We start from the raw sequence: 235965 nt of genomic DNA on the forward strand, positions 1-235965 counted from the left end.
AAGTTTAAATAAACTCGACTCAAATCCAATTACACTTGTTTACTTATTTAAAAATTGAAAATACATTTGATAGTACAGTATACCATACATATAACATAAGATGTTAAAATGGTGTGCGGGTGTATATTTATATAATTGATTTTTTAATGAGTCAAGGGCGGTCAAGCGAACACACCGGCCCCCCTCCCCCCACCACGCCCCACCCCCCCTCCTCTCCGTCCGCCCCCACTAGTGACTATTCCCTCACCTCCTACACAAGATAAGAAAGTGTTTGATTTTGTAATTCGCCGGAATTGAACACTTATCGGATGGAAGAGCAGCAACAGTGGGCGTATGTGGTTGAACTATTCTTATAGGGAAATTTTAAAAAATGGCCAAAATGCACTCCCATTAAGCAAAAATACCCAAAATCACTATTTTCAAGCCAAAATGCCCAAAATCACTGTTCCAAAAAAAAAAAATGCCTATGACTTTTTTTAATACCAAAACTACCCTTCCCCTCATATTTATATAACTCTCCCACTTACTATGGGGTTTTAATATAATTTTAGATAAATATGAGGGGTTTTTGGATATTTTACATTATAAAGGCATTTTGATATTTATTTATTTATTTCAAACTTTTTCTAAAATGTCAAAATTACCCTTCCCTTCATTTATATAACTCCCCTCACTCATTATGGGGGTTAAAATAATTATAGATAAATATGAGGGGTTTTTGGATATTTTACATTGTAAAGGCATTTTCATTTTTCAACTTTTAGAATTCGAATTTCAGTTCCGTGTTTTTGGATTTTATCGTTTTACGAGATATCGACTCGTATTTTTCAGATTTCCGAAGGATTTTTCGATTGTTGCTATTCTAGCGTATTTCAACTTTTAGAATTCGAATTTCAGTTCCATTTTTTCAGATTTCACCGTTTTACGAGATATCGACTCGTATTTTTCAGATTTCCGAAGGATTTTTTGATTGTTGCTATTCTAGCGTATTTCAACTTTTAGAATTCGAATTTCAGTTCCGTTTTTTCGGATTTCACTGTTTTACGAGATATCGACTCGTATTTTTCAGATTTCCGAAGGATTTTTCGATTGTTGCTATTCTAGCGTATTTCAACTTTTAGAATTCGAATTTCAGTTCCGTTTTTTCAGATTTCACCGTTTTACGAGATATCGACTCGTATTTTTCAGATTTCTGAGGAAATCTGAAAAATACGAGTCGATATCTCGTAAAACGATGAAATCTGAAAAAATGGAACTGAAATTCGAATTCTAAAAGTTGAAATACGCTAGAATAGCAACAATCGAAAAATCCTTCGGAAATCTGAAAAATACGAGTCGATATCTCGTAAAACGGTGAAATTCGAAAAAACGGAATTGAAATTTGAATTCTAAAAGTTGAAAAACCATAGAACAGAAAAAAAGGATATAAAATTTGAAAACTACCCTATCAGAAACCCTAGATAAGAAAATTCTCAATTTACCCCCTCATGAAAATTCCTATTCTAAAAATGTCCACTGTTATATGAAAAATTTCAGAAAAACCCACTCTGTTCTAAGGAATCTCCCTGGCTTCCCAATATTTTAAAAAAGCTAAGTTACACCCCCAAAATTTGCTGAACGTGAGCGAACGCACTTGACGTGGGAAACACTGTTCCCACGTCGGACTGCCGATCACTTCGGCAGCCATTTTCGGCCAAAATTTGGTTGTTTCGGCCTCCGATTTCTACATAAATCAAATCTAAACGTTGTGTAACATAAAACCCCTCAATCAATTCAACCAAAACAACCAAAAATCATAACATTTTAAGCATTGTTCACATCGAAACCCTAAAATTTCAAATCGCAAATTCTCAATCAAATCTCAATAATATGAGCAATAACTTGATTCAAACAAGATTATGGGAGATATACTAATCTTATTTGTCATTTTCGGTTGTCGGAAACCAAGAAAATCGCCGGAATCTAGTCGAACGTGGGATGAACGTGGCCACGTGAGTTTTGGCTATGTTTAACGTGAGAAATAAGAAAATATTGGTTGTGTTTATATACAGGGGCTGTTTCGTAATTTCGCCAAACTCACGTTTATGTGACCAATTTCAAAAAAACCCAACGTGGGCTAAGGACTTTCCCACGACACCCCAATACTTTAAAAAAGCTAATTGACCCCCCCTAAAATCTGCTGAACGTGGGATGAAGTGCTTGACGTGGGAAACACTGTTCCCACGTCGGACTGCCGATCACTTCGGCAGCCATTTTCGGCCAAAATTTTGTTGTTTCGGCCTCCGATTTTCACATAAATCAAATCTACACGTTATAAAACATAAAACCCCTCAATCAATTCAACCAAAACAACCAAAAATCATAACATTTTAAGCATTGTTCAAATCGAAACCCTAAAATTTCAAATCGCAAATTCTCAATCAAATCTCAATAATATGAGCAATAACTTAATTCAAACAAGATTACGAGAGATATACTAATCTTATTTGCCATTTTCGGTTGCCGGAAACCAAGAAAATCGGTGGAAATCCGGATGAACGTGGGAGAGTTGGAAATTTTGAATTTTCTTTGAATTTAAACAGTAACATTAACGTGGGAAGGAACGAAATTTGCTGAGTTTATATATGGGGGCAGTTTCGTCATTTCACAAAACCTGGGCATTTTTGCTTAAACCTAAATATTTTGGGCAATTTCGCTTAGACCCCCTTAATTTTGACTAATTTTTAAAATTTCCCATTCTTATATTACAACGGAGGGAAATATTCTCTTTTCAGGCATGCATTAAAGAATGTCATGATGACTTCAAGTACAGAAGGTTGGAGATGGTTAAATTCCCCATACGAAATGTCTCATTTTGCTGCGAAAAGTTATTTTAAAAAAATGGACATATAGAAACACAAACTATCTACTCCATTTGTCTGGTTGAAATTGATGGATACAATCATCTCTTTTTTTTTTTTTTATGGGACATGAAGAAGTGCTTTGCTCAACTATTACGCCATGGATCAGAATCACATTGACACTTCCCAGGTTTATCATAACTGACGAAACCCCTTTATTTTGAAAAATCATGCTAACACCCCCAATTAAACTGTAGTTAGGGATCTTTCTTTGGTAATTTTAGGTAGTCATTTAACCAAAACCTCATTTATCTCAAAATCTCATCACCTCAAATCAAGTATGAGAAACTTTTATTTGAGTTGAACCACGATCACATTAAACAAGTAAAATCATGAATACAGTAAACAACTCTACAATCACTATAGTGTAAACTCGGAAGAACAAAAATCAACAATGATAACTCTCAATGCAGTAAAAACATACTAACATGGCAGACCGTTTAGTAGTGGAGTGAAATCATCTATAGGGTATGGTCAGGGCAGGGAACCCATATTAGATAGCTATATGCTTTCAATTTACAATTGAGTCTACACTACAAGTTTGTTCATAACAGAAAGCCCCTGTTATCTTTAACTATTGTCTGTAACTGTACAAACATAAAACGAAACTTAGGTTCAACATAAAAAACTTAAAAACGAAAACAAAAATTTTTCATAAACAACTAGCTTTAATTTTTCTTAAGAGTAGTTGATGATTAACAATTCTCTGGAAATAAAAATCTTGAACAAGATGTCTCTTCTAAATATATTGCTGTTCTACATTTAATTTACAAAATAAATCTCAAAAGTTAAAAAGAGACTTGCCATACTAAGAACACAGGATTGAGAAAATCCAACCTCAATAGTGTAGCTCATGTCTTAAATTATCCAGTCGGAGAAGCTTGTTTGCTTGCCCTTCAGTGCTCTCTTGTTGTATCTCCTTCATTCATTGATGCAGTCCTCTCTTCATAGCTAAATGGTCACATGAGTTTGACAATGCATGTTGCAGAATTGATTACCACTTCATGATTCATAAATCATATAAAAGTAAAGACACAATGTGGGGAACAGCTTGAAATACGAATTCATTTGGCATATGGCAGTTTTGCACTTTCACTCCTTGTTAGAGAAAACAATGAACATATGAACATTTGCAAACTGCTAATACTAATCTACTTTTTTCCTATAATGATAGTTTGATTGGAATACCTGACTAATTAATCTACAGCATCCTGAGAGAAATGATTCATCTAAGATCTTGTATGAAGTCTATATGACAAATCACTTTGAGTTAGAGGTGCCTACACTAAGATGCCAACAGAGACATCACTATATTAACATCTAAGATAGAAAGAACAGAAATGAATATAACAATCCATTCCATTAGAAGTAATCATCAAATGCTGCTTCTTTGCCTTTGTCCCAGTTCTCACATCCTGCAGAATGTAGCCACCAAGACAAAGAGGTGTAAGATAGTTGCCATCAGCACAACCTATTCAACCAAGACTGACAACTAAGTTTGACGAATCACAGCAATAGAAAAAAAAACCTACAGATGTGATATTATAATTGCTAAATAGGGCAAGTTTTCTTCCTGAGAGTAAGAGTTTCAGATAAAAAACAGAGCTCTCTTATGTCAGGCCAAAGCTGTCAATGCGTTCACCCTACCGTGTGGCTAGTTACAACAGAATCCGAATTTGAGTTACATTCACATGAAGAAAGAAAAACTGACCTGTAATTTCTGTGGCTGAAATGTCCTGCACTATCAGCTGAAGGGCATTGGATTTAACTGGAGAGACGTTTGCAGAGGTAAGAACTGGTGCTGGGAAAGTGAAATCAGAGTCAGTTGATGAAGCATCAGAGTTATCCAAAGTATCACAATGCTCCTCCCTAATAATGGGTCGAGCAGATGAATTCGATGTTGATGAAGAACATAAGATCGTCTTCAGCTGTGAAAATTGCTCTGACATGCAAAACAACAGCCTGAGACAAACTAGATAACATAAGTATCAGTCAAACAACATGAAATTAATATAACAGAATTTATGCACATCAGGATCACAAACAAGGCCATTTGTCAGGATAAAAAATAAATACTGATTTTATTGTGTTGAGAACACTGTCTGTTGCATTTTATCACATATCAAATTAGGCATTGGAAAATGGAAAACATTAAGGTTGTACAGAAAAGGGTTCAACATTGGCAATACCTGTTCAAAGAATCTTGAAGTTGATAGACTATCCTTTCAGTTTCTTCTAATTTCTTAAGTCTTTTCTCACTAAGTTCCCAGGCTTCAAGACATTGCCTTTCAGCATACTCAGATCTTTGTGTTTCTGCCACCAACAAGGCCTGTGCAATATAATAAGGGTAAAATTTTCTAATCTGAGCCTGAAGAAGTACATTTTTTAACCCAAAGAAAAGATGTGGCATTCCAACTCAAATAACAAGCTAGAGAAAGAACACAAACCTTACCAAGTTCTCATAACAAGTAAAATACATTAAGAAACCTCTAATATTGTGGTCCATAATGTTTTCACCTCCACAGTTTAAACAAAGATGTATATTTGTAGCGTACATAGACAAATAATCTAAGAGATTAAGGTAGATATAAATACATGCTTTAAATGTTCATAGAGAAGAAAGGTGCGTAGGATTTTCTACCAGTTACAACCAAAAATTGGAGAAAGATGCAAACTCAAAAGAAGCTGACTGGAAAACTACCTCACAGCAAAGAGATTTCTTTGGCAAGTTTCTTATCCTTTTTTATTTGTTTTTAATCCTAAAATTTAGTTTAACAGAACTGAAACTCTGTTAGAGAAGAATAATGGGAGCATTTAAGAGATACTGGACACATCAGCAATACCTTCAACTTTTCCACCTCTTCAGTGAGGGTTTTAATCTTTTCAGCCTCTGTAGCCTCACATTCCTTGACAGATAATTGAAATTCAGTTTGAGAAGAATGAGAAACAATTGTAAAGATATATAGAACATTCCATGGATACCTTCATCTTCCCAACTTCTGTTGTGAGGGTTTCAATCTTTGCGGCCTCCTCAACAGGAATCAAGGTTTTGTGGGTTGAACATGATTCATTTGCATCTGCTGTACCCTTACATCCCTCTAAAGATAAAGGAGACTCAGTTTGATTAGAATAATTCTCCGCTTCAGCCTCTTGGACATCATTCAAAGTTTTGCTGGTCATAGTGCATGGTTCATTTGCTTCCTGTGCAGCCTCACCAGCTGACTGGTAAAGGAGACTCAGTTTAATATCTTATATTAGCATGTCATTTACAAACATATACATAAAAAATTAACAGTCTCATTGTCGGATTTATTTGGATGTTAGCTCGGCTCTGCATTGGCTTATTTCACATCTACCTCCATACATAATGATTACTAGAGCTCTATTCCAGTAGGCATTGTCATGAATTCCTAAATATAGCGTACAAAGTTTACCTTGCTAGAGAGCTTTATACTACTGATGGGCCCGTTATTGTAAATTTATACTTTTGGATCGAGTGATAAGGTCCTACGTTCAGATCCTCACATATCATGTGGCAACATTTGTATTTGGGTCTGTCCTTTCTGAATTTTGACTTGGTGCACATTAGACATAGCTCTAAATTTAAGTTTGGATCTCAGTAGGCATTAGATATGCTTTCCAATCTTTTTTTTTTTTTTACTATTTATTAACAGAATTTAATAAAGTGATTACATTTTATAAATTTCACATAAATATCTCAAAACTAATTTTTAAAATGCTATTTTTTTATTTTTTTGGTATTTTGGAAATGATAGAATGATTGTATAAGGAATTCATAATAATAATATTATTAATAATTAATTAAAATAATATTATGTGAGGATAACATATTATTTTAGAATAGGATATTTAAGATTAAGATAATATTTAAGGAGTTGTATATAAAGAGGAGTGAGTATTGTAAAAGGGGAAGCAATTTGATATTTGGATAATTTGGGCACCCTTTGGGAGGAGTTAACATCTTTGGTAAGATATGTAATAGGTATCTATCATATTGATATATTATTTTCCATTTTCAAGCAAAAAACCCAGGAGCTTGGGCACCAAATTTGAAATTAAAAAGTATTACTGGATCTTGCAACCTCAGTTATCATGGAAGAAATGAAATAAAATATTCCCGGTATGTGGTCCCTGACAGTTAAGGCAGGATCTAAACCAAACTGAATTAGAGTCGAAAGTCGACTTAGCTCGATTTAGCTCGGTTTAAATTCGTTTACTTTAAATATGAATGAGCGTAAATTAAAAGATTCGACTCGTTTTAAAACCTAGCTGAACTTGAGCTATAAAAAGTTTGGTTCAGTTTGACTCGCGAACTAAATAGATGGCTCAATTCTGTTCGAACTTGGGTCACAGCTCGATTCGAATTATGTTAAATAATTGTTAAAAGACGTCGTTTTGTTAATAAGTCACGAATTCAAACCATGAATTTGAGTCAAATATCCAAGTTATGAATTTAAGTCAAATTTGAATTAAACTTGAACCGAATCATTTTTATTGGAATCGAACTCGAACTAATCTTAATGTTGGCTCGGCGAATTCAAATCGAACTCAAGCCAAGCTATTTTTTATTAGAGCCGAACTCAAGCCAAGGGGTATTCGGACTTGGTTTGATTCGTATCCACCTCTACCAGTGGCAGCTGAGGTATTTAAACCTCCGATTTTAACATGAAATCAAGGAGGTGAGACCATTCAGCTGAGCCCACCAGATTACCAAAATAATGGAAATAAAATTTTCTTATCAATTACTCAGCAGTACAATTAAATTAACACTTACCATTTTTAGTTTCCTAACCTCTCTTCGGGTCATTATTCCTCTCCATCTGCTTTGCGTAAAAAGCAATGCTGTTCTGAGTTTCTTATAGTTTGAAGAAGCTCTGTGGCTGCCCCAACGGGCCTGCAAGATGAACAAAGTGATAAACCTTTTTTTGGAGAGCACAAAATATCCTTTAAACATTACATTACATAATCAGGTAGGGAGTAACCTGAATAATGACTGCAGCCCTGTTATGCAGTCGTAGTCTATAGCTGAATTCACGTTGAGCAGCCATTGTCCGTAAGCATGTCTGCAAGAGAATTGCAGCAGCCTTTACCTTATAAAAGTCTCTTCTTGATACTAATCTTCGCAAATTCTTCTGAATTTTAACAGCGGCTGTTGATATCTTCAGGTACTCATAGTATTGGCGAGCCAATTCCCCTGTTTATAATACCAGAAGATCAACACAAAATGACTTACAGAAGCTCCACTAATATGTGCATCGAATTCTAGCTGAAAAGAACCAAACAAATGAAGTAATGGATCCTTCCAACAAAATGCATCAGATGAGGAAAAATAGGCTTAGCATACTATTTTCAGCTGGCGGACAATGTTTGCCTACTACTAAAAGTCAAAGCAAAAGGATCTCTTTTCTGCATGATAACCCTTGTCAGGATTTCAGAACAACATTGTTGAAATGTATCTCTTTGCCTACTACTAAAAGTCAAAGCAAAAAATGAGTTGTCACTTCATTACTTAATTTCCCTTGATAACCTGCATTCTGAAGAAAATGTAATTCATTTGCTTTGATAATGTTAGGCCCCAATTTGTTGAAATGTATCACAAAAAACACTGGGAGGATAAAGTCTACAGGAGGAGGACAAAAGATAAGTAGTCGAGGAGGAAAGCAGATAATGCAAGAAGAGAAGAGTTAGGTAAGGCAGACGTAGTTTGCAAATTAGTGATTTAGAATTGAATAATAAACAATTACCTGTTTAAATTAAGATTTAGGATAAACAAGATTACCTAATAAATTAGAATTTAAGTTTGGATAAGGGAAGATATTTACCTATTTAAACAAGGTAGGGAAAGCATGGATTATTTATATGAACACTGCTGACAGAGTAGCTCTGTTACTGTAGGTGGAGCACCTTTGTTTCCAATCTAGGAGTAGCGTTTAGATTATTTTATTTTATATTATTTTACCTTCAGACAGTATTTGCTAATTATTCAATACAAATTCTTCCCTTTATTTACTTATTGCAACTTAGGGTCCTATCAACTAATATCCATTTTGAGGGAAAAAAAAAAAAAACTAAGTTGGACAAAATAGGATGCTACCAAAGAACCAATCAACTCACCTCGACAAAAAGATTGTATATCAACAGAAGCACGACAGATAGCAATGTATTGTTTTCGAGTAATACGAGTTCTAGCTTGACTCTGAATAACTTTAGCTGAACCACCAAGTATAATTGTTCTCCGCCCATCTAGCTCAGCCAATTGTCCAGCTCTTAGGAAAACCTTTGTCTTTCCAATCTGCAAAACCATTTGTTGCCCATAAAATATAATATCTATCATCATGAGGCATATATTAAAACATGAGTAGTCAAATCATACACTTTCTTTTAGGCACTTCAATTATATATAATGACAGGGTAGAATTCCATTAGAATTAAATGTAGGTGTACTAAAATCAATATATGATTGACTCAAATGTACATATTTGGATGCTTCAATCATCGGATACAGCATGATAATGCAAAGAGGAAAAACAAAACATTCTCTTCCAGCAAATACCTGATACCCTTTAATTTCCATCTTTTCCAATATCCATTTGCAGGCATCTGGTTCCCCATGGCTGCTCATTAAAGCAAAAAATTTAAGGAACAAAAAATTAATCATGCGGGACCAACAAGCCTGAAGAACTTCAAGTTAACCAAGCAAAAAGATGTAATTTGTTGGAAACATAAAAAATGCTTACTTCTGTTTCAGAACCTCTGGTGCAAGAATACTAAATCGTTCTAGAAATTCAGTGAAAGTTCTATTTGTGGGATATCCAGCACATTTGATTCTAATGGCCTCTAGAACACCCTACAGGAAAAATCATGAGAAGAAAAGAAAAGAAAAAAACACAAAGATTCCAACATATACAGATAATGATGCAACATAAGCCAAATGGCGCTTACACCAGAACGTAGTTGTTGCATGACACTTATATTATCAAATAAGGCAGGTTCCAGCAAATAATTTGGCTTCACACATCTAATGTAAAGAGGCTGTGTAGAATTTAGTGTATCCATCAATTGTAGTAGTTGTAGCTGCAAGATCGCATCATAACATTAGGTCTCACCTTTTATTAGAATGTGCATAAAAAGTAGATGATGTATAGTACAACTCGAGAGAAGATTAAACAACTAAAATTACAAACAAAATGATGGATAAGAAGCTACCTTAAAACGAGAACCTAAAGAAGAAAACTTGGAAGACTTAGTTGTCTCCTTAAAACGAGAACCTAAAGATGAAAACTTGGAAGACTTAGTCGTCTCGTCAAAAACCGAAGGAAACAGGGCTGCTACAAAAGAACAGTTCGAAGCACTCAACAACTCTTGATGTTCAGGAACAACATAATCTTTGTTTTTGTCTAAGAAGTGATCTGACTGATATTGAACCTGAAATCATGTGCATCAAAACAATATTATTAAAATGCATAGCCCTCACATAACTAACAATAATTTAAACAACCACATAGCCAGACCATAACTCACCTCTCCCGCATAATGAACAATAGTAAAGTCTGAGCGAGTCAATTTTGGCTTTATGAAGCGGTTGTGATCTTTGAATGTCTGGTAAAGCTTTTGTGCAAATGTTTCATGAGTTGACTTAGGAAACATACTGTAAATAAAAAATTATTCCTTGTCAGCAGGAGCACAACATTCCCATTTAATTTGTAATGGCCTTTTTTGTTTGTTTGGTTGATAGTTTCGTGATTTTTCAAAAACCCAAATGCAGCAAGAACAATGTCTCTAAGATCACAATAAGAGCAAAGAAAATTTCTCATACCATGCTTCATCAAGTAAAGCAATGATTCCTCCTGGCCTCTGCAGAAACACTATAAATTAGAAACCTGATCATAAAATCTAATGTAGCAAATCATCCACTAATAGTTAAAGTACTGAGTTAATAACAGAGCTAAATGATAAAATTCAAGATATAAAGTTATGCGGCAATGTAATTAGACAACATTAAGACATCAATGGACCATTTTCATGGCTTACGGATAATTATTCAACATTTCAAGGACCAAATAAAAGAACATGTTAGACAAAATTATACAAATAGCATCATTCCAGAAGTATTATATGTGAATAGGATAACTCTATTTTTATTCCATCAGCTCAGCCAAGGTCCAAAAGAAATGTTCATAATACGCAAGAAAAAAAAAACCTCCATATAAAGTTCACGTTCCTCCCAACACCATCAAAAGATACCAACAATCTTTCCTACTTTGGGTTGGATAAAAAATACATGGTTCCACCAGTAAAAGGTTTACACTTCCCAAGACAAGATATACTAAACAATAGTTTTAGACATTTTCATCAAAATGTTTATGCTCTGAAACTTTGACAATTTAGAATTCTATCATATTTTAGGAAAAGCTTAAGGCAGGGTTTACACCAATACCTTCCATTTGGTATTCAAATGGGAGAGGACTTGTTTTACCTTCATACAAAGTTTTCATGGGAGTGAAGTTCAAAAGCAAGAAGGTTGACAGCAAAGTAGGAATAGATAAGAGCAACAAGTTCATAAGAACTGGTAAACTAAAGATAAAGAGCATGAAAACCTTCTCAATAAGGTCTACCACATCTTGGTTATCAATGAACTCTACATAGCTCCAATCAATTTCCTCTTTTGAGTATTCATTCTGCTCCATCTTGAACACGTGCTAAATGGAAACATAAACATCCAGATTATAGCATGAAAAACCAAGTTAAGTTTAAAGTTTGTCAAATTTGACTAACCTCATACCTGGTTGAAATGTTGTTGCAGCTTTTCATTTGTAAAATTAATGCAAAACTGCTCAAAACTGCAAAGAATAATTTATTTGAATTCAAGTCAGAATATATGTGCAGCTAAGACAGATAATTCAATACGCATGTTATCATATTTTATATATTCAATTAAGATGGAAAAAAATAAGAGCAAAAAATCCTCATAAAGTTTCATCAATTTAGAAAGCCCTGAATATGGTAATTGTTGAGAAATATAATTTTTCCTCAAATTTTGGAAACCATAGATTTTTACTAATTTGTTAGGTATTTAGTTGCAATTTTATTACTCAGTTTATTTTCCTATATTTTGTTTCCTATTTTTTGATAAGAAAGTCAATATAGTTAGTTCCTAATTTCCATTCTATGTTCTAATATTAATTGTTTATAAACCAGGATTATTTCTAAAAATAATAGGATTAATTTACCAATCAACTTTTATCAAAGTATAGTAGTCATAGGTTCATTGTTCTTGAACAGGGATTTTTTTCTCTTGATATGGACTCTTTGTGGTGCAATTATTATAAAAAGTCTCATCATAGGATAGATAAGTGTTGGAAACTTCATAGTAAGCCTCTCAAGCATGGACAATCAAAGGGGAAGGATAAACATACGTGGCAAATACTCAACAAACAACTAAAAAGGGCACTCAAGTGAGTTCAACAGAAAAGAGATTGAAAAATTAAGAAGTTTGTTGGAGTCATGGGAGAAACCAATAAGTTCAGTGTTTCTATCAATGCCACATTTGTTGAAAATGAACCTTTTTTGCTAGTCCTCTTTAAAGGGCATATTAGCCTTGGAAGAGAAGGGCAATTCATATTCCTTGCCCAAATTTCCAAAGTCTTCGATTACAATCTCTACTCTCATTGTGTCTCATACACTTACTATGCCGAAGCCTAAATCTCCTACTCTACCCAAGTCTATGTCTCTTAACGTTCCGACTTCCTTTAAGTCAACTTCTCACAATGAGTCACAAGAGCTGATGAAGGGAAAACAATTAGATATGACTCATAACTCCAACTACTCAATCTCGACAAGTTTAATTGTCTAAATCTAGTCCTAATTTTGAAACAGTTGAGGCAAACAGTGCTCCTAAATCTAATGAAATTGAAATTTTTGATCCAAATAACTTAAATATTCCGATTGCAATTTAAAAAGGTATTATTAGAACATGCACCAAACATCCTTTATACATGTTAACCTACAAACACTTGTCTCCTAACCACAAAGTTCTCCTCACCAACCTAAACACAACTCTCATACCCAAAGCTTTATTCGAAGCACTAAGTGACAAGAATTGAGAAATTGTCATGAAGGTGGAGATGGAAGCTCCAGAGGAAAACAAGACATGAGAGTTGGAAAAATTGCCAAGTGGAAAAAAACTATAGGGTAAAGATGAGTATTCACCATTAAGTATAAGTTAGATGACTCACTAGAACAATACATGAAAAGGCTAGTGGCAAAGGGATATATTTAGACATATGAAATAGATTATCTTGAAATATTTATTCCAGTGGTTAACATAAATATTGTACGAGTGTTATTGTCTAAAGTTGTCAATCTGAATTGCAAACTACAACAATTTGATGTGAAAAATGCACTTTTGCATGGTGATCCAAAGAAGGAAATTTGCATGGAAGTGCCACCAAGTTTTGAGTCAAAAATAAACAAGGATGTAATGTGTAGATTGAGAAAAGCCTTGTACGGAAGAAGCTTGGTTTGGTAGATTTACCAAAGTTATGTTTGGTATACGATATAGATAGAGTCAAGGTAATCATATCATGTTTGTAAATACTCGATTGTAGGAGTAACAACATTATTGATATATGTGGATCATATTATAATGATGTGAAATAATGTAGATTGAATAAAAAACTTGAAAAAGTGTTTTGTGAAAAAGTTCAAAATTAAGGAATTAGGGAGATTAAAATATATTTTGGGAATTGAAATACACATTCTCGAAAAAAGATTTTTATAGCCCAACAAAAATATGTTTTAGACCTATTGACCAACTAGGAAACTTAGAAGCAAGATAGTTAATACACCCATAGAGCCTAATCTTCGACTTAGAGATGCTTCAGATAATACTACAGTAGATAAAAGCTCCTAACAAAGACTTGTTAAAAAACTATTTTATTTATCCCATACTAAACCAAATATAGCCCATGTTGTAAGCATTGTAAGTCAATTCATCCATAATCTTAAGGAACCACATTTAACAGTATTGAATTTTATAACATCTAAAAGAATCACCAGGCAGAAGAATTTTATTTAAGAGAGAGAAATTGTCACTTGAAGCCTATACTAATGCAAACTGTGCAAGATCTATTATCAATAAGAGATCAACCCCCAAGTATTCTACTTTTTTGGGAGGAAATCTTGTATCGTGGATAAGTAAAAGCAAAACATTATGGTTCGATCAATCGCAAAAGTCAAGTTCAAATCAATAACATTGAGAATATGTAAGATATTAAGGCTTAAAATAATCTTAGGTGATTTGTAGATTAAATAGAAGGGTCCAATGAGACTTTATCATGACAATAAAACAATATTTAACATCGTTTATTATCCTGTACAACACGACATAACAAAACATGTTGAAGTTAATAGACATTTTATAAAGGAGAAGTTGTCTAATATGTACTTCATTTGTGCCTACAAGTGGTCAAGTTGTCCATATTTTAATAAAAGGATTGCCTAGTGTAGTTTGTTAGAATCTAACAAACAAGCTTGGAATGAAAGATATCCATTTACTAGTTTGAAGGAGAGTGTTTATAAATACAATTTTTTTTCTTATTTAGGAAGTCGTAGATTGTTACTATTTTGTTAAAGATTTAGTTGCAATTTCATTATTCAGTTTATTTTACTTTATATTATTTCGTATTTTTCTATAGGAAAGTCAATCAAATTAGTTTCTATTATTAATTGTATATAAACTGCGATTAATCGTAAAGAATAATAAGATAAATTTACTGTTTAACTTTTATCAATAACAAATTTAAACAACCAAAGTGAAGAAAATTTTCTAGTTAAAGTTTTAAAACAATATTTTTATGTTTTTGGTCTACCATGCCCTTTCATGGTCTATTATATTGCAGTTATACAATAGTTGGAATCCATAGTAGTGGAGATTAGAGAAAAAAATTGGTTGAGAGGCAATATTGCTATCCTATTGTTTCCCATATCTTACTATGTTTAAGAAAGAATAATTGGGTTGATGATTCTCTATCCACTTTCCTTTCCCATCAATGAATAGCAACATAATAAAAATGATCTCTCTCTCCTCAAACAAACCAAATAAAAGGTCCATCTATAACTAAATATCAATGTCACGTGTAGGTTATACTTTGTCAACCAAATGACACAACCATCACTATCATGACTAAGGCATAAAAACTTTGTGGGAAGCCTTGATAGATCATCTTAAGAACATAATAATTAGTAAAAGTTAGTGCTGGCAGGCATGATAATGAAAGCACAATTTAAGGTATAAGATCAATACTTTCTTCTAGCTTGAGATTATATCACTAATCAAAAGATGAAAGATGTGAGCAACATATATAGAAATTTGTCAGCTTGAGGGAAATTTTGAAGCAAATAAGAATTCAACATTAGGGTTCCCTACAACATCATGGCGACTTTGTACATTTTAAGATTAATTGGGATTATACTACTCCCTTTTAAAAATTGTTGAAAATTTATATAGTGGTATTGTTGGGGCTTCAAGTGTGTGTGTATAACTTGTTTATTTTTCCACCATTATCACCAACTTTCAAACGTAACCAAAGCCTAGTCCAAGTGAGATTCAAGCTCGAGACCATGTATTGATCCACAAGAGACCTAAACTTGGCACCTACTTGGGCTTCCCAAGTTATCTTAAGATTTGAGGCTAGCATCTCAAGGCGCCCTTTGATAGATTAGGACAAGGATGTATTGGGTCTAAGAAATGGATTTTTGTGCAGACAAACAAGTAAAATCTTTATAGTACGTGTACATGTGTATGCATGTGTGGGTGAGAGAAAGAAAGGAATATATGTAAACAATTATTACCTGTTAGTTTCAAAGCTTTCAAAACCATAAATATCAAGGATCCCAATCAAACAATTTGAACAAGGATCTTGACCAATGGAGAGGTTGATTTTGTCAACCAACCTGGACATAATAGAAAAATGATAAATGATGCACTTTTACATAGATTCCTTCCTTGAAGAATGAATAGTAATGTACAATGAATATGAAACCTGAAAAAAATATTAGAAGTTGGTATTTACCAATTAAACAAACGAGAATATATAATCTTGGCTAAACCATCCCTGCTAACTGTCGCACCAAGTGGATCAAGACTTCTTTTGATAATTTCTCCTTTAGTAATCATTATACGTTTACACAATGCATTTTCAAGTGCATCAAGATCACACCTGAATTGAGGATGACATCAAATAATGTCACCATTCAAACAAGAAAAAGTACTGAAGCACAATATTATCAAGGTTTTAATCTTACATGAGAAGCTCTGCTGTAATTTTAAGATGGAATTTTGACTTGTCATCTTTTATAACCGATGAATCTTCTTCCCCCTTGGCAAAATCAACATTACCAAGATGAAGAATAGCAGCCACAACTCTGAATATTGCCTCCTAGGATATAGAGAGAGAGAGAGGAGACAGAGAGATTATTCTGAATTGCAAAAATATGTTTAGCACTTCCATTATACATATGTTAAAATAAATTGTTGTGGCCTTACCTGTTCTTTCTCACTTACTCCAAGAATATCCATAGCTTTCCTTGTTGCAAGATAATCATGAGCATCACTAACACCAACCAATTCATAGCAATTGGATTGATTGAGATAGTGAAATGACTTCGGATTTCCTAGCTTATATCTCTCAATCTCCTGATAAGACTTAAAATCTATTAGTTAGAATGATATGACAAATTTTCACAATTATTTTAAAAAAATATCCAATAAAAGAAGTTTAATATCAAGCAAGACAACCACCTCTCGTGGTGCTGCACAGAGAAGGTAAAAACAATGATAGTTACGCTCAGAATCTGCAATTTGGCAAACACGAGATCTCTCTAAAAGATAAGTTCTAATGGCTGCCCCAGATATTCTTCCTTGCTTATCAAACTGAATCTGAACAAATTTCCCAAAACGACTGTACCAATATATTTATCAAATAATCATTATTTACAAATTGCTATAAAATTGAGAGAATGAGAAAGAAATTATTCAGATAGTAAATTCATTTCCCCTAATTATCAACCAAAAATCATAAGAGAAGCAGCCAAAGATACTATGAAATATTTATTTATAGCTATTTTAATTTTCTTCAATATAACTACAAACTCAATAGTTATATTAGCACAACATTCAGAAAATGTACTTCTTATACAAGTGGAAGTTCTGTAAATACCATTTTGTATTCAACATTATAACAATATAAGGAGTTACAAATTATTGTTTAATAAAAAAATTAAATATGGAGTAGAAATCAATGTTTCATACCTGGAATTGTTATTTTTAACAGTTTTTGCATTGCCAAATGCTTCAAGAACTGGATTTGACTGCATCATCCCAATTAGTACAAAACTTCAGATGGTTCCAAGTTAAAACTAGATTAAACTAACTTATATCAAGTGATATTAAGTTCCTACGCAACACCAAATTCTTTATGCAGAAAAGGAGTGACTTGAATTTAAAGTTGACAAGTATATATTGAAATTTTTATTCTAGATTCCAATTAGGGAAGGTGAGAATGTCTTGGAGAATTTTATAATCTAGCAAGTTAAATCTTCTATTAAATGCCCATTTTTTTATAAACAAAGCAAGTGCATCACGTCAAGGCATGGCGTCTCACCAGCACATCACACCTAATGGTCAAACAAGATAACAAGATAACAAGAACACCAACATGGGTTTATTGGCAATATCAAACTCTGACATATATGACATGCCTAAGTCCCTAAGCAATGGCCACAAAAGCACACTGAATAACCTCAGTCACCACAAGGGAAACTCTATCCTAGTCAGAGATGTACAACTAGCTAGTGAAACTGAGAATTTTCAAGCCACAAATACCATACCTGAAGACATTACCTTATTCTTGCCCTAAAGTAAACTTCCCATGAACCTTGATAAATTGAATAATTTATAAGAGAGATATATTATCCAGCTTACTTCTAAAACTTGTTGTTCGACAGTCCGTCCGTCAGCAGAAGCACGACCACCCAGATATGCAAGGTATCGCATGATCATTTTAGTGGACTCAGTCTTACCAGACCCACTTTCACCACTGACTAGTATAGAGTTGCTTTTTCCTTCATTAATCATTGTCCTGTTCAAATCTATAAAATATAGCAACACATCTCCTTGATATTTAAAGATGAATAGTAAGAAAGTAAAAGCAGTTACATTATCACCTATATGCAACATCAGCAATTGCAAAAACATGAGGTCTTAGCTTTCCAATTGGTGCTCCCCTGTACTGTTCCATTATATAAGTATCATACAGATTTGAGATTCCTTGAAAAGGATTGAGTGCAATCAGAATGTTTCCCACGTAGGTCTGCACGATGTTAAAAATATTATAACAGGGCAACTCATAATTGTGGTAATAAGTCATCTACTCCCACAATGAAAGACCATAGTGAGTCAACACCAACAGTAAAGTCAATCTCACATAAATTTCATTGGCTTCGTATCTTGTGGCTAAATTGTGCAGGACTCCAGGTTCATGCAAATATGATATCTTAGTCATGTCATCAAAACCACCAGCAGTAGCTTCTGCATCCTTCGGGTATACTTCTGACAACTTTGCAACAATCTGGCAACACCATGGCAATGGTAAAAACTATAAAATAACCGTTCAGATTTCACAATGAGTAGTTCTCATATAAATAATTGAACTTAAGAATCCAAACTAGGTAATGTTACAACTTTGTGGGAAGAAAACAAAAGAAGCACCACAGACACTATACTAAGTTCAAAGAGTACCAAAATTCTAAAGTAAAGAACAAGAATTAAAAAAAGAACAGTGAAGATAGATCTTGCAAAACAAAGTCTGAAAATAAACTGCTTTTAATTAACAATATTCTTAAATTGGTCTTCAAAAAAAGACCACACTCAAGCAACAGCACTCCTCCACTTCCTATAACTCTCACACAAATGACACCAAGACAAAGAAAAATTCAGGACCATCAAACATGTAATGAAGATAGCGTGCCAGCATTTTCATAATCCCTTTTGCACATAAGTGAAACTTCAACATTGTTCAAGTGCCCCATGAAGAATGAAGTCAGCTTGGATTTAACTGCCAACACCTTTAAAGGAACATAGTTTAGCACAGTGAGAATTAAACTTACCGCCCTTGCATCACTTGTTTGAATCTCAACTTCCTGTCCTACAACGTTGATAACAATTCCATCTATAAAAGCCAATTCTCGATCTACCACCCATATATGAGTTCCAGCAACAATGTTTTCTTGAGTCTCCTGAGACATTGAAAGTCGTAAGAAATACCATAACTCAATGCTTCAGATAACATAGTAGCTGTACAATAATGACAATATCAAGAAATGAAGGGAACTTATTTTTATGCATACAAATTGCTTGAACTAGTTCTGATCTGAAGAAATTTTGATATTATCCTCAGAGCCTCCAAATTCTAACATGTTAGCTCCAAGATATTTAAAACAAAGACCACGTGTGGACAATGTTCACAAACTTGCCATCCATAAAGCTTATGTCAAAAGCGTTAGATGGTCTACAATCTAATGTTTAAAAATGTCAAAACACATAACAAATCAAGATCATCTATATCTTCAACACCAATGACACATTGAATAGACCATAGGTACTTTGTTAAGTTAAAGAGAAGCAAACTTACTAGGGAATGGAGCTAAATATCAAAATCGCGATTTTATCCGAGATATCCGTTCAGTTAATACTCTTATAGCTTTGGTTATTATTATCTGTGCTAGAAATATATAATCAAGAGACCAATAAATTATCTCTTAAGTTGCTGGATCGAAACCACTTATAACAATTATAAGCATGCAAACCCTAGATTAACTTGAAATTCCATGACGACACCTACTTTGAAGTTGAGAAAATTGGATTATGCAAATTAATATACCATTATGATTCTCAATGAAGCCGATGAGATGGAATTTCTTCTTTTAAAGCAGTTCAGACGAAATCAACTCCAATCTTGAAGCAGTTCAGACGAAATCAACTCCATCAAAATTACGCAAATTCTGACGAGGCCAACTGTAATCACAGCAAAAACATAAATGCATGTCCAATAATAACTTGAAATTTCATAACAATGCCTCCTTTAAAGCTAAGAAAATAGAATAATACAAATTATTCTACCATTCTGATTCCCAATGGAGCCTATGGGATGAACTCTCTTCACCAATTTTCCATAAAAAATACGCAAATTGTGAGCAAACCAACAGCAATCCCGGCGTGAAAAAAAGAAAAAAGATTGCAGGTGAAGTGTATTAGCTATTGTTTCTTGCTTGGCGCTCTGTTTGTGATCGTGTGGTGTTGTTAGTGGAGATGGCATTGCTAGAACATCCTTCGTTTTCGCCATGATTGGGGATGCTTGTGGCTAGTTTGCCCAAGAACCCCGTATGACCGCTAGGACGCAATTTTAATGTTGTATTACCGCCTCTCGTACCTCCTTATTTTTTATAGATTTTTTTTTTAAATTGAAACGCTAATGTTACTGTTGGGTGTTGACTCTCGATTAATCAAATAAATGACAGCTTTTTTCTTTTTTTAACAAATAAGTAAAAAACTCGTGTCAAATTATTTATACGAGTCCCTTTTGTAAGGAATACAAATATACGGTATTCATAATATATGATAAATTGATGGTCCAATAATAGCAAAATCAAATCCCTCTATTCATACCCCATGAGTAAAAGTATTTTAATCTGAAAATATTATATTTTCCAAAAAAAATTATATAAATATATTTCTTTTACACTGGAATTTATACCACAACATAATTGCGTGAAAAATAGTTAAACAATTTGCACAAATTTTTTGAATAATCTGTTGTCGATAGAGATAGAGAAAGCGGATGAGATCATGTTTAGGCCAAACGGCTATTTCCCACCCAAGGTTTAGCATTTTCTAAAATGTCCCCCCTTTAACTATGGAAACATCAAACACCCATCCATGACTGGTTAGATTTAACAAAACTCTAACGGTGATAAGGATAAAATTATCATTTTCTCTAGAATATTAAAAATAAACTAAAATAGAATATATTTTGCCCCCCTAAACTTTAAAAACTAAAATTCCCCCCTCAGCCTAAGTTTTAAAAAATCGTAGTTTCACCCTCCCAAAGCATTGCCGACGGTCTCCGGCTCCATTGTCGACGGTCTCTCCCTTCCGAAGCATCCTCATCTTCCGGAGATCTCTTTCCTCCCATTTAGACTTCCAATCGGAGTCGGAGAAATTGTGAAAAACGAAGAACTTCATCGGGGAAGACGAAGTTCGTCTTCCCAGTCGTCGTCGTCATCTGGGAAGACGACGTCTTCCCAGACGAAGACAAGACGACGAGACGACTCGTCGTCCTCTGGGAAGACGAGTCGTCTTCATCTGGGAAGACAATCGTCTTTCCAAACGACGAAGACGAGATCGATCAATCTCGTCTTCATCGTCTGGGAAAACGATTTCTCTTCCCAGACGGCTTCTCTCTGTATCGAATGCGTTGAGGTCGAGTTGAGAGGGTTCATCGGTGGAAGAGAAACCATTAGGAAGGGAAAACGGCCGATGATGGCGTCGAAGAAAGCGACGGAGAAGGGTTTGGAAATTGGAAGGGTTTGAAAATAAACCCTAGGGGCGAAAATACAATCTTTTCAAACTTAGCTTAGAGAAAAAATGTTAGTTTTTAAACTTTTAGGGAGAAAAATGAGATTAAATTTTTAAGCGTTAGGGTTCTATTAGATCTAACCGGTCATAAGTGAGTGTTTGATGTTCCCATAATTAAAAATGAGACATTTGAGAAAACGCTAAACCTTGGTGGGAAATAGTCTTAGGCCTCATGTTTATTATATTGTTCACCACTAACTCAACAAGTCAAAGTCTGAATAGACCCACTGTTTCTGAAGTGACATTACGTAGCAACTTTCCTTGGGATAAGATCGGCGAGCCAAAAAAATAATTCTCTGTTACGTTTGATTTCCAAATTGGCCAGGTATTAAATCCTCTGGCCCAAAAATATGTGCTGATTTACACTACATTTCGGACAATAGCCTTGTTTACAGAGTTCTGAGTTCCCTTTTTATACCGCATAACATTGCATAAATAATTCATCCACCTGTTCCTGTCACATCGACAGTAATCATATACAAATTGACTTTAAAAGAGAAGCATAGCAAGAGTAACAGTCCCCAAGAGTTTGAGAAAACATTCATGAAACACTCCTAATACAGATCATTTATGCAGACAAAGGCACTCACCAATTTGTCTGCCACAAGGCTACTAAACTTTTCTACAAGGAGACGCCGTTATTGAGTTGGCATGCAGAGTGTAGTCCTGATAAACACGACTTATTGTACAATCATATCATTTAGAAAATGCAGCAATCAATTTCTCCTTCAATTGTTCTGCAGCACCTGCTTGAGTTCGAATGGAGAAAGTGTGAATAACCTTGTCATCTGTTGTAGCCACGTTAGATTCTTGAGACATAATCTGATGTTCGCTGAATGTTTTCATCACTCCAGCAACTGGGTGGGAATCCAAAGGGCAGCTCACCCCGACAACTGCATCCTCATGTCTTGGCTGAAAATCAATCTCTGATACAGAAATCTGCCTTTGCTTAATCTCCTTCTCAGTTTCCAAAACCCTGATTTTCGCCTGAAGGTCTGTAATATAAGTGATGGCATCACCAAGTAGAGAGGCCTTGTCCATCTTAGATATATTAGGCACAACTGCTCTTAATGCATAGAACCGCTGGTTAAGCTTCTCACGTCTCTGCCGCTCAGCTTCTACATGATTCAATGGTTCTTCTCTCCCATTTGCAGGCTTTCTCCCTCTCTTCCTTGGTTTCCTCTCATCTGCTTGAGATGGAGAGTCATCCTTCTGCTCCAAACCAGACACCCTTGCCTGCGCATCATAACCCCCAACAATCATTTGGTTCAAATGTGGAAAAAGTTTTGTTTCATTATCATCAGATCGACAACCATTTGATGAATTTCCATACATTTGATTTGTACCAATTGCTTGTAAATCATAGGAGTCTGAAGCAAAACTCAAATCATCTTCCACTTTAGGGGAAAAATTGATGCTGATTGAACGTGATTTTGAGCCACCCACACTTAGCTCACGCCCAAATATCTTTGGAATTGTCTTCTGTGGCACAGAACTTGTTCCCCCAAAAACAGTTTTAACCATCTCCACAACACCTTGTTCCTCTGGAATTAATTTGACTGAACCAAGCTCCACAACTCCAGACTTCACTGGAATAAACACCAGAGTTTGGAATCCAGCTAACCTGGCTAGAAAGGATCTTGAATGATAATGATCTACACAACGAACTACGCCTGAAGCCCAAATTGATCTACCAGACTTATAAGACTCTCCAGGACCATATGCCGAATCACATCGAAAGCTAAAATACATTGAAGTGAGATAAAACATCTCCACATTTGACAAACCATCTAACCTTGATGCGTAATTATCCTCCTCCAACCCACCAAAAGAAGCACGTAGCTTTTGGAGAACCTGTTTTTTCACCTTCACTTTCCTCTCACCCTCTTCCAAGCTTTCATCCCCAGTAGAATTTTTATCTCCCATTGCACCACCTTTTGGGTGCCGACAGAGCCCATCCCCCCAAATCAAAACAGATCCACCAGATTTCAGGCTAGAGGTATGCCAGTAAATTGCATAGTTCCAATTGGATCCATCAACAATCTGGCATAGCCCCTGCTGCACACCCAAATCACCAGGAGGTGAAACCAAATCAGCCAACACATTTTTTGGGGCAGATGACTTCAAGAATTCACAGGCCTCAGTACCCAATACTGATTCCACCATAGCCTTATCTCCATCATTAAACCAAAATTTCTCACCCATATTTTCACTACTTAAACCACTAATTCCACACAATCAGCAAATCCCCGAACCAAAATAGTAAAGTATGGAAGAACTACCTTAGACCTAAACTAACAAATACCAGAAATTAAACCCAGCCCTTTGAAATAGAAGCTGAAAAAGCTCTCACAAACAAATCAGCCAGTTGAATAACCGAATACACTACTCCAGTTCACTGAACTTCAGTAATTCGAGCATAAACAGTTGGAAATTTTCTTAAAGCATCACCTAAACTCAACTTCAAGACTAATCTATGATAGCATCTCATATACAAAATATCCAGTCTGTTTCAAAAAGCTAATAAATTGAAGGTTCGACACTCGAAAATTGAAGGCAACAACAGGAACAAAAACTTACCTTAGATCAAGAAAACTTTGAAATTAAACTCAAATCGTTGAAGAATCAGCAAATTTCTCCTGACGACAAAAACAAACACAAGTTGGGGTGATAGTTTTAGATCTGAACATTAGGTTTCTCTCTATCTTCTATTGGGAATGTGAATCTTTTACCGCAACTGTCCACTGCTTTTTGTATTTTATATTGTGGCATTCAAGCGTTGAAAACGAAAGAACCCACTTCTTCATTTACAATCACGTGAAATAAATGTTGGTAAATTATTCTTGAATTTATTTTAAAATACAATATTTATCGATCTGATAAATCCCAAACAAACTCCTACTGTTTCTTTTAATTACGATAATCTCCTCTGTGTTTTTGTTATTGCCATTAATCTAATTGTAATTACATACTCGATTTAGTTCATCAATTTTATTTATTAAATAAGACTTTCTAATTATGGATATAAAATTTTTACATGATTTAAATATACAGATAATAAGTTATCATATAATTAAATATTATTTTAATTTTAATTTAAAATCATCTAGTTACATAATTTAAGTATATATTTTTCAAAAATATTTGGATTTAGAGAAGTTTCAGTTTAACGGAGTATTAACACGCTCTGATTTATCAAAGAAGATCATAAAGGCAATCTCCAGTGAGAAGTTATGATTTAGATTGGATGAGGTTGATGGATTTTAAAGTAGAGTGAACCAAAGTGTATTCGAAAAAGTATGTTCTCCCCGTGAAATACTTAATTAGATAGGCGTGCTAAGTAAGCCTTATAAAGTTGGTTAATTTCACATACATCCCCATAATTTTGTTATTTCAATTATTTTTCTTATAAGAAGCTGAATGCTTGGATTATGGGATCATGATCTGGGGCTCATCCTGGAACGCTTATCCGCAATTACGGTATTAAGGGTGTATGCGGGAAAAGTCAACAAATGAAATTAACTAGCTCAAGTTCTTTATTCTCAAGAAGCAGAAAATCCAAATTATTTTAAATTTTAGGCCAAACGACTATTTCCCACCCAAGGTTTGATGTTTTCTCAAATACCCATCCGTTAATTATGAAAACACCAAAAGCCCACCCATCAGTGGTTAACTTTAACAGTTTCCTCCAGAAAAAAGGGTAAATGACTGTTTTACCCTTTTCAATTGAAATGACAAAAATGTCCTGCATGCCAAATGACATAATTACCCTTTTCACTAAAATGACCTAAAAACCCTTAAATAAAAAGATCAAAATGACCTCTCAATTACCAATTTTTCATATTCCATAATTTAACCAGCAACTTCCATGGCCTGAAAACAATGCATCATTTCAGTTTGAATTACAGATTTTCGGTTGGAACTGCCTTTGATTATGAAAGTGATGAAATGCAAAGAGTTGTGTAATACATTGCTTAATACTGGCCTGCTTGGAAACCTGAAAATGCAAATCATTTTGATTCATAAATATACTTCAAAGAGTTGTGTAATACATTGCTTAATACTGGCCTGCTTGGAAATCTGGAAATGCGAATAGCTGTGTACTGGAATGCATGCAATAACAGACCATTTTGATGCAAATAGCTGTGTACTGGAATGCATGCAATAACAGACCATTTTGATTCATAAATCAACACTGTCAACCCAGAATACTCCTCATATCAACACTGTCAACACACAAAATACTCCTCATAAGCACTAATTCATAAATTAACACTGTCAACACAGAATACTCCTCATATCAACACTGTCAACACACAGAATACTCCTCATATGTACTAATTCATAAACTAACACAAAATACTTACAGTGAACATTTCACTGAGCTATCCAAAGAATTTACATGCAGAGAACATTTCACTGAGCTATAGAAAAAATTTACATGCTGTGAGAAAGAAGATGAACCAAAAAATTATCCAAAAAATGTTTAACTGAGCAATTGAGCAATTATCCAAAAAATTTACATAAGGGAAATCCTCAGTTTCATTGCATCTGTGACTCTGGATGTTGTGAGGAAGAAGATGAACCAAACTGACTTTTAGCTGACTGGCTTTCCATGGTTGGGATTGTTCTTCTCTGATATAAGGGGGAAAAAAAATGAGTAGGTTTAATAAAACAGAAAAAACAGTAGCAAACAGAATGCTAACATATAAACAGAAGCAATACCTTTTTTTTGGGTCTTCCTGCATTGTTTAGATTGTATTGGCAGGACCTTTTGTTGTGCCCCAATTCATGGCAGTGACTACACCTGAGTGTAGACACAGGTTTTCTCTTTCTCTCTTCAGTGGGGTCTTTCCTCCTAGCCTTTCTGGGCCTGCCAGCTTTGCCATGCCTAACAGGTGGCTACAACTTATCTTCACATTTCTCTGGCCAGGTTCTCTTGTCTGGAATAGGATGAATAATTTCAGCATACGTTCTCATATATGCTGAAATTTGTAACCTGTCATCTACAAACTTATCAATGGTAGGGAAGTTCATGTGTAATATTGAGCAGATTGCATGTTGGCAGGGAATCCCAGACAGCTGCCACATCCCACAATCACAAATTCTTTTGTCCAAATTCAAGGTGTATGTTCTGCTTGGAATACCATTCATATCAATCACCTCGAACTCTTGCAGTCCAGCATATGAAATAGAGACATTTCGAGCTGTCTCAATACTTTTGTTCAATTTTTTAACAACAAGTGGGGGCAATGGAGTAACCCATTTAGTCCCTGCCTTCAGCCTACTATAAAGTCTCTTCATTATTCTTCTTTGATACAACTCCAACAAATTGAGAATAGGCAGCTCTCGACCTTCTCCAAGCCAACTATTAAATGTTTCAGACATATTATTTGTGATATGGTCAGATTTGGCTTCAGTGTCAAAGCCAAATCTAAACCATTGATCTGGCTCATTGTCAATTACCCACTTGTAAGCAGTTTCATCCACTGCCTTCATTTTATTTAATGCCTCATGAAAATCCACTTTATTTGATGCTCTAGAAATAGCCCAAAACAGATTTCGAAGATGTACCCCAGGGAAAGTTTTCCTGAAATTCGCATATACATGCCTTGCACAAAATCTACTCTTTGCATTAGGCCACTGAGTTTGCAAGGCATGTATTATTCCCTTTTGCCTATCACTCATGAAAGTGATAGGCAAGACATCACCCATGAATTCTTTCAACATCCCCAGGAAGTAACCCCAACTATCATTGTTTTCTACTTCACAAACACAGATTGTCAATGGGAATATCCCACTGTTCGCATCAATCGTTACAGCAGACAGCAGGACTCCCCCAAAATGCCCCTTCAGATGGCATCCATCAACCCCTATAAAACGACGACAACCCTCTAAAAAGCTTTTCTTCTGTGCAGCAAAACTTAGAAAAAAGCGATGAAAACGCGGTGTCGAGGGAATTTCATCCCTAATTACCTTTAGGGCAGCTTTTGATCCTGCATTGGTCATCAACACAATATGACAATATTTAAACAGCCAGTTATACAACTCTGCATGCTCCTTTGCTGACAAACCAGTGGCAATTTTCTTAGCCCTATACAATTTTCTATGATTTATCTTTAAAAAATGCTCCTGCTCCAACTGAGAAGCTAGAGGCTTAATGTTATTGCCTTCTTGTGACCTTATAAACCTGCCAAATTTCTCAGCTACCCATGATGCACTCGCAGCTGGGTTATCATGAACCTTGAGGCATGTGTGCGTATACTCGTACTGACGTATTTGGTAGGATTGACCATCTACCATCAGAGCTGCATAGAGATGGAATGGGCAGCCTTCTGATCTACACACAACCTTTATTCTTCTCTTCTCATTGTATATCTTTTTTGTAGCAAACCCACGATCAACCGTGTAATCTTTCAGCACACCCCTGAAATGTTCAACACTGTCAAAAACATGTCCAACCTCAAAATAAATCTTCCCATCTGCACCTTTCTTAAAAGCCTTTCCCTTCATATGCCTAGCTAATCTGGTAGCACCATCATCTTCTCCCTCATCACTTTCCCCATCACCATTGTCAGATTTATAATTAAGTCCTCGTGTCTCATCATCATCCTCAATAGATTCAAACCTGATTTCAACTTCGGCATGACTAACAGTCTCATCTTCATGTGATGCATCACCCCAATGAAAGTCATCATCATGTTGGGTAAATTCTTCTCCCTCATCAGAACTTTCTATTGGTTGGGTGTTGGGTGAGTTAGACTCTATTTGTTGGGTGTTGGGTGAGTTAGGTTCTGATGGTTCGGTGTTGGGTTGACTGTGTGAAGGTAGTAGAGGCCGAGGAGATCTACTCTGTACTGGAATAAATTCAACATACATCTGAATAATTTGCTGACCTACTTTTCTATACTCTTCAAAGACAAACATCATGTCTTCATCATTGGCAATGATGTAATTACCCTCTCCATTAGCTGATCTTGCTTCAACTTTTATCTGCTCACCTGGATAAAGTTGCACCTCCTCATTTTCATTTGCAATACATTGCTTCACATCCTTGATGAACACAATTAAGCTATACTCTTCTGGATCAATATTTCTTATTTCAGATAGTATGCCACAAGCTTCAAATTTAATAGTGAACAACTTTGTAGAACTCATCCTAACAAAACACAGAATTAGTTAAATGAATAACAATTAATTTGAGACTGAAGGCACAGAAAACACAGTATCCCAGCTTACCCAATGACACAACAACAACACTCCTCATGCACAGAAACAAGGCAGTACACAAAGAAACAGAAGACTATCACTCATACAGAATCACTCAAAACAGCATGCAAATGGGTGTGCACTTGACAGAAAGTATCCTACATTATTGTTTAATCATTGTTGCAACTTGCAACACTGTTACACAGCCTTGTTAGACCAGAGAGAATTAAGGTTTTTTGCAACCTTCTCTTTCACGCCAGTAGCACTGCACTCTCGGGTTTCCCAGCTTATGTAACAATGATGCAACTTACCCAATGACACAACAACAACACTCCTCATGCACAGAAACAAGGCAGTATGCAACATTGTTGTTCATCAGCATGTATGCAAAGAAACAGAAGACTATCACTCATGCAGAATCACTCAAAACAACATGCAAATGGGTGTGCACTTGACAGAAAGTATCCTACATTATTGTTTAATCATTATGAAACAGAAACTGATCATGCCCTAACTCATACACAGAAACTGATCATGCCCTAACTCATACACAGAAACTGATCATGCCCTAACTCATACACAGAAACTGATACATAATACTTAAAACAGAAACTGATCATACCTTAACTCATACACAGAAACTGATACATAATTGTTAAAACAGAAACTGATCATGCCCTAACTCATACACAGAAACTTATACATAATTGTTAAAAGAGAAACTGATCATGCCCTAACTCATACACAGAAACTGATACATAATTGTTAAAACAGAAACTGATCATGCCCTAACTCATTCACAGAAACTGATACATAATACTTAAAACAGAAACTGATACATAATACTTAAAACAGAAACTGATCATGCCCTAACTCCCTCATAGAAACTGATCATCCCCTAACTCACACACAGAAACTGAACATATAACCCATACACAGAACTCAACGCCACCGAAAGTGCTCATACACAAGCCCAACAAAAGCAGTTAATACTCATACACATAACTGAATGCAAACCAAAATATAACCCCACCCTAAATAATATGTTAACAGTACACATGCAAAACCCCTACGTTAATTTTTTTTTTCCACTCAAATATACGTATAATGCATAACCCTAACATTACAAAGACCATTACAACACCCAAATACCCTAAAAAACCAAAACCTGTTTCAAACTTCAACTTCCTAATACTCACACAGAACTGAAAACTCACCAAAATATAAATCATACACAGAAACTTACGTCAACAGTGGACATGCAAAACCCCCACGTTAATTTTTTTTTTTTGCCTTGCCCTAAAATATACATATAATGCTAACCCTAATATAACACAGACTATAATAGTACCCAAAATATACATATAAGGCTAACCCTAACATTACACAGACTATTACAGTACTCGACAACAAGGATAAACAAGGTATCCGAAAGAATAAACCTCGACGGCAGGAAATATTTTCTGAAGGCCTCAGTTGGAGCAGACTTCGTCGTCGTTGCTGTTTAACTCACCACGAAAAGCCACTACACTTGTCGTCGGAACTGTTGGTGATCAGAGTAGCCGAAAACAGCAAACAGGTTGTACTTTCTCGTCTTCTTTGGTACTAAACTACTTCGTCCACCCTTGATAACGTCGAACGATGTCTTGTCGTGGTCGTCTTTGTCGTCGTCGTTAAAGGTTCACCGTTGATAACACTGGAGCACAATGAAACAAGGTAAACGAAAGACTTAACGTGAATGGAATGTCGAACGAAAGAATGAAGGCCAAAGGTTTTGTTCAAATTTGAAATCTGACGTCGGCTGGACAAGTGTCGCTCGTTCGTTGGTGAAAGAGAAAAATCATTTTTCAAATTGGAGTGAAATGACACAAAGACCCCTCACGTGTCGCATGTTCATTCGCTCACTTTCCCTAGACTAATCCCTAGTCGTCGATTTGTGCCCCAAAAATTGCCACCGTTGATTTCAATATAATCATTCTGCATTTAATACAGACTGCGGCATGTCCTTTGAGCGCACAGTATTCGGCGACTGATTCAAATTTTGTGCGCCCGATTATTTGCTTTTTCGACAGGTGTCTTATTTTCGTACTGCCACGTCAACCACCAAAGATTTGCAAACCCTGAATCGCCAAAAATCGTCGAAAAATCGTTCTGCTTTTCAGATGACAACGCCACGCGTCAGCTATCTGTGCGTTGCGTGTGCACACGTCCCGTGCAGCATTAAATGTTACAGGAATTTTTTTTTGTAAAACCGCTTATATTGATTTTAAAATAGAGAGCCAGATTTACCATATTACCCTTTTTTCTGACGGAAATTGTTAAAGTTAACCACTGATGGGTGGGCTTTTGGTGTTTTCATAGTTAACGGGTGGGTATTTGAGAAAACATCAAACCTTGGGTGGGAAATAGTCATTTGGCCTAAATTTTAATATGCATCACACACAGTTCCGTCAACTTATTAATTTCCGCTTGCCAAAATGTTTGTCGTCCATAGACAATTTTAAGGCATAAATTAACCCATTAAACTATATAATAAATTATGTATTATCACATAATTAGATAATTTTAAATTAAAAATAAAATAATAATATATTATTTATATATTTAAATTATATATAAATATAAATATACATCCTAAATGAACAATGTAAAAAGATCATTTAAAAAGAAAAAAAAAAAGCACCATCTATAACAAACAAATTCCAAGAAGTATTGACTTCTTAAAAATTTGGTCTAAGATACCTAACATGAGGAATTTAGTTAAAAATAAATAAAAATTTTAGTTCAGTTCCTCACGTTGAGATCAAAAAAAAGTTTTTCAAAGGATATTTCCTTATGTTAGAACTGTTAAAATGAAATTAGAAAGAAAGAAAAGATAGCCAAGAGAATATAAATACAACTCACAATTCTTCATAAAATAGTATAATTTGTACATATAACTCAGATGGTACAATATAACCAGAAGCTTATAATATGGAAGTTGAAATCCATTATCTTCAGTTGCAGTGACCTGGAGCGCCTACAGGGATGTTAGTGCAGGGACTATGGCCAATCGGTGGTACTGGGCTGTGATCCTGCGGAAACGAATCCGCCATTGAACGATATGTGGCCTTAGAATTACTGCTGTCATGGATAGGCCGGGCAGCAAGGAGAGAATTGGCGTTAATCAAAATATAGAACAGAAGGAGAATCACTTTAGAGGTATGAACAATATTTTTTAACAGAAGAGACATTTTTGGGGAAACTGAAATCCTTTCGGAGAATGTTGATTGATTAGAGAAATGTGAGGGGAGACGGTGAGATATATAAGGGCTGTCCATGGTGGAAATGGAAATGCTGGACGTGTTTCAAGGAAGTGATGAAGAAACAGCATATGAAGAGACGAAACTAGACTTTCTATTAAGTAAAAAGCTTTCAGATTTTTCACATCTATTACTTCTATACAATCTAATATAGAATTTCGGTATCAATCTTATCTCACTAAACTTTCATGTGAAGTTTCCTTGAAATTTTTTCATATTAAATATTAAGCCGACTATTGAGTGCAGCGTGTCAACTGAGGATTAACGGTAGAAGTAGAAGTAAACACGTTCACGGTTCAATAGAAAATGTCTGTCTCAAGAAGAAGCTAGGAAAAACGATAGTGGAGTTGGGCTGACTTTCTTTTAGACCTAAGCGGTCACCCGAAAAATCGTAGTTTTTGGTAGAGTGAGTTTAAACCAATTTTTTTTAAACTTGATTCAAACGAGTCCGGAATAAGCTCAAACCTAACATGAAAGCTTATAACTTTACAAGCCATAGGCTGAGCACGGTTTACTGCTGCCTCTGCACATGACTCGACTTAACATTTATACATGAAGTAATTAAATTCAAACCTGAAAATGAATAAACATGTCAACTCCTACCAGATTTTGCCACTACATCGTCGAAATCCTTGTTTGAATTTTCTCAGGAATTTCTCCGCACATCTCAAAGTAATGCAGAGGAGGGTTTCTTTGGCACCTTATGAATCACGGCAAACGAAAAAAACACGCTAAAAGCTTCAGGATCAGGGTTTAAAATAGATATATATTATATACAAAGGTTGAGATATTACACGGAGCTGGGATTTTCTAGGAAAAATAACATCTTGGGTCGTTGGACAACGTTTCCTTTTAATTCCTTTCTCGTCTTATTTACTTTCCTATAACAAAATTCCCATTTTAATTTTTTAGCATCTGGGAAAAATTAAATAATTTTCCTCAATAATTTGACTTTTAGAGGCTATCTGGGTCAGTGCATTATTTACGTCGACCCTCCGCGTTAAACCCTAACTTTTAATCTTATCAATACGGAGATGTCAATTTCAAATGAGCAATACGGAAATTCTGCAAATCTTATCCGCATACGAAGCAAGCTTAGTTTTACTTCTATCCGTGAGTCAATAAAGTAATAATATCTGTTTCGATAATATATCAACCATAAATTTCTAACTTGTGGGGATTTTTTTTCCCATTTGCAAATATTTCAAGTATTTAATAATATATATTATTAAAAAAAATTATATATTTCATTATATAATTAAATAATTTTATATTAATAATAAAATAATATTTAATTATATAATAATATGTATACATAAATATATATTTAAAAATTAAATACATATACTATTATATTATAGAATTCGAGAGGAGAAAAAAAAATTTAACTCCAATGCTCTCAACCCTCCCCCTATAAACCAATCATTTGTTCTTAAAAAACGTGTGTAGCCAACTAATAGACTTCAATTTTTAACGTCATCCTCCGTTAGCTTAACATCTATTTAGTATCAGCATTTCAATATTGATGAGATGACGTGATTCATTTTAGTTCAAACCAAAAGCAGTGTGACCAATTTTTTTATCTAGTGGCAGAGAAGGTTGTCACCTTTCTTAATATTAAAGATAAAATTATAATTTTTATTATTACTATTAAAAAATATAATTTTTTTTAATTTTAAAATTTGATAATTTTATCTTAATATTAAATTTTTTAATTTTAAAAAGTAATTTTTTTCATATCTCTAAAAAAATTTTAATTGCTTTTCAGTCCTAGAATCGATTTTTTCTTACCAACTTCCACAATTGCCAATACCCACCGGACAATTAAAAGAGTTGACTAAAAGCTTAAAGGTCAGACTCAACCACCGATGTTTTTCTGTTAGTATGTTAATTAAAGTCAGCGGCCCACTCCAAATAAAAATAAGCCACACGAGAAAAGCTCTAGGAGAAGAAACATTCGAAAGCAACGGCATTAATATTTTATTTCAGTTTTCCGATCTCCCATCCCTCTCAAACTTCCGATTTTATCTCCATAACTAACATGACATATTCTTATTCTTAAAAATGAAAATTCGCATTTTCTTACTCTATCACATATTCTAATGTTTATTAACAATAAATAATAATTTATTTTTTTAAATTAATTAAATATATTTTCATCTTTAATAATAATAAATATGTAAAATCTAAAATATTTATTGACGACGACTAAACTGCATTATATTAATGTGGTTTCAATCAAAACCGTATTGAAATTATTACAATTCCATTAAAATAGTGTGATTCAATTATAGATCTCGATTGAAATTATATTATTTTAATACAATTTCAATTAGAATCACATCGATATAATATAATTTTGAATGAATTATAGTATTTTGACGTAATTTAAAACTAAATTCAATTGTAATTTACGCATTAGGTGATAAAATTTTAAGTTTGTATAAGAAAATAATTTATTTATATTTTAAGAGTACCCATGATATTAATTTTATAATGTCCATATATTTTATTGTTTGACACCCTACACAAAGAAAGCTAAATGAGGAAGATCAACCAAGTACCAAATTAAGATATTCAGGCATTAAATTCACAACAAACTGAAAGGGACGGAAAGGATTATAAAGAGGACATTTTTTGAAGGATGGGCAAAAGACTTATTCCCGCCAAAAGATTCAGCGAAATCACAAACTCTCTCTTTTTTTTTTTAACTTAAATATTTATTTATAATTAAATTTTTGTCAAAGATTTTAGTTAGAATTAAAGATAAAATTATTATTTATAAAAAAATTTTAAAAATTAAAATTTTATCATATTTTTCTTCTCAAATTTTAAAATCTCACAATTTTTCGTTAATTCAAAGTTTAAAAACTGACAAATATCTCTCTACAGTTGTTTCTCTTTTTTCCAGTGTCGATTTGCCATCTTTGACCATCCTCCCTCCAGCCCGCCTTATCTCTTCCTTTAGTCACTTTTTCTTCCCTCTCTGACCGTCTTGAGTTAAGACAAAAATGATTTCATTTTTGTCTCAACTGAAGACTATTGGAAAGAGAAATGAGAGTAATCAAAGGGACAAATAAGACGAGAAGAAGGATGATTGATGGTTGGAGACAGCAAATTGGTACCGATGAGAAGAGAAACAAATTCTAAGAAGGTATTTGTTAATTTTCAAATTTTAGATAAGGAGAAGTATAAGTTTTTAAACCTGAAAAGTAAAATATGATAAAACTTTAAATTTTTTATAATAACAATTTTACCTGTAATTTTAATTGAAATTTTTAGTAAAAATTTGTTTATAAATAGATATTTAAATTTGTATAAGTTAAAGGTGGGCATTTGATAGTTAACTGTTTGTGAATTCAAAATAAAAACAACATCAAATCTTTATTAATACGATATCACATTAATTATTCAAAGTACACAATTAGTTAACACCATACCATAGTCACTCTGTCCTCTCCACAATCCTCACCGGGAAGCCACCTTTCATCTTGGCCGTCAAATGTGCAACAAACTCCGGCTCAACACCCTCCTTCACGGCGGGCACCACCTTAAATCTCTTCAAAACCCCAGCCACAACCCTCTTCATTTGCAAAAATGCCATCTCTTTCCCCAAACAAATCCTCGGCCCCGCCTGAAACACCGGATACGTGTACGGATCTCTCCCTTCAAAACTCCATTTCCCATCCTCCACCCTCTTCAACCACCTTTCTGGCCTGAACTCCGCCCAATCTGCTCCCCATAGCTTCTCCATTCTCCCCATTGCATATGGAATGTACGACACTCGCATTCCCTTCTTCACTACGGTCCCATCCGGCAATACGTCGTCGTTTTCTGCTAACTTGGTGTCCACTGGCACCGGTGGATAAAATCTCATGCTCTCGCAGAGTGATGCATGAGTGTACACCATGTCTTTAATATCTTCATAAACCGGTGTGTCTGAATTTTCTTTGATTTCGTTGAGAATTTGTTTTTCGGCTTCTGGATGTTTAGAGATTAGCCAGAAATACCATGTCAAAGCAGCCGACGTGGTATCTCGGCCGGCGAGTGTAAAGCTGATGATTATATCACAGACAAATTTGTCGTCGTATAGGCCGGAGCTCAAGAATCGCGACAAAAGATCCATGGATTCCGGCAATGAATTTTCTTTAAGTTGTTGTTTCTTCTCGTTTATAATGTTCATAGAAAATTCCTGAACCTCAGAAGTCGCAATTTTTAGAAGCTTTTCAGAGCCGATATTGAGAAGCCGTTTCATCTTCCAGATTATCGGTAAAGGCACGTGAAATCTTTCGCTGCTTATCCTAACAGCTTCGTCAAAAGCTCGTGCGAACTTAGCTTCTGGAAAAGACGGCAACAGGTACTCAGGGTCGTAACCGAAAGCAATCTTGCATATATTATCAAACGCAAACCTTTGAAGAACATCTTGAAAATCGAGCACGTCTTTGTTGGCAGCAGCCCTGGCTAGTAGTGGAATAAGACGATCAGAGAGCTCAGTTTCAACAACAGTTTCAACAAATTTACGGAGAGATTTGGTGTTGAATTCGTGGCTTGAAATTTGTCTCTGAAACCTCCATTGTTCGCCGTCAATGTTGAAGATGCCATTGCCAAGAAAGTCGAAGAGATTTGTTCGAAGTTCTCTACCTTTTGGGTAGCTGTAGAAGTTAGTCTTGAGAATATGGCGGACATTGTCTGGATTGGCAGTCAAGTAAGTGACGGTGCCCAGTAGCTTCTGCAAAGCAAATGTTGCAGTGGGGGTGTTTTGGAGAATAGAAGTACACCACTGAATTAATTGGTTCCGGTGTGCCAAAATGGAGAAAAAGGAGCCCACTAGTGGGTAGGATTTGGGGATAAAGGAAGATGATCCTTTAGATTTGGCGGTTCTGGTGCTGCGAAAGAAGACAAGTATTGTGAGACCGAAGAGGAGCAACGAAGTTAAAAGCTGAAGCAACATGACTTGCATTGCATATAAGAATAATTATGTACAAAAATTATTCCCATAACACAACTCTTAAAAATAGGTCTGCAAAATTGATTGTTCTAAGGGCTTGAAAAGACACCTCATCTAGAAGAATAAAAAATAACAAATAGTTGATGGATAATAAATATAAAAGTGAACGGGAAGTCCGTGAATGGGGTGGGCCAGAAGTTGTTTTCGTCTGTTAGTTGGTTCACCGTCTCTCCTACATTTCTTATCTTTTGAAATTGCTGTAACGGTTATCAACTCAAGAAATCACCGTTCAAATTTGATCATACGGCTAAGCTAGCAACAACCAAACAAATATTCCATGTACTTGAAACTTTCTAGAACGAGACTAATAACGTATGCAAGATCGTCACCTATATATTTCTTGTCACAAGACAACTTTAATTGCATCAAGCAACTAATAGGAGCAGATGTGATTCTCGATGTTTGTCTAAATAATTCATTTCAATACCGCAGCTGATGACAAGAGTAAACTAGGGGAGTAAAGCTCGGCTGAGTTTGGTTTTTGAGCCAAACTCAATCTTAATCTTGATGGGCTTGATAAACTTGTGAGGTCTTGCTTCACTTAAATAAAATTTTAAAAAATTTAAAAGTTTCGATTTAAGATTTTCCAAAGGTATGATCAAGTTTAGCTCAAGATAAATCCTATTCGGATCAGCTAAGTTTGACTACATCCCCATTTTCAACTGTACAAACACTCAACATTAAGACAATTTTAGAATAAAAAACGTACAATGGAGAATGATTGAGGTATTATTTACCCTTTTTTTTTTTAGTTAATTTAATTGAATTTAAATTTATTTAATTTAAATTTAAAATAAATTTAAATTTAAATTAAAAATTTTGATTTATTTTTACAACAAAGTTAAACTTAAGTTATAAAATATTCAATTCGATTCGTATTTAGTTTGAATTGAGTTTATAGTTCAGTTCATATAGTTTGAGTTTATGGCTTAATTTGATTGAAATTTGTGGTTTAAATTAGCTTGAATTTATAGTTTCAATTGATGATTCAATTCATTTTAAATTTATAGTTCGAATAAGTGATTTTATATATTATTTGAGAAAAATGATATCATTTTGTTAATCAACTATGAATTCAAATTAAATTTAACTATTGATTAGAGTTATAAATTCGAGCTAACTCAAATCAAACTGAATTATTTTTTATTCTAGTTAAAGAATATTCGAACTTGTTCTAGTTCATATCCACCATTTCTACCATATTAAGGCGTAACGTATATTGCCCGAGGTTCATACATAATAAAAGAATATAACTGTAATTATACAAAAATGCGTTGCTATATCAATGTAACGTATTTTATTTTTACCCCAATTATGTATCTGCAAATTAATCTAAATGCAATGGTAATTGTCAATTAAAGAATTGTAATATAATCGATCAGGTCTAGTCTTTTAAATTTCTAAGCCCAAAGTTGTTACTCCCACCTAAGTTTTGATACTTTTTTTAAATTCTATTCAAATTTTTGTTAGGGATAAGAATAAAGTTGTTTTATTAATATATTATTTTTTTTATTTTCTCATAGGTTTTTCCCATTTCACCATTTAATCTTAAACTTTCAAAAATAACTTTTTTTTCTCCGCTAAGTTTTGAGGGTTTGTTGTAAACTTCCAACAATGGCAACGGTGACAGTAGTGACCAATCTATTTCCACATCGATTGACCTTCTGTGCGCCTCCCTCTACTGTTGTTAATGATGCTAGATGAAAGCTGATGAAGCCTTAACTACAACAAAACACGAAGATAAAAATGTTTTGTCAAATCAGCTTTAGACGACGAGAATCCGTCAATTCGATTTCAAATCTTGACAATTGTCAATGAAAACCCGTTCTTTGGCCACGAATGCTATGAATTCTCATCGTCCAGAGCTGATTTAATAGAGTTTGTATAGATTGGGGTTTCGTCGACCTTCATTTAGAGTCGATGGCGGTAGAAGAGAGAGATGCATAGAAGGTCGGTTGACACTAGAATCGATTGGCCTCCACCGTCGCTGTCATTGGAAGTTTGTAACAAACCCTAAATATTTGAGGGGAAAAAGTTATTTTTCAAAGTCTGAGGTTGAAGGTGAAATGTGAGTTTTCAAACCCTAAAGAAAAAAATGAGATAATTTTATATATATTTTAATATTATCGATAAAATGATAATTTTATTTTTAATCTCAATAAAAAATTTTAACGGCTGTTGGTCTATGAGATGAAACTTTGAGTTTTTCAAATCCCATAGTGAAACGGGTAGGCATCAAAACTTTGGTGGGAATCAGTCTTTCGGCAAATTTAAAAATTGTACTTGTCGAATTGGGCCTAAGAAATCATGAACAGAACCGGCCCATTTCCATTCGAAGGTAGAGGTAAAATCTAACCAGCAGTCAGCAGACTTAACTTGAGTTAACAAATAATGACAACATAACGCATGTCTATTTCTATCCTTTTTTTTATTACTTACTTTTCACACACTTTAATTCAACCTAAGATAAAACCACATCCATGCTGGCTTTCTCTTTCATTAACTATCGTCTACCAGCTCTTCTTCATTTTCACGCATTCGGATCCCTCTCAGATCTCACTAGATCTTCTTCAGGCACGCTTCTATCACTACAATCTTATTGCTTGTGTGAGCTTTAATTGGATTCATGATTTATTTTTATGAAGCTTGATCTATTTGTTGTTATTTTGTAAGATTTTTATGTGTTGTTTGCATGTCACTTAATTTGATCTGATTAATATACGATTGGTTTTATGAATTTTTTAAGACTAGAATTTGTTACTGGCTTACTCGTTTATGTACATGAATTTATTTGAGAGGCTGACAAAAATAAGTTTGTTGGATGTAGATTTGCTGTTGAATGCGCTTGTTAAGGTAGTTTGAGGGAAATCGAGGAGTGCTTGGATTACTTGTTGATTTGAGCGGGCCTATTTGTCTTTGAAACCAGAGAAGAAAATGCCCTCAATTAATTGGGCTTTTCTACTTATGCTGTTGTTCCTGCAAGTTTGCAGTGGGTTTTATCTGCCCGGAAGTTATATGCACACTTACTCTAATGGAGAGGCTATATATGCCAAAGTCAATTCATTGACTTCCATTGAGACTGAGCTTCCATTCAGTTACTATAGTTTGCCGTACTGCAAGCCACTCGGTGGTGTCAAGAAAAGTGCAGAGAATCTTGGAGAACTCCTTATGGGAGATCAGATTGATAACTCCCCATATCGGTTTCGTATGAATGTGAATGAGACTGTTTTTCTTTGCATCACGAATCCATTGAGTGAGCATGAGGTTAAGCTCTTGAAACAGAGAACACGGGATTTGTACCAAGTGAATATGATTCTGGACAATTTGCCTGTGATGAGATATGCGAAACAAAATGGGGTTACTATTCAGTGGACTGGGTTCCCGGTGGGGTATACTCTTGCTAATAGTAATGATGATTACATTATTAATCATCTCAAGTTCACTGTGTTGGTTCATGAGTATCAGGGGAGTGGGGTTGAGATTATTGGTACTGGTGAAGAAGGTACGGGTGTGATCTCAGAAGCTGATAATAAGAAGGCATCTGGATATGAGATTGTTGGTTTTGAGGTTGTTCCCTGCAGTGTTAAGCATGATCCAGAAGTGATGACAAAACTTCACATGTATGATAGCACAAAAACAGTGAAGTGCCCCTCGGAGCTTGACAAGTCTCAAGTAATAAGGGAGCAAGAGAGAATATCATTCACATATGAGGTTGAATTTGTCAAGAGCAGTATAAGATGGCCATCCCGGTGGGATGCTTACCTGAAGATGGAAGGTGCTCGTGTCCACTGGTTCTCTATCCTCAATTCACTGATGGTTATATTTTTCCTGGCTGGTATAGTATTTGTCATATTTCTGAGGACTGTGAGAAGGGACTTGACAAGGTATGAGGAATTGGACAAAGATGCTCAAGCACAGATGAATGAGGAGCTTTCTGGCTGGAAGCTTGTTGTGGGTGATGTATTCAGAGAACCAGAGCATTCAAAGCTTCTTTGTGTGATGGTTGGAGATGGAGTTCAGATTACTGGGATGGGGGTTGTCACTATTATTTTTGCAGCCTTTGGCTTCATGTCACCTGCTTCACGAGGAATGCTATTGACAGGGATGATATTTCTGTATCTTTTCTTGGGTATTTCTGCTGGTTATGTTGCTGTACGAACGTGGATAACCATCAAGGGAACTTCTGAAGGATGGAGATCAGTTTCTTGGTCTGTTGCGTGCTTCTTTCCTGGAATTGTCTTTGTTATCCTAACAGTATTGAACTTCATTCTTTGGGGCAGCAAGAGTACTGGTGCTATTCCCATTTCTCTCTATTTTGTGCTTCTGTCCCTTTGGTTCTGCATTTCAGTGCCACTCACTCTTTTGGGTGGGTTCTTTGGGACCCGAGCTGAGGCAATTCAGTATCCTGTAAGAACAAACCAGATCCCTAGAGAAATACCTGCTCGCAAGTATCCATCATGGCTTCTTGTTCTTGGTGCAGGAACTCTTCCATTTGGGACTCTATTCATTGAACTTTTCTTCATTCTCTCCAGCATCTGGCTGGGAAGGTTCTATTATGTGTTTGGATTTCTGCTGATAGTTCTTTTGTTGCTGGTTGTTGTTTGTGCCGAAGTATCTGTGGTTCTTACATACATGCATCTCTGTGTTGAGGATTGGCGGTGGTGGTGGAAGGCATTCTTTGCTTCAGGTTCAGTGGCACTCTATGTGTTCCTGTACTCGATCAATTACTTGGTCTTTGACCTGCAGAGTTTGAGCGGGCCAGTGTCTGCTGTTCTTTATCTTGGTTATTCTCTAATCATGGCAGTTGCAATCATGTTGTCCACTGGCACCATCGGCTTCCTAATGTCTTTCTACTTTGTCCATTACCTGTTCTCATCCGTAAAGATTGATTAGAAGTTACCATTTTTGAATCTTCATCCACCTGGTGGAGAAAGCTCCAGTACGAAGTGAAGAGGGAGTTTGGTTGGTTCATCATTGGAAGACATGATAGAATTAGAGGTTGTAATTTCCTTTCTTATTTCCCTCTATATTGGCATATCGAGACTCTCGTTTGAACTAGCTAATTGAATTACTCATCTATCTCGGTCTACATTAACTGTTCTACAAAATTATAATTGGTTGGTTTTTCTATCATTGTATTTTTGTTTCATCTTATCATCAAAGGAGACGCAGTCAAGTTGGACCACAGTTTAATTCTGTCTCAGAAAGTCCGTTGCTACAGTGAATCTTTTCTAATGGATGTGCTTCCGCATCAATTCAATTTTTTTTTTTTTTGTGACTTTTTGAAAGGCAAAAGATATTTATTGGAAATTATGTAAGTAAAGTTCAGCCCAATTCGTTACAATTCGAAATATTATGGGTACTTGTGATGACAATGATGGAGTACATGGCATTGCGCAAACCACATTGAAATAGGGTTGAACACACTTAGCATTTTCAATACAAAATCGCTTTGAAAACAGCCAAATATGCACTCTTAATCGTTTGATTTGATCTCAGGAACACTTGCATCTAAGATTACCACTAAATGGTAAATTTAAAACAAACAGTTGATTATTTTAGAAAAATCTTGGCCCTGTCAAAGACTCTTTCAAATGTCACCTGCACTTGTATCATGATCGATGTAGAAAAAGAGCATAAGAGGCAAACTTGTTGAACTCGACACCAACATGTTTACATAAAGAGCTAATACAAAACACAAAAGTTAAACTGAAACTCAAGTCAAGTCTATGTATATAGAGGTACAAATCCATGCTCGCTTTAATTATATCTGCTTATAAACTGTATCAGTTATATTTACTGTTTGTGAACTAAAGATGGACAAACTTCAGCGTGAAGCTCCACACCCAAGTCCAAGCAGCTGTCAGTTATTTTGGCCATAAGAGTTTGGTAAAGCTGAGGCCAATATCTTCGGTATTTGGCTCAGCGTTTTCCTAATTCATATAGGCTTCTACAGGATCCTCCTCCTGTGTCTCCACGAGGCTCTTGTAGTTGTCCCCCAAAGCAGCTAGTGCGGCACTCAATTCTTCCTGTTCCAGATAATCAGTTTTTGAATATTTCTTCTCATTTGAAGCTGGCAAATTATTGGTTCCAGAATAATTTCCACTGGTAGTGAAGTCAGTGATTACAGGAAAGCTACACTTCCTGAATAATTCCCTTCAGATGATGTCGAGCTATTGATCACAGGAAAACCTCCACTTCCAGAATAATTTCCTACACATGATGTCAAGTTATTTATCACAGGATAAACCGCATTTCCAGAATAATTCCCTTTAGAAGTTGTCAGGTCATTGATCTCAGGATGAAATGCAGTTCCAGATGGCAAGTCATTGATCACCGGATCCGCTACTCTACCAGAGTAATTCCTGTACGAATTTGGGAAGTTGTTCGCTGCAGGATAATTTGCCCTTCCCGAGTATTTTTCAACACAAGTAGAGAAGTTTTGGAGAGCAGATTCAGTTGTGCTTCCTGAATGGTTGCCATAAGAAATTTTGTTTTCTGCCGTATAAGTTGCACTTTGAGGCTGATAATTATAACCAGCATTCTGGGGCAGAAAACTCTGAGATTGGTCTTTGAGGCAAACATTCACATCAAAAGCATTTGTTGCAAAATTATCCGCATTCAGAGGTTGATAACCATAGCCTGCATTCCGTGATTGATTACTACGTGTTGCACTCTGAAGCTGATTGTTATAACCAACATTCTGGGGCAGAAATCTCTGAGGTTGGTCTTTCAGGCAAACATTCACATCAAAAGCATTGGTGGTAAAATTAGCTGCATCCGGAGGCTGATAACCACAGCCTACATTTTGTAACCGATTACCAGGTGTTGCACTCTGAGGCAGAAAACTCTGAGATTGGTCTTTGAGGTAAACATTCACATCAAAAGCAATAGTTGTAAAATTAGTTGCATTCGGAGGCTGATAATCATAAGGTGCAATTTGTGATTGATTACCACGCGTTGCACTCTGAGGCTGATTATTATAATCAGCATTCTGAGGCTGGTCTCTGAGGCAAACATTCACATCAAAGGCATTGGTTGCAAAACTAGCTGCATTCGGAGGATGATAACCATAAACAATATCTTCTGACTGATTACCACGTGTTGCATTCTGAGGTTGACTATTATAATCAGCATTTTGGGGCAGAAAACTCTGAGATTGGTCTTTGAGGCCATCATTCACATCAAAAGCATTGGTTCCATTGTATGTTGGGAATGAAAACCCAAGCGTGGCCTTTAAGTTTGTGTTTGCAGAAGCAACATCCCGGGGCAGAAAACTCGGGGTTTGCTCTTTGAGGCTGAGCTGCACATTGTTAGCATTGGTTGAATTATATGAAGGAAATGAATACCCAGCTGAAGTCAAGTAGCTTCTTGTTTCAGAATGAGCGACATTCTTGTTCTGAGGCTGATAATCTCTGGAACTGCTAGCTTGCCTCTGAAGGCCGAGACACTCTTCGGTTCTCTCAAGTGAATTATATTTTGGGTCGGTATTCATCTGGGTGGTATTCAGAGAGAATGCTGTCGCTGTTGTTCCTACCCCAGCAATATTTTTACAGAAAATTGTTGGTACACCTCCATTCTCTATTTCATCATCTATGTATTGTTTAATTGCTTCCTGAGACTCCCACAGATTATTTCTTAGCCAGCAGAGCAACAGTTTTAATGCGAAACATAAAACAAATCATAAATTTGTAAATTACGTGATTAAGTTTGAAAGGTATGGGGACTAAAACATTTGCTTGAAAATATTACCTGTTAATTATCAAAATTAGCTCTCTGGTGTTAAGATCAAAAGCGCAGTTATGAGGAAAAAATATTTTTGATATAATTTATTTGTTTGTTATTACCACAAGTAAAGAACTCACCTGAGGTTTCTGATAAAGCTGTCCTTGCTCTCCCAGTTTTGCATCTATAATTTTTAGGGCTTCGTAGTCTTTGGATCTTACACTCCTTTCTCATAACACAAATTAATAGTTATTAGCTTAGCTTTATACAACAAAAAATTATACCTTTAACTAAAACAGATTAATGGTTAATTAAGGAGATAATAATAACATATTTATCATACCTTTTTGTATTAATTGGTTGTTTGCCTCTAGAAGTGCTGATTTTAGAGTCTTTAAATTGTTGAGAAGCCGAGGCATTGTTCAATCAATGACATAAAAAGTAGGAATTTTAGCAAAATTTAACCAGATACTATGTATATAATTAAAAAATACAAATAAAAACAAAAGAAGAAAATAAAAACCTTTATATAAATGCCTCTTTTACTTTGTTCTTTTTGTATTCACATAATTTGTTTTTGTATTTGTAAATTTTGTAATTCATTGAAGTATAAAGCAATGATCAAAGTATTAAATCTTCGGATTCTTAATTTTTTTCCCATCTTACTTTTCAGTGAAAGTTCAACTATTTCATTGGGATTTGTTTTATGTCATCTTATTCCAAACTTCACATAAAGTAAAGGGAAGCTTTCAGTGTTCCTATTTTAGTTTATTTCTGCTAGGAAAATTTGATGAACCTAAATTTTGAAAAAAGAAAGTGTGGAAATCAAAATATGGAAATTCTATAATAATGAATTTAGAAACAAGCATTAAATTTTAGCTAAACTGTAACTTACAGATCTTTGGAATCTCCTTTGACTCATTCACTGTAACTTTCCCCTTTCTGAACTTCTGTAATGGATTGAATATTAGAACTTCATAACAAATAACAGTTTCTTCTCTGCTGAATGGACAGAAAATAATCAAAAATATACCTGGAGGTGACTCTTTACCATGCGAAGAGTTAGTCCATCGAGATTCATAGCGGTATGTAAAGCCTTGGGTGTTGCTTCTAAAATATGGAAATTTTGAGGTTGCATCAAGATTTCATCAGGACTAAACAAAAAACATTTTAAAACTAAATGCTTAAAACCAAGATGGTGAAGACACACAAGCTCTATACAAGAATGAAATATAAAGATGTTCCAGTGGAAAAGGGAAAAAATGAAGAAGAATCTTAATATATAATTGGTTTTCTCTACATAACCATATAATGTCAGATTTTTGATGAAATACCAAATTTGACGTGCAAGACATGTTAGATGTCATTAAACAAAGTATGAAATTCTATACTAGCCGACAAACTTGTTTAAATCATTCCGATTCTTTCAAACTGTTAGAACACAACAAATATTATAATGAAGATATTGATAACCTGATTCCAATTAAAATCTCGAGAAAACGACAAATATCTTTAAGATAGTTGATTGTAATAAAAATGACAACTTGTTACAAGAAATGAAACATTCATAGTGAAATATATGTGTCCATATGCTTTTGCTAGAAAAGAATGTCATTATTCTGCTCATTTCAAACAAGAAACTAGACTGAGGATTTTTAGGTTAGATTATCTACAGAAGACAAAAGAGATATAGAACTATAACTGGTAATAAAATTTAGTGTGATTTATCACTTAAATTCAACACTAAACCTAAAACAAATTGTCAATTCCAAGAAGGAACACCCCCAAACAAAGCAAGGAAGATATGGAAAAAACAAGGAAAATTTTTAGGGTAAAACATAAAGCATATACATAGATGATCAAATCAAAATAATACTGTAGGCTAGCGAGATCATCTTTCTTTAGCTAGTTAACTAGGAAACAATGAAGATTTTGATTTTAGAGGCCATGTATTCACCAGATCTCTCAAGAAGGATTATTAAATTTTAATAGATTAGGAGATCTGTGAATTTCTTCTCAAATAATTTGATTGTTTATGCACAGTGGGATTTTGATTGTATAGGTTATGCATTTTACCTGATTTTTCAAGGAAGATGATATCATCATATGTTCAGAACTCAGTGCCATATCCAACCATATCAATTACTTCCAAAAATAAAAGTTATATCGCAGAAAGCTTTCAACTTTGGCTTAAACAAAATGCTAGCAAAAGAGAATTCAGGTTCCTAGGAGAAAAAAAAAAACCATTTGAAGACCCTCAAAACCAGATGGATAAAGTGGCATGGAAATGGATCTGACTGGAAGAAGACCTCCATGGTGAAAGATCAGTGAAGCATGAAGATCAAAATTTAATTGAATAAACAAACACCAAATCAAGCTAAGCCTAAATGAAACAAAAAAAAAAAAAAAAACCTTCTTAATACCCACAAAAAGCATCAAATAAAAGACGGATGATTTAAAAAAAAATGATCTCAATTTTCATTCTAAAAATATTAAAACTTGTGAGAATTATGTGATGGTATGCAAGAGGGGATTACTAACTCGAAGCTCCACCAAGCACATTAACGGCATCAGTAAAAAGAGCATGAAGCTGTGGAGTCCATAAAAGGCGAGGCTTTATGCGAGTAGTATAAAGAAGAAGGGAAGGTTTGTCTTTTGGAGGCTGCTCAGGATTCTGCTTCTCCTTCTCAATAACTGGAGATGAAGGCGTTTGGCTTTCTTGTAAAGCAAGCATTATATTATCATCTGGACCAAGTAGTCGCGGCAGATTATCATAAACATGCAAATCCTCCAACTTCCCCTTATGATTATGATCATCATCAACCAGTATACCTTTCCCTTTCCTATCTCCATTTTTATACTGATCAACCATCTTCTTTGAAATCAATGAAATTTCTCTCTTTTCACTCTCAATTTTCTTGTGCTCTATCTTGCACCGACCAGGACTCTATATATAGAGATGGCAAGGTGATGAATGCATTTGCACAAGAAAAAACCAGTCCCCTCGTGGTAATATTGTGGGGTCCACACTCTCTAACTGGTAATAAATATATTACCGAAGCAGCCAAATCCAGACACAACAACCCCTTTGTCTTTATCCATATTCTACTCTCAGTCTTAACAGTGAGTGGAAATTGAGACTAAACAACGAGAAGATGAAACCGATGAATTGCAAAATCAAACTTCTCATGAATCACATATATTTGGATGACATGCAAATTGGAATGTACAGTATGGTGAAGAAATGAGTCAGTCCCTTCACTCGGTTTCAAAGGGTTGGATGTAGGGAAACGTGGATGGCTCGTGATGTTGGTCAAATTGTGTAAAGCAGAAGTAACTATTCAAGGTGTACTTGTTGTCAAGTCAACATTTATGGACATTTAATACTAGACAACTATGTTCATTCTTGCCAAACCAGGGTTGCTCACAGTTTAATATGCTTGTCGTTTTTTGTTAAATGTGATTAGAGATGATATGGATCATTTGTTTTTTATTGGTTAATACAGCCAGACAGTTAGAACTTTTCAGAAATTGCAGTGTAAACCCTGTACATGTTCACATTTATTCCTGCATCGGCTCTTGTTCATGAAATCAAGGGCCAAAAAGTGGTTTTGGATGCATGATTGTGATTTTCTGCAATTTCAAAAAGGCTGAAAAAGTTTTTCCCATCCAAGGTTTAGTGTATTATGAAATTTTCATTCACAAAATTTTAAAAAGGCCAAAAGACTTATTTCCCCCAAAAGTATACTAATTTCTCAAGTTTTTTTCTTGTTAACTTTGAAAATCTCATTTATCTATCAATAGACAGTTAAAATTAACTGAGTTTGTTAGTTACATCATTTTCTCTCATTAAACCCTAAAAATTAACTATTTCTCCTAATCCAAGTTTTCAAAAACGACATTTTTTTCTCTAAGGTTTATAAACTTTCAAGTCCAATTTTTTTGACAACGATCGACGATCTACGAGCATTGTCTCTTCCTCTCTGATGCGTCCTCTTTTCATCCATGCTCCTTCTGATGTCGTGAGACGTCATCGTTGACGAAGATGTCATCTGCTCCCAAATCGGAGCAGATTAGTGTTGTTCTTCTTCGGTTGATTTTGACGAAATGGAACTGAAGATATAGAGAGAGAGAGAGAGAGAGAGAGAGAGAGCGTTGATGAATGCATGGGTGGAAAGACAAAGTCTGTTGGTTGGTTGGATTCTGGTCATTGGAGAAAAAAAAAACCTTAGGGGAAAAAGTTAACTTTTCAAACTTTTAAGTAAAACGAAGTTGTTAGGTTTTTTAAACTAATAGAGAAAATAAGATAAATTTAGTTTTTTTAAAATTTTTTGTTAAGTGATAGTTTCACTTTTAATTCTAACAAAAAATTTTAACAGAATGATACATATTTGAATTTTTAAAACCTTAAAAATAGAATTTTGAAAATACACTGAACCTTGGGTGGGAAAATGTCTTTCGGCCTTTCAAAAATTATTTAAATGATTTCTCCAACTCAATTTCACAAAACTTAATAATTAAGTTTGCTTGATTTTAATTCCCTTGAATTCATCTCAAAACAATAAAAACTCATATACAGTACCAAGAGCAGAAAAGCCTCCTTTTTCTTGCAAAAAAAATTTTAAAACAATCTTTTACATTCTATATCAGTTTTATTATGCAAAAGGTTGATGAAGAGGAATGAGCCATCAGCTCAGTAAGGAGAAACAATGTGACGTATGCATGTAAAAAATAAAATACTTAAATTAGATGTTTGTAAGCAGTATAATAATTTTATAAACCTCAGGTTGTCTGATTAAGGTGATCTGATCTCAAGATGATATGCAGTTCCAGATGTTTTATATTTTGGCAAAGTCATTGATCACAGAACGCTGGCTATAATAATCAGCCTCAGAGTGCATCCCGTGGTAATCAGTCACAAAATACAGCTTAAGGTTATTAGCGGATGATAATCAATCACAAAATGTAGCTTATGTTGTTCTCAGGATGATTGATAAGCTGCATTTTGGGACAAATTACCACATGTTGCACTCTAAGGCTGATTATTATAAGCAGCGTTTTGGGGCAGAAAAACCAATATTCTGGGGTAGAAAACTCTAAGGTTGGTCTTTGAGGCATATATTCATATCAAAAGCTTTGGTCGCAATGCTAGCTGCATTGGGAGGCTGATAACCATAAGCTGCATTTTGGGATTGTATGCTGGGAATGAAAACCCAAGTGGCCATTAAGTTTGTGGTTGCAGAAGCAACATCCTGGGGCAGAAAACTGAGGGTTTGCTCTTTGAGGCTGACCTGCTCATTGTTAGCATTGGTTGAATTATATATATGCAGGAAATGAAATTCAAAGAGGTTGATAGTAGTGATAATCCTACCAAAACTGACGTATCTAATAGATCCTATAGAAAATCTGATAATATTTGTATATTAACTCATCTTTTCAATTTTAAAATAATATATATATTTTTTTGAATTTGTGTTTGGATACTAAAAAAGGTGAAAAGATTGTTAAAATTTTAAATTAATTTGATTTATTATGAGTAATTGAAACACCAATTTATGAGGATATATTTGTTATTATACTAAAAAGTGTAAATATAATTTAAAATTAAACTAATAAAAATGTTAATAAAATTGGAAGATGGATTACTATTTTTATTTTTTAAAATTAACTGGGAAAATTTTGTCAATAGGCAAAACTTTGGGTAGGGTTATGCTTTTGACCTTTTATTTTTTATTCTGACATGTATTAATAAACTATGATCGAACCACAACATCATTTAGTTATGTTGTTATGGGACCTAAGGGATTTGATTCTCTTGTTTTTTAAGATAAATCATTGTTCACACTTAATTGTCAATAAATCAAACTAAGTTAATCCCTTAAAGGGGATCATACTTCTAAAAAGGTTCTTAAAAGTGCATGTAGTTTCAGTTTTCCAATGAGGGGGATGCTCTTTTGGTAGCAGTCCAAGATAAGCAACTTATGTTACTTGATCTCTGCAAAATGGAAAAGGTACTCCTAATTCATAGGATTTTTTTTTCCATGAATTAAACATTTGACTACAAATATGAGCTTGAGCATTTTATTATCAATAGGAAGGAAGAGTTTTGCTTGATTTTTACTCAAAACTTGCCAAGAAGATACTTTTAATCAGTGTCAGGACCTAGAAATAACTTTTGTGAGAGGCACCTTAAGAATATTAGTGTTTAAAAAATATTTTATAGTTGGCTCTTTAACTTAAAGAAAAATTTTATATGACAGACAATAACTTAAAATTCCCCTATAAGATGATTACATATTATGACAGAATTTTAAAAAAAAATTTAATTTTTGTTGATCCTTAGATATCAAACAAGTGATAAAGTTCACCCCTTCTAAATAGTAACTACTTATGAAATAGTAACACATTTCAGATGCAAACTGACCAGAACACACAGCTTAAAAGTATTCTGGAGGAAATAAAGGATTCATTGCAACCTGTCATGGATTCTGGGACGGGTGAAGCAGCAGCATGAAAAGTTTGCAGATTTACTTAAATTCTTTGTTCTAACCCAACATGCCAGATTGTTCTGTAGCTTCTTGAAGGTGAAAGGAAAATCGAGTGTCCTATGGTGGATCTCATTATGCTCTTGGTGTGAGTAGCTTGCTTCTCTCTTAATCCATGTTTGTGTTTTACTTGCAATTGAAGTGCAATTTGTGTTTGTTTTGTTAGATATTGGACAACACATTCACCTCCCACATGAAGCAATGAAAAGAAAATTCACTGCTTCGAAAGATCTTGGGCCTCCTCATTCTGTAGTTGATACATCTTCCTGCTACATGTAGACTTAAAATCTTCCGTTGTCCATTGACTGTCAAATTAAGATTTCTGCATAGGTGTACTGTATAGTGATCAAAATCTTCGCTGCTTCTTTTTGTAGATAATGCATGAGAACCTGTTCTTTTGTTATAATTTGTTGATCTATAGCAATAAAGGCCTGTGGAAACTTTCATTTCTTCCAGTAGCAGAAATTAACCAATCTTTGTTCAGTGGTCTGTTGATATCCACAATTTAAAGCCACCAAGCAATGGCACAGTTTAAGAAAAAAACAACTTTGCTCTGCCTTTCTTTAAAAGAAAATCACATAGCCATTAAATTGAATGATCGATCCAGACCAGGCTGAAGAAAAAGAAACTACAAAAGACAAGAAAATTCCAAGCCTGAGTTCAGGGAAACTTCATGTTCTACTAAACTACAATCTAGTTACCCATTATCACACAAGGTAATGGATGAAACCAACAAAATGAAATCAACAAAGCTGCAGTTCAAGTCCCTTTCCCTCGTTGAATTTGCTGAAGAAGAGCAGCTGCAAGATGCAATGTTGCTTGCAAGCGTTTCTGTGGGTCAGCATCTGCTTCCTGGCTACCGGCATTTTGCAGTTGTTGATTCCCTGGCCCTCCTGACTGAACCTCTCTTTGAATTGTTGGCGGCACTGCAGCAGGCACATTGGACAGTTGCTGCTGTAACTGTTGCACTTGACCAAATTGAGATGTTGAAAACTCAGTCAACTGATTATTTTGCACAGCATAGCTCTGTGGTTGACCAACTTGGTTGTCAAATTGATGCCCTCCAGTCATCTGCTTAAGATTCTCGCTGCTTGATGCATTTGCAGCGTTCCCTACCTGTCTCTGCGAACCAAGAAGAGTTGATGCTAATTGTGTAAGTTGCTCCGGTTGCAGCGATGTAATTGTCATAGGCAAAGTGGAAGGTCTAGATTCCTGATCCAACATCTTGCTATTTTCTGATAATGGGAGTCCGGTAATTCCACCCAGATAATGACTAGAGTTTGTTTCCTGCACAACCTTTGGCATGACTGAGGGGTTCCCCTGAATGATTGGATCAACAGAACTATTGGATGAAAGTGAAGGTATATTTCTGGAACCAGAGACTGGGTTCTGTAGATGGTGAGGAGATTGGTTTGGCGCCAATGCAGGGTTACGCAGATGGGTTGGATATTCATGCCTGTTTTCACTATATAACTCAGATATACCACCAACAGCAGGAACTGAACTTGAATATGGTGAGGGCACAGCTGATATAGGCATCTCTCCTGACAAAGAAAGCCCCGATTTACCCATATCTGGATAAGAGGACAGCACAGGAAAGGATCCAGAAGGCATTGGTGGCTTTGCATATGATGGATCTGAATATGTATCCTTGATCTCATTTGGATAACGTACAAGCCCATGATTAGAAGCAGAAGGCTCCAACCTCAAAACAACCCCAGAAATGCTCAGTTTGCCAGGTACTTTCAGCACTTTCTGTGAAAAATCAGATGGAGGTACAAGAAACAGTGTGGTCTTGTCATCCAATTTGGCAACTGCTGCTCGCTGCTTCTCCTCCAGATAGTGCATGAATTCATTGTAAAATGCAATGTCAGCATCACTTCCAGGGACAAAAAAGACAACCCAGCTACTAGATGCTTGATAATAATGCTTTGCAAGCATGTCTAGACCAGTCCTTGCAGTGCAATCTAAGAACTCAGGTCTGCAGCAAATTGTTAGGTCAGAAAGTGATTTCAGAATGTAAAATTTGAGAGACCAAATCTTAACAGAATAAATGGTATTATTTTTGTTATACATGTTATGGCTTGGCACATGCGTTTTGATGCCCCCTAAAATTGTATCTAACATAATGCAGTAAACAATATATTTTTATAGCCACGCATTTGACAAAGTATCTGACACACCCAAATAACATTGGATTTGTAAATTAAAAACATTTGCAGACATCCTGAAAAGCCTATTTGGACTCTATCTAGCAATGACATTGGAATAAAATTTGGCATCTGATACGATTCAGTAAAATTAGGCAAATTTGGCCTAAGCCAGTAAAAATATGCTTAAATGAGTTCATTATGGATGTGACAAAAGTGTTTAAAAATTTAATCAATAACAACTAACTAGGCTATGTGCTCTGATCCAACTCCTGAATTTAACTCTCAAATGATAAGTATAACAATATAGAACTATTTCAAGAATTCTTTAATGGCTCTCTGCTTATCGAGCCATGATGGAGTTTAGTGAACTCTGATCAGTTGGAAATCAGTGCCTTAGGAAAAGTCAGGAGTGTGGATGAGAAGTGAGAAAGAGGAAAGTAACAAAAGAGATGATATCCTAAATTCTATAATGAATGCTTCATGCGAAGGAATGTTTACTACTTACAACATCATGTCCATGACTTTTCCAACAGGGAAGCAGCGAGCATGACAGACAGGACTTCCTCCCTTGGCTATAGTTCCCTCCCACTTCCAGTCCTTTATAGATGGCTTTGGCTGGTCTAATTCAGGAGTGAACCTTTTCCTATCAACAGGATTTAGTGGCAAAGATCCAGGACCCACCTGATAACCATCATAAGGTACTTTCCACGTATCATTCTTCTCTCTGTGAGGTAGAGTTAAATTTCTCTGGCGATCAGGGATCTGCTTATACCCAAAAGATCCAGAATCAAAGTTCTTTTCGAAGGTCTCAGGTTGAGCAAAATCAGAGAATGCCCTTGAAGATGCACGTTTCCCATAATCTAGATCAGAGAAAGGATACTCTGGCAACTCTTTGTCAGGTGGTAAGGAGCCAGTCTTTAATTTTTTGGCTCCTGGATGATAATAGGCATCTTCTGGTGAATCCCACTGATCTTCATAAAGTGGAGCTTTTTGAGAAAACTTCTGAGGAAAATCATGGAAGTGAGCAGTCCTTTCTCTGGTAGGACTATGTTCATAAATATCTTGAGGTAGTCCTGGTTCAGATCCCACCTCTCCAAACCTCCATGGTTCATATGTCTTGTTTCCCCCACTCCATAAAGTATCCTTCCTATTATAATTATAAACATCATCATCACCAGAATCAAAATTTGGGTTAAGGTGAGGAGATCTAATGCTGGGATCTCCTGAAAAGCTCCCAAAATTCCTATCCGGCCGAAAGTTCTCAGCAGGGCTAGAATGGCCATTCAACTTGAAACGTGGGGAGAGAGGGGCATTCATTGAGCCCTTTCCACTACTTGAGGAGCCAGCTTCACTTTTCGCAAAACAAATGTGCACACGGGGATTTCCAAACAATTTCCCTTGAAGAGTTTCTTTCGCCCTGCAAGCTGACATTAAGCTCTTGAACCGAACAAAGGCATAACTACGACCTGGAAAAACAGTGATTTTCTCTATTTCACCAAATGGTGAAAACGCCTTCCTTAAGATCACTTCATCCACCTTCAGTAAGGCTGGAAATCCTATCCATAAAACCTCACTAGGTTCAGCACTTTTATCATTCTTGGATTTTTCAGGGTAACCAGAGTCAGGAGGACTAGCATGACGTGCTCTGGAGTCCCTTTGTGAGAAAGGGGATCCTCTTAATGTGGAGCGTTGCTCATCTCGGTGTAGCAAATGGTCTGCATCTCGTAACAGTGCTGATGATTTATCCTGTGATTAAGAATTCCCTACCGTGTAAGCAAATGGATATGATATTTATTTAATAGTTAAGATATAATAAAAGTGAAATGAATGCATCAAATCACATTATCTAGGTTTTATTGTAGTTTTGGGGATGATTTTGAACTATGAAAAGATGGTACTTGAAACTATTTGCATGACAAATACATACGAAAGATTAGACATGCAATTTGTGTATGTGAATGGTCACTTCTATTTGCACAGCAATCTGAAGCACAATGGCCAGCTCGTGAGGCAACACCTAGGAGAGCAAAAGATCTACAGCTTGAGACCAATGCAACTTAGTTGACAGTGACCTAAATTTCCACCCTAGTCACTACATCCTCAACAGTACAGAAAAACACCAGCTTTAGGCATCAGCAACTATTTAAGCTTATCACTAAACTAACTGGCTATAGATTATCATATATCAACCTAAAATTCGCAAACATGCAAATTCTAAGGTGCTTGGAAGATTGAACTATCCACTGCATTTAGCTGCTGAAATTTGAACTTGACTGGCAAACAAGATAACCTTTTTAACTGGATCTACAAGTATATACCGGTTCATTAGAAAATGAATTAGCCACAATTTGTCAATACTAACCCAGTCCATCAAATATAATTACTTTCGACGTGGCTTCTACCCTTATCTTCTCAAAGCCTGTAAGAGGCAAATTACAGGTTTGAGGCAAAAGACCAATCCTTAACGTGGACATTGAAAATAGTTGCAGTCAAATCAAGTGAACACAATATATGCCCAACTTTCTACACATGGACTCTAATCTGAATGCAGGCAAATTAATTCTGCATTGAGTACCCAACATGCATAATACAAATCCCCAATCAGAATCCTGCACCCAGAGGTACAAGGACTAGAGGCTGTAATATTGTCTTGAGTTTGTTGCTATGGGATATAAAGACTAACTGTTACATCAAATGCTACAATAGCAATCGCATTCAGTACAATAATGTAAGTCACATTAGAGAGACCTGGCAGATTAATAGAAATCTAGAATCCAACAGAGACAACTGTTCCAACTGTTTTCACAATAATATGCAGTTATGAGTACATAGTAAAGTAAAATCAACATAACTAAATAGGATTAACAAATGAACAAAGAAGATCATAATAGTCAAGCATTTAACAGGTATTCTCCTATGCAAAAAAAAAAAAAGTTTAATTCTGGAGTGACCATTTTGAATGCACTAGATCATCATACAAATCAAAATCAAATTCCTTTTCCACCAAACTTACAAATTTAAAATAATAATAATAATAATAATAATAATAATAATAAGACACCATAAGTTAGCATAGACGGTGAAACTACAAGCATAAGATTTGCAGCACAAACTACCATTAGTTGTGCTCCATAACTTGTATACAAATAAATACAACCGTTCTAAAATGGCGCAATACAGTAACTACGACAAAGTACTTCGTGGAATTATCAGCAATTTAACACAATTTAATAATTGGAGCATGGATCACGATGAGCTGCAATCAACATTCTAAGACAAGAGAGTTTCCATCATATTTGAATTGGAGCTGATAAATGAAAGTATGATAAATGTTGGGAATCCCTCCAGCACATGGATTAACTGGCTGTGATGTTTTACCAAATTTGTACACCTTTTAATTCAATCTAATTTATTCCTTTATCACCTTAACAAAATTCAATCATATAGTAAAACCATATATTATGATAGGTTCTCAGGTAACAGAAATAAACTATTGGAGCTATCATCAAAATTACGATTTTACGACTTAAAAGGGAGTGTGAACACAGATAAAAACAATCAAGAATCCCAGTTAGCAATTTTATATTACATCTCACTTCCATTGATCTTTCTGCTTTTCTCTTTTCATTAGGAAGAAGACGAAGACACAGAAAGAACATGGAGCAAATCCAGGAAGCATCCCAGTTTGGCAATTTTATATATCGTCCAGTTTTCTATTTCACTTTCTATTTTAACCTCTTCACCGGAAGAAGAAGTATAAACAACTCTATAAACATAATGATGCACACATTCAACCAACAAAGCAGACTGATCATGACCAAAGCATAGAAAGACCTCTTAAGTTCTAAGAGTATAGCAGCCTCTGCCGGCACATGATACAAACAATTTACACATGATACAAAATGAATTTTGAAGTGAACCGGATATTTCCCTAAGACTTTTAACCTTCACTTCTTACAATTTGAACAAGTTATTAGGAAGATTTGCTGATCCTAGATCTGGAACAATCTCTCTCTTTCGATCTTATTTTCTATGCTTTAGCGAGCAAGAGAACAGGAGTGCTCTCACCCTGGTTATGATGAGAAGATCTTAAAAGAAAGAAAGGGATGTACATTGAAAATATGCTCTGAATCTTCGGAATAGGCGACACAACAAATTTATCTGAAATACACCAGCCATTGCTTCAACCAGGTACTGGTATACCTTTGTTAACTTTATAGTCATTGCCATATAATATTAATTTTGAGGATATTGGGGGTGTTTGTAGATATTATATATTGGGGGTGTTTGCAGATATTATATTGTGATATTATGACTACCTTTTCTGCTAGAACTGCTGAAAATTATGGAGTTGATTGCTGTTAGATGTGGCCTCAGGATTTACTATTGCTACAATCACTTAATGAGTAGAGATGGAAAGTGGCAATGCTGGTATTATATTTCAAACTGTTAATACTGTAAAGGACCCCTGAACTTTTGTCATATGCAAAAGTTATTAAGAAATGTTTCTGTCATTTCCCAAACTTTAATTGATTTTATGCTTATAGTAAACCATTGCTTAAACTCAAAAATGTTTTCCTTCACCAATAATGCAACTTAGATGATCACACATATCATTAGCTCATTGCAGGTAATCATTATGCACTGGAACAACAAGATTAATTAGCACAGATTTACATATTTTTGGGACACTGAGACTCTTCTTGCTTTTGAGACCAAATTGATTTTCAAGTACGATTACTATAAGAATAAAGTGAAAAGCTATAACAATTGCATGCCCCTGCTGCTTGCAATATAAAGGAAAAATTAATTCCTCATCCCTGAATGGGTATATATAAGACCTGTAAATTTGCTACCATCACTGGAAAGAAAGAAAATTCTATACTCTTCTGCAACCTTTGGTGGGATTGAGGTGCTGTGGATAAAAGTATGAATTATCATGAATGATTGTACCAGACACAGAAATGTTAGCTGATACTGAAAGAAACCAATTTCTAATGAATTCTTGCAGTTATATAACTTTTTCAAGTTTCTGATTGAAAACTGATTCTTAACTGTTATGTTTTCTATATTTTCTCTTATTTAAGTTCTGCATATGCATCTGCTATATTCAAACCCAAGTACTAAAGAATTGCAGTAGTTATATCACTTCACTTTTGCCAATTGTGGAAATTAAGCTGATTCTTAAATGTTATATTTTCTATCTTTTCTCTTACAGAAATTCTTCATATATTTGAAGCTAAGTTTTAATAACTTGCTGCAATTACATTGCATACTGCAAATTGTGCGAGTGAATCTGATTCTCAATTGCTTCCTTTTCTACTTGCTCTCTTAATTAAGTTCTTTGTATGACACAGCTACGAAACTAAAGTTTTAATAATTTGCTGCAAATACATCAATACTCCAAATGTAGCATTGGAGAATATTTTTAATTGTTTGTTTCTCTATCTGTTCTAATCTTTGACATCAGCTTATATCTGAAGTTGTTAGTCCAACATGGAATTACAGTTCCTTCCCTTTAAATTAATCAATCACATAGTTAAAACCTACCTAATATTGTTAGTGGTATCTTTAGTTATCTTGCCTTAATAACTTGCAATTGAATGGTTGTTAGACTGCAAATTCAACAAGTTATCAAAATTTTTGCTGTTTATGATCATTATATTATAACGAATGGAACTCAATTCAGTAAATAATACACATACCCAAATACTTTTCAACAAATAACAAAAGAAATCAAAGATTAATAATAGGTAATTAAGACTAACCGCCTTGGCAAACTCAATCCTAAGTGGATTGCCAGCGAGAGGAAAATCTTGTAGTGCCTTCATCGACGCAATCGCATCTTCGTCACTTTTAAAATTCACAAAGGCATAGCTTCTCCCTGGCTGGAACGCAACGCTTTCAAGTTCTCCAAATCTTAAAAACTGATCGGTCAAATCAGATTCGTCTATATCATGCGACAAGTTCCCAACCCATAGATGTCTCGACGGCGGCGCATTAGCTCGGCCGCTCCCTGCGCCATGCGATTTGTCTTCAAATCTGGTGCGAAATCGGTCTCTACCTCCGCCACGGCTCGACTGATCAATAATTCAAATAAAAAAGAAAAAGAAATTAATAAGTGAAATTAGTATTAAAAAATTGCCGAAAATATGTGACGTATTGAAGTAGAGAAGAAGCCAACCATGACAGCGAACTGAACGGTTTGCGAGAAATCAAACTTGTTTAGGGTTTGGGTCTGCGATTGAGCTCGTGATTTTTTATTTTCCGAATATTTATTCTTTTATTTTCCTGCTGGGTTGTAATTGACTAATTAAATTGTGAGTAGGCAATTTTATTTATAATATATATCTATTCAAACGGAGCAAGTTTACAGCCGAACGTGGCAGCTTGTCACCGGCATATTTTAACACAAATGTATATAAAATTGCATTTCCTTTCAAAAAGATAAATTATGATTTTTTTTTTCCCAGAAAATGTATCTTAATGGGAGTTCCCAATTTTAAGCCCGTAGGCCATGGCTCAATAAATATATTTTTGGCCTAAAGACTCATTCTCATTCCAAGTATAATGAAATTTAAATTATTTTTTTTAATTTTTAAAAATTTAAGTACTTATTTATGCATTAATTTCTGTTAAAATTTTTAGTATAATTAAAAATAAAATTATTAAAAATATATAATTTTTTTTCATTTTTTTTTCAGATTTTAAAAACTAATAACTTTTTCATTACCTAAATATTTCTAATTTTGAAAAATAAGTATTTTTTCTCATATCTAGTTTTTTTTCTCCCTTCTCTAGCAATGTCCTCATTTTTCCTCTATTCAGTCAAACATATCTCTCATTGTGGTTTGTCAACACACAATATGACGAAGAGATCTCTAGACGAAAATCTCTTCTTGGATAAAGTTCATCGCAAGATCTCCAGACGAAGAGATCTCACAATAGTTTGTCGATACATGGCAATTGTGTGACAAAAAAATAAAAATCTCTTTGTCTCTTCATCAAGGATTTGTGGCAACATCTTGGTTGAAGATGTTTAGAGAGGAAAACAAGAGAGAAGACAGTGAATCATTATCAAAAATGAGAAAAAAAATCTTAGAAGATAAATTATTATTTTTTTAACTTTAAATAAAAAGAAATTATTAAATTTTAAAATTTGAAAAAAATATATAATAAAATTTTAACTTTTTTTTATAAATAATATTTTTATTTTTAATTTTAACTTAAAATTTAAATAAAAATTTACTCATCAATAAGTGAGTAAGTTTTAAAAATTTGGGAGTGAAACATTGAAATTTCGTGATTCCTTTTGGCCTATATTTTTTGCCGTAATTTCAACTCAAAGACGCTCTGGGAGAATCGCTTCTGAGAAGAATGAGAACCAAAACGCGGGGTGGCAGGCAGGGCTCGTCTCGGTTAATTGCCCTCACCAACAACCAACACTTGCTCACTTAATTTTCCCGCCCTAAACCTGGCACTCTTTCTCTTTATATTCTCTCTCTCTCTCTCTTTCAGGTTCGTTTCTGCTTAATCCTAGAGGTAATAGCCACGAAACGACGTCATTTCATCGCAGAAGTTAAAAAAGAAGTGGAAACTGCCCTCGTGGATTTGAATGTTTAGTTTTTGTATAAATTTTCAATTATCGGTGATAGAAATGAAATTCTTTTGCTTTGATAAATAAATTTTTTTAACATTAGGAAGGAACTTTAAATTGTGACGTGTTGTGTGCTTTGCGGTAACGTTACCGAGATTTTTATTCTCTGTTGATAGGTTTATCAGTTCTGTTAATTGAATGGGTAACTTTTGTTAGTTAATTGGATGTTTATACAGGATGAAGCAAATGGAAAAAATGATGATGTTAATTCAGCTTCTAATTTTGGCGATAATCTAGTAGGAATTCTTGGTGGTTTAGGTTTCAGTGAAGAGTTTATGGAAATAGATTGGTCAGAGGGAGAGAGTTGTATTATGTGTGATAAAAGTGGCGGGAATTTGTTGGTTTGTAGTGAAATTGGCTGTGGACTTGCACTTCATGAGAGCTGCATGGATTTCGAACCTAAATTTGATGATGTGAGGAATTTTTACTGCCCTTATTGTTGGTATAAGCATGAAATGTTGAGGACTCAAAAGTTGAGGAAGAAGGCTATGGGAACAAAGAGAGCAGTGATGTGTTTTATTGATTCAAACATAGATGGTGGTGATAAAGGGAAGGTGAATCGTGGAAGAGATAAAGAGGAGGAGCTGAATGTGTCTCCTCCTCGTGGAGAGAAAAACTTTGGTGATTGTGAGGATAGGAGGGATGATGATCAAATTGAGAGTCAATTTTTGGAAGGGGAGGATGAACTAGAAAATGATGGCGACAGTGCCAAAATAGCTGATTCCTGAGATCAATGTAAGACAGCTGTCGAACACCAAAGTGAACTTTCTTCAGATGATCAAAGTCTGAAGGAAACGCCAGAGTTCAAGTCTCCTGTGAATGCCACAAACAAAGAAGGATCCAGTGAGGAAAATGTATCTGAAAGTCATGATTTTGAAGTTTTAGAAGATGGAGAAGAAATACAAGCGGTGTGTTCAGGACAAGTTGATGGTAGCAGAAATGAAAGGACGGTTGAAGATCTATCTCAAACGAAGCCTTGTATTGCTTCCAGTGTACAAGAAGTAAATGTTGTGGATGGTTCACATCAGGAAGAAGGAAGGGAAATGGATGTATCTGGCTATGCGAAGCTAAAGCAAGGAAGACGGGAGGATAAAGAGAAAATTCTCCTGGAAACATCAGGAGCTGAAATGTCTGATTCTGATGCAGAGACAACCTTAATGCACCAGAGGCATGTTGGACGAAAATGTAAGAAGAAGGTGCCTCAAAATGTTGGTTCACCAATGAAAATATCCTCCCCACTAAATGCCCCTCCAAAGGAAACTGCTAGGGCTTACAATGAGAAAATAGCTGCCTCCAAAAAGCATAATCAACGAAAAGCAGCTACTAAGAAATTGTGAGTCTTCATGTACATATTATTTTATCTCTGATAAAATTTCATCTTGGGACTGTCATAATTTGTTTATAAGATAGGCATTAGTTGAGTGGTTGAATGGCTTTTGTTATACAATTTTACTTTAATTTTCCTGTTATGTTGCAGTGCAAACCAGATGTTTTGTAGTGAGAGGCGTAAGAGACTAACTGGACGACTAAGGAAGAAGAAATGCTCAGGGTAAAGGACTTACAGAAATAACATCCTTCCATTTCTTATACTTCTTGCTATAAGATTTTACCTTCTTAGGTAAAATATCATGAATGGAAAATATTTGTTGCCGGAACTATTTCTGAAACACAGAGATGCTGGTTGTGATAGGTTTTATTTCAGCTATTGCATGAGGATATAAATTTATACAACTGGAGCCTCTTAGTGGATTAGTATTTCTACATCCCATTTGCTTTAAGATAAATAAATAAATAAATAAATAAATAAATATATATATATATATATATATATATATATATATATATATATATATTATTTTTAAGATGTCCTTTACATCCCTTCCTTTGTTAGGTTAGTTCTAAACTTTATAGATTACAGGTTCAAAATTGACTGCCTCTGTATAATGATCTACTTGCAGATGCATAATTTGGCACATATTTTATGTGTTTTCATGTTTTTAAATGTGAAGTTTGGGGTCAAATTCTTAAAAGTTGAAGTATTAGTTTAATGTAGCGTTTAATACTTGGGATTGAGTCAGAAGATGAAGTTTCCAATATCTGACTTGCTGACTTGTTGCGATCAATTCTTATACTGCAGGAAGGAGTGGAGAAATTTTCAACTCAAGTGAACAAAAATCTACCTTGGAGGAAAATATTGGAATTCGGTCGCCATGTTTTTGATCCAACTCGCAGTCCAGTTGATCTCAAGGATAAATGGAGGAACATCATGACCAAAGAATCCTCAACTGTCAACAGGAGGTAATGTTGATTATATGGGACTTGAGAAAGAAGGTTCAACAAATGTATCTGTGAATCACATTCTGTGGCTCCAAAAGAATGTGGTAAGCGGAGTTAGAGATACCAGCATCAATGCAGGGCCTGTTTGAAGTTTTTAAATGCAGGCTTTCTATAGTCTTAAGAGGCTATTTGAGGACCCTGAGTGGACAATTCAAGGCTGTTTTACCCTCTTAACATCATCAAGATCTCAAATGTACTATGCCACGAAGAAAGCAAGCAATAGATCATCAGCTTTTGTTGCCAGTTCATTGCCTGTATTAAACACAAATGTCTACTAGTACAGCCTTTCTGGGTCAGCCATCAAATTTTTGAACAGAAAGCCTGATTGTTCAATGCTTTAATAAAATATTCAAAGTAGCGGCTCTCTAAGAGAGTTCCTTTTGGTGCTTTGCTCGTAGTGTATATCGTATTAGGTATTAAAAATAAACTCATGCCCTCTTCTAATAGAAGCAAGAATTCCAAAGTTCGCCACTATCCCAGGTACAAATATCTTCAATCTTTTGCTTTGCATGCACTCTAACCAATACAATTTTTGTTGGAATCGCATTGAGATAGTGTAGTTCCAGATGGAATCATACTGTCACACGTTGATAGTGAGATTCTAGTTAAATCACACCATTCAGATAGAGATCACACCTAGTAGTACTATTTTGGCCATCTAGAAAATTGTTTGTTAAGGTTCTGTTTTTTTAGATTAAGTATAGGGCTCTAAGTGATGAATTTCAAAGCAGGTGAAGAAAATAAGTTTCTTATATGTAGGAATGTAAGTATATTAATCATATAATATATATTCTGCAGACTGACATTTGACTGTTAAAGTTAACTTCTGAATTTTTATTATGGATGAAAAAATGTTGTTTTCAAAAAAGTGTGGGAACATGTCTATGGGGCAAACCATGGATGGAAAAAATGTCACTACGCCAAATTTCATATCTTAAATTATGCCATCAACATGTAAATAAAGTGATGATGTATTGAATGATTTTACTATGCTCATGTGATGACACATCATTTAGGATTAATATTTAGAATGAGTAGTATAAAACAAATTGAAAATTAACTTTTAATTAATATTTTATAATTTTTTGTTATTCAATTAAATAATTAATTAGTTCTAACAAAATAAATGATTATTAATAGTATTTGCAAGATTGACACTAGCTTGGGATGGGACTGACTGAGAGTTGATTCCTCTTCCCGCCCCAATCAAGACCATCTTCAATTCTCAATTCAATGGCGTGTTTTAGTGTTGTGATATACAGCAAACCAAACGCGTCATTGTTGGCTTCTTTTGACATTTTGTTCCTATAAATATTGAATTTTGCATCTTCTAACATATATTTTTGACTTTTTTATTATTTTTAAATTAATGTTGTAAGTAATGAATAAGGGAATTGTCCAAGACAAATGAAGAAATTAAAATTTAAGTTCAGAATTACATTCTGTGAATGTGAATTTTGTCTATCTTCTTACCACTGATACAACAATCCATCATATACGAATGCATGAATTAATTTGAAGTTTATGAATACAGTTGAATGGCATTAAACATTTTGGATGTATATTTAAGCATCACTACTTACATATGAACACATAGGTCATCTTTTTCCAGCTGGGACCTGTTGAATGATATTTGCAGTCAAATAAATACAACACGAAGAGTCAAGAATGTGATTTTTACTTTCTGAATTTTTTAAATTTTGTTTCCCACCTAAGCGTGTTTAATCTTTATATATGTTATTGACATGCACATGAGTTGGCAGAATATTGAAACAACAAAGCAATGAAAGGATTCTCTAAAAGTGTGCCTTTTTGTGTTTTGCTTGTGGTCTTCATTGCATTGGCAGTCATGAGTTCATGTCCTCTACAAACAGAAGCGAAAATTTCACAATTCGCAGCTATCCAAGGTACAAACAGCTTCATCTTTCTGATTTACATCATGGGATATAGCTTTTAACTCACATACTTGTATCAGGTTTTCTTCGACATACTTGAAGAAACCCTATTTTGAAATGGAACAGAACTAACTATTAAGAGAATGTTTTCAGTTCAATCTGTTTCATTAAACGTATGTGTTTTGTGTACCAGTTGTTAACTTCCATTCTGTTCTTGTGTTTGTCTCTGCTAACAGGAAGTCTAGTCCGCCGGAGTCTGAGGCCAGTTCCTGTAATTATTAGGAGTCCTAGGACAAATGGAAATCGTCAACAGTTTGCTCCGGGCTCGCCTGGTTCAAGTAGTTAATTGAGACCAAATAAAAGAATCAGTATATGCTGCTAGCTTCTGTCTTGATCAATTTTCATTCTGGAGAGTTGTCTGTCCCTAATCCATATTTATCAATAAAATTTGTCCAACATCTGAAATTACCATTTAATAAAATTCTTGTGCTTGTTGCGATTTTTTCTCGTCATTTGCCATCATTTCAAATATGCATTACAGTGGCTTTTATGGAAGCTTTGAATTACTCGATAAAAGACCCTCATATATTACAATCGGAAGGGTACAAAAAGGTTGCCAAAAAATTTGTTTACACATTCTAATCAAATGTTCAAGGAAAAACAGTTAACCCGCAGGATTGAATTCATGGATGAGGGCGGATGGAAAGAATTTATGTAACTAGTTAGGGAAATGAATATAACACTGCAATGAAGGGCACCCTGATAATGGCTAAGACCAAAGGAAAGTACTGATGGGTTGTTCAAATTTCAAAGTTTAGAAAACCACCAACCCCATTTTCTGGCATGTTCAAAGTGTTGGAAGTAGAGATAAAGACTTACCGTTGCCGAGGAATTTGGACTTAAAGCGTTATATTTGACTTTCTTCATTCTGAGTTCACAATGATGTTTACATTACAAGTTTGAAGCACTCTCCATAGTGGATAAATCTATCTCTGATTTCTTACATCATTATATTAAGAACTTTTCTAGTCAAACGTTTCTTGTGGTAAGCAAATCTAATTTAAAATTAGAAATTCTCATTCAATCCTTTTGGCATTGAAACAATCCGAGCTTAACCTGCATGGTTATATTAATGACTTAATGGCCCTTGCTAATTCAAGCAAAATTGCAGAAGGTTCAAATCTTGACAACAACTTTCTGATGCATTTATTGTAGACTAGCATGTTTGGTATTTGAAAGCAGGAGCTAATGTTGTTTACACAAGACTCAAGAGGAAGAAGTTTTAACTAATATATCTGAGAATTGCATTTTGTGGCTTCAAAAGAATGCCGTAAACAGAGTTAGAAAGCACATAATAGGATGCTGCCTTGTTTGAAGTTCGGAAATGCAGGCTTTCCATAGTCTTTAGAGACAACAAACGGCTGTTTTACCCTCTATCATCGTCAAGACTTAAGATATACAATACAATAAAGAAAGTAATAGATTATCAGCTTTTTGCCAGCCAGTTTATTACGTGTTTTGAAAGCCAGATCGGATTGGATAGTTTGACTTGTCTAATAAAAAACTAGTCTATAATCCAGTTCGGTTTATAAATAATTGTTGACCAATTATAAATTGGCCAAACTCAATTAAAACTAGTATAAAAACTTTTATTTATCAAAATTTTTGTACATACATGGTTCTATATATAAAAAGTTTTGTTTTATTAAAATTTGGAGTCAAGAACTTATGATGAATCAAATGCAATTCACGTGAATTATTTATACTTTAATGTGATATATTATATTATCAGTATAAATAAAACAGATTCAAAGTTTTGTAATTTTTTTATAATGGTAAATTTAAAAATATTTAATAAATTATACTTATATTAATTAGTTGAATAATTGTATATTGTTATAAAATGTTAATTTAACTCTTTATAATTATTTATTTAATTATAGTTAGTTAGATAAAAATTGATTGATTTAATTGATTTAATTATAAATTATTGAAAATATTTAATAAATTACATTTATATTAATTAACCAAATAATTATACATTTGTATGAAGTGTTAATTTAATCTTTCATAATTATTTATTTAATTATAATTATTTAAATTAAAATTAATTAATTAAACTTATTTAATAATAAATTAGTGAGATAATCAATTTAATTATCACATTGCCTGAAAGTAATAATTTGTGTAGCAGTTATTATGATTGGGTTTTGGTCATGAATTTTAAAACTTTTGTATTACGAATATCTTTATAATACCTCAAAAAATGTGGTTGAGATTCTTTTGTCCTTGTTTTCTTATCTGTCGGTCGCCTAACTTAATCAACTAGGAGGCACTGGTTTTGTCTTTGTTGTGTACATGTATGACTTGAAAATAGGCTAGAGGATTTATTCTCACTCAAGTTTTGATATATTTTTAAATTCATTTTTAAAAATTAATTATTATTAATTTTTTGTTAAAGAAATAGATAAAATTATTATTTTATTAATAATATTAAAAATATATAAAATTTATTATGTTTTCTTTTAAAAGTTTTAAAAACTAACAATTTTATCATTATTTAAAGTTTTCTAACTTTTAAAAGTAACATTTTTTCTCTTAAAACTTAAAGTTTATTTTTCAAAAGCTCTTCAGTAACCAACAATAATGCTTCAATTCACTATCTTCATCCACTAGATCTTCACTCTTCGACACAAAAAAACACGATGAAGTCAATTTCAAATTAATCGACGGAGTTAACAAAGATAAGTCTTCGTCTATTCTTTTGGAATTGACGAAGAAACGTATTCATTGTATTTCCTAGAAGCGTCAAAGAGATGAAGAGTAGTCAAAGATTCATGGGTTGAAACATCATCTTTAGTCACAGGAGATGGTGCACAAAAAGTATTTGAAAAGTAAACCCTAGGTTTTGAAAAGAAAAAATATTACTTTTGAAAATTAAAAAACTTTAGATTGAAATAAAATTGTTAGTTTTTAAAATTTGGAAAGTAATCCCATCACACCCTTCTTATATTATTACCTCTTTTAAAATATATATTAATTTGTATTAATAATATATATTATATTATAAAATATGTTTATAATATATTTTATTATATATATTAATTTTATTTATATTATATTATATTATAAAATATATATTATATATTATAAAATACTAATAATTATTTCACATATTAACCAAAAGTGAGAGTGAATACATCAAGTGGCTTCTTTTTTTGTTTTTTTTTTTTCTGCGCTTGTTAGAATTTTATAATGCACATTTTCTACAATCGCCTAACTTAATAATTAAATTTTCAACTTCAAATAACACTGCAATGATTTAGTGGTGAGACTGACAAATTTCAAAGTGGTTTTTAAATTTTTTGTTTATGCCTTTCTTTTAGCCTACATAGCTTTGAAGTGTCAACATTGAGTCCGTTCCGTGGACTCCACTTACAAAGGCAATAATGGTTGGTAACTTGACAGCGAGGGCTGAAAGAAAATTCATGAATAAAATAAATAATAAGCTTTGAAGAGGGGAAAGCAAAACACTTTCCTTTAAATCAAATTTCTTGTACGTGGGTCATTCTGTATTGGGCCTCAGTTAAAATTAATTAACTAAATCTTATTATTAATTTAGTTTTGTTTAGCTTTCTTTGGTCATGCTTTTTCCTCAACTCTCAATTCAAGAAAAGTTCAGCTCATGAAAAGAAAGTCTCTCCTAGGTACTCCAGTAAAAGCTTTGCTGAAGCAAGCGTTTTAGATCTCTAGCAATAAATTTTTCCTTGACTTAAAGTTACATGCCGAATGGATAAGAAATGACAACGTACCCATTTTAGAAAAATATATATTATAAAGCTCCTAATAAACCCTACCTCCTATCACCTTGCTTTCCAGTACGTCTCACCATGAGCAACACATTTAAATCAAAATAAATGGAAACGCATGGCCTAACTCCATTTAATATAATTTTTCATAGAAAATCATTAATAATGTTTATATATAAAACCATGAAACGTTTAAGAAGAGAAATGAATGGAAGCAGATTGACCCTCAGCAGAATAACATCATATCTAAAATCATCTCCATTAAAGTAGTTCATTTCACATGTCATGTTGGTAATCAGTGACAGATGATGAATACAGAGTAATAATAAATAACACTACTATCTTTTTTACGATATATGTTTGGTTAATCATTTCTTAAATAATAGTTTGAAATAATAGTACTTGATGATTAGGTTGATCATTAGCTTCATGTTTCGGATTACGACATAGAAGTCAACCACATATATATATATATATATATATTAGGGTTCTACCCATGATTATCTATAGAGAGCTTGAATATTATCATTTTTGTGCAACTTGAGAATGCGGAAAAATTTATTCAGAAACACTACTGTATTTGCTATATATGTAGCTTTTATATTGATGCAAATTCTGTGGTGTTTTGTCTTCACAGAAGCAAGAATTCCCCGGTTCTCAGCTATCGAAGGTGAAAATCTATCTTTCTGACCAGCTTCAGTTTGCTCTTTTTTGCTTGCTAACAATAATAGCCTGTTAATTTTCGTTAGTCAGACGCTCCTATGGCAGTTCTTTTGAGTTATTATAAATCTGAAAACTTGATTACATGACAGAAAGTTTGATCAAGAGGAGCACCAGGGAAGTTCCTGCATCAATCTTCAGTCCAACACCAAATCCAACGCATGGAAACACCCAACAATAAAACCAGTCTAATCATGTGATTAATCTCTATCCTATGCACACAACTTAGGATGATTTACTAGTGTAATTCTTGCATAAATATGAAGCCCGGAGTTGTAAGAGATCATCATCTTCCTTGTATCAAATGTAGGGATAATGTACATTAGACCCTCTATTGCTACTCAAATTACCCTGTAAATATAGAATTGGATATGTTATGACTTGTTTCATATCATTGTACTGCATCATCATTAATAATCTATGGATGTTTAATTTACTTAGTTTTTCTTGTACTCTCTGGCTCTATTATAAAAGGATAATGATATTAATTCATTAATATTTACAGCATGAGTGGATCCTGGATTATAACATTTTCTTCAAGTATATGTTGCGGAAAGTGTTTTTCCAAATGTGTTTTTAAGTTAAAATATTTTATTTTTGCAAAAATACCACACAGATAATTGTTTTAAAAGCCACCAATCATGTACTGGTTGTTGAGATTGATGAAAGAGAAAATAATAAAGGGTGGATAACATACATTCCTTAAATTATGGCAAATTTTTGATGAATTAAAATCAAATAAGGTTCCATTCCATGTTTAAAATTATTATATTATTTTATAAACTAAATAAATAAATAAATCATTCATATAAATATAAATGTGGAGTGGAAGAACCATTATATAAAACATTTAAAATAATGTAAAAGCCAACTAAATGGCTGCCACATACCATGCCCATGCTCATCCTAAATTCCATGAATTGTCACATCCTCTCTCTATATGTATAATACTAAGTTGTAAATACCTTATCGAATAAAAATTGTGAATTATTCATGTTTAATTTGTGTTTTTATTTAATTTATATTTTAAATATATTATTCTAAATTTTTGAATCTAAAATATATTAAACGCATATTTTACCTTTTTTTAAAATTTTTATAAATTTTTAAAGTATAAAAATATCCCTTGTATTTTTAATTAATTATCATAATATCATAATTATATAAAACAAAAAACTTAATTTATAATCATCCAAATCCTTAATATCTTTCTATACTTTTTTGTAATAATTAATTATTGATTATATGTTATATTATATTAGGTTTAATAATCAATTAAATATTTTATATTTAAATTATTAGTTAAAAGATTTATAAAAAATGTTAAAATTATTATTAATATTGTTATATTTTTATAAACGTATTATTAATAATGTACTATATTAAACCTCTATATATATGTTTTATATTTTTTTAAACTTTTTGATATACTTTTTATTATTTATCTTATTACGTTCGAATAATTTTCATATTATTTTTTTTACGTTTCCATATTTACTAACCAAGGTAAATACAACATCATTTATCTTAAATATATATATTTTTTAATCCTATATTACACGTAATTTGTCATGTAATATTGCTCTCAGAAAAACTACGGAAATTAATAACGGATTTGTCGCCCGTTGTAGACAACATGTACATGTACAACATCTAAAAGTTTTCAGCTAAATTTGAAAAAGGTAATGATTTCGATCTTGACTGAGTGTTATAACAGTAATCTATAATTAGGGTAGGGATGATGGAGAGCACGAGACCCGCGCCCTTCTAGAATAAATATTTGTAAAGTGGATCAATGAATTTCATGTTGAAAATGTTGCTCTAAATCAAAAGAATATTTTCTTGACAATAATATATATAAATATGTTAATCTTCCATGGATCAAGCTGTACACCACAACTTGCAGTTGAAAATTTCGTTACATCAAATCAACTTCACTGAGAGATAATAAGAATTGGAAATCCTTCAGTAGACACTCTTTACTCTCTTTCACTGCCTAGCTTTAGATTCTTTCTTGGGGATCCAATTATTCGCACAACAATGGCAGCCAAGTAATCGAGGACTTGGCTGACATTTGAGAAATTGGTTTTTTTTTTTCCTTCCTACTCGGAGATTGTTTACCTTCTTCTTCTTTTAGTGTCAGGAAACAACAATCAGAAGGAAAATATGGAGCTCATGAAGTGAAACAGTCTCTTCTTTGTGCTTCATCTGGGTACGTGAGTGGTGACATATTTATATATAAATGTCTTGATGGTTGAAAGCTGGAACGTGCATTTTGAGAAGCAAGTAAATAGATAAAAGTAAAACAGAATGTCCAAGTGTTACAGGATAAATGTTGGTGTATGTGCTTTGCTTGTTGCAAGCATAGTTCTATCTATGAGTTCATGGCCGGTAGTAACAGAAGCGAGAATTTCCAAGTTCACAGCTATCCAAGGTGCGAAATCTTGAAAACTTTAGTTTTATTTGTTAAATCAAATTCTGGGTTTTATTTAGTTTCCATGAATTAATCTTGTATTTGACCTGTGAATGGCAGAAAGTTTAGTCCGTGAGAGTACAAAAGGAAGTGAAGTACGACGTCGTCGAATTCTGAGGCAAGGTCCATTAGGTCAGTCAACTCCAGTACCAGCTCCACAAGTTAGACAAAATGGTTGAAGTGATAGTAGGAAGTGGTCTTTTAATATTGGAAGATTTTATGTAAGAATTGGAGTTGTTGGTCGCTGTAACTTGTGTAAGTATGGGAATCTTGGATGAGCAAGGATTTGTTGGTTATTTTAAGGGTTGTAGTGGAAGACCCTGAACCTGCCTGGGGATGTCATTAAAAGACAAAATCAGTCAACTGTATCTGGTCTTTATTATCAATAAAATTTCTTTCCCCTTCTGTCAGAGGAAAATTGTCGTTAACAATGATCATTGATTCACTCACAAATTAAAATAAGACACGCTAATCTCACCAATTCAATACAATTTTTAAGTTCCAAATTCAGCCTCTTGTACAAAAAGAAGCCAGTGTCAAGGCTTTTTTTTGTAGGACTGTTCTTACGGCTTTGCGTGCTGCTGCCTTTATTCAATCACAGCATGAAAGGGATTCTAGTCCTTTTATTCTGGGTCAGTTTCAATCCGGTTTTAATCAGTCCTATTATATATATATATATATATATATATATATATATATATATATATATATATATTGTGAATAGGACCTAAAAGGAAAGGATAAAATACGCAAGCAGAGATCAAAAGCTATTGTTTCTGCATAACTAGACCTTTACATTACAACTTTCCAGGTCCTCTCTTCCTCTCTTTTAATTACATTATAATGCCCGGAATATATATACACCATATATCAAAAAGGTCACCTAAGCAAAACATAACTGCATTTATGACATTCTCAAAGAATAACAAGCAGGTGGGAAGGCACCTCTAGCTAGAGATGAAACTGGAAACATCAAACTTCTAGATTACGGTTCCACTGGGAATCAGGGCATCCTTGATGACAGTGACAATCCCACTTTTAATGAAGTAGCCATCGGTTTCCCTTGCGGCTTCTTGCACACTGTTGCCATTTATGATCTGAGATAGAAGAAAATTCCATTTCAGGAAACAGTCGTTCAAAATGCAAGCATATGTATTTAAGAATTTAAAGTAGCACAACCACACATTAATTATACGGAGTTTATGAAGCAATACGATCATTCAACAATCTAGGGACATTGGTTGTATGTACTTTTAAATTGATATACTTCGCACAAATTAAAAAAAAAAAGGCTCAATTGATATAAATAAGTTAAAGCTCCTATCAGATGAAATTGACCTTCAACAACTTCATTAAAAAATAACCAGTAACCCTGAAAACTGTTGCAGGAAAAATAAGAAAAATATGAGGGTGTGGTTTTTTAGTGATTTAGCAAATTACACAGGGTAAATATAACACAACTTACCTAATTAGCACAAATACAATAGATAAAACCCACTAAAAAGATTATGAAAGGATTATAACCTTCACATTGTCCCCAATTCGGGCATTTTTGTCAATTATTGCCCTCTTGATGTGGGAATTCTTGCCAATACCAATTGGTACACTACCCTTCGCAGCCAGAAACTTCCTGTCTGCATCCGTCTGAAAAAGCGAGAATACAATCATAATGATACCAAGTGTTAAAATTGTTACTCAAGACAAGGCAACTCCAAACGTCTACAAACATGCAATGCATGGCATTTCAGAACACAACTTCACATCTTGATTGAATAAACAATTGATAATAAGTCATTAGCGTCTTTGATAAGATAAGTGATTAATTTTTAAGGCATCTTACCTCATAATAATCAGCTCCCATCAGCAACGTGTCTTCAATGATTGCACCTTCTGATATGCAAGATCGAAGTCCAACCACAGAATGGTGGATTTTGCAATTCTGAAGAGGGATGAAAAAGGATAAGAAGATTTAACTTTGTGGATTACATAAATAATATCTGCAATGACTGAAATATGAATGTAAATCCTGTCTGACATTGAAAAGATTAATAGGTGACTTCTTGTACAATGAAGTGACTATAACACATAATAGCTAACACCACAACTTAATATCCAATTTCCAAGAACCTACCTTAATCACACAACCTTCACCAATGACACTATCTGTGACATCAGCATCAAGCATCTTAGATGGAGGTAAATATCGAGGCTGTGTATAGATAGGAGCTGAGCGATCATAAAAGCTGAAAAAAAGGTCAAAAATATTTACGCACAATTACTATCAACCAAGTAGCAAGACAACAAATTGAAAAACTGAATCGTAACTACCTGAAATCTGGTATTGGCTTCTTAGTGATCCCCAGATTGGCATTATAGAAAGCCTCAATGGTACCAATGTCCTCCCAATAGCCATCATACAAGTAAGCTTGCACCTACAGAGATTAAGGAAAAATTAGATGTACAAACACATCAAACTTCATCGTAATTTAACTTCTCTAATGCAATACATAATATCCACAATGCACAAGAGTTGGGGAAAGAAACAGAGGAAACAAATATGTACTCTCATCCCAATGGAAGTTGCACCAGGAATAATTTCACTTCCGAAATCATTAGCTCCTGGAAATTTATCCCGAAGCAGATTTAGCATCACGTCTTTACTGATTACATATATGCCCATACTAGCAATGTAAGGCATCTCTTTGGCTCGTTCATCATCAAGACCTAATATGGTAGTATCAACCTGATATAGATCATTGAAAGAGCATATGAAATTAATAATTTATAATGGAAGATATATATATCACAAAAATAATAAATAAATGATCGATATTACCTTCATTGCTCTAAGTTGCTCTCCTTTTGGCTTCTCGGCAAATTCAATTATGCGTCCTTCTTCATCAATCTTCATTAGACCAAATGCAGTAGCCCGTTTTTCATCCATTGGCAGGGCAGCAACCGTGATATCTGCATCTGTTTCTCTGTGTGCTTGAATAAATCTCTCATAATCCATTCGATACAAATGATCCCCAGCAAGAACAAGAAATTCCAAAACATTGTGCTCCTCAAACAGCCATAAATACTGCCTCACTGCATCTGCTGTGCCCTGTAAAATTCAAATCTAACTTCCATGAGAATCACCGCTATGTGTCAAGGCATCATTTCTATAATCCAAAATATAAAACAAAACATGCTACGTTCACTCCTGAACTGCTCAATTGATTATTATCAAACACTATAACCGCTCACAAACATCATAAAAACAAAAAAAATTCAAAAGTTTACAAGCATTCTCATGCAATATGACCTGGAACCAGTTCGGGTTCTCGGGGCTCTGCTGAGCAGCAAGAACTTCAACAAAACCTTCATTCTTGTAGCCACCCATGTTGCTAGCATACGCACGCGAGAGGTGACGATTAAGGGAGGCAGAATTGAACTGCGTGAGCACATAGATCTTGGAAATGTTACTATTCAAACAATTGCTCACGGGAATATCAATCAATCTGTAATTTGCTCCCAAAGGAACAGCAGGTTTCGCCCTCTTCTTAGTGAGCGGGTACAGCCTTGTCCCTGCTCCACCTCCAAGTATAATCCCCAAAACACTCTGCCAACAATTACACAATAGAACAATCACATTACTTGCATTTTATGATCTTAATTATTATAAAAACACATAAACTTGATGTTAGCATGTAGAGTCAAAAATAAATAATAAATAAATTCTACAACAACATTTAAGAAACATAATTAATGAATATTATCGTAATATTATTTAATGCTCTACGACGCCGTATAAATAAATAGCATTAATGATTTTAAAAACTCAAAACATCATTTCACTAGTTAAGAACCAATGAAACATGATCACATGTTCAATTCACAGTTTCTAAGATTGCTCGTTAGTTAATAACAAAAATCAAACAATTACAACAAAAATCAAATTGAAATAAGGCATCGAACTGGTAACTAGTATCACAATTCAGCTCCATTTGTTTGATCAAAATGATAACGTTTAAATTCTAAATTACAACAAAACTTACTCGACTGGCTTCAGGATCAAGACAGGTCTGAGAGTTTCTTGAATCCGACACCGCTTTGGGAGACACGACAATCGGACATCTCTCAATCGCGGCGCTCTGCCGATCACCGACAAGCGCCTTGGAGCAGAGCTTTTCCCCTGAAATGTGAGAAGACGAAAACGCCAGTCGGTGAGAAGGAATGATCCTACGGTTAAGATTCGACGAACTACAGGATGCGGAGGATGAGGACGGTAGGCTTAGTGCTCCGATCGAAGCCATTGTTGTCATAGTTTAGGAAACCGAGTGAGGGAGCATTTAGCTCTGTAGATGGTTATATCAAACTCATTATTATGGAGAGTGCGATTTGATGGGCTTTGGCGAGTTGCCTGAAGAAATGACGAAACGAACCCTACAGGTCGGTAACAGAACGCAGAATGTAAGGGTATTTTAGGGATATTAAATGGAAAAAAAATCTAGGAAGTGCCAAGGAATAATCAGTGGATGTTATCTGACGGTCCAACCACATGGAGCTGTTCGTCTTTTAAACAAAAAAATTCAAAGTAATTACCACCGTCCAGTTCATTTACATTTGTTTGCATTGCATGCAATGAAACAAAATAGAATGAGTAGATGGCAGGTAAGGCTTGATTGAGATAGTGATACACTTATGGCATCTTGTAAGAACGTGCTTAGGTTGTTTTAATGCCCTCAAAGTAATTTGAGTGGCAATATAGAAATTTTATATGTAAAAAAAGTATTAGATTAAATTATTTTTAACGATTTTTTAAAATTTAATTTTTAATAAGATTTTACCTATTTAAAAGTACAGTTACTGTAGAGGATTTTACTTATTGAATGGGGTTTGTTCTGTCTCAAAACTCTAGCCCGGTGTACTGAAGTTGGATATTAAGAGGCTCTACTGGGGCAAGTAATTTGGGCTTCGAAGAGGCTAGATCACCAAAGGTATGATGGGCCTATTACAAGCCCTGGCAAAGCCCTAAGGCTCACTCAGTTTTTGTGACGGGATGCCGGGGAGCACGTGGACAATTGTGCGGCCGATTTTGGATCCCAGATTCCAGCTGTCAATGCCCTGATAGCCACTATATATAAAACTAATAAACCTGACAATCCTCTAAACGGCCGTAAGAAAAGCCGTTAAAACCTCCACGACTTGGCTGTACTTTGTCTCATGCGCTGGCTCTGCCTCCGTCTGTTAATAATAACCGGTCAAAAGCCGTCATTGGTCCCCAAAAGCCAAAGTTGTAAACCTGCACAAACCTAGTCTAATTTTGTCAGTATTTAGCTAATAAAGATAGATTATTTTTCTTGGGAGAACTAGTATTGTAAGATTATTCTTATAGGCCGTCTCTTTACAGTCCCATTCCCATCTCACTGCCTGGATTATCTGTTGTCTCTGCCCACCATTTCTCTCTTTAAATCCCACTTACGAAGCACTTCTCTCATCACTTACAAGGTGAAAGTGAAATTACTAGTTAGACTGATGGACACAGAACGATGGTTCTCCACAATTTCCGCCAAGTTTCCTGCATTTTTACTCTCTGCAGCTGGCAAATCTACTGTAAGTGAATACATCTTATTTATCTTAGCGTCAAATGAGGAAGATGTAAAAGTTGGGGAATGATCTGCCTGGCTCCCTGGATGCCAACTAAGAAGTTTGTCAACCAGGTGTGTTGGCTCTCCCTATTTGGCATCAGAGGAGCCATGCAGGTCCACCAATATTTACTTACAGACTCTTATCATTTACTTATCCTACGGTAAGACCAGTTATCACAATTATTAAAATTATTAAAATGTTAATTTATGTTGAGTTGTTTATCACTGTAAAATGTATAGGCAATCCAATAATTCAATATATATCATCAGATGTTTCTCATTTTACGATAATATACAAACCACTGCACAAGGAAGCAGAAGCTAGAAGAAGGCTCATTTAATAGTTGTATATTTTCTTTGCAGGAGCTTGCTTAATTACGGGACAATTTGAATATTCCCTGTTTTCTTCTCTAACTGTTCTCTGAGGCAATAATTATACCCAGATTTATCCATTGATTTGTGGATGGCGTTTGAAAAAATCTTTTACATTTATTTTTCTTTTTTCTTTTTTCATTTTTCGCTTGATATAAAAGATTAATTTTGTTTCATGATTAACTTGAACTAAGCTGTAGTAATTTGCTTTAATAATAGATTGTCAAAACATTGTTTGGTAGAAGAGATTCGACGAATGGTTGGCCAATATGCTACAAATGCCATGTGCCTGCTTTAAAAATTTATTTGATGACACTTATCCAGTATGAAAATCTAATACAAATGTCATTTCAACATTATTAATTTATTCCAATCCAAATAAACTCAAAATAATATCAAGGAAAATACTATTTTATCCTTGAGCATGGTGGTAAATATTATAATATGACTTTTCTTACTATTAGTATGAAGATGTTTAGTTATTAAACAATCTAATCCCTCAAACTCGTGTTGTGAGGGTTTTGACCAATTCTTTTGCCTCCAAAGCATTTCATTTTATTACCATTTATGCTTATTAAACATGTCAAAGAGATTAAGCCAATCCGTGGCATGGTCTAATTCCCTTAATTTTGGCATAATCTATAGGGGCAAGATTTATAAAAATTATTGGTTGTGCTAGACCTGAAAACAAGCTATGTGAAGATTTTTAAGATGTAGCCTGAATATCAATTTGGCATGGGTTATGAAAAAACAATAAAAATTTAAAAAGTAAATAAAAATAATATATATATAATAACAAGTTGGTCTACTAACAACCCAAGGAGACACAACCAAAGGGGCTTAGGATGTATTGTCATAGACACGTCAATTGGGCCGGATTGAATGGAGGTTTGATACGAAGTACGAAAAAAAAGCACGGCACGAGAAAGCCGGACTGATACTGTAGCATGTCGGGCTAGACCCATATGCCTATTGGGTCGGGCCTCGAGCTTTAATATTAAGCACATGGGCTGGCCCAACTCGGACCACTACTGTTTAAAAAAATATATTTTTTTTTTATTTTTGTTGGTAGAAGCAAGGCTTCTACCTTGTGTTTTCTTCTACGCTACGACAAAAGGCCCTTTTTGCTCCAAGGCAGAAGCCTTGTTAGGCAAAGACAAAAGTAGCAAAAGTCTTGGCTTTCAATTTTTTTTAATTAATTATTTTTTTTATATAAATCTATTCAATTTTTCTTCATTTTCATTTTTATTTATAAATCTCTCAATCTTAATTATTTTATTATATTTTCAATATCATTTTCCCTTATCAATTATCTTTCAAAAATATTTAAATTCATAAATAATAATTCTTTGGGTTTATAATTTTATTTTTATTTTATTATTACAAAATATTACAAATAAATCAAGTATCAAATGAATTCAATCCATTTGAAATTATCATAATATATATTTATTTATGTTTTATAATTTGAAAAATAATTTGTATTTAAAAATTTTAAATAATTTTTTTAAATATTTAAAACCCAGTTCGACCTATTTTTATATGGGTTGGGCCTTGGGCCTTTATATATTAATGAGTCTGCTCAAAAGCCCATCACTGTTTGAGCTTTGTGTCTGACTCGACTATTAACCCGATGGACTGAGCCTGAGCCGGCCTGGCCCATTGACACCTCTATATTGTCATGTTGTAGGTTGGCATAACCCATATGGCCATTTATTTGGTGGCCCATGACCCAACACAAGCTATGAGCTCACTTTGAATATGACTTAACATTATCCATTATTGTGTCTAATCTATATTTATTTTCCTCCGTATCAAACTAATATATTAATAAAACTCAACATATTGATATATTAATATATAATTTTGTAACTAAATTAATAAAAATTTTCGTAACTAAATGTCTAGATATAATATAAACAAAATGCAGTTGTTTGAAATTTCTCATTTTTTGTATTTGGCCTGAATATTAGAAAATACTAATTTACCCCAAATGATAACCCCTTGTTTGTGCAAAATATCATGCATCCCTAATTTTTTTTTGTACTAGAAGAGATATCGTTTCAACTATTTCTACCATTCATGATTTCGAAATGCACTTCAAAATTCTTAAATCAATTCAACACAAAAAAAAAAAGACAGTTCACAATGATGAAATAAATAAAATCTTAGGTTAATATTCATATAAATATGTAAATATAATAAATTTTCTTCTTGTATTCAAAATCATGACGTTCAAATTTGAGTGAGGGTGTCAAAATGATAAGAACTATAGGGTTTAGTTGTAATATTAGTTTGTATAAAATATTAAGGTTTATATAAAAGAGGACGAGAGTATTTTAATAGAATAATATTATGTGTATTTATTTTAGGTATATAAATATGTATACACTTATATATATTATCATATAATTAGATAATATTTTATTTTTAATTCAAAATCACTTAATTATATAATAATACATATAAATATAAATAAATATATATATATATATATATTTTATTGATTTTGATATATAAATTGGGCTTTGAATACGTTTGCGTGACGCTTTAAAAGTTTATCAGTTTCTTTACAACACTTAATTTTGGTCAACCTAATTAAATACCCTTTGAAAAGTATGTTAATCATTTCATATATTATAACGAAAACTACACCATGTTTCAATCTTTTAAGGAAACAAACAACCATTTTATTCGCCCCTTAAACAAATCATTAAACTGAAAATTTCAACTCATATTGAAAATTCGGACAAATCAAACGACAATAGCTCTGCATATTTCAAAGAACGGTTACCAACCAAGACTTATTTAATCGCAACCTATAAATTTTAATTTTAGGGACAATGTGCTCTAAGTCGTGCTATAGATCATCTCTCTTTGAAAATGTTTCACATGATGAAGCAATTAGGGGAGTAATATGGATCAGCGTAAACCACACGGTTATCGTAGTAGTAAGGCACGCCACCTGGATAACCACTCCAAACCAGTGGTTGCACCTGCACCTCCGGCTTGGCCTCTTTTGGTTTTTCCGCTTCTTTTGGTTTTTCTTTCTTCTCGCCACCACCTGCAGGACCTACACTCACCAGCTCTGCATATTTCATTTTCTTTTTTAATGAAGTTGCTAGCTCAACCGCGTCCATCCCATCTCCTATTATCTCGATCTCGCTCTTGTCCGCCCCTTTTAGAGCTGCAGATTCCACGCCTGCATGTGCACGAGGGTGACTTTCCAATAATTGTGAAAACAAAGACAGACCATATTGGCTAGGCTAACAGAGTTACACCAATCTCTTCTTGAATTGTTGATCGTGTCAGATGTTCCAAAAGGTTATTTGCTTTTGACAAGATCGTATGAACTTGACAAGAGCAAGTATATTTTAATCGAAAGCAAAAGTTTGTTCAATTACCTGGGGAGCCAACTACAATCTTCAGTGCTTTCGAGTGGCATTTTTGGCAATGCATGGAGACTTTGATCACCACTTTTTGCTGCAACCGTTATTTAAGGGTTAACCCAAAAAAGAAAATAAAAAGAAGAAAGGAAATCTTTCTATCTTGATATGTAAGTAATGGCTAACTTACCTTCATCGTCTTGTTTTAATTGGCTGGAGAACAGAAATGAACACAAATGAAAACGCTTTGTTTACTTTTTTCAAGGGAGCAAGAAAGCTTCGAAGATACGAAGGCTTGTGGTGTGGACTATTTTCATTTTGTGTATTTATAAATGCCTCTTGAGCCAAGTAGTTGAGAGTTGGTCGCCAAAGGGGCATTGCTGCGCAGGTTCAAACTTTGAAAAGTCAGTCTTGAGTCTTTCATTGTCCCGTATGTATTTCGGAGCCAGTTATTCAACAGAAAAACAATGAATCGATCTATTCCTTACCGATCAATAGACTTTTTGTCCAAAACTTCTTCATTTTTCATGGAAAAATTTCCCTGGGAATTATTAAATTTAATATGAAGAGTTCCATGGAAATAGTTTCCTATGACCATGGTCATGAGCATATCGTTACATATACATATATACACAATTTATGACATGAAAAATAATAATAAGAGTAATATTATTATATACAGTATGTTCCAAAAAATGTTAGGAGACCATGCGTCACACGAGTTATTGTATTAAATGTATGTATTAACGATGTGAAATTGGCACATGGTGTGAAATTTCTTCCAATGAAAGAGTTATAAATGTGATATTAATTGTAATTTATTGTCACTTGTAACCTTTAGACTTAAGGAGACCATGTGTTACACGAATTATTACATGAGTTGCTGAGAAAGATTAAGGTGAGAAGAGTTCAAGTTCATATTATGACATTGACAGATGATTGAAAGTCTAATTAATGGGGCTGCTTGAGGGGCCTTCTGCTGCTGGCTGCGGCCTGAGGAGGGTCTAAGCAGACGAGTTAATTGCCTTGCAATTACAAAAATTAATAAATTAATCTTACTGATCAATACAATCCTACCAGAAGAGATTTTGCGTGAATAACGCGAAAGAAAACCAATCCCCATTTACCAATCTAAAATTAAAAAAGAAAAAAAAAAAAAAAAGACTTGACAATAGATAGTTATAGTGTTCATATTATGAATCTGACTTAGAGGAATTCAAATGAACAATTTGTCAAAATATGAAATGATATTAGAATAGACAGACATATGACTGATCCATCGTTTGGCTTTACTCTCTGGAGTAGTAGTTTTAAATTGACGTAAACTATAATTAAGTTAACTAAAAAGTAGATTATTGTGTCTTCTTTGTTGGATGCCGGCAGACACGCGATTGACTTACAAGTCAACTTGACTTGGTCATAGCCATTGTTAACTTCTTTTATTCCTAGATGGCCCACAGCTCAGCCCAAAGCTAAAAAACAAAAATCCCACATGGAAGAGTCCGGTTTATTACTGTGGCAAACCAGGTTAGGCCAATGGACTATTCAGATCAGGCCACAGATCTATGGATCGGCACGACTCAACTCGGTATTATTCATAATTTTTTAAAAATAATATAATATAATATAATTAATTAATTAATTGATAATTATGATATAAAAAATAAGAATTTTAGATTTGAAAAAATGAGTTGAATTCTTTGAATCAATGATCAATCTCGTATATACGAGATAATTTAAATTTTAGTTTAGTTGAAACAAGTTATTTAACTTTTATTTATAGTAAGTGAAAGAAGTGAATAATTTTATTTTTTTAGATGTGCAACTCCTTACAAATTGAAAAGGTTTCACATCTAAAAGAATGTAATCACTCACTCCTTTTGCCTACTATAATTAGAACGCTAAGCAAAATAAAAGGTTTAACCATACTCAAATTTTAGATCCTATATTATTGAAATTGATTATGAGAATTCAACTCACCTATTATAAATAAATTTATCTTATTTTTAATCATAATTTAATTTTCTAACATGTATTTTTTATTAGAAAACATAATTTAGATAAATTATTTAATAAAAAAATTTATTTTTTTAATTAAAGCTAATGAGTCGACCTATTACTATAGGGTCAGATTGTGAGCTTCAAACTTTCTTTGGGTCGGTCTGACCTATAAGACCTATTATCGTGTGAGCTTTAGGCTCAACCCGATCCCTAGGCTAGATGGGTCTATCGATGCAGACTTGACACAACCCACCACCATATCTAATTTCATCTGTTCCAAATATTGGTCTCTGTTTTGAGGATGATAAATCTATACATAAGTTTTGGATTAGATTTTTGAGTTTATAATACTTGAATCGTATATTAAAAGTCACATTTTTTATATTGTATATCGTGTATTATACCATATCATAAGATACGTTTTTTTTTAAATAATATTAAAATTTTAATAAAATAGAAAATTTAATTAACACACCATTATTATAAAAAATATTACAAACACTCTTAAAATTTTGAAAATTTTCATATACACTTTTATTACATCTTTATTTACTCTAAAAATTTTTAATTTATATTGATAATATATATCATATTATATAGTATAATATATCTATTATATCATATTAATTCGATATAATTTTAAATGTATATATTATTTTTTATTTATATGATATAGTATTAGAAGAATTATATTTTTTATAACCATAATTTAGTTAACCATAAAATTGATAAGCAACTCTGCACAGGCAGAAGTTTGATCTAAAAATTAATAAATTACTAATTCCAATAAGCGAAAAAGACCAAAATTTTGTTTATTCTTTTTTACTCTTTATTCAAATAAAATCAATGTGCAAACGTCCACTGTATTGTTTATTACTGATTAAATACAATATCAGTCTTAATTAGAGGCTGCGTGTTTACAGTTCCACGTCAGTATTCTGGATTTTTCTGTTGTCTTTGGCTACCTGTTGCTCTCTCGGGGACTAGTTTAAGTTTGGCCACTTCACTCATCAACTGAAAGTGAAAGTGAAGTTACAATCTGGGCTAATACACACAAGTAAAACCACAAATATGATGCAGCTTTCTCCTCATAAAATTAGGAGAAAGATCGCCTGTCGACCCTCTGCAGTCAGCCGAGTGTGGGATAAATTGAAGATTGATGATGATCTGCCTGGCTCCCTGCATGCCAACTAAGAAGCCTGTTGACAGTTGCGTCGACTCTCCCTACTTGGCATCAGAGGAGCCATGCAGCTCCACCAATCAGGTTAGATTTTACCTTCAACACCTCAGTCTATGCACTAGAATGTTCTTGTTTTGGAAGTTTATAGTTAGTTTAATGGAATTGAATACCTTTTCAAGGTGTTTATTCGTATCTTTTCTTTACATGACCATTTGTTTCTTAATCTTACATTTATAGCAGAGCACTGTAGAAAGAAACAGGGGAGAAATTTATCTGCCAAAAAAACAGAGTAGCTGCCTTGATCTTGCCTTAATTACTCTATGAATTATCAACAGTTAAGAATTTTCATTTCAAAGAGAATTATGTATACTTCCCCTTATATTTGAAATTTAGATGTAAAGGTAATTTTTGTAACATAAAGAGGAGAATTATTCTTTATTGAAAAAGAACATGGTAAAGAACAACAAAATCCCAAAGCCATGTGCTCCTGCTAACGCAAATCAATGTCTCTATCCCTTTTCTACAACACAATCTCAGCTGAGTAACAATTGCCTCCCTTCGATTAACCAACTACACACAAAGCATTCTCTAATACTCTGCCTCTCTCTGTCTTTTCCATATATTTCACATGATTGAGCAAGAATTGTAATAGGGGTCATAGGGTCGATCAGCGGCAAACGCGTAGTGAGGCACACCGCCGGGATAAGGCCAGACATCCAGGGCTCTGAATTTTTGGCCCAGTTTCCGTTGGTTTGCTTTCGTCTTTCTTATCTCCACCCCCTGCAGGACCAACGCTTACAATCTCTGCATAGCCCACTTTCTTTCTTAGCAAACTCGTAAGATCAACGGCGTCCATCCCGTCTCCAGTTATCTCTATCTGAGTCTTGTAATCTTCCATTAAAGCCGCTGATTCAACGCCGGAAACCCAAGCTGCAATCTTCATCGCCTTGAAGAGTGACTTCTGTCCATTCATTGAAGTAACCTTGATCACTACCTTTTGCTGCAAATAAGTAAGAAAAACAAAATTAACTCCGGAAATAAGAAACTTAATAGACGGATAATCTTACCACTAAGTTCATATATGTGTACCCTCATGGTTGTCGGTTTTTGTTGATTAAGAGAAAGGCAACCACGAGTTTTTTTTCACTTAGTTTTGAATGTGTGGGACAGCATGCCGATATGAGCTTTTATCTATCGTACTTGGGGAACTCTTGTGGTTGTGATATGGCAACGCATACCCGAAGTTCCGAGTAGCTTCGAAGAAATTTGTTGACCGCAGGATGTGTTCAAACTTAAAACCAATGGTCAGAATACTGTACTTAAAAAGGTCCAATCAATACGTCGCACCCGAACTTTGACAAAACTTTGATGAAAACTCATTTCTGTCCTTAAAGTTTGAAAAGTCCATTTATCCCCCTATCATCTACTTTGGCTAATAAAAATGATTTTGTAGAAAGAAAAAAATGTTATTTTCCGTTATGTAATTTTCTTAAGAAGGAATGTTAAAGAAAGAAGAACAAGAAGTTGTGAAAAAAAAGGTATGATAAAGGAAAGCACAACCTTTCTACTTCTATTTACAGAAGTAAATTACTATAGAAGAAGAAATAGATATTTTAAATTTAAGTAATAAAAAAATTAGTTTATTAAAGTTAGGATGGTAAATAGTTGTTCAACCATTTAATAATAATAATGATAATAAATTAAAAGTACTGCAATGGGTATATATTTTGTATATGATTGAGAATATAGATTTTTTCAAAATCATATTTATATACTCAACTGTGTATATTAATATATATGAATATATAATTTTATTAATAAATTAATTACTTATACAAATAATTAATCAAATAGTTTTTGGCCAAAAGACTTAATCCCACCCAAGGATTAACTCATTTTTAAACTCCTATTAGCTAAATTCTAAAAATCCAAGTTTTCATCTTTAAACGATTAAAGTTAACAAAATTTATTAATTATAAAAATAAAATTATTATTTAATTAATAATAAAAAATATAAAATAAAATTTTATTTTATTTTATTTATCCTCTAATTTTATAAATTAATAATTTTTTCACAATCGAAATTTTAAAAGATAATATTTTTTTAAAATTTATTTTTTATTCTTTGATATTTTATTCTCTGTCTCTCTTGTCTCTTTTCAATGGTCTCTCGCTCTTTGTCTAAGAAAAAGAATTATCTTTTCAAATGAAGTCAAGACTATTGTTATAGTGTTCATATTATGAATTTGACTTAAAAGGAATTAAAATGAATAGTTTGGTCAGCAATCATAACATAGATAGATTGAGTTTGTGAAAGCAAAATATAAAATACTATTGTAATAACATGCCGCTGATCCATCATTTCACGTTACGGTCTGGTTTGGTAATTTTAAATTGACATAATGTACAATTTAGTTTACTGAAAAGTACATTATTTTGTCGTTTTTGTTAGATAATGACACACATACAATTGACCTATCAAGTCAACTTGACTTGGTCATATGCATTATAAACTTCTTTCGTTCAGTCTATTCCAAAGATTGGAGTGTGTTTCGGGGAAGATAAATCCATGCATAAAATTAGGGGTTATTAAAATTTTTACCACTATTTTATTTTATGTATATAAAAATATTATCTATCTTAATGTTTTAACAAATATATCACAACAGTAATCAATATTCCTAAAATATCTCTCTTTAATTTATCATACAACTATTCTCTCTCTCCTCTTCTCTGTAACTTTTTTCTCTCTTCTTCTTCTTCTTGAAATCATGCAAAAAGATCTTACTCTCTTCATCCTCATCTTCAAATCATGCAGAGAGATCTTACTCTTTTCATCCTCATCTTCAAAAACAAAACAAGGAACGAAAAAACGAAATTCTTCATATTAAGAATTTTTTAAAGTGAGGATATAAAAAAAAAAAGTAACCCACAAAAAAACTCAACCACATCCACTTTATACCATAGAAGAAATGACCATCGAAGAATATCACATTTAGTAGGATTTTTCTGGAAAAAAATTAGCATTTCAAGATTAAAACTGAAAAAAAAAATTTGTGTTTAACTTAAAAAAAAAAAAAAGCAAACATTGGCGTGAATTTCTGGGAAGTATTAACGGTTGGCATTAGCGCCAACCCCTTAGCGTTAAACGCCTACCCTATGCAGTACATATAAGGGTTCACCCTTATATGTATATAATATATTTATATTAATATATATTATTATATTATAATATTTTTATTATTATATTATATAATTATAATATATAATAATATATAATATATTATATATAATATTATATGTTATATATATTATTACCAGGGTTGACGGAAACACGCCAAGGGTTAGCGTTTCCGCTAACCCAGACATTATATATATGTATATATTATAATATTATATATTATGTAATATATTATATTATTATTTAATTATATAATTATAATTATATTATATATTAATAAATAATATATTATAATATATAATTATATAATATAATATATTATTTATATTATATTCTTAATTAGAATATTCTATAATTAGAATATAATATTATATAATATAATATAATATATTATATAATATATAATATAATAATATATATATATATTGCCAGGGTTGGCGGCGCCAACCCTGGCTAATAATAATTATATATATTATATAATATAACGTATAATATATTAATATTATTAATAATATATATAACATTATATATTATAATATATAATTATATAATATAATTATAATATTCTAATTAAAAATATAATATATATAATATAATTATAATATATAAAATCAATATAATAATATATATTAATATAAATATATTATATACATATAGGGGTTGGAACCCTTATATGTACTGCCCAGGGTTGGCGTTAACGTCAACCGTTAATATTTTCCAGAATTTTACGCCAATGTTTGTTTTTTTTTTCTGTTAAGCACAATTTTTTTTTCAGTTTTAATCCTTAAATGCTAATTTTTTTTTCAGAAAAATCCGACTAAACGTTATCTTCTTCGATGGTCATTTCTTCCATGGTATAAAGTGGATGTGGTTGAGTTTTTTTATGAGTTGCTCTTTTTTTTTTATATCCTCACTTTGAAGAATTCTTAATCTGAATGATTCCGTTTTTTCATTCCTTGTTTTGTTTTTGAAGATGAGGATGAAGAGAGTAAGATCTCTCTGCATGATTTCAAGAAAAGGAAGAAGAAAGAAAAAAGTTACAGAGAAGAGAAGAGAGAGAATATTTGCATGATAAATTAAAGAGGGGTATTTTGGAGATATTGATTATTGTTGTGGTATATTTGTTAAAGCATTAAGATAGGTTGCATTTTTGTATACATGAAAAAAAATAGTGGTAAAAATTTCATTTTCCCTAAAATTAGCCATGGGTTCGGTTCATTTTTTACGACAACCAGCAACTCTCCACAAATTTGTTAATTCTTATTCCTCCTTATGCAAATGAAATATATGTGCAAACGTCGACTATTTAGTTTATTATTGATTGAATACAATAATCTTAATTGAAGGCTGTGTGTTTATAGTTCCATGTCAGTATTCTGGATTTTTCTGTTGTCTTTGCTACCTGTTGCTCTCTCCGGGGCTTGTTTAAGTCTGGCCAGCTCACTCATCAATTGAAAGTGAAAGTGAAGTTACAATCTGGGCTTTTATATGCAAGCAAAACCACAAATATGATGCAGCTTTCTCCTCATAAATGTAGGAGAAAGATAGGCTGTCTACCCTCTGCAATCAGCTAAGTGTGGGATAAATTGAAGATTGATGATCTGCCTGGCTCCCAGCATGCCAACTAAGAAGCCTGTCAACACTTGCGTCGACTCTCCCTACTTGGCATCAGAGGGGCCATGCACAACAATGTTCTTGCTCTGAAAATATTTACTTAATATAATGGAATTGAATGCCTTTTCAAATTATAATACATACGAAACAGAATAGCTGCCTTGCTGTTGCCTTAATCACTGTAAGATAATCTTTATAACATAAAAGGGAAAATTATTCTTTATAATATATCGAAAATATATATTAGACTTATAAATGTGAAGACTGAAACTCATATTACACAAAACTAATTATCTTGTGTTAAGGTCTAATTCGTAATACTTATATACCACTATTTTATATTCTATTCATTATATGTGACTTTTTTTTTTTTCATTTGAATCTTCAACAATTAACAGTGGAAAAAAAAAAAAAAGAATAGCAAACTGTAACAACAAACTAGCTCTGCACATGGTAGACAACAACAAAATCCCACTGCCATAGGTACTCCTGCTAACGCAAAACAAAGTCTCTATCCCTTTTGCATAACACAATCTCAGCTGAGTAACAACTGCCTCCCTTCGATTAACCAACTACACAAAACCTTTTCTAATACTCTGCCTCTCTCTGTCTTTTCCATATATTTCACAATATTGAGCAAGAATTATTATAATAGGGGTCATAGGGTCGATCAGCGGCAAACACGTAGTAAGGCACACCGCCGGGATAAGGCAAAACCTCCAGGCTCTGAATTGTTGGCCCAGTTTCCGTTGGTTTGCTTTCTTCCTTCTTATCTCCACCTCCTGCAGGACCAACGCTTACAAGCTCTGCATGCCCCACTTTCTTTCTTAGCAAACTCGTAAGAGCAACGGCGTCCATCCCGTCTCCAGTTATCTCTATCTGAGTCTTGTCATCTCCCTTTAAAGCCGCTGATTCAACTCCGGAAACCCCAACTGCAATCTTCATCGCCTTGGAGCGGGACTTTTGTCCATTCAATGAAGTAACCTTGATCACTACCTTTTGCTGCAAATAAGAAAAGCAAAATTAACACCGGAAATAAGAAACTTAATAGACGAATAATCTTATAACTAAGTTCATATATGTGTACCTTCATGGTTGTCGGTTTTTGTTGATTAAGAGAGAGGCGACCACAATTTTTTTCTTTGTTTTTACTTTGGTTAAGGATGTGAGACAGTATGCCAAAATGAGCTTTTATCTCTTGTATTTATAGCAATTCTTGCGGTCGTGACTGGTGATAAAGCAACGCGTACGCGAAGTTCCAAGCAGCTTCGAAGAAATTTGCTGACATTCAAACTTAAAACCAAGTTGGTATTCTAAAATTTAATGGCCCAAACACTTTTCCTACCCAAACTTTGATGAAATGACAATTTTCATCATTTAAGGTTAAAAAATCCATTTATTCAACTATCATCCTATTCTATTACATGAAAACAGTTACATCCACTCCCATCCCCTTCGAATGCCTCATTAGTAGTAATCAAAGTAATTAATTTTGTTATCTTAAAATGCTTGAAATAGACTAATTAATAATTGTTATGTTTTAAAAGTCTTAATAATGAATGAAATTAATTTGTTTAGGTGTTTAAACATAAACACAACATATGATAGGGATCAAGACAAGTTGACTGATAATCAAACACAAGCTAGCTGTGCACTTCGTTTTAAGAAGACAAACTGACAAAGTCTTCATAGTACCCACTCTTTGAACTTGACCGGTTCTTCAGTTTTATTTTTCCCTCTTCAACGTTCCAAATTAAATCGAAAGAAGAGGAAATTTATTTGAAGGCCAATAAAATAAAATCAAAATTCACATATTCTGATCGTGATCTTGTGGAGTTTCTTCTTCCTTTTTTAATTTTTATCATTAAACATCTCTTAATTGTTTAAAATATAAAAATATAATTTTGTAGGTGGTAAATTGAAAGTCGTTGAATCACGTGTTTTTAAGTTTACTGAAGTCAACGAAATCAACGGTTGGTGTAGCGTCATCTAATGGGGACGAGAAAGTGAGATAAAAAAAATGTTTTTTGGCCAAAGGACGATGCCCCACCCAATTTTTTGTGAAAAGACAAATATATATATATATATATATATATATATATATATATATATATATATATATATATATAGTAGCCGATAAATTGAAATATTTATCTAAAATTTAGTTTATTATCACACACCTAAAAATTATTTATTAGAGTTAAAGATAAAATTTATATTTTATCAATAATATTAAAATAATTAAAATTATGATTTATTTTTCTCTCTTATTTGAAAAACTAATAATTTATTCTCAAGATTAAGGTTTGAAAAATTCATTTTTTATTTTCTAGGGTTTGATATTCCAAAATTCGAATAATTTCTCTATCTAATGATGACTCTTCTCTCCGATATTTATCTTTCGAAAGACAAAACCTTTGTTTGGACTATGTAGGTATTGCTTAGACGACGCTTTGTCATCTAGATGAAACGTTGTCTAAAGAAAAATGATGTTTTATTGTCCAGATGTAGACGATGAACATCATCATTCATTGCTTCTTGTTATCCTTAGAAAAAGAGAGAGACTATGGTAGAGATAGTGAGCGGGTTTAGGTTGGAAATTGACAGTTATCGGTGGTGAAAAAGGTGAAGAAAAAAATTTAGGCATTTGAGGGAAAGTCAAATTTGAGTGAGGGTGTCAAAATGATAAGAACTATAGGGTTTAGTTGTAATATTAGTTTATACAAAATATTAAAGTCGATATAAAAGAGGACGAGAGTATTTTGATAGAGTAATACTATGTATATTTATTTTAGGTATATAAATATATATATACATTTATATATATCATCCCATAACTGGGTAATATTTTATCTTTAATATAAAATCATTTAATTATATGATAATATATATAAATATATATATATATATTTGTGTATCCAAAATAGATACACTTAGTTTTGTCGATTTTGATATATTAATTTGGGCTTTGAATACGTTTGTGTGACGCTTAAAACGTTTATCAGTGTCTTTACAACACTTAATTTTGGTCAACCTAATTAAATACCCTTTTAATAGTATGTTAATCATTTCATACATTATGACGAAAACTACACTATGTTTCAATTTTTTAAGGAAACAAACAACCATTTTATTCGTCTCTTAAACAAATCATTAAACTGAAAATTACAACTCATATTGAAAATTCGGACAAATCAAACGACAATAGCTCTGCATATTTCAAAGAACGGTTACTAACCAAGACTTATTTAATCGCAACCTGTGAATTTTAATTTTATGGACAATTTGCTCTAAGTCGTGCTATAGATCATCTCTCTTTGAAAATGTTTCACATGATGAACCAATTAGGGGAGTAATATGGATCAGCGTAAACCACACGGTAATCGTTGTAGTAAGGCACGCCACCTGGATAACCACTCCAAACCAGTGGTTGCACCTGCACTTCCGGCTTGGTCTCTTTTTCCGGTTCCTCTGGTTTTTCTTTCTTCTCGCCACCACCTGCAGGACCTACACTCACCAGCTCTGCATATTTCATTTTCTTTTTTAATGAAGTTGCTAGCTCAACCGTGTCCATCCCATCTCCTATTATCTCGATCTCGCTCTTGTCCGCCCCTTTTAGAGCTGCAGATTCCACACCTGCATGTGCACGAGGGTGACTTTCCAATAATTGTGAAAACAAAGACAGACCATATCGGCTAGGCTAACAGAGTTACACCAATCTCTTCTTGAATTGTTGATCGTGTCAGATGTTCCAAAAGGTTATTTGCTTTTGATAAGATCGTATGAACTTAACTAGAGCAAGTATATTTTAATCGAAAGCAAAAGTTTGTTCAATTACCTGGGGAGCCAACTACAATCTTCAGTGCTTTAGAGTAGCATTTTTGGCAATGCATGGAGACTTTGATCACCACTTTTTGCTGCAACCGATATTTAAGGGTTAACCCAAAAAAGAAAATAAAAAGAAGAAAGGAAATCTTTCTATCTTGATATGTAAGTAATGGCTAACTTACCTTCATCGTCTTGTTTTAATTGGCTAGAGAACAGAAATGAACACAAATGAAAACGCTTTGTTTACTTTTTTCAAGGGAGCAAGAAAGCTTCGAAGATACGAAGGCTTGTGGTGTGGACTATTTTCATTTTGTGTATTTATAAATGCCTCTTGAGCCAAGTAGTTGAGAGTTGGTCGCCAGAGGGGCATTGCTGCGTAGGTTCAAACTTTGAAAAGTCAGTCTTGAGTCTTTCATTGTCCCGTATGTATTAACGATGTGAAATTGGCACCTGGTGTGAAATTTCTTCCAATGAAAGAGTTATAAACGTGATATTAATTGTAATTTATTGTCACTTGTAACCTTTAGACGTAAGGAGACCATGTGTTACACGAATTATGTTCAAGTTCATATTATGACATTGACAGATGACTGAAAGTCTAATTAATGAGGCTGCTTGAGGGCCTTCTGCTGCTGGCTGGGGCCTGAGGAGGGTCTAAGCAGACGAGTTAATTGCCTTGCAATTACAAAAATTAATAAATTAATCTTACTGATCAATACAATCCTACCAGAAGAGATTTTGCGTGAATAACGCGAAAGAAAACCAATCCCCATTTACCAATCTAAAATTAAAAAAGAAAAAAAAAAAAAGACTTGACAATAGATAGTTATAGTGTTCATATTATGAATCTGACTTAGAGGAATTCAAATGAACAATTTGTCAAAATATGAAATGATATTAGAATAGACAGACATATGACTGATCCCGGCAGACACGCGATTGACTTACAAGTCAACTTGACTTGGTCATAGCCATTGTTAACTTCTTTTATTCCTGGATGGCCCACAGCTCAGCCCAAAGCTAAAAAACAAAAATCCCACATGGAAGAGCCGGTTAATTACTGTGGCAAACCAGGCTAGGCCTATGGACTATTCAGATCAGGCCACAGATCTATAGATCGGCATGACTCAACTCGGTATTATTCAAAATTTTTTTAAACAATTATAATATAATATAATTAATTAATTAATTGATAATTATGATATAAAAAATAAGAATTTATATTTGAAAAAATGAATTGAGTTCTTTGAATTAATGATCAATCTCGTATATACGAGATAATTTAAATTTTAGTTTAGTTAAAACAAGTTACTTAACTTTTATTTATAATAAATAAAAGAAGTGAATAATTTTATTTTTTTAGATGTGCAACTCCTTACAAATTGAAAAGGTTTCACATTTAAAAGAGTGTAATCACTCATTCCTTTCACTTACTATAAATAAAACGTTAAACAAAATGAAAGGTTTAACCATATTCAAGTTTTGGATTTTACATTATTAAAACTGATGATGAGAATTCAACTTATTTATTATAAATAAATTTATCTTATTTTTAATTATAATTTAATTTCCTAACATGTCTTTTTTATTAAAAAACATAATTTAGATAAATTATTTAATAAAAAATTATTTTTTTAATTAAAGTTAATGAGACGACCTGTTACTATAGGATCGGGTTGTAAGCCTCAAACTTTCTCTGGGTCGGTCTGACCAACAAGACCCACTATTGTGTGAGCTTTAGGCTCAACCTAATCCCTAGGTTAGATGGGCTTATTGATGCAAACTCGACACTACCTACCACCACATCTAATTTCATTTGTTCCAAATATTAGTCTCTGTTTTGAGGATAATAAATCTATACATAAGTTTTGGATTAGATTTTTGGGCTTATGATACTTAAATCATCTATTAAAAGTCACATTTTTTTATATTGTATATCATGTGTTATACCGTATCATAGGATATGTTTTTTTTTTAAATAATATCAATTTTTTAATAAAATAAAAAATTTAATTAACACACCATTATTATGAAAAATATTACAAACATTTTAAAAATTTTTATATACATTTCTATTACATCTTTATTTACTCTAAAAAATTTTAATTTATATTAATAATTTATATTATATTATATAGTATAATATATCTATTACATCATATTAATTCGATATAATTTTAAATGTATTTATATTTTTTATATAATATAGTATTAGAAGAATTATATTTGTTATAACCATAATTTAGTTAACCATAGAATTGATAAGCAACTCTGCACAGGCAGAAGTTTGATCTAAAAATTAATAAATTACTAATTCCAATAAGCGAAGAAGACCAAAATTTTGTTTATTCTTTTTTACTCTTTATTCAAATAAAATCAATGTGCAAACGTCCACTGTATTGTTTATTATTGATTAAATACAATATCAGTCTTAATTAGAGGCTCTGTGTTTGCAGTTCCACGTCAGTATTCTGGATTTTTCTGTTGTCTTTGGCTACCTGTTGCTCTCTCGGGGACTAGTTTAAGTTTGGCCACTTCACTCATCAACTGAAAGTGAAAGTGAAGTTACAATCTGGGCTAATACACACAAGTAAAACCACAAATATGATGCAGCTTTCTCCTCATAAAATTAGGAGAAAGATAGCCTGTCGACCCTCTGCAGTCAGCCGAGTGTGGGATAAATTGAAGATTGATGATCTGCCTGGCTCCCTGCATGCCAACTAAGAAGCCTGTTGACAGTTGCGTCGACTCTCCCTACTTGGCATCAGAGGAGCCATGCAGCTCCACCAATCAGGTTAGATTTTACCTTCAACACCTCAGTCTATGCACTAGAATGTTCTTGTTTTGAAACTTTATAGTTAATTTAATGGAATTGAATACCTATTCAAGGTGTTTATTCGTATCTTTTCTTTACATGACCACTTGTTTCTTAATCTTACATTCATAGCAGAGGACTGTAGAAAGAAACAGGGGAGAAATTTATCTGCCAAAAAAACAGAGTAGCTGCCTTGATCTTGCCTTAATTACCCTATGAATTATCAACAGTTAATAATTTTCATTTCAAAGAGAATTATGTATACTTCCCCTTATATTTGAAATTTAGATGAAAAGGTAATCTTTGTAACATAAAGAGGAGAATTATTCTTTATTGAAAAAGAACATGGTAAACAACAACAAAATCCCAAAGCCATATGTGCTTCTGCTAACACAAATCAAAGTCTCTATTCCTTTTGTCCAACACAATTTCAGCTGAGTAACAATTGCCTCCCTTCGATTAACCAACTACACACAAAGCATTCTCTAGTACTCTGCCTCTCTCTGTCTTTTCCATATATTTCACATGATTGAGCAAGAATTGTAATAGGGGTCATAGGGTCGATCAGCGGCAAACGCGTAGTGAGGCACACCGCCGGGATAAGGCCAGACCTCCAGGGCTCTGAATTTTTGGCCCAGTTTCCGTTGGTTTGCTTTCGTCTTTCTTATCTCCACCCCCTGCAGGACCAACGCTTACAAGCTCTGCATACCCCTCTTTCTTTCTTAGCAAACTCGTAAGAGCAACGGCGTCCATCCCGTCTCCAGTTATCTCTATCTGAGTCTTGTAATCTTCCTTTGAAGCCGCTGATTCAACGCCGGAAACCCAAGCTGCAATCTTCATCGCCTTGAAGAGTGACTTCTGTCCATTCATTGAAGTAACCTTGATCACTACCTTTTGCTGCAAATAAGTAAGAAAAACAAAATTAACTCCGGAAATAAGAAACTTAATAGACGGATAATCTTACCACTAAGTTCATATATGTGTACCCTCATGGTTGTCGGTTTTTGTTGATTAAGAGAAAGGCAACCACTAGTTTTTTTTCACTTAGTTTTGAATGTGTGGGACAGCATGCCGATATGAGCTTTTATCTATTGTACTTGGGGAACTCTTGTGGTTGTGATAAGGCAACGCATACCCGAAGTTCCGAGTAGCTTCGAAGAAATTTGTTGACCGCAGGATGTGTTCAAACTTAAAACCAAGGGTCAGAATACTGTACTAAAAAGGTCCAATCAATACGTCGCACCCGAACTTTCACAAAACTTTGATGAATACTTATTTCTGTCCTTAAGTTTGAAAAGTCCATTTATCCCTCTATCATATACTTTGGCTAATAAAAATGATTTTGTAGAAAGAAAAAAATGTTATTTTCCGTTATGTAATTTTCTTAAGAAGGAATGTTAAAGAAAGAAGAACAAGAAGTTGTGAAAAAAAAGGTATGATAAAGGAAAGCACAAGCTTTCTACTTCTATTTACAGAAGTAAATTACTATAGAAGAAGAAGTAAATTTTTTAAATTTAAATAATAACAAAATTAGTTTATTAAAGTTAGGGTGGTAAATAATCATTCGACTATTTAATAATAATAATAATGATAATAAATCAAAAGCACTACCATGTGTACATATTTTGTATACGATTGAGAATATAGATTTTTAAAATCACATTTATATATTCATCTTAATATTTAAATGTATATACATAATTTTATTAATAAATTAATTATTTATACAAATAATTAATCAAATACTTTTTGGCCAAAAGACTTAACCACTCTTTTTGATGTCTTCTTTTGCTGTCTCTCTCTTTTAGTGCTTTCTTTCCTTTTGATAGTTTCTTTCTTTATATTGCCTTTTCTCCCTTTGTTTAAGAAAAAAAATTATCTTTCCAAATAAAGTCGAGACTATTGTTATAGTGTTTATATTATGAATTTGATTTAAAAGGAATAAAAATGAATAGTTTGGTCAGCAGTCATAACATAGACAGTCTGAGCTTGTGGAAGCAAAATATAAAATACTATTGTAATAACATGCTGCTGGTCCATTACTTCACTTTACGCTCTGGATTGGTAATTTTAAATTGACATAATGTACAATTTAGTTTACTAAAAAGTAGATTATTTTGTCGTTTTTGTTAGATAATGACACACATACAATTGACCTATCAAGTCAACTTGACTTGGTCATATTCATTATTAACTTCTTTCGTTCAGTCTATTCCAAAGATTGGAGTGTGTTTCGGGGAAGATAAATCCATGCATAAAATTAGCCATGGGTTTGGTTCATTTTTTACGACAACCAGCAACTCTCCACAAATTTGTTAATTCTTATTCCTCCTTATGCAAATGAAATATATGTGCAAACGTCGACTATTTAGTTTATTATTGATTGAATACAATAATCTTAATTAAAGGCTGTGTGTTTATAGTTCCATGTCAGTATTCTGGATTTTTCTGTTGTCTTTGCTACCTGTTGCTCTCTCCGGGACTTGTTTAAGTCTGGCCACCTCACTCATCAATTGAAAGTGAAAGTAAAGTTACAATCTGGGCTTTTATGTGCAAGCAAAACCACAAATATGATGCAGCTTTCTCCTCATAAATGTAGGAGAAAGATAGGCTGTCTACCCTCTGCAATCAGCTAAGTGTGGGATAAATTGAAGATTGATGATCTGCCTGGCTCCCCTGCATGCCAACTAAGAAGCCTGTCAACACTTGCGTCGACTCTCCCTACTTGACATCAGAGGGGCCATGCACAAGAATGTTCTTGCTCTGAAAATATTTACTTAATGTAATGGAATTGAATGCCTTTTCAAATTACAATACATATGAAACAGAATAGCTGCCTTGCTGTTGCCTTAATCACTGTAAGATAATCTTTATAACATAAAAGGGAAAATTATTCTTTATACCATTTGAAAATATATATTTAACTTACAAATATGAAAATTGAAATTCATATTACATAAAATCAATTGATTTATATTAAAATCCAATCCACAACATTTATATACCACTCTCTTATATTTTATTCACTACATATGAGACTCTTTTTCTTCTTTTTTATTTGAGTCTCCAATAATTAACAGTGAAAAAAAAAAAAGATAGCAAACTGTAACAACAAACTAGCTCTGCACATGGTAGACAACAACAAAATCCCACTGCCATAGATACTGCTGCAAACGCAAAACAAAGTCTCTATCCCTTTTGTATAACACAATCTCAGCTGAGTAACAATTGCCTCCCTTCGATTAACCAACTACACACAAAACCTTCTCTAATACTCTGCCTCTCTCTGTCTTTTCCATATATTTCACATGATTGAGCAAGAATTATTATAATAGGGGTCATAGGGTCGATCAGCGGCAAACACGTAGTAATGCACACCGCCGGGATAAGGCAAAACCTCCAGGCTCTGAATTGTTGGCCCAGTTTCCGTTGGTTTGCTTTCTTCCTTGTTATCTCCACCTCCCGCAGGAGCAACGCTTACAAGCTCTGCATGCCCCACTTTCTTTCTTAGCAAATTCGTAAGAGCAACGGCGTCCATCCCGTCTCCAGTTATCTCTATCTGAGTCTTGTCATCTCCCTTTAAAGCCGCTGATTCAACTCCGGAAACCCCAACTGCAATCTTCATCGCCTTGGAGCGGGACTTTTGTCCATTCAATGAAGTAACCTTGATCACTACCTTTTGCTGCAAATAAGTAAGAAAAGCAAAATTAACACCGGAAATAAGAAACTTTATAGACGAATAATCTTATTACTAAGTTCATATATGCGTACCTTCATGGTTGTCGGTTTTTGTTGATTAAGAGACAGGCGACCACAATTTTTTTCTTTGTTTTTACTTTGGTTAAGGATGTGAGACAGTATGCCAAAATGAGCTTTTATCTCTTGTATTTATAGCAATTCTTGCGGTCGTGACTGGTGATAAACAACGCGTACGCGAAGTTCCAAGCAGCTTCGAAGAAATTTGCTGACATTCAAACTTAAAACCAAGTTGGTATTCTAAAATTTAATGGCCCAAATACTTTGTCCCACCCAAACTTTGATGAAAAGACATTTTCATCATTTAAGGTTAAAAAATCCATTTATTCAACTATCATCCTATTCTATTACATGAAAACAGTTACATCCACTCCCATCCCCTTCGAATGCCTCATTAGTAGTAATCAAAGTAATTAATTTTGTTATCTTAAAATGCTTGAAATAGACTAATTAATAATTGTTATGTTTTAAAAGTCTTAATAATGAATGAAATTAATTTGTTTAGGTGTTGAAACATAAACACAACATATGATAAGGATCAAGACAAGTTGACTGATAATCAAACACAAGCTAGCAGTGCACTTCGTTTTAAGAAGACAAACTGACAAAGTCTTCACAGTACCCACTCTTTGAACTTGACCGGTTCTTCAGTTTTATTCTGATCGTGATCTTGTGGAGTTTCTTCTTCCTTTTTTAATTTTTATCATTAAACATCTCTTAATTGTTTAAAATATAAAGTTATAATTTTGTAGGTGATAAATTGAAACTCGTTGAATCACGTGTTTTTAAGTTTACTGAAGTCAACGAAATCAACGATTGGTGTAGCGTCATCTGATGGGGACGGAAAAGCGATGGCTGATGAGATAAAATATTTTGGCCAAAGGGCAATGTCCCACCCAATTTTTGGTGAAAAGACCATATATATATATATATATATATATATATATATATATATATATATATATATATATATATATGTAGGGTAGTTGACGAAGTCAAATATTTATATAAAATTTAGTTTGTTATCACCTACCTAAAAATTATTTATTAGTGTTAAAAGTAAAATTTATATTTTATTAATAATATTAAAATAATTAAAATTATATCTCATTTTTCTCTCTTATTTAAAATAATAATAATTTATTCTTAAGATTAAGATTTGAAAAATTCACTTTTTATTATCTAGGGTTTGATATCTCAAAATCTGATTATTTTCTCTAGCTAATAATGACTCTCCTCTCCGATATTTATCTTTCGAAAGACAAAACCTTTGTCTGGACTATGTAGGTATTGTTAGACGACGTTTTATCATCTAGACGAAGTGTTGTCTAAAGAAAAATGATGTTTCATTATCCAAATCTAGATGATGAATATCATCCTTTATTACTTCTTGTCATCCTTAGGAAAAGAGAGAGATGACGGTAGAGATAGTGAGTGAGTCTAGGTTGGAAATTGACGGTCGCCAGTGGTGAAAAAGGTAAAGATAAAAAATTTAGGGATTTGAGGGGAAGTCACTTTTTAAAGATAAGGTATGAGATAAAATATTAATTTTTAAAACTTATAAGAGAAAATAAAATAAAATTATATATTTTTTAATATTATTATTAAAATATCATTTTATTATTATTTTTAACGATAATTTTAATAAAAATTTAAAGATAAATGGATGATTGATTTTTTATACTGTCATAGATATATTTTTAAAATTAAACTAAAATTTAGATAAAAAATAGTTGTAATTAATTATTGAGATAAGTTGTTAGAAAGCTATATGAATTGAATTAGATAGTAATATAATAATTGCCAACATGATCCCACCCGGTCAACGTCTCCCCATGAGCTCATTTCTTTCATTAAATTATAAAAAATGGGATCTTCGCCCCACTTCTGGAAAGAGGATTCGATGAAATAATTAGAGGCGAAGTTAGGAACGCGGATTTTAAAAGGATCATCTCTGCCACACACCCACTAAAAGACCTTTGTATTTTAATTAATTACTAAAATACCATTAATGTTTAAAACCCAATTTTAATTCATTTTTTTTCCCAAACTCTTTCAGCATCCAAAATCAATGCTATTTTATGTGCAGAAAACATGTGAAATTTTATCTTATTCACCACTCAATTTTACATTAGGTGAAGTTTAATTTTGATTACAATACATATTGTCAACTTTGTTATACGTTATCTACATGTGTTATCCATACTGAAATTGGTTAGAACTGAATATTTGATTGGGCGAAAATGGTATAGTTTGTTGAAACTGAGCTGAGATTATCACCAACAGTCGCATTTTTCTGATCAAAATTATCAGCAAGTGATTGTGTGGAGCTTGATACGAGACAGAACTTGAAGATAAATGTATGTCGAATAGGGAATTGTTGATTACTCTTGATTCCCCCACCTCTCTTGTTATGGTGGCCTGGGTAGTCTTCTTTACTAAACGCCACCTTCTCTTTCAAAACAAGTCCTGATTTGTCTGCGCGCTTCACCAAATTCCATTCATTGTAAGGGTGATGATCCATCTCTCGCGCACTCTTGAAGAATGACTCCACAAGCCTTTTGTTCTTCCTGTTAAAATTATTGCATCAAAAACACAATAAAATTAACAAACCAGGAACAAATTTAACTTCTGTACATGTAAATTTCGTCTCTGTCACATGATTGATAAGTACACTGTCTGGGTCACGCAAGCCACTGTAATGACCCGCATGAGGAAAGTTGAAAATTATAACATCAAATTTCATGCCAATTAGATATGGATGTTCATTCATGTCATACACGTTCACTTCATGAAAAATTGAACATCAAGTATTCCAAGTGTGCTGTACTACTCCAATACTTCGTCTCTCAAGTTTCTGCTATATCGGAATCAGCAAATAAAATCTGAGTTAATAAGCAGATAATAATCTCTACATTTCAGCTTTGTATTGTACGTTCGGAGTCGAGGGATGTGGCAACCATGTTAGTGGCAGAGGCAAAAGCTCTGGCTAAACAAGCAGAAAATGAAAAGTCCCCTTCTTCACCAAGTAATATCTTTTGCTTGCTATTGTAGTGGTTAATCCTTCTCACTTTCTTACTCATCTTGCGCTAATTCCTCCAAAACTTGTTAATTGATTAACATTTATACTAACATTCTGGGGAACTGAAGAGAATGTGAGCATTAGGTGATAAAAATGTACGTTATGTACAGTCTCCAAAAGCTCAATGAATCATGAATCATGAAACGCAGACCGAGGCAGGAATTTGCACAGCCGGGTCTCCTAGATATTTGATGCAATACATCCTTCCTTCATTAGATCAGCCATTGTTGGACGGTTCACATTCGGCATATGTGCCAGTCTACTAAAAAAATTCAAAGCTGACGATAGTTTTAGACACGCAACAACTTCCCCCCTTAATTTTTATATTATATAATTTCAACCAAAATTTAACTCCGTTAATTTGTTGCTTAAAGGTTACACTTTTATAGATCTTATGGTGTGTTCTCATTTGTTCTATGGTACTGGAATTTGAGAACCAAGAAGCTATGGCCAGTTCTGAAGATTGTGGTGTTAGTAGTGTCGCCACTGCTTCTGATTCTTCGGCCAATTATTGGAACAACTGGAACTGGAAGTCTGTTAGGTGGAATAAGCAATGGATTTTCACTCCCCTTCTTGTAACTTTCGAGGCTGCTGGAAATGTTACAGACAAATTCTGCCACTGCTTTGTTGTGACATTTTCTCTTTCTTTGTTTATTTCCAAGATGGAAGTAGCTTTGTGGTTGGAATAAGCTATGAATTAACTGTAAAATCTGATATTTGGCACCGGATATCGGGGTGGTTGTTTATCCACTATCAAAGGAAGCTGCACAAACCTGCAAGATTTTATACACTTTTGCTTCACTCATACGCTTCCTACATGGATGAGCTAAGTGAGAAAGTGGCAAGGATGAGATGCCTATGGACATAAAGTAAGAACTTTTCGCTCATTATGCCTTAAACACCGAGCAGAAGAAATATTAATAAATCTTTCAGGTATTTTCTGTTTAGTCTTTACCAGGTGAGCCTAGTTGGAGTGCTGGTAGAATTGTCTTTGATAATAGTTGTTGCTCTGTGGAAAGGTCCATACATGTTATTTAAAGGATGGAAATCATGGAAGAGGCTATTGGAGGACCGATTGGCAGAGAAGGACACTAGTTGGAGACAGTTTGCGTCCCATTAGCTGGTCTTGCAATTCTCTTATGGCCTCTGGCTGTGGTAGCTGCTATAATCTCCAGCTTCTTTCTTGGACTTTATGCTGGAGTATTATTGTTCAACAGGTCTTCAGGAGTTGCCTTCTCTGTATTCAATCTCATCAAATCAAAATCTTCTCTTCTTCCTCACCACTACTCTCTTTATGTCTCTCTTTCTCATACACCACCCGCTGTGGAAACCACACCAAAACACCATCACCAAGACGACAACCTTAAACTCAATTGGAGGAACGTTGAACTCTACAATTGAAGCCAATAGCTCAATTGGAAGCGCGGATTGGAAGATAGAGATGAAACTGTAATGTATCATCTCAAATGTATCACCTCAACAATACAATTATGAAAATAGACAAATTCACTGATACCATGTAAAAACTAAAACAAAATTCCGTTAAGAAAAGATGTAAATTTATTTAGCTTCAAAGGTAAAAAATATCACAAAATTAGTAAGCCAATCAATATACATATTATTATTATTATTTTGCTATGTGATTTATGTTTTGCCTTTAATCGTAAAATAGAATAGGAATATTTACAAAATTATTACCAAGAAAAGTAAGGATTTATTTTTAAAAAATGACTGGGCTGGTACTGTAAGACTTCCTAATATAAGTCATATGACATCAGAAAGTATAATATTTTCAATGAATAAAAAATATTGAGTCGAGTTTCTATCACGTTTGTAAAATCTTAATTTATTTAATATACTGATTATAGATCTGTTTACTATACCTCAAATTTATCTATTCAATCAATATAAACGAATCTCTAGTTACTTATAAAAAAAAATAATGAGACAAGTCAAGATTGACTTGAAATCATGTATTAACAAGTTTAAATTTTATTAAGGACTGGAGAACCGATATAAATACTATGAGAGTATTTAGAATTGAACGAATTGATACAAGAAACAATGGAAATGTGATAATTGGTAAGTGATAGCTGTGATGATTTCCTTATTGGTAAGTTGGATATGATTTCGTATCAGTGTCGCCTTGTCTGTTAATGGTTGAAAACTAACATTATGGTAATAACTCATAATCCGACATAAACATGTAAAAAGACCACCTGTCATAAGTTTTTGACTATGGGACCAAACCAACTGTATTATTTAGTAAAAAGATTTGAGGATAATTTGTTGAAATCCGTTTGTAGCGGCCATCTTTTCTTCTTTCAGCCTCTAGATGGCGAATTTTTCGCCGAACTGTAACAAACATTCGTCTTTGTTCCTTGCTCTGTTTCTTCACCCAAAATACTAATCTCCGGCAATATTCCTTTTTGGAGATTTCTTCCATCTGCGTCAAGGTATTTGTGCAACTTTCATTATGCTACAATCTAGCAATCTTTTGGTGGGCGCATTCTGCATATGTATGAACAAATAAGTTGGAAGTTATATATTTTGTCGTCACAAGGTTATAATATATAAGAGATAGAATCGTACTGTGGGCACATTGAGTAGCAATGGCTTTTCACCCTCTGAGAGCATTTTCTGTGGGGAATCCTCCATTAGCAGAGAGAATAACAGAAGATCCTGTAACATATAAAACAGCACAGAGCACCGTCACATGTGGGTACCAGACGCATATTGCAGGCTATTTGAGAACTGTGACAGTTTTGTGGTGCAAAAATCTTATGAATCATTCTTTAAGTATCATGATAAATAGTTTGGAAGGTGATTATCATTACACTTGCAAGATTGATCTAAAGCCTTGGCATTTTTGGTGCAAAAAAGGGTATAAGTCAATTGATGTTGAAGGGAACCTGGTGGAGATATATTGGGATCTTCGTTCTGCTAAATTTTCTGGAGGGCCTCAACCATATGCAGATTATTATGTTGCTCTAGTTTGGGACGAAGAGGTGGTGCTATTGCTGGGAGATTACAAGAAAAAGGCTTATAAAAGAACAAAATCAAGACCAGCTATAATTGAAGCCATACAATATTACAAGAAAGAAAACATTTTTGCCAAGAAAAGTTTCGCAACAAGAGCTAAGTTTGATGATAGGAAAAGGGAACATGAAATTGTAGTTGAGAGTTCAACAAACGGGCCTAAAGACCCAGAAATGTGGATTAGCATAGATGGGATTGTGTTGATTCTGGTGAAGAATTTGCAATGGAAATTTAGAGGCAACCAAACTGTGATTGTAGATAAACAACCGGTTCACGTTTTCTGGGATGTACATGATTGGTTGTTTAGTAGCCCCGGAATGGGTCACGGGTTGTTCATATTCAAGCCAAGTGCACCGGAAGTAGAAAGTGAAGGCAGCAGCCATGGAGGTGACAGTGACAATAACAGTACTATCAGCAGGTACCATTCAACTAAAAGTTATGCAGCGCCGGAGTTCTGTCTGTTTCTTTATGCATGGAAGATTGAGTAAAGGTTTTGATTATTGTACGAATTCACTAGATTTGATGTCAACATTTTCTATTGCTGTAAATTATGTTGATTTCATAAACTAAATTATTATTATTTGTTGGAAGGCAGCATCCAAACTCACACATAAAACACACAAATGAAAAAAATCACAAAACTTCTTGCAATTATTGAATCTTCAAATTAAACTTGTCCCTTCCCAAATTTTGAATCTCGTTTTTGAAATCATTTATTAAAATGCAACACTCAAACCCACAATTTATATAAAACAAATCAATAAAAAAAATACACAAATAAAAGGTTTGCCCAAACTAAAGTGGGCTAGTCCAAAATTTAATTAATTAAATCGATAAATCATTACAATCATATGATTTTTAAGAAAGAAAAGCTGTAAAAAGAGTAATGGTTTGTTTTGAAATGAGATTTGAATTAAATGAATCTTAAATATAGATTAATTCAAGTTTAAATTTAAACTCGTTTGAACTAATTAGAGATATCATTGAAGAATGATCGAAGGAGAAATAATATAATTGATTAAATAAATAATATAATCGACATAATAAATAATGTCAATAGAGGGAGATTCGAATTGAAATATCAAATTAAAATTTTAATTTGAATTTAATTTAAATTATATTGAATACAAATTGGAGTATAGTAAGTTTAATTGTGGTCCAATCTTAGTTCGTTTTGGAGAATACAACTGACTCCTACCAGAATTTATAAAGAAATCAGCAAGTAAAATCAAATGACTATCGTTCAGGTAAAGAAAATATTATAGCAATTGTGGCAACTCATTTGCCTCGAAGTCATGATGTAAATACAAATGAAGGGTCGGTAAAGTTACCCCATTGCTGAACCTTGGATCAGAAGCAAAAAGACTACATAGTCCTCCGGGTTCGCCAAACAGAAGGGGTAAAAACGAAATAAATCAAAATATCCGTTTCCCGCAATCAGAGCGAGGTTCACAGTTCATAAATTCTAAGATTCAGAATCCTTCACAAATTTCACATTTCCTTCAAATCACGTCTATCTCATGGACTCAAGGAAAGATCCTGAGGAACCTTGCAATACCGAGACTGACGAAGAAACAATATCTCCGAGGAATAAGTGGTTGCGGCGCGAGAGTTTTGCCGACAGAGAAATCACTTTGGTGCACATATCTGCTGACAAAGACAACGGGGTTCTTGGATTTTTTGAGGGACTTAGCAGCAGATAGTGAGGATTCCAGGGAAATGCCACCGGAGGAGGGCGATGACAACGAAGAGATCGCTTCGCGGAACTCGTTTTAAGGCCAATTGAGTCGCCGTCTCCTGCAAGTAGTATCATTTGGTCAGCTACTTCTACTGACGGTCAGTTTTTTACCTTTTTTTCCTAACCAGTTGTTAGATATTCAGAAACGGTGTGTGTTCTTGCTAATTATGCTTCTGCATATAGCACTACTGAGAGATGTTAGATAAAAATTGCGCGCTAAGTGACATTGCTAATGAATAAAAATAGGCTATAAAGTTCGCATAGAAATTGAGGAGGCACACATTAGATAGAAAGGTGAAAGTAAAAGGATCAGTATAATTAAAGAGGATGAACCAGAGTTTATATGGGTAGTGTTATAAAATAAATTGCCTAAAAGAATGAAGCAATTATCTATTCTAAGGTACTTTACTCAAATCCATTATTCCACATATAAGGTTACAAAAACTTAAATATAAATTATAGGGATTTAGACAAACTTGATTGAACCCATTTGATGCAAAAATCATCTTGATCGATTATCAATTTGAAAAACTAGTCTTCCTTTCTAATAACACTTAACAAAAACATGATAACTATTTTAAATGAGGTTATTATCGCTTTAATTTTATAGAAAGGGGACCTAGCCGTTAAGTATAATGAGTTTATTAGGTGTCTTGGAGTTATTATTTCATTTGATGGTTTTCTTCTTTGACAGCCGAGCAGCTCGATTTGCTTCTTTGTTTCACCGATTTTTTTCTTGTGGTGCAAATGTTACAATAAATCTTGATATGACTTGTTTGAATCAGTAAGTTCTCCATTGCTTTATTGTTTATTTGCTCATTATATATGTTGCAAACTTAGAGCTATCTTATATTATCCAAAGAAGCTTTTTTAATTGAATGTAATGTCCACACTAATAATTATGCTGCAAAAACTTTATGATGTTTTATTGGGTTTCTAGAGATACCTAACTCTCCATGTCATATGTTTTTGAAGTTTAATATTGGCCATGGAGTCTAGAAATCGGCCTTGTTTGTTTTCCTATGTTAAATGATAGGACATGTAACACGATGGTAAGGCCACTGTTTGTGGAGCCTTTCTGATAAGTACTATAATTGGCTGATTAGCTGAAGACTGCAGAATGGATGTCATCCCTGTATAATTAATATGTTGCCTGAGGAGAATCCTCTTCTGAATTAACAGCCTCTAAACTTATTGAGTGTTGTATTTTCAGAATTGTTGTTTCTTGCCCTGTGCTTTGTATGTATCTCTGCTGCTTTTCACACTTTCCGACAATATGATGCTTAACTCGCTGTGGCTATTCAAATCCTGTGGAAAACATTAGAGTCTAGATATTTGTTTAGTTAGATGAGCTTTTCTACAAGTCCAACCTTATAGCTGATAGTTTGGATTTGATATGTATCCTTCCATGTTATGAAGTTACTGGCTGGAGAATAAATCCAATGCTGATTGCCTGTGTGTATATTTCATTAATCATTATTGAGGTCATGGTGGCTATTGAACTCCTGTAAAATTGACTTCGCGTCTGGATAATTCGCTGGTCAAAGATTTTTTTTAGAGGTCTTGCTCCATGATATTTAGATTAATTTTCTCTAGATGAAATTACCATAATCTGTAAGCTAAATAAGCTTGTGGTCAGACAAAAAGGTTACATTTGGACTGTTTAGGAGTTGAATAGTTTATAAATGTTCTGACGTATGTGGCTGGTCATTATTGGTTGAACTTAGCTCTGCAGGAATTCAGGCAACAGTAAATCATCATTTTGGCTGGCAATGAGATTAGCGTTTTTTTGTGTGTGCTTTTTGAAAATACTAGACGCCAAATGGACTTTATTGTGCATTTATGGTCTGAGTGTCTGGTGGTCACACTGACATGTGTAATGATTTTGATATCTGAAACAGTGGGATTTATCCCTGAGAGATTCTCCCTTATCAACTACAGTTTCCCTCCACTAAGATGCAAAATTCAGTCTGCTGAAATATATGCTGCAATTGGTAACCTTACAAATGGATACTCAAGGATTATTAGACTTTGTAGGCTTGCTTCTGAGGTGATCCAATCTTCAAGGGGGTGACTGTAGACCGTTTTAGAATTATCTGGTGAAAGTTTGGACTTCTTTTTAAACTTTTTATTTGTATCATAACAGTGCCGATAATCCCACTCATGCATGTCTACTGAAAGACAATCCATCTGGAGAGTGAATTAGGAGCGAAATTTCATTGATTGCTCATAAAATTTGTCCATCCTTTTAGGATGTCGAATAGTTGACTTGTTTTAAGATCTCAAGTGTAAAACCGTGCTGTATTCCTATCAATGGAGTTTACATGTAAAAAAACTGAAGACTGACAGCTTGTTGCTAACCTAACTGTCTTAAACTCCAGAAGGAATCAAGCAAAGTTTCACAATTTCAATAAATAGCTATGGCATTTTGTGCTTTCGGAGTGAGGTCATCATATTATCTACAAAAATGGAGTGAGCATCTTCTTGACATGGGTGTAGTTATTTAGATTGAGTAGTTAAAGTGTCTCCATCATTTCTGTGTTCTGAATTGTATATATGTGGACCAGTAGGGGTGTGTGATGGACCATTAAATGTTAAATATATGATGTTATTTTTTTTTTTTTTCCTCAGAAATTGAATTGCCATGAATTCGTATTGTTCACAGTTGGGATGAAGACGTTTTTTTTTTTCCTGGCATATGCAACCTGTGTTGCTGGTTGTGCAAGTGGATTGCTGTTGCTGTGCCACCTGTCCAGGTATATTCCTTTTTATGATTTAGATCTCTAAAAAGTAATATTCTCAACAAAGTTAGCTTCTGATATTTCTTAGATTTTGCCAGGACCAACCAGTCTCTGTTCTTGCGACATCCATAGATACTTTATGAAAATAAAATTGGTTGCATAAACTGTCGCTTCTATAGTATGTTTTAAATTATTATTTACTTGAATCAGAATAATTTAAATTAAATTATACCCAAAAAAAAAAAGTGGAAGATTAATTTTGGATATATAAAAGGATTCTGATTGGCACAAGAATGGCAAGTATTTTTTACTTTAAGCAGCCATTCTATACCTATTTTCTAAAATTGAAAATTCCATCACATCCGTCAATTCAAGTTTGCTAACCAGTGGCAAGTATTTTTTTTTTTACCTTGAAGGAGGTATGTGAAATATGTGAAGTTAGAATATTGAGATTAAGAAAATAATGTAATAATAATGCTTTTAAATAATTAAAGAGTTTTAATTCTTTTTATTTGGTATCATTGAAGAAATGTTCTTAGAGATTAGAAAAAGTATGTTTTATTTTATTTTATTTTATTTTTCTGTATTGGAAATTCTATAAATTCGACTTTGGTAAAATTTTATACGGAGTCAGAAACAATGTGACCATAAAATTTCGGGGGAAAACTAGACTTACTTTTAAACTGAAAATATATTATTATTATTTCCTAGTTGACTCCAAAAGTAGCTGTGGTTGGTCAACATTTTACTATTAATGACAGATAAAAAATATCAAAAAAGAAAATAATGACATGTCAATCATTTAACAGAGAGAAGGGGGGCAATTGAGGAAATTAAATAAAGAGAAAAAGCGAAACACTTTTTCATAACGTGGCTGGGGCTGAATGTGACATGTCCTTTCTTTGTCCTCCGTCTAGTGGCTCCACCTCACGGACAAATGCCTTATCTGAACAAATAGTTTTTCACTTTCTCTTCCACATATTACTTTTCTTACAATGTTGGCATCTGTGTTTTTAATTTTGGCCCGAAAATGAAGTTTTAGCATATTCTTAAAAATATATTTATAAAATTTTAAAAATAATATTCATTAAAAATAAGAATAAAATCATTATTTTATTATTAAATTTTAAAATTCTAAAAATTTATATTTTTTTAATTTAAAAAACTAATAAATTTTTTTTAAAATTAAATTTTAAAAAATTTACTTTTTTGTGTTGCTTTAGAGTTTTATAACTTTTTCAATTTTTTCTTGTACATCCAACCCAAAAAATTTTTAAAATTTTGTTTCACTTTACATTTTAGGGTTTTATCTTCGATGGCTCAATAAATGATAGCTAAACAACATTTTATTATCCAAATTTGGATGATAAAACGTCATTAACATATGACGTTTTGTCGTCCAAAAGCGTCAAAAAATAATAGACATTTTGTTGTCTTTTGACGTCTAGATTTAAACAATAAAATGTCATCTAATCATCATCCTTTGGTCGTCCAGAAGTTGTCCATTGAGCCATGAGAGATGAAACTTTAGAAATGGGGGAGGGGGGGTGAAACAAAGTTTTAAAAAGTTTGTGGAGGCAGTGCAAAATAAAAATTTTGAAAGGTATGAAACTTAGAGTTTGAGAGAAAAGTTAATTTTTCAAAATTTAATCATGAGAAAAAATTGTTGATTTTTCAAATAAAGAAAGAAATAATATAAATTTTTAGAATTTAATGATAAAATAATAATTTTACTCTTATTTTTAATAAAAGTTATTTAGTAAATAAATGTTTAAATTTTTGAAATGTCTTAAGTTTATTTGTAAGAATAAACAAAAACTTGGATGGGGAGTAATCCATTGGCCTTGATTTTATTCATCTACTTTTTATTGTGATTTTATTTGGAATGTCCCGCAAGAGTGACCCCTACGTAGATAATTTAATTTGAGAAATTTAAGGTAATAATTTAGATAGATTGCCACCAACCAAGAATCAACAAAAACAGAAACCCCTTCATTGAGTGAAGCAAATAACCTGGCACCGAGGGTTTACGGAAAACATTTTTTTATTCTAAATTAATTATAAAGTTGGATGGATGGATGGATGGACCAAGAAAAAGGGAGGACCTAACTTTTCCCTTCACTTGAAAAGGACTTGGCCCTACTTCCCCCACCCACGTTATTTTTTAAATTAAAAATATTTTTCTACAATTTTCGAATAAATGAAATATTATCATTATAATTTCATAAATTATTATCTATTTTGACTAAATTTTTATGTTGTTAGGATAACATAATACAATTGAGAGCATAACCTTAAAATAGTAAAAACAAAAAAAATTGTTGGGATTAATAATTTTTTATTACAAAATTATTTATCTCTTATTGCACTTTTAATCAGCTTATGTCACGGTTCACGTACTGGAGACCCACTCTATCTCGCGCTGTTGTACAGGTAGAGATTCTGCAAAGCTCCTTCTTCTTTAATGGTTTTTCTTCTCTTATAACAATTTTGTAATTACCCTTTTTTTTTCATTATTATAATACAATTTCTCTTTACCGATCTTTTCTTTTCTTTTACTCACGGTAATTTCTTAATTTTTCCTGCTTTTTAAATTTTTTTCTGGGGTGTTTGTAGATTGTGTAAAAGTCTCTAATTTTGATATTAGATTTGTTTTGTTTCCCTTCTCTGTACCTGTTTGTCTGAGAAGCATGGTGGCTGTCCCTTTATATATTGATTTTACTACTTTTTCAAGGTGGGTTTGGACAAAATTTTATCTGATTTCATGATTTTTATTGGATTTGTTTTATTAAGATTTTGGTGGTTTTTTTGGTGATGAGAACTCTTCTTTTTCCTGTTAGTTTGATTCTTTTGTTTGGTATTTCTTATATGTAATATACCACTTTATAAGCTCATAATTCTGAGATAAAGAACTTGCTCTTAGAGCAATTTCAACAAAGAAGAGTTTTTTTTTTTTCCTTCATCTAAATCCACCTCCGTTGATGTTTAATTCAGAGATCAGCTTGCATAATTCATTAACGCCGTTCTCTTCATCTTAGTCTCATGTTATGTAGAATTTCTTGACGTATGTTTATTTGATTTAGAAGAAAAAATTGCTTAGCGTTTTTTTATTTTTCTGCTGTGCTCTATCAGTTAGTTGGATTTATCAATTTATTTATGTTTATAGGTTTGGTTGCTTTGAATATGCATCAGTAAAAGTTTTTGTTTTTTTTTTTAATTTCCTGTATGTATGCAGCTAAATTTTGCGAATTCATTTTTAAGATGAAATTTCGTGGATTTGGTACTAAATATTTTTTTCGTATGACATTTTTTGAAGGTTGAGACTGCAGTTAGGGGACTTCTGGTATACTTCTAGAAGTTATTGATCGATTGAAGAGATCTTGAATTGAGAAAATGGGTTACATATGTGATTTTTGTGGAGACCAAAGATCCATTGTCTATTGCCGGTCTGATGCAGCATGTTTGTGTTTATCATGTGATCGAAATGTACATTCAGCTAATGCTTTATCCAAACGTCATTCAAGGACACTATTATGTGAGAGATGTAATTCACAGCCAGCATTAGTTAGGTGTGCTGAAGAGAGGGTCTCTTTCTGCCAGAATTGTGATTGGCTGGGTCATGGAACCTCTACATCAGATTCTACACATAAGAGGCAAACGATCAATTGTTATTCTGGTTGCCCTTCAGCTTCTGAGCTGTCTTCTATTTGGTCATTTGTTTTAGACTTTCCATCTGTCAGTCAATCTGCTTGTGAGCAGGAATTGGGTCTGATGAGTATTACCGATAGCAGCATGAAGAATATCTGGGGAAATAATGAAGATGCTATCACCCAAAATGCATCAGGTGGTGGTGTTGAGAGCAATAATATGCGAGATGCTGATAAGTCAAGTGTTTGGGTTGGGTCTTCTTCCTTGCCTGGATTTACCTCTTCAGCACAGAATCTTGAACAAGCGCCCGAATCAGCTAATAATGCATCTTTACCCAAGGTAAATCCATAAATGCAAATTTATTTTAGTTCTTTATTTTTTTAATTTGAATAAACTGCATCCTAGTAAATTTCAGGTATCTAGCATGTTACTCTTTCAACAGTCTGCTGTACAGCTCTGTAATAAACAACTAACATACGGGGAAGTGGGTTTCTTTGGTTTAACAAACATGACTGTTAGATGACAATTGCTTTTTTTGAGTTCTTCTTTATAGCAATATCCAGAATCTGAAAAAGTTGGTTGAAACATTTTAGCTTCAAGTTTCAGATAAGCTTAATTTTTCTAGGAAAGATATATTTGACAACTTCTCAAATATACTGCTTCCAAGAGTCAATTAAATTCATTAATTATGATGGTTACTTACTGTGTAGAACATAATTTAACTTGCACCTATCCTGTGACTTTGTCATCTGCCATGCTAAAATGCTAGATGTCACAAATGTTAAGACATTGCTGTATACAGTTTTCATTCTTTGTGTGGCTCTTTTTTGGATAATACCCTGAAACTTTATATGAATCAAATATGTGTTAATCTGTAGTCTGTTTTAAACTCTGTGACTATTATTGCTGGTCGCTTGTGGATGAATATAATTTTGTTTGATATGATCTTCTAGATATTAGTGAAAAGAGCTGCACATTAATGGATAAGATTTTTTCCTTTATATGCATAGGTCATATTCATTAATATGCAAATCATGTATATCCTATTTCGAATTGTCCGTATGCATTGTAATTTTTTGTGTTGAGAAGTTGTTTTATACATGAAGTTAGTTCACCAAGTTAAAAGAGTAAAATGTTTGAGAAATGCATTTGCTAATTTTTCATGATATTTTGATTTGTCAAGGGCCCTTGTAAATTTTCACTAAATTGAAATGCAGTTATACTGTCCTGGAACAAATGGTCCTCCATTCTGTGAAGATAATGATCTCTATGAGGACTTCAATATGGATGAAATGGATCTGAATCTTGAGAATTATGAAGAACTCTTTGGTGTAACTCTTAATCATTCAGAAGAGCTTTTAGAAAATGGTGGGATTGACAGCTTATTTGGGACAAAGGAAATGTCTGCTGCAGATTCCAATTGTCAAGGCGCTGTTGCTGCTGAGGTTTTCTCATGTTGCTTTATTCTTTCAATGCTATCGCCATCACCTTACATTATATATATTGGGAATAACAGCACACCTACAACAATACCCTAAACCAGTAAAGATAAAAACTGAACTGTTATCAGTTGTCAATGTGACTAATAACCCAATCCTTTTATCGACAATATAATTCTTGTTTTATGTGTGCATCCTTTATTTTCAAATTATCTTTTCTATTAACAGTGGTGGATATATTAGCCATGTTTATCAATATGAACTACAACTCAATATTGCTGTAGTTAAGTTGGATGCCCTTCTTAGAAATTTATTCTGGATGTTTCAACTGTTACCATTTGCAGAATATAGTGAATTTATTACTTAACCAGCACCTTCCTTCAAGTATATCTAGTAGTAATTTTGTCTGGCATGTTTCAACTGCAACAAGTGTCATACTGTCAACCAAGCCAATGTGCTTGTATATCCCTAAGCTGCCCACTCCCACATAATCATGCTAGTTCATTGTTAGTTTGGGGTAATTGAGTTTTACTTCTGAAAAACTCTTATAATTAAATGTTCTTATTTAGGGCTCGTCAGTTGGACTTGTAAACACAATGCAGCCAACATGTAGTAATGCAGCATCTGCCGATTCCATGATGAGTACAAAAACGGAGCCTATAATTTGTTTCACAGCAAAGCAAGCACATTCAAGCCTCTCTTTTTCTGGCCTTACTGGTGATAGCAATGCTGGTGATTATCAAGATTGCGATGCTTCTTCAATGCTTCTCATGGGGGAGCCTCCATGGTGTACTCCGTGTCCTGAGACTTCCTTTACATCAGCAAGCCGTAGTGAAGCAGTGATGCGTTACAAGGAAAAGAAAAAGGCACGCAAGTAAGTACAGGACCAATAAAATGTATTAAGGAATATAGACATAATAACTACTGTGTTGGGCTCAGTGTTAAACCTTATAACTCTTGAAAAAATTGTGGTTTTAGTTGATTTATTCTTTTATAGAATTATTGTGTTGCAGGGTTTTGGATGTAGATTTTTCCAGCTTTTTCTTTCTGCATGTCCTTCTTAGTAGTATAGTATAGCATTTCCCTTTACCAGGTTCACAATATTGTGCCATCAATTCTTCTTTTTCTCCAATAGTTGCAATTTCCTGAGAATGAATTTTCAGTCTGTCCACAAATTTCAGTCTAGTTGTATGGTTTGTGATTTCAATGAATGCATAATCCATAATTTAGATGAATGTGTTTATGGCTGATCTCCTATTCGTTCCTAGGGATATGTATCTGGTATTATTTCTTAATTTGGATGACATGGTTGAATTTTAAAGGAAGTTTGTTTATGGCATGAGGTTATTTCTTTTGTTATCATGCTTTGTTCTGTCTAATATAGGTGAAAAGAAAAATTTTTGGTCCTCTTGTTCTGTCTATAAAGAAAAATTCTAATATATGCATATGCATGTGCTTTCCAGTAGATGAGTATACATGAATTATATACTGCAATGATGTGTAAATAATTATTTATGTTTCACTTTCATCAGGATGATGAGGTTGCATTTCACATTTTGTCCAGCTTCTCAGAAGGAATTTAGTTGCTTAACAGTTGTCTTGTATTTATGATAGGTTTGACAAGAGAGTTAGGTATGCCTCTCGCAAAGCTAGGGCTGATGTGAGAAAACGTGTGAAGGGGCGCTTCGTGAAAGCTGGTGATGCTTATGATTATGATCCTCTCAGCCAAACCAGAAGCTGTTGAGTACAATTTTTAACCATGCTTTAAAAAAGGAAAGAAACATGCAATGTTTATTGAAAAGAGTCTGTTATTATTGCCTAAACAATGGATGAGTTGATGCATGTTTTTACTGCAAAATGACAAAGCTGCATGGTTGTATCTCAGGGGCGTAGGTTCTCATGAGGAGAAAGCGGTGGAAGTAAAAATCTCTGCTTTGCAATGCTTCAACAATAAAATTCAAGTGCCGATGACTGATTTCCATTACCATAAAAGATGGATGGATCAGGGCAGATTCTGACCAGAGTGCTTGAGACTATGCAATAATTATTTCCACTATATCTTTAGGCAAGTTCACCTGCCCAATTCTTTACCAGGAGGATGCTTGGTGCTGCTTCAGCCATATCCATGCTTCTTTATCTCTACTGTTAATCTTTCTTTTGCACGTCTGCACTCTGGCGAGTCTATAAAGAAACTACCATGGTGGGCAGCAGATCTCACAGTTGCCTGAGTATGGGGCAAAAAGCTTGATAGCTGTAGTTTTAACTCTTGTTTTTATTTGACATGTATAGCACAGAATCTATATATGCAATTGAGAGAGAATATTAACGCCTGGTGGGAGAGCTGGGATGAAGCCAGGCAAAGAAATATTTTTCTGTATGGTTTTTCATGGACGTACATAGCTCATGATATGATCATCGAAATTGTATATGCATAAATAAGAGGATGAGGATGTAGCCTGTAGTGACTGTTACTTTTTTTTTTAACTTACCATCATTATAATAAAATGCTATAATTTGTAACTAATTATTACAACTTCATCCTTTGTTCCATATTGAGCTAATGATTTTACCATCATTATAATAAGAGGATGGATATGGAATATCCATATTGTTCCAATGCTTTTGCTATGAATTTATACAGTGTATTTTACAGTTTTCATTGTTTGTCGTAAGATATGATATCAAACTTATAATTTTTTTTCAATGAAGAACCCATTTGAGTTAAACTATTTTTTCAGAATCAAATTACTCATACTAAACAAAGCAAACTCGAGTAAAGACCTTATCTCCTACCTAAGATGTCAGAAAAACTATATATATTATCAATCTGATTAGCAAGAAAAAAAATTAAACACACAGACTGCCATTTCAAAACATTAAAAAAGGCATATTTGAAACCAAGTTTAGTCTTACCAAGTGTTTTGCTTTCTTATTCTCTCCCTTGTCCTTGGGCTCATCTTCCTTTGCAGTGAGCTTCTCAACAAGAAGCTTCTGGCGTGCTGGTAAAACTGCACCCTGCAAAGCCAACAAAATCCATAAAAGCCCCATGTAATTAGTAAAAGTCAAAATGAAAATCACAACTCAATCAACCAAGAAGCTTACAAGTGCATCATCAGCTACACTAATTCCTATGATGCTCTTAAATGCCATCTTGAATGCTCTATCCAGGCTGAATTTCAGGACTTTCTTCTTCATCAAGAAATTCTTAATTGGCGGAATTTACATCCAGTCCATCTTCAGAAGAGTCCCCACCTTCTACCTCGTGATTGTGAGTAGAAAGTGGTATATCGCCTCTAATCTTGGAGGGGGCTACTCCTGTTCATCGTCATCTGAATTGTACTCTCTTGCCCTCTTGCGACACAGTTTCGCATGTTCTGATTTATTTTAACTTTCTCTGCACTGTCTGACATCACCTATAATTTCTTCTCTCTTACTTCCCTGTTTACCTAATTTCTTCTTGCTTGGACTGGCTGTGATAGGCCAGGAGTTGTTATGCTTTCGGGCTTAAATCTTTGGCAAATTGAACAATTGCGAATATAATTCTTAACATCCCTCCAAAGCCCCTTCTAGTAAACAACTAAAGCCAATTATTTGGTTGACACTCCCCCCTGAGTGACCCCCCGACAACACCCACCACCCAGGCGCGCCCCTCCCCCCCCAAAGCAGAGTCATGGAACAACACAATAAGGTCTTGCTTCATGGCATGATCCTTCTTTACCACATATCTGCCTTGTTTCCACAACTTATCGTGATGCCATGAATAACCCTCATAAGCACTAGGGTCTTGCATCTTTGATACTGTAACAGTTTGTAAGTGCTCATCTTTATCCCATGATTCTTCCACCCTTCTAAGTAGCTCGGATGGAAACACTCCGATAGTCAGGTTGTTAATCTCTCCAATAGGCAATCTGGATAATGCGTCAGCCACAATGTTCTCCTTCCCTTACAAATGATGTCATAGTTATATTGCATGAGCTTGGCAACCTATGCTGCTTGTGATGGGGTGGTAATGTTTTGTTCTATGAGATGTTATAAGCTTTGGTGATCTATCTTTATCGTGAAGTGTCAGTAAATTATGTAGGATTCTCATTTCTTGACTGCAAAAAAGATGGCTAACATTTCCTTTTCATACTTAACAACTAGTTATTGGGAGATAAGGTCTTACTTACACAAGCAATACCATCTTGCATCAAAATAGCTCTTATTCCCTCCCCACAAGCATCAGCCTCTATCCTGAACTCTTTTGAGAAATTAGGAAGTGCCAAGACCAGAGTTGTGGTCAGGGCCTCTTTCAGCTTCTCAATGTCTCCTGGACAGTGATGCTCCATTGGAAGGAATTACTTCTAAGCAGTTCCTCTAAGGGTCTTGTTAGTTACCCATGCCTTTTGACAAACTTCCTATAGTAACCTGTTAAATTAAGAAATCCTCGTTGTTGCTTAATGGTTCTAGGAGCTAGCCAGTCCTTTACAACCCTCATGACTCCTTGGGGTGCGATGATATGCCTTAAATAATAAATCTGTTTGCACCAAAAAGCACACAATTTTTATCATTTGTAAAAAATGTGTGTATGTACTCTATATAGGAATGTCTTCAAAGAACACTATCATTGATGTCCTCAATTGCTCTTTGAGAAGGGAGTTCAGGAGATCATGAAATGTTTAGGGGGGGTACAACCACAAATTCATGGTACCCCTTATGTGTCTTGAAAGATATTTTATCAATGGATAACGAGTGCATCCAACAATTCCTCAATCATAGGAATTGGGTATTTGTTCTTGATATTGATATTGTTTAGACTTTTATAATCGATGCACAACCTCTATGAGTCATCCTTCTTCTTGACAAAAACAATGAGCATGGAATAAGAACTGTTATTGGGTCTAATAACACTTGTTTCTATCATAGGAATTTGGATGAATCAAATTTGCGTCATTATATCATATACTACTTCTAGCAAATTGCAATGTGCCTGCAGATTCTATCATATATTACTTCTAGCAGATTGAAATTTGATTTGGAGTTGGACATTCAAAATTGCATCATCGTATGCTTCTAGGGCTTAAAAAGATATAGAGATCCTTGGTTGCAAATCAGGAAAGAGATTTAAAAATTGGTTGATAATTTATTGCTAGATTTTTACAAATAATTACATAAATTAATTATTTTTATATCATATACATGCATGTTTATTCTGTAATTAATAGATACTGAGATGTGAAGAATAAAGTTAGGGATTGCAATGCCCCTGCAGACACATAAATAAACCCATTTATAAAATGAGACACATGTATGTATATATGACAGCACGAGTGGCCGTGTGAACTTCATCACCCCATTTATTTCTTTTAACATTCCATTCACCTGGGCCTTCCTTTCGTTCCCAACGTTGCTGACACAACTTCAATCTTGCTGCATGCATGCTCAATCTCTATTTTTCTCTGCAATTTGTCTTGCTGTATACATCACCAATTTTCTATTTACAAAACTATGCAATTTCTTTAATTATAAGTCTTATGCCACGTCAATTCATTCGTATTTGAGTGGAAAAAACTTGGGTTGGTTTGTTTATGTCATAGAGGCTTCTGATAATTGGAAGTTTTTGATAAAGTGGGACTCATCATATTCACAAACCTGAAGTTACTAATATATGATAAAACTAAGTAATGTTTACTCTATTGAGAAATGCATCTCTTCCAAATTAATATGACATATGGGATTTCAAAGAAGCAAAACGAAAAATTCTCTAATCATGTTAAGTTTGGAAATTCATCATCACATTCACATGATGTTTAATCTACCCTTATTATATACTCTCTATATTCTCACTTATCCTCGAACTTTGAATCAGTTTTCATCACCTCTGTATTCTCTTAGGTGATACATGAGTTATTCTACTTTTTAATATATTTTCTAAAGAGATGTTTTTACATAAATATTAACAAAAATACCTGTTACAATGGATCTAAAGGTTATCAAAACTGGTGAAACATTAAAATTTCAAATGTGAAAGTTTGTGTTCGAGTCTCTTTCATGTTTGTAAAACTTTAATTTACTATTGTAGGTCTAGTCACTATATTATAAGTTTATCTGTTCAACAAATATGGTCCTAATTATCAAAAAAAAAAAAAAAAAAAAACCAGTTACAATATATGTCTATATATATATAATTTGTTTCATCAGTCCGAAGTTCTTTAAACAGATACTGTACTATTAAAATCTATTTTAGGCTATAGGTCCTCTTGGGCTTTCACTGGGTCACTTACTGAAGATGAGGTAAGTCTAGCTGGACAGATCGCCCCAGCCAGCGTCAGCTCAGATTGTCTAGGTCCTACAGGAACAGTCTTGGTCAGCCCAGAATTTTGCTGCAGGGTTCTGAACATCTGTCCATTTTTTCTGGCTGGTGTGCTTGGCCTGTCAATTGACTTCTGATCATTCTAGTTTATGTTTGGGAAGCAGAGTCCAGGTTGGTTCTGGCCAGATTGAGCAGACCCTGGCCAGAATCGGTGAGTCCCGTTCCTGCAGCAGTCTTCACAGTGAGCTGGATTTTCCTTTTGCATTTTGGAGATGCTTGGTTACTGTCCTCACCAGGAGGAATTTTTCCGATGGATCTTTGTCTATTTATCCCCTCTGGCTTCCTGCTATGAGTCCAAGCAAGGGCACCTTTTTTACTCTGTATAGGCAGCACCTGTTTAGAACTTCAGCATCCTACAGGTTTCCTGCCACATCAAGCTACTGGATTTCCATTGTTTTGCCTTTCTGTTGGCAGTCTCCAAATTGTTTTCCAATGCCCATGATTTTGCATCTGGTTTGCCTTAGAACTCCTTCCAAATCAGCCTATCTGTGTTCTTCCCAAGATGCAGCAGTTTCTTCCTGGTTTTTTCTGGCCTCTCCTATATGCACTCCAGATTTTTGCCTCCCCCTTGTAGTTTCCACGCGTCTCAAGTTTGCATCAAAAGAAGCAGGTTTCAGTTTTTCAAGTCTTTATCCAGTGACTGAGCTAGCCTGTAGGCTGTGTTTATGTGTTGTATATGCCAGCTTTAGATGTGTCCACATAGGCGAGAAGAGTATTTTGTATCTTTTTTGTGATGTCTCTTGAGGCCTGCTATACTTCTCTTAAAATTTGCTCTCACTAGGATTGTTGTTTCTCTCCTCATAAACCGTAATTTTGATAAGTATTTAAGAGGAGTTAAAAGTGTTCTCTTTGTACAATGTGTGACCAGACTAGAGCTCAGTTTTTTTAGTGGTTATCCTTGCGCTAGGGAAGGATGAGCTTAGGTTCTGCTTTTGCTCTCGTTATAGGACTTGTTTTTTGTGTTTATAAATTCATTTACTTGAAAAAAAAAAACTCGCCAAAACTCTATGTAAATAAGTTGTATAACAGTGGGAACATGAAAAAGGATGCATATCTTGAGTATTTGACTCGAGAGAGAAAAAAAGAATCTGATAATAGATGTTCAGAGTTCATCTCATTTAATCCAAAATTGATGGGACATGACATTTTTCAATCTTCGGTTTCGTGGCCTTATTACATTGTCACATTTGCGAGAGACTTGCCGCCAGTTGCCACCTGGATTACAATGCTGCCGATACCGTCTTAATCTGGGTCTATCCATTCCATTGAAAAAATGACGCTTACCAAGAAAAAACAATCAGAGAGGGTGAGAATCTGTTCAGCAAAGCAAGCATGTCACTTTAACACACACTTCATAAAGGTTCACACATGTGGTGCAAAAGAGCGACACATTGGCAACTGGCTTTGAATGGAGAGTAAGATATGAATAAGATCATTCAATTGATGAAGTGATACACCATTTCTGTTTTTTTTGGGGCAGGGCCCCATGTCTTTACTTGGATTTCGGTGAGAGTAGCGTTCTCATTTAATGTTGTTGTGAAGAAGACAAACTTGTCACATATACAAAGTGTTGAAGCCTCTGTCTGAGTTGAAACTTGGAGTTACTTGTGTGAAAATAAATAACCCTCCAAGGTTAAAACTTTAAACTTTAGTGTCGTCCTTTCTTACTGCATCTTTAAACTTAGTTTAGTGCATTCAAAATTTATCCAACGATAGAAATGAATGGAAATGGTGGAATTCTGTTAGATGGTGTGTGACAATGTCAAAACAGATAAAAAAATTTTAGTAAATGAAAAATTAAGCGAAGTTGAAGAAAGGAAAAGAAAACATACATACTGCCTAAAAAGAGGCATGACAGAAGTTGATAGAAAAAAGGGTGATGATATAAAGTAACCATGGTTAGCAAAGAACAGTGTCCGCAAGGCACAGAAGATTAACCATGGTTAAGTTAAGTAACTTGCTGATCGTAGTAAGAGGTGTTTGCGGTGGGATCATTTGCGTTGGTCGTATTAAAGAAGGACGAGGGGAGTTGCTTGCTCTTATCAACCTAAACAAATTTACATTTATGTGATTGTGATCTTATGAATATCTTGTTAAGTTCTGCTTGATATTTCAACCTCAACTTCGCTTTGAGTAAGTCTCTTTGTTTCCCTTGTGTTTTTTCCTTTCTGGGTATTCTTTGAAATGTTCATTTTTGTTCATCAAATGATTTAATGAAAGCTGTGTTTTTCTCTTGGAGTTATATGAAAAAAAAAACAGTTAGATCTTTTGTCACACTTGTGTTATTAAGTGATGAGGTTTTATCTGCATAGTATGAGCTTCTGTCTTTTGACCGTATTGGGCATTAGTGCTGTTTACCCTACTGCGATATCAGTTTCAGAATCTTAGTTCAGTTAGATCTTGAACATGTTTCTGTTTTGGTTTAAAGGTTTTTATGTTGACAGTAGTTGGATTCTGCCTTTCTGTTCTTTAATCCATGAAATCTGTGATTCACGGGCTTTGGATCCTTTTGATTTATTTTAAGGTGATTTGCTTGGTTTGTTGTATTCATATTTTCTATTTTTAATAATTGTCAAATGGGTTATAAAATTATCGGTTTAAGCCTATTTTATAGGTTTTCCCCTAATCCTTGGAAAAAGCTTATCCGGCAATTTGGCTGTCGATAAATTGTCATTTGATACGCATCATCATCAATATTTTCCTTGGGATGCCAATGTTAAAAATAATTCTGGTTATATTATGATATCATTTTCCGTTGATTCTGCTATGGGTTTATTGCAGCTGTCATCTGTTTACCCTCTCTGGCCTATATCTAGGATTTTGTTTTTGCAATTAATCTTGTTCAAGATTTCACTTCTCTTGTAATGTGATAGAAAGCCAGATCTTCAACACCTGCAAAGAATTGTTTAAAACACAACCAGCAAGTTCAACCAGAAAACAAGCAACCCAGCAAACCAGTGAACACACAGCTAAGTCAGAATTTAACGAAGAGGCAATTGCAATACAGGAGATCACTGCTTTTTATTTACTGAGAACATCAGGGTTTGCACAAAATTCTCCAGCAAAGTTCCAAATTAAGGAAGGAAAGAAAATCCAGCGATGTGAGGAGCTGGGACCCTCCCAATTAGCCAAAGGCTGGCTAACCTAAAACAGTATTCCCTCCTTTCCTCTCCCCTCTCAGTCCATCTCTTATTGTTGCTCGTACTCTTAACTGCCCAGACACAATCCTGCCATGTTTGTTGTTTGCTGCCCCAAGTGGTCCACCATTCCCCTTGTGTACCATTTGAGTTCCTAATCCCCTTCTCCTGCGGTTTACATAACAAGAGTCCTAACATAAATTTGAAAAATTTTGTGATGATGTTTATTGAATATTTGTTTTCTTTTTGAGATTTTTTCTGTATCTACAATCATTTTCAGAATTTAGTTAATTCTCATTTACTTGTGGTCTTTGAATGAGTTTTTAATGACCCTTTTATTACTTTTCAGATATCGGGGGAGGAAAAATAACATTGGCCCGCAAATTCAATATCTCAAGTTCAATTTAGCTTTCCAAGACTGAGTTTCTCGCAGACACAATTTGATTTAGAAAATGGGCCTCTCAAGTCTTCCAGCTCCATCTGAAGGAGTGCTGTGTGTAATTTTAGTAAACACTGCTCTGTCAATCTCAATTGTTAAAGGCATAGTCCTATCGATCCTCCAAGTTGTTGGTATCCATCTTTCCGAGTCATCACCTTCATCCACATCCTCTGATTCACCTCAACCCACCAGTGAATCATATGATGGACGTTTAAGTCCTCCAGTTAACTACGTTGAAGAGTTCCGGAGCCAGAACCCTGCAATTCTGTTTGATACTTTGTGCCTATGTAAACATCATGAACAAGATTGTTCAGTATGTTTGACACAGTTTGAGCCAGAATCAGAGATCAACAGGTTGTCTTGTGGTCATCTGTTTCATAAAGTGTGCTTGGAGAAGTGGCTGGACTATTGGAATGTAACATGCCCTCTTTGCAGGACACCATTGATTCCTGAACCTGAAGAGGATGCATCTTGCTTATGGTAAAGTGTTTTTGTAGTTGGATGACTCTCAGAAAACTTCATGTACAGCGTGTAGTGTAAAGGTACCTTCGTGCATGTATCGGCTGGGGCATGTAGCCGGATGCATGTTTTATTTGCGAGTTGAAGCTTGATACTTTGATGGGTCGATGAGAAACCAAATTTTATTGTATATATTGTGAGGTTTCTGATGTTCTATGGCATACATCTTACTTTGATCGTGAGCATTTGAAGTTGGTATCAAGGTTTTTGGTAGGCCTGGGATGATACAAACGTGGATTTAGGAATGAAAATTTGAAGGGCTTCTTGAATTTTAATGATGTTTCAATCCGACAGGGATTAAGCACTGGTTTAATTACCTAAGATATCGTTGGCCATGTTATCTTAGGTGGATAAATAAGACTGGAGAAATGAAAATTTGCTCATTGACACGGAAACTGCATAAATTACGTGAAGAAAATTATTTCATGGGTCGTCATTCGTATCATGTTTGTATGATTAAAGACTTATGTGGTTTGTTTCCAATGCATATGCAAACATGGTTTTCGTATATATGATAACTATATAGATAATATGTTATTATATGATAAGATGTTATTATATGATAAGATGAGATGATTTTAAATTAAAAATATATATATTTAATTATATAATAATATATTATCTGTATATATAAATTACATATAAAAAATTTGTATGTACTATAGTATTCCTTTTAAAGATGCTTATGTAGGTTTTGTCTCGAATATAAACTGGTTGTATAACTTTGTATCATTTGATTTATTAATTTCCCATATAAGAGCTGCATTGCATATCCATCAACCATTTCTCTAAAATTAATATTATATATATTTATTTTAAATATATAAATTAGTACATATTTATATATATGTAATTATATAATTAAATATTATTTTATTTTTAATTTAAAATAATTTAATTATATGAGGATATATATTAAACATGTATAATTTGTATGCCCAAAATAAGTTGGTATAGTTATATTGGGACTCCAAAGCACATAAGTGTGATATGGAAAAACCTAGGGATGCTAAATTGCTTGCCAGTGGTTGCACAATTGCAGCTTCACAAATCAACAAAGACAAAGGCCCCAAATTGCTTGCCTGTGGAACCTACGGATGCCAAATTGCTGGCCAGTGGCTGCACAAGAATCAACAAAGACAATGGCTCCATTGACATTAATGGATTTAGAAGAAGTTAACCATAATTTGAATTGAAGATGGTAATTCATAAGGCGGGTCGGACCCGGGTCCCGGCCCGGCCTTTTGCCTGTATGCACATTATCGCCGCACTAGGCGCCAAGGCCAGGCAAAACAGACCAATGCTATTATCTTCTTTCTCAGAAACCCAAACTATCCTCTATCCAAACTTTGCTATTCAGTCTCGGCTCAAGCTCAACCCATCAAATGACACACCCACCTCAAATTTACCAACCAAGAGCTACCCTTGACGGCTTTGCTCCTTCTTATCTCTCACTACACCACTGAACTCCATCCCACCCTCATGGACGTCCCTGACCTTCGCCCTAAATCCCACCATCTCCTCTCTGCCCGCAACCCCACTTCCTTTCCTGCTTCTTTTAACAACTTCCTCTCTCCGTAAGTTTACTACTTTTTTTAATTTTCTTTCTTTCTTTTTTTTTTACTTCTGTTTTACGCATGAAAGTTAGAATTTTGATTAGCTTTAGCTGTTAATTGGAAGGAAGGCGATTATAATCTATAAATATGGTCTGTGTTGTATTGTAGATGAAATTTTAATCTTGTGGGTGGAAAAAGAAGGGTTCATAGTCAATACAGTATAATGTTAACTCGTCTTGGAATGTGTGTATGATATCTAGTATGTTTGAAGACATTGCTGCTTGCTCACTCTGCATGTTTTCTTACTCATTTTTGTTTGTTTCGAGTCATAACTTAATTTAGTCAGATGCAACGGTCTTTAAGGAGTGGTGGTTCTGCTGAAGTTCTCAAATGGCAATCATTTGGGTTGATATCTTCATTAATATAGTCTTATTGCCTTGGTTGTTTCTTTCTCTAAACAAAGCACTAACACTTTCTACAATTGAAGCAGGATTTTATGTCATCACATACCTTTAAAGAATATCTCAAGTTTTACATTTTGTATCAAGAATCATAATTCTCTTGTAAGAGCCCCACTTGTGTCCGCAAAAAAAGGTATGCCAACACTGTATTATCGCTGAAACAATTGGTAAATTACTAATTTAATCTTATAGAGAAGAATTTTTTTTTTCTTTAACACATTAGTTCTTGACATACTACACCTTTTAGGATATATTTTTCTAACGTTTTTCTTCTCCCAAATGGCTTCTCAGGCCATTTATCTAGTGCTTTGAAAGGGTTATGTGAGGTAGTCTGGACTATAGAGGCTGATTTGGCTGCTGGTCAGCATCTGTACATCACTGGGGATCCTAGTGTCTTAGGCTGCTGGGAGCCAGATATGGCTATCTTGATGTCTCCAACTCAGCATGAAAATTTATGGAAGGCTGAAGTCAAGGTAATTTACCCATCTCTGAATCATGAAAAGAAATTGTGTATTAACAAACTTTCAGAAGTTAAGTGATGCCGACTGCATATTTATTTGATTACTGTAGCTCTCTGTAATTCATGTTGGATTCTAAATTACTGTCTATAAGGTGGTCTAGTTAAGTTGGATAGATCTTTGGAGAAACCATTGAAAGTCAATGTTCACACATGAATTAGTAATGTCTCCTGAACTGTCTGAATGACTGCTGCTATTTTGGCTCTCTTTCTCTTGAAGAAATTTTAGCATCAAGAATTTATCACTTTAAAAAAGGAACTGTATGCTGAGTCTTGCCATTTCACTTGGAAATGAATCAGATCCTTTAAGTAAATGTCCAAAATGTCGTTATTACTTCATTATGAAGTTGTCTGATTACCTTAGTACTCTTGGCAGCTAGCTTGTGGTGATAGTTTCAAGTATAATTATTTCATAAGAGGAGAAGTGCGTGAATCAGATGACATCATCTGGAGAGGTGGACCTGAATTTTCTTTGTTAGTACCTGTCAAACAAGATAGCAAAATTGTAGTGAGAGATTCATGGATTAGGTTTAACAACAAAAACTCTCCAATTCATACATGGGGTTCTTGGATTGAGGAGACATGTCTTCCTGTGAAACATATGATATCAGCTCCAACAAGAGGTAATATCACTATCTTGGCGCTCTTCTATATAAAACTTCCCCAATTAAAATGTTTCTGAACACTTAAATGCTTCCAGTGGTTTGACAGATGAAGATGAGATTGTGAAACATCTCGAAAGTGATTCAAATGGGTCAAAGCTGTCCATGAATGATATCACTCTTGAGGGTCAATTGTATGCTGATGACGAGGTTACAGTTGCTGAGGCACAAGATGATTCAAATTCTAGTACAGCTTTATCTGAAAGATACCAGCCTGTTGAGGAACCTTGGTTACATGAATCATCTCTTTTCTTTCTTGTATCTAAAAATAAGATAAAGCCTGACATGTCAGAGAGAGATGAGAATTTGAAAGATGAGGTGACAGTATTGGATGCCAATAATCAGAATTATATAGTTACTAACAATTTCTTGCCTCAAGAAGGGAATTTAAAATCAAAGGAGGATTCAATTTCAACTGTTATTCTGATTAATTCTTCAATATGTACCATGCAAAGGATTGCTGTATTGGAAGATGGGAAGTTGGTTGAATTATTACTGGAACCTGTTAAAAGCAATGTGCAGTGTGATAGTGTGTATCTAGGGGTAGTCACAAAACTTGTTCCCCGTATGGGTGGTGCCTTTGTAAATATTGGAAACTCTAGACCTTCTCTCATGGACATTAAGCAGAACAGAGAACCATTTATATTTCCTCCATTTCGTCGTAGGACTAAGAAATGGCAAGTTAATGGTTCTGTGTCTGGAACTCTTGAAGAACATCCAGCAAGCAGTGACAGCCACACATCTCTCAATATTGAAGTCATTGATGATGTTGCAGAATCCAACTCTCAGGATGATTTAGTACAATTTTTGCACAACGAAGATGAGGAACCTGAAATTGACGATGACTTTGATGTTTCAGAGGTTGTTAAGAATGTAAATGGTAGTATACTTGATTATGCTGAAGCAGAAGCTGATTTTGAGGACTTTTTAGATGGGGATCACCATCTAGATGGTGAAACAATGAATGGCTCCTTCCTTATGGAATCCAAAGGTTCTAATGACAATCAAGTGTCTCATACCCCTAATGTGAAAGATTCTAAGCAAGCATTGACTAAGGAAAACAAGTGGGCACAAGTACAAAAAGGAACCAAAGTAATTGTACAAGTTGTCAAAGAGGGTTTGGGTACAAAAGGTCCAACTTTGACTGCTTATCCAAGATTGAAAAGTAGATTCTGGGTAAGTTTTGTCTTGCATTTTATTATAATTAAAATCTCACTCTCAGTTGCTGGCTAATCTTTATCTATTTTTTCTTTAAAAAAAAAATTCCCTGCTTGCAGATATTAATTACTCGTTGCGATAGTATCGGTGTCTCAAAAAAGATAACTGGTGTTGAGCGAACACGCTTGAAAGTTATTGCAAAAACTTTACAGCCTCAGGGTTTCGGCCTGACTGTAAGAACTGTTGCTGCTGGCCATTCTTTAGAGGAATTGCAGAAGGACTTGGAAGGTTTGCTTTCAACATGGAAAAATATAATGGAGCATGCAAAATCAGCCGCTCTTGCGGCAGATGAAGGCGTGGAAGGGGCCATTCCTGTTATACTGCATAGGGCTATGGGTCAAACACTCTCCATTGTCCAGGATTATTTTAACGACAAGGTACATCAGAGACATTTATTCTAATTCTATTTCTCATTTTCTGTGCCTCTTTTCTTGTCTTGTTTTAATTTCCACAATAATTTCACATGATGATGTAACACTACAATTTTACCTCCTAATTTCATTTATCTTATATAATTTTCTTCAGGTTGAGAAAATGGTGGTTGATTCTCCAAGGACTTATCATGAGGTATTGCAAGAATTGACTGTCAGAGGATTATGCTTTTGAACAAAAAGGCAATGATAGTGTGTGAATTTGTTTGCTTCTTCCGAAGAGGCTGAATTCATCATATATATAGGAATATTCAAAGCTAAGTTGTCAATAGTAATTATTCTTGACTTTTGGATTATTAGCTAAGAAGTTATGGTAATAGACTTAGACACTTCTACTTGTTATTCTTTTTTCTTTTGGCAGCTTTTCTATCTTAGGTTGGAAAAGGTATGAAGTAGTTGAGTTTGACTAAGAAGTGAAAAAACCCTAATCTGTTTAATTGATATCTAAAATATTATTTGAATGCTGTAAATTATGAAGTGTCTCTAACTTCCTAAAGCTTAAAAACATAAAGTAGGCAATCTCAGATTGTTCTTCCCCGTGAATATCAACAAATGAAAATTTATTTTTTATGTATTATTTTTCCAGGTTACCAATTACCTTCAGGATATCGCTCCTGATCTTTGTGATCGGGTCGAGTTGTATGATAAGAAGATTCCCCTCTTTGATAAATTCAATATTGAAGAAGAGATTGATAATATGCTTAGCAAAAGGTGAGCAGTGAGGATTGTTTATTTTTCAGTTGTCTCATTATGCAGCAGAGAACTGTTAATAAGCGCATGATTTATAAACAGTATTCTAGATCAACTTTGTAAGAGTTTTTATATCAATTTTTGCTGATGTGAACTACATTTCTTGGGTTTAGGGTCCCACTTCCTAATGGAGGTTCTCTGGTGATTGAGCAAACTGAGGCATTAGTCTCTATTGATGTCAATGGGGGACATGTGATGTTTGGTCATGAAACATCAAAAGAGAAAGCTATTTTAGATGTCAACCTGGCAGCTGCAAAACAAGTATGCTTTTCACTGGATTTTTATTTTTATTTACAAATGGTTTATTGATATGACACTGGATTATGGATTCCCAAGTTTTCATTTCTGCTATTTCAGTCCATCTGGTTACTGCATCATAGATATTAAGAGTATATTTACCATATCGCAGATAATCAGATTCAGGTTGGCAATGCTTTCCCATAGTGACTGCACATTGTAGTATGCAATAGCTGAACGCTGTAAATTCTATCTTTTGATCATCTTGACACTAAGCATAAGCTAGTAATTTAGCATTGAGCTTAAGTAGTTAATTGCAGTCAGTTACATGTCATAAAAAAGGTCAAAAAGAAGAATAGTTTCATAACAATTTTTATTAATCAAACAAAAAGTCTTTCGTTAAATCTGTAAAGTTTCAGTAAAATATTTGGTTATTCTGTCTGTTTGACTACTTAAAACTTGTGTTTGTTAATTCCATATTGTGTGTTTCAGATTGCAAGGGAGTTACGGCTAAGGGATATTGGTGGCATCATTATTGTGGATTTTATTGATATGGCAGATGACTGTGAGTTGCTTTTCTGTTTATTCATAGACTGGAACTTCTTGCTTTACCCTTGTTGTACGAGAGAGAAATGTTTCTCAAAAGTTTCTCTTGTCTATGACTTTTGTATATCTTAAGATAAGCTAATCCACTCTCTTGTAAGTTAAAACTCAAGAGTGTGTTATGAACAAAGGAGATACACAATTAGATTGCTCTGCTGGTAGAGTAGGATTGAGTTTCTAAAGCAAACATAAAGCTCAGGATGCAGTTTAGCTTTTTAGGACCGTCCAATTTACAGGATAGACAAATATGTTTGTGAAATATATATTTGGAGTAAAAGACATGTTATCATCTTTACATAACTACAGTCTTAGACTCCTTCCTCAGATGGGTCTACCTGACTAGTGGAGTGAGACAGTGAACCTTGTGCCATACGAGCTTGTAAGCAGTTTGAATGAAATATAGTTTGTGCATGCAGTTGTTGAAGCAGCACTTGGGAGATTTCCTGGTGGTATAAAATGTCCAAAACGAGCACTTTAAAGGAGAAGTATCACCCTTGCTGCACCACATTTACTACTAACTTACAAATAATTTTTTTTGTTTTCTACCTTCCAGCAAATAAGAGACTGGTCTATGAAGAAGTTAAGAAAGCGGTTGAGAGAGATCGTTCAATGGTGAAAGTCTCCGAATTGTCTAGGCATGGAATTATGGAAATAACAAGGAAAAGGGTATGTTATCTGATGGTCGTGTTCTCTTTGGTATAATTAATTTTTCTTGGGATGACCCAAAATGCCAGTTGAAAGATTTATTACTAAACCTTGGCAAAATACACATCTAGAACTTACACTTTGGAAATAAATGTAGTAGGATAAGTTAATACACAAATTAAGTATTTCTAACTGTTATATCGATGACATTTGGCACTGTACCAGTTAGAATTATACTAGATATCAATTAATATCTATATTGTACCGTGTTGGACAGGTTCGACCAAGTGTGACATTTATGATAAGTGAACCATGCACTTGCTGCCGTGGTACTGGGAGAGTGGAAGCTTTAGAGACCTCTTTCTCAAAAATTGAACAAGAAATTTGCAGATTGCTTGTATGTGAAGTTATTTAATATCAAATTATGTTTATCTTTACTGGCCATGCAAATCAATCCACCTGTTCTGCTGTTATTACCATCAACGTTAACTGCTACTTCCTTTTTTACCAGGCAACAATGCTACATAAAGCAGATGCTGAAAACCCAAAGTCCTGGCCTAGATTTATTCTGAGGGTTGACCATCAGATGTGTAACTATTTGACTTCTGGGAAGAGGACAAAACTTGCAGTTTTAAGTAGTTCCCTCAAAGTTTGGCTCCTTTTGAAGGTAGAATATATGAGCAAGTAAAATTTCTGGGTTTAGAGTTTAGAATATTCTCACTCTGAGTAAGAATAGCGGCAATGTATAATTCCACACCATCCTGTCTTCTGTATTTCTGGAGTAATCGTGATAATTTAAGCAAAGGCAATTCATATGTAGTCGTTATATGCTCAGTATAGATCAAGTGTATGCTGCTGCAGCTCTCTGAACGGATATGCATTTGCTTGTAGCTGAAACAATTGTCTTGATAATTCGTTTGTTTTGTTACATATTTGTACAATTTGCAATGCTGATAACTGATCAGCAGAATTTTTTTACATCAGGTGGCTAGAGGTTTCAGTAGGGGAGCTTTTGAAGTGAAACCATTTACCGATGACAAGTCAAGTGAAAGTCAGCATCAAGTGGCTATTTCATTGTTACGGCAAGCAGAGGCTAGAACCAACAAAATCAGCAAAAAAGTGACTCTTGTTCCAATAAAAAAGTTGAAAGCTGGCAGAAAATAAAAAAAAAGAAAGTAAAAGCAAACAAATTTGCTTTTGTTCACTGTAAAACAGAAATGGTATTTATTTATCTATAGCAGGCAAAGGAAGGTGTAGGAAGAAACAAATGCAGCAGTTTCATCACAAGTTGCAGGATTTTATTGATCATGCAGCAAGGAGTAAGTACATAATCCTTCGAAGCCAGACAAGCAAATGAAGGCACATGCGACGAAGAGACAAAGGGAAAGCCATGTTGAACTGACAAAGATAGTGGGTGAGCAGCCACTAACTTCACTTGATGCCTTTGTATGCAGAAAGTGGGATTGATTGCTAAGCTAGACCATGCAATTTTGTTGTTGAGAAAGAATGTTGATGGGAATTGTTTGAAAGGCTAGTGAGAATCAGAGTAGTTATTTGTTGGCTGTTACATACAATAATTAGCTTGTTCAATTTCTATATAAGGATGAACATCTCAGGTTCCTTCATAATATTGGATGATCCAGTTGCTTTCATGCTTTGTCCCGGGTTCCAAAGCTTTGATAAATATATTAATCATGGTATCATTAGTAATTTAGCATGTGATGGACTTACGAATCCTGATCATCCAAATCAGCCGATGGTTAACAGTATGGATGACGGCGTACCCGTTTCTCTCCTAACTTTGTATATAGAACATTTTCTACACAGGAAGTATTACTAGGCAATTTTTCCGGCAAATTGTAATTACTAGGAAGTATATTTAGGGTTTAGGCGTGGGGGCAATTCCTTACGAAAGTACGAAGTCATGTCAAATATGATGGGAGCTTTACAGTTATGAAACGTTGATTGTTGAAATTCTACGATAACTCGAGATACTGCTTACTCAATATCAAAACTACTTAATATAGATTGCAGTTCAAGACAATAACTAGAAGTACAAGTGAATACAACCCAATGTAGAAACACAAAAGATTTGAAAACTTGATGGGCAAGGATTAACTGGATGCAGCATTGCAGGTATTAATACCATCCTTGCAGTCATTGGTGAGATCATTGAAAGTTTCTATCTGTTTTTTCCCTCTCAAGAATACCTCCGTATCAACAGACGCCCTCATGTAGCCATCAAATTCAACAGCAATGCCTTTGTTGAGCTTTGCTGTCTCAGAATACCACTCACTGTTCTCATCCCAAAGATCCTTGTACTCATCAAGAAAATGGGTGGTATACTTGTCTTTCAATGGGTCAAAGAAGGATGTATCAGGTTCATTTGTTGCAATATAAAGATTCCTTCCATCTTCAATCTTGTCCGCTAAGGTTGAGAGAAGTGCATCTGGTGAAGTATCCATTGCAAGGTTAGGCCAGAGCTCCTTATTCCTGGCCTTTTCCCCTCTCTGTATGTGAACTGAATCATAATCCCAGTTCAACCTTGAAGCAATTGCAGACACTATATCCATCAACCTTCTTGATTTCCAAAGCAGATGCCATGGCCTCTGAACAATAGATTCTGTCTCTCCTTCACATACCCGGTACCAGTAATTATCTGGTTCAACAGATCCAAATTTTCTCATTATCAACGTATCCTTCACCTCAGAAAGCTTCATCGGTGTGACCCGAACCTTCTCCACAAGGTAAAGACTCAAGCTATTTTTCCTGTGCCACTGATTCCAGTCTGACCAAAACTGATCCTTGTCCAACACAGATGCAGCCTCCTTCAAATGCTGGAAATCAAAGTAGAATCTGAAGTCTTTCCCTTCCTCATCTTGATTTGACGAAGTATACATAGAATTCAAACAAATACTCAAATCCATAACTAACGTTCGGTTCAAATACTGTGCTTCACCCAAAGCACATAAGAAACTCCATAAGTAATGATTCATGCTCCTGCACCTATCCCCACCATCCATGTATATCAAGTACTTTCCATGACTAAATGATTTCTCTGATTCAACCACTGGTAGTGTATCATTAACACCTTCCCCAACAACTAATAAGCCAGGGGTTTCCTTTGTTGGTGCCTTCTCAAACCCAAGCTTCTTCTTCTTCTTCTTCCTAGCATTAACACCTGAATGATAATCCCCAATACTCACCACAGTAAGAGTACAATTCTCCCTAGCAATCACAAACCGCCTATAATCTTTATAAAATGCAGCTGTCTTCCCTTCCTTGGGCCTGAACCGCCATGCCATATCACAATTATTATCCTTATCCCCACGAACAGCCTTCCCAAACCGGTAAAAATGTATATCCTTAAAATGATCAATAGCTTTTCTCATCAATAAATGAAACACTTCTGGGTCAGTACAATCAATTGGACTATCTGCATTACCCTCGCAATTACTCCCAGTCTCAGCCGGGAAACCATTGTCCGAGTTTTCATTCTCAATATCAGTTATATTAATAAATGTGGAAACCATAGTTTGGTTGGGCCTCATGAAATCCTCACCAGTTTTAACAACAGTGTCATCAGATTTAAAAGTGGCATTTGAAGTTGATGTTAAGAATGTGGTGATCTTCGTTGAAGGGTGAAAAAGTGGGTCCTCAGGTTCATAAGTGGCAGCAATGATAGTAAAGATTAAAACTCCTAACACAAACATGGTAAAGCAAAGGTTGCCTATCATTGCAAGTGCATTTGGACCTAAATTTTCAGGCCGAAAACTTCCAGTTCTTGACAGAGGAGACCGACCCAACATTGTTTCTGATCCCTAAACTGGCTACCCTTAACTAAATTTAGCAACTATAACTACAACAAAATGAACCCAGGTAACAAAATTGTAAAGCACAAAACCTTTAGATCTTGGACTCACAGATCATAACATTGACAAGACAAACCAAAACAAAGAAAGATCTGACGCTAAAAGCTGATTGAAGACTCAAAACAGACAACAATTATAGTTTAAGGTTTAAATTTCACTCACCTTAACAAGAAGCATCAAGTCATCATCTGCCTCTTTTTCTGTTTTGTCTCTCTCTAAACTCTTTACTAGGTGGTTTCACCCACACCTGTGACTATTGATTGATAGTAAAAGGCACCACAACTCTTAAAGGCGTTAGCTATAGTTAGCAGGCAGCGTATTGCGCGTATAGATTGTGATGTATACACGTGGAAAATTTTGCAACGTGGAAGGCAGGATCTGGGATTATTGGACGATGAAACAGTACTGCTTTGCTTTAGCTGATACACCGACAGTGGCAAAAATGTAATTAACTAGCATGATGACAACAAATCTCGATATATATAAAGATCAAATCTTGATTTATCTAAAGATCCTCTACTAATTACCACTAACTAAATACTATCATAAATATATAAGAGCAATAATTGATGTACAAATTTTACAAAAATTCTAGGAAAAACCAGGGTCGGTTATAAAGATGAGGGATATGTTTGAATGATAAAAAATAAAATTATATATAAAAAATAAAATTTTATATATAAAAAAATATAAATATAAATTTTATTTAATAATATATTAAAATTAAATTCTTATATTATCTGTTTTAGTGATACTGATAGTAATTTTAAACCGTTCTTATTTCTACCTTTTATGTTATGAAAAATTTAGGGAAACGGTTCAGATTTGATCACTTAAAATAGCTTTTGGTGATGACTACCAAGTGCTCAACATCTTTTGATTATTCAGTGGACCTCTCTCTGTCATTTCCAACACACATGATGTGGAAGTTTCCTTTTACTTCAAACAACCACCTCATATAAAGTAAAAAGTCCAGAGTGCTTCCTTTTTGGATTGGCAATGTAATAGTGGAACAGGGGAAAAGGGACCTAAGCAATTGAGTCTTTGTGATTACTCATTTAGTTTATTTCTATACTGGGTAAACAAGATAATGATGTTCACAAAGGCAAAGACAGAAAAAAGCATCACCATAACATGTGTTGGAACAGTCCTCAAGTCAATAAATTAACAAGGGATTTCATCCAGTGTTGAAGAGGAGCAGGAGCTAGCAATTATCAAGTGTTGAAAATATTGTCATGACAGCCTTACATCTGTACGGTCATTCCTACAAATTTTGTGATCAGAAATAATGTACATGTGTATAGCTTGGAAAGATTTTATATATACATGATCAAGGTTAAGACTTAAGATATACAACACCAGGATGAGGTCAAAATATCACCTCAAATTGTTAGGAAGTTCTAATGAAATCTAAATCAACCTTTAACTCTATTCATTCTCACTCACTTGGGTGGTGGTGATCCAGAAAGGCTACAAAAGATATAGCTTATGCGATAAGACTATATATCAAATTGAAACTCCTACCCTTTTTCCTTGTATAAAACCTTCTTGAGGCCATAGCAAACATCATATGGATGTAATCTTGGATGGTGTAGAAGATGCAGCCCTTTGCTGGATGCGTGTCATACTGAGCTCCATACTTCTTTGGACCATGTCTTGTAGCAACCTCTTAGCAGTTTCTGCAGCTTTATCTGCTCCATCAACCCGTGCCGCAATGTCATAAACAATTTTCTCCAAAACTGAAGAACTTAGTCTCTTTTCCTGAGGAGTATCTCTAAGCAAGTCTAAAAGTGTCCGAGCTCTTTCTTGGGCTTCATAGGTACCCTCTACGGTCAGTCGTAGAAGCCCTGGGATTGCACCTTCTTTAAGAATAAGCTGCCGATACTTATCCCGGCAACTCTGGCATAAAGAAAGTAAAGCACCGACCGCATGCTCTGTGCTGACAAGAGATCCATCTTCAATTGTCTCTACTAGGGTTAAAATCCCACCATCTGAATTTGTGATTTCCACTCGGCCTTCTTCAGAGTTTGAAAGGATTTCAAGTAGTGCTGTAGCTTTCTCAGCAAACTTAGAATATTTCTTGCATTCTTTAAGGAGTTTGAGAAGGGGGGAAACAGCTGTAGCATCTAGGATTGGATTGGAAATCTCTCTGCAGGCTGACAGATAGTATAGGGCCGTGACTGCATCAACTCTTCCCTGAACACTTCCAGATTGGAGAATCTCTACTAGAAGAGGTGCAGCTCCTGAAGCTGCGATGGCTGGCTTGTTGGGTGCAGCAGCAGAGAGAGTTAATATTGCTGCAGCAGCCAATTCCCGTAAACTACCATTTTGGAACTTAAGAAGGTCCACAAGTGGAGGAATGGCACCAGCTGTCACTATCATGACCTTGTTTCTGATAAACAGATCAGGAATGGAGTGAATGAGATACAAAACATGCACCAAGTACAATCAACGAAGGAGAAAAAAGAGAGGATAATCACATAACATAAGAAACTTCAAAACTATCATTAGAAACAAAAGAATTAAATGAGTACAAACAGGAAATGTTTCACTGGGGAAAATCAGATTTGCAAAACACGTAGATTGGCAAATTCTCATCACATAATCAACTCAAAAACTAATTCCTGGTTACAATAGAAAAAAAAGTGTTTTCTGTAAAACAAAAAGCTTGTCCTTCATTTCAGGTCACAACACATAATGGAAAAATGCAGTTCAGCGGGAACTAAACCAGATATTGTAACCAAGACTCAGATGGAAAATGCAACATGGAACCAAACTTAGACTTTTCCAACCAAAGAAATGTACAATCACAGGCACATAAACATTTGGTACTAGTTCAGAAACAAATCATCCTAATTAATCATCATACAGAAATTCATTATATCATTATAGCCTTAAGAATCCAAACAAATAATGACAATACAAAATTTAGAAACCAACTTCCTAGTCCTCTCATCTTTAACAATCTCCATCGGAAACCCCATAATATTCAATCTACACAAATAGTCCAAGTCCTCCATAAATGAAAACCTTAAAACGCCTAAACAATAACGAAAATAAAGGAGTGAAAATCTCCCACAATTACATCCATCTGGATCCAAAAATCTTGCGTTTTCCATCAAACAAACCTCATAGAAAACGGAGTTGCTCTCTTTTTCCTTTTACTTCCCTGTTAGTACTTTTCACCCAGAACCTCCATGGCCAAAAACATAACACATAACCTCAATTTTCTCACACTCATGAGATTGTTTATTATCCATTTCTTCTTATTACCGCCTCAGAAAATGAAATCTACGCAAATTTAAGCACTGAAAAATAAAGCTTTAAGAACCCATATAATTAAAATTCCAGAGTCTTATCTATTAAAGACAAAACTGAAACAAAAATAATAATAATCCATCTTAGATAAAGAAAGTATATATTTAGTAAAAGAAAGAGAGAAAGAAACAAACCGTTCATTTCTAACAGCAAGGTTGAGTAGAGCAAGGAGAGAGGCTTCACAGGCATCAAGATTAGGAGAGACAAGCATCAAGACCAAGGGTTGTATAACTCCAGCAGTTGCAAACTTTGTTCTTGTTTTAACTGAAGATTTTTTAACAACTTTTCTAATATCTCTAGCAGCTTCGATTTGAGTCTGAAGATCTCCATTTATTAGCTTCTCAGACAATTCGTGTATGAGGATTTCCTTTCTTTGGTTCCAAGCTTCTTCTTCTTGGTCTGTGGTCGTTGGTGTTGAAGCAGCTGTGTTCTCTTCATCATGTCCCATCTTCCTCTCTCTCTGTGCGAGTCTCGAAGGGCTGTCTTTGCCTTTTATGTTATGGTGATGGGTCCTGTCTGAAAGCCCAAACAAATATAAACAGACAAAATTGACTGAAAACCCAGAACAACACATTACTATATTGTTATCTATTCATACAAGAATTTTTCACCTTTTTACTGTCCACCTCACCTCTCTCCAAGCCCTTCACGTCACCTTACTTCCCATTTTCTGCGTGATTTGGGAGATTAGATAATTGATTATGAACTGATAATCAGAATTAGTGTAATGTTTTAACGGTTTTATTTACATTAATAAGGAATTAATTTTAAATCACGATGAGATTGGATCTATTTTCTATTTCGGATTTTGAACATTGTAAGGGGTAACATCAAAGATATTCAGGAATGTGATGTCAACACCCAGAAGTCTGATTAGTCATTAAAAAATAAGGCACCCATTACAGTGAAGATGATTTCTAGACTGTAAAACAACTTCGATGTATATTGAAAATTGAGGTTTGAGACTTGGAATCATTCATCAGCCCTTTCATTGATACCATCTAGTGATGGTTCCCATGGAGGAAAAGTACTTCTAGGCCTTCTTTTTTTATTGCGAGACTGAGAATTGAAGCTCTTTTCTTCGGAAGTAGCATCTTTGTGTTTGACTACTTCAATGCCAGCGAATCTCACATGCTTTTTAACGGAAGTTTTCTTCCTAAATGAACTTCTTGCTTCACTTGGTTTACTAACTTCATTCTTCTTGCAAGAAACTACATCAATTGACAAATCAATACAAGACTTAGGCTCAGAGGAGGCTATAGAGACATCTCTATTTCTATCAGGCCTTTTGATCCGTCGCCAGAGTTTCTTGACGGTACGATGAGGGACAAGATAGAACTTCTCACCAGGGATGAGAATTTCATCCGGCCTCACGACTGAATCCCATGGCCTCCTAAAAACTTCAGGCCTGGCTAGAATGAAAGGAGGATACTTCTCCATGATTCTGAAAGCCGGCGTTGCCATGTAATAACATTCAACAACCCCACCTACATGGACAATTTTCAAGACCGGAGAGAGAGTCTTTGGTTGAGATGAAGATGAAGCTGCTGGTTTAGAAGGCACACTGCAATTGAGGAGCTTGTTGAGCATGTTGACGTTGGACGGCACGGGGTGGCAATTATCACGGCTCGTGGGAATGGATGAACAAGGGTTAAATATAGTCACCAACACCGATTAATCCAAGAGGATAAAAACACAAGCTGTTGGCCAACTCGATTCAAAGGGTAAGAGATAAGATTTAGGGAGGTTTACTCAGAGGGTTCCGCCCGCGGCTGATCTGTTTTTTGTTGTTTAGTTTCTGTTGGTATGTAAACAATACCTAAATCAGCCAGCAAAATGATCAAAGTGGCATTCCATTATACAATAATTGAATAATATTAATTATCCAAACACTCATTTCAAATTGTATTTAGCACTTGAAACGGAAAAAGAACATGAAAGACTAGAGATGTGTAATCTTTTACACAAACTAAAAACCATTATGCTAACTGCAAACAAGACATTCCCTATAACTTTAAGCACAAGTGATTAGCAGGGAATACTGTAATGCAAGGTAGTTATTGCAAATGAAACAGTAGGAATTTGATCAACAGTTGAATAATTGATAAGCTCATATATATGGAAATAAACATGCAACCCAGATATTCCAAGATCGTTACTAAAAGGAATAAACAAAATCCAGTAACACCAACTTAAACCTCAACTAAATAAATCAATTCCAATAGACCTCGCTAATAAATTATCATTCACAATCCTATAACTATGACAAGCATTTACTTGCTATTAATCAGTTAGCTGTAGCAATTGCAACTTCCCTTCAGCTTCGCCAATTACAAGAGTCCAATACATCATTTTCATGCTATCAAAATTCACTTTACAGTTAAGACTGCAGAACGACAAGAAAAAAAGGGATGGAAAATTTTCTCCACGGACCCATATCTTACCTTCCAGAGCCCTATAAAACCTCAAATACAAAAGGGTAAAAAGAATAGAAAAGTTTCTCACCACTCAACAGTCAATTCTAGCAGAGTCCAGAAAGTTATAGAAAAAGGAGGCAACAAAAGATTGAAACTATGAAATGGAAAATTGGTAACACCACATAGCAGCAGCAAGAATCCTGCACATGCCTACCTTGACTAACTTAAAATGGTCAATATCAGTTACAGGTGAACTGCATCACCTTTTATGTCCTCAACCCAACCAACCAGAAGATACTGCTGGAAAATGTTTTTCTGGCCTCCTTTCACAGATTTACACTCTCAAATCCAGCCAGTGTCATATCTTCATTTTCCAACATCCAAACTTGTTGGATTTCCCAAAAATATTTCCAGGATTGGACTTTAATTTCTTGTTTTGCTGGCTTACAAAGAAGAAAAAAATCTATCCCTGTTTCAGTAGTTACTTGGCCAGTTGATCTGTGTATGCTGTGGCTGCTGATAAACACTGGCCGCCGGTCCCCCCATTTCAACAGCTCCGGCCATCGTCTGAGATTGTTGTAAAAGTGGATGTACTGTTGGAGCTGTTACTGTTTGTGCAGGGTGATAGATACCTGCAAAGGTACCATGACCAGCCTGTGTTGGAGCATAAGTTACATGCTGACCTTGAGGAGGAAGATTGTAAAATGAACTTCCTGGCAAGCTAGATATATCACGACCAGTTGCAGCCATCCACATGGCAGAACCCTCACTCTGCAGAAAGGAAATAAATCCATCACTGCACAAAAAATATGTCCCTTGAACAGTAAAAAGAGTAAAAGAATAAAGGAACATTCAGATAGAATAAGTCAATCAATACAGAACAATTTAATTAATAAAAGAGGGAAAAAAATGAGCAAACCTGCTGTCCACTTATGTAGACATTGTTATCCTTAAACTGGGATGCACCATGCTCCTCGTTAGGAGTTGAGTTGCCAGCTGTTGCAGAACTGGGAGTATAGCCAACTGGGGAGGACCCATATGGCCCATAGCCACTTGGCATTCCAATATGGTTTGAGTTACCACTATTAGTTCCAGGTTTGTACTGGGGAAGTGAAAATTTAGCACCTGTTGCAGCTGCTGCCTGTGGCACTGGATACACACTGCCAGCTTGAGGTTGCTGAGGAAATGCACCATTGCTCAGGAATTGATGGATGGCAGGAGGTGGAACATAGAATGGGGAAATATAGTGGCCATATGGAATGAAGTTTGGAGGATAATGAGATATATGCACTCCAGTTGGAGGACGGAAAACAGGAACTGGTTGCTGAGTCACAGCTATAGAACTTTGCATGAGACCAGCAGCCTGAGTTGCCAATGGAGTTGGACCTGTTGTAGACAGGACTAAAGAATTCCCACCCTACATAAATTAACATACAAGCATTATAACTTAGCATGTAATTATCAAGCAAGATTGTGCATCTCAATTCAATGTAATCACACCCAATATCCAGCTACATGATATAATCTGCTTTACAAGAAGAATGCATTTTCAACATCCCAAAAGGACCAAAACATACAATCAGGTGTAAAATGCATGAGAGGTTAAAGCCACAATGACATAGGTACATACCAGAACAACAAAACAGACACATCCATATTATATTGAAAAACCCTTATTGTTAACTAACACTTGATAAGCATACTGATGAGCAGATATTCAAGATTTAATCCCAGAAACAAACCCCACAAAGTATCACATCTTCAACAAATAACATTTATCCAGGAAATGCATGAAAAAACTATGTCAACATTTTCTCTAAATTGAAAATAATTAAATGCTCCATGATTGGGCAAACCTCTTGAGGAGACTGAGAAGTCTGTGGTGGCAACATTGCAACATTCCCATTGTATTTGGCCGCAACTCCTGGTGAAGGAAATGTAGAAACGTGACCGTCACTATCAGCACCTGATTGGTAGAACTGAGCATAATAACTTGCTGGATCAAACAGTTGTTGGACCTAGATAAAGAGAAACCATTAGTTGGTCTTAAGGCGAAAACAGAGTCAAATAACTATCAATGGTGACGCACAGGATACTTAAGATACAATTGATGCTAAGCTTATGATATTATAGCACCACATCATACAATCAAAATTCAAGTCAAATCGAATTCAAGAAATACTTCAAATTTATTTAACATGTAAAGTACTTATCTAGGAGGTAACATATAGCATGTATACATTTTGCATATTATAGATGGACCAAGGTCAACGTAAAATTCACTAAACAGCAAAAATTTGGATGCTCACTACAAAGCTTGGAAGCCGAGAAACATCACGAGCTTGAGACTCAGAATTTTCAAATGGTGTGAACTGATTCCCTAACATGGGAGGCACAATACCAAAACTGTAGTTGGGATTAGTATGAACCACTGAGTATTGTTGGCCTCCAGAAAGCAAAGTTGTTTCCTGCTTTGATTCATTATACTCTGGGACAGCACCGGTTGATACATCACTATCACCCAACAAATTTTCAGGAACATGATTAGGTGATTGTGAACGATCACGATAATCTCCTACTTCAGCTGTTGCCAATGTATTTTGATTGCTGAATCAAACAAAATAATTTCAACTTATAAAAAATCTGGACAAAAATACTACTACAGCAGTATAATAATGATCCCCTGGGTTCATATTCAGAAATATTTACCATAACAAGGGCAAAAAGACCAAAAATCAGACCAATTCTTACAGTTGTAAATGGTCAATTATAACAGCATATTCCAATAAACATGAAAAAGAAAATGAACTCATTACAGTCTTATGTAATTTTTAACCATTTGTGAAGGCATCAGAACCATCAATATAATCATTGCATAATCATGCCTCACTAACTTGAGTTAGGACCATTCTTCTATAACCCAAGAAAATTAAGGATTGCAGTGATCTACACATAAATAGAAGGTTGCTTTTCGACAAAAATATTGTAAGGTTAAATTGAGATTTCCTTATGATCTACAACTAGACACATAAAGTTCCCTAATAACCAAGTGAACTATACTGCTATTTCATGAATGATCAGATTCAAGAATTGCAGGAACTAGTATTATCAAAGCCAACACAGAAGATATAGTTGAAAAAGAGGGCAGGCATCAAGAAGTTATTCTTCCTACGTTTAAGAGAAGGGAGAGGGCAGACTTTTTAAATCATATCCTTGACAAAAACTCCATATTACTAACCATGCAGCCTGTTCCTCCACAGTTTCTTCAACAACCTGAGAAGTTTCAGACACAGGCGTGGAGCTCTTTTCACTCTCTTGAGCACAGACATAATAAGAAGTTACCCCAAAACTAGCATCAAAACTTCCAAAGCTCAATTTGTTTCTTTCAGATTCAGGGACATGGATATGGTTTGGGATTATAACATGCTGACGTTGTGGAAGATGCAACTCCCCCAGCTTCTTCTGCAGTTTTGAAGTTTCTTCTTCTGAATCAAGAACATTTGACATAGACTGTGGTCGGGCACTAGCTTCAACTGAAACAGTATTAACCTCAGATGTGGCAGCTGTTCCAGGTCCTTGAGTAGTACCAGGGTTTGTCGGCTTTGGTTTCCACTCCTTAGTAGAACCAACTGATATAGAGAGATAGCTTGTTAATTTCCAAATAAATCTGGGGAACGCAATCTAGCATCAATCAGTTCTTAGTAAGAATATGAAAGTGTGATATCAAGCAGACATGTATTTCCAATATTCCAACCAAGAGAAGAAATTTCTAAGCTCTAGCTTATTGCTACATGTTAAAGTCTATTCCTCAAGCAAACCAAAAAGTCCCAGCTTACTGTTGATTATTCATACTACAATTAACTTACAAATTTACAACCCCTTTTAAAAGCAAAGTTGTGTAGTACACTATCAAACATATGCTACAAATAGCAGATGAGAAAAAGGCAAAGTATTTGATGGTCAAAACACTGTACCAATGCATTCCTAAGAGAGTCAATTCCCCATGTTTTATGAAATAAGAGTGAAGGCATACAGTTTTAAGCCAAAATGATACCTTTCTGAGGGCCTACTATCTCTTGTAACCTGTTATTGTAATTAAATGGAGGTCGACCAACTGAAGAGGAACCATGGACTGAAATAGAGGTGGGTTGGGAAGACTCAGTAAGCTGATTCTTCATGAGACCTTGGGATTTGCTTGGCACCTTTCCTTGCATAAATGAGCTACCAATCTCAGAAGATGCTGTCAGTCAAGGAGGATAAAATCAGAGTTGATCATATCACTTGAGAAAAACTTGTCACACTGATTAAAAATGTTAGAATCCTGACCAGCAGTTAACTTGTTCTCTGCAGCAGTATTTAATTCATTGGAAGTTCGATGACTCCCCACTTCACACTTGATTGCACCCACTGCACCAGGGAGCCGTGAATCATTAGATGGCACCAACACAGGATACGAAGACAAAAAACAGGCAGTTGATGGAGACAATGGGCTGGAGATTGGTTCAGGCTGCCCCTGTGTTGACCCAGTGCCAAACGCAATGGTGGGAGTTTTGTTTGAATCAACAGGAGAAGGTGCACTCCCAAACTTATTAATGCCTGCAGCTGAGGAACTGACTTCAGGTTGTTTTACCCCAGTTCCTGATGGTAAATCAGAAGACCGCAGAACACTTGCACCTCCAGAAGCTACAACACTGGGACCATTGGCCGCAGCCGATACAGAGCTGCAAGTGATAATTTAAAATGTCAGCTCTACTATCCTATAAGTCCAAAAAATTCGCTATGCTCATATATGGAAGAGAAATTCAAATCATAGACAATAGTCACCTTGCTGCTGAACTCGTTTCTTTATGTTTAGTTTCCTGGGATGTTGGAAGGGTTGGGTTGACACCCTTGCCCACAGCTTGACTGGTTCCATTGTCCCTTCCAGTACCAGAATTCTTGCCACCACCAGCATCTAGAAAGTACACAGGAGAAATTAACTTTGTAATCAATTTTATCACAATGCAATAAACTATGTCCTAACCCTTTGTTCTGTGGCCAATCCTTTCTTTAAATCATCAAACACCCCAATTGAGATAAGTGCCAATAATAAGATGATGAAAATAACAATCAACTCAGTACCATCCAAAGCCACAGATAAAAACATGTTTAAATGAAACTCAGCAATGTCACCTAATTGCACAAAAAAATTTGTTTGGATAGACAAAGCAAAGTGGTACAGTTTGAACTGTTACTAAATAAGTTGCAGAACTTAACTACTGCAAGTCACAGCAAGGTATATTTAGCACGGAAGCAAACCCATGTAAATGCAGCAAAATAAATTTTGTTATTGTAGAACACAGGATACAATCAAGACATTATAATACTAAACAGTTTGTCTGACATTTGTTTACCATGTGATGTGTAACGAGACAAGAAATTTGACCGGCCACCCCTACTTCCCCGGCCTTGTGAGCCAGGTCTCCACCGAGACTCCACAGGCTCTCTCTTTACATTCTGCAATAATAAAAAAAGAACAAATTTGTAATAATACAAGAGCTGAATTACATATCTGAAGACAAAAAAATAAGTACTCATCATATTCCCCATGTCATTTAGACCTTGCATATCCACAAGTTATTGAAACACTTTACCCTGGCCCCTACAATAGTTCAAATTTTACTACCTGCACTCACCTAATCTTAGTATCATACATTAAAAACAAAGACAAAGAAGTTAGGACAATTTGATCATTTGATCAAGAAATATTACCCCAAAATACCTAATAGCCAGAAATATACAGATTAAAATTCCATCATGAAACTTTTACCTCTTTTTTCTTGTCACGTTTCCTTTTGACCTCATGAAATGGATCTGTGAAACCATGCATAAACTTTGTTATATCGATTCGAGATTGAAAATAAACTAAGTACTACCAATTTGCTGTGAACAAAATTTGTGAGCATTAACAATATAACACATAAACAAAATCCAACTATCAAACAGGAAAAAGAATGACAAATTTCAAAGTTACTCAACAAATTGCTTACCATATATCAATAACCAATAATAAGACAAAGGAATCTTTGAGCTGCATCACAGGATCATTAGCAATTTGTCATTACCTAAATAAGCCTAACACAATATCAATTTCATATGTGTTACCAAGTTGACGCTCCTTGTGCCATGTCCCAGAACCAATAATTTGAAAACAACCATTATATGCCTCATAAACCATGCTAAATCTAACAAATTACGAAGGAATTCTAAACAAATCACCAAAAATCACTCCTCTGAACTGATGCATAGTCTTTAACAGATTCCCATCACAATATCAAACTTCCGCTAGGCATATGAAAGTGGTATGGAAAAAAAGACCTTTAATTCTAAAACTACCCCTCATTATCATCACGTGTATCATCATACGAATGTCATGACCATGACTAAATTGTGGAGTTGCTCCACCAGATATTTTGATCCATATCAAAATCCCATTCACGATGAATATATTAAATCACAGACTTAAATATATTCTGTGTCACTAAATATGTGCAGCCTCATTCAAACTAATATGTTTCAAAAGAATTAAGCGTGAGCTAGATGGGAAGAAACCCTAATCCCCATTAAAATAGAGCACCACATCTAAGCTACTGAGTATGAAAAATTAAAAATAAGAACCCCAATTTCAGTAACACTCCAAAGTTCTCAAAACTGATCTCAATCGACCAACACGGTAAAAATAAATGAATATTTAATTCTAGGAAAATAAAGGAGTGCAATTTAAGTTTAGCCCTAACAACAGTAAGTAATCGACAGTGAAAACCCCATCAAATCAAACCTAGAGAAAAAAATATAAGAAAATTCAGATGAGTAGACGCAAAGCTGAAAACATGGATCAGGACGAAAAAAACAATCAAAACGAATCAAGATAAACCGACATAGAGAAAATTTAAAAGAGAAATTAGAAGGAAAAATACCCTGAAGGAGGAGCCTTTGAGCGGTTTCATTGGGATCCATAGAGCAATCTTTGAGCATTGCATAAATCTCTTCTTCACTGTGATTACCCGTGATCTCTTTTATGTTCTGGATCATCTTCCTTGTTTTGCCCGGGATTGAAAACCTAGACCCCCCTCCGCTCATCTTTACTCACTCTCCAGCACAACCCACAATCGCAATCACAAACTCAAGCCCAAACCCCCTCTCTCGCTCTTAATTAAATAATATAATTAACAAGAAAAACAAAACATACACTATATATGTCTCCCTCTATGTGTATGTAGTAAACAAATTATAATCGAAAGGAAGGGAGAAATGAATGAATAGTTGAGAAGTAAAAAGAAGAGAAGTTGAATGGATTTTAATAGGCTTTTTATTTCTGTTTGAATTTGATCTATCGATGTCAATCAAGCTGAGAGAAGATGAGAAAGAAAGGAAGGGAACGAGAGAGAGAGAGAGAGAGCAAAACGAAGTGTGCTTTTGGAGTGTAGGGCTTTTTGGGGTTTCTATTTTTATTTTATTGAAATCGTGTTGATGTAACTTTGTAAGATCCTCTAACATTTCCCTTACACGTGTTTAAAACTATTTATTTTCAATGAGAATGGCAGTTAATATTAAAAATCTTATTTTACCTATTATATATTTAAAATTATATTACACCATATAATATAATTTTTAAAAAATATAATAATATATTATTATTTTTAAAAATATCATAATATGTATTTTTATTATATCAATTTATATTAATAATATATATCATATCATATTTTTTTAATTTATATTTTATCATAAAATATGTATCATATATTATAAAATATTGATAAATATATTCATTTTTCATCAAACTGAAATAATGATTTATTTTTCAAAATTTTCTCTATTATTATTTTGTGATAAAAAATTAAATAAATTATAAATAATGTTAAAAGTAATTTAACGGAGAGATAATTAATAATTACAAGAATTATAGGGGTGAGAAATTACCATTTTGTATCGAAAGGTGGGAATTAAGGATAATATTACTATTTATGAAAATGTTATCAATTATTTTATATTATTGTGAGTTGATAACAAAATTTAAGATTGGATGTACTTTTCAATGGCGGACACGTCGTAATAAATGCCTATCAATCAATCAATCAATCATGTTTGTTTTATTTATTTATTCTCAGAAATTACATTATTACATTGACCTGACCAACCTTTAGGGATTACTTGATTAGTTTTGAGTTGTGTCTTTGCGATTCATGAGTATAATGTAATGTAATAATAATCAAATAAATATTTCTCATAAATATCTTATATTTGTGTTCTATTTTGGGCTTTCTCAGAAAATGAACCCATCTGGCACATCAAAGTCTGCCCGGACTCAGATGATTCAGAATGAACAATTACAAGACAAAACTCTCTCTGTCAACCGATCATTCAGTTTCACCAGTGGACGCCATTATTTCAGTTTTTGTTTTCTCAGCAATTCTCGTTTTTCTGGTAATGATTTTCAGTTGTTTTTCTTTGCTCGTCTCCATCCGGCATTTCATGCGTACGTTTTGTTTGTCAGAATGCTCCACTGAATCACTCATTTTGAAAGCATTTAAGGTTTGCTCCATTTGATTTTTTTTTTTTTCTAATGTTTAAATATAACCCCAAAAATCTAAGTTATACTAATTTTAAAACTGTATTTGAAAAATATTTTTGCTAAGCTCCTATATTTAGAAGCAAATTACTAATGATTGATTGTGTAATTAGAAACTCATTTTAGCAACTGTGACTGGGTTGTTGAAATTTCTTAACTGTTCGGGGATTGATTTTTCTCAAATTGTATCATTACTTACCATGGGAAGTAATATCTTAGTCCATATGTTGTTTATTCGGCTGAAAATATAAGTCGATGTTCACTTGCTTTTATTGCAGGTGGGTTATCCTTGTAGAAGCCAAATAATGTGGACTCTAGTTTAGTCACTAGTATGGGATTGGACAAAGGTTGTTTTCAATTCACAGAAGGTTGCATATATTTTCCCGTGATGGCCCATCAGAAAGCTTGAAGGGAAGAATTGCTGCGTTGGAGAACACAAAGAAAATGAAGAATGTAAGGAAAGGAGGTTGTGTTTAGGTTCTTGAATCTAATTTTTTCTCGACAAAGCTAGTATGCCAATGGTTCTCACTATTGCTGCAATTGCACTCGTTGCCAAACTGCTCATGGTGGTAATCTCTACCCACCTTTATTTAATCAAGTATTATGATTATTGGTTTTGCTTTTGTTGAGCTGCCTGTGTGAGTGCTGTGAATGTAGGCATTAGAAAATGATGAAACTGAGTTATGGTTATCAATCATTTTATTACTGTCCATAAACTACTTTGCCCTTTTGTGGCAGTGTATGTGTAAGTTGTGTACATAATGAAGAGAATCAGTAATTTGTATAGTAGAGCTCCCTCATCTGGGGATTTCCAGCGTTTTATCAATATTTACATACGTCAGTAGCTTCTCATCTTGTTAGACCACCACAAGGGAAAAACTTACTCATTTTCTTTGTATTAATGCAAATATTAGATAGTTGCTGGTGGCATCCAACAAAAATAAATATTTAAGAATTTCAACCTCTTATACGGGCATTAATAATGAATACTAATTTGTATATTAACAATTACGTGTCATCATATGATTAAGTTTTATTTTATCTCTAATTCAAAATCATTTAATTATATAGTGATATGCTAACATCAATATACAAATTAGTACTCATTGTTAGTGTACAAAATTTTATTTCTTATACATTTATATGGTAATGCTTACATAAGTGACATAAAGCATGCAGGCCTTTAAAGTAGTATATTGTTAGTCAATGCATACTTTTAAGTTGATTCTTATAAATGTAGTAATCTTCATCAGGGCTCCCATTGGTCAAGGATATGGCTTATATGAAACATGTGCTGGGGCTGCATTTACCGAGGCAGATAGCAGTAGCTTGGGCGGGGTGGGTTGCCTGCCTCTTCCTTGTTGCTACATTAAGGTATGCTAGATTTCCACCAATTTCAAGGAAAAACACATTTATGAAAAGATAACTATGAGGGTTATATTGTCTATTGTGGTCAGCCTGTCTGAGCTTGGAATAGGCACTGAAAGAAAAGATTTTGCCATTTTCTCCTCATAAGACAGGTTCTACTAAAATTATTAGGAATTAATGGGTCATAAAATGTATTAAGGTCCCCATGTAAATTTTAATAATTTGGCCTACTGAGAATGTGCTATTTGACATTCCAGCTTGTTTCTTGGGAAGAGGTGGGTATATGACTTCTGACCAACCAATGCCCAGAGGAGATGTTGGTGTAGGGGATTCAGTGTTATGTCGGGTTACTTTAGCAATCCACAAAAAACTAATGAGGTGAATAAGGTAAATCCATGTGTGTGTGTGTGCCACACACCTCAAAACTTGTGCAATTATCTGATATAGCATTCTGCAACTTGTAAGTTGTAATGGATCTCAGCCTATAAATATTGTTATCCTGCTTTATTATTACATGCTGCAGGTTGATGGTAGAAGCATGCACTGGTTTTATAACGGTGACATTGGAAAATTTCACCCAGACAGATGCTTTAAGATTATTGATCAGAAGAAAGGTATTGTCAAACTTCAACACAGTAGATATGGCTCCATTGGAAAGGTGCATTGAATTTGTTTGCATGGAACATCTTTGAGCAACAAATGTGTGCCAAAAATTTGCTACAGTTCTCGTTATCATTTCTAATTGTCTGATTGCAGGTTGAGGCTGCATTGATGTCAAGTAATTATATGGATATTATCATGGTATATGCGGATCCCTTACACAGCTATTGTGTTGCTCTTGTTGTGCCACCACACAATGCTCTGGAAGTGGGCCAAGAAACTGGCATCAAGCACCAAAGTATGTCTGAGCTGTGTCACAAAGCTGAAAAAAACAGTGAGGTTCAAGTTCGATTACTTTTCTTTATCTACTAAAAAGGTTTCTTGGGAATATTATACAAGTGCATTATTTTGGTCTAGTGTTCTGGTGTGGAGTATCATTCAGTGAGAGTAAGTTTGTACTGGAAGTAAGCAGTTTTCACTGACTCTTAGAGATTTTTTATTTTGATATTTTCATTTTGTAAAGGCTGACAGTTTTATGCATGTGCTGAATTTGGGAGGAATGGAGACAAAAATCTTCTTGGAACACACTGAATGAAAGTAAAACTCAACCTTACTGTTTCAGATTTGAGAGCATTCTATGTTATGCTGGTAGGAAAAGGCACAAAACTGGACTAATCTGAGATTCCTGCAAAATTAAGTTGCTGCCAGACCCATGGGCACCTGCGTCTGGATTAGTTACTGCTGCACTCTAGATAAAGAGGGAACAGCTGAAGGCTAAGTTTAAAACATGACCTCCAAAAGCTGTAAGCATGAAAAATGTAGAAAGGTTTTTCTCCTAATTGCATTATATTATTCCTAGCACATATGTTTGCTACCCAGGAGTCTTTCAGATTTTCCTTGCAAAGTATACTTTTATAACAATTTGTACGGTTGCTTCTGTATGAATATCAAGTTTATGCTGGTTGATGCAGTCATAGCTTTCTACATCTCTGGAGTTACCCTCGATAGTGATTTGCATAACAATTATTCCAGACGAGTTAGCAGTGCTCTTCAAGACTTGTTTTTTGAAATGGATGTACAATATGTTTAAGTAGGAGCCATGGGTTATACTAGATTTTTGCTGTATTTAATTCTGGTCCTGGGTTGCACTAGATTGCACTTATTTTTTCATCTCTTCCCTTCATCAATAATCAAAGGGTTTATGAATTATCAATCTATCAAATCATCTGGATTGCACTTTTCATTTCTTTTTATCTCTTACCTTCATCAATAATCAAAAGTTTATTAATTATCAATTTAGCAAATCATAATAACTAGTCACACTAATCAAGTCTTCCAAGTATGAGAACATAGTCATATACATAGTACTGCTATTTTCTATAGTTCTTCAGTGCACGGTGAATATTCAAGTAACAAAGAGAAGTGTGAAGTATCCTAAAGACACAACGGTAGTGACCAAAAAGATTTGTGGAGGGAGATTCTGATAATTGTTCTTCTGCAATATAAAAATCAGTTTCCTAGCATTTCTGAGTGTTCTCAAAACTATCTGTGTCCACTTCCTTTTACTCTTGCTTGATATAAAACCTGATGGAGAATTCCAAATTTACTCTTGCTCTGATGAAGCTTTGCCCACTGAAACAGACATCTCAGAGAGTGATGGCCGTAAGAAAAGATACAATGCTGGACCTAAAAATGGCACCAAAGATACAGGAAGAAGCCAAGAACCTTTGTCATACCTGCAGAGAGATGAAGTTCTTGGTGTTTTGTATTCCACATAACTACCCTTCAAGGAATTTTATAACAGATCTTAGAGAAATGAGAAATTCTCACCATTTCCGGGCAGTCATGTCATTGTATACCCAAAAAGCAGCAAATGTAGAAAGTAGAGTAAAATCAATGCTCATCACATGAATCTGCAACAAAGAGATTCAATCACCATATGAGAAGGTGATATCATGTTTTGTTGAATTGTAAAATTCGACCAACCAAACAAAATGAAATTTAATAAGCATGCATCAAATATTCTAACGATCGAGTTAATCATAACTTCAACCAACATATAATTTATGAACTGAACAAAAGACTTTGGTTTTGGATTCACTTTGGTATGAATTTTGGACCAGCTTGAAGCATGTTAACCTATTAGTTCGATTATGGCGTTGCTAGATCCACCCAACCCCCAAAAAATTCAAACACACTTACAAATTTGCTTTCCCTGAAGTATTGGTAAAACTCCTTCCAGACATCACCACTAGCTAAACCAGCATAAATGATCAACCCAAGTCCTGCAATAAATAATATCTGATATGTAATTGAATTAGCTGGTGCTCTCCATGATAAGTTTATAAACTCAAAGTAATAGATCACTCATATATACAAGTTTGTTTTTGAAGGTGTAATACTTCTTCAAGGTAAACAGATTTTAAAATCTTTGATGATGTAGTAAAAGGGTTCAGCACAATGTTTCCTTTATAACTTCTCAAAAACACGCATAAAATGGTTCTGTGAAGTTTTGTTTAGATTCACTAACATTATATATGAATAATGCCTCACCTTGAAGAATTATTTAATTAAGGTGTCTTTATATAAGTCCACGATGAGGAATTTTGTCTAGAGACACAGACTATGTGAATTATCTATGAATTTGATGAGTTGCATATGCTTTTATGCTATTTTAATGGCGGCTAGCAGCTATTTATACAAGAACCATAAAGATCCAATAATAAGACTACATTATGCAAATTTTAGCAAGTAATCAACCTTTTATATAATAATGCTTCCACAAAATTTGAACAAAAGAATCCTTTCAATAGAGGAGAAACAAATAATGGCTTACCCCAGCCGTTAATTTGGATTCCAGAAAATTCAAAGGCCATCGACTGAGCTCAGTTTCCTCAACCGGAGGAGGGGGAGGCTTCCAAAGAACAAAATAAGGCAGAAGAGCATATGCACCACCAAAGAATGAAAGTATAAGGAATGGCCAGACAGGAATTTTGCTCTTTGAGCTGCAGAGACAAGGATTAATGAGTTAGTTCAGTACAGCAGAAACAATGCGTTCTAAAATGTTTCTAAAGCAGCCTCCAACATGTGTGGTAAGAACTAAGAAGGCTAAAGCTTAATACAATTTGTGAAGCTCGCCATCATAAATACTTTAGATAGTCTTGCAACAGAAAAACTTCCCAGTATAAGGAACTAGATCTGCTGGTTTTCAGCCACTCTAATTAATCTCTTTCAAATAAAAATGAAAGCATATTTAAAGTCAAAATACAAATGCTTAACTGTATCATGATGAGTCATCATTATATATCAGTTAGAAGAATGCAAAGAAAACAATTACCAATAATGAATTTTGGTTTTTTAACCAAGCTAATAAAAATTTACATGCTGAAAAATAATTCAAAGAGCAAACATAAAGAGCAGAAAGGTACCTTCTACCTGTTGGAAGCAGCAACATACTATACACTAAAGGCCACAAACCCATGATGTACCAGAGAGACACAAGCACTTCATTCATCACAAAGCCATCATGTCCCTTCAAATTCAGAAGCTTATTCAAGAAATACATGTCCCTTGACTGAAAATTATTACCCACATGTTATGAATCTAAACATTGACTCATTCAAAAATTTATAACGAACTTCATGTTACAGAAGGCAGAACAAAGAAGAAGCAAAGATTTAATTTTTTTTTGTAAAATTATAAACACTTTCATAATTAAGGGACTATGAACTGTTTCAATTCAGATAATGAAAAAAATTGTAAGAACATATGCAACGAATGAAGCTAGTACCTATGACAGAAAAGCTAAAGTCAAATAACTATAGACATTAATGAAGTACAATTATAATCAGAACTGGATGGAGCAAATATCAACGGATAAAACATACCGGGGTTTGGTTAGGAGAAAGATTAAAAACATAGTACATAAGGCCACCCCACAAAACAAAAAGAAAAATTGAGGTCGTCCAGTCTCTTCCCCCTTGAACATTAACTTTACTCTCCAAAACTGAAGACTCCATATCATCTAATACTGGGTTTTCTTCTTCATCTAAGTTCTTAGAATCTAAGATGCTGTGACATCTTTGGAGAAGAACCCTTTTGTGAAATTGAAAAAGTGAGGCTTTAAGTTTGTTGTGGGGTTTCAGTAAAAGTGAGAATCTTGAGGTGGCGGTTGTTTTGGGAAGTGAAAAAGAAACGCTGTTAAATTTGTGAGTGTGGGGTGAAGGTTTGAGTTTCGCAGTTGTGTGTGGAAGCGCAGTGAAGTTGGAAGAGATGAGATAGGTGTTAGCTAACATGTTTTTGCAGCAAGATAAGAAAAAACTGTAACTCTGTAACGGGCTTTTTGCTCCTTATAATGAAGCCAAGTCTCACTCCAAATGGGTGACATTGAGATTACAGATCACCATTAAAATCAGAGGAGGACTATTTTTATAAACAGGAGATAAATACATTCAAAAAAATGATTTTTTTTTTGAAAAATTGAAATTTTTATCCGTATTTTAATTCGTCTATAGATATATATCACTCATTTTAAAATCTAAACAAATATACTAGAACAATAATTTACTTCTCTAAAATATCATGAGAAAATTATTATAAAGAATTCAATTTAGACACAAAGGAGTGAGAGACAAAAATTGTTAAATTTATTAAGAGAATTAACATCTGTTGGAAAGATTTCACAACAAAATCATTCACATTCAAGTCACTTTTGATTCAAGCACGTATGTTATATGTTTTCTTTATGAACAATTGAAAATGAAATAAGTATGATAAACTTATATTCATAATTTTATGTGAAATTTAATTTTATTGTGATTTCATATTATTAGATTGTTTAATGCGATTATTTTATGTTGTTTATATTATTTAAAGTTATTATAATATTATTTTATATTGTATTAATAGTTATAAAATACGAAAATTCAAGCTTGAAAAATTTTCATATGAAAAACAGATCTATGTTAACACTAACCTTTGACGTTAATGTCAACCCACCGAACCCCACTGAATTTATTTTATTTTTTTCTTTTATTACATTCAATTCTTTTATTTTTTATGCATGTTTATTTTAATTTGATGCACAAAAAATTACATAAAAAATTATAGAATTATCATTGTTATTTTCTTCCTCTTTTCAGTAAAAGCTACTCACTAAATTATTATGGACGCACCAACATAATAAAAAGAAATATTTCATAAGCCTTGTACAGGCAGAAAATAAAAATTAATGAAAAGGATTACTAAATTGGAAACAAAGCTTGGCGGAAACACCAAGCCTTGGCAGGACCGCCAACCTCCCCCATCCCCACACCAACACTTCGATTGATCAAATCAAATTAATTTCAATTTTAAACTAATTTAAATTTTAATTTAGATTAAATTTAAACTGAATTAAATTTAATATAATATAATTATTTTTTCATTTTTATAACAAATATTAATCTATCATTCAGTCATTATGTCAATTTCATTTCAAAGTATTTAAAATAAAATGTTTTATAAAAACTGTTAAATTTAAGTGTTTATATTATTTGAGGTGAAATTTTATTTCAATCACCAACATATAAAATAAAATCTACTCATTAAATTAAAATCACCAGCATATAAAATAAAAGCTACACACTAAATTAATATGATGCACCAGCATACTAAAAAGAAATGTTTTATACGCCTTGTGCAGGCAGAAAATAAAAAATTAATGAAAAGGCTTACAGAATTGGAAACAAAGCTTGGCGGAAACCCCCAAGCCTTGGTGAGATCGCCAAGTGTTGGCGTTTCCGCCAACCTCCCCCATCCACACTTCTAGACATGTTAATTGGGACGAATCGAATAGAAACCCAATACGAAATACAAAAAAAAAAATATGGTATGAGAAAATTGGTCTGATACTGTAGCATGTCAGACTAGGCCCATGGATCTATTTGGTCAGGCTCAGGTTTTAATATTAAGCTTATGGGTTAGCTCGGTCTGATTCTGTTTAAATTTTTACTAGCAAAAGCAAGGTTTTTGTCTTGTGTAGCCTTCCTACCTTCTGCCGCAAGGCAGAAGCCTTGTTAGGCAGAGGGAAGCCAAGGCTTTTGCCCCTTCAATTTTTTTTTAAAATTTTTAATTAATTAATTTATTTTTATATAAACATATTCAATTTTTCTTCATTTTCACTTTTATTTATAAATCACTCAATCTCAATTATTTTATTATATTTTCAATCACATTTTCTCTCATCAATTATCTTTTAAAAAATATCTGAATTCACAAATAATAATTCTTTGTGTTTATAATTTTATTTTTATTTTATCATTACAAAAGATCAAGATCAAATGAATTTAATCCATTTAAATATTATCATAGTATATATTTGTTTATATTTTATAATTTGAAAAATAATTTGTGTTTAAAAAATTTTAAATAATTTTTTTAAATATTTAAAGTCCGTTCTGCCCGGCCTATTTTATATGGGTTAGGGTTTAGGTCTTTATATATTAATGGGTCGGGCCGGCCCGAGTCCGTTACTGTTTGGGCTTTGGGCTCGACCTATTAGCCAAATGGGTTGAGCTTGAGCCAGCATAGCCCATTGACACCTCTACACACTTCAATTTAATTTAAAATTAATTCGATTAAATTAAATTAATTCATCAAATTAAATTTGATACGATATAATTATGTTTTTATTTTTATAACAAAACTTGACTTCTCGTCCAGCCATTACGTCAACATTACTAATAATCAATGAAGTTGTTCACTGATTTTTCTTCATACACGAAAAACAATCTAACGATTTATGTTATATATGCTATATAAAAGCAAGCAAGTAAATACTTTTGCATAAATTTGCAAAAGCAAGCAAGACTTTCACATGAAAGAAAAATGGAAGCAAACAAACAAATTATTTTGCATATTCATTATATTATCTGTTTATCAATGCATTATTCATATAAATTTATTATAATTTCTTTGTTTGTCAGTGTATTATTCATATATATTCATTAGAGTATTCTTTCCTTATTAAATACATTGTATTATATTTATATTCTATACAATCTCTACAAGATTCTATACAATATTCTATATTTTATGTCTCACGTCAAAACCTTCACTGCATGCTCTTCATGGGTGGTTTTAATATAAACATTAACGCCAATCAGAATTTAGGGAGATAAGATCCAATAAAAAATAGTTGAAATTTAATCTAAAAATTTTCAACTCTAAAATTTTTAAATTCATTTATGTGACCCATGCAATTTTTAAAATAAAAAATTTTCACCACACTGAAAGTGACATCAATGAGTATCTCACTATTTTAATTTTTAATTATTATCATATTATATATTATACTATTATCTTATTGTTTTAAATAATTTTTATTGGCACAAAATATCTTTTAAAGTTGCAGAGAAAAAATTATAGAGAAAAAGAAAAAATCTCTGTATGAGTCATGTCAAGAAGAGTATTTCGAAAAAATATAATACTGTTGTAATATATTTATTTAGACTTTGAGATGGATAACATGTATATATAGGCAGATTAAATTAATGGTAAAAATTTCAATTTTTTATCTTTTTGTAAAGCGAAACTTGCGGGGTCAAACAGTATAATTGAAATAGAATCGTAGGACAGAGAGAGTCAATTGCTGTTAGTTACCGAGATAACCTCAAACCACCTCTCTCTTCTCTTTCAATTAATCAGTGTTTGTTGGGTTAAGAAGAGTAAAGTTCAGATATTGATCGTTTAACATGGAGTTGAAATATGTTATTGTTGTTATTGTAATGAAGGTGGTGATAACACAAGGAATAAGATTTGAGATAGACAGAGAAGAATGTTTGTCTCACAATGTTGATTATGAAGGTGACACTCTTCATCTCTCTTTCGTTGTTGTTAAGTCTGATACACCTTGGCATCTCACTGACGATGGTGTTCATCTCCTGGTATTTTTTTTTTTTTTTTCCTTCTCTTTCTAATCTTTCCACAATTATTAATTATAAATTGTTCAAATCAGTCCTCTGTATATGTTATCAGATAAAGGGGCCTTCGGGAGAAAAAATTCATGAAATTCGAGACAAGATCAGTGAGAAATATAATTTTGTGGTACGCAAGAGAGGAGTTTACCGCTTCTGCTTTACCAACAAGTCTCCTTATCACGAAACCATTGATTTTGATGTTCAAGTTGCTCACTTTGCAGTTCATGATCAACATGCCAAAGATGGTGAGGCACAAGTCTTAATTTTTAAACATTATCATCCACTAAAGAATAGCCAATGATTCTTTTGAATGTGTACAGAGCATTTTTCACCATTGCTGGAGCAGATAGCTCAGCTGGAGGAAGCCCTTTATAATATTCAATTTGAACAACATTGGTTAGATGCTCAGACAGATCGCCAGGCACTAGGTAACATTGTTTCATTTGAACATGCAATTTTCCATGGCGTTAATCCTATTTGTGAATTAACTTGGTTGTGGATTGCAGTAAACGAAAACATGAGCAAGAGAGCACTTCAAAAGGCAATGTTTGAATCAGCTTTTCTCGTTGGGGCCAGTGTCCTCCAAGTCTTCCTTCTGAAACACTTGTTCGATCGAAAGCGTGGGCTACCAAGAGTTTAAGAGTGGTATGAATCTTCATTTATAGCGAGATTACAAGCTCAAAGGTTAGCTTAAATGTTTTATGCTAATGTGTAATTAGCTTTCATATTTCGGGTTTAATCGTGGGAAAAGTCTTTGCTACAAGAATATTGATTTATAAACAAAGTCTTCTAGACAAGCTTATCTATATTCTACCCAAAATCTTATCATTCTTCTTTCATCATATTATTCCCTAAAATCACATCATCACCAAATCTTGAAGTCACAACAAACAGACTCCAGCAAGACCTATCATAGCTCCTGAAAGCAGCTCCAGTCTTCTGGACCATATGCAATTTATAGATGTTTTATTTTGTTTTCATAAAGCTTTCACAAGGTACGAGCTTCCCCACAATTCTGCATAGGCAGCTTACATGCAGCAAAACCACTTTTTCTGTGAATCAATACATATGAAAGCGTCAAATTAACAGATGGTTAACCTCTGAATATTGCAAAAGTTTATTGACCATAGAATTTCACAACATTGTCAGTTAACATGGTGTTCATCATCTATTGCCAGTTCTAAAAAATGGACCGCAAAACCTAATCAACTGAATATCAGTCAAAAAGTCAGCAATAGTTCTTCATTGAAATGAAACCCATTAAGCTGAGAGAATGAACTATAGATGTTACAGTGTACAACCAAACATATTATGGTAAAAAAAGCCATACAACTTGATATTGTTTAAATGCAAAGCATATTTGAAAGTCTATAGAAATGCAGAATACAAGTGGGGTGGGTTTTGGTATATCACAATATAATGACCTGGAACATGTCATATAAATTTCGAGCCACATCAACTTATACAAATATCATTCTCTGTATAAAGGCCTCTGACTTTAAAACAATGGTAGTCATCTAAAGTAAGAGGTGGCCTTGGCTAAGGAGAAAGGGGAAATCAGTTTAACGAGGATAGGTGGTCTTATACAAATATCATTCTCTGTATAAAGGCCTCTGACTTCTGGTTATTTAGAGTGTACATCCCGGCATAAAAAAAAATTTATTAAAATATTATTTTACTTAAATATTTTTAATATGTTTAATTAAATTTATTCAAGATAAAGTTATAAGTAAAATAAGATTACTCCGAAAATATTTTAATAATTAAAAGAATTTGATAATTATCGGATTAATCTCCAACTAATCGCACCCTTTGAAAAGATGATTCCTGTCGTTGTCAAACACAAGGAACTGGCCGCCAAACGCCAATTGAAATTCGGAATTAACAAGAAGCGACATCTTCAGATGACGAAGCGACCCAAGTTCTAACAGCTACTCAACTTTAGCATCGTATAACGTCATAATGAAAGAATAAAAAATGAATTGATGACTTTGTTGGAAAGTCTATTTGATTGATATCAGTATTCACACCAAACTGACAAGCATCTGGCACATTGCCTTGTTTGTGGAGTGAATTCCTTGATGATCTTGCATAGAAACTTGTTTATCTAATTTAAAGCAATAGAAAATTTATTTATGCAACAGGTCTAAGTTGTGATTAACCTCCTATGATGAAGACACATACAAAAGGCATACATATAACACATCAATGCGCTTCATTCTGTCAATTTGCACCAGGACATGATCAATCTTATATTATTCCTCTTAATTGTTTCTGCAAATAAATCCCCGGTTCTATGGGGATAATCAAATTTCATACCATCTATGGAACTTGTATACGTGCATAGGGAAGAAAGCGAGCGCAGCAATGGAGAATTATTATCTTCCTAAAGATTAATACAAATCCAGTTTTATTGGGAAGGAAGCAAAGATGAAAAAGAAGGGGAAATTTTGCACAACAGTCAACCGTGATGACAACAGATTCACTCTCCGGAAGAAGACCCATGCTCATGTCCATCCTGAGCCACACAGAGGCAACAGCCATTTCTACATATAGAGAAGATAATGAATAAAATTCAGAAGTATGAAGACCACAAAACCAAAATATATATATATATATATATCAAGCATTAAGTGGCTGAAATCTTGTAAGACAAGGCGCACCATGAATGTATGAAAAAAGTTGTTATCTTCAGTGATTAAACTTAATTTCAGATAAAACGGTAAGTGATTCTCCACATGTGTGTAGAGTTAAAGAAAGTACATCAATTGCTATAGTTATTGCTGTTTGGATTTATTATTGTATTTTTCTCTCATAGAAGAAATTCGAAATGCATCCCCTTGGCAAAAGGCAGAGCTTAATTATGCTTATGAGTATCTTATATGCTCATTTAAATTGTCGATGTATTATGCAAGAAACTTACCAAACATAAAGGGCTCACACAAGCTCCAAAACAAGTGCTGATGCACCACCTCCTCCATTGCAAACACCACCAACACCATATTTCCCATTTTTCTGCCTCAATACCTACAGGTACCATTGATTAAGACAACAGAACCAAAACAACTGCCTGTAATAATACAGTAAATATTGCAAATAACACACCCCCAAAAGTGTGACCAAGATTCGAGCTCCACTGCATCCCAGAGGATGTCCCAAGGATACAGCTCCACCATGAACATTAACCTTATCCTGTCAGAAAAAAAAGCAAAGATCTTCACCAAACAGAAGACAATTTTCAGAATATAGTAAATGGTCAATGTCTTGACATAGGTGGTCATATGTCGAAGCACAAAAACATAAGTTTAAAATAAGCAAGTGCTTGCATATACACTTGCACAGGGAAACAAACACACACAGATGTGAATAAGTTGGAAAACTCACTGGATTAAGTCCAAGCAATTTCTGGTTTGCAAGAGCCACAACCTGTGGACAACAATGTGATCATTTAAGATCAGCAAGCTTAGAAGCTTAAGAGGGAAACCAAGTTAATATTATGCACAAAATCTTACAGCAAAGGCTTCGTTTATTTCATAATAATCAATTTGAGAAGCATCCAAACCAGCATTTGAAATAGCTTTTGGTATTGCAAGGGCTGGAGCGGTTGTGAAGCTCTCGGGTGCCTGCAAAATAATATCAGATGAGTCATATGGGACAACTTGAAAAGTAAAAATAATCGAAAGTTAAAATAAATTATGTGAATACAGCCATTTTCCACTTATAATACTGTAGTGTACTTGTCATTCTAATAACTCCTTTAGATTTACATCAATATGCAAAGTACCTGAGCAGCATCAGCATATCCTGTAATCTTTGCAATCACTTGCAGACCAAGCTTAAGTGCTGTCTCTCCACTCACTATAACTAATGCAGCAGCCCCATCACTGTCAATAAGAGCAGTTTAGCAATATGTTGGTTTCAAGTCCTTGTAAGACAGGAATAAGCAAAATTGTGAGCCATTCCATATACATTATTTGGATTAAGATGTTGAACCAGTAATATTTTATGCTTATTCAGATTAAGTATTTCACAAAGGCCAAAAAGTTATTGCACTTCTTAGTAGCTTAATGTTACAGAGAAGCAAACTTCAAACAAGTGTAAGCATAAAGGATAAGCTACCATTTAAGTGGTCCCAATATAATTATGGTTAAAATAAAAAATAAATAAAATGGCTATACCAAATGAATCAAGTAAGATTTAGTTTAAAAAATAAATATGCAATGATAAAGGAAATGAACCTTATACTAGATGCATTGCCAGCTGTAACAGTGCCTCCACTCTCCTTGAAACTTGGTCGGAGCTTCCTCAGTTTTGCAGCATCAAACTGGTAAAAGATAAAAGCAAAATATCTGACATCATTTAACAGAATGTTGGATGTCATTAACTGATTTTGCATATTCATATGCTCATATTACTTTCACAGAGGGAAAGAGATAGTAAACAAAACAAAATATTTTCAGCTAAAATTACCTTCCCTAAACCTTCATCTTTATCAACAATGGTTGATGGTTTTCCCCTTCCCCCAGAAACTTCAACCTGCAATTAAATTAATTCAGTAAGCATATATGCATAAGAAACCCACAGTAGTATCTATCTAATTTTAGTTAGATGTCTAACTGGAACAATTTCCCATGCAAAGGCACCAGCATCTTGGGCAGCAATACCACGCTCAAAGCTCTGAATAGCAAAATTATCCTGCGGACAACACAAAGATATGAACCATGCTAACTTCTAGACAGGCAAAATTAAAAAAAGAATTTGTAGAATGAGTTAAGTAGTTAAATCCAGGAATTATAAATTGTCATAAAAGAAACTTTATGAAGGAAACATAAAGAAACTTCATGAACTGGTCTAGATAGTAAACAATAGGAGTAATATGATACCTGATCTTCCCTTGTTATTGTGTGTTGATCAGCACATAGCTCAGCACAAGTTCCCATGCCACAATCATTATAAACATCCCATAATCCATCCTTTAACATTCCATCAACAAGAGAATCATGTCCTAGCCGAGATCCCTTCCTGCATACAAATGCAAAATCAAATTCTCAAATTGTGTCTCAAAGTAAAAGAATGATGAATGAGAGATGCAAACCTTGCTTCTGCCAAGTATTTAGGTGCATTCGACATGCTTTCCATGCCACCAGCCACAACAACATCATTGATGCCCAACTGAATACTCTGTGCAGCAAGCATTGTAGCTGCAACAAAAAGCAAAAAAAACAAAACAAAAAAAGAAACAAACAAATGTCAACATCCTAGAATACAATGTCATTAAGATTAATGCATATAAAAGACTTCTTTAATGTTACTGTATGCACCTTTCATCCCTGATGCACAAACTTTGTTCACAGTAGTACAGATCACTGAATTAGGAATTCCTGCACCTAGTGCCGCCTGTCTAGCAGGAGCCTGCCCTAGATTTGCACTAAGAACATTGCCAAAGTAAACTTCTTGTACAAGTGATGGATCAACATTTGCTTTCTTAAGAGCAGCTGCAAGTTGACAAAAACAACAATCAGAAACAAATGAGCTAAAATAAATGACTGAGAGAAAAAAAAAAGAAGATGAAGGAAGGCTATCCTCTAACCTTCAATGGTAATTGATCCAAGCTTGGTAGCACACAAGGATGACAAGGAACCAAGAAATCCACCCATGGGTGTACGCGCAACTCCAACAATGCAAACATCTGCATAAAATAAACCAATAAGATTGAAGAAGTCAGCAATCATCTCCGTGCTAAGAATCATTTTAACATAAATTAAATTGACTTCAACATTCGACTAATCATCGATGAATTATGTAGATCAAGCAAAAATAAATCAAATACAACACCTCTAGGTTTTATCGAATCTGATGATGCTGCAGGTGGAGCCATTTGAACTTAACTGAAAATCACCTGCAATAATAAATATATTCGCTTTCAGTGAAACACAATACATATGAGCCCTTGAAATAAAAAATATGAATTATAATAATAATATTTACCTATTCTAAAATTTAGATCAAAAGCATGAAAAACCACTTAAAAGATTAAAAAAAAAAAAAACAAAACAAAGACAGTGTTACTTTTCTATCAATTTTTTTTAAAGGCAAACGAAGCACAAACATTTAGTAGTTTAGACAATGAAATAAAAAGAAGAAGAAATAAAAATCAGATCACATCCAAACTAATCCGATAAATTAATAATAACTAAATCTGAAAATATGAATTCCTAGTTTATATATACAGTAAAAAATAGAAATGATGATGTGTTTGTACCAACAAAAGCGTCGATAACTAAGGACCAAACCTCCCTTTGGCAGTCGAGAAATGCAAAAAAATAAATTAACAAGAAAACAAAAACAGAAGTTTTCTCGGCAACCAAACATAAACAAAGGGAAGAGAAAACAGCAGAATCAGAGTTGAAGAAAGAAGAATTTTGCATTTGCAAAACATTTTATGATCTGGAGACTCTCGTTAGAATAATAAGTATTCAGAAAGGACAACGAGATTCCAATTTACCTGGTTTGTGATATAGATTGCGAGATCAGGTCAGGAGCTAGGCTTGTGAGGGAGAAGGTGAGTTGAAATGGAAATGAAATGAGTAGAGACAAGACAAATATATAGAAAGAACGGGTGAAACTGTGAGCGCACGTGTAACAGGCCTTTGCACACTTACTTATTTGGCCTCTGAAAGAGAATATTTGGTATAAAAGTAATTTTCATTGACATTTTAGTAATTATAATCACTGAATTGGAATAGCCAAGCCTGCTAATCTCTTATCTGTGGTTTGTTGTTTGGTCAAATGAATACATTCCAAGTTTGATGAAATTATTTTTTTACCCATTTATTAAAATCAGTTGTTGTTTTTGACATTTAAAAAGTATATATATAATTTAATCTAAATATTCAAAATTAGTGTAATTATTATTTTGAAACTATCATAGATATATTAAAAATTTTAAAATTACCTCAAAATTTTTTAAATTTTCAAAACTCTCTGAAAATTTCATTAACATTTCTAACTTTTAAAAAAATTACAATTCTTCCATAAACATGTGATAATACATCATTGAATCCTTATTTATACTTTACTAATAATTTTTATTTTTTAATTAAAAAAATATAAATCAGGCACAAAAAATATTTAATAAAATTTTGGATTATTTAATAAGATTTTGGTAGTAAAGTGTTACTTAGATTGATGATTTTTATTTTTTCAACAAATTATTTAAAAATTAAGCAGATATTTTAAAAAAATTTAACATACAGGTGTAAAATGGTTTTTTTTCCAAACTTGTAGGTAGTTGTGTGCATTTCATCTAACCTTGGGTGGGAAATAGTTATTTGACCTCTTTTCCACCAACCTGACGATAGCATCGATGTGGTTAAAGTCCAATTCATGGTGCCTTTCTATTCTACGTACGGGTGGTAGTTGACAAGGTCTAAAATGCACTGCTATAGGCACTTCATCCAACTGCCACCAGTCTCCGTCGCAATACTTATGAGTAAGTGTGGATGTTATAACTAACATTCAGTCCCAGGTATTTAAAATCAATAATTCATGATTTTCCAATAATTTTACTAACAGATTCTAGATTTTTTCACCCTCACCGTCGCCACACCATCCATCCACCCACCGCCCACCTGCAACTGAATCACTGATAATTTTCCGACAGAATTTACCGTTCCAAACATACAAATCACATTTAGTTGAATGAATAACCAATTTCTATCATCTAACAACCAATCTCAAACTAAAAATGTGATTCTTATGATAAAAATTAAAAAATCTAAATGAAAATTAAAAACAAAAAGCCATATAACTTATTTTAAAAATGAACTTAACTGAAAAATGGACAAACAGATTTATTTACAAGTTTGGATTTTGATAAGCAAGATATGCACATGTGAAATGAGTTAATAGTGGTCAAAACTCTTTTACATTTTAGATGATTTTGATAGGTTTTATTTTTCAACTATATCCATATATTTCCTAAAATTATGATTAATGTTATATAACCTTAATTAAAGAATAATTACGGTACTGAGTTTAATTAATATATAATATGATTAAGGTAATTTCGAAAAAAATTAAAGCATCTGCTAATTATATTAGTTGTATAGAGTTTTTAGTTAATTATCGTAATTTTCGAATTTTTAGATTTTTATTTAAAATCACTTTAAATAATTAAAAATAAAACCCTCCATTTCATTCCAACTCAAAGGAACAGCCGTTGCTCTTTCTGCGTCTTCTTCTTCTTCAGATACTATCTAAAACATGTGGAGGCTCACACATGTGACCTCTCGCGTGAGCAGGACCAGCACCCGAAATGTCTCTACTAAATCGGTGCGCCAGGTCACTGAACAAGATACGGTAAAACAAATCACCAACATCATTAATCAGAACAATTGGCAACTTCTCCTGTACAACTCAGACATACCCAAAAAGTTGAAGCCGGATGTGGTCCGATCCGTTATTCTTCAGTCCGGGTCCAACCACGACCCGAGACGCCTTCACAGCTTCTTCCATTGGTCCGAACGTCATATGGGTACCCCGTTACATGACTTAGATTTATTGTGTTTTCTTGTTCTTTCTTTGTGCAATTCTAAATTCTACGGATCTGCTAGTGAAGTTATTGAAAGAATGGTAAGGAATACTAATAGTAATAACAAGTCAGTTCGTGATATTTTGAATGCCATTGATGTGTGTTACAGACAGTGTACTGAGTTTAAGTGTAATGGTGTTGTGTTTGACATGTTGATTGATGGGTTCAGGAACGCGGGGTTGTTAAATGAGGCTGTTGATGTGTTTAGTTGTGATAAGATTGTTGAGTTTAGGCCTAGTGTGTTACGTTGTAATGCGTTGTTGAGGGAGTTGTTAAAAGGGAATAAAACGGAGTTGTTGTTTTGGGAGGTCTGTGAGAAAATGAATGAATTGAAGGTGGGTTTTAATGTGTACACTTATACCATGGTGATAAATGCATATTTTAAGGCGAAGAATGTCGAGGAAGCAAAACGCGTGTTTTTGGAAATGGGAGAGAAGGGTTGCGGTCCAAATGTTGTCACTTATAATGTCTTCATTGGTGGGTTGTGTCGAATGGGACAGACTGATGAAGCGGTTGAGAAAAAGAATCGTATGCTCGAGATGGGGTTGGATCCTGATAGTTATACTTATGTTAATCTTATTAATGGGTTTTGCATGGAAAAGAGATTGGGTGATGCAAAGTTGGTTTTGTTGGAGATGATGAGTAAGGGTTTGAAGGCTAATTTGATTGTTTACAATGCTTTGATTGATGGGTTTGTGAAACAAGGTGATGTAGAAGAGGCTTTTAAGTTGAAGGATGAGATGGTTGTTTCCGGTACTCAGATAGATTTGGTCATATATAATACACTGCTTAATGGGGTTTGTAAGGGTGGTAACATGGATAAGGCTAAAGAAGTGATGCATGAGATAAGTCGAATGGGTATTGTACCTGATTCAAGAACTTATACTTTGTTAATAGAAGGGTATTGCAGAGGACGGGATTTAGATAGTGCTTTTGAGTTATTTGATGAGATGAAGAAGAAGAACTTGGCTCCCACTGTGTTTACTTACAGTGCGATAATCAATGGGCTATGCAATTGTGGAAATCTTCAACAGGTCAATACCGTTTTGGGAGATATGATTACAAGGGGTTTGAAGCCAAATTCTGCAATCTATTCAAATCTTATTTCAGCTTATTCCAAGACAAATAGAATTGAAAAAGCAAGGAAGGTCTTGGAGAGGATGAGGATGAATGGAATTCCACCAGATGTGTTTTGTTACAATTCTATTATACATGGTCTCTGCAAAGCCAAAAGGATGGAAGAAGCAAGGACCTATTTGGTTGAAATGTTAGGGAAAGGATTAAAGCCTAATAATTGTACATATGGATTTTTTATCCATGGATATAGTAAAGTAGGAGAGATGCAAGTAGCAGACCGCTATTTCAATGAGATGCTAGGTCGTGATCTAGAGCCCAATGATGTAATTTACTCTGCCATTATTGATGGGCACTGCAAAGAGGGGAACATAACAGAAGCATTCTCAACATTTAGATGCATACTTGCACGAGGGATTCTTCCTGATGTGCAAACTTATAGCGTGCTCATTAATGGCCTATCAATGAATGGAAAAATGCCAGAAGCCCTGGGATTATTCTCAGAACTTTTAGAGAAGGGGTTGGCTCCAGATATTTACACTTTCAATTCCCTCATCATTGGTTTTTGCAAACAAGGTGATCTCAGTAGGGCCTTTCAACTTCATGATGTGATGTGCATGAAAGGCACTGACCCAAACATAGTTACTTATAATGTATTGCTCGATGCATTATGCAAGGCAGGTGATGCTGAGAAAGGTAAGAACTTGTTTTATAGCATCTCAGAAAAAGGATTGAACCCCAACAGTGTAACATTTGCTATTATGATAGATGGTTTCTGCAAAACTGGGAATGTGAATGAAGCATTCCGGTTATTGGATGAGATGCCGAAAATGGGTGTCCAACCAGATAGTTTTGTCTACAATGCCCTTCTCACTGGGTGCTATAAAGAAGAGAACCTAGAGAGAACATTGGAATTGTTTCAGGACATGTTGGAGAAGGGCTTGGCCACCACTCTTTCTTTCAACACTTTAATTGAGGGCTTGTGTAAGAGAAACAAACTTAAGGAAGCCCATAAAATGTTGGAAGCAATGTTAGAAAGGCAAGTCATACCTAATCATGTCACCTATACCACTCTCATTGATCAGCATTGCAAGGTTCAAGATATGGAGAAAGCTAAACAACTCTTAGTGGAGATGCAGGAAAAGAATCTGACGCCAGCAGCTGCTACTTACACATCACTGTTAAGTGGTTACAATAGAATGGGGAATAGATCTGAGGTTTTTGCTCTGTTTGAAGAGATGCTAGGGAAGGGAATTGAGCCTGAGAAAATCACCTATTATGTAATGATTGATGCTCACTGTAAAGAAGGTAATCTAATGGAAGCCTTGATGTTGAGGGATTTGATTCTGGAAAAGGGTATGTGTTTATCTTTGTGGGCATACAGAGTTCTCATAACCACCCTGTGTGGAAAAGAGGAATTTTCTAAAGCTTTGAGGTTGCTTGATGAAATGGGAGAAAGTGGACATAGGCTTGATTATGCCTTATGTCGGTCTATAGCTCTCCAATTCCAAAAAGAAGGCGAAATGGACAAAACTGCCAAGGTTTTCAAGTGTATGTCACGTTTTGGATGGGTATCAAACTCCATTAGGATGGCAGACTTAATTAGTGGAAACACCAGTGATAGACATCTTGAGGACTCCAACCATCTTATTAAGCAAATGGCTTAGGAAGTTTCAAATGTGACCAACCCCTTGAGCTGCATCATATCTCTGTTCCATCATCTCTCCAGACAAGCAGTGGAATCAGGGTCTGTCCAGATGGGGATTAACCTTCCATGTTTATCCCTGGTTCTAGCTGCCCAACAAATGGATGTTTTCCATTTTCTATATTGAATTCCTTTATCCAAGTGACATTATAGTCCTTGTGGAGGTAACAAAAACTGTCTTCTTTTCATTAATTACAAATTCCATATTTGGAATAAGTTCTTTAAATTGATTATTGCTGCATGAGTACTTTATAATTAGAAACTTGTGTACATTTTTTAGGTTTGGTTTCATTGACTTTGTGTATACTCCGATGCACTAAAATAAGTCATTCTCCCTAGTGATAATTTGATCAAGGTTTTGAATTTAAGCAGCTGATGCCCATGACATTATCATAATGAAAGAGCTCCTTGGACAAATTTCTCCCTTGAGGGTTCTTTTTCTTGCATCCCTGGCAACTGACTTCCTGAAAGATGGTAATTGCATTGGTATTGATTCATTTTGTTGTATTTTGTTAAAATAAGGCGAGCAGAGATCATAAATTTGTCATCAGTGAGTGCTTTCTTTATCTACTAGGATATTGTGTTTATCGCAGTGAGGCGAATTTTGGTATCAATTGCCCTGTGGCCTGCGAGTATGTATGAGGTGAAGGCCTGAAGCAGAAATGAGCATTTCCTTTGACTAGATATTGTTGCTGTGGGGTGAAGAACACATGGTAGAAATCAAGCAGATCAATCTATATTTCTATCTCTGTATTAAGACAGAATACAATTGTAAAATGTGTACCAATATCCCATTGGGGAGCCATTACTTTTTGTTTTGTGTGCCATGGGCATATGAAGAACAGAACCTTCCTTTTCTTGTGCATTTTCTTCCTCTCACTTGAAGACTATGCTGTTAAATGACTGCTAAAAAAAATCATGTATAATAATTATACACGTGAAAGAAATTTGGACTTCTTAAATAGATAAAAAGGGTTATCAAAAATCATACAGACATGCCAAATGGGCCGGGTGGCCTATGCCGGCCCAAAACGCAATTTAGTCTAGCCCAGGTGGGCTCGGCCTGTTACTGTAGTGTACTGTTGTGGAGGTCTGGTCTTCAAGCCTGGCTCGGGTTGATACTGTACACAATATTCTTAAAAAAATTAATAAATACAAAATAATAATTATAATATAATAATTATTATTATAAATTATGGGTTGACCCGGTTTGAAAGCCCACCATAATGCGGGTCTTAGGCGTAGTCTGAAGACCTGTAACTATAAGCTTGGTGGGCCACATCAGTGCGGTCTGGCCCATTGACGGCCCCCCTTTAAGATTGTAATAAAAAAAATTAACCAAATATTTTATTAAAAAAACTTTTTAACTAATTAGCTTACTTAAAATAGTCATCATCTTTAAAATTTCAATAAAAACTCAAAAATCCATCAATTGTAAGTGTAATTTTATTTTCTAACTCACAAAATTATATCCAAAATCTTACGCAAACAAAGCAAAAAAATTGTTAAATCCATATATAAGATCAATATTTAATTGTTTTTCATCTTAAATTGATGAATTGTTGTATTGTAAAAAAAAAAAAAAAAATAGAAATACTTGTAAGATTTTCATGAGTTTTAGATATTTTTAAAAAAATTAGCCTATACGTTGAACTTCAAATTAAAATGTTAAATTTCAATTTATGAAAGAAAGTGCAAGATTTTAAATTATATGGGGTTTTATGATTTTTCGCTAATCTTTTTAAGGATGTAGTTTACAAAATATAAAAATTTAAAATCTTTCACAAGTTTAGAGTTCCCATTAAACTTTGTATTAGGATGCTAGAATTTAACATGGTTAAGTGCAATTTCGAAATCTTTTATTAATATTTTCACATATTGATGTAAAAGTGTTTTATGGACTAGACCAGGCCTAAGACTCACTACACTAATAGGCTTTCAAATAAGATCGGCCTATAAGATATATAAGGTCCACAGTTTAACCCAATATATATGAGATTTTTCAAACTATTCTATGGTATTTATGTCAAACCCGACCCAAAAGAAGCATGGGTCAAGCCTAACATGCTATAACATCATATTGAGCCATTTTTTTGGACCTTAGACCGAACTAGCACCAAAAAGTTTAGCACCAATGGTTGTTTAGCTTGGTGAAAATAGAAGACATTTTTGCCTTTTCATCAATTTTATAATAAACAGTTGTGAGAATAGACTTTTCAAACTTAAAAATTGAGAAGTCGTAGTTTTAGAAAAGATTATGCGGAAAAAAGTAATTCTGCCAATTAATTTCTTTAATAACCTCGGACTGAAAAAATGTATACCTATTTTGAAACTTTAAACAAAGGCAATTCATTTTGAAACTTTTATCATATCAAAATTAATTTATAAAATAATAAAATTATGTATATTTATTTTAGATACATAAATATATATATATATTTATTTTTGTTTTCATACCATTAAATAATTTTAAATTAAAAATAAAATAATTCATAATTATATAATAATATATATATACCCAAAATAAATACTCATATTATTATCCCCTAACAAATTTCACCAATAAATGGTGTATGCTGTGTATGTTGATGGGAGAGTTCAATCTCACGCTGCAATAGACCGCGTAACGCTGACTGCTTTGGACAACTCCGCGTCCTGTGTCCCCTTCTGAAACAACGTGGACATGCCGCCCAGACACGAACCGGGAACCCTCCCAACACTTCTTTTTAATTTGCATGAAATTGAAAGTTCATTTAGAATTATGACTAAACTTTAATTATAATTCAAAGCCGCTATTGTGTTGATTTTAACTAACACGGGCTTGCCTTTCAAACGAAAACTTGGGGTAACTTCTAACCAGCTTCATTAATTCAACATTCAAATGAAAAGCCGGCCCTTTCCACACGCCATCAATCTATATAAATTTACAGATGAATTCATTAGATTGTTCATAAACATATAGTATGCATGCATGCGGGAGAGTCTAAGATCTCTATTATTCTGATTTAATTTCATGCAGAGAGTCTTCAGAACCAGCAAGCTTCTGCATTTCTCATTTGCCAATAGATGCTCTTTACCGTCTTCTTCTCCTTTGATATCAAACGCGACTTGCGTTTCTAAGACTCCATCACTATCTTCTTGGTTTACCTGTTCAAAAGGTTGAGTCTCATTTTATAAATAATATATGTATGCAAATCTAACTACTTTTTTCTGCTGCAAAATGTATGTTTCCTTAGGTTGTTGTCATTTCTTGAAATTTTAGTGGGTTTGGTCATGGTCCAACATTTTTTAAGACTTGTGATATCACTTGTTTCGCCACATTCGAAGTATGATGATTTGTCAACTTTCTCTTTATATTGCTTCAGCTCCTCAGGGAAGAATCCCATTTCTTACCGGAAATATGTCAAGTTCAACAAGTTCATTTGAGAAGCCCACGGTGCTTGAAAATGAAGTTCAACATGTTGAATTACTAAACGCAGTTGATGATTTATATGGAGGAGTTACAGTAGACATGGAAAAGCCTATGGACTCTAAGCTATTTGCTTCTGCACTTAAATCTTCCTTATCATATTGGAGGCAGCGGGTACTTAATTTATTCATTTTAACCAATTTAACTTACTGCAAGAGTATATTGGACATATATTTTTCAGTTTGTGACAGTCAAATTTTGCAGGGGAAGAAGGGTGTTTGGATTAAATTGCCTTCTGAATTTGCTAATCTTGTTGAACCTGCAGTTCAGGTAATTAAACACAGCTAATATCTTTTGTCCTTATGACTTCGATTCTCTATAACACTGACTGAGTTTCTTAATCTTGTTGTGCAAAATATTATGCAGCAAGGATTCAGATACCACCATGCTGAACCAGATTACTTGATGCTTGTGCACTGGATTCCTGAAACCCCAGATACTCTTCCTGTAAATGCTTCACATCGCGTCGGTGTTGGTGCCTTTGTCATCAACCATAAGAGAGAGGTACTTCACCTATTCTTATCAGTTGATGTTTGTCACTGTCTAGTTAAGTCTCAACAATAAATTAGGCTAAAAGAAAGAGCGGACTTTGTTAGTTAGAGGCCCTGTTTAAGTTGAATTATCCCAATTTTGTTAGGTTCTGGTAGTTCAGGAGAGTAGTGGCCAATTCAGAGGTAAAGGTGTGTGGAAGCTCCCCACTGGAGTTGTTAATGAGGTGAGTTCATTAGAAAGTATGGCACTTTAGATTTTTTTTTTTTTAAGAACTTCTAATGGACAGAACTAATTCATCCACTGCAGGGTGAGGATATTTGTGCAGCTGCAATAAGAGAAGTGAAAGAGGAGACAGGAGTAAGAATACCAGCTGCTATTTATGAATACAATACTGATCTTCAAATTCTACCTTTCTTCAGGTTTAACTAAACCATAATTATAATTTGCCTTTTGCTTCAATTTATTTCAGGTTGATGCTGAATTTGTGGAAGTTTTGGCCTTCAGGTAATAACATTTCTTCCTTTGAAATAGCAAGTAATTGATTTCCCCTATACAATTTTCAACATTTGACAATCTCTATGCTAACTTTTAACTTTTCTTCAAAAGGCAAAGCCACCAATCATTCTTTCGGAAATCAGATTTATTTTTTGTTTGCATGCTACGACCAAGCTCTTTTCACATTCAGAAACAAGACTCGGAAATCGTAGCTGCTCAGGTACATTATTTCTTGGTAGACATTGATATACATACTGATTTGGAATGTTAAGAAGATAGGGCTTACTATTATTCAAATCTCTGAAATTCTGAAATGAGTTTTGCTTTGACAAGAAACAGTGAGCAAGGTTTGATGATGAGTAATAAAATGATCTTTGTTTGACAGTGGATGGCAGCACAGGAGTATGCAGCACAGCCATTTGTACAAGAGCATAGACTGTTTAATTATGTAGCCAAAATATGCCTAACGAAGTCAGAGGAGGACTATGCGGGGTTTTCTCCCTTATCTGCCACCACAGCTTCAGGTAAAACCAGCTACTTGTATTTCAACGACCGAGATTGCCACCCTCTCACAACCGAGAATCCATCGACACCACAATCCTAAGCCAATTGAATTCAAAAGGCAAAGGTACAAAATAAAAGGGTGTTCTTTTTTCAAGTGAAATTTTGTTAACCTCCAGTGGTTTAGTTTAATTTTCTTCAGAAGTTCTGCGAATAATGAGAAAGTTTCTCTGAAATTTCATAATTTTGTAACCACAGAGAAAATCTCTGCATTTTTCCTGTCATGGACACGGTGTTATGTGAAAGGGAATAAAGTCTATCATTGTTTTTTGATTCACTGCGCAATAAACCTTAACAGGGATCAGTAAAATTCTTTCTTCTGGCAAATTTATTGGGCTATTTGTCATTGAATTATGAACCTGGAGTATCAGTTTTGCCATTCTTTCGATCCTTACATGAAGCTTATATGAAATAACATCTTGTGACATATATTAGCAATACACCATTCAGTTGTAAATAAATAAAGAAATACGTCCATGTCATTCATGAGTAGGCATATGCGGTGGGATTCATGCTCTTTTGACCTTAATTCCATTATTCCAATGGCAAAAAGGAGAAAAGAAATCTACAAGAAGAATGTCGCTATTTATACATGCAATCAAGCAATCAACTCAAACAAATAAAACTTGATTCCTTCTCAACACTCTTATCATCAAGGGATTGAAGTCAAAAGATTAAAAAGGAAAAAAAAAAAAAAAAACAATATGCATGAGTCATTCAACTCTATCTACCATAAAAATTACAGATAAACACTATTGGTGATGCAAGGTGTTTGTATATTTTATTATAACATACAGATGTCCAACCTAGTGTAGGCATTAACTAGTGATAAATTTTGGCACTAGCTTCCAAATACAGCTTACGTAAGAGCAGCTGCACATTCCATGCCTTTTTAGATTAATTATTCTAGGCAACTCTCGGTAGTATCTTGGTCAGATGAAACTTTATCCTTGTGATGATCAATGATACAACAGATCTTCCGGTTTTGCCCTCATTGACTGTTTAAGGTTTCTTTATAAATCATAACACTACCGAGTTTTGCTTTCAAGTTGGTAGTAGAGTGAGTCCAGGTGGTGGTTTAGATTCACGATCTTTTTACAGTGATCATGGCTTCGACGATGCAAGGCAATTGGGTTAAGGTTTGCTTTAATATTCTTCAGCAAAAGCTCAAAATTTACATTTGGTTTTATGCTTTTAATTTGATTGCTTCTTCCTCAATCCAACTATTGGGCGTAGTTTTATCCTTGTCAGTAAGGGATTCTTAAAATTTCATGGAAACAGAGTATGTAAGCTTTTTAATTATTTGGTTCTATCATTCTTTTTAGGGAAATTTTGTAAATTTCTAGGAAATCAATAGTTTCTGAGGAGTTTTCTCATCTGTGGATTCCAGGCTTGTTAAAAAGGTTGAATTTGTTTGGTGCGATTGTTCTTTGTAAGAATTGCTTGTAAGTTTCTTGGAAACCAACACTACTATCTAAATTTTAACTTAACAGGTTTTTTCAGTCTGCTGAAAGTGTTTGTTTTTATTTTGGAATTCTAGTAAATTTCATGGAATCAAAAGCTTTTCCTAATCTAAAGTTGCAAGATTTTATCCATTGATTTGATTCTCTCTCTTTGTTCCTTTTAATCAACTACTCAAAATGATTATGGAATGGGATTTTCAAGCTAGCTTCATTTTATGCTTTTTTTCCTCATAGCTTTAGTATTTCTAATTTTGTTTCAGCTTCACCAAGAAGGAACTGGGCCTGGAGCCAGAAGCTCCCATGCCATAGCCCTGGTAGGACAAAAAATCTATGCATTTGGTGGTGAGTTCACTCCACGGGTCCCTATCGACAACAATCTCCATGTTTTTGACCTTCAAACCCTGACATGGTCAGTGGCCGATGTAACCGGGGACATCCCTCCACCACGTGTTGGCGTCACAATGGCAGCTGTTGGAAAAACCATCTATGTATTCGGTGGTAGAGATGGTACTCACAAGGAGTTGAATGAGCTCTACTCTTTTGACACATCTACAAATAAATGGACCCTCCTATCTACCGCCAATGCAGGACCGCCTCATCGAAGCTACCACTCAATGACTGCTGATGATCGCCGTGTGTACATTTTTGGCGGGTGTGGTGTTTCCGGCCGGCTTAATGACTTATGGGCATTTGATGTTATTGATCAGAAGTGGATCAAATATCCAACACCCGGCGACAACTGCAAAGGTAGAGGGGGACCTGGGTTGGTTGTATCCCAAGGGAAAATATGGGTTGTGTATGGTTTCTCTGGAGTGGAAATGGATGATGTTCATTGCTTTGATCCGGCGACTGGAAAGTGGACGCAAGTTGAGACGAGTGGTGAAAAGCCGACGGCCCGGAGTGTATTTCCTATAGTTGGGACTGGAAGATACATAATTTTGTATGGTGGAGAAATTGACCCGAGTGACTTGGGTCACCTGGGGGCTGGAAAATTTTCCAGTGAACTTTATTCATTAGACACGGAGACATTGGTGTGGGCAAGGTGGGATGATGGGCGGGAGTCGAATATTCATCCGGGACCTCGTGGATGGTGTGCTTTTGCAGGTGGGTGTACGGATGACAAACAAGGGTTATTGGTATATGGTGGCAATTCTCCAAGCAATGATCGGCTTGAAGACATTTACTTCTTCACTCCTTGCCTGTAAAGGAATATGATAAGCAATGGTGTTGTAACCATGATTGTGACCGTGTTGTGTCTAGTGTCAGCTTGCTATGGCAAGTGTCTTGTAGTTGTTTGTTTCATGGATACTTGCTTGTACATTAGGTTGGTTGCCTAATGAACTCTTCCTTTGCTTGATTTGCTCATATGAATCGTTTGAACTCCTTAAAATCTTATATTACAAACTAAAGAATTTCATAGATGATTAGAAAAACAGTGATAGATAACTCAATTAGATGAAACGCATGAGTCATTACTTTGTTAGGAAACGATCACATTCATGTGTACTCCTAGCCCCTCTTCCACGCAAAATCTGATAGAAGATCTCTGGAATAAATCCTCCAGTATGACATTTCCAAAATGGCTGACAAGAATGGACTCTTCTACTAAGGTCTGAATCCCAACTTAGCTGGAACGTTTGAAGCAGATCAGTATTGCAGGATTCTTCTCTTTGAATCACATTGGCATATGGACTGTGTCTAAAACAGAGAGAAATATATAAATCACATCAAACATGCTTCTGATACATAAGAGTTAAAGATTCATCCTTTGAACTCATCTGAGCATGACTTGAGATTTGTTGTGAAATCTTTCTCTAATTGATCCAAGTTTGCCTTGTGCACACTCGGAGGACTTGTTCTTGCAAAATACATGTTCTGTATGTTCATTGGAATTCCCAGTTCACTAACTAGGCCTTCAGGTACCGCATAATTTATTGAATATCTATGTGAACTCAAACTCATCAATTAAAACGGGAAAAAAATTAACTAACTTGTGGATTGATTCAATTTTATCATGTCAAATCAATAATATGAAAAAAAAAAAAAAAAACATGTTGGATTTGCATACAGATTTATCGTTTCGATTAATATTATAACATATTTGTAACCATCTATAGTGTATTTAATTGAATTTGTGATTAAGATTCAGAATTTCGTGGGCACGGGGGCCTTTTTTTTTTTTTTCATCGGCAATGTAAGTCAGAAGAGAAACTGTTGCTGTTCATATCTTGGGAATCACAAATATCATGTCAGTTTGTGCCTTTTGAAGTTGTGATTGACATCTGAGAATCGTCAATATGTGAATTTCCCGTTTTGAATTTACGATGAATTTAAGGGGAACTCTTATTTTTGTTCCTGCTTCTACCCCAGCATGAAAACCTCCTCTTGTATTTTCTGGAAAATTATTGTGTCGCAGAATTCTGGATTTCTGCTTTAATGGTCTTCAATGGGTTTTCTCCCAATAAAAAAAAGAACTAACCCGATGAAGAGAATGGGATTTTTGAAAGAAATTATGTGATGTAACGGTAAAACAACCGATTTACAGATACAATGGCCAATGAGGAGCTGAGAAAAACAAGCACTACTTTATAAAATGGACAAGAGTTCTCTTATCTTTTTCATTATTCCTTTTGCAAAGATCTCAGTTCTTGAAAAGTTGCTTTTACCATTTCCGGTCAAAATAGCTCAGAGAAACACTTCTTCCAATTGGACAGAAAGCTGAAAGAGAAAAAGGTATTTTTGATGGGATTACATCTAATTATTTTTACTTAGGGCAAAATGAAATTATATATGCTGTAAATAAAAAATTTAAATACTAATCAATTTTTAAATTATTATTAAATTTATACTTAAATATAATAATAAAATTATCTTTAATAATATTATTAAAAATATATAATTTTTTTATTTTCTCCTTATATTTTAAAAATTAATATTTCACTTTATATTTAAACTTTAAAAAGTAATTTTTTATTTCCTAAATCTCTAAGTTTTTTTTTTTATCTCTCTTTGGTCACCAGTGACCGGCATGACACATTACTGGACAACGCTAATCATCCAGAGGTCATCTTTTGGATAACTTTATCTTGTTCCTCCATCGTTCACAAGAAAAAATGTTCAAATTTTAGGTTTAATATATTAGGGGGGGAAAATAAATTTTTTAAAACTTAATCCAAAGGGAAAATGTTAGTTTTCTAAATCAAAAGGAGAAAATAAACTATAATTTTAATTATTTTAATATTACTAATAAAATAACAATTTTATCGTTTAACAATAATAAAAAGTTTATGAGTATGTTCTAACAAACTAAAATTTAGATAAATATTTAAGTTTCTCATCTATCGCGAGTATATATTTGTTATTTTATCAAAATTTGGATGAAAATAATCCTTTCACTTTTTACTTATTATAGTAAAAGATTTGAATTAGAACATTTGTTAAATTTGTGAAACTCTTGGAAAATTATTTAAAAAAAAAAAACACCACAATTGTTGCTTACAAATATGTGCTTACCTCTCGAACAAATGGGCATTCATTTTTATCACACAAATAAATTACATTACACCGATGTACATACAAACAAACAAACAAATACAAGCCTTTCAAACGAAACATCAAGCCAACCCAACCCAACCCAACCCAACTGCCCCTCCTCAATCCCATCCATTTAAATAAATAATTAATTAACCGCTCATCACCTCCATCTTTCACATCAAAATTATTGCCATACACAAACTTACAGTCACCCATATCAATGTCCCGCCACCGTTCATTCTATTCACTCCATTCTGATCATCAGCAGCCGTCGCATCAGCTGAATCATCTTCCGGCGCATCAGCCTCCTCCTCCTGTGTCCCCTTTTTCTTCTTAGCCGTCTTCGGTGCCGGCGCCACAGCCTCCTTCTCAGGCTTAAACAGCTCTCTAGGTAACAAAACTTTGTTAATCTTATAAATCACTAACGGCTCTTCATCCTTCACAGTTCCTGTTATCGTCGCCGTCGTAACTTTCGTCTCCAATGTCACATCCTCGCCGTCGTTCTGCACCGTGAAGTCGTACTTGTTGGCACCGTCAGTTGCTAATGTGTTCACAACTCCATTACTTGACTTCAGCGTCTGCAGGGACTGGTATACCGGAATGCCGTGATACAACAGTAATGACACCTTACGCGCCGCCGTCAGGTTCTTGTACTTGGGCATGAAACCATTAATGACGGTGTCGGAAGGACAGAAGACCGTTAATCCGCCATCGAGATTTTCCTCGAAAGTCGTTCGAGCTCCAGTGGCTATCAACAAGTCGGAGAAGGCTTTGCAGCCTTGCTTTGTCATAATAGCCGTTAGATTGAGATCGCTTGGTCCAGCAGTTGGAGCTTCAGCTTCAGCTGAGTTTAGGGGCTGAGAATAAATTAAGATTAAGTTTATTGAATAAAAATTTAAAAATACTATCCGAAAGGGGAATAACAAAAATTGACACAATTCAATGAAAAATTATTAATAATTAACTACCTGGCTAATCTGCAAAACGGAGATATTGTAAGGCATCTCCAGCAAAGACTTAACGTAACTAGCATCAAGTTTGCCTTCATTATCTTCAGTGCCGAACCCTACTTTGCCTCCTTTAAGATCGGTAATATTAACGTAACCAGAGGAACCAGAAGCTGAACCGGTGGCCTGAAACATACTGGAAGTCAAAGCAGTGCCATTGGTGATCTGGTGAAGCTTCTTGGACCCGAAGTAGTCGGTGAGGACATGGAGAGAGAGAACATTTCGGAGAGTATAGACGGAGTATTGTTTTGAAAGAAGTGACGACATGGCGGCATTGTCAAGAGCGAGGACTGTGATGGTCTGACGGCGGTTAATTTCGGCGGCCAGGTGGGTAATGGTGAGGTAGTGATTGAAGGTTGAGAATTGCGGGTGTTTGGCGAGTATGCTAGTGATGTTGTGGGCGTGGGAGATGGAAGAGAAGAAGAAGAGAGTGAGAAGGAGAGGGAGGAGGGTGGCGGTGATGAGTATTGCCCCCTGTGCCATGACGGTGACGGTGGTGGTGGTGGTGATGGTGAGTGGAAGAGTGAAGTGGGGTTGTGTCTCTGTTTGTAAGTGTGTGATATAAGTAGCGAGAAATTTTGGAGTATGTGTTGGATAATTTAGTGCCAGGTTGTACTCTTGGTTTGAATCGGGCCCACAATTTGGTGGGTCCAGTCGAGGCACAACGTTACAAAAATTAGCGTTTCAATCATGAGTTTTGTTTTATAAAAAGAAAATTAATTTCTAACCAATATTTATTTCCTTTTTTAACGGTTAAATAACTATTTCTCACTTAAATTTTAGTGTAAAAGTGAATATATATTATAAAATTTTAAAAATTTAAACACTTAACTTTAAATTAATTTTTGTTAAAATCTTTTATTAAAGACAATAAAAAAATTACTATTTTATCTTTTATATTATAAAATATTGTCTCAAATTTTAAAAAGTAATACTTCATTCTAATTTCAAACTTTAAATAAGTAATATTTTATCTTACAAACCCTTAAGGTTTTTTTCTCTCGAGTAATGACCACTGTTCTCCTCCCTTCTCTTTTTATCATTTCTTACTATGTCTCATGATGAAAAAAATTAATTGATGATGAAAATTGAAGATGAAGTCTCAATTCTCCAATGATGGAAGTACCAACATGACAACGCCTCAATTTTTTAACATTGACTTTAATTTTTATCAATTCAATTTCAAATACGATGTCTCATGATGAAAAAGATTAATTGATGATGAAAATCAAAGATGAAGTCTCAATTCTCCAATGATGGAAGCACCAGCACGATAGCGTCTCAATTTTTCAACATTGACTTTAATTTTTATCGATTCAATTTCAAATAGAGCCAATTCAATAGAAAATGTGATAAATTAGAAAATTGGTCGAGATTTCTTCGTCTTCTATTTTCAACATAGATTGGTCTTCTTTTGTTATGGGAATTTGTTAGTCATGACAGAGAAAGAATGGAGGAGAATGATGGTCGTTGTTGTCGTCATCGCCATTATCAAATAGAAGTAAATTCTAAAGGTTTGTAAAAATGAGATGTCACATTTTTAAAGTTTAAGATTGGAGTGAAATGTTACTTTTCAAAATTTGAAGATAAAATGAGATTAATTATATATTTTTTAATATTAAAGTTAAAATAATAATTTTATTTTTGTCTTTAATAAAAAAATTTAACAAATATTAACCTATAAAGAAATAATTAAATTTTTAAAATTTCGTGATTGTATAATTATCTTTATATCAAAATTCGGGTGGGACATAATCCTTTGGCCTTTCTTAATCTAATATAAAGTGAACATAATTTAGCCTACCTAAATGTCATAAATAAACTGAATTTGATGAATAATAAACGAGACGATGTCGTTTTTCTGACTAAAAACCTCATGCACAGTTTTGTTAATCTATTATTTTGTTTGTTTATTTGAATGAATTAAAAGTGGTTAGTGTGTGGGAACCACACCTGTCGGTTACAACGTAAAACCAAGAAAAGCCAGACTGGGTCTCCATAAAACGTCACGGATGCCGTATCAAATTGGGCCACGTGGAAGTCAGCAGATAACACCACCGACGATTTTGGTTTTGTTTTCAACCAATTTAATTAAATTTGGGGTTTTGGATAACAGCTGTCGTTTACACACTCTTATTGGCCCCTCAACAAGCCACTCTCCGCACTTGATATTTGGCAACATCCTTTCCCACCCAAACTTTAGTGAAATAACTTTCCCACCCTTTAAATTTTAAATCTTTTTCCATCCCTTCATCAAAGTAAGACATTAGTTTTAATAGTTAAAGGAATTTTTGTCATTTTGTATAAAAATCAACAATTTTAAATTAATTTCTAAAACATGAACCAATGAATAGCTGACACATAACTTAATCTTCTACTATTTTTTTTCTTTTTTTATTTTCTCTGCTCCTAACTTTCTCACTTTTTTTCCTTTTTCTTTTCCTAGAACATGTTTTAATAATAATGGCTATCAAGAGGCCAAGCTAGGAAGGGTGATGGAGATGCAGGTGGAAAGTTCTTGGGGAAGCGCCCCAGAAACTACCCTATGATGGAATTTATATCACGCCACTCAAATTTGTATCACATTTTTTCTCTGTTTAATCTTGAACTTTTCACTACAAACAAACTCCCAAGGCCATTAACAATGAAGAATGAGAGAGAGAGAGATGTATATTTAACTGAATTTGAAACCAAGTTTCGTCTCATCACCAACAACCATCATCACCTTGCCTTCCAACATTACTTTCCCGAAACCATATTTACAGATACAAAATCAATTATCTTCTTCTAGATATTTACTCTCATATCTCGTGTTACACCTTAAGCTTTCTTGCTCGAGTCACTTCTAAACTAGTATAGATTGTGGTTTTTTTATTTTCAAAAAAGTGGAAAACTTCAAAGCGAAGCCATCTTCCACCATTGTAAAAAAAAAAAAAAAAAAATCACCTTCCACAGTCTGGTACCTTGAAGACATTGATCTGGCTATCGAACACCATCAGATGATGTAATTGTGGCATTGTGCATCTCAACCATATAGACAGTTGGAGTGTGAGCTAAAATACATAATTGCAGACCACATGAAATTGAGTAAGGAAAGTTCATTTTTGGAATGTTAGGGTTTTGGGAGGAGAATTGTTGCAATGGTGAGTCCAATCGAGACCGTAGTTTTGCGATGATGTTGAGCTAAAGAAGGTGAAGGTTGGGAGGAAAAGGTCGAAACTGTCAAGGTTTTACTTTGGCGTAGGGTTTATTAATGAATTTAAAATAATACGTATAAATTACAAAAAAAAAATTAACTTCCAATTCAATTTTTAAAGGGTGTGTTCATCTTTTTTTTGAATTTATCATAAAATCTGACAGATTTCACTAACAAATTGATAAGTGAGTGGAAAACTGATAATTTTAAATTTAAAAGATGACAATATCGTTTCATCAAAGTTAAGGGAGAATGGTCATTCCACCCTTGATATTTGAATGAAGTTGAAATGACTCAACTTTTGAAAGAGAAAAATTTTTTGGGTCCAACGTGACACTATTTAACTTTTACCCAAATAGAAAATCGGTGAGAGGAATTCTTAAAATTCGCTTTCCCAATTATAAAATTTTTTACTTTATAATTTAACTTTTTATCATTTTTTTAATAATTTCTTTTTATTAAAAACATAATTCTAATATATATATATATATAAAAGAGGGTGCGTTGTTTTTTCGTGGCCTTGAAAGACCAAAGATAAACCAGAGAATCTACACTTTGCGAAAGCCGAGACTACAAATCGACAAAGAATAATATTCCAGCTGAGTGTCATTTAAGATTGATTACGATGCAGCTGATTGACGTCCTACCCGTGTAGCTAGAGCCGAAGGCTTTCGAAGCTCCAAACTAGCTTGCCGACTGTATCTACATATTTATGAATAAGGTGGTAGCTAGAGATCCCTTTATTAAATATAATTATCTAGAGAGGCAGGCAACTGGCGTGTATATGTTAAATTGAATTTCTCTCTGATGCTTTTCTTTCTCTTTTGGAACAAGAACGTGGTGGTGGGGAGGTCTTTTTGGAAGACTATCAAAAGCCAGAGCTTGTGCTTTGCTTCTTTAGTGGAGTTTGTAAAACCTCCATGCTCCGTCCTCCTTTCTTTTTTTTCCACACTTGTATAACACAAGCTCTGCAGCGTACTGGTTGTTTAGAATGAAGAAAATAAAAACAGTAATATCTAAAAATAAATATGATATTTTGATGTTGAATAACTTTATTAAATTATAGTGATGATGATGGAAATATTCAAATCAAACAAAGTCAAGTTTGATTGTCGACTTAACTCGATCAAACTCAACAGGAGCTTAAACTAGCTTAAGGAGTCTTGTCAAGTCATGCTTAAGCTTAAAGAGTATTTGATTTTTAAAGTTCATAAATTTAGACAAATTTGACTCAAATTAATTAAAATAATATAATTTTTATTAATACACTTAAAAACAATGTATTTTTGACTTATTTTGGTTTGATTATAATATCAAATTAAACTCAATTATATAATACAACTGAATTCGAGTTTAATTCCCTTCAAATTAAATTGAGTTTAAACTAGTTTAAAAAAATTTGTCGAACTAGAGTTTTGATTTTTTCAAATTCAGTTAAATTCGACAAACTTGAACTCGAATCTACCTAAAATGATAATGGATGCGATTCCAGCATTTCTTATATTTTACAAGAACCTTGTGCTTGCCACCTTTTTACTATAACAAATCACAAGACAAGAGAATTTCTATACACGTTCAGCCACAAGGGTTGTCTTAATGGAAAAGTTTTCGCATTTTCCAGTAAAAAGAATTTGTTTTCTATCTTGGGCGCCAGGCCGCCGGATAGAATATAAGATGGCGCACACGACGGTTTGAAGATTTGTTACTGTGTGTTTAAGTATGGATTTGACTGCAAAATAATGCCTTAGAAAGTGCACCAGATCCCTAGACAGATCGAGAAAAGAAAAAAATTCTACTTGGGCAGATAGAAAGCTGACGCTGCAGTACAAATAATCTTAAACGACTAAAAGTTGACACTGAAGAGCATTTCATGTCCCCAGCAAGCTTTGTAAATATATAAAAGAAGAAAGCGCTGCAGAAACGGAAAACAGAAAAACAAATGACTTAGAATGGCATCATGAAACCAAGTACAGAAAGTGGAAATTCATAACAGATTGCCCAACTTAGGATTACTTTAAAATCTTTACTCTTTTCTTCATTTGGTACATTACATAGAAAACTAAGCAGTGGACAAATGGCAGAATTGGGGAGTTTCGACATAACATAACTCCTACTTTCCTTTCCTTAAAAAGAAAGTGTCCGAACAAACACTACTTTCGTAAGATCTGTCAAAACTCAAAACAAGCGGTCAGCTTGAACTATTTTTTCCCCCAAATTACACCTTCAACAGATCAATCCCAACATTGAAACCAACTTAATTACATCCCTTTCATAATACAAGAATAATATTAACAAGGAGAGAAAATCCAATTAGTACTAACTAATATAATTAATTCTGTCTACCCCCTCCTCCAGAATTACACAAATTTAATCTCATTCACAAATCACGTTAATTAACAAAATAAAAAGCATTAAAAATAATTATTACCTAACAAAGTATGATTAAGGTCTAGTTAATTATCTTCAATATCCCCACAAGTGAATGCTTCGCAATAGACCTACCTTGATCTAACAGCTCCACCACTTCCACCACCGCCACCGCCACCGCCACCAACATTCCCGACACCCATCTGATGATGATAACCACTGGAACCATATACGTGTCCTTGATGACCCATCATCATCATCCCACCATACATCCCTCCATTATACCCACCACCACCAGGACCACTGGAACTCACTCCTCCACTCCCACCACCGCCAACACTACCACCACCACCACCAACACCACCGGAGCCACCACTGCCACCGCCATCTTTGTCTCTCCCCAACGTAGACTTCTCCCCTTCCATTTCCCTATACTTCTGCAAGTAAATCTTGAGCGGCTCCACGTACTCCTCAAACCCTAAAGTCGTCATGGCCCACAACAAATCATCACCGTTGACCGTCTTCCGTTTCTCCCGCTGACACTTATCCGACGCCTCTCCCGTAATAAAACTTATGAACTCCGACACGCATTCCTGTACCGTCTCTTTGGCATCCTTCGATATCTTGGCATTCGCAGGCAATGCCTTCTTCATAATCCTGCTTACATTCGCTATCGGCAAGAACCGGTCTTGCTCCTTCGCCGACAACTCACTGTTCGCGTTGCTGTTGTTATGCCCTCCCGAATCGTTGTCCGAATCAGCCATCAAAGAAAATATGGAGAATCAGAGCACAGACGGATGGTAAATTGGAAACTCTGAAACTGAGTAGTGGCCTTAGACGGTAGAGAAAATTGTGCAAGAGGGTGAATTTTTCTTTTCCCTTGAGGAGGGAGATGTTGGGTCCGTTGGATTAAGGGGATAATATTACATTTATTGACACGTGGGGATATATGGGCCGTTCGTTTCCCGATAAGAGTGGGATACGTGTGAGATTGTAGAGGGTAGGATTGGTTGGCAGGTCGAGGAATGGAGGGGTGAAAAAGTGACATGTAGTGGTAGAGAGAGAGAGGGGGGGTTGGTATGTTTAGTTTAAGAATCTTAAGGCGGCTGCTGCGGGTACGAAGCTGGGGAATTGGAGTTGGGTCCGACAACCCGGTATCTAATGTGACCGTACAAGTTTAGACGTGGTAATAGGAGAAGCGTTGATTAACATGAAAAAGGTAGATCCAAAATTCGGTAGAAAGTAAGGCATGTGATAATCTGTTTTTTATTGTAAAAAAACTAAAGAAATGTAAAAAGTGTCTTGACAGACTGACTGTATATAAAGGTTCGACGATTTGGAGGAAGAAGACAAAGTAAAGTAGGACCACAAAGAGGTAGACTTCCTTAATTTCCAAAAAGCTGTAAGTAAAAAGTTGAGCGCATATCTGATTTACACCTCTTCCTCCTCTCTTCTCGTGTTGTATTGTATGTATCATCAATGCATATACTTTGAAAAGAGAGACTGCATGCAGCCCACCAAATACAATCACATGTATTATGTTGGTATAATTTGAATATATAAATAAATTTATAATTATAATATAATTAAATAATTTTAAATTATAAATAAAATAATAACCAATCATATAATAATATATATAATTATATACCCACATATGATTTAACTCTAACAGAAGATCAAAACTACTTAAATCTACTCTAATTCTAATAAAAAAAAGTTATATTTAAATCAAGGTTGAAGGACTTATTCCCATACAAAGATTACTTTTTTCCAAAATTTTTTTTCATTAACTTAAAAAAATTCAAACACACATTAATTTATTAATTTTTAGGGTTATTGTTAGAGATAAAATTGTTATTTAGTAAAAATATTTTAAAAAACTAAAAATGTATAATAATTTCTCCCTTTACCTTAAAAATCTAACGATTTCTCCCCATCCCACCCCACCCCAACCCCACACAAGGTTTGAAAAGTGAAAATTTTCTCCCCAGGGTTTTTTTCCTTTGTTTGACCATCTTTTCCAATGTTGACCTTTCATCATCTAGAAAACGAATGGTTTGTCTAGACAATTTTCCCCCACCACAAAGGTTGAATATGACCAACCACGAAGATGAAGCAAATGCGACAAAGACAACCATCTTCATTGAGAGAGAGTGCATGTCAATCTAGAAAAAACGAAGACGGTTGTCTTCACATCTGATCTGGAAGAAACAAGAGTGCATCTGACGATTAGGTGGGGGGAAATGGTTGTTGAAAATGGATGGTTTGCTGATAAAAGTGGCAACCGATGCCTGAAGATTGGTGAAAGAAGAAGATGTTGGGCCGATCAACTGTTGATCGAAACGAAGATGCTTGCCGGAGAAGAGAAGAAAACCCAAGGGGGAAAAATGGTCATTTATTAAACTTTGGGTTGAGTGAAATTATTAGATTTTTTAAATATTTTTGTTAAATGATGACTTTATTTTTGATAATAATTGTAAAAATTAATAGATAGATGAGTGGTCAGGTTTTTTAAAGTTGATAGATGAAAATTATAAAAAAAAAGTAATTTTTGGATGGAAATAAATTCTTTGTCCTTCGATCAATTATGAAAACAGTAAATCTTATAGAAAACAGATATAGATCAAAGAACTAAAACAGTGAAACTCAGTTGCATCATATGAACTGAGCTGTACGAGAACATTAGCACCTTCTTATATACCAAATGTATATTATAATGTATTAACTGTTCATGATCAAAATCTGTGAAATACATTTGAAGTCATTATGCTCTAATCTTAGCACTGATTTGTCTACAGGGACCCACAAAATGTTAGGCCTCAAACATTAGATATATCATGTCAATGGGACAACAAAAAGAAATTAATAAAGCAAGTGGAATTCAATCCATTGGTGGCAAGAGCCTTTAGACTTATGATGTGCATTAAGAGATCAAAAAATAAAGTAGCCATGATACAGCTTCTTCTCTTTAATGGGTATCCAAAGTTTTTTAGTGCAAGATTGAACATAAAATCAGAAGCTTCACAGTTAACAACAATACAACACAGCAGCACGGTAAACACCAAATGCTCATAAAGGATCAAAAACTCTAAAAATTTCTGATGATCAAGCTGCAGTTAATTTATCAAAAGGCGTTATCAATAATACTCATGCTTCAATCTCAAACCTTGAGCACTTGATGGAGCCCATGGATATGTCAATCTCTATTAAGTTGTCTTCTTCATTCATTTCATTAATCTCTGCCAAGAGTTCCATTAGACTACTAAACTTGGGTACAACTTGTTCCTTACGCCCAACATAATGCCCACTTGGAAGAGCAATTTCAATGAGACTTTCTTCATCAGAAATAGATCCATCAGAACAATCTGGACTCTGGTATACAATGTCTCTGAATGGCCAGTCCACTTCGGAATCTTCACTAGTTGACAAATTATTAAAACTTTCACTTTCTGATAACAAATCAGGTGATGATCTGGTTGAGTAGTCATGAATCTGATGCTCTATAGATTCTCCTTCTTGTTCTTCTTCCTTGTGTGATTTCACAGTTTCACTTTCAGGCTGCTTCATTGACACGGCATCCTGAAGATCATCAGTTGACTCAGGAACCTCTTTAGTAATTGAGTTTTTAACTACTGAAGTTTGTTGTTGCTTTGTGAATGTGAAGAAGACAGTGGATATAATCAATACTATTGCTGTGAGAAGTATTGATGATAAGAAACCAAAGCTGAAATAACCAGCAAAAACTGGAGAAAGAACCAGAACAGAAACCCATGATATTAATGGCTTTTTGAAGAAACAAAAAGTAGAAGCCATTTGATGATATTGATCAGTTTTGTTTTCCAAATACTTGATGGACTAAGAAAAGCTAACTCTTGCTTTAAACTGTTACTAGTTTCCAAAAAAAATCTTTCTTTTTCTTTTCATTGGACTCACGGATCTGCCGGTGAGATTCTATTGGTGATAGAAAGAGAGGTTGCAAAAATATTTAGACAAACAAGAAACAGATAAACAGTGTAATTATTTCTTGCTAGCTCAATTGTGAGCTAGTTTAATCAACACCAGCCACATAAAAATGGTCAAGTAGATTTAAAAATGTGACTAGAGATTGCAATTGAGGAGATTGTAGGACATTTACAGAATCTTGAAGAGGGTGAAATTAACCTCAAACAACCTTTTCTTATTCAGTCTCATGCATGAAAGACAGATAACAAAAAAGGGAAGGTGGGATTTTATGAGATTTGAAGCTGCAGTGTGAAGATCATATAAATTAGAATACTAAAATGGAATGAAGAACCAGAATTTGTTTATGTAATGCTGGTTTTGCAATGGGGAAAAAACAAGCTACAATTAAGAGAAGACAAAATTTAGAGCTGATATAACTGGACCTGCAGTGAATGTGGAACTAACTACTGACTAGTATCATGAGTTGTTTGCTTTTTTAATCACAGAGGCACGTTTCCCAAGCTCTCCATTGCTCCTGAAGTACTGGGTTTTCTTTTAGTATCACCAATCAGGTTATGTTTCTCTGTGATTGATTCTCTTGAAAAAACCAAAACCGCTGGTTTCCCTGTATTGATTTACAGTCTCAATAGCTTGGAAATGAGAGAAGCCATGTGCAAACACCTGTGCTCACCACATGGCACTTTCCCTCCAACTTCAATCACTAAAAACAAAACCCGAAACAGAGATTAACATTATATATTATTTTCGACTACTGCCATTTCCCAGCAACCCCAAGAACCCTACTGTTAGAATTTCAACTACTTTTCCTCAACAGTACACAATTTTGTTTAATAGCTCCGAAAGACTAGCTTTTCCCTTAAAAACAAATTAAAATCTTCTCTCTAGTTCGAAACATTATTGGGACCTAGTGTTTTAAAATGGAATGGAGACTAAATTACTAAGCAAGTAATTTACATTATTTTATTTTGAAGCGAGCAGCTTTTGGAAAGTCTAAAACCCGTAGAAGAAGAGCAGGCAATCAAATCAAAATGTATATTTCAGCTATAGCTTTGTTGCAAGGAATGACATCCAAACTTCACATTAAATCTCAAAAGACTGGTGTTAATTCGCTTTAACTGGCAGCTAGCTGGTGACAGACAAATTACGAAAGGCTAGGTAGAGGAAAAAGAAAACACAAAAGGACATGTAATTTTCTCATCAAACAACTCCACGAGAAACAAAAGATAGAGTATTCAGATGTAATAACTTCATCTGAATATTTGGATTGTCACTTAAAATCATGCATGAGTATTGAACAGAATTTGAACATTTCTTTTAATACTTAGAATCTTCCTCTTTTACTATTCACTCGTTGCCCTTTAGACTATAAAGAGAATCACTCCTCCTGATTTGTGCTCTTCTGCTTCCAGGCAGCGCCTCTAATGATGGTTTCCATTAGTGTGCTTTCTTTTTTTTTTTTTTTTGAATAGATGGGTCATCAATTAACGTGCTCTCTCTACCAACCCAAAGTACCGCTCGGCTAGCCCCACTCTTTCTGTTAATGGCCGCTAGCTGCAAATGCCAATGCTGCTTTGATTCTTTTTAAATCAATGCTAGCTCCCAGAAGATTATAACGTTAATTTTACTTTATAAAACTCAATAATTTATGAGATGTGTAGTTCCAGTCCCACCCATCTCATGAAATGATGCCGACTGCGGATGAAAGTAAGACTTTAATCAATATTTGAAAGCGATAGATATTATCAAGATCATCATGCCTTCTCGTTTATAATAAAGGGTTCAAGGTAGAAAAATTAATTAAACTAAGATTAACATTTATTAAGGGATGCAAAAATGATGGTGCCACTTGTCCGCAAGTTGTGCAAATAAAGCAGTGCCCCATGAAACCCTAACTTGATTGCCTCTTGCCCTAAAAATTGACTACAACAAATAGGATAGGAAGTGATGACTAGTGTTCAAAATAAAAATGTTCTCAAGGTTGACGAAGCATTTGTCTCGAAACAATAAGAAAATAGACGGAGAGCGTATGAAATGTTGTAGCTGAGAATGGAAGGGAACATACATACATACATATATATATATATATATATATATATATATATATATATATATATATATATATATATATATATATATATATATATATATATATATTACATAACAATAAAACTATACATATATAATTTTGATAATATATTATTATATAATTAGATAATTTTATATTAAAGATAAAATAATATTTAATCATAAAATGATAAATTATTTATATATTAAAATTATGTGTTAAAAAAAATATAAATATAATATTATTTTATTTTCCCTTGATTCACGTGCTTACTTTTTTTTTTTTTTCAATCTCCCTTTTTAAGTTTCTTCATAGATTTCTGTTTAAATGACTAACCTCAGACCAATGAAATTTGACACTGTCGTTCATTATTATTAAGAACTAAAGGACCCATGCTGGCCTTCAGCCCAAAATTATTTGTTTGAGAAGCCTTTAAGGAGGAGTTGAAATTGTTTCACCCTTGCAAATTGCAATATTATTGATTTGATAAACTAATTAATTATTAATTGTTTGGAATAAAACAAAACAAAAAAAAGAGAAAGAAGCATCTATTTTTTAAATTAATGGCAGACAAGAAAATTTTTGAAAATTATGAAACAAAAATAATACAATTATTTAGTGATAAGATATAATTAAAACAATAAAATTATATGTATATATTTGAATATATAAATAAATATATATTTGATGTATGTTATTATATGATTAAATAATTTTAAAGTAAGAATAAAATATCAATCAATTATATGATAATATAAATATATATATATTTATTAATATACTTAAAATAAATACACATAATATTACTCTAATTAAAATATACAAACATAAGCTGAATTTATATTATGGGATGAATAAAAATAGAAATATATAATTTTTTTTTTTTTTACTCTAATGGTTCTTTATCACTAAACCTCTATTGATCATTTGAAAATCAATGTTGGTTTTATTTACTCCACAAGAAATAGAGTTATGCATGAAAAATAACAGGCCAAAAGTTTTATTACCACAAAGGTTTAGGGTATTCCCAAATTTGCATTCATAAGATTTTAAAAATTCAACTATCCACTATTTCGTTAAAATCTTTATTAGAATTAAGAGTAAAATCGTTACTTAATAAAAAATAAAAAAACTAAAATTTTATCTCATTTTTTCTCTTAAATTAAAAAAGTTATAATTTCCCTTACCAAAAGTTTGAAAAATTACATTTTCTTTCATAGAGTTTATTTTTTTCAATTACCACTTTTCGCAGATTAATTTGTTCTGGTCGTTAACCGACATTCCCACCATCTCTCTCCCTAGTGGTTTCTCGACATAGAAATCACCCAAAATTCGGTTGAAATAGTCAAACAATAGTTGAAACGTAATGGTTGTTGGAAACTAATGATTGGAAAAAAGAAAACCCTAAAAAAATTAACTTTTTAAACTTTCAATAGGAAAAAATATTACTTTAAAAAAAAATTTAATTTTCTAAAATTTTTATTAAATAATGACTTTATTTTTACCATTAATAACAATTTTTAATAAAAATAAAAAAATAAATATTTGAGTTTTTAAAATTTTGAAAGTAAAGTAACGTTGAGAAAGGATAAGTCTTTTAGCCAAAATGATATAATTATGCTGAGCTAACAAGTGAAACGACATTACAAATTTTTGAGAGTAAATAAAGATCCATCTTTACATATACTTTATTAAATCGGAATAAGTATCTGCTGAAATGACAAAGAACCAACATCAAGTTGACTATCATGCACTGTGCACACCACACAGTTAATTCAGCAGGGAGGGGAGGCTGCTCGAATGTCCACTTCACTTTTTACTTTTCTTTTAGTTTGAAAAATTATTTGTACTGTCTTAAAGTTGAAAGACTTCTCCTACAAGAAGTGTTTTTTATTTATAAATTGTTTTTATTACATATGTTACTATCATATAGATGGGCCAAAGAGGAATCTCTTACCAATGTCACATCTTTCAAAAATGTGATGCTAACATTCAACTACCCAACTTTTTTCTTTTTTTATTTGTACAGAAAAATTGAATTCCTTTCTCTCTCCCTCAATCTTTAATATATTTACCTTCATTTCCAAGAGAATATATCACTCTCACTAGATTCTGAAACCCAACTTTTTCATAGGCCATCAATCAAAGAAATTTGCCAACTTAGAAGCATGGTTGAGAGCATCTCGATCTTTGTTGGATGAACAAAAAGAGATACTCACCTCCCCCACTTTCTTCACAATGAACTATTCTTACACTAATTTTTTTCTTAGAAGATGAATTGGTTAGAGTTAATTCAAACATTCGAGTCTGGTTATTAACATCTATTTTTCTTATATTTTTTAACTTTTTGTTGATAGAGGATATATACTAGAATATTGGATTGATAATATTTTTGTATAAATATCTTTGGGGGATTTTGTTTGCTTGTTCGTCTTTTTAATTTTCTCGAAAATTATTGATAAATTAGAGACAACCCCACATGGGGAGAAAGGAGAATTGATATATTGTACCCTTGGTAAAGTTGGGTTGAAGTGCTAGAAAGACAAAGTGGTATATGCAATATATTTTTTATAAAAGCAACTATATATATCTTTTGGTCATAGTTATTAGTATGTTATGATATACGGTACATATCTTATAATACGATATAATATAAATAAAAAATAATATATATCATAAGGTATATCAAATTAATACGATATAGTAGACATATCATATAATACAATACAATTATCTATACGTATCGATAAATTTTTTAGAGAAAATGATGATATAGTAAAAATGTATATTATAAATTTTAAATTTTCAAAGGTGTTTGTGATAATTTTGAAAATGATAATATGTCCATTATATTTTGTTATTATTTTATTTTTTATAAATCATATCATACAATACAATATAAAATTTGATGTACGATATAAAAAATTAGATTTTCATATATGATATCATACGCGATTTAAATATTATGTTTTTGGCATGTGGCACAAAATAGTAGATTTTGGGACCATTTAAGAGTACCATTTTCCGAAAGTTAAAAGAAATAAGATTCTAATTAGGTTTTTCTTTTAACACTGTATAATATAGGCTAAAGGACTTATTCCCACCTAAAGTATGCTATTTTCCAAATTTTTACCTCTTAACTTTGAAAATCTCATTTATTCATCTATAAGTGATTAAATATATTAGTTTTAAGGATAAAATCATCATTTTATATTTAATATTAAAAATAAACTTAAATTTGATTTCATTTTCCTCCTAAACACTAAAAATTAACAATTTTCTCTTAACCTAAGTTTTCAAAAATAACATTTTTCCCCTAAGGTTTTCAATTTTTTAGATTTATTTTTTTCGATGATAAAGAGATTTCTCCAGCAATCCCCACGTAACGTCTCTTTCTCTCGGTGAGTCCTCCTTTCGGCGTGCCCTTCTTTTGACTATGTGCGACATCATTGTCGTTAGAGAACGAAGACGAATTATCTTTGTCCAAAAATGAAGACGAGGTCTTTATTGATGACAAACCTCATCTTCGTTTTCTAATGATGACGATGCCACACAATATCAGAAGGAAGATGCATTAAAAGGAGGACTTGCTGGAGAGAAAGAGACATTGTCTGAAGATCGTTGGAGAAGTTTTTTCATTGTGAAAACAATTGAATCTGAAAAATTGAAAACCCTAGGGGGAAAATGCTATTTTTGAACACTTGGGTTAGAAAAAATTTTTAGTTTTTAAGGTTTAGGGAGAGGAAATGATATAACTAACTGATTTAGTTAATTTTAATCATGTATTGGTGGATAAATGAGATTTTTAAAATTAAAGAATGAAAACTCGAGAAATCAACATACTTTGGGTGAGAATAAGTCCTTGGGCCTATAATATAATCAGGATATGTACACCCAAACAAAAGAATCTATTTCTTTACATAATGTGTAACTTGGGACTTGAGTTGAGAAATCCATGTTTCCAAATTATGTTTCCTCTATGTGTCTATAAAAGATAGAGAGAGAAAAGGAAGGTTCATAATTTATACTCATCAAAGAATAACATATAGCCCATGTGAAAAGATTATTTGTTGATGCTTTACATTTGTATAGCCCAGAAAGCTTATCAAATATATATTCTCAAGAATATATTCGATACTTGCATATCATGCATATTTTTTAATACATCAAACTTGAGGTTTTCCACCATTTTTAAATTTAGTAACATCCAAATGAACTAACTTAATTTGACTTTCAAATGATACATTTATATTTCTTACCTACCAATTAATTAATTTTGAAACTAAAGTCCAAGACACTGTTACCCGTATAGTAATCTTATATATATAAATAATGAGTATAACTATATATATAAATAATAATATATAATTATATAATTAAATAATTTAAAATTATAAATAAATCCATACTGAATTAACATATTTGTGAAAAAAATTAGAAATAACTTCAAAATATGATATTAATATTATTATTGCTTTGGGAAAAGGACTATTTTCCATTCAAATTTTAACCTAATCTCAAACCCACACCCACGGGAGATGAAAAACTCAAACTCCCATCAATGACCAAACTTTTGTTAATTTTTTCTGTTAAAAGGGGGGTAAAATAATTATTTTACTGTTTATATTAAAAATTATAAAGTTTATTACTTTTCCCTCCCTCAAGGTTTTAGAAACTAATATTTCACTTTTACCTAAAGTTTTTAAACTTTAAAAAGTAATATTTTCACCCCTAAACCTAGGGTTTCTATATTTTTCAAAACTAAATCACCCCCATAACTTTCAAAAACAATAGTTTTACTCTTACTCTTCAACTTCATTTTCCGACGTCGTCTCCGACCTTTTCTTTCTCCTAGTGTGATGACGGTAATACGACGAAGAGATCTCTCTTTATTGCATAACCCAGATGATGAAGGATGATGTTTCGTCGTCCCTCATTGCTCGTCGCGTCATCTAGATGTGACGATGAAATGCTATCCTTCGTCTATTCTTCTAAATCTGGTCAAAGCTTTGTCATCCAGATCTGGGTGATGAAGGTTTATCCTTTGTTGTTCTTTGTAGCAGGAGAAGGGAGATCAGTGAAAAACGTCAGTCGTCGATAGTAGTTAGAGAATGAAGCAAATCCTAGAGATGAAATATAAACTTTTCAAATTTTGAAAATGAGTTGAAGTGTAGTTTTTAAAACTTCGAGGGGAAAAATGATAACATTTTAAAGTTTTAAAGTTTATAGGTAAAAAAATATTTTACCCCTATTTTTAACTAAAAATTTAGATAGCAGTTTGGTCATAGGTGGAAGTTTGAGTTTTTTATCTCCTATGGGTGTGACTTGAGAATGGACTAAAATTTGGGTGGAAAATTAACGTTTTCCCTATTGCTTTTTGACAATTATTGGCGGAGGAAAGCAAAGCTGACAAATAAAATGATGAAACTTGATACAAAAAAAATGCAAGGATAAAATAGTAAAAGGACATTAACATGACTTACGTGGCAGTACACTATTTGTAACTGTACAAACTGCACTGAACAGTAATAGTTGGCAATCAACACTCTTTTAGACCGAACATCAGGAGTCCAACACAGGATCTTCCGAATTCATTGGAGAATAAAAATTTAGTTCCCATTAATAATTTCCCTTTTTTAAACTCTGAGACTGAGAGAGAAAGAGAGAGGACAAATTGCACTTTCCATTAAAATAACTTCACGAGTCAATCAAATACAAAGTCCAAAAAAAGCTGCAAATAAATAATGTTGCGTTCCTTTGATATAATCCTGTGTTTCTTCTCTTAAATTTGTGAAATTCAATCGTTTCAGTATTGGGTATGTCACTAAATTCAACAGGTTTACTCAACTTAGAACCTTTTTTCGTTTCTGGGTTTGTTCCTTCCTTTGTTTCTGAGTTTGTTCCTTTCTTTGTTCTATCATATTTTCTTTTTGGTTAGCCGGCTGAATATTTTGAGTCTTTTTTTGCTGATAAACTTGTGATGTTTTGAAAAAAAAAACAGTTAAAGATCGTACCTGGGTTTGTTTTTTTTTTTAAATTATTATATATAATATTTTCAGTAATGGGTAATGCTAGTGTTAGAAAAGATGGAGACGGTACTTCAGGAGTGAAGAATACTGAATATGGAGAGGGTTATGAGCAGTCTATGGAGCTTGGACATGGTGAGGCTCATGGTAGATATCATGGGCATGGTGTGTTTTTAGACCCCATGGCTCAATTTCCTTCTCACGAGTCTCCTCTAGTGTTCAATTCACAGGTCAGCTCTCCTTTTAAGTACTTCTATTAATTCTTCAAATTCTTTTATCTCCAGTGTGTTTCTTACTTTCTTTTTGTTAAAAGATACAAATTTGTGTAATAGACATGTACCACAATTTCTTCTTATGTCGGGAGTAGTTTGAATGTGGAATTTCAGGTAGTAAGAATTAGTTGTTGTTAATAAAGTGAACATCTGTACCTTGTTTTGCGTGGGCTTCCTGTAATTTAATTTCCCCTGAAAGCATTTTTAGATATGTTTCGCTGGATTATAACTTTGTCGATGAACAAGTTGATAATCTTTTAATGCATGTTTAACTAGCGCTAAACTCACTGAAATGCCTTTTCAGGCAGAAAGTTCCTTTTGATGTTGCTATTTCTGTTAATTCTATAAAAATTCCATGGTAAAGTCGTACAATAAGTTCTGTTGTTCCAGGTCATTAATGTGAGAGTGATGCTTGGGTTTTTGAGTTCTACACTGATGATATAAAAAATTTGTTTTAGGTTTAATATTTGAGAATGTGTTAGATTGGGATATATTCCTAGTTCTTTAATGTGATGAGAAAAGAAGAGCATCTTCACTCTTTAGTAGTACCATTGGCACTCCATAATCATGTCAAAAGGGAATACAGTTTTAGTCATGGGAAAGTGCTTTCTCAAGAGAGGCTCAAGATTCCTTAGAATATAGCATGTAGTACTAACAGCCACTTATTCAATGGAACTACATTTATATTTTCAGGTTGCTGCGGCTTCCTTAGCAAGACCAGGTGAGGTCGTGCAAGTTCAAAATCCTGCCATTCAGCATAATATGGCATATTGCAGTGAAAAACAGTCAGTGATGATAGTATGGAGTCATGGTGGCAATCAAGTTGCTGTCACTGGATCATGGGACAATTGGGAGACTGTGTATGGAAAATTTTCTGACTTCATTTTTATGATTGATTTTAGTTTGCTTTTATGCCATGAACTAATATGGAAAATTTGCCTAACTCCTTCAATCAGAGAGCCCTTGTGGAGTTTAGGCAGATATTTTGTTATGATGAAGAAGCTTCCTTTGGGTGTATACCACTACCGCTTCATTGTTGACGATACGCTGACCTATTCTCCAGAATTACCTTGGAAACTTGATGATGCAGGAAGTGCTTACAATATATTGGAGTTGCAGGTAATTTTAAAGCTTCTTCAATGATAATTACTGCAGTTTGGGTGAAATCATCTACATGCCTTTAGCCTTTTCTTTTTGGCTGAGTTTTTTATTTTGTTACCCTTCAAGTAATATCAGAGAACTATAGTAAGAACACCAGAGACTTTTTTTTTTTTTCGCCTGAGCTTTTGACTTTTGTAACCCAACATGTCAGAGAAGAACTATAGTAAGAACACCAGTGTTTTGTCTCTGTACTAATTCATCATAGTAAGTAGCATAACGGAAAGACATTCATTTGGGTGTGAACTTTATCAACATGCAAAGTGAATGTACTTGGTTTGAAATCAGCTTCTCTTCTTTTCCTTACCATACTTTCTAGCTTATTCACAATGATCTCTTGTAAACACATGTTACATATTTAATTAGACTAGTATTTCATCCGTTTAATATGTTCAGTATTGACTTTCAATTTAATCCAACGGGCTTCTTATCCATTCGCATTTGATTATATTCATCATTCAACAAACATGTTTCATTTGGGACATATTAGACTTCTAGCACTTGCCATTTAATTTACTACTATGTATCCAAAACAAGGGAAATAGAGGAATCTATATTGTTAGTCCTAGATCTCCGTTTTGTAGATGTATGCAGTAGAGCAATGCTTGCAGTGAATCTACATGTTCCTAAATTTCAACTTCTGCTGCAGGTTTTTGTTTTATATTTCCTCCCAATAAGATAATAAATGCTAGAGATACTGAAGTTGAACCTGTAAATTTTGGTAACACTGCTGGTGATTGTATGTGAATCCCATGACTGACTTTAGAAAGATATTGGGGTATGGATTAGTAAATTTATTACCAGATATAATCATTTGCTGTCTTTAGCAATCCTACTAATTCTGCAACAATTTGGCTTGGTTAGTAACCAAGCAAAATACAACAGCTCTTCATTAAGAGAAAAGTTGAATTAAGCCCTGTTAATTCTTTTCTTCCATTGTGTTATTTCAGCTGCCAATATAGTTTCTTTATCTAGGTATATTTGTGGGTCTTCAGATGGGCGTTTGTCATTTTAGCTGCCAATATGGTGCATCCAATTGTTCTGTGTCCTTCATTTTACTGTCCTGTTTACAGCTCGATGCACTGCGCCCTCATAGACCATGGGAAAATAACTTATTGATGTCTTCTCTTAGCTTACATTTCCTTTGAAAGCTCTATTTCTATTTACTCAAACAAGATATGGAGCATAGAAACTTTCATCTTGAAACCCTTTATCTCTAATTTGCTGCTATTTTAGCAGTACCGGTTATGATCATAATTCATTATCTAATTATTGGTTATGTTTTTTTGGTTCATGTGTTTGCCTTGAAGGTCGAAGTGGCCGCTAGCCATCAGCCAGTAAGTAATTATGCTTCGCAGTTTCCCTTGCCCAACAGCTACATGTACAATTGTGTTGCAGCCCAGTACATACCAGAGACTCCTAACAGCCATTCTGAGTTTGATCATCCTCCTTCCCCATTCTCAAGCTATGACAACAAATCAATAAACGACAATGATTTCAGCAAGCCTCCTCCTGATCTACCTCCACAACTTCAAATGTCACTGTTAAATGAGCCATCATCTTTTATGGCCTGTGAACAGTCTCTGCAACCGCCTCAACACACAGTGTTAAACCATCTTTACATCCAAAACAATGATGCTGGTCTTCCTGTGGCGCTCGGCTCCACATTTCGCTTTCGCCAAAAATATGTCACTTTTGTACTATACAAGACTTCAAGGAGGTGAGCTCTATTTTCATACTTAATAGCTGAAATTGGGGTTGGCTAATATATAATATTGTCAATAAAAATGTGTTGTTGAATATGTTAGGTTAGAGAAGAGATAGTTCTAGAAAAAAGAAAAAAAAAAGTAGTTCGCCATAGAAACATCCTACCGAAGTTGCTTTAACATTTGAATATAATATTTACTTGCTTCCCGTTTGAGCTTATATGTTTCAATGGCAAATATGCTGATTTACTGGTGGTTGGAGATGCTACATTAGTCATTTACCTGCTGCTGCTTCTTGGATCTGATGGCTTCGGTAGTAAAGGAACTAATACTTTTTACTTCTTTCGGCAGTCCATTTGATAAAATCCTAGGTTCATGATTTAATGAAATGAAATGCCCAACATTTTTGGACTTATATTTTTATATTCATATAACAAGAACATTAATATTAAGAACAAGTGTAACAGACTATAGATGTATGATTACATTTGAACCAAAAAGATAAAAATTTAAAGATGCCAATGGACTGGATCAGATTCAAACTGATACTGTCATTTTGCCTCTCAAGAACTAGCTGCTCATCGAACAGGTACCTTAATCCAACCATTAGCAAAAGCAATGGCTAAGATTATGAAAGGAGTTGACATACCAAATATTATAATGTAGGGAAGGGGGGTTTTCATCGGATTCTCCCCTTCTCTTTCTCCTGCTGTTTGCCAAAACCTGCAGTTACCACAGCCCTTCAATCAATTGATAAACACGTTTAAAGATTTATTATTCTGCAAACAAGCTGTAAGGAGGAGACAAATTAGAGAATGAAGTTAATCCAGCAAAGTTTCAGAGGGTAAAATACTAACTGGTCTGGTTCTTCTTCTCTCGTAACAAACTTTCTTTTTCCTTTCAGCTTGACTTCTCCATCACTTCCCTCTAACATGCATTATCAAAATCTGCTTATCAATTACTGTCTTGATCGCCAAGAATCGCATAAGAACAAACAGCAGAATGAATATTAATGCAAATACGAGATAACATCTCTTACCCAATTTAGCATGGATTTTGAAATGAACTCTTGGCTTCAGTGAAGGGGGCATGTAAGTGAGAGGATTCTGTGACCATAGCTTGGGTAAAACTGAAACTTTGGTACTGAGAAAAGAAGAGAGTGGCGATTTGGTTGCCATTTCAGCAGAAGTAGTGTGAAATCTCTTTGCCCATCTTCTGGCTATCACATAAATGGTGATGAGTCACCACTAGTTTTGGATATGCATGTGGGTGTGGCACCCATGTATTTGCCTTTTCTGCTGGCTAACCTTATCCAATGATCATTTTCCCCTCATTTATGACTTTTTTGTGGTGTTCCCTCCTCCTGGAGCGAACGGATAAAAGTATAAATAATATCACCAATATACAAATGAATATATATCTATATATGTTAAATATAATTAAATATAATTTTATTTTTTATTAAAATTATTTAATTATATGATAATATAAATTAAATATATTTTTATTTATATATTTAAAATTAATATACATAATTTTATTATAAAAAATAAACCAAAAGATTATTCACACTTAAAATATATTATTTTTTTAAAGATTTTTTGGGTTAATTTTCATTAACCTATCCGTATGACGGTTGGGTTGTGGTTTGTTGTGTGTGGGGAATAAGTATTTTGGCCTAAAAGGTATTATTTAATACACTTGAGAGTAGTGGGGCAACCAAAATTTAGCATACTATCGGTGGCTCCATTTCATTGGCTAGTGAACAGAATAAAATTAATCTAATCAAGCAACATGATGAAGTGTTAAGACTAACATTTCTTTCCTTGCAAATCACTCAAACAAATGAAGAAAGGAACATCAAATGGAATTGGTCTTATCGATTCAAGTTCACGTTGAGGTAATTCATAACCCATCTTTGGGTTTCTTTGTACCCAACCAGTCAACCAAGTTAGCCGGCAGGGCCTGTCAACAAATTTTGTCCTGTCAATTTCTAATTTCAATTTGGTTTTTAGTATTTACTGATTTTGTAATAATGAAAATACGTATTTTCTTTATGATTGTAAGTGTAAAAAAGTGTCTGAATTATCCAAAAGTATGGTAATAAGAAAAATGAACCCCTTTCATAAGCCTATTTTCAAAGATTATAAGTTCATAAATTTGTTATTGGCCTATTTTAAAACGATTGAATGGATGGTTGATTGATAATAGGCGATCCATCCAAAGGTATAAACAAGCCAATTATTAGCAGTTTAATAAGCTAGCTAAAACCATTTTTTTATTAACAAAGTTTTGAAGATTTTGGAATGAATTAACTATCACTTTAAATAATCTAATAAAATTTTCGTACAAATTTGGAGCTTCATTTACTGACCGTCTAAATGGTGTGACTTCCCGTCGGAACTTGCTCAGTTTGTTAACATCACATTGAAAGTCTTGAACATTCCGCTTCCGTAGAACAGTTTACACCTGTAGCGTGTGCTCCTAAAATTACTGCCCAAGAGTCCAATTATTTTCACTTCCAAAGGTAAAAACAGAAGCACAAAGAAAAGTCTTCTGATACGAAAATTCAACGCCGTGTTTGATTACAAAGATGCCCACTTTTTTTTTTTTTTTTTTAAAGTTATCAAATTGCATTTTGTAGACGACCCATTTTATAATCTAGACTGGTCATTTGTTTGATCTATTCGCCATTTTTTTTAATCTCCATATCTGCTATAGACTCCTGTGCTTCGTTAATATTGGATGCTAAAACTGCTATTTGTTTTATCGATTTGTGTTGCAGCAAAGCTCGATTCCTGGTTACTTGGTATGGAGTAAAATCAGCTTTGAATGCTTCAATCTCTGTTTGAACACTGATTTTGAGGTTTTTACACTTACCCTTAGCTTATTTGATCTGTTGTCAGATGGGTTGCTGCAGTTTTTTGGTTGCTTCTCTGTATTTGACTTAAAGTTTTGATTTTCTGATATGGAGCTATGGATGTAACTTTAATTGTTTAGAGGGTTTGATAATTTGTGTTTTGTTGCATCTTATGGCTTCTTATTATAAGAAACCAAATCTGAGAGCTGCGGCCTTTCGCCGATTCTTATCTGTAGTTTTAGTCACATTGTTGGGGGTTTTGCTTTTTGTTTTCCTCCTTGGAACCAATTCAGTTTCCAATGTTGTGACACCTTCTGCTAATGAATCTGATGATGATTTGAATCTTAAGATTGGCGTCTCAGTGTCTAGGGAAAAGTTAAGCCTCCCTAAACAAAATAAGTTGTCAATACAATTGGAAGAGAAAAACAAGTTGCCCCCAAGAAATGTGGACCTATATCCAAATTTAGCCAAGGATCATATTGTTATTGTTTTATATGTTCATAATCGGCCTCAATATCTGAAAGTAGTTGTGAAGAGCTTGTCAACTGTGGTGGGTATAAGCGAAACTTTGTTGATAGTTAGCCATGACGGATACTTTGAAGAAATGAACGAGATTATAGATGGTATTAGATTTTGCCAAGTGAAACAGATCTTTGCCCCTTACTCACCCCATGTGTTTTCCCATGGTTTTCCTGGTATATCACCCAATGACTGTAAGGATAAGGATAATGCAACACAGAAACATTGTGTAGGGACTCCTGATCAATATGGGAATCACAGATCGCCAAAAATAGTGTCATTGAAGCATCATTGGTGGTGGATGATGAACACAGTGTGGGATGGACTGGAGGAGACACGGAAACACTCAGGTCATATTCTTTTCATAGAGGAGGACCACTTCATTCTTCCAAATGCGTATCGCAACTTACAGGTGCTTACAAAATTGAAACCTTGGAAATGCCCAGATTGCTATGCTGCAAATTTAGCGCCTTGTGATGTCAATTCGAGGGGAGAAGGAGTGGAATCTTTGGTTGCAGAAAGGATGGGAAATGTCGGCTATTCCTTTAATAGGACAGTCTGGAGGAAAATCCATAGAAAGGCAAGAGAATTCTGTTTCTTTGATGACTATAATTGGGATATAACAATGTGGGCAACTGTTTATCCCTCATTTGGTGCTTCTGTTTACTCATTACGAGGGCCAAGAACTAGTGCGATCCATTTTGGAAAGTGTGGTTTACATCAGGGCCAGGGGGAGAAAGGTGCTTGCATCGATCATGGTGTGGTAAACTTTGGAATAGAAGATACTGATAAGGTTGCCAACATCAAATCAGAATGGGGGGTGCATGTCATTCAGAATCAGCCAGGATACAAAGCTGGGTTCAGGGGATGGGGAGGATGGGGAGATGAGAGAGATCGTCAGTTGTGCCTGAATTTTGCTCTCATCATGTATCATTCAAAATCTGCTACTGTCAGAAGAGTTGAGCTTTCCACATCTTGATTTTTCTGACTTTGTAACTGGTGTGGCATACGTTACTTTTTGAGTAGAAAAGAAAGCATACTTGACTTTTTGTCTGTTTTTAGCATAGTACTGAATTTCTTATTACTTTGGTGAATTTGTCATGTTGCAGTCTTGGTAAACGTCTCAAGATCTAAACTCCTTCATCTTTTGGTTATTAGAACCATTTACAACTAATATTGGATTTCAGCATTCTGATAAGTTATTTTGCTATTTCTGGCCGAGATAAAGAGTTTTTTACTCATTTACGTGTGTGTTCAATGGCTATACAAGTGTCTCTGTGCGCTTGTATATTATGTTTTAATTGGACGGATGCCTAAGCTCATTTTTTTAACTTGGAAAGCGTTGAGCTTTTATACTTAATGTGTAGGATTGAACTTGTGGGATGATTGAGCAAAAGCATGAATATGTGATGGCTGATGAATAGCCACAAGTAGATTTTTCGTGGAAACAATAGTGACCATGGAAGTCATGTGTTCACTTGCTGACCCACAGGAAAGATTGGAATCAAAAGAAAACAACCTATATAACAGCAAAGATAGGGCACGCTTCAAAAATCAGGTGTACATATAAATGTACATGACATTTGAGGATTGGATATTTCATTGCCGTTGAATTTGGTGTTTCTATAAGTGATTATATTCAGAACTAACTTAAAATTGTATCATTCATGATCCATTCTCATTACTGGTTAATTAACAAGTTCAGACATTAATTTTTCCAGTAAATTTGAATGGAAATTTTAGTTCTTCCTTCCCCTTTTTTCTTTCTTTCCTTATTGGTCAGGACTATGCTGCCATGCCACCGATATTTGAGCTGTGAGTTATCATTCTATCTGCTTTAGTACATTGCTCACTTTTCATAGTTAGATGAGGTAGAATCTCTTTGTTGTTTCATGTGCTAAGAATACAACAGCTGTATGTACAATCTTATATGTAATATCTAAGCCAAGTTGATCACTTGATTGGTTAAATGGGATTTCGTATGTTTTCCCTTTCCATGAGATTCAGTGATGTATCGTAGACATGGTGGCCAAGTTATAGAAGTTTAACCGGTCACTTCTGTCAAACTGTTGTATAGAATATTATCTGCATGGTATCTGATTACTGGAATTCTGGCTGATTGACATCCTTATTCAGTTATTCACTTTAAGATTCCATGCCCCATGTCACCTCTTTGTGTTTGTATAATTTCCAGCTTTGCTGATCTTTGAAGTTCAAACTGTCAAGAGAAGTGTGCATGTGTGTCAAAATTCAGTAGAAAACTGGTTAGGAAGCAACCTGTTAATTTGTTATATGTCACAACTCACAACATTCCAAGACGCAACCAGCCACAAGAACAGTGATAACGAGGCATGATCATTATCTTATTTTAAATTTGAATTGTAACCTACAAAATTAAAACTCTTTCATTTCATCTTATAAGTATGAATGAACATTTAAAGGAAATATGAAAAAGAAAAAGACCTCTGAAACATATATACTATATACTCAACTTCATAAAGATCAGATAAGTTTTATTATCATTGTTAGACAAATCTCTAAAATCAAGTCCTTTGGACTCATCTTTTGTAAATCTCTATTTATGTTTTATTGGAACTCTTTCAATAGAATAATAGTGAATATAAGATTTTATACAACAGATTAAATCATATTAATAACTTTTTTTATTATAGTTGTTTAATAAGATAACTTTATAGGTTTAAAACATTGTTTACTCTAATTTGTTTTTATTCTTAATATAAAATTATATAATCATGTTAAATCATATTAATTTGTTAAAATTATTTATATAATTAGTTTGTAGAAGTAAATAGGCCAAAGGACTATTTCCCACCTAAGGTTTAGTGAAAGGATAGATTTTCATCTTAATTTTTGAAAACCCAAATACCCACCCATTAGTTAAAATTTACTGTTAAAATTAAGGGTAAAATGGTTATTTAGCTAAAAATATTTAAAAAACTAAAAAAGATCATATTTCGTCTCGTAGGTTTAAAAGCTAACATTTTCCCCCACCCAAGGTTTGAAAATTCTCCATTCTCCCTTAGGGTTTGGAATTTTTTTTTGTTTCTTCCGACGAGTAGAGCTGACCTTCCCCATTAATCTTTCGTCGGCGGCCAAAGAAGAAGGCTGACAGATCTCAACCACGAGCAGAAGCATCTCCTCAGCGCAGTCATCGCACTATTCGTCTCCTCGATGTCTCTTTCATTGCACGATTTGTCTCCCCGATGTCTTTTTGGTAGAGCGATTCGTCTTTCCAACGTTTGGAGGGAGAGAGAATGCCGGTGAGGGAGAGAGTGTTGGGAGGAAGAGATTGACTGAAACAGAAATGGAGACAAAGAAGCTTGCTGAAAAAAAAACAAGAAAAAAATTCCACACCCTAGGGGGAAATGGCGAATTTTCAAACTTTGGGTGGGGGAAGAAATATTAGTTTTTAAACCTAGATGAGGCGAAATATGAAAATTTTTTAGTTTTTTAATATTTTTGACTAAATGATCATTTGATCCTTAATTTCAATAATGAATTTGACTTAATGAATGAGTATTTGAGTTTTTAAAAATTAACAAATGAGAATCTATCTTTTTACTAAACCTTGGGTGAGAAGTCGTTTGGCCAAGTAAATATTACTTGGCTAACTAAATACACAGTGTCATAGTGAAGCGGCAGGATCAGAACTGCGTTTTTGGACCTAGATCGGCCCGTTAGCTTCAACTGGGCCTGGCTCTTAATCCACTAAACTTGATCTTTCATTGACTTAATCGAAGTTTTCAATGAAGATGATGAAGATCGAAGAAACCAAAGCAACCAAGAGAAAGAAAAAATGAAAATAATGTGAGAAAACGAAAAAGGGTTTCTCTGCCTGTTACGTAATTACAAAATTAATTAACTCCTTTTTAGTATCATTTTTTTTTTCATTTATTATAATAAAGTGCGGGTTTTTTTTTTTTTTTTAATATAACTTATCTCATAATCCATCTTTTTCGCTTTATACCTCGAAGCAGAATACTGTAACTTGCAGGTGGTTTTTGCAACACTACATTGCGAAAAATTGAGAAAGTGGAATGGATTTCTTACGGAACTTTCGCAGTAATTTTACTGGTACGTTCCATTTTGTCAATATTTATCTCTGTTTCAAGTTTTTTTTTTCCCTTTCGAATTCATTTTGGTAAGTCTCAGTGCTTGATATAAAATGTTTTTTTTTTTTTTTTCTGTTACCTGCTTTTTCACTTTATGATCAGTTTCTGCTTTTGTAATCTGTATTTGTTTCGCAGGTTTGTTTTGTTGATTATTTATTTTCAATTCTCAGTGCTTGATATGAAGAGGGTCTATCTTGTTTTTATATTGTCTTTCCCTTTGTGATCAGTTTCTTGCGTTGTAATTATGACCAGAGGTCATTTCTGAGTTAAAATTATTATTCTTCATTAAATTTGTTTTGCTATTGGTTCATTTGGTTCTCTTCATATCAAGCTATGTGTTGAATTTGGTGTTATTTAGATTCTTCTTTTAGTTTTTGTGTCATTAATTTTTTTTAATTGAAATGGGTTCTGTGTTTGTAATCTAACTCTGTTTCCCTTGTTGGGATGCAATCGACATAAATTTACATCTGAAAAAAAAAAAAACTTATTTGGGCCAAAATTTTTTTTATTGATGTATTATTGTTGTAAATGCAAGCTTCGTATGGCTGCCCAGAGAAGTTCATGATGAGAAGAAAGTAAGGCAACATTTTGAATTTTGTTGTATTATTTGTTTCAGTTTCCTAATATAATGATTATTTTGCTCATAAGGCATTCGTATTGCGACTAGTTGAGTGTGAGTTTGCAATTCAAGTGCAAGTAATGAGTTCTCTTTGAGTCATTTTGGGTTGCATCTTTCAGTTGTTGAAAAGTCCCTTTTTATTTTTTAGAACGGAAAAATAACAGAGGAAAAAAAGTGAAGAAAGGCTTTTGCTTGATGGGCTTTTTGTTTGAAAGGTTGTATAATAAAATTGGGAAAACTGCTTTAGCTCTAGTGGAATTATATGTTACTGTTCTCAGAAAATGACTCTAAGATTCTGAATCCAACACCTTTTTTTTTCCTGGTATTTTGGCAGCATGAGAGTTTGAAACCAGTAATACGTTATTCATTTTCCTGAAGGAATGGCAACTAAGCCATCCAGCAACATTTGGATTCGACGTCAGCAGTGTCCATGTGGAGACTGGAAGTGTTACATTAAGTATGAAGGAGATGATCAGTCATCAGCAAGTTTTGAGCTAGTAAAGACAGAGGGACTGTCATCCACATCATTTCCAGAAGCTGCCTTCACACCTTATGTGGGTCAGATATTCAAAAGTGATGATGAGGCTTTTGAATACTACAGTAATTTCGCACGGAAGAATGGATTTTCGATCAGAAAAGCACGCTCAACTGAAAGCCAAAATTTAGGAATCTACAGGAGAGACTTTGTTTGTTATCGCTCTGGATTTAATCAACCAAGAAAAAAGGCAAATGTGGAGCATCCTAGGGATCGAAAGTCAGTACGATGTGGATGCGATGCAAAGCTGTATTTGACAAAGGAAATTGTTGATGGTGTCACTCAGTGGTATGTTTCACAATTTAGTAATGTTCATAACCATGAATTGTTGGAAGATGACCAAGTGCGTTTGCTTCCTGCATATCGGAAGATACAGGAGGCTGATCAAGAAAGGATTCTCTTACTCTCCAAAGCTGGGTTTCCTGTGAATCGGATAGTTAAGGTTTTAGAAGTAGAAAAGGGTGTTCAACCTGGCCAGTTGCCTTTCATAGAGAAGGATGTGAGAAACTTTGTTCGGACTTGTAAAAAAACTGTTCAGGAAAATGATGCCTTGCTTACGGAGAAAAGGGAGAATGATTTACTGGAACTTCTTGAGGTCTGCAAGGCTATGGCAGCGAGGGATGTGGATTTTGTTTATGACTATACTACTGATGAAAATGATAAAGTTGAAAATATTGCTTGGTCATACGGAAATTCTGTTCGTGCATATACACTGTTTGGTGATGTGGTTACATTTGACTCCACTTATCGTTCTATCACCTATGGACTGCTCCTAGGAGTTTGGTTTGGCATGGATAATCATGGCAATGCAATTTTGTTGGGGTGTGCATTGCTACAAGATGAAAATTTTCATTCATTCACATGGGCATTACAGGTTTGTGGACACAAATTCTTGTGATACAATCTGCATCAATCTTCATCTGCCTTTGTATGATTTTCTTCTTTTGAACAGACTTTTGTCCGTTTTATGAGAGGAAGACGTCCACAGACAATTCTAACTGATATCGATTCTGGGCTGCGGGAGGGTATTTCAAGGGAACTGCCAAATACTAAACACGTTATTTGTATATGGCATATCCTGTCCAAATTATCCAGTTGGTTCTCTCTGCCGCTTGGATCACAATTTGAAGAATTTAAAGCTGAGTTTAATATGTTGTGTCACCTGGAGAATGTAGAAGATTTTGAACACCAGTGGAATCTTTTGGTTGCTCGTTTTGGACTTGCTTCAGATAAGCATATAGCTTTACTCTTCTCATATAGAGAATCCTGGCCATTTTCCTATATTAGAGGTTACTTTGTTGCTCGTGCAATGACTGCAGAGTTTTCTCAATCTTTGGATACTTCCTTGAAAAGAATCTTGAATGGACAACCATGTTTGCAAGTTTTCTTTGAGCAGGTATTTGGCTCAAATGTCAGGTATTTTTGTCCAATATTTACATTTTTTGATCTATTCCTAAATTTGTTTGCAATCTTTGCAGGTTGGTGCTGCTGCCAACTTTGGAAATTTAACCCGAGAAGGAATGCAGTATATGCATATCAAAACCTGCATGCCTATTGAAGAGCATGCACGAAGCATTCTTACACCATATGCCTTCCGCATATTACAACATGAAATTGTGCTGTCCATGCAGTATGCAACAACTGAAATGGCTAATGGCTCATATCTTGTGCGACACTACAAGAAAATGGATGGCGAGTATCTTGTGATTTGGATACCTGAGGGTGAGCAAATTCATTGTTCTTGTAAGGAATTTGAACATACAGGAATTCTGTGTAGGCATTCTCTTCGAGTTGTTGTGGTGAAGAACTGCTTTCAACTCCCAGAAAAATATCTTCTCCTTCGTTGGCGACTAGAGAGTTCATTAGTTCTCATGGAAGATCATCATGCTCTAGGTAGCAGTGATCAGTGTGCTGAGGCCTTTCATTCTCTTGCTGCATCTCTGTTGACGGAATCTTTGATATCTAAAGATCGTTTTAGTTATGTCCATAGAGAACTTACTGGGCTTCTTGATCATGTCAGAAGTATGCCATTGAGTGATGAACCTCCTGTGAATATGGCAGCTAACAATGTCACTAAATCATAGGTTTGGCAAAGGAGCAATTGGTATACAGAGGTAGCCAAGGCACATTACAAGATTAGTAACTACTGATGTGAATAATTTTTCACTTCTACTATTGGCAAACAAATAGAGCTGTCAAATATAGATTTTTTGTTGTTCTCCGTAGGCCACCCCTAGAATTTTGCACAGATAGGATTTTTATGTTTCACGATTTTCTGTATTTTCCTTGATCATCAGTTGAATGTTTAAAAGAAAATGACAGAAACTTGTCTTTGGTTCCTGTAAGATGTGGTGCATTTGATAGAAGGCATGGTGTTTACTTGAAAATTTTTCAAGCGTTGCACTGGTCAGAATCTCAGATTTTGGGATGGCAGTGTATAGAAAATTTTCTTGTAAAACGTTTCCTTTTGTGTATAAATTTTTATTAGCCATTATCATTTTTGCAACCCAATTCTTACCTGTGTGAAAAGTATAAACATTGTGAGCTACAAAAGTTTTATGTGTAATTTAACTTTATTTTTAGTTAGAAAATATGTGCTTGCCTGAAGCAAGATACAACTCTGATATGTAGCATCTTACTTGACTGCCACATGTGACATTTGGTAACAACTCTGATGTGTAAGTTTTGATAGGTTCATGTTTGTGTACTAAGGTCATATGATTCAAACTGGGTTGTGGCATTTGGCATGGTGTGCGGTTATATGTTTGAGTCGATTTAGTTGTAGTATTTAGTACTTATCCCAAGCTTTTAAGTTCAATTTCTGGGTAAACTAGTTGTAGTATTTATCAACAATTGACAATGACCCCATTTCTCCGAATTGGCTTAGAAAAAGAAAGGAACTATGCTTAGAGGCGGATGTGGCTGCTTGCATCTCAATAGTTTGAGAGTGAAAAATAATTTATTTTTTATTCTGTTCTGATTAGAAGACTCCTCCAGTCTAAGTCAAGCGAGCAATTGCCAGGAAGTTCTTGAAAGGATAATAGAATAAATTTTAAATAAATATATGATAAAACAAAATTAGATGATGTGTCACATAAACCAAGAAATATACATATAATTATAGGTACTAATTTGAAAACTTGAAGATATTTTCACTGTTTTAAGGGTAAAACTGAAAATGCATCAATAAAATTAGTCAATTATAAATTTGTATATATTATTTCCAGAATTTCTTAGAAATTCTGGAAATCTCCCCTTATTGAAAATTTCTTAAACCTTTTGATAGAAGTAACCTAATAAAATCGGTTTTTAAATGAAGCAAAGATATGCCTGTAACGTAAAGCCTTCGGCTGTTGTTTTATGAACCTCAAAAATGGATATACATTTGTTGAAAGTTGAAATTAGATATATGTGATGTGATGGTAGAAATCGGGGCCAATTCATGAATTAGAATTAGAATTGTATTATTTTGTGAACGGGTATGAGTATGGTCTGCTCCATCAATTTGGCCATCCTTTGATTGGCAACAACAGAACTGAAATCTCCAAACATGTTTATGTCTAGTTAATTAAAGATTAAAATAGACTAACAAATCCATCTGCACCGCATTTCTGCTAAATTTTGGTTTACATCAAAAGAACTTGAAACTGTTAACAGAGCAAAGAGAAAAATAGTCACAGATTCTCCAGACAAAGATAAAAAAATAAGAAAGCCATAGACATCCTCACGCAGATTATTATATGTTAAGCTTCAGATTTTATTACTTGTTTCATCTTTCTTATAAAATCATCACATTTCTTGTTCAACTCATCTCTGCTCAGTGACCCCTTTTTTTCTTCATCTTCATCTTCAAGTTCATTTTCTTGTGCTTGTTTATCTTCTGCAACTACTGCAACCAAAGCCAATTCTCGTTCTTGTATAACTCTCTTCTCAACCATAGGTGAAATTCTTCTATTAATTCTCTTCTTGCTGAATTTTTCGCTACTAGCCACAACATGATCAGGTTGCTGCGGTGGGTTATATTTTAACACAACAGAGTTCTTGAGGATGAAAACTAGAATTCCATTGCAGAGAAGGAACATGTAGTTCTTGTCAATAGTTTTATATGCAGAAAAAGAGAATAACTTATAGATGTCAAGAAGGAAAGGGAGTAATGAAAAGTGGAAAATTAAAAAAGAAAACAGTGAAACTGAAACCAGGAACCTTATTGCCATCTTGAGATCAAAGAAAGACTGAATAGATTTATTCAAAGTTGCTTGATGCTTCATTTCTTGCATATTTTGTAAGTAGGAATGAAAAAGAGAGAGAGTTTTTTGATAGAACTGTGATATGAAAAGAAAAGAAGAGAAGAGAGGTGAGTTTGGTCGACTACAAGCTTAAGGCAATGGCAGGTACTTATATAAGTTGAGAGAGAGAGAAAGAGACTGATGGTTGATTTTGGGTTTAAATTATTTTATTTATAATTCATCTTCTTTGATTAAGAAAGGTGTGAATGTGATCATGAGTAGTACAAAGAACAGACCCAAGTCAGTCAACTAACTTTTTTAAAAATCTTTTGATGGCTTTTCATGATTTGGGTCAATGGAAGTATTTCGGAAGAAAATTCTAGCCTGAAATTAACATTTATGAAGGTTGAATTGGTCTTCACTGACTCATTTGAAGCTTCTGGTTCAGTGATGGTTATTTATAATCGAAATGGATTTCTTGGATTTTTACTGTGGAAGGTATATATTTGAGAGCGCTAATGGGGTAGAGCATGTAGATGAATAGCAGTATTTGTATGGCTTCATTTGTAGATGGAAGAGCTTTAAATTTGGGTTTGCAGTAGGCCCCTTGTCAAGTCCCTATCTTTTCATTAGGAGAAAGACAAGTCAAGCTAAATTCATGACCTGGGGGTCATATGAGGTTTCTGAGAATGATCTCTCAAACTTCAAATTCAAAATTCATTATAACTCCTGCAATTTCCGAACATTTGACTGATTCTTTTGTTGATAATTGAGAAGTGGGCACAGTCAGGCCAGGATTTACCTGGAAATTGGGATGGGATATATTACAAACAAGTACAGCTCAACTTATCTAACTCCTACTTGGATGCTTCCTGTTGAACAGGAACACAAGGTTGTTGAAGTTGAACTAAAAAAAATTGCTTTAATCCATAAAGTTTTTGTGCTTATAAATCGAGCAATGGGATTGGGATCTCAACAGATGCTTAAATTGCTTGACAACCATTTATTTAAGAGGCACAAGAACATATAACGATCAAACAACAAGATTAAATGAATAAAGTTTAAATTTTTTTTTTGTAATAAAGAATTTCATTTGAATTGTATTATAACATTGAATTGGGATCGATTTTATAATTATTAATCAGATAAATAAAAAATTTAATCTTAATATATTGACAAAAAAGATTTGAATCTATATTAATAAGAAGATCGGAGTTAGAGTAGGCCATCCATGATTATTAATTGGGATTCACTAATTTTTCCTAAAAATCTTAATCAATCCCGTTGACATTCGGAACCCTAATTCTCCATCTCCTGTAGCTTAAAATTTGCAACCCCAAGCACGACAACCGTTTTTCACAACTTAGTTATGACCCCGTTTTAATGGATCTGCCTCGTCAATCCGGCCCAGAAAATGTTGGGCCTAAAGTAATCACTGGTTCGCAGTCAGGAGAAGAATTATCAATGATAACGTGAAAATAATTTTTTTTAACAAGGACTGCTCGAATCGGACAGGTCAAATCTAGGTCTATTGCCCAACTTCATAACTAGTAAGTTATATAAGTTAAGGTTTTCACCTTAATATTAATTTGTTGAGTCTTGTACCCAATATCTTCATTTTGGGATCCCTAACTCATACCAGTCAAATTACTTTTGAAAAAGTATTATATATATTCTATTTTGAATATATTATATATATGTTTATAATTTATATGTTTATAAACATATTTGTATTTAAAAATAAAATAATATTATATGTATTTATTTAGGATATAAATATATATATATTTATATATATTATTATATAATAAATTTTATTTTATTTTTAATTTAAATTTATTTAATTATATAATAATAAATATAAATTTGTGTGTCTAAAATAAATAGACATAATTTTAAGATAAAAAATGCACAGGGATAGTAGCATTGATAGAAACGAAACAAGGCTAGGGTTTAGGGGGCAGTGGCGGGACCAAGTCTAGCTCATTGAGTTTTGTCGTTGTGGGTCTAGTTGGACTAAGATGAGAAGTTGCAATTGACTTTCCCCATCATCTTCTTCTTCTTCTTCTTCCAGTTACAATAAAACAAAATAAATTTTATATATATATATATAAACTTTTCAGCGTTGTTATTGGTTCTGGGTTTGCTAGTGTGCCATCACTCTCATTGTTTTTTAATCATATTATTCGTGAAAATATTTAAATTAAATGCACCAAAAACAAGTAAATCAATTAATTTGTTGATAATATTAAAAATGCTTTCAAGATCTCATATCTAAATTAATTATCAACTGTACGTGGAGTAAGACAGGGTAATTATTCATGGTCGACATGAAAACTCGTTTCTGAAGTGTACAACAATGGAAGAGATTTGAAGGAAAATATCTAAGAATCCAGTAAATCTCAACCTTAGAAAGAATATCAAGAACACACATTTTGATTTAAGCATAGCCATTAGATCTCTTCTTTTTTAAACCGAGTGAAGACCCAAGAATGGAGAACGAAACCCTCCTCTAAATATGAAAATCAACTCGATCGGGTTGAGGACCACGACACCGCACTGAGTAGAGTTGTTAAAAGACTAATAAATTAGTGTCAATTTAATCTCAAGTTTAGTTAAATGGATAAAACATGAGAAATTTTAACGATGGATGGATTCAGGTTTAAGTCTTTTATTGTGAACTCTTGATTTTTCTGACAAAAGAACAACGAAGATTCCTCTCTTAGATTCAATCACGGATCCTCTCTGAAACTAGGTCATCACTTTAACGAGAATCCTCCCTAAAACTAAACCATCACTTCTACTAGATTTGAATTGTTTGTTATACAGCAAAACTGGCTACCGACGTTCTCGTTATTCAAACTCCTTCTTCACTATCTTCTTTTGTTGCTGTTATAAAGATTCAGTTGTTACTATAAAATATTTTCCTACCACACACGATCGATTTCCCAACATCTGAAATCTTGCTGCTGTTATGGAGGACAATACCATTCTTCCAACTCATCTGTGCCTATCGAGAAGAAAGCCTAAGCATGCCAATGATGTTAATTATCCTATGTTAGTTTTGGATTCACAGCTTGCAGCCTTGATAGGAAAGTTCCCAATCTGAAGTAGAAGTGGCGACTTTGTAGATCCAAAGATAGGTTTCTCTCAGGTGTTTCAGACTACTTAAAAGGTGAAGTAAAGCTTGTCATGCGACGTTGGTTAGAAGACTCAGATACCATGAAGAGATTCGAAAAAATATCGAAGAATTACTGAAGACTTCTTTTCTGTATTCTCATTAACCAACTAACAATCATTCTCAAGTGTTTATATATATGACAGAAAAATCCAGGCTGATAATCCTGATGAAACAATCTCAACCATAGTAGGACTACCAAGAAAACACAATTTGACTTAAAACATAAGCATTAGATCACTCTCTTTTAAAATGAAGTAGTGAAGACTGGAAAATGAAGAACAAAACTCTTATCTAAATCTGAAATCTATTTGATTGAGATGGGATCCATTTATTTCTCCTATTCACTCTTTGAATAATTGAGACTAATGTCTATTAGTCAAAATATTTCCAAACAGGAGAACAAACTTGCTTCTTGGTTTCTTTGAAACATCATTTTTCAAAACAGTGCAGACTCATGAATCATAAAAATGCTACACGAGCTCGACATTTGCGTTCGTCCCAAAACCACCTATATTAAAGACTAGATAACTAGCTACCTGTGTAAACAGAAGTGACGCACACATAATAACATTTCTTAGATGGGTTAACTTAATAATATCATATATCCCATTGATGGGCTCATCCTGCATTTCTATTTGATATCTCTTCTGTTTGGCCATGAAACTGGAACATCATTGCTGCATATCTCTTCATTTCCTCCGCAGTGTAGGGCTTTGTCGGTATTTAAATAACATTCATCCTACTAATTCGATCTAAAGCAACATCGATCAGTACTTTTTTTCTTCTATAAATTTTAAATACACTATGCAAGGCTAATCATCATCACGAATCATATAGTATGCACTCTACTTGGGGCACAAACATGAGGGACAGCAACTTCACGCTTCATCTATTCTTCACGTTTTGCTCTTAATCCCATTTCTTTTACCTTCCCAAATTATATTCATCCTACAATGTCAACTATCAAGTTACCCAATTTGGAGCGGATTAGTAAGCATTGTTGATTTGATCATTGATTTGAGGATTAGTAGGTTACTACTTTTAAATTCATTGAAACAAGAAACTTCAAAACGAATGAATTAGCTGTGCACTTGTTCAGTGCATATATATCTCTTCGTTGATGCGCAGCATATGCATGCTTTATATTATATAAAACACATAACAAATAAATAAATAAATGCTTAATTTGTTCATCAACTTGCGATGGCAAAGTTCATAAAACGTGAACAGACATGTATAATCTTTACGTTACCCATTGTAGAATTCGGTTACCTATCTACCTGCCGTATGTATCTCTTCTTCAAGAATGAATCCAAAACCTTTTGATCTGTCAATTTTGTAAAACAAACAAGTATAGCGTCCTTTCGAAGAGACTAAACATGTTATGTTTAACACAGTAAACAAATATAGTAGTTATTTATCACACACGACAACTTCATTTGTTGCGGTTTTTAAAATATGGTATAGACATAAAAACATTTCCAAATTAACATGGAACAAATGAAAATTTCTTGAAGTAGTATTGATCTTCTGACTTTGAAAAGAGAGTACGAAAATTGGACCAATGAGAGAACCGTGCTGAAAGGAAGCTGTAATACATGATGGTTAAACAAAAAACTCAGCAGACTTTCACATGGAACCTGGAACAAACTTCAGCCGCCGTCTTTGCAGGGCGGGAAAGCCTCCTCTACAAGAAAAACCAAAAACCCTCATAAATAATATATTTTTATATTGTTATAAATATATATTTGTATTATAATATGCCATGGCACATTTATTGAAGTCTCATTGTATCTCCTGGAATCCCAAACGCACTTGTTTTGGGTCCCTCACTTGTGTCTTCATCTACACCTTTTTGTCCTTGCTTCTTCGTAGCCCCTTTCTTGCATCTCCTTTATAGCTTCCTTCGCCTGCTATAAACTAATGTCTTCTTCTTCATCTTCATCCTCTTCTTCAGAAGATGGCAATGGCGGTGGTGGAGGTTATCAGGGAGCAAGAAGAGGGGGTGATTTCGAAGGGCCTTCATCGTCTCGTCAACGTGCCATTAACGAGGTCTGGCCTGAGCCTTTTGTGGAGGCTCTGGCAGCCCATGTGGCCATTGATGCTTCTCGCAATATTGGTCGCCTCGCAGCAGCTTCTGCTCTTACCAATGTCTTTCTGGTATTTTGTCTCTTTGCTGTTCTCTTTTGAGTCTATTTATATGAAACAAACCATGTTTTGTTTTTGCATTATGGGGTAGATAATTGAATGATTTCATGATAGTTGATTCAGATTTTATTTGGGTTAGAGATAATTTGGATATTTTTTTAATCGCATGGATGTAGTAGTGGACGATGAAACTGCTTCAGTAGTTATCTTCTGAGCGTCATTCAGAAGATTGACAAAACTTTACTCTAGTCAACAGGTTGTTTTTGACTGTATTTTTTTTTAAAATTAAATAATGGATTTTGTTGGAAGTGGGAATTAATGCAAGCTGGTTTAATGATATTGTGAATACCTTACACACACACGCACACACACACACACACACACACACACACACACACACGAGCATCCTGCAGGGAGAAATTTGCTTTTGGAAAACATTGGTAGCTTTGTGATGGTCTAACAAAATTTTTGTCACTTTCAGAAGGGGTGGCTTTAATCTCTCGAATGTTAGTTCTTCTTCCTTTTCATCACTCTAGAAATATTCTTAGATCCCTTTTTATAGCTAGAGGAAAAGGAGTCTTTTGGATTGCAAGTCTCCTTTTCCCTTTCTTGGCATGATCTTTCTAAGGCTTTAGAATCTCCAACTTTTTGACCCAACTCTCATGGCTGTCTCTCTAAGAGATAAAATCAATAATCCATTAGTAGGATGCTTTTTTTTCCTCTCACTAAAATTACAAATAGAGACCCTTGAAGCCTAATTTCGTTTGGCTATTTTGGAAAGCAAGTTTAAGAGTCAATTGTAAATCTTACGTCGTTCATATTACGTTAGCGTTTCTATGAATGGTTATCTTTTTGATTTATTGTTCAGAACAATTGCTAATACTATTAATAGACTTTGAACAGTTCCCAGTATAAGGATAATCATATTCAAATAAATGTGCTGATAATTGAAAAAGTACTGTTAGATTGTATATAATTAAAAAAAAGGTTAAAATCAGAAAAATAAGAAGCATGCAGAATTAGCGAAGCTAAAAGTAATGAAAAGAAAAGAAATGGGTACATATAATAATTAATTTTATAAAAATTTAAAAAAATAATCTCTCCTTTGTGTATCTTTTCTAAACGTCGCTTTCTCTAGACGTTCTAATCCAGGAGAGATCTTACTAGTTGATTCTTCTACTCAAGCTTCAGTCAAAAGCAGCATCTGCAATGCCCAAAAGCACATGGAGCCCAATGCTGCCACTTTAACGTCTTGCTGGCGACTTCTTTTTTGTTTTCATCTTCTATTATTACTATACAACTTTGTTTATATAATACACATATATATATATATATACACACACTCTAGATATAGGCGAAATAGATTTAAAGATAGTAGTGATAGTGATAGTGATAGTAATAGTATATATCTAAGTAGGGTGGAGGAGCAGTGATGTTGGAAGTGGAAATAGAGGGGAATAGAGTCAAAGCGAGGCAGAAAAAAGGGAGGTTGGTGAAGGTAAAAGAGCTAGATTCTCTGCTCTTAAATGAGACAGGTATTTGCCATCTCTTTCTCGGAAATGAAAGAGAGATAGAAAAGCACACATGTTCTTGTTTCTTCTTAGTTGCTCAAGGTAGTTTACCATGCTACAAGGCCATTTTGAATGATTATATAAACTCAAAAAAAGTCTATATGGACCACAGCTAGGTACGTAGCTATAGGAGTCATTGTCCTTAATGGTTGCCTCATAAAATTCTCAGTAGTTTAGTTGCTCTTCAACTACACCTACAACATTTGCTCTCCTTCCCTGAAACTTATTCAGGACCAGGACCAGGACCAGGACCAGAAGCAAATAGTCTTTGCTCTTCTGCATGCTTTTGTCTTTTTAGAAACGAGGAAATGATATTTACTACAATAGATGTGGGTTTTGTACTTGTCGTACCTTATTTTATAACATGAACTCAGTTAAACCATGGTAATAATAATTAATACTCAAATATATTTAAATAAATATTTCAATAAAAAAATAAAAGATGACAGTGCTGTCACAACTCACTGACAGCAGGTGTTGTGCCAGTGAAAGTCTATGCTACATGACAACACAAGTCGCGTCCTCTTCGATGTATCACTTTTTCTTACTCTGACTCTGACATTTCTCTTTCCCTCTCACTTCACTTTTCCGCTCTCTCTAGTCCCTAGTCTCTCCTGCTGCGCCTGCCTGCCTCTGCGTCTACCTGCCACTGCTTTCTGCTTCAAGTTGATCGAATCATAAGCTCAAGTGATAAATCTAAATCACAAGTTTAAATATTAATTTAAATTAATTTTTGATATATATTAAAATAATTATATTTTTTATTTGTAATATGTGGTATAATGCTTACGATATTATAAAATAGTTATATTTTTTACTTAAAATATATGGTTTAATGCTTCCGATATTAATATGTACATGTACTATACTAATAAATACGCTTCTTCTTTGCTTCGCTTTTCATGTCGGTTTTCATTTAGTAACCATCCATATTTCATCAATATATTTAACTCTGATTAATACCAACCAACCATTCTATTTGTCTGTATCTATTCAATTAATTTATTACTTATTTATCGAATTATTATTGGAGGCTAACTTGCTTGCCCTGCTGGTTGCTTTTCATGCAGGTATGTTCGACGTGGCGTGCTGTCTCCAGATATGATCTCCTGTGGCGCCGCCTTACTCGACACATATGGGGCCGGACTCATCTCATGCATGCAACGTGGAGAGATGAGTACATCTATCGTCATCGGACGATGGATAATTTTCGAAGGCGTAGATATACCCACGCAATTCTTCACTTCGACCCGTCTGACGTGGATAACCCGGATGGCCTGACATGTCGTTGCCTGGCCCTCTCTGACCTTTACTTGGCGTGTGGGTTTGCTGATGGAACAGTTCGTCTATTTTCTCTGACTACTCGACTCCACGTCAGCTCGTTTCGGCCCCAGCATCGCGATATATTAGGCCGATTCTCTCGTGCGGTTTCAGGTATAATCATCACGGACTCCCAACTAGTATTCGCCACCATGGACGGAGACATCCACGTGGCAAATATAAATGACGTGGCGAACCCACCGCGTAGGGCTCACTTTGGTAACGTGGTGGATGACGGGGTGCTGGTGGACTTTACGGGAGGCGAAAGATACTGGGTGGGGTTGTATGCAGGGCTTGCGGGACGGGCTTTTCACATCTGGAACGGTCGAACTGAAGAACTCACGTTTGTTGGTGGGGATTTAACGGACCAAAACACAGTCATGGGTTGGCGAATGTTGACTGAGTTCAACGAGTTCGTTGGACGAGTGAGGGTGACGAGTCAGGAATCAGCCGTGGCGTGCACGAATTCACGTGTCATGGTTTTCGATTTGAGAAACCAAGGGGTAATATTGAGTAATTCAGAGTATAGGAGAGGGATAATTGTGACGTCGGTGGACGTTAACAGTGAGGCGTACATTGTAGTGGATGGTCGTGGGGTAGCTATTGTGTACAGGGCGGACACGTTAGAGGAAGTGTGTAGGTTTCGCACAGGGTTAAGGGGTGGTCAAAGAAACGTGATGGGGTGCATGAATTTAGGATACGCGCTAATGTGCGCAGGAGGTGTTATAAGGGTATGGGAAATTGAGGAAGGGCAATATATGTACAGCTTGAGGGAGAGAATAGCAGAGGTCAACGCAATTGTGGGGGATGATAGACACGTGGCTGCATCAAGTGAGACGGGTATACACTTGTGGGATTTCGGAGCACAGTAGAGAGGGTGGTCTGAAAGTATACTTGTAATTTATTGTTGGAGAAGGGACGTGTCGAATTGATTTGATAGGGTGTTTTGACTGAGTAAGAATCTAGGGAAGGGAAATGGTTTGGTGTGTTTGACTTAACAATGGAGGCAGGCCTTTTTGTTGAATTGTACGGTTCCCCACTGCTGGAGCTTAACCGTACCGTTTTCTTTACTTGTTCTTTTCTGACTTTTGGTTTTAGTTGGTAGGTATTTGACTATTTGTAGCATTTCTAATTTCTTTCTTTTATTAATAAAAAAAGGCATTCTTCTTTACATGTTAGCTGTAAAGGTTATGCAGTAGGTCTGGTGCCCTATCAAATGTCTTATCATATTATTTTCATGAAATTACCATATTGCCTTCAGATGCATTGGCCTAATCGAGGGAAAAGACCCAATCACAGATTTGGATGTCATCCCATCCGAAAAATTGCATTGAAACTGCCCTTGTTGACCAGAATGATTGGGGTTTGGTTGAACCATCTCTAATGAGGGATTTTGTCAATTGAGTTTGCAAACTAGGTCAATATGGTTAGCGGAGTTAAACAAGTCTCATTTCCGAAAGTACGTAAGTCCTCTGAGAGACCAAGATGGCAACAATTTCTCATTTACTTTTCTTGTTTCTTCTTTATTTACCTTATAAATGGTTTCTGCAATGTATACATTTCTTCTAAAGCCCTTGGACTGTTAATTTTTTTTAAAATTTTGGGTGAAAACTGGAGTGAAAAGGAATTTTCAAGACAACCCTTGGGTGGGAAAATGACGATCAGTCCAAATTTGACTTACACCAACTGGTTATGACACTTTCAATCATGCTTTGGCAATACCCTTTTTCACTAGCATATCATATACTCTATCAACTTTGCTTGCTTCAACCTTGAATAAGTTATGGGCATCTGATTTCTTGTTAATGTTGCCCTTCATTATCTCCACTGATAAGATCTCCAGCATCTTTAAATAGTGTGTTGGTAGTATTCTTATTTCGCCACACAGCTGTTTTTCCTGCACAAACATCACAATTATATAAGTTCAAACAAGTTCGCAATAAAAGGCTGTTTCTGTAAAACTTAATGTTGCTTCTTTCATCTAACAGGAGGTTTCCCACAGAATTGATTTGATTAGTGGTTCTCTAAAATTAACTTGACCAGATGGTGATATCATATGATAATTATATTTAACTAACTAGGTGAGTATGCAAAATGGTTGAGAATTTCTCACAGTTTCAGAGAGCAAATTGGCGCCTAGGAAACCAGAGATGTCCCAATCATCCAAGGAGCTAGCTATAGTTGAGGGAGAAGCATCGCTAAAAGGCTGTAAAGCCGCAGATCCCCTTACAACTCCATGAGGGTTGACATCAACTTCACCCTTGAGACTATTCGGTCTCTGCAATACTTTTCCACATGGACCTGCCTGGCTACTTTCCTTCACTCTCTGTGCATTTTCGTCAGCTTCTTTCCTCTTATGTTCAATAAATTTGTTTGCCTCAGCAGACGTATGACAACCAGCAGCTAGCGCCTCCTGCACAACATATTTAGTGTGAATTAAGTGATCTTATTCCATTCTGTACAGAATTATCATAAATGCATAGGTTAGTAGATCTGCCTGAGCTTGTCCCTATAAACTGTCTTGAATATTAACATCTGCACCGGTATAAAGCCATTAAAAATGCTTAATGTGCAACAGATGAAATTTAAAGCACCAAAATTCTGCTCCATTTTAAAATAAAACACTATTTTTGCTACAATCAAGTTATAGCCCAATGGTTAAAATGCCAACAGCTAATTAAATTGATAATGGGAAACAGTGAAGAGACAATGGTTTCATATTCCAGTTGGTCTCAAATAAAAAGATCTCAAGAATATAACCTGAGTGATTGTCATTTATTTTCATCATTAGTATAGCCCACTTCCCATACAGGGTTAACTTTGTATAGATCATCAGCACTATTCAGTGGAAAGAGGTACTTCATAAAAAGTTTAACTCATTACTCCTAGATAATGTGAGGTATAAACAAACCTGAAGGTCCTGAATTCTTTTGACAATACGGTGTTCCTCAATAATACTCTTGAGCAACTCTTCATGATCCTCTTTAGAATGAAACCGCATAAAGACCTTAAAACGCTGATATATTTCCTTCTCTTCAGGTGAGAGGCTCTTCTCAAAAGGATCAGGGAGTAGCAAATTTCTTTCCAGTATGAAGTCCTTCCTTCGTTTCCTCTCATCTAACCTGCTAAGAAGCCCCCAAATGCATAAAAATTATGGCAGAATAAAAATAATTACAAAATTATAATAACATTGAAAAAAAATGAAAACAGCGTTTCCAATTAGTCATAAATCTGATGCTTTTTTTTTTTTGGTTTGGGAGGGGGGTGGTGTGTTATAACAAAATAATCAACAGTAAATCTTAACAAATTATGTGGTATCTAAATTTGCAGATTGGTAAATATAGTCTTTAAAAACTACTTACAGATCTACAATCAAGCCATCATATCTTGACAGGCCAGGTTAATAATATTTCTATGTAACCTAAGGAATAATTTCATGTTTTTCTAAATCTACTTGCATCTGTGTGTCTATTTCTATGTTAAGTATAAGGTAGACCGCTCTTCAGCCAGCCCTTTTATCTCATGTAGAAAGATGTCAAATCCAAGCAACTACATAGGTACCTTTTTGAGTAAATATGCAGCACTCTCAGTTTTAATTCGCGCTCAGCATCAGTGTCAGTGCCCTTAAATTCCATATCGGCCAGTAACTGCTCTGCATCATTATCATATTCAACTTCAAACTCCTGCCTTTTGAAATTATAGCCACTCAGTTCTGTCATAGAAGGCCTCTTATCCCCTGCGACTCTAGGTTTTTTCTCACCAATGCTCCTGTCTGACTGAGGTTCTGCAAAATAAAGAATAAAAAAAATCTGTATATATTAAGCCTATTCCTCATAAAATGGAACAAAATAGTCTTGTCCATCAATGGATTAAAATGATTAAATAACTTAAGTTTCCCCCCCTTTTATGAGTAAAGAAACTGTGATGAATATCAACCCAAATCGTATATTCGACTGACTAAAACAATTATTTCAAGTCCACAACACCTTGGAAAAATAAATTTCTAGTCAATAATAACAGAAAAAGCATCACATGTATTTGTAAACATTGGAAGCAGATTGTGGCAGGTCAAAATTACAGAAAAATTATTTTGTCTAACTACAAGAGAATACTTCCCACAAACAAAGCCAGTTGCAAGCTACAATTATATGATGAATATCAGTCAAATGTAATGATATGCACCTAAATCACCTAAGAGTTTTTACACTGTGAATGCAGCCCAAATTGTTGTCTTGTACAGTAAATTATAAATTGAGAAAGCGCACCTTCTGGTTTAATGCTATCCGTTATTGGAGGAATGTTTGAGGCCTTCTTAACTGTACTTGAGATGTTATTGCTACTGCTTGAGCGCACGTGGGAGCCTACCTCTGATAAGAAAAGAGAAAAGCATGTTCATTCATGCACTTCATCAATCATATTCAACAAGCAAAAAGTGAAACAGAAAGCCCAACAGACAATAAAAATGACAACAGTATTGATTAAATACCCATACTCAAGCTAGATGAGGACTGATGAGACGGGTCTTCTTTTTTCAATATCTCAAATCTGATTAAGCACAGAGAAAGAAATAAGCATACAGAAACACTTGATCTGAGGTGAAAGTAAAATGATGAAAGAAGTCATACTTCACTCTGGGAGAGAAAGGAGACTCTTCATTCAGTGTAACCTCACCACCAGTAGTAAGTTCTGTAGAAAAAGAAAATTAAATACCAGCAACTTCATACCAAGTAAATATGTAATAAATGCATCATATGGGATTTCATAAATAATGATACAAACGCAATGACATAAAAAGGAAATATCCCACAATCCCATAAACAAGAAAAATGTTCATTCATTAACTTAAAGAGTATGATATCAAACTAAAACAAAATCAATATAAAATTACCTTTCTTGACTTCATGCCTTTTTGCCATAGCAAGGAGCTCTTCTCTGCTCTTTCCCATTACATGAGACATGTCCTAGGGCAAGAATAAATGGACATTACTATCATTACTACTATATGATGTGTGTGGAAAAATCTAGATTATCGTAATAGCATACCGGGAGAGGGAAACAAGGAGAGTTCATGTATATGGCATTATAATGGTCAATACATTGTGATTTGCTTTTGGTTCCAACATGTTCTGCAACTTCAGCCCAGTTCCCAAATCCATACATCCCAATGCCCTAAAAATAAGAAAAAAAATCACAGCCTAAACATCAGATGCAAGGACACTCAGATAGTCAAGAAGTATCATCAAATTTACAAAAATAAATAAATAAATATTAAGACAGCATCCAGAAGGTCAAGTTTATCCACTTGATGAAAACATATACCTCTAGAAGTAAAATATCTTCATCTGCATTCCAGTCTGGACATATAAGTGGGAAAGATAAATTGTCCTGTTGTAATAACGATAAAATTTAACAGCCTACACAAACCAGTGCAATGTTTTAAAGTACTACACATTCCAAATTTTGTTTTACATTATAGTGGGCCACAAGACATCAATCATCACAAAGAATGAAAACTGTGCAGAGACTTCAAACCAGAAACAAAAATATATGAGATCATAATCAATGGGTTTATGACATATTGATAAATTGCTGCAGGCAATTTACTTTCTAAATATCCAAGGATAAGTGAATATTGAAGATTAAATGTAATAATGAATTCTTTTGGTCACTTTATTTCATTAGAGTCAAACTAAAACAGAAGTGGAGAGTCTCTGACATGGTAAAAAATCACCACATTTTACATATCATCAAGCATCTGAATCATGCTATGACCCTGCAACACAAAGACAATAAGACAACAAGAATATCTTTGAATAGAGTTACCAACCATAACCCTGTATGGATGGTTGCTTTTATGAGGAGTAATTTCAGCACCGACAGAAAAGCACTCTATGCAGAGGTCAAAATCTGAACACAGAGCACATTTAATGCGAACAAACCCGGAGATATCTTTATTGCAATAATTACAGTGGTATAATCCTCCTTTTCCTTGACTCAGTGGTTGACCTATGCATCAGCAAGAGAGAGTAAACGTAAATGAATAAAATGAGCAAAATATACACATACAATGATCACCATATTCTTACAGCCTGATTGCACTAGGGGCTTAGAGAAGAATATTACAATTTCAGATAATTTTCTTACCATTGTACGCCTTATGTTAACTGTGCTACAGTGAAAGGGCCAGACCAACAAGACAGCAGACAAAATGCTAAAGAATGTATAAAAAAAAAAAAAAAACCAATAAGCTGCAGGATGACATGCGCCACTGTATATTAGAGGATTTATTCCACAAAAATTAGGGTTACCATCTATGTGGAACCCTCTAATGGGTCAAGCAAGTGAACATGAAATCAACATACACCAATGTGTTGTATTATGTTATGGAAAACAACTTTGACGTGTGAAATTTATCACTGCCTTTTGGTAGGATTTTTCAACACAATGAATCGTGTCATTCATGCCCTAAATAAGGATACTAAGGCTACAAACATTTCTAGAATGACCACCTATGTGCATACAAGATTCACATTGATCTCCTTGTCATGGTTTCCATCATTCTAAGTACATGTATCTTAGCATACATGTAAACATATACACTTAAAGATAGAGTTCCACTTGTAGTTCAATAAATATGTAGGACTAGGGAGGTTGTGGATCTATCATGAAATCATATGTCATCTCAAGGTTAGACTTGTGAATAAGCTCCACCTCCCGTAAGTTGTAGTGGCCATATCTGGAGCATATCTCACCAAACGATGGGATAGAATATTTGGGACTATCAAATATACTATGTGAACTTATTTCTTAAACTCTGTCACATAAAGCCGACAACTTTTTATACAATTTATTAACCCGATATGACAGGAAAAAAATTAGGTTTGAGTTGAGTTTCTTGAACAGAATATAGTTTAGGTTGAGTTTAGGTCAATGCGAACTGAAATCGGGTTGTGTTCAGGTGTATACAAAGTCAACCCAAATTTACAAGAATGTTTTTTTAAATGACAACTATTGAAAGAACAACACACTGGATCCTAATATAGTTTGTATCTTGATAATATAACAATTCACTTGTAACTTTACGCCCTTTAATCAAATATTTATTCATCCCTAATGAATTTTTTTTAATGTTAATAATTAAAATATGCTCATTAGCTAAAAATAATAAAAGAATTGATTTTAAACATCAGGTAATTCAAATTATTTATTTGACTTTTCTCTTAATATTATATATATGAGAAACTTTATTTCAACTACAAAACAATTTAAAAAAAAAAATCTTATAATTATAATACAAATAAATACTATTAATAATAGATTCCATCAACATATTTTTAAATATAATTAAAAGAAATATGATAAGAAAACAAAAACTATTCAAAATAAATAAGAAAAGGAAAAGAGTAGTTATAGTTCTAACAAATAATATTCTGTCATAAATCATATATCAAAAAAACTATTAATTGATGGGTAAAAATTTTTTGATATATATAATTACATTGTAAAGATTTTAACAAGTTTTAGAAAAAAAAAATAGTAAATTACAATTACTTTCAAAGAATGTTAATTGTACGAATTTATTAAACCTTTCCTTTTATTTACCACTTATAAAATCAAAATTTATAATTCTATAAATTTCACAATTTTTAAGAAATTTTATAAATTTAAGATATGTAATATATTGTGTTGTTAAATGTTGTGCTTTGACACGACATAATTCATTACATTGTTTGAGTCAATTCAAGTTGTGTTTGGTCAACACGAAAAATTTCAAGAACAGGTTACAACTCATAATTTTCAACACGAGTATATTTCAGGCTAGGTTAGGGTTGAGAGTCTTTTACTCGAAACCCGTATTGACACAACACGAAGACCCGATGACACAAACTATCAGGTATAATGCCAACAACCTTTATCAAATACATTACATAAGAATCAATATAAAAACATATGGCTACATGATAATGACACTTACTTGTAGATCCGATCTCTATGTTATCTAAGCTGGAAATGGTCCTTTTTCTCTTGGATCTGCTGAAAATGAAAAGACGATATCCTCATGAAACCACACTAAAGATGACATTATTGGTAAAAACAGAGTAATAACCACTTACACCAATGCAAAACTTATATGCGCTACACCATTAAAAAACAGTTTACAGAAGAACCAGTGTGAACAACCAACAGTTAAATTTTATTATATTCATATGTACTTCAGGTTTGTCAATTGGAAGATTGAAAAGCCACAACAGCGCTAAAAAAATCCTGCACTTTCTATTAAAAATATACAACATAATAATAAATCTAAGCAATTATAAATTGAAAACTACTAGATATACTGAAAGTGTGAAATTCAACATGCATTTCCAGTACTTAAAGCCTTAAAGTACAAGAAGTTACTGATGGTCGTCCAATCAAATCACTCTTCCACAATGTTCAAACCATCTGTTCACGTATCATTCTCTTTGATATTACCACAAAAGAACAAACGAGTCGAAATACAATACATACATATATAAGTAAACGTTTCAGGATAAAAATCAGGCAGACAGTGAAACCTAAATGAGAGAGTAGAATACTAACAAATACATCTAAAGTTACCATTCGTAAACAAAATTGGATATCCCATTGTAATATTGACTAAAATTATCGACAAAAACTTACCCAACATATACATTAAAAAACAAAACCCATAATATATTGCTTTCTCAGAAACCTTTAGCCCAAAATTCTAAGAAATCGTTATAAGATTAAAAAATACATGTTAAATTAAACACAGAAAAAGGATTATACATACTTTTGGTTGTGATCATCATCGGCAGAATGGGACACTACCCGAGACCGACCCATCTATCCAAATCACCTGATTTCAAAAACCCAAAACTCAGAAACAAAAAAAGGGGAAAACGGAAAAAAAAAATCACAAACACTTCTATCGGTATTAAAAAAATAAAAAGAAAAGGGAAGACATGAAAGTATTGACGTACTAGAAGTCTCTCAGAGGAGCTCGGGCGTTGGTTTAAGGTTTAAGGTTTTTCCTTTTTCGAATAAAACTCAATTTTGTTTAATTTTAGTTTGGCTTCTGTGTTGCGCGTTTATGTTTTTCAAATTTGAAGCTTTTGTATGTCAGCCGTTCATTTTGCATCGAGTCAGCTAACTTTAAATCTTGACAGCTGTACAGGCGACACGTATCTAATTTAGAGAGAAAAGTTACCTCACCCCTAAAAATGTTTAATCAAATTAAGTATTAATTTAAAGGATATATTTTTTATTTAAACCTAAAACCCGAATAACCTTAGCGAATTTAGACTTAATTTTGGGTCAATTTGGTTTACATCTAAATGTTAAAAGATTAGGTTAAGTTAAAAAATTTTTGAAGCGATTTTAATTTTTATCAAATTAAAATTAAAAATTTTTTTATTTAAAATTTAAATTTATACCACATAAATATAATTCGATAATACAAACTGTCAATAAAATCTAAATACACCTATCAATTAATATAATAAGAAGAAAAGATAAGATTGTCGAGATATAATTTTTCTGTTTGATATCTTTAACCTCAGTTTCTTTTAACAAATTTAAATATACCAAACACAAATAATTACTTTTTAAATTTTTATTATAACTTCTAATCTTTGTTTATTTATTATATAACAAGAAGAGTGATGTTACATATTCCAAGTAGCATTTTAATTTTAATCATCCCAAAATATGTGCCTTCCTACATGGCTAATCAATATTAGTTTCCATACAAAATCTTAGAAGTTACTTGGGATTTGTAAGTTGGAACAAAAATTGATCTTGCAAAGTTACCTTAAAAGGATTTTTAAAAGTTCAAAAAATTTACACCCATCTAAGGTTTAGTGTATTTTCATATTTTTATTTAAAAAATTTTAAATATTTATTTATAAATTATTAAAATTAATAAAATTTGTTAAATTTAAAAATAAAATTATTATTTAATAATAATATTAAAATAAATAAATTTTTATCTTATTTTATTCTTTTAGTTTAAAAAACTAACAATTTTTTCTATTAAAAAATTTGAAAAGTCACAATTTTCCTGTGTTAAGGTTTACTTTTCTTTCTCCCATTTTCTGGTCACCTTCTCCGTCGTCAATCAACACCT

The 235965-nt window shown here is 34.2% G+C and overlaps 37 protein-coding genes, 5 long non-coding RNA genes and 2 pseudogenes across 69 annotated transcripts; 20 read left to right on the forward strand and 24 right to left on the reverse strand.

Moving 5' to 3' along the window:
- Window positions 1-3607: 3607 nt before the first annotated feature.
- Window positions 3608-20419, reverse strand: LOC123223816 (myosin-11-like). Of its 3 annotated transcripts, XM_044647205.1 has the most exons (27): window positions 20101-20419; window positions 19862-19995; window positions 19089-19217; window positions 18407-18550; window positions 18147-18292; window positions 17905-18061; window positions 17233-17291; window positions 16723-16882; window positions 16468-16617; window positions 16227-16360; window positions 15995-16141; window positions 11704-11761; window positions 11519-11620; window positions 10738-10775; window positions 10443-10569; window positions 10128-10346; window positions 9864-9995; window positions 9659-9768; window positions 9475-9535; window positions 9036-9213; window positions 7904-8115; window positions 7696-7815; window positions 5883-6122; window positions 5744-5806; window positions 5090-5229; window positions 4612-4862; window positions 3608-4315 (listed from the first exon to the last, which is right to left on the reverse strand). In XM_044647205.1, the coding sequence occupies exons 2-27, from the start codon at window positions 19862-19864 to the stop codon at window positions 4263-4265; spliced, it is 3333 nt and encodes a 1110-aa protein (XP_044503140.1). In that variant the 5' UTR covers window positions 19865-19995; window positions 20101-20419; the 3' UTR covers window positions 3608-4262. The 3 variants fall into 3 exon arrangements, with proteins under 3 accessions (XP_044503140.1, XP_044503139.1, XP_044503141.1); XM_044647204.1 differs by lacking the exons at window positions 19862-19995; window positions 20101-20419 and adding an exon at window positions 15774-15875 and having other exon boundaries at window positions 19089-19226; XM_044647206.1 differs by lacking the exons at window positions 18407-18550; window positions 19089-19217; window positions 19862-19995; window positions 20101-20419 and adding an exon at window positions 15774-15875 and having other exon boundaries at window positions 18139-18274.
- Window positions 20420-22000: 1581 nt separating this feature from the next.
- On the reverse strand, window positions 22001-24403 carry LOC123224051 (transcription factor bHLH3). The gene has a single exon (XM_044647543.1). The coding sequence runs from the start codon at window positions 23818-23820 to the stop codon at window positions 22312-22314; it is 1509 nt and encodes a 502-aa protein (XP_044503478.1). The 5' UTR covers window positions 23821-24403; the 3' UTR covers window positions 22001-22311.
- Window positions 24404-35491: 11088 nt separating this feature from the next.
- On the reverse strand, window positions 35492-37149 carry LOC123223022 (cytochrome P450 94A2-like). Its single transcript, XM_044646074.1, has one exon. The coding sequence runs from the start codon at window positions 37084-37086 to the stop codon at window positions 35572-35574; it is 1515 nt and encodes a 504-aa protein (XP_044502009.1). The 5' UTR covers window positions 37087-37149; the 3' UTR covers window positions 35492-35571.
- Window positions 37150-39564: 2415 nt separating this feature from the next.
- Window positions 39565-42223, forward strand: LOC123223845 (transmembrane 9 superfamily member 12-like). The gene is made up of 2 exons (XM_044647250.1): window positions 39565-39708; window positions 39962-42223. The coding sequence occupies exon 2, from the start codon at window positions 40069-40071 to the stop codon at window positions 42025-42027; it is 1959 nt and encodes a 652-aa protein (XP_044503185.1). The 5' UTR covers window positions 39565-39708; window positions 39962-40068; the 3' UTR covers window positions 42028-42223.
- A 477-nt stretch (window positions 42224-42700) lies between these two features.
- On the reverse strand, window positions 42701-47731 carry LOC123223435. The gene is made up of 3 exons (XM_044646597.1): window positions 47401-47731; window positions 45000-45088; window positions 42701-44749 (listed from the first exon to the last, which is right to left on the reverse strand). The coding sequence occupies exons 1-3, from the start codon at window positions 47729-47731 to the stop codon at window positions 43259-43261; spliced, it is 1911 nt and encodes a 636-aa protein (XP_044502532.1). The 3' UTR covers window positions 42701-43258.
- Window positions 47732-51966: 4235 nt separating this feature from the next.
- LOC123223674 (flowering time control protein FPA) lies at window positions 51967-59916 on the reverse strand. Its single transcript, XM_044646974.1, has 4 exons — window positions 59742-59916; window positions 59326-59637; window positions 54063-55303; window positions 51967-53385 (listed from the first exon to the last, which is right to left on the reverse strand). Exons 1-4 carry the CDS (start codon window positions 59742-59744, stop codon window positions 52164-52166), a joined length of 2778 nt encoding a protein of 925 aa, XP_044502909.1. The 5' UTR covers window positions 59745-59916; the 3' UTR covers window positions 51967-52163.
- Window positions 59917-60851: 935 nt separating this feature from the next.
- Window positions 60852-65958, forward strand: LOC123223436. The gene is made up of 6 exons (XM_044646598.1): window positions 60852-61937; window positions 61989-62426; window positions 62726-62763; window positions 63352-64031; window positions 65399-65458; window positions 65683-65958. The coding sequence occupies exons 1-4, from the start codon at window positions 61379-61381 to the stop codon at window positions 63514-63516; spliced, it is 1200 nt and encodes a 399-aa protein (XP_044502533.1). The 5' UTR covers window positions 60852-61378; the 3' UTR covers window positions 63517-64031; window positions 65399-65458; window positions 65683-65958.
- A 3521-nt stretch (window positions 65959-69479) lies between these two features.
- Window positions 69480-70415, forward strand: LOC123224472. Its single transcript, XR_006503976.1, has 2 exons — window positions 69480-69925; window positions 70068-70415. It is a non-coding gene; the product is annotated as an uncharacterized LOC123224472 (long non-coding RNA).
- A 1343-nt stretch (window positions 70416-71758) lies between these two features.
- LOC123223889 lies at window positions 71759-72858 on the forward strand. The gene is made up of 2 exons (XR_006503878.1): window positions 71759-72409; window positions 72509-72858. It is a non-coding gene; the product is annotated as an uncharacterized LOC123223889 (long non-coding RNA).
- A 348-nt stretch (window positions 72859-73206) lies between these two features.
- Window positions 73207-76801, reverse strand: LOC123223888 (glucose-1-phosphate adenylyltransferase small subunit, chloroplastic/amyloplastic-like). Its single transcript, XM_044647352.1, has 9 exons — window positions 76489-76801; window positions 75756-76052; window positions 75285-75554; window positions 75012-75191; window positions 74777-74880; window positions 74580-74691; window positions 74289-74387; window positions 73973-74092; window positions 73207-73545 (listed from the first exon to the last, which is right to left on the reverse strand). Exons 1-9 carry the CDS (start codon window positions 76753-76755, stop codon window positions 73429-73431), a joined length of 1566 nt encoding a protein of 521 aa, XP_044503287.1. The 5' UTR covers window positions 76756-76801; the 3' UTR covers window positions 73207-73428.
- A 4319-nt stretch (window positions 76802-81120) lies between these two features.
- LOC123224341 (heavy metal-associated isoprenylated plant protein 43-like) lies at window positions 81121-82157 on the reverse strand. Its single transcript, XM_044647977.1, has 3 exons — window positions 82030-82157; window positions 81858-81936; window positions 81121-81655 (listed from the first exon to the last, which is right to left on the reverse strand). Exons 1-3 carry the CDS (start codon window positions 82033-82035, stop codon window positions 81342-81344), a joined length of 399 nt encoding a protein of 132 aa, XP_044503912.1. The 5' UTR covers window positions 82036-82157; the 3' UTR covers window positions 81121-81341.
- Window positions 82158-84768: 2611 nt separating this feature from the next.
- LOC123224345 lies at window positions 84769-85420 on the forward strand. Its single transcript, XR_006503943.1, has 2 exons — window positions 84769-85104; window positions 85261-85420. It is a non-coding gene; the product is annotated as an uncharacterized LOC123224345 (long non-coding RNA).
- A 5-nt stretch (window positions 85421-85425) lies between these two features.
- On the reverse strand, window positions 85426-86257 carry LOC123224344 (heavy metal-associated isoprenylated plant protein 46-like). 2 transcript variants are annotated; one of them, XM_044647981.1, is made up of 2 exons: window positions 86110-86257; window positions 85426-86020 (listed from the first exon to the last, which is right to left on the reverse strand). In XM_044647981.1, the coding sequence occupies exons 1-2, from the start codon at window positions 86113-86115 to the stop codon at window positions 85688-85690; spliced, it is 339 nt and encodes a 112-aa protein (XP_044503916.1). In that variant the 5' UTR covers window positions 86116-86257; the 3' UTR covers window positions 85426-85687. The 2 variants fall into 2 exon arrangements, with proteins under 2 accessions (XP_044503916.1, XP_044503915.1); XM_044647980.1 differs by having other exon boundaries at window positions 86088-86223.
- Window positions 86258-90266: 4009 nt separating this feature from the next.
- LOC123224343 (heavy metal-associated isoprenylated plant protein 16-like) lies at window positions 90267-91016 on the reverse strand. The gene is made up of 2 exons (XM_044647979.1): window positions 90903-91016; window positions 90267-90817 (listed from the first exon to the last, which is right to left on the reverse strand). Exons 1-2 carry the CDS (start codon window positions 90906-90908, stop codon window positions 90440-90442), a joined length of 384 nt encoding a protein of 127 aa, XP_044503914.1. The 5' UTR covers window positions 90909-91016; the 3' UTR covers window positions 90267-90439.
- Window positions 91017-92920: 1904 nt separating this feature from the next.
- LOC123224342 (heavy metal-associated isoprenylated plant protein 43-like) lies at window positions 92921-93956 on the reverse strand. Its single transcript, XM_044647978.1, has 3 exons — window positions 93826-93956; window positions 93654-93732; window positions 92921-93451 (listed from the first exon to the last, which is right to left on the reverse strand). Exons 1-3 carry the CDS (start codon window positions 93829-93831, stop codon window positions 93144-93146), a joined length of 393 nt encoding a protein of 130 aa, XP_044503913.1. The 5' UTR covers window positions 93832-93956; the 3' UTR covers window positions 92921-93143.
- Window positions 93957-96760: 2804 nt separating this feature from the next.
- Window positions 96761-97591, reverse strand: LOC123222945 (heavy metal-associated isoprenylated plant protein 16-like). 2 transcript variants are annotated; one of them, XM_044645974.1, is made up of 2 exons: window positions 97445-97591; window positions 96761-97355 (listed from the first exon to the last, which is right to left on the reverse strand). In XM_044645974.1, the coding sequence occupies exons 1-2, from the start codon at window positions 97448-97450 to the stop codon at window positions 97023-97025; spliced, it is 339 nt and encodes a 112-aa protein (XP_044501909.1). In that variant the 5' UTR covers window positions 97451-97591; the 3' UTR covers window positions 96761-97022. The 2 variants fall into 2 exon arrangements, with proteins under 2 accessions (XP_044501909.1, XP_044501907.1); XM_044645972.1 differs by having other exon boundaries at window positions 97423-97547.
- Window positions 97592-99589: 1998 nt separating this feature from the next.
- On the reverse strand, window positions 99590-100345 carry LOC123224165 (heavy metal-associated isoprenylated plant protein 16-like). The gene is made up of 2 exons (XM_044647732.1): window positions 100230-100345; window positions 99590-100140 (listed from the first exon to the last, which is right to left on the reverse strand). Exons 1-2 carry the CDS (start codon window positions 100233-100235, stop codon window positions 99763-99765), a joined length of 384 nt encoding a protein of 127 aa, XP_044503667.1. The 5' UTR covers window positions 100236-100345; the 3' UTR covers window positions 99590-99762.
- Window positions 100346-102429: 2084 nt separating this feature from the next.
- Window positions 102430-103297, reverse strand: LOC123223443. Its single transcript, XM_044646609.1, has 3 exons — window positions 103150-103297; window positions 102889-102910; window positions 102430-102784 (listed from the first exon to the last, which is right to left on the reverse strand). Exons 1-3 carry the CDS (start codon window positions 103295-103297, stop codon window positions 102430-102432), a joined length of 525 nt encoding a protein of 174 aa, XP_044502544.1.
- A 130-nt stretch (window positions 103298-103427) lies between these two features.
- On the forward strand, window positions 103428-104697 carry LOC123223444 (annotated as a pseudogene).
- A 1211-nt stretch (window positions 104698-105908) lies between these two features.
- Window positions 105909-106823, forward strand: LOC123222391. Its single transcript, XM_044645131.1, has one exon. It carries the CDS (start codon window positions 105909-105911, stop codon window positions 106821-106823), a length of 915 nt encoding a protein of 304 aa, XP_044501066.1.
- Window positions 106824-113157: 6334 nt separating this feature from the next.
- LOC123224127 (zinc finger protein CONSTANS-LIKE 9-like) lies at window positions 113158-118434 on the forward strand. Of its 6 annotated transcripts, none has more exons than XM_044647672.1 (6): window positions 113158-113247; window positions 114131-114801; window positions 115680-115907; window positions 116471-116775; window positions 117516-117674; window positions 117787-118434. In XM_044647672.1, the coding sequence occupies exons 2-5, from the start codon at window positions 114208-114210 to the stop codon at window positions 117643-117645; spliced, it is 1257 nt and encodes a 418-aa protein (XP_044503607.1). In that variant the 5' UTR covers window positions 113158-113247; window positions 114131-114207; the 3' UTR covers window positions 117646-117674; window positions 117787-118434. The 6 variants fall into 6 exon arrangements, with proteins under 6 accessions (XP_044503607.1, XP_044503608.1, XP_044503603.1 ...); XM_044647673.1 differs by having other exon boundaries at window positions 117516-117645; XM_044647668.1 differs by having other exon boundaries at window positions 117516-117640.
- A 203-nt stretch (window positions 118435-118637) lies between these two features.
- LOC123224128 lies at window positions 118638-119496 on the reverse strand. Its single transcript, XR_006503906.1, has 2 exons — window positions 119004-119496; window positions 118638-118916 (listed from the first exon to the last, which is right to left on the reverse strand). It is a non-coding gene; the product is annotated as an uncharacterized LOC123224128 (long non-coding RNA).
- Window positions 119497-124138: 4642 nt separating this feature from the next.
- Window positions 124139-126505, forward strand: LOC123222646 (probable E3 ubiquitin-protein ligase XERICO). Of its 3 annotated transcripts, none has more exons than XM_044645524.1 (3): window positions 124139-124386; window positions 125035-125405; window positions 125740-126505. In XM_044645524.1, the coding sequence occupies exon 3, from the start codon at window positions 125843-125845 to the stop codon at window positions 126311-126313; it is 471 nt and encodes a 156-aa protein (XP_044501459.1). In that variant the 5' UTR covers window positions 124139-124386; window positions 125035-125405; window positions 125740-125842; the 3' UTR covers window positions 126314-126505. The 3 variants fall into 3 exon arrangements, with proteins under 3 accessions (XP_044501459.1, XP_044501458.1, XP_044501457.1); XM_044645523.1 differs by having other exon boundaries at window positions 125127-125405; XM_044645522.1 differs by lacking the exon at window positions 125035-125405 and having other exon boundaries at window positions 124153-124386.
- A 1068-nt stretch (window positions 126506-127573) lies between these two features.
- LOC123222687 (ribonuclease E/G-like protein, chloroplastic) lies at window positions 127574-135080 on the forward strand. 4 transcript variants are annotated; one of them, XM_044645588.1, is made up of 14 exons: window positions 127620-127925; window positions 128395-128498; window positions 128657-128838; window positions 129259-129505; window positions 129594-130720; window positions 130822-131139; window positions 131288-131329; window positions 131780-131904; window positions 132057-132204; window positions 132673-132745; window positions 133337-133449; window positions 133706-133825; window positions 133940-134095; window positions 134413-135080. In XM_044645588.1, the coding sequence occupies exons 1-14, from the start codon at window positions 127831-127833 to the stop codon at window positions 134590-134592; spliced, it is 3030 nt and encodes a 1009-aa protein (XP_044501523.1). In that variant the 5' UTR covers window positions 127620-127830; the 3' UTR covers window positions 134593-135080. The 4 variants fall into 4 exon arrangements, 3 of the variants coding, with proteins under 3 accessions (XP_044501523.1, XP_044501522.1, XP_044501524.1); XM_044645587.1 differs by having other exon boundaries at window positions 127622-127925; window positions 128392-128498; XR_006503693.1 differs by lacking the exon at window positions 134413-135080 and having other exon boundaries at window positions 127574-127925; window positions 128392-128498; window positions 133200-133449; window positions 133940-133977.
- A 346-nt stretch (window positions 135081-135426) lies between these two features.
- Window positions 135427-137564, reverse strand: LOC123222688. Its single transcript, XM_044645590.1, has one exon. The coding sequence runs from the start codon at window positions 137235-137237 to the stop codon at window positions 135543-135545; it is 1695 nt and encodes a 564-aa protein (XP_044501525.1). The 5' UTR covers window positions 137238-137564; the 3' UTR covers window positions 135427-135542.
- Window positions 137565-138866: 1302 nt separating this feature from the next.
- Window positions 138867-142208, reverse strand: LOC123223445 (U-box domain-containing protein 6-like). The gene is made up of 3 exons (XM_044646610.1): window positions 141617-142208; window positions 140753-141134; window positions 138867-139692 (listed from the first exon to the last, which is right to left on the reverse strand). The coding sequence occupies exons 1-3, from the start codon at window positions 142206-142208 to the stop codon at window positions 138867-138869; spliced, it is 1800 nt and encodes a 599-aa protein (XP_044502545.1).
- A 706-nt stretch (window positions 142209-142914) lies between these two features.
- Window positions 142915-150502, reverse strand: LOC123222458 (GBF-interacting protein 1-like). The gene is made up of 11 exons (XM_044645239.1): window positions 149992-150502; window positions 148845-148888; window positions 148429-148531; window positions 147860-147989; window positions 147362-147756; window positions 147090-147275; window positions 146274-146664; window positions 145345-145642; window positions 144892-145053; window positions 143955-144452; window positions 142915-143806 (listed from the first exon to the last, which is right to left on the reverse strand). The coding sequence occupies exons 1-11, from the start codon at window positions 150152-150154 to the stop codon at window positions 143510-143512; spliced, it is 2667 nt and encodes an 888-aa protein (XP_044501174.1). The 5' UTR covers window positions 150155-150502; the 3' UTR covers window positions 142915-143509.
- Window positions 150503-151396: 894 nt separating this feature from the next.
- On the forward strand, window positions 151397-154600 carry LOC123223446 (annotated as a pseudogene).
- A 276-nt stretch (window positions 154601-154876) lies between these two features.
- On the reverse strand, window positions 154877-157995 carry LOC123223815. 3 transcript variants are annotated; one of them, XM_044647202.1, is made up of 6 exons: window positions 157502-157995; window positions 157043-157146; window positions 156451-156619; window positions 155817-155915; window positions 155445-155527; window positions 154877-155350 (listed from the first exon to the last, which is right to left on the reverse strand). In XM_044647202.1, exons 1-6 carry the CDS (start codon window positions 157907-157909, stop codon window positions 155218-155220), a joined length of 996 nt encoding a protein of 331 aa, XP_044503137.1. In that variant the 5' UTR covers window positions 157910-157995; the 3' UTR covers window positions 154877-155217. The 3 variants fall into 3 exon arrangements, with proteins under 3 accessions (XP_044503137.1, XP_044503136.1, XP_044503138.1); XM_044647201.1 differs by having other exon boundaries at window positions 157043-157188; window positions 157502-157992; XM_044647203.1 differs by lacking the exon at window positions 155817-155915 and having other exon boundaries at window positions 157043-157188.
- Window positions 157996-161240: 3245 nt separating this feature from the next.
- LOC123223132 (transmembrane emp24 domain-containing protein p24beta2) lies at window positions 161241-162376 on the forward strand. Its single transcript, XM_044646225.1, has 4 exons — window positions 161241-161539; window positions 161631-161817; window positions 161893-162000; window positions 162079-162376. The coding sequence occupies exons 1-4, from the start codon at window positions 161348-161350 to the stop codon at window positions 162210-162212; spliced, it is 621 nt and encodes a 206-aa protein (XP_044502160.1). The 5' UTR covers window positions 161241-161347; the 3' UTR covers window positions 162213-162376.
- Window positions 162377-163813: 1437 nt separating this feature from the next.
- On the reverse strand, window positions 163814-168220 carry LOC123223131 (acetyl-CoA acetyltransferase, cytosolic 1-like). Its single transcript, XM_044646224.1, has 15 exons — window positions 168078-168220; window positions 167408-167471; window positions 167163-167261; window positions 166894-167067; window positions 166668-166773; window positions 166456-166594; window positions 166190-166267; window positions 166043-166108; window positions 165811-165896; window positions 165357-165456; window positions 165085-165195; window positions 164957-164998; window positions 164678-164764; window positions 164496-164599; window positions 163814-164118 (listed from the first exon to the last, which is right to left on the reverse strand). The coding sequence occupies exons 2-14, from the start codon at window positions 167448-167450 to the stop codon at window positions 164510-164512; spliced, it is 1221 nt and encodes a 406-aa protein (XP_044502159.1). The 5' UTR covers window positions 167451-167471; window positions 168078-168220; the 3' UTR covers window positions 163814-164118; window positions 164496-164509.
- A 1546-nt stretch (window positions 168221-169766) lies between these two features.
- Window positions 169767-173809, forward strand: LOC123223129 (pentatricopeptide repeat-containing protein At5g61990, mitochondrial-like). Of its 4 annotated transcripts, none has more exons than XM_044646222.1 (3): window positions 169767-173108; window positions 173225-173418; window positions 173519-173809. In XM_044646222.1, exon 1 carries the CDS (start codon window positions 169838-169840, stop codon window positions 172904-172906), a length of 3069 nt encoding a protein of 1022 aa, XP_044502157.1. In that variant the 5' UTR covers window positions 169767-169837; the 3' UTR covers window positions 172907-173108; window positions 173225-173418; window positions 173519-173809. The 4 variants fall into 4 exon arrangements, with proteins under 4 accessions (XP_044502157.1, XP_044502156.1, XP_044502155.1 ...); XM_044646221.1 differs by having other exon boundaries at window positions 173538-173809; XM_044646220.1 differs by having other exon boundaries at window positions 173225-173809.
- A 2085-nt stretch (window positions 173810-175894) lies between these two features.
- Window positions 175895-178234, forward strand: LOC123223133 (nudix hydrolase 2-like). Its single transcript, XM_044646226.1, has 9 exons — window positions 175895-176102; window positions 176310-176527; window positions 176618-176683; window positions 176780-176917; window positions 177051-177128; window positions 177212-177262; window positions 177375-177409; window positions 177512-177620; window positions 177786-178234. The coding sequence occupies exons 1-9, from the start codon at window positions 175958-175960 to the stop codon at window positions 178002-178004; spliced, it is 1059 nt and encodes a 352-aa protein (XP_044502161.1). The 5' UTR covers window positions 175895-175957; the 3' UTR covers window positions 178005-178234.
- Window positions 178235-178879: 645 nt separating this feature from the next.
- Window positions 178880-180787, forward strand: LOC123223134 (nitrile-specifier protein 5). Its single transcript, XM_044646228.1, has 2 exons — window positions 178880-179100; window positions 179685-180787. Exons 1-2 carry the CDS (start codon window positions 179068-179070, stop codon window positions 180627-180629), a joined length of 978 nt encoding a protein of 325 aa, XP_044502163.1. The 5' UTR covers window positions 178880-179067; the 3' UTR covers window positions 180630-180787.
- A 2146-nt stretch (window positions 180788-182933) lies between these two features.
- Window positions 182934-184517, reverse strand: LOC123223135 (fasciclin-like arabinogalactan protein 2). The gene is made up of 2 exons (XM_044646229.1): window positions 183927-184517; window positions 182934-183815 (listed from the first exon to the last, which is right to left on the reverse strand). The coding sequence occupies exons 1-2, from the start codon at window positions 184446-184448 to the stop codon at window positions 183132-183134; spliced, it is 1206 nt and encodes a 401-aa protein (XP_044502164.1). The 5' UTR covers window positions 184449-184517; the 3' UTR covers window positions 182934-183131.
- A 4653-nt stretch (window positions 184518-189170) lies between these two features.
- On the reverse strand, window positions 189171-190548 carry LOC123223136 (nuclear transcription factor Y subunit B-3-like). The gene has a single exon (XM_044646230.1). The coding sequence runs from the start codon at window positions 190290-190292 to the stop codon at window positions 189660-189662; it is 633 nt and encodes a 210-aa protein (XP_044502165.1). The 5' UTR covers window positions 190293-190548; the 3' UTR covers window positions 189171-189659.
- Window positions 190549-192409: 1861 nt separating this feature from the next.
- Window positions 192410-193721, reverse strand: LOC123223137. The gene has a single exon (XM_044646231.1). It carries the CDS (start codon window positions 193342-193344, stop codon window positions 192679-192681), a length of 666 nt encoding a protein of 221 aa, XP_044502166.1. The 5' UTR covers window positions 193345-193721; the 3' UTR covers window positions 192410-192678.
- Window positions 193722-201149: 7428 nt separating this feature from the next.
- On the forward strand, window positions 201150-204998 carry LOC123223138 (SNF1-related protein kinase regulatory subunit beta-2-like). 3 transcript variants are annotated; one of them, XM_044646233.1, is made up of 5 exons: window positions 201150-201375; window positions 201619-201815; window positions 202551-202717; window positions 202814-202976; window positions 204326-204998. In XM_044646233.1, exons 2-5 carry the CDS (start codon window positions 201621-201623, stop codon window positions 204737-204739), a joined length of 939 nt encoding a protein of 312 aa, XP_044502168.1. In that variant the 5' UTR covers window positions 201150-201375; window positions 201619-201620; the 3' UTR covers window positions 204740-204998. The 3 variants fall into 3 exon arrangements, with proteins under 3 accessions (XP_044502168.1, XP_044502167.1, XP_044502169.1); XM_044646234.1 differs by having other exon boundaries at window positions 201151-201375; window positions 201635-201815; XM_044646232.1 differs by having other exon boundaries at window positions 201150-201815.
- A 107-nt stretch (window positions 204999-205105) lies between these two features.
- On the reverse strand, window positions 205106-206024 carry LOC123223139. The gene is made up of 3 exons (XM_044646235.1): window positions 205761-206024; window positions 205579-205648; window positions 205106-205444 (listed from the first exon to the last, which is right to left on the reverse strand). The coding sequence occupies exons 1-3, from the start codon at window positions 205897-205899 to the stop codon at window positions 205300-205302; spliced, it is 354 nt and encodes a 117-aa protein (XP_044502170.1). The 5' UTR covers window positions 205900-206024; the 3' UTR covers window positions 205106-205299.
- Window positions 206025-207095: 1071 nt separating this feature from the next.
- LOC123224169 (alpha-1,6-mannosyl-glycoprotein 2-beta-N-acetylglucosaminyltransferase) lies at window positions 207096-209321 on the forward strand. Its single transcript, XM_044647740.1, has 2 exons — window positions 207096-207248; window positions 207507-209321. Exon 2 carries the CDS (start codon window positions 207754-207756, stop codon window positions 209077-209079), a length of 1326 nt encoding a protein of 441 aa, XP_044503675.1. The 5' UTR covers window positions 207096-207248; window positions 207507-207753; the 3' UTR covers window positions 209080-209321.
- Window positions 207255-210229, forward strand: LOC123224170. The gene is made up of 2 exons (XR_006503907.1): window positions 207255-207587; window positions 209468-210229. It is a non-coding gene; the product is annotated as an uncharacterized LOC123224170 (long non-coding RNA).
- A 1660-nt stretch (window positions 210230-211889) lies between these two features.
- Window positions 211890-215898, forward strand: LOC123224421 (putative protein FAR1-RELATED SEQUENCE 10). Its single transcript, XM_044648075.1, has 5 exons — window positions 211890-211928; window positions 212099-212195; window positions 213187-214261; window positions 214340-214783; window positions 214866-215898. Exons 3-5 carry the CDS (start codon window positions 213233-213235, stop codon window positions 215469-215471), a joined length of 2079 nt encoding a protein of 692 aa, XP_044504010.1. The 5' UTR covers window positions 211890-211928; window positions 212099-212195; window positions 213187-213232; the 3' UTR covers window positions 215472-215898.
- Window positions 215899-222575: 6677 nt separating this feature from the next.
- Window positions 222576-227004, forward strand: LOC123224377 (transcriptional regulator STERILE APETALA-like). Its single transcript, XM_044648013.1, has 2 exons — window positions 222576-222954; window positions 225584-227004. Exons 1-2 carry the CDS (start codon window positions 222718-222720, stop codon window positions 226703-226705), a joined length of 1359 nt encoding a protein of 452 aa, XP_044503948.1. The 5' UTR covers window positions 222576-222717; the 3' UTR covers window positions 226706-227004.
- Window positions 227005-227319: 315 nt separating this feature from the next.
- Window positions 227320-234954, reverse strand: LOC123224054 (transcriptional adapter ADA2a-like). 7 transcript variants are annotated; one of them, XM_044647554.1, is made up of 14 exons: window positions 234821-234954; window positions 234631-234696; window positions 233809-233864; window positions 231661-231839; window positions 231153-231218; window positions 230877-231002; window positions 230722-230794; window positions 230459-230519; window positions 230320-230378; window positions 230099-230200; window positions 229395-229617; window positions 228745-228958; window positions 227947-228246; window positions 227320-227730 (listed from the first exon to the last, which is right to left on the reverse strand). In XM_044647554.1, exons 2-14 carry the CDS (start codon window positions 234681-234683, stop codon window positions 227539-227541), a joined length of 1704 nt encoding a protein of 567 aa, XP_044503489.1. In that variant the 5' UTR covers window positions 234684-234696; window positions 234821-234954; the 3' UTR covers window positions 227320-227538. The 7 variants fall into 7 exon arrangements, with proteins under 7 accessions (XP_044503489.1, XP_044503485.1, XP_044503486.1 ...); XM_044647550.1 differs by having other exon boundaries at window positions 233809-233867; XM_044647551.1 differs by having other exon boundaries at window positions 233809-233867; window positions 234803-234855.
- Between the last annotated feature and the right edge of the window lie 1011 nt (window positions 234955-235965).

The sequence above is a fragment of the Mangifera indica genome, chromosome 8 (assembly GCF_011075055.1).
Source record: "Mangifera indica cultivar Alphonso chromosome 8, CATAS_Mindica_2.1, whole genome shotgun sequence".
In the NCBI taxonomy this organism is placed as follows: Eukaryota; Viridiplantae; Streptophyta; class Magnoliopsida; order Sapindales; family Anacardiaceae; genus Mangifera; species Mangifera indica.

Coding starts and splice junctions, on each gene's coding strand:
- LOC123223816 (XM_044647204.1), bottom strand. CDS start 19,226: ATGTCTCAGGAGACTCAAGAAAACATTGTTGCTGGAACTCATATATGG. Junction 18,062..18,146: donor ATTGCTGATGTTGCATATAG/GTGATAATGTAA, acceptor AGATTTGAACAG/GACAATGATTAATGAAGGAA. Junction 9,996..10,127: donor CTTTAGGTTCTCGTTTTAAG/GTAGCTTCTTAT, acceptor GCGATCTTGCAG/CTACAACTACTACAATTGAT.
- LOC123224051 (XM_044647543.1), bottom strand. CDS start 23,820: ATGGGTGAGAAATTTTGGTTTAATGATGGAGATAAGGCTATGGTGGAA.
- LOC123223022 (XM_044646074.1), bottom strand. CDS start 37,086: ATGCAAGTCATGTTGCTTCAGCTTTTAACTTCGTTGCTCCTCTTCGGT.
- LOC123223845 (XM_044647250.1), top strand. CDS start 40,069: ATGCCCTCAATTAATTGGGCTTTTCTACTTATGCTGTTGTTCCTGCAA.
- LOC123223435 (XM_044646597.1), bottom strand. CDS start 47,731: ATGGTTGATCAGTATAAAAATGGAGATAGGAAAGGGAAAGGTATACTG. Junction 45,089..47,400: donor TGTGCTTGGTGGAGCTTCGA/GTTAGTAATCCC, acceptor TTGTGTTATGAG/AAAGGAGTGTAAGATCCAAA. Junction 44,750..44,999: donor AGCTTTATCAGAAACCTCAG/GTGAGTTCTTTA, acceptor TGGGAGTCTCAG/GAAGCAATTAAACAATACAT.
- LOC123223674 (XM_044646974.1), bottom strand. Junction 55,304..59,325: donor GGATTGAGTTTGCCAAGGCG/GTTAGTCTTAAT, acceptor TCTTAATCACAG/GATAAATCATCAGCACTGTT. Junction 53,386..54,062: donor AAAGTCATGGACATGATGTT/GTAAGTAGTAAA, acceptor AATTTGCTGCAG/ACCTGAGTTCTTAGATTGCA.
- LOC123223436 (XM_044646598.1), top strand. CDS start 61,379: ATGTTTATACAGGATGAAGCAAATGGAAAAAATGATGATGTTAATTCA. Junction 61,938..61,988: donor CAGTGCCAAAATAGCTGATT/CCTGAGATCAAT, acceptor AACTTTCTTCAG/ATGATCAAAGTCTGAAGGAA. Junction 62,764..63,351: donor AGGAAGAAGAAATGCTCAGG/GTAAAGGACTTA, acceptor CTTATACTGCAG/GAAGGAGTGGAGAAATTTTC.
- LOC123223888 (XM_044647352.1), bottom strand. CDS start 76,755: ATGACAACAATGGCTTCGATCGGAGCACTAAGCCTACCGTCCTCATCC. Junction 74,388..74,579: donor GTGAAGGTTGTGTGATTAAG/GTAGGTTCTTGG, acceptor ATCCCTCTTCAG/AATTGCAAAATCCACCATTC. Junction 74,093..74,288: donor TGGGAGCTGATTATTATGAG/GTAAGATGCCTT, acceptor TCGCTTTTTCAG/ACGGATGCAGACAGGAAGTT.
- LOC123224341 (XM_044647977.1), bottom strand. Junction 81,656..81,857: donor GATTGTAGTTGGCTCCCCAG/GTAATTGAACAA, acceptor GTGCACATGCAG/GCGTGGAATCTGCAGCTCTA.
- LOC123224342 (XM_044647978.1), bottom strand. Junction 93,452..93,653: donor GATTGTAGTTGGCTCCCCAG/GTAATTGAACAA, acceptor GTGCACATGCAG/GTGTGGAATCTGCAGCTCTA.
- LOC123223443 (XM_044646609.1), bottom strand. CDS start 103,297: ATGAGTAAGAAAGTGAGAAGGATTAACCACTACAATAGCAAGCAAAAG. Junction 102,911..103,149: donor CACATCCCTCGACTCCGAAC/GTACAATACAAA, acceptor GGGTCATTACAG/TGGCTTGCGTGACCCAGACA. Junction 102,785..102,888: donor GCTTGCGTGACCCAGACAGT/GTACTTATCAAT, acceptor TAATTTTAACAG/GAAGAACAAAAGGCTTGTGG.
- LOC123222391 (XM_044645131.1), top strand. CDS start 105,909: ATGGCTTTTCACCCTCTGAGAGCATTTTCTGTGGGGAATCCTCCATTA.
- LOC123224127 (XM_044647668.1), top strand. CDS start 114,208: ATGGGTTACATATGTGATTTTTGTGGAGACCAAAGATCCATTGTCTAT. Junction 114,802..115,679: donor ATAATGCATCTTTACCCAAG/GTAAATCCATAA, acceptor ATTGAAATGCAG/TTATACTGTCCTGGAACAAA. Junction 115,908..116,470: donor AAGGCGCTGTTGCTGCTGAG/GTTTTCTCATGT, acceptor GTTCTTATTTAG/GGCTCGTCAGTTGGACTTGT.
- LOC123222646 (XM_044645524.1), top strand. CDS start 125,843: ATGGGCCTCTCAAGTCTTCCAGCTCCATCTGAAGGAGTGCTGTGTGTA.
- LOC123222687 (XM_044645587.1), top strand. CDS start 127,831: ATGGACGTCCCTGACCTTCGCCCTAAATCCCACCATCTCCTCTCTGCC. Junction 130,721..130,821: donor GATTGAAAAGTAGATTCTGG/GTAAGTTTTGTC, acceptor CCCTGCTTGCAG/ATATTAATTACTCGTTGCGA. Junction 131,140..131,287: donor AGGATTATTTTAACGACAAG/GTACATCAGAGA, acceptor AATTTTCTTCAG/GTTGAGAAAATGGTGGTTGA.
- LOC123222688 (XM_044645590.1), bottom strand. CDS start 137,237: ATGTTGGGTCGGTCTCCTCTGTCAAGAACTGGAAGTTTTCGGCCTGAA.
- LOC123223445 (XM_044646610.1), bottom strand. CDS start 142,208: ATGCTCAACAAGCTCCTCAATTGCAGTGTGCCTTCTAAACCAGCAGCT. Junction 141,135..141,616: donor ATGGGAACCATCACTAGATG/GTATCAATGAAA, acceptor TTGGGCTTTCAG/ACAGGACCCATCACCATAAC. Junction 139,693..140,752: donor CTTGCTGTTAGAAATGAACG/GTTTGTTTCTTT, acceptor TCTGTTTATCAG/AAACAAGGTCATGATAGTGA.
- LOC123222458 (XM_044645239.1), bottom strand. CDS start 150,154: ATGAGCGGAGGGGGGTCTAGGTTTTCAATCCCGGGCAAAACAAGGAAG. Junction 145,643..146,273: donor GTGGAGGAACAGGCTGCATG/GTTAGTAATATG, acceptor TGTTTGATTCAG/CAATCAAAATACATTGGCAA. Junction 143,807..143,954: donor TCTACATAAGTGGACAGCAG/GTTTGCTCATTT, acceptor TCCTTTCTGCAG/AGTGAGGGTTCTGCCATGTG.
- LOC123223815 (XM_044647201.1), bottom strand. CDS start 157,909: ATGTTAGCTAACACCTATCTCATCTCTTCCAACTTCACTGCGCTTCCA. Junction 157,189..157,501: donor TTTCTCCTAACCAAACCCCG/GTATGTTTTATC, acceptor AATAATTTTCAG/TCAAGGGACATGTATTTCTT. Junction 155,916..156,450: donor AATCCAAATTAACGGCTGGG/GTAAGCCATTAT, acceptor ATTACATATCAG/ATATTATTTATTGCAGGACT.
- LOC123223132 (XM_044646225.1), top strand. CDS start 161,348: ATGGAGTTGAAATATGTTATTGTTGTTATTGTAATGAAGGTGGTGATA. Junction 161,540..161,630: donor ACGATGGTGTTCATCTCCTG/GTATTTTTTTTT, acceptor ATATGTTATCAG/ATAAAGGGGCCTTCGGGAGA. Junction 161,818..161,892: donor TGATCAACATGCCAAAGATG/GTGAGGCACAAG, acceptor GAATGTGTACAG/AGCATTTTTCACCATTGCTG.
- LOC123223131 (XM_044646224.1), bottom strand. CDS start 167,450: ATGGCTCCACCTGCAGCATCATCAGATTCGATAAAACCTAGAG. Junction 165,196..165,356: donor GATATGCTGATGCTGCTCAG/GTACTTTGCATA, acceptor ATTATTTTGCAG/GCACCCGAGAGCTTCACAAC. Junction 164,765..164,956: donor AATTGCTTGGACTTAATCCA/GTGAGTTTTCCA, acceptor TTTTTCTGACAG/GATAAGGTTAATGTTCATGG.
- LOC123223129 (XM_044646220.1), top strand. CDS start 169,838: ATGTGGAGGCTCACACATGTGACCTCTCGCGTGAGCAGGACCAGCACC.
- LOC123223133 (XM_044646226.1), top strand. CDS start 175,958: ATGCAGAGAGTCTTCAGAACCAGCAAGCTTCTGCATTTCTCATTTGCC. Junction 176,684..176,779: donor TTGTTGAACCTGCAGTTCAG/GTAATTAAACAC, acceptor AATATTATGCAG/CAAGGATTCAGATACCACCA. Junction 177,263..177,374: donor AAGTGAAAGAGGAGACAGGA/GTAAGAATACCA, acceptor AATTTATTTCAG/GTTGATGCTGAATTTGTGGA.
- LOC123223134 (XM_044646228.1), top strand. CDS start 179,068: ATGGCTTCGACGATGCAAGGCAATTGGGTTAAG. Junction 179,101..179,684: donor TGCAAGGCAATTGGGTTAAG/GTTTGCTTTAAT, acceptor ATTTTGTTTCAG/CTTCACCAAGAAGGAACTGG.
- LOC123223135 (XM_044646229.1), bottom strand. CDS start 184,448: ATGGCACAGGGGGCAATACTCATCACCGCCACCCTCCTCCCTCTCCTT. Junction 183,816..183,926: donor CCGTTTTGCAGATTAGCCAG/GTAGTTAATTAT, acceptor ATTTATTCTCAG/CCCCTAAACTCAGCTGAAGC.
- LOC123223136 (XM_044646230.1), bottom strand. CDS start 190,292: ATGGCTGATTCGGACAACGATTCGGGAGGGCATAACAACAGCAACGCG.
- LOC123223137 (XM_044646231.1), bottom strand. CDS start 193,344: ATGGCTTCTACTTTTTGTTTCTTCAAAAAGCCATTAATATCATGGGTT.
- LOC123223138 (XM_044646232.1), top strand. CDS start 201,621: ATGGGTAATGCTAGTGTTAGAAAAGATGGAGACGGTACTTCAGGAGTG. Junction 202,718..202,813: donor TGGGACAATTGGGAGACTGT/GTATGGAAAATT, acceptor TCCTTCAATCAG/AGAGCCCTTGTGGAGTTTAG. Junction 202,977..204,325: donor ACAATATATTGGAGTTGCAG/GTAATTTTAAAG, acceptor TTTGCCTTGAAG/GTCGAAGTGGCCGCTAGCCA.
- LOC123223139 (XM_044646235.1), bottom strand. CDS start 205,899: ATGGCAACCAAATCGCCACTCTCTTCTTTTCTCAGTACCAAAGTTTCA. Junction 205,649..205,760: donor CAAAATCCATGCTAAATTGG/GTAAGAGATGTT, acceptor AATGCATGTTAG/AGGGAAGTGATGGAGAAGTC. Junction 205,445..205,578: donor AGAGAAGAAGAACCAGACCA/GTTAGTATTTTA, acceptor TGGTAACTGCAG/GTTTTGGCAAACAGCAGGAG.
- LOC123224169 (XM_044647740.1), top strand. CDS start 207,754: ATGGCTTCTTATTATAAGAAACCAAATCTGAGAGCTGCGGCCTTTCGC.
- LOC123224421 (XM_044648075.1), top strand. CDS start 213,233: ATGGCAACTAAGCCATCCAGCAACATTTGGATTCGACGTCAGCAGTGT. Junction 214,262..214,339: donor CATTCACATGGGCATTACAG/GTTTGTGGACAC, acceptor TCTTTTGAACAG/ACTTTTGTCCGTTTTATGAG. Junction 214,784..214,865: donor TGCAAGTTTTCTTTGAGCAG/GTATTTGGCTCA, acceptor CAATCTTTGCAG/GTTGGTGCTGCTGCCAACTT.
- LOC123224377 (XM_044648013.1), top strand. CDS start 222,718: ATGTCTTCTTCTTCATCTTCATCCTCTTCTTCAGAAGATGGCAATGGC. Junction 222,955..225,583: donor CTCTTACCAATGTCTTTCTG/GTATTTTGTCTC, acceptor CTTTTCATGCAG/GTATGTTCGACGTGGCGTGC.
- LOC123224054 (XM_044647550.1), bottom strand. CDS start 234,683: ATGGGTCGGTCTCGGGTAGTGTCCCATTCTGCCGATGATGATCACAAC. Junction 230,520..230,721: donor AAGGCATGAAGTCAAGAAAG/GTAATTTTATAT, acceptor CTTTTTCTACAG/AACTTACTACTGGTGGTGAG. Junction 228,959..229,394: donor CTGCATATTTACTCAAAAAG/GTACCTATGTAG, acceptor GGGGCTTCTTAG/CAGGTTAGATGAGAGGAAAC.